General features: G+C 39.6%; 2 protein-coding genes across 2 annotated transcripts; one reads left to right on the top strand and one right to left on the bottom strand.

Annotated features, from left to right (window-relative positions):
• Positions 1 to 49939: 49939 nt before the first annotated feature.
• On the bottom strand, positions 49940 to 88735 carry LOC149218902 (uncharacterized). Its single transcript, XM_089386658.1, has 4 exons — positions 88458 to 88735; positions 87588 to 87693; positions 55097 to 55626; positions 49940 to 54158 (listed from the first exon to the last, which is right to left on the bottom strand). The coding sequence occupies exons 1-4, from the start codon at positions 88733 to 88735 to the stop codon at positions 49940 to 49942; spliced, it is 5133 nt and encodes a 1710-aa protein (XP_089242784.1).
• A 25791-nt stretch (positions 88736 to 114526) lies between these two features.
• On the top strand, positions 114527 to 255836 carry LOC149218901 (protein TRIGALACTOSYLDIACYLGLYCEROL 4, chloroplastic-like). Its single transcript, XM_089384173.1, has 5 exons — positions 114527 to 114911; positions 188187 to 188436; positions 189045 to 189408; positions 254935 to 255329; positions 255421 to 255836. Exons 1-5 carry the CDS (start codon positions 114652 to 114654, stop codon positions 255616 to 255618), a joined length of 1467 nt encoding a protein of 488 aa, XP_089240299.1. The 5' UTR covers positions 114527 to 114651; the 3' UTR covers positions 255619 to 255836.
• The last annotated feature ends 32522 nt before the right edge of the window (positions 255837 to 288358 follow it).

Below are 288358 nucleotides of genomic sequence, written 5' to 3'. Positions count from 1 at the left end.
TAAGTCCTGCCCCAAACTGAACTGTGCATTGCGTAGTTCCAATCATCAAAATTCCGCATTGACTGTTGGGACTGTGCAGTGCCCAGTTCCAGTCACGTCGGTCCTGTTATGGAAAGTCTTTTAAATTAGGAGCTGAAACTTCCAGCTCTAGAAGCTTCATAACGAAAGTCTAGTAAATGGTTTGGCCGGATGGGGTTGAGGATGTCAGTTTGGGCTCCTTTCCCCTATAATGATGGAACTACCTCAAGGGATAAGCCCTTCTCCCATGAGAAGAGGATCCATATCCCAACCATTCATCCTATATAAACCTCCCTTCTTCCCAAGAACAAGCTAGTGTTGATATTGGTGTGCTAATGCTATTTGGTTTGGAGTAGACAGTAAGCTATTACTAGTTGTAGCTATCTAGTTGTGTGAGGGAGAAGTTTGATTTGGTTTGGAGTGAAGCCTAAAGGGAAGAGCCTTAAAACTATTGTTGATTGAGGCCATCGTGGAATGCTAGCAGAAGTATGTGAGAACTTGGTCTTGTCAGAGGAGGACTGCAACGTCAATACAAATGGTTGTAATCTCTCTTTGATATTAATATATGCAACTATCGATTGATTTCCTACACGTTTTGTCATCTTACATATTCATGGCTTAATATTTCTTGACTTGTTAAGTAGGTTGAATTACAATTTGTCTGTTATCATGTTTGTTGTTTGTTGTTGTTTACTTGTTTCAGGTGCTTGAAGAGGGAAGCGAGAGATAGCTGGAGCGAGCAAGCAAGGACATCACCAAACATGATAAGCGGCCTAAGAGGTAGGCCCTCTTAATTGGTTCTAACCTAAGGAAAACTTCCATAGAATGTATCTGTTGTGGCTAGACCCATCATCGGGCTAGAGGAATTCGTTCGTGTCCACAATTATAATTTGATTTCATGATTTCGTGAGAACTTTTCTAGTTCCACTTTTTCCCTTTGGTTCTATTTCTTTTCTCCTGCTTACTAGTCTAAGTCTAAAATTCATAGTAGCAGATCTAGTCCCTGTTTCAATTTTTTTCCTTAGCTCCCTCGATCAGTGCACTTAATTCGCTGACAGTCGCACCGATCAGCACGAGTTGCTGAGAAACAGTCGCGCCAACCAACCTCTAGCGCTTGTTGTCAGTTAAGCAGTCACGCTGATGCCTGTAAGTGAAGATTAGGGCCTGACCCCAATCTTGACCAGTGTATTCTGCTCTTGTGGTTTTGACCCCGTAAACATTTTGGACCATTTTTCTCCCTGATTAGAAAGCTACTTTTCATTTGGTTTTTTTTGCTTGTTGGCTCATCATCTTTCTGCTTGATTGATTGAGTCATTGAGTGGCTAGCAACACTAGGGCATCTAGTTCGTCGTCCATTTAGTAGTTTTTGAACTCAGTAAGTCGGGTTGTAGATGTACTTACTCTTTGCATTTTTTTCTTTGGTCCTTTTACGACTTTGACCTCTTTTACAAGTTTGAAAAGTTTTTGTTTGCTTGCCTAAACATTTCTTTTCCGGCATGGATTACATTGCTTGTCTTGTCGTTGGTAAAGTCAGTGTTTCATTAGTCTAAATGAGTCTCTCTTTCCATGTGTTCATCTACTTGAAGAGATTATTGTCTCAAGAACTTTTTCACTGAAAGATTGTATGCGAAAAGTTTGTTTCGTTGTTTCGTGAAAAATTATGAAATTCTAGCTTGTTGCATCATTATGTTACGATAATTTTCATCATTAAAAGACTAGAATTGCATCAACATTTGAAAAATAAAGAGAACTTTTTTGCTTTTAAAAGGACTAATAGATAAATTCTTGTTGGGAAATTAGGAATTGGAATGCATTTTTCATTAGTTTATTTTTTGAAAAAGTAAGGTAGTGAAATATCATTTCGTTTTTAGTTGCTTGATTGTTTGCATTTGATTGAGTAGTTTCTACCCTCTCTAGTGTAGGCATTTCATCGAATTTAAAGGGTCTTGTCTCATTTAGTTGCATTTAAGGTTTTTCAAGTCGCATCTCTAAGACCTGAAAACTGAAACATAACTCAAGATCAACTTTAAAATGAATTCAATAACCTAAGGTGCATTTGACATTAACGATCATATCTAGAGGGTCTAGGCTAGAGACATGTTCTGGCATCTTTAAACCTAGCAGTTGTCGTTAGCTTCAGCATTAGACAAAGCTAGTATGGATTTGTGCTCACCATACCGTCGAGTATATAATGGGAGACCCCACTAGGCTGCAACCCTTTTATCCTTAGGAAGCCGAGTCGATCGCCTTGCAAAGGTGATACACTGAACACAACATTCGGGGAGATTGCCTACTCGTACTTCTTGGTTCACTGGGAGGTATTCTGCAGTTCATGGTTGCCTAGTAATCCTGTTTACCTAGATCACCTAAAGCAGTCATTTGATCTTTTTGACTCATTAAACTTAAAAGATCATCCAAGCACTTGTCCTTTCGAGCTCGTTTCCAATCGAACGCTATAGAGTCATCTTTGTTTCTTTCTCGACTCTTAAAAAATGAAAGAGCACCAGTCTTTTATGCGTCTTAATAATTGATTGCCCACGATCCAAAACACCCTGTTAGTATTTTTCTGAGACCAAATCGTGAGTTTCCCTTAAAAGAACATTTTAAAGCCTTGAAGTTAATTGTTCTGTCGACTAAGACAAGGTCATCGTGGCTGAACCATCTGGTTCACCCAATTCCTCTTCCTCTCCTCCGTCTAAAAGATTGTCTGAGGAGTCGTTTCCTGAGTTACCAGAGTCACTTGAGGACCAAGATGTTGAACTCACAATTGTTTTGAGCATTCAACCTTTGTCATCTCATCCTCCGCCTACTTTCGATACTGGGTCATCTGCTGATCTTGGCTCGGAATCTCCGGACAATCTCGTTCAAACTCCAGAGAACTCATCGACCATTGACGGTCAGCTTGGACTGGTTATCTACCCTTTGAACCCTTTGTTTGACCCTGTTGTGATATCACCGTAGCGTCCTTACAGTCCGTACGACCAGCCGAGTGTTCCTTTGGAACTATCCCCTCATACTCGTTCGGCCATTCGTCGTCGTTTGTTTTCAGACATGGAACCCGAAGGCGATGCTCCAGTCACATCTCCGGATGAGTTCGAAGTTTCTACTCCACACACTGTTGAGGGGGAAGAATTTCCTTTTCCTCTCGAGGGTTTCCCCTTTTCAGGGGGTATTCCCGCTAGTTTGCCACCCAACTATGTGTCTTTGGCACAGTTGGTTTCAGGTACACCTAGTGCCTCATCACTTTACCATAACCCTGTTTGGGCGTTAGGCACCATGCCTACTTCAGGTCCATTTGTTACAAACACGACTTCCCAACAGGCTATTACCTCATTCCTGGTGCAACCTACCGTTCTGAATACCCTTGTATCATCAATCCTAGTTACCCATCAGGCACAACCGGTAGTTTCAAAGAATGTCTCTGTTAGTTCCTCCATCCCTCTAGTCAGTGGCCAGGTTGTGCCACCGCCTGGGGGGTAGAACCTGAATGTTTCTATGGTGTCAGGTGCCACTAATGTGAGCAGCTCACAAGCTCACATGCTTGGTATAAACCAGCCTTCTTCTAGTATTATTCATAACCCTGCTGATCCTATTAGATCAAGCAATATCCAGTACCAACAAGTTCAGAATCCCATTGGTCCATCTGGATCAAGCAATGTTCATTATCAGCAGCCTTATGGGGCTCAGGTCCAATACCAAAATCCTTACGTTCCATATGGTTCTCAAGGAATGGTTAATCAACCTTACACCCTCCAATCTGGGTAGTACATCTAGCCTGGCTATGGCCAGATTCAGTTCGGCAATTTCCCGGGCACTGTTCAAGTACCCTTGCAATAGCAAGGACAGCCTCTACAACAACAAGGGCAGCCTTTGTTACCGCAAGGGAAACCTTTGTTGCAGCAAGGGCTCTCCGTGCAACCGCAAGGGCAAATGATCCCGCAGCAAGGTCAACTGCAACAACCACAAGGTCAACCCTTGCAACAGTTGCAGCAAGCCATGCAGCAGCAGATGCAATATGCTCCGCACACCTCTCAACCCATGTCCTCATAGGGCCAACCTCTGTAGCCCCAGGGACAAATTTTGCAACTGCAAGGTCAACCCTTGCAACAGCAAAACCAACCAGGGCAGCAGCAACCCTTGTATACATATCAACAAGGTCAACCCTTGTAGGGGCAAGGTCAAGGTCAAGTCTTGCAGCAGCAGACTCAAAAATCCACATGTCCTAGGTTAGCAGGTTCAGAATCCTGTCGGCCAAGGGCATAAGGTACAGAATCCCTATGTCCAAGGGCAACAAGTGTATCAACCTTATGCCTAAGGACAGCAGGTCCAAAACCCTCTTGTTCAGGGACAACAGGTTCATCACCCGTATGTTCAAGGACAACAGGTCCCATATCCATATGTCCAAGGTCAACAGGCTCAACAACCTTTTAACCCAGGCGTTGCTTATCAGCAACCTATGGTCGGACAGTTCCAAGGTATTCAAGGTCAAAATCCTCCCTATGGTTAAGGTAATCCGCAATGGGGGTAGCCTCAGATTCCATATGGCCAGAATCCCCCACTGTGGGGCAAAACTCCTTACCAGCAAGGATGGGTTCCTCCCTATGGGCCCGCTTATCGACCTCCCATGCCTTTTAACACCCAATTATCATTCTTGGCTACACTCGAGTTGCCAGATGTATCTCGCCTTACGAATGATCCGATCTTCATTCGTCGTACTAGCCTCCCATGTCATCCAAGATACCAAGTGATTGCCCAAAGTTCGATGGGAAAGCTAAAGAAGATCCTCAGGCCCATGTGATAACATATCACCTCTGGTGCTCATTGAACTCGTACGTGGACGATTCCATTTGTCTCTGTCTTTTCCAATAAACCTTTACGGGTGCTGCAACGAAGTGGTACATCGAGCTCCCTCAAATTACTTACCATGACTTTAACTCTTTAGCCATGGCTTTCCTCGCGCATTTTTAGTTGTCGGTTCGCTACGAAACTAGCACCTATTTTCTCACATCGCTTAAGCAAGATACTGCGACAGACATCTCTGATCACATCCATGAATGGAGACGTAGACGTCGACTGATCAAATTCGAGATTGCTTATTAGTTGCTCATTGAATGGTTCAACAAATCGTTCGTGGCCCCAATTGCTCGCGATATAGCTATGGGTGGATGCGTCACTGAAGAGCATGCCATCACTCGTGCCCGGTACTTGGATCTAGTTTACTCTCAGTTTGGCACTTTGTACAAGTTATTACCCAATGCTCTGCATCCATCATCTGACCCCGCAACATCAAAGTCACCAGTTGTACCTCCCGTTTATGGATTTCTTGGTTCAGTATCCTAGACCCCTGCTAAAACTTCTTCTAAATAGAAGTCGGTCTCAAATGTTGTCCCTAATAGTTCATCCCAGAATCCACCTGGACCTGGTAAAACCTCAAAGGTCCACACTGTCCAGTGTACCGCAGCGAACAAGTCCTTGAAAGGAAAGAAGAAAGGCAAAGGCAAAGCTAAAGCCAATGCCCTGAAACAGGGTCCTCCCAAATCATCTACTGGCGAATCTTCACAGCGGAAACCCAAGTATCCTCTCCTCATTTACGAGGAAGATCAGTACACTAAGGATTGTCCCCGACGATCCGAAGTTAGTCGCCTACTCAAATGGACCCCTGTTGTCCTCAAAGACTCGTTTCCATCTTAGCAGACACAAATTGTAGACCAACCCCAATCTGCTTCCTACGGATCTCAAGTGTTCATGATGAGTATGCTTATTAATGTGGCTACTAGGTCGAAAGACTATCAAACTCCTGCTTCAGCAGCTGGGAAAGAGAAAGAAGTTGCACCTTCCTCTTCTACCCCAAGTTCTGGCCCTCTGCATATTGAGCGCCCTAACCCTGATTCCGATATGAGGCCACCCTCTCGAGGTGTGCTGTAGAAATCCTCATATAATCCCAACACCCAAGCTACTCAGCACTACAATATTGTTGAGGATTTGGCTCAGGCGTTGTCAACCGTGTCGGCTCTTGAGGTACTCCAAAGCTGCCCATCGTAGCAAAAATATTTGCTGTCAGCTATCAGGGGCATCGATCCCACCGATTCAAATTTGATATTTTTTGATCTAGAGAACCATGTTCCGCGGCTCCCTCACCAGATTGCCTTTAATATTCAGGGGATCATCAATGAGAAGACCATCCACCAGACTGTCTGTTGGGTCCCTATAATACTAGTGATTACCCCATTACTATTGTAGTTATACCCCTTATTTATATTGTTGTGCCCCTATTACCCACATATTGTTATTTCTGTGCCCCATAGAATCCCTCTATTATTATTTTTGTGGCTTTATATTATTATTGTTAGGTCGGCTGGATTATATTGTGACTCCTTAGACTCCTATATATAGAAAGGAGGTTTTGTCATTTGTATCATCCAAGAATTGTTCATTTATGTAATGTAAAGGAGGTTGCCCCCTCGAAGAGGCTGAATTCTAAGGCGTTGATCTTTCTTTTCTATCTTTTCTTGAGCTGGTTTCATAACATTTGGTATCAGAGCTTTGGATTCTAGGGTTTCGCTACTCCAAACAGGTCATAGTGGAATTTTCGCTATAACTTTTTTTCTGTGACGTTTCAGAAGTCGCAAAAAAAACCCATTTGAGAAGAAATCGCGCTGAACCTTGGGTCCGAATTTTAGAGTTTTTCGCGCGATATTTTCGGAGATATGATCTGAGGAAGTTGGTCTTTTTGCAGACTCCTGAATTACACTCAAAACAGGTGACCTGGGGAAAATCGTCATAACTTTCTTTCTGAGCATCGGATCGAAATTTCGTCAGAAGTTACAGAAAGAGGACGGACTGTAGTTTTCTTTTATATATTTTTCAGAGTCAAAGGTTGAAACAGTGACACGTGGCATGTCGTACAAGTTCGCTCTACTGAACTAGTCTATAATCAAGTCACTGTGGGAGATTTCGCATAACTCTTCCTTGGAGAATCCAATTTGGGTCAGACTTGTGGCATTGGAAAGAGGACACAGAGGGCTACTACAGGTCACAAATTCAGAACTAGATAATCAGAAAGTACAGAGATACATCGAAGGCAATATCGAGCTCCTACAAAGTGAAAAAAGGTGTGTAGATTTTCTTTAATTTTTGCTTAAGCTTGGTTTGAAAATTTATTTTGAAGGAATTCAAAGGGCATATTAGAGAATTATTATCGGTAACTGATGCCCGAGGAAAGAAAATGCAAACACCTAGTAAGGAGCCTGAAAGCTCTAGCATGACTCATGAAGAAGAAGAAGAAATGCTATATGATATATCAAAATTACAAGAACAAGTGCAACGAGTGTCACTTGCACAAAAAGCAACAGAATCTAAAATGGATGGTTTAAGGAAAGATGTAGAAGCTAAGATGGACGGTTTAAAGAAAGGTGTAGAAGCTAAGATGGATGGCATGGAAGCTAAGGTGAATGGCATGGACGCTAAAATTGATGGCATGGATGATAAGATGGATAAGTTGCTACAAGAAATGGTCACTAAGGGTGAAAGAGTACTAAAGGAAACTCATGATGAGAACAAAAGAAATGTTAATCATGATTCCATAGACTCTAATGTTGGATCGAAGACTCACCATGTTCCAAAAATCGATATGAGGAAGTTTGATGGCAAGGATCCCGCCACATGGATATTACAGATGGAGCAATTCTTCGATCTCAATAATGTGCAAAACACACAAAAGGTACGTATGGCAACTTTATATTTGGAACCAAATCAGTTTGTATGGTATCAATGGCTTTGTTCTCGTAAACAATTTATCACTTGGGCAATTTTTACGGAAGAATTGATAGCACATTATGAGGATACAAAAAGCAACACTTTTTTTAGCCAATTGATAAGTCTCAAACAAAAGGGTTCAATAATGGAGCACATTGAGGAGTTCCAAAAATTGAACATAAGGGTAAAAGATATTCCAGAGGAGCATAGGATTGATGTGTTCATAGGGTCTTTAAAGGATAATATCCAACATGATGTGCGCCTTTGGGAACCTGATTCATTAGAGAAGGCATTCAGGTTAGCAAGAAAAATGGAAAGCAAAATTATGGCAACTAGGAAGCATACCATTCACAACTATAAAGATGGAAGTGTTGTTGCCCATAGTCTTCCACAACCTACAAGGTTGACACCACAACAATTGGAAGAAAAAAGAGCAAAAGGGCTTTGTTACAATTGTGATAGCAAATACACAAAAGGTCATAAGTGTGCTGAGAAGAAATTATTCTACATAGATTGTGAAGAGGAAGAAGAAAAGGAGCAAGAAAGGTCAAAAGAAGAGGATATATTCCAGGAACAAAGCCTAGATGAAGAACAAATAAATCCGACCATATCTTGTAATGCATTGGCGGGAATTACCACTCCTCAAACCATCAAGATAGAAGGACAAATCAAGAAGAAAAAGGTAATAGTGTTGATTGATTCAGGAAGCACCCACAATTTTATTCATTGTAGGGTAGCAAAAGAATTGAATTGCTTCCTATATCCAGCACCAGAGTGTCAAGTGATGATTGCAAATGGAGGAACAATAAATTGTTCTGGAAAGTGCCATAATATCAAGCTATCCATGGGAGAATATGTATTGACTAGCCCAATGCTTTCCATTCCAATGGGAGGTGCTGATGTTGTACTAGGAGTCCAATGGCTACAATCCTTGGGTACAATAGCTTTTAATTTTCAAGAACTTTTCATGAAATTTTCTGTGGAAGGAAAGGAAGTTGAATTAAGGGGTATTGCAGGGAAACCAGGAAAGATAATCAGCTCTAATGGCATGACAAAGCTTCTAAAAAAGGAGCAAAGAGGTGTAATTGCACAATTATGTTCGCTAGATGTTTCCACATTGGAATCATCTATTTCTCCAGATCTCCAAAAAGTCCTGGACAATCATTCCAAGGTATTTGAGACTCCCAAAGGTCTCCCACCTATGCGTGATCATGATCATGCTATTCATCTGATTCCAGGAAGTGTTCCTCCAAACATCAGGCCGTACAGATATCCATATGTCCAAAAAAGTGAAATTGAACGTATGGTTGCAGAAATGCTAGAGGCTGGTATAATTCAACCGAGTCAAAGTTCTTTCTCAGCTCCAGTAGTATTGGTGCACAAGAAGGATGGATCATGGCGCATGTGTCCAGATTATAGGGAGCTCAACAAGCTCACTATTAAAGATAAGTTCCCCATTCCTGTCATTGATGAATTACTGGATGAATTGCATGGATCAATTTACTTCACCAAGTTGGATCTTCGTTCGGGATATCATCAAATCAGAATGAAGATTGAAGACATTCCAAAAACGGCATTTAGAACTCATGAGGGTCATTATGAATTTTTGGTCATGCCTTTTGGCCTTACCAATGCACCTTCAACATTTCAAGGTTTGATGAATTCAATTTTCAAACCATTCCTTAGAAAATTTGTGTTAGTATTTTTTGATGATATACTAATCTACAGCAAGTCTTGGAAGGATCATGTTGAACATGTTGACAAGGTGCTACAACTATTGGAGGAGAAACAATTATATGCAAAAAGATCCAAATGTTTCTTTGGAGTCCAGGAGGTGGAATATTTGGGTCATATTGTATCTCATGAAGGAGTTAAGGTAGACCCTAGCAAAATTAAAGCCATTAAGGAATGGAAAATCCCCACATCCATAAAGCATCTGCGAGGATTTCTTGGGTTGACAGGGTATTATCGCAAGTTTGTTAAGAATTATGGGAGAATAGCAGCACCTCTAACAACATTATTGAAGAAAGATTCATTTTCATGGACTCCGGAAGCAACAAAGGCCTTTAAACATCTTAAAGAGGCAATGTGCCAAGCACCATTCTTAGCTACACCGGACTTCACAAAAACCTTTATTGTGGAATGTGATGCTTCAGGAAATGGAATTGGTGCTGTTCTAATGCAAGATGAAAGACCCATTGCTTTTGAAAGTCGTCCAATCAAGGGAAAGTTTTTAAGCAAAGCTATTTATGAGAAGGAAATGTTGGCAATACTCCATGCACTTAAGAAATGGCGACCCTACCTAATGGGAAGACACTTCAAGGTAAAAACGGATCATGATAGCCTTAAATACTTTTTAGAACAAAGATTATCCTCTGAAGAGCAACAAAAGTGGGTCACAAAGATGTTGGGTTATGACTTTGAAATCATCTACAAAAAAGGGAAGCAAAATGTGGTGGCAGATGCACTCTCAAGAAAGGATGAGGATGTGGAAGCATTGTTGTGTGCCATTTCTATTATCCAACCAGATTGGATAAATGAAGCAAAGGAGGAATGGAAGAATGACGAAGAAGTGTGGGCACTTATTCAAAAGCTACAACAAGATTCCAGTACTTCTGATACATTTAGCTGGAAAAATGATTCGTTATGGTACAAAGATCGCTTATACCTCTGTAAGAATTCCCAGCTAAAACAAAAGATTCTTATGGAATTGCACACTTCTCCCTTAGGAGGGCACTCAGGATTTTTAAAAACTTACCACAGGGTTAAGAAGGAATTTTTTTGGGATGGCCTTAAATCAGATATTCAAAAGTTTGTGGCGGAATGTTTGGTTTGCCAACAAAATAAAGTTGAAACAATTAAGACACCGGGTCTATTACAACCTTTATCCATTCCAAGCCAACGTTGGGAGGAGGTTTCAATGGATTTTATCACAGGTTTACCCAAGTCTGAGGGAAAGAGTGTCATCATGGTGGTAGTTGACAGACTTACCAAGTATGCACACTTTTGTGCATTATCACATCCATTTAAAGCCAGTACAGTTTCTACTGCATTTATGGAAACAGTTCAAAAGCTACATGGAAACCCAAAGATTATTGTAAGTGACAGAGATCCCATTTTCACTGGAAATTTTTGGACAGAATTATTTTCTTGTCTTGGTACTCAGTTAGCTCATAGCTCATCTTATCATCCTCAATCTGATGGGCAAACTGAGATAGTAAACAAATGTTTGGAAGGATATCTTCGTTGCTTTGTATCTGATAAACAGACACAATGGGTCAAATGGTTGCCTCTGGCTGAATGGTGGTATAACACTTCCTTCCATACAGCAACAAAAATGACCCCATTTATGGCACTTTATGGGTACCAACCACCATCCATCACATCATATTTAAGAGAAAATTCTAAGGTTCAAGCAGTGGAACATCACATCGAACATCAACAACAAGTCCTCCAACTCTTAAAGGATAACCTCGTGTTGGCACAAAATAGAATGAAACAACAGGCAGATCAACATCGCAGTGAAAGAAGTTTTGATGTAGGTGATTGGGTATTCCTACGGCTACAACCATATAAGCAAATGTCCCTAAAGCAAGCTAAGAAGGATAATAAATTATCACCAAAGTATTATGGTCCATACAAGGTGTTGGAAAAGATTGGTACTATGGCATACAAATTGGAGCTTCCTGCAGCTTCTCGATTGCACCCAGTTTTCCATGTTTCATGTTTAAAGAAGGTTATAGGCGACAAGCTCCCAGTTCAAACAATATTGCCAGAACTTGACGAGGAAGGAAAAATTATATTGGAACCGGAAGCAGTCACAGAAACAAGAACTCGGCAGCTATGAAATCGATCAATTTCAGAGTATCTTATCAAGTGGAAGAACTTATCCGCTGAAGATTCCACATGGGAGGATGAGAATTTTATGCAGAAGTATCCAGAACTGCTCAAGCGTTGAGGACAACACTTTTTTTGAAGGAGAGGGGCATGTTGGGTCCCTATAATACTAGTGATTACCCCATTACTATTGTAGTTATACCCCTTATTTATATTGTTGTGCCCCTATTACCCACATATTGTTATTTCTGTGCCCCATAGAATCCCTCTATTATTATTTTTGTGGCTTTATATTATTATTGTTAGGTCGGCTGGATTATATTGTGACTCCTTAGACTCCTATATATAGAAAGGAGGTTTTGTCATTTGTATCATCCAAGAATTGTTCATTTATGTAATGTAAAGGAGGTTGCCCCCTCGAAGAGGCTGAATTCTAAGGCGTTGATCTTTCTTTTCTATCTTTTCTTGAGCTGGTTTCATAACACTGTCATCGATGAAGGTGCTTCCACCTGCATCATGTCGACTGTATGTTGGAAGGCTATTGGTTCTCCTACACTGAACCAATCTCCGAACACTTTGGAAGCTTTCAATGGGTGCGACTCACGACCCTTCAGTGTCTTACCTAACCTTGCCATCACCTTGGAAGGCAAGACAGTGCAAGTCGAAGTAGAAATTGTTGACGCCAATCTCAATTATAATCTTCTACTAGGCTGGAGTCGGACTCATGCCATGCATTCTGTGGCCTCCTCTTTATTTCGCGTGATTCATTTTCCCCATCAAGGGAAGATTGTCACCATCGACCAGCTGTCTTTCTTTCCCTCTTCCTCCTCAGATGGCAATGTTCTGTACGTCAAGCACATTGGTGCTCCCTATGAGAGTGTGTTACAGATCCATTTGGACACATCAATCCCATCATCCAGATCAGTGTTTTTAGTGCTCATCAAAACCTAATTTCAGTTTCTACATGCCCTAAACAAGTCACCCCTTTGAATGCCTCCTTCCCAAATAGTTTCATGACTTGAAGACATCTAGAAATGGCCTCTAGAGGGACCAGCACAAGTAGGCCCATGTAAGGGTGCACTGCAGAGCAGTTAAGTCCATGCCAGGGTGCTCTGCAAAGCACTTAGGCTTCCTTTCACCTGCGCTGGGCAAGTTTGAGTGAAATTCACATAGGGTTTGGGGAATATTCTTATCTTTTGGAGTCATCTAGAAGGTTCCCTCACTTATCAACTCCTATGAGCTCGAAAATGGATGAGGAATGAGTTAAGATGCATCCTATCCTCTCATCCCTTCCTCCATGGAACTAATTCTAAGTATGGAAGGCCATTCAATGCCACCATTTATGACAAAACCTCCTTCATCTCCCTATAAATTGACCACTCATCTAAGTGATCAGGGGTTGGACTTTGATGATTGTAATGAGATCATGTTAGTTTGAGATTTGAGACTATTGTAAGTGTCATTATGCTGTCGGATTTTCATTATGACGTGATGTGGATGGGAACCAAAGCTGGAGTGACTTCGAATCAGACTTGATGGTTTTAATTCCTTCTTCTATTCAATAAAGTATTTGAACCTTTTTCCCATATGCTTATCTTGTTATATGATTATTATATGTCTGAATGCATCTGATTCCATTTACTTGTATTCAATAGATCTTTTGCTTTGATCGATTATTTGTCTTTTGTTTGTGTTTACAGGTACTTCTCAAGCGTGTTAAGTACGAGAAGGAGCGACAAGATCGATACAAAGGAGACAAGAGGAAAGCGTAACTACAAGTAGGTCTTCTCATCTTCTTTGTCTTATCCACTGCTTATAGGAAAAGGCTAAAGTGCTTTAAACTGTTGTTCTAGATATGGCTACTTATCTAGGGAATTAGTATTTATCCGTATATACCAAATTCTCCAAAACAAATTGGCGACTCCACTGGGGAAGATCATCCTTCCTGGTAGCTTATCCACCTCCTAGGACACTCTAGGATACCTTACTTCCTTTCATTGATTGTATTTCAACCTTGTTGAAGTGTTATTTGGTCAAAAATTGAGGTTAGAGGACTCTTGAGTGGCCTCTCAGGAATCAACACAGTTATGCCCTCTTTGACCTGTGCTGATCTACCTTAGGGAAAATTTTCACCTTTGGATTGGGTTTTTTCTCCAAATTTCCTTTTGTTTATGCTTGCTGAAAGATCAATGATTTTTGTATGTCTCTGAAATCAACTTGTACTTCCTCTTTCCAGCCCTACTTTGACTTGATTGATTAATGTTTCTTAAACAATTTCTTTGTCATTATCGATTCATTATCAAAGTTAGATTATAGTCGATTAATCTTTGTTCGAAAGAAAGTGTCATAAAAGTCTTCTTTTTGTTCGAAACTAAACTGTCGTAAAGTCTTCGTTCTTATAAAAATATTGATTGGTTGTATGTGCATTAGTTTCCTTTTTTGTTCATCATAACATTAAGGGAATCAAAAAGAAAAACTTGCATCATTCATATTGTAGTTTGTGAATGCTTGAAAGGAATAGCTAGGGAAATTGCATTAGATGTGCTCTTTGCTCTTTGTCAAAGATCTGATTGCTCTATCCTTACTAGCTAAGGTTTTCATTGTTCAATTAAATGACAAGAATGCTTATCATATTAGTTGCATTTTAGGAATTTCAAACATAAATCACGTGGTGAAGCTTGAAATGAAAATTCTAAAGAAGATCAACTTAAAATTTATCTGAATTTACCTAATGAAGCATTGTCACCTAACGAAAAACATTTAGAGATTCTAGGCTAGAGACTTGTTCCGGCGTCATAAAACATAGCAGTTGTCACTAACTTATCTACAATACATCCCGAGTGTGATACCTCATTCCACGTACGTGAGTATATCGTAGCTCGTCCACGTACCTTCAAGTATATAGGGCGATGTTACAGTACCTAAAGTATATGGGAATGCTCTCACTGTGCGGTTTTGCATTAGACAGCACTAATACGGATTGGGCCTCCACGTACTTTTGGGTATATATGGGAGGACAACACTAGGTTGCTATCCATCCTTAGGTAACTGAGTTGGCCGCCTTGTACACTGTGATACATCGAACACAGCGTTCGGGGAGATTGTCTGCCCATACTTCTTGGTTCGCCAGGAGGTATTTTGAAGTTCACAGTTGCTTGGTAAACCTTTTTCCTAGATTATACCTCTTTTGCTTTGTTATGATATTTTGATTAAAATAAGATTAATTGTCTGTGGATAAAATCCTCCACGCTCACTCCTTAGTTTATCTTAGGTTGAGACATATGGCGACAAATCCAGAGTCCACCGATCAAGGAATTCCTTTTGATGGGAATCCTAGTCCTTTTCCTCCTTCCGGAAATACTGGTGCTCCTTATATGGATACATTGTCCCTTCCGAGATTTACCATTGGCTTGCCAGTATGGTTTTTTTCAACCTCCTTGGTTCAAAATGTCGTGATTCTCCGCAATTGAGTACATCTCCAACTAGACAAAATCAACCTCCAGTTGACCCTAAAGTTGACCCTTTGCCTTCTTCCTTGGTTCTTTCTTCCTCCCCTTCTTCCTCTTCGCCTGGTGAAAGTATTGGTACTAGTAACCAGGTGGCTAAGAAGAAGAAAAAAGGGAAGAAGAAGAAGAAGAAGCAAATTCAGCAGAGGGGCAACCAAGCAACCATTGCTTTGAATGCAACATCTGATGAGAAACTGTCCATCAAGCCTCACAAAGTTCAATATCCATGCAAACTTTGTACGAGAGACCATCTTCTTCGAAATTGTCCTAATATTACTCATATCTTAGAAGAATGGTCTTCTCGTTTACATTATCCTATGTCATCAACTTCTGGAGATCATGCTAGTGACACACCATCAACTAGTGGTAGTAAAGTTCATGGAAAGAAGGGTAAAGTTAAGTTTCACTGTAGGTTATGTGAAGGGAATCACCCCATTCACCTTTGTCCCTATCTGGATGAAGCCAAAAAACTGTTGGATAACCATCCTGCTTCACCGCAGTGACTTCCAACTAGTTACAGGAGACTCTCCCTTAATCATTCACTAGTTGATGAATTGACTGACCAAAATCAACTATCGGTCAAACCCACTCTCTCTGAAAGTGAATTCTATGAGTCTATACTTGACCCAAATCAACAGGTCAAGGAAACAGTTGACCCAATTTCACTTTCATTTAATCGTACCTTTCCTGAAGAGAGTGAATATGATACCACTCAGGTTCTTTTCATTTCTTTTGATTCAAATGAGCTTGGGGGCAATCCTCCTGTTCCATCAAGACAGGAGGAAAATACTCTCGTTCTAGTAACTCAAGGGGATAATTCTCTCGTTCTTACGATACCCCCTCCTAGTAGTCTGGTCACTTCCTTTGATTGGAACCGACTGGCAAGATTCTGTCTTCCTTCTTATGTGCCTTTCTAGATCATAGTACAAGTTTGTAATATGATTGTATCTGGCACTATTATAGATGAAGGTGCATCTATGAGTATCCTTTCCTCAACTGCTCGGCAAGTGCTCGGTTCACTGCCGCTTGTGCCTATTACCCAGAATCTGTTGGCTTTTAACAGAGGAACCAGTCAACCATTAGGGATCCTCCCTCTGTTACCTATTACTTTGGGAGGAAAATTTTTTTATCTGAATGTGATGGTAGTCCCAGGCCCTTTAGATTACAATTTACTTCTTGGCCATGACTATGTTTATGACATGGGAGCTATTGTTTCAACACTCTTGCGAGTGATTTGTTTCCCGCATGAAGGAAAAATTGTCACCATTAACTAGCTTCATTTCCTGGTCCAAATATGGCTTCCAGTCAACCATCTTCCCTAAATGGTCCTTTTGTCCCAATAGTAGCTTCCCCGCTACAGGTCAATTATGTGGCAACCTGTTCCATGCCTACATCACCCGACGATCAATTCAGTGATGTTGTACATTATGTTCTGGAGGCATTGGAACCAGATCTCTCCTTCCAGAGCATTGTTCTCCCATCTGATGGGAACCTCTTGGAAGTCATGACCTCTTATGGGTCATGAATAAGGAATATGAGGATAGTTCTTTTACTGTGTCAACCTCATTAAAAAACACAACAGCTCACATGAGGATGGTTCCTGGTCTTGTGACAACCTCTAAAAAATGAAACAAAGGGTATGAGGATAGTTCCTTGTCTTGTGTCAACCTCATTAAAAAATTAAACCAAGGATATGAGGATAGTTCCTGGTCTTGTGTCAACCTCGTTAAAAAATGAAACAAAGGGTATGAGCATAGTTCCTTGTCTTGTGTCAAGCTCATTAAAAAATGAAACAAGGAATCTGAGCAGAGTTCCTTGTCTTGTGCCAAGCTCATTAAAAATGAAACAAGGTCCCCTGGAGAAAAGTTCCAATTCGAGTCTTTTGATTAGATCTCGTAAAATCCTAGTCGAGTCTTTCACTTGATCTCGTAAACAAACCTTTATTCCATCCACCTGATAGCCACGAGTAGTCTACTTAGGTGAATTTAATGAAGCTTTGGGGGCATGCACCTAGTGGTAAAGTGAAGTTTCCCTATAGGTTATGTGAAGGGAATCACCCCATTCACCTTTGTCCCTATCTGGATGAAGCCCAAAGAGTGTTGTATAACCATCCTGATTCACTGCAGCGACTTCCATCTGGTTACAGGAGGCTCTCCCATTCATCATGCTAGGGGCATGTAAACCAATTTCAAGCATAGTTTTTCCTCGTTTCAAGCTTGTGTAAAAATGAAACCAGCTTCAAGCAAAGTTTTTTTTGGTTTCAATCTTGTGTAAAAATGAAACTAGTTCCAAGAATGGTTTTTCCTTGTTTCAAGCTTGTGTAAAAATGAAACTAGTTTCAAGCAAAGTTTTTTCTCGTTTCAAGCTTGTGTAAAAATGAAACTAGTTTCAAGCATAGTTCTTCATTTCAAGCTTGTGTAAACATGAAACTGAACCCAAGCATAGTTCCCTATGGTTCAAGCTTGTGTAAAAATAAACCCATTTCCATTTTTAACCCTCGTGATTGCCATTCTATCAGCCTTTTTCGTCAGATGATCCTTGGTTGTTTTCATCCCATCGCAACCATCCCTTTGGCCGATCATACACTTTCACTTGGTTGTTTTACCCTTTTCGAGGAATAGTTGCAATGAGTGGTCTTATTACCCAGCCTCTTCACATACATCAACATGTTTTGAGAAGCTCCAACATCACTAGAACCGGTAGCTATCCTAGACACCACTCGTTCCTCAAAGTGGAGTCCTCTTTAAGCTCTTTTTAGACTCTCGAAATATGAAAAGATTGTTGAGCGCTTGTCCTTTTCAGCTCGTTAACGGATTGGAAATGACATCTAATCAATATAATATTAACCCTTTTCTAGACTAAGATAGATTATTTATGAAAAGGAATACGTTGACCGAACACGGTCAATAGGTTCTCTCTCGTATTGTTTTACGCTTTTTCGGGCTTGAGAGACAAATCTACGAAAAAGAACTTGTGGAGTTTTCTTTTTGTCCCTTTTCAAACTCTCTAAACATGAAAAGGACCGAGTTATCTTTGTCGTTAAACTCGTTAAAACATCAAATAGTGACAAACTTGTCCATCTAGACAAGACCAAGTTTCACCTTCGCTAGACTCATTAAAACATCAAATAGTGATGGATTCACCCAAAGGGTGGAATTATACAACAAGCATATGTTATCCTCCTCAAGATTGATAAAAATAAAGAGGTATTGGTCAGCAATGACTAGGGAAAATGGGAAAAAGGGGGAAACCACTTTATGGTAGCAGGGCTCTTGAGCATGACACTTTCACTTCATCTCCATGACTATTTGGGTTGGGTTATCTGCTTGACGGGTGTCATACCCATGGTCTATCACACCATCCATCACTTTTGGTTTTGGGTCAATGCTGCCAAATCATTCAGACTATTTGGGTTGGGTTATTTGCTTGATGGTTATCATACCTATGGTCTATCACACCATCCATTACTTTGGTTTTTGGTCAATGTTGCCAATTCATTCAGTGTCGCCGATATGTTTAAGAGAAGTCATTCAGTTAAAATTCATCCTTTGCAATACTCATAAACCTTAATTTTCATGACAACCATTCCTGAACCTTGTGTCGTTAGTTAAATTTTGTCTCCAAAATCATTACACTCGTTTCGTGTCGTTGATGTGGGATACATCAAGGCCCTCCTGCGACGAGTCGCTTCTTGTCGACATTAGCTCATTATCCAAGAAGTTGACTTAGAAACACCCTTCCAGTACCTTGAGGCTTGCATACATCAATGGCAGGTTTCTCACTTCCAGCGATAGGTTGACATCAATGGCCTTCGACCGAAAGACTTTGTATGGTGTTCGACATCAAATCATCCATTCACACCATGCAGAATGTACTGCAGTACCTTGAGGATCATTATCATTATCGGTGATTTCTCTCGCATCTGTTAACGGCTTACATCATTGGCTGGTAATCAGATGGTGTCTTCCCATGTTCAACTTCAGATCACATATTCACATGGTTAGACTCGTACTTGAGCGAATGATTGAATGAGATAGAAGACCCTGGATCTAGTTTCATCCATTCAAGCTGCGATTTCAGGAGTACTAAATCATATGTACAATGGCTTTACATTGATATTCATTCCAATTATGGGTTTATATATGTAGACGACTGTTTATGTACATGTAATGAAAGTTTACAAGTTGAGCATGGGTATGCCTTCCCTCAGCAATTCATGTAAAAATAAAAAATCATGATATATGTCTTGTAATTGATGCAGCTCACCTTCCACTTCGATACCTCCTCATCACATTGTAAAGCATTTCATTCGACATTGGCATTTTTCCGACTTCATGCTTTAGGGGGTAGTTGTTATAGATCCATTTGGGCACATCAATCCCATCATCCAGATCAATGTTTTTAGGGCTCATCAAACCCTAATTTCAGTTTCTACATGCCCTAAACAAGTCACCCCTTTGAATGCCTCCTTCCTAGACAGTTTCATGACTTGAAGACATCCATAAATGGCTTCTAAAGGGACCAGCATAGGTAGGCCCATGTAAGGGTGCGCTGCAGAGCAATTAAGTCCATGCCAGGGTGCTCTACAGAGCACTTAGGCTTCCTTTCACCTGCGCTGGGCGAGTTTCAGCGAAATTCACATAGGGTTTGGTGAATATTTTTATCTTTTGGAGTCATCGAGAAGGTTCCCTCACTTATCAACTCCTATGAGCCTGAAAATGGATGAGGAATGAGTTAAGATGCATCCTATCCTCTCATCCCTTCCTCCATGGAACTAATTCTAAGTATGGAAGGCATTCAATGCCACCATTTATGACAAAACCTCCTTCATCTCCCTATAAATTGACCACTCATCTAAGTGATCAGGCTCTAGACTTTGATGCATGTAAGGAGATAATGTTAGTTTGAGATTTGAGACTATTGTAAGTGTCATTATGCTACCAAATTGTCATGCTTATGATGTGATGTGGATGGAACCAAAGCTGGAGGAGTGACTTCGAATCAAACTTGATGGTTGTAATTCCTTCTTCTATTCAATAAAGTATTTGAACCTTTTTCCCATATGCTTATCTTGTTATATGATGCTTATATGTATGAATGTATCTTATTCCATTTACTTTTATTGAATAGATCTTTTGCTTTGATCAGTTATTTGTCTTCTCTTTTTGTTTATAGGTACTTCTCAGGCGTGTTAAGTACGGGAAGGAGTGACAGGATCGATACAAAGGAGACAAGAGGAAAGTGGAACTACAAGTAGATATTCTCATATTCTTTGTCTTATCTATTTCTTATAGGAAAAGGCTAAAGTACTTTAAATTGTTGTTCTAGATATGGCTACTTATCTAGGGAATTAGTATTTATCCATAGATACCAAATTCTCTAAAACAGAGTGTGGGGGTAGGACTTTTCAAAGATTCTTCCTTAATGGGAATTTTTCCACTCCCACCTCCTCATGTTGCCTCTATCAACATGATGTTGGTCAAATTTGATCCTTGGTTCATACCTGCGCGGGATCTTGTTGATATCAGGGGCGAGGTTATGCCGCTTAGTCACGCCGAAGTCAATTACGTGGAAATTTTTTTGGCTTCGAACTCTACATCCTCTGATTCTTCTATGTCAAAGACCTCTTTCAACACGTACTCTCAATCCCCGTGGCTTGGCATTTTGGAATCACCTGATCCCTTAGCCGAGACCTTCCTTGCTGATGAAGGTATCATGGAAATCATGTCTCTCGAGGAACCACCTTAGATCGATACTCATCATCACTCCTCATTCCTGCCTCGCCCGGCGGTCATGTCTACCGTTTTCGAAAAGTCCTCTTCTCCATTTCCGCCACCGATTGTTACTCATGAAGTATGGTCGGAAGGAAATCTAGGTAATATTACCCAAATGATGGCGACTGACATTTCTATCAAACCCAGTATCGTTGAACACGTTCATATTGGGGTATCTTGTTCTTTGGATGAGATCAAGACATATACTCATCTATTTCAATAATTTTGTGATGTGTTTGCATGGTCCTACGAAGAAATGCCTGGCATTGATCCTAGCATTGTGGTGCACGAAATACCAACGTATCCACACGCAAAGACTGTTTGCCAACAGCTTCGCCCGATGCACCCTAGGTAGTCTGCTGCTATTAAGGGTGAAGTTGAAAAGCTTCTCAAAGTTGGGTTCATCTATCCCATCCCCCTTATAGACTGGGTGTCCAATATTGTCCCGGTGACTAAAAAACAGGGCACGATCTGCGTTTGCGTGGATTATCGAGATCTCAATCGTGCATGTCCTAAAGACAACTATCCTACTCCCTTCATTGATCAAATCATTGATGAATGTGCTGAGAGCGATATCTTTTCCTTTATGGACAGTTTTTCTAGTTATAACCAGATCAACATCGCACCAGCTAATCAAGAAAATACAACCTTTATCTGTCCATGGGGTACATTCGCGTATAAGAAGCTCCCTTTCGGCCTCAAAAATGTTGGAGCCATGTTTCAACGGGCAATGTCCTATGCATTTCATGATATTCGCAACATTGTCCAACCTTACTTGGATGACCTTCCCGCTCATTCTCGTAAGCGCCAAGATCACCCAGACCATCTTCAGCAGATTTTTCTGCGTTGCAGACACTATAACGTTCAGTTAAACCTGCACAAATGTGTTTTCTGCGTACAATCAGGATGACTCCTCGGCTTCATCGTTTCCAAGGACGGTATTGGCCTGGATCCACTAAAAGTCGAGGCCATTGTAAATTTACCCCCTCCATCCTCATTGCACCAACACCAAAGCCTGCAAGGAAAGCCCGACTTTCTCCATAGTTTTATACCCAACTATGTCGGGCTAGCCACAGGATTTACCAAGTTTCTCAAACAAGGAACGCCCTTTGTATGGGACGAGGTGGCCCAAAAATCTTCTAATGATCTTAAGGTCATCCTCGTAAATGCTCCTCTGTTGCATCTGTCGGACTATTATCGAGATTACTTCCTTTACCTAGCCGCGGCCCCTAGCACCATTGTTATGGTCTTCGTCCAAGACGACGACGAAGGCAACGAACATGTAATCTACTACCTTAGTCGGAATCCCCTCAACACTGAAACGAGTTATGCACATGTCAAGAAGTTGGCTTTGGCTGTCGTTAAGGTTGTCCAACATTTTCGGCACTATATCCTTTTGCGCACAACTACAGTGCTTTCTAAATGCAACCCCTTGACCTATATCCTGACTCATCAATTGCTGGGGGGCAAGTATTCTAAATGGATTGTAATCCTACAAGAATTCGATTTGGTATTCACTACAACCAAATCTGAGGAGTCGCTCTTTTTTGCCGAATTGATTTGTTCCCTTCCCTCCAAGTCTCTCCCTGCTAGTGTAGATGAACATCTTCTAGATGAGACCCTTTTCTTCATTAGCACCCTTGATCTTTGGTACGGTGATATCATCGTGTATCTCCAGATGTCCATGTTCCAGTCTGCGTTGACCAAGGATGATTGCTGAAGGATTCGGCATCACTCCCAACCCTACCGTATTATTGGCGATACTTTATACCATGTCGGTGTCGATTCAGTTCTTCGCCGATGCCTTACGATCGAGGAAGTTGAAAGAGTTCTCAATGATTGCCACTCTAAAGCATGTGGTGGTCATATGTCTGGTTACGCTACAACTCAAAAAATCCTTCGCACTGGTTATTTCTAGCCGTCTATCTTCAAGGACTTAATTCTTTTTGTTCGCAAGTGCCACGAATGCAAAATTTACCAATGCAAGATGCACACCCCACCCGCTCACCTACACCCTATCATTACCATTGGTCCCTTTGCTAAATGGGGCATCGATTATATGACATGTAACCCTCGTTCGATTGAGGGGCATGGCTATATTATCGTCGCTATGGATTATTTCACCAAATGGGCTAAAGCGATGCCTACATATTCTGTCGATGGTAAGATGGCGGCTCAATTCCTTTTCAACCATGTTATTTCCAGGTTCGGCGTACCCCAATTCATTGTCACAAACCATGGCTCCCATTTCAGAGATTACATGATGGCTGTGCTGACATCTGCATCGGGCTTGCACCATGATGGCTCGACCCATATTACCCTCAGGACAACAGCTAATTTCAAGCTACGAACAATGTCTTGGTCACCATGCTTCAGCGTACTATTGGGATACACAAGTCAAATTGGCATATCATGATTTTTTCAACTTTGTGGGCCTACCGAACCTTAACCAAAGACGCAACTGGTTTCACACCATTCCAGCTGGTCTATGGTTTGGAAGCAACATTACCGTTCGAATGCGAGATTCCTTCACTCAAGTTAGTCGTTGAACTCCTCCCTTAAACATCACCTCAAGAGGAACACCTCTTATATTTATAACGATTGGACGAGACTCATCGTCTCGCCACCTTGGTCATCGAAGCACAAAAGAAACAGGTCAAATCCCATTTCAATCAATTGGTCTCCCCTCACGCGTTCTTTGAGGGTGATTTGGTCTTACTATACGACCAAGCTAACGATAAGCTAGGGGCAAGCAAGTTTGAACCTATGTGGCACGGGCCCTACATTGTGAAATGCGTTTTGCAGAAAGGCACCTATGAGCTTATTGATTATGAAAGAAATCCTCTCGATAAGCCCCGAAATGGGCTTTACCTCAAGAAGTACTATGCTTAGGTCATCTTGCATGGTTACTTATGTACATTTGTGTGTGATTCATTTTTGTGCAGCATGATTTTGTGTGATATTTTTCAAACATCTTTCCTGTTTACTATGCTTTTCTTGCTTTGTAGATGTCTGTGACTCCCCACATTGATTCCGTTGATGGTGCTTGTCGTAGTACCCAAAACCTATCATCCGTGGCATGGGCTATTTATGACCCTAACAATGAATTGATTGACCTTCAAGGTATCTGTCTAGGTCGCACAACCAACAACATTGTTGAATACAGTTCAGTCATCGAACCGTTGTCAGAAGCCATCGCTCTTGGAATTAGAGAACTTGTTGTCAACCTGGATTCACAGCTTGTTGTCCTTCAACTCAACGGGCAATATTCTATCAGAAACCCTCAAATATTGAGAATGTATCTCCATATCCGTCTATTGGAAAGGCATTTTCATTACATTACATATCATCATATTCCTAGACGCATGAATACACTAACAGATGCATTAGCTAATCATGTGTTGGACAGACATTTACGAAACAAGTAAAAGATAAAACAAACCATTTGTAGCATAGTAGACAGTAAAATACAATATATATATATATGGTGATAATGTTTGATACATCAGAACCCCAAAAAATAATATGTGTGTCTAAAATAACATTAGCGGCTCGCAGGCCTCATATATCTATGGCACACAGGCCTCAAAAAATATGTAAGTGCTGGACCTAGGAACTAATCAGCATGGTGATCATGGTAGCATGATATGGCTCATGCAACACGAGTCAACAATTGGCGGATCCACTTCGAGACTCCCACCGTGTGTCTCTAGTACTAACGAGGAATGTCTCCTACCCAAGCATACTCCAGGATACCACGAGTCAACCCCTCAAGGTTCCTCACGATCTCCTCCTCGTTGTCACTCCCTTCCTGATAAGGGGCGACAACGTCAATGGGGCGAGGGACACACCTGGCTATTGGGGACATCCCAGTAGGCCGCTCTAGTCCAACGTCTGCATTAAAAAGAGAAATGTTATAAGCACATATATTACAAAAACAATTAAAAAAAATCTCAAAATTAAAATTTTTGGTTTTTTACCTTCATCATCGAAGTCCTCTCCATCTGGTAAGGGCATATCTGGATCTCCATGGAAATTAGTGCTGCTGTATGGCCAACCCTCCACGACAATCTTATGTCGTCATAGCCATGAAAATAATGCAGGTCAGTATGACATGTGCTGACCCCCAGTGATCCTGGGCATCAAACGGCTCCATCGAGCCATCCGTGGATCACGTGGCATAGGAGGATCTACCTCAGTCAAATGATACTGGAACAGCGGTACTCATTCAAGGAAGAAGGTCACAAGCACCGATCCGAAGTCAAATTGTTTCAGATTCCCTCTACCCAGTTGAAGATCGTAGGAGCTGTGCAGTCAATATCATAAAGGAACTTCTACTTGTTAGTCTCATGTTCCACCTAGGACCCCGCCACTCTATTCATGGTCAACAGAAGCACCCTCAGTGTCATATCCCGAACACTAGAAATCTCTATCTTCCCACTCTTGGATTTCAGGGCCTCAGGGAAGTGTTTGGAAAGCAAGGAAGATATGCTTGCCCCAATCGATCGTGAGCCATACAACTTCACTGGTTCCCCTTTGCAGAACAATCTAGTGATGAAGTATATATCTGAAGTTTCCAACTTTAGCTCCTGGTAGCCAATGACAAAAATCTCCTAGTTAATGTCCCAAAGACTAATCAGGTACCGAAGCAACTCAGGCTAGGCTCACATCCCTGGCGTGAGAAAGAATTTGAGGAGCCTACAAGCCCTCAAAGCTTCCAGGCAATTTGGGTCATTCATTGCCTGGGTGTCAACATCTTCATGTTCCTGTTCTTTGTAGTCCACCATTTTCAGCGATTCTTTCCTTCAAAAGCCATTAATTTGAGTCAATAATCATCCTTGGCACATAAAAGTGAAGTTTAAACGGTCAATTTTTTAGAAAATAGGGTTTTTCCCTATCCACGGCGTCAACGCGCATGTTTTAAAAATAGTTGCGCTGATCGGCACAGATGGCTTTATTAATCACCCTCGGCCGGCACGATTCCGTGCCTGGAAATTGCGCTGACCGAGGGCAAAAAAAAAATTCAAAAACCTCCTCAAAAATCTAAAAAAATGGTTAAAAGCAAAAATAAAGAACATGAAAAAGGAGCTCAGGGCTTTGGCTGTTACCTGGAACTGGCGGCTCATCGATTGACCTCTCGAATCTCCCGCAAACTTCTCCCGAACAATTAGGGCAAAAGTGAGTAAAAAATCTTCACAGGAAATGTAAAATGGTAAATGGTTAAAATATATCTACTTTTCCCCTTTTTATTCTTTTTTCATGAAAATATCAGGTTTTTGTAAATATTTTGACTTATTTTGCCTCAAGAACTCGATAATACACTTTACCTTACTTGTGTAGCGATAGGTGATGGATGTTCGACGATGACGAAAAGTCACATTTCAGCTCTTTTCTCGACTCGTTAAACTCATATGAAAAGATTGTCGAGTCCTTTTCACTTTTTGACTCATAAAAGAAAATAAAATTGGGGGTCCGCTTTCAGCTCTTTTCCAACCCTTTAAAAGCAAAAAGATGGTCGGGCCCTTGTCATTTCAAACTCGCTAACGGATGCAAAACATTGTGTGCCCAATATAAGTTTACCCCCTTTTTCGAGCTGGGAGGCACTATTTATGAAAAATGTACTCCTTGACTTAAATGGTCAAGCGGTTCTCTCAAGTATTGTTTTCTACCTTTTCGGGCTCAAGAGACACAAACGTACGAAAAGGGACCATGTGGAGTTTTCTTTTACGTGTCCTTTTCAAACTCTTTAAACATGAAAAAGATACCGAGTTACACCTTTGTCGGACTCGTTAAACTATTAAACGACATCAAATTCGTCACCATGACTAACATGAGATTCTCCTTCCTAGGACTCGTTAAACTTACTAGGTCGGATTCGTCCAAAGGATGAACTTACAGTGCAAGTATATGCTATCCCCTTCAAGCTTGCGATTAAAAAATAATTGGGGTACCTGCCAGAAATGGTGGGGGGGGGATTTGGAAATCTATTACTTGTGTCAGCAGCTCACTCTTGAACATGACACTCTTTGCTTCGTGTCAGGTTGGGACATCCTCCTTTGTATCGTTGACCTTCCTGGGTTTGGGCTGTTCATTTTTGCCTTCCATTTGATCTCTGCCATTTCATCATGACCATCGATCCTATGGATCCAAAAAGCTGTCAAACTTCCAGTTGTGTCGGTGATATGTTCAAGAGTTGTCCTTCTGCAGTTACACTTACCTCTGATTCTCTGTATCATCCAAAATCATTTTACATCCTCTCGTCTCACGTCGATGATGTGGGATTCATTATGGCCCTCCTTCAACATGCTCGCTTTCCGTCGACTTCAACTCATTTATTCGAGAAGTTGACCGAGAGACTCCCTTCCAGTACCTTAGAGCTTGCATGCCCTAATGGCAATTTCTTCGCACTCGATGACAAGTTCACATCATTGGCTTTCGATTGAGTGATTTCACGAGTGTTCAACTTCAGTTCCTTTATTCACATTATGTGGATTATGCTGATAGTACCTTGAGGGCCATTGTCATTATTGGTGGTTTCTCTCACACTTGTAAACAGTTTACATCATTGACTGGTAATTAAGTGACTTTCTAGCATGTTCGACGTCAACACATCTATTCACGTGTTAGAATTTGTACTTTGATCGAGTCGTTGGAGCGCAAGACCCTGAACTCAGATCACAAAAGTTCAGGTTGCGAAGTGGTGTGACATCGTTATGATGATATGCATGTCTCTTTTAGATGGTTGGCTGCGACCAGACCATGAGTTATCAGATGCTATCCTTCTCATTATTGGATGGTTGTGACCATACCTTGGTTTCGTTATGATCCTCTTTGACGGATGGTTGTGCCCATACCTGGATCCATTTACATGATCATTCTTTGGATGGTTGCGTCCATGCCATGATTCATGTATCACTTGACAAAGATGTTAGTTTATGTATATGTATATGTACTTGCTTGTAGGTTTTTCGACGACAGACCAATTCCTCGCATTGATTTATAAATCATTTCATCCCTCACTCCAGCTCGACCTTCAAGCTTTAGGGGGCATCTGTTACACAGCATTTTGTCACTATCCCTGTACTCCCCGTTCCTTGATCCTAGAGGACTTCTATAGTGAACCCTGCATGCTTTTCCTTCATGAAGAAATTCCCATTGTGTCCCTCTTCATGAGCAGATCAATTCCCTTTTGCACCGTTTCCCCTTAAACTTTTGTTTTGCCCAGTTTACAAGACCGACGCTAATTACCTTTGTCTTCCCCGCGCTGATGTGCAGAGATTAGCACTATCCCTCGCACCAAGCAGACGACTGAGCTGTGTTCTAGTCATGTCGATCCTGTTATGGAAAGTTTTTTAAATCAGGAGCCGAAGCTTCCAGCTCTAGAAGCTTCGTAACGAAAGTATGGTAAATGGTTTGGCTAGATGGGGTCGAGGATGTCAGTTTGGGCTCCTTTCCCCTATAATGATGGAACTACCTCAAGGGATAAGCCCTTCTCCCATGATAAGAGGATCCATCTCCCATCCATTCATCCTATATAAACCTCCCTTCTTCCCAAGCACAAGCTAGTGTTGATATTGGTGTGCTAATGTTATTTTGGTTTGGAGTAGACAGCAAGCTATTACTAGTTGTAGCTATCTAGTTGTGTGAGGGAGAAGTGTGATTTGGTTTGGAGTGAAGCCTAAAGGGAAGAGCCTTAAAACTATTGTTGATTGAGGCCATCGTGGAATGCTAGCAGAGGTATGTGGGAACCTGGTCTTGTCAGAGGATGACTGCAACGTCAAGACAAATGGTTGTAATCTCTCTTTGATATTAATATATGCAACTATCGATTGATTTCCTACATGTTTTGTCATCTTACATATTCATGGCTTAATGTTTCTTGACTTGTTAAGTAGGTTGAATTACAATTTCTCTATTGTCACGTTTGTTGTTAGTTGTTGTTTACTTGTTTCAGGTGCTTGAAGAAGGAAGCGAGAGATAGTTGGAGTGAGCAAGCAAGGAGGTCACCAAACAGGATAAGCGGACTAAGAGGTAGGCCCTCTTAATTGGTTCTAACCTAAGGAAATCTTCCATAGAATGTATTTGTTGTGGCTAGACCCATCATCGGGCTAGAGGAATTCGTTCGTGTCTGCACTTATAATTTTACTTCACCACATGAGATGAGTAAAAGTAAGATGTTATGTCTAGCGGTCTAATGTGCATTGATTGCAGGTTTTTGAGAGAAAATTATGGAAAATTATGGATAATTAAGGTGCAGGAACTCGAATGAGACAAGAAGGAGATATTATAGGAGATGGATCTTCCTCATTAAATCCTCACTCATTCAAAGATCCCTCAATCAAATTACACTAGCTCGGAGTTGCAGGCAGCCGAGTCATGAAGATCATTGGCCGTCGAGCCAGTGATAGTTACGATCCAGTTCATCTTGAGATTGAGAGCCAAGCCTCCCTATATTTAAGGAAGTTGTTGGAAACTTCAGTTGTATAAATAAGGAGGCCTAGAGCCTCATCAGGATTCAGATTTTTTAAGCAAGATAACTAAGCACTTTCGAGTTGAAGGATTGTGACAAAACACTGTTATGTATTTTTTTATATGTTAATGAAAATGAGCATTCCCTTGATCCAACACTGAGTTGACTCGGAAGGATGAAGCTCTTGGGTTAGGGCCCAACCCTAGCAGCGGAGGTTCCTCTTACTGTACTTGTATGCTTAGGTTATTTCATAGATTACTTGTTGAATTGATTTTGGCATTGTTACATTACAAGTATTGGTGAGTTTGATTAGTTTGCTTCCATTTGTGCATAGCTTTAACAATATATTTAGAGAGATAAAGAAATACCAAAAAGACTGACAATAGGTGGATCTTGCCTCATTCCTCCCTTCATGGACCATGGTTTGAGGAAAAACCCTCCTTCACCCCAAAAAGACAGAATTATGGTTTCTTATGGTATTCAGGGTTTTTCGATAATTAGGTCAACATCTTTCACTTTTCAAAGATAGATTGTAGTTGTCCTTTCTTATACTTAAGTTTTGTATTAGATTTCATGGTATGTTCACAATATGTTGCAAGCATTTCCATGTATGAACTAGGAAAATAAATGATGAAATTCTATTTTCCTATGTTGTTGGAAACATTTATTATTTTGACATGGTTTATGGGTAAATGCCAACAATGATGTGTATATTGAAGGATTTTCAATAGTGCAGGAAGACCTCATATCAATAGCCTTAGCATAACCTCACCCATCCATGATTTCCAAAAGCCACTAAGTCCATAATCTAAGTTATCATTTCATAAGGACAACTTGCCATGTTTGTTGAGCAAATCCAACCATCATACAACTTTGGTTTGAGTTCTAAGGGAGTCCTAACCACTTCCTTGCCTTATTCCTTCCATCACTCACCTTCCCTAAGCCCTATACCACTGTCCAAATCACTCCTTATGCTTTCGGCCTATTCCTGTAGGAATACAGGGGATCCTGTAGGTGAATTAGGACATCTTGTAGACATCCTGTAGGATGACCTGTAGTGGCCTGTTTTGAGGCCGATTTGTGAGAAATGCATCACGAAAGATAGGAGAAGACCCCTGCTTGCCTCCCAAGCCATCTGACCCATCACAACCATCTCTCTCCACACCTAACCCACCTTCCATACAATCAAGAAGAATTAGCATTCATGTTTTCACAAAAAGACAAAAATAAAAGGTTGTTATGCTTATTCATATGCACAATAGTTAAGTGTTTGATTAGATCAGATTACATGCTTAGGTTAGTTAGGGTTTCACATGTGTTAGCTTAGAATTATTCTGAAGCAAGGTATATTAACAAATAGCTAGATGAGTGGTGTGTTTTAAGCATCTATTTCAGTCTTTCTTTATTGCAATAGGTAGCATTTCATTTCTCTCAATTAGGATAAAATTCTCCTTTCTCAGTTGGTAATCAGACTTCTTCTAAATCAATAGAAGGTTGATTTGAGAAACCCTAAAGGTCTATTTCCCAGCTCAGCAGTGACAAAAGAGTGGACCCATTGCATCTATTTGTGTATGCAACAGTTTCACCTCCAAGTTTGTACAAACCCTGGGTTGATGAAGTAAAGTTGGTAGCCCCGGGAGTTACAACATTCTTGCTGCAATACTGGTGCTTATCACTTTTTGACGTCGTTGCTAGGGAGGTGTTTGAGTAGATGTCATATCTTCTTTCTTTCTTCCATTTCTTCTCTCTTCCATTCTGCCATTAGTTTCATTTCTGCAAGATATTTGTAAGTTGGTTTGCTTTCCTTTCCATTCTACAAGTGATTTCATTCAGCAGTTAGTTTCAATTCAGTTTGTCTTTTCAATTCTACAATTAGTCCTAAAGCTTGAAAAACAAAACAAAACAAAAAACACTTCTTTCATGCCTCGTAGGAATAGGGATAACTTAGGAAAAATTCTACCAAATACCCCCACCACTTTAAAGAGCCAACCTTCCCACTTCTTCGGTGGCTGTGAATTAAAGGACCCCTTAGGCGAACAATCAGAGAGTTTTGAAGAGCCTATAGGGGAGGAAGAAGAAGAACCCATTCCAACTAACATAATGGCTGAAAATAGGAATGAAAGGGGAGATAGAGAAAGAGTTGAGGGTTCTTTTCCCATCAGAGAAACCAATGGGGATGCAAAGATGAGAAACATAAGCCCCTTTTCTCTTCCTCCATTCCATGGCCTGATCTGAGAAGATCCAAATACTTTCTTGTTTGAATTCATTGTCATATGCAAAACTTATGACTACACCACTCATGATCAGAAGTTGAAATTATTCCCATCCACTCTCAAGGATGCAACTCTGCACTGGTTCATGGGTTTACCTGGGGATAGTATCACCACCTGGGCTCAAATGTAGTAAGCTTTCAACAACAAGTATAGGGACTGTGAGGAAATATTCCAGGTCAGCTATAAAAGGTCCAGGTGCACACTTGATCCTAAGTCACTTAAGCTAGTCCTATTCAGGGGGATCAGGGAAGATCTCCTGGATACCCTAAACCTGCTATCAGGAGGGGACATCTACCAGCTACCCTATGAAGATATCAAGACTATTTTTAAGAACCATTCTAGGGCAGCTAGGAAAAAGGGTAGGGGTAGTCAAACAATGGCCAGCTCATCCTCTTCCAACACATCTATAAAAAGTGAAATTGGAAACATGTTGGAAGATTTTAAGAGTGAAATGTTGCAAACCCTTGCCCTACAAATGGACACTATGCAAATCAAGAGGAAGCAGGAGGAAGCAGAGAGAGAATTAGCCATCTTCTGCCCAAGATGCACATGGAGGCACCCTAGGAATGAATGTCCATTAAACTTTATAGAAATCTTATGGGTCTGTGAAGAAAACCACACCACAGACAAGTGCCCTTCTCTACCTGGACTAAAAGCTGTGTATCAGGGAAGTGAAGGGGTGATTGAACAAATCTGCTACATAAATCAAAGGAGCCCTCATGGGCCTCGATCATACTAGCAGGGCATGCAAGGGTCATCCTATGCATATTACAACCCTAACCAAAACACATCCATTCCATCTTGGGGCCCCCTTGCTCATTCCTCCTAGTCTACATCTTCTACCTGGTCTTTTGCACCCCAGTATCATTCCCAGCCAACCAACCAGCCATTTTAGCCATATACACCTCCACAACCTCAGTGGGATGCACCACCCCAGGGGTGGAGGCCCCCTATAACAATGCTCCAACTTTATTGCCTTCACCCCCTACTCAACCACAAATTTTACACCCTGCTCCACCTAAACAACCTCAGATGCTTGCCCAACCAAATCCGAACCCAAACAATAGATAGGCACAATAGGTCTACAGTGGAGAGACATCCTACCCTGCTTATGTTGTGGAAATTCAGGAAATCAACCTTAGATCTGGGAGAGTGCTCCCAGATAACCAACCTCCATCTCCACCTAGGGAGAGTGAGGAAGAAAGAGAGGAAAGTATGCCTAGAGTGAATCCACCACCCTTTCCTGGAAGATTAACTCATCCAGTCCTACCTACCCCAAAAGAGAATGAACTTCTAGGTGAATTGAAAAATCTATGTGTCAAAATCCCACTTCTCTTATTCATTAAGGATGTACCTATTTACAACAAACTGATTAAAGAGAAGTGTTTCAAACATCCAGGGAGGTGAAAAAGAGACACCCCTACCATTAATGTCATTGGACAGTTGTCCGACTTAATGTTGGGGCAGGTAATTTGCCCAAAGTATTTAGACCCTGGAAGCCCTGTAGTAGATGTACACATCAATGGCACCATTGTCCCACATACCTTGATTGATCTTGGGGCTGCCATTAATGTAATGACTAAGGACACCATGCTCAAGCTGAATCTCCAGGGCTCATTAAGAAAGACCATGATAGTCTTGCAACTTACAGACCGATCCACAGTAGTCCCTGAGGGGATTGTCGAGGATGTGATGGTCTCTAATGACTCCTGGGAATACCCTGTAGACTTCCTGGTTCTCTGGCCTAAGACCAAATTTAATGGTTATCCTCTCATACTTGGGAGGCCTTGGTTAAACATTGTTGATGCCTATGTTAGTTGAAGGGCTGGAAACATGACTATAAAAAATGGGCATCTATCCAAGAAGTTGGTCCTGTACCCTCTGTTATGAGGAATTTTGCATCTACGGATAAATACTAATTCCCTAGGTAGGTAGCTATACCTAGAAGAACAGATTTAAAGCACTTATCCTTTTTTTATAGATGATAAATAAGATAAAGGAATCAAAGGACTTACTTGTTCTTTCGCTTTCCTTTTGTCTCCTTTGTATGGCTCCCGTTGCTCCTTCTCGAACTTAACTCGCTCAAAAAGTACCTACAAGCATAAACAGAAGACAAAGAACCAATCAAAGCAAGAGCTCTATCGAATACAAGTAAATGGAATTAGATACATTCAGACATATAAACATCATAGATCAAGATAAGCATATGGAAAAAGGTGTAAAGAGCTTTATTAAGTAGAAGGAAGAATTACAACCATGAAGACTGATCCATTGTCACTCTTCCAGCTTGGGTTCCAACCAACATCACATCGATAGCACAACACTCCGGCAGCATAACACTACTCACTTACAATCTCAATCTTCACACCAACAATATCTCCTTACAAATTCTCAAAGTCCAACCACTGATCACTTAGATGAGTGCTCAATTTATAGGCAAATGGAGGAGGTTTTATCATAAATGAGGGTATTGAATGGCCTTCCAAACTTAGAGTTAGTTTCCATGGAGGAAGGGATGAGAGGATAGGAGGTTACTTAACTCGTTCCCTACCCAATTTCGAGCTCATAGGAGATGATAAGTGTGGGAATCTTCTAGATGGATCCAAAAGATAAGAATATTCCCAGAACCCTATGTGAATTTCACTTAATCTCACCCAGCGCAGGTCAAAGCGGGCCTAGGTGCTCTATAGAGCACCCTGACATGGGCCTACCTATACTGAAGCGCACTTACCCCTGACCAAGGCTGTGCTGGTCCCTCAAGGAGGAAATTCTGGAGGGCTTGAGTCCAAAGAACCCTCAGGGAAGGAGGCATTCAAAATGATGACTTGTCTAGGGCATGTAGCAACTGAATTAGGCTTTGATGGGCCTTAATGGTACTAATCTGAATGATGGGAGTGATGTGCCCAAATGATCTGTAACAACTACCCCCTAAAGCATGAAGTCGAAAATAATAATGTCGAGTGATATGCTTTATGATGTGATGAGGAGGTTCTGAAGTGGTTGGTGACCTGCATCGATTACATTACATAATATCATGATTTTTTGATTTTTTCTCATGAATCGTTGAGGGAAGGAATACACATGCTCAGCATATAAACTTTCATTACAAGTACATAGATAGTCGTCTAGAGATATAAACCCATCACCGGAATGACCATCAATGTAAAGCCATTGTACGGATGATTTGGTACATTTCCTGAAAGCGCAGCCGGATGGATGAAACTAGATCTGGGGTCTTCTATCTCATTCAATCGTTCACTCAAGTACGAGTCTAACCATGTGAATATGTGATCTGAAGTCGAACATGGGAAGACACTGTCTGATTACCAGCCAATGATGTAAGTCGTTAACAGATGCGAGAGAAATCACCAATAATGATAATGATTCTCAAGGTACTAAAGTACATTCTGCATGGTTTGAATGGATGTTTTGATGTCAAACACCATACACAGTCTTTCGGTCGAAGGCCAGTGATGTCAACCTATCGCCGGAAGCGAGAAACTTGCCATTGATGCATGCAAGCCTCAAGGTACTGGAAGGTTGTTTCTAAGTCAACTTCTTGCATAATGTGCTAATGTCGACAAGAAGCAACTCGCCACAAGAGGGCCTTGATGTATCCCACATCAACGACACGAAATGAGTGTAATGATTTTGGAGACAGAATTTGACTGACGACACAAGTTTCAGGAATGGCGGTCATGAAAATGAAGGTTTATGAGTATTGCAAAGGATGAATTTTAACTGAGTGACTTCTCTTGAACATGTCGGCGACAGTAAATGAATTGGAAACGTTGACCTAAAACAAAAGTAATTGATGGTATGATAGACCAAGGTACGATGACCATCAAGTAGATAACCCAACCCATATAGTCATAATGATGAAGTGAAAGTGTCATGTTCAAGAGCGACCTGCTGCCATAAAGTGGTTTATCCCTTTTCCCATTTTCCCCGGCCATTGCTGACCAGTACCTCTTTATTTTTTATCAAGCTTGAGGAGGATAACATATGCTTTTTGTATAAGTCCACCCTTCGGGTGAATCCATCGCTATGTGATGTTTTAACGAGTCTAGTGAAGGTGAAACTCGGTCTTGTCATGATGGACAAGTTTGTCACTATTTGATGTTTTGACAAGTCTAACGACAATGATAACTCGATCATTTTCATGTTTAGATAGTTTGAAAAGGGACAAAAAGAAAAATCCACAAGTTCTTTTTCGTAGATTTGTCTCTCAAGTCCGAAAAACCATAAAACAATACAAGAGAGAACCTATTGACCACATTCGATCAACGTATTCTTTTTTTGTAAATAATCTATCTCAACCCAAAAAAGGGTTAAACTTATACTGAGTAGATGTCATTTCCAATCCATTAACGAGCTGAAAAAGGACAAGCGCTCAACAATCTTTTCATATTTTGAGAGTTTGAAAAGAGCTTAAAGAGGACTCCAAGGGGATTCCTTTTTTGATGTTTAACAAAGCTCAAAAAAGAGATAAAAGTATGCTCTGTGGTCAAAATACAATTCAAATCGTGCACGTCAAATTCTATAATTCAGTTGTAAATCTATTCAAAGCAACACCAAACGGATTAAACATACATGTTCATTGGTAAAAATAGGTAAATATTAAAGTTTACTCATTTAATGATCATGAAATAAACATAAAAACAAGAATTTACCATGTTATTTTCACCATTTGATATTTACCATTCAGTTTGTGCTCTGACTGTGTTTTTACCTCGATTTTCATTAGTTGATTGCGAGATATTCTGTGGATCATTTCTAGTGCCGTCTGAACTAGGTAGGAGATCTACCCCTCCTCTTTCTTTTCATATCATTCTTTTAGTGTTTCATTCAATTTTTTAAGGTTTTTAGGGCCCTTGGGGTTTGAATTTTTCGCCTTGGGACCAGCGCAGGCTTGCATGTCGAAAACTGCAATGGGGAGCACCCAGATAAAATGGATTTTGCACTGCAGCATAGTGTCTCCTTGCCTGGGCTGTGCTGGGCGAGTTTCACAAACTTGTTTCACCAAATTGACCCAAAATTTCTTTAGTTTTTTGCATGACAAGTATCCTAGGTAAGCTTATGGTTTGATTTCAGGCTTTCATCATATCAGAATGTCTATTACGTGGCAAGAAAGAGAGCGTGAAGAAAAAGACATGGTTGCCCTAAATGATCTGGGTACATTTGAGGCCCTAAAAAACTGTGGGTTGCTCAAATACTTCAAGTTGTCCAGAATGAGGCAACAATCAGAACTATTGCAGTTCCTAGTTCATGCATGGGATCTGACAGATCAGGCTTTTCACATAAGAGACAAGTTGTCCCTATTGTGATTGATGATGTTTACTTTCTTACAGGGTTGTCGAGACGTGGTTCCCCCATATCTCTTTCAGGTTATTCCCATGGAGGGGAGTCAGTGAGGGACTATGTTTGACAATTTTGTCAACCAGGTACACAACCTAGCAAGGATGGAAATATAATCATCAAGGATATCTGTGATTTGCCTTTGAGAACAATCCTTTTCACCATTGCAAAGTTGGTAGGCAGTGTGACACTTCATCTAGTGAACAGATCGTATGTTCAGTATGCACTTGAGTGTCTTTAGCTAACTTTATTCAACTGGTATGAGGCAGTACTTTCTTCACTGAAAGCGCAGTTGACAATGGTAAAGAGCAGTAAGACAAAGAACTTTAGCTATGGATCACTCTTAATTTCTTTTACCTTAGAAATAATTCCATTGATGCAACCCCAGCATGTAACACTGGGTGTAGCTGGTCCTAGAGATCCACGGATGCAGCAGTGGGTCGAATTGATGGCTAGACATGTTGGTCAGTCATCGATTACATTTACCACTGCATTCTTCAGTTGGCTCAATTGACAACACATTGTCATCGAGGAGCATCCATATTCAGGGATGGATTTTCGTGGAGATCCAGAGTTGAGTCTACCAGTGGGCGCTCAATGGGGTGCTATAGGTAAATTGTTTTTGACCAAAATGTTTTTTGATTTTTAAGTTTCTACATGTTTTTGTGTTTTGATGTTCCAAGACTAAACTAAAATCATTCTCATGCATGCAGATGTGGGTACTGTTTGACCTATGAGGCACCAACAGGAGGCAGGTGGGCCAGTGCAGAGAAACATTGGGAGAGTAGTTCTCTAGGATTTGGATTTGGCCGAGACACTGGCAGAGTTGCAGGATCATGTGGAGGGATTAACCCTTGGTATTCTAGATGTTTGGATTGAGGAGTTACCTATGAGGCTGCAGCACCATACTATTGGTGTTCCAAGCCATTGGATGTGGCTCTTGTGCATGATAGCTTTGGCGGTGACCTGTTAGCATGAGCATCACTAGGCCTACTTAGGATGCTTTTGCATGCATTTTGAGTTTTTAGGTCAGATGACCAAACATGTCTTGGACACAAATTTTGTAAAAACTTTTAAAACATCTATCTATTTTACTTTCAGAGTTTTTATATATATGGTTATGTGCAATCCTATTCAACTAATGATGTGAATTGAAAATTTACTTTTACATGTGTCGCAAATGTCTGTTTAACACATAGTTTGCTAATGAGTCGGTTAATGTGTTAAAGTTTCTGGAAATATGTTGATATTGAATGTACTCAAAATGTATTTCCAAAAGACGAACTCTAAGGAACATATGAAGAATCGTTGGGTTTCAGACAATATAAATGTTTGTTAGTTGTAGTACAACGAGTTGTGAGTCCAACCTAATGATGATTCGGCAGATGCCAAGTGAAATGGCATCAGAGAGAAGTTCGATCAACGTGCTATACTCAGTGATATTTTTCGTCGATCGACTGATACAAATCCCTTGAAAACTCACTAACTCACCACTTGGAGCGAAAATGGCCCATGCTGCAGAAGATAGGTTCTGCGTACTACGACTAGCACCATCGGTGTAACCAACAAATGGTTCCAAAGGTTTTGACATCTGCAACAAATGCAAAGTGGATTACTTAACCACATAAAAACTCTAAAAGACACACTGACACACACACATGCAATTAAAGCATATATACAGTGATTTTTACTACACTCAATTAAGCATAGTAACGTTTGAGATACAGCCCATTTCGGGGCTATGACAATGGAATTCCATCATAATCCACCAACTCATAGGCACCTTTTGCCAAAACACGCTTGACAATATAAGGACCCATCCAAAGCGATTCAAATTTTCCTGCTCCTAGTTTATTAGCTTCCTGATCGTAAAGCAAGACCAGGTCTCCTTTTGAGAAAACGCAAGGCTTGACATTTCTGCAATATTGCGCCTTGATTCGTTTCTTATGCGCTTAGTTAGCCAATGCGGCTTCATGATGGGTTTCATCCAGATGGATAAGTTCCAAGAAACGCGCTTATTCTTCAGAAATGTCGAGTAACAGGTCAATTGTTAGTTTGAGAGATGAAATTTCACATTGTATCGACAAGATTGCCTCCAAACCCTACACCAATTGAAAGGGTGTGAATTCAGTTGCATTTCTCAAAGAGGTTCGATATGCCCACAAGGTAGAGTATAGGATTAAATTCCAATTTCGTTTATGAACCCCTATCATTCTTTGAAGCATTCGCTTTAGGACTTTGTTGATGGCCTCAACTTGTCCATTAGCTTGCGGATAATAAGGGGTAGAACTATCATGTGAAATTCCTAACTTGGCAGTCAACTCAACCATCATGTGATTGTGAAAATGCGACCCATGATCTGTAACTATAGCCTGTGGTACACCAAACCGGGCAACCACGTGGTTGAAAAAGAAAAGAGCAATCATCTCGCCACTATTGTTTAATGTTGGCATCGCCTCGGCCCATTTGGTAAAATAGTCAACAGCGACTATAATGTACCCATGCCCCCCGGCCAAGGTGGGGTTACATGTCATGAAGTCAATGCCCCATTTAGCGAATGGTCCAACAGCGATGACAGGATGCAATGGTGCAGGTGGTAATCTAGCTTTACGATCATATATCTGGCATGTGTGACAGCTTCTGACAGCAATTATGCAATCTTTGAATATAGTAGGCCAGAAGTAACCAGCAAGAAGAATTATTTGCGCGTTTGCATAACCAGATAAGTGTCCACCACAAGCACCTGAATGGCAATCATTCAAAACTTTCTTAGCTTCCTCATGAGTGAGGTACCTTCGTAAAATTGTATCGATACCATGACGGTAAAAAGTGTCAGCAACGATCATATAATCTTTGGCTTGGTATCGGATACGTCGTTGTTGCGAGCGAGAGGTATTAGGCCGTAAAGTTTGGGTCTGGAGATAAATTAGTATATCTCCATACCACACGTTAGATGATGAAATCAGGAACAGAGACTCATGTAGAATTGATGGTTCTGATGTTGAACCAATGGTATTCGAGGGCAGGTCGCAAAGAAGCTCGACGAAGACTAGAGATTTCTTTGATTTGGATTTGATGAATTCCAAATCAAATGAATGCAAAATGACAATCCATTTTGAGTATTTTCCCCCCAGAAATTGACGTGACAAAATATATGTCATAGGGTTGCAATCCGAAATGACAGTGGTCTTCCGGAGCAGGATATAGTGGCGAAATCTGTGTATAGCTTGAACAGCAGCCAAAGCTAACTTTTCAATGTAAGAGGACTTAACTTCTGTATCATTGAGATTGCGGCTCAAATAAAATATCGGATGTTCAATCCCATCTTCTTCTTGGACTATAACCATTCCAATGGTTGTATCTGTAGCGACAACATACAGGAAGTAGTCGTTTTGATAATTCGGGGAATACATTAATGAGGCTCTAATCAAGGTATCTTTAAGAGCAACAAAGGAAGCTTGCGCAACCTGATACCAATGGAAGGATATCCCCTTTTTCAATAAACGAGTAAATCCCTTATCCATTTCAGCATAATTGGGAATGAACCTCCTCAGAAAGTTAGCCTTCCCTTGGAGTCTATGTAACTGTAGTAGATTAGAAGGTGGAGGCAAGTCAAGGATTGCTTGAACCTTAAGTGGATCAAGTCAAATTCCCTCCTTAGACAGTACGAATCCAAGCAAATACCAGAACCAGCACAAAACACACATTTATGTGGATTGAGTCGTGTTTTGTAGTGTCGGCACTGTAAAAATATAGCTCTCAAATGCTACGGGTGATCAGTCCGTTTTCGTGAATGAGCAGGTAAATCGTCAAGGTATGGTTGAACAATATGTTTGATGTCATGGAAAGCATAGTTCATTTCCCTCTAAAAAGTTTCCCCTGCATTCTTCAAACCAAAAGGGAGTTTCCTATAAGCGAATGTGCCCCATGGACAAATAAAAGCAGTTTTAGATTGGTCCTCTAGGCGGATATTGATCTGATTATAGCTGGAAAAACCATCCATAAATGAGAATATTTCACATCCGGCACATTCATCAATAATCTAGTCGATAAAGGGAGTGGGATAATTGTCTTTTGGACAAGCCTGATTAACATCCCTATAATCGATGCACACTCGTATTGTCCCTTATTTCTTCATGACAGGAACAATATTGGAAACCCAATCAGTAAGAGGAACAGGGTAAATGAAACCAGCATGCAAAAGTTTTTCAACTTCTATTTTAATAGCAGCAGCCTTCTTCGAATGAATAGGACGGAGGTGTTGTCGCACTAGTTTGACATCAGGATACATTTTGATTTCATGTTCAACTATACTAGAGTCAATTCCTAGCATCTCCTCGTATGACCATGCAAATATATCTCGAAATTCATGAAAGAGAGCACGGTAAATATCAAGTTCTGATGGAGAACAAGATTTTCCAACATGAATGTTTTCTACAATGTTAGGTTTGGTCGAAATATTGATAGAAATAATTTCTTCGATATTTGACAGGTTTTGCTCAGAATCTATTGTATCTATGAAAACAGAATTCGAAAGGAAATCGACAACTGAAGGGTGATTAAGTTCATTTGAATAATCTTCTATGTGATCTGGAATATGGGAACGATGATGATAATATTCCCATGGTTCTCCTTCCGTCATCATTGATTGGATGATTCCTTCACTAGTAAAAAATATACGTGAAAAAAGGATCGGAGGAAGTACCAAATTCTAATGAACGATCTACCCATACAATTGATGAATATGGATTAGGATTTGCCGCGTAAGCCAGAAAGATTGATTTCTATGCTAGCTCAATAGGGCTTAGCGGCATGATTTCATTACTACTATCAACTTCAAAGCTATTAGTAATCTTCCTTAAGTCAGATGAAGTGGAAGATATCATGTTGCAAGTCTCAACTTTTGCCACTTCCACCAAGTTTGATGGTGGTGGTAGTGAAAAAGTACCCATTAGGGAAGAATCTTTAACGAGACCTACACCAATGTTCTGGAGAGATAGAAGGGGTCCGTGTACCAACGGAATGCTTCCAGTAGCCTGTGAACTAGAGGCGAAAAAGGCGAGTTGGTCGATAATTGTGATTCCACCTTTATGAGGGAATGCAATCATATGAAAGTATGTTGAAACCACAACAGCCATAGCATAAACCCACGGTCTTCCTAGTAAAATGTTGTAGTCAAGGGGTCCATCAACAACCTCAACTTCAACAGTTATTGTTTTTCCTCCTAGTTCGATTTGCAGATTACTCAATATTCCACAAGGCGTATATGTGCGACCGTCAAAAGCTTTTAACGTTGTTGGTGAACGTGACAAAGGTGGTGAGCCAAGTGTTTTCTAGCAACTCATAGACATTATACAAGTAGATGCCCCCTCATCAATAATGGTTCGATGAACAAGTTTATTCAAGGCATTTACTTGAATCAGAAATGCTAATTGCGCTGGTAACTATGGCGTATAACCCACATGGTTGAAAACCACAAGATTGGAATCAATTGGATCGATTCCACCAATTGCTGACAACAAAGCCTATTTTTGGGAGGGACAGTTCTGAAGTACCTCGAGCGTAGACATAGCAGAAGGTGACTGAGCCAAATCTTCTACTATATTATAATTCTATGCAACTCGAGCTCAAGGGTTAAATGTCGATTTATGTACAACTCCCTTAGGCAGTTTTATTGTTAACTCTAGTGCAATAGGTGGTGGAATAGGATCATTCAAAGTCGAAGTCGAAGGGTTAGGTTGATCAGCCTGGTTATTCAATGACGACGGTTGATTTCCATAATCTTTACTTCGTGTTGACACCAAAACATCATCTTTCGGCTTAGAGGCGAATAGCATAAGCACTTGGGAAGTGGAAGCATGGTCTGTAGCAACCATATTTGTCTCCGGTTTTGGAAAAGGATCAGTCAATACCACAGATGTATTAGAAGTCTTCAAAAGCTTTGAGACTTTGGAGCGGTGAGGACAATCTCACGTCAAATTGATCAGGTGCTCATGTCCTAAGTGTCGTAAAATGCTCAAAATTTAAAGTGCTTAGAACTGGTTCAAAGTTGAATGACTGGAAAGTGCTCGTCTTCCCAATTCTGGTGCCGCAAACGGTTCTAAAAACGGTCGCCGTATGAGGAAGTTATGGCAAAAAGAAGAATTTGTCCATAATATTAGAAATTTTAATTTTTTCAAAAAATAAATTAAAAAAGGAATATTCCGCCTGGCACGAAATCCGAGGCAACCACCAAACATTAAATTTAACTGCAGTTAAGTTGGCGGAATTTTGGCAGGAGCGCCAAATTTGGCGGACCCACCATAATTGGCGGAGCTAACTGGAGTTAACTAAAGTTAGCTGGAGTTTTTCTAAGAGCAAACTGGAGAAACTTTAAATGGCCATAACTTTGGCTAGGAAAGTCGGTTTTGGACGAATTTTTTTTTTGATTTTGGGTATTTTCGACCTTCTGAAACCATTGGTGTAGGTATTACAGCCATCTGAGGTCATTTGCAGAGGCTTTGGAGCCGTGAAAGTTCTAGGAGCCACCAGGGCCCAGTTTTGTGAAGACTGGATAGGGTTGCAGGTATCCATTGGAGGTGATCCAATAGTCAATCCTGAAGGATTCAAGTGTTCTGAATCCATTTTTACCATCTATTTCTCCTGTAGATGCTTCTATTCAGCTGTATTTTCAATTTGAGCATTTAATAAAAACAAGGACAAGCCCGGTTGGGAGCTTTGGACCCAGCAGACGTAGCCCTGGAGGGGGTGAACTGCTTTATCAACTTCTTTTGCATTTGTGGTTGATTTATTTTGCAGATCAAATTCGTTTTAATGTGTTAAATAGCAAAAGGAAATAACTATGCTATGCTTAAATGGGTCATGAACAGCTGAAAATTTCATGTGTTTTCTTTCTGCAAGACATGGAAATCTTTTAAACATGTTTAATTCTGAATTGAATACCTTGCAAACAAATTTCAAGTAGTTTCAAATTCAGATCACAAATGCTCATCGTTATAGATCAAACATGGGTAACGAGGTTTCCTAGCCGAAGAAGAGGAATCATATGATTTCTCTTGAGGGGAATTATTTTGTTTCTTCTTGTTTCTCCCTTTCTTCTTACCTTCTGGTTGTTTTTCATTCTTTCCCTTGTCAGATGACACGGCATTGATTTCGGAAGTAAGAGTGTTATCAGGTGCATTTGTAGTTTGATTGGAAATGGCAAGTGTTTGACCAGATGTTCTACCTGTCGTTTGTGTGCTCGAAGAACCAATCACACCGTCACCGACATAAGAGTCCTTACTCGATGGTAGAGGAGGAACAGTGAAAGCTAGTATGGGTGCATTCAGGATCTTGTCATAGAGCGTGCCAGACTGTGTATAAATCAAGTCCAAATATTGGGCACAAGAAATTACTTACTTTTTAGTGACAACTCCACCTTTCGCCACATCGTCAGTGATAGATGGCAGTAAGGATTTTATAAACCACTCAGCCAAAAGCTGATCAGGAACATAAGTTTTAACCATTCGATGATGACGACGCTACTCATGAATTTGATTAGAGATATGAGTAGTAGTAGTCTGCTTAAAGTTGGTTTATAGTTCTGTTCCAGTCTCATATCGTATGGGTAACTTGAAGTGGGTTAAAAAAGTGGTAGCTAAGGTAGTGAAGTTATCAAAAGAAGCTCATGGTAACTCGATGTACCACTTTGCAGTTGGACCAGTAAGTGTTCTCTAGAAAGGACGAAGTCTAACAGAATCATCATTCAAGGAGTTTGATGAACACCATAAATGAAAAGTCATGAAATGGTTGGACGGGTCTTCTCGAGGGTTTCCATTGAATTTCAGAATATCGGAAAGTAACTTATGAGGAATCACCAACCACCAAGGTGCATAAAGAATTGGGTCATTAGTGAGCCAATTTAGATCTGGTAACTCAAGTGTCATAACGAAAGGCAACTGTCTATTGAGGTCAGGTTGAGCATATCCAGGGTAAGATGGGATTGCCTGGCAATGGGCCTTTGCATACCATCATAAGGCATCTGTTGCTAGTAACCTTGATATGGGAAAGTTTGTTGAGCAAATCTGGTGTAAGGTTGTTGTTGTGCACCAAGGTAAATTTGTTGTTGTCCAAACCCAGCATAGGCTTGTTGACCAGGACCTGGGTAAACTTGTTGCTGACCAAACCCAGCATAAGCTTGTTGTCCAAGTCCATGTTGAGGTTGGTATTGCTGGAATTGTTGTTGTTGATATTGGGGCTGCCAAGGCTGTTGAAGCAACTGTTGTTGTTGTTGATACAACGGTTGTTGATTTAACAGTTTTTGTTGCCTACAAATGTAAGGTTGACCAGGTTGTGAATGCACTAAACTAGTGTAAGTCTGAGTCATTCCAGTAAAAGGTAATCTAACCTAAAGTTGTTGGACTCTAGACACAAGTGGTTGTTGTAAAACTTCCTGAGAAGGCTGGATCTGTATACCTAAAACTTGGGGGTCTGAGGTTGAAGGGCCAACTTGCACAGGTTGAGATACAACAATCTGAGCTTGTGACTGCGGTACAGCTGTAACAACAGGTGTCGTAGGTATGGATGAGATAGATTGCATATGTTCTGATGGATACACAAGCTTAGGTTGAACAAGCATGGTTGGTTGCCACTGATAGATATTCATTCTAGATTGACCTAAAGACGACGGCATACCGACATATGGTTGCCCCCCAGAAAATGGAGGACAAGGAGAATGTGCATATTGTTCTCCATATGGGGGTAGTCCAGTGTAAAGTTGATACATAGGACGGTAACCAGATGAATCAGCTTGATGTGAACTTGATGGGTCTAGCTGTTCGGTATCCGTTAATGAGGAACCAGATAAAATTCCAGTAGAGGACTTTGGTGAAGACCATGGGCTAGAAGCAACACCTGAGTGGGTTCTTGATAAAGATTGGTAACCCGATGGGACGGACGAAGCACCATACAAGTGTGACTCAGGTGTTGTAGTAAACATCGAAGAGGTTGCGATAGAAGATTCTGTTGTAGACGTAACAGATGGTACGGCCTGGGATGTTAACTATGCCATAGTCAAATGTCCAAATAAGTTTCCTAACGAATCAACGGGTGTATCAAAGTAATCAAGATCAAAAGGAGCAGTAAAATGAGGAGTATAAGGATACAAATAAAGTCCAGTTTCAAAATGGAATGGATTTTTGGGTGGTTCTACCTCAGGCTCCTCTTCTATCAAAATTAAACCAGGCGGAAGAATTTCACCATTAGCTCTGTAATAGATTTCTGGTATTTGTTGTTGAGGTAAAGAGGAAGTCTCGACAGTTACGGATGTCTGAGGATGTACCGGTCGATCTTCTTCCAGTAAGGTAACAACTTTTGATTGTTCAACCTCAAGATCCAAATGTTCTAGTAAAAGAACAGGTTCAGGTTGGGCTTCGTTAACAACTTCTGGTTTAGAAGTAACTTTTGATTGAATAGTGATGGGTTCGGGATCCACTTCTAGTTGAACAACTTGGCTTACCGTTTCACTAGATTCAGTTCTAGTTTCCTCAAGTAATCATGGGGATTCCACTTTAGTAACAGATGTACAAGTCACCGTAGGAGTAACTGGGGTCATAGTACTTTCCGGTATAGGTGTTTCTGGTAATTCAGATGAAGAACCAGAAGCTTGTGAAGTACTGGATCCAGTCAAATGAGACCACTTCGACCGAATAGGTGTAGCTTCAGGCAGTAAAGGCGGTTTACTCGCTACTCGCTATGAACGATGGGGTAAGGGTTGTTTTCCTCCACGATTGTTGATTGATTTTATTACAAAAAAGAAATAAACAAAAAGGGGTAAACTAGGCAAAAGGTTTACCAAGCAACTGTGAACCGCAAAAAACCTCCTAGCGAACCAAGAAGTATGAGCAGGCAATCTCCCCTAATGATGTGTCCGGTGTATCACAGTGTACAAGGCAGCCAACTCGGTTACCTAAGGATGGATAGCAACCCAGTATTTTCCTCCCATATATACCCGAAAGTACATGGAGGCCCAATCCGTATTAGCATTGTCTAATGCGAAACCGCACAGTGAGAGCATTCCCATATATTTTACGTACCGTAACACCACCCTATATACCCGAAGGTATGTGGACGAGCTACGATATACTCACGTACATGGAATAAGGTATCACACTTGGAATGTATCGCAGACAAATTAGCGATAGATGTTATGTTTTATAATGCCGGAACACGTCTCTAGCCTAGAACCTCTAAATGTTTTGCGTTAGGTGACAATGCTCCATTAGGTTAATTGATGTTAATTTTAAGTTGATCTTGATTAAGAATTTGCCTTTCAAGGTTCACCACGTGATGTATTTTCAATTCCTAGAATGCAACTAGTATGACAAGCATTTTTTCATTCAATTTTGACAATGAAAACCTTAGCTAGTAGGGATAGAGCAATCATATTCTTGTAATCAAAGAACAAAGAACACATCTAATGCAATTTCCCTAAACTATTCCTATGAGCACACACAAACTTTTTCAATGCACAATGCAAGTTTTTCTTTTCAATTCCCTTAATGTTATGATGAACAAAAGGAAACCAATGCACATACAATCAATCTTTTTGCAAGAGCGAATACTTTACGACAATTCTATTTCGAAAGAAATGAAGACTTTTACGACACTTTCTTTTGAAAAAAGATTAATCAACTATAATCTAACTTTGACAATGAATTGATAGTGATAAAGAAATCATTTAAGAAACACAAAACAATCAAGGACAAAGTAGGGTTGGAAAAGGAAACACAAGTTGATTTCAAAGGCACAAGCATCATTGACCTTTCAGCAAGCAAAAACAGAAGGAAATTTGGCAAAAAATCAACTCAAAGGAGGGATTTTTGTCATAAGGATGATCAGCGCAACCTTGAATGGGAGACAGTGCGCTTCAAAGCACTGTCCTCAAGCTAGGGGTGCTCTACAGTGCTTTGTCTCTAGACCAAGCCTACGTTGGTGCCAGAGAGGCCATCCTAGGAGCTTATAAGCACAATTTTCATCAAAAAACACTTCAAAAGGCTGAAAGAAGATCAATGGAAGCAAGTAAGGTCTACTAGAGTGTACTAGGATGAAGATAAACTACCCAGAATGATGATCGTTCCCCAGTGGAGTCGCCAATTTGTTATGAGGAATTTTGCATCTACGGATAAATACTAATTCCCTAGGTAGGTAGTTATACCTAGAATAATAGATTTAAAGCGCTTATTGATCCGGATTTAAACAGGAACGCAATAAAATACAAAGATAACCATAAAGACAAATATGCAGCGGAAATAATACTTCATTTCATTACTGTAAAATACTGAAATATGCTTACAAATAGAAATGGAAATAACCCAGCTAGGGCAATGGTAGCTTATCTCTGAGAAGAGATGTGTCGGCTACATGCCTCTGAAATGTTCTCCAAAAACTGTGTTACAATGAGGCTCGAGGGCCTATTTATTGTTGAGAAACAATGGAAAACCCTTCACATTCCAAAACCTAACCCTAGAAGATGAAACGCCAAATTGTGGGCCCCGTTTTTTGGGTAAGTTGGTACATCAACTTCCCGGGGTCGCGAATTGGTCGTACTATCTCCGTTTGACGCGCATGATAGCCCGCTGGAAAGATCTCTCCGAGGACTACGACGGAAAAGACTATTTTTAGACAGAAAAACCTTAGCTAGTAGGGATAGATCAATCATATTCTTGTAATCAAAGAACAAAGAACACATCTAATGCAATTTCCCTAAACTATTCCTATGAGCACACACAAACTTTTTCAATGCACAATGCAAGTTTTTCTTTTCAATTCCCTTAATGTTTTTTTTTTAACAAGATCGAGTACTTATGTATTATAAAAAACTGCAAAGAGCAGAAGAAGATACATGATATGCTGGAAGAAAAGTGAGAGAGGAGAAACTAAGCTGGGACGCAGCCCTTGAAGTCTGAAAGATTAACTTGAGGAAGAAATACTGAAAAAGATATCTGCTATACTGTCTTACAAAAATGCCATCTAATAGGCAGATTTTACAGGTCATGAGATTAACACCAGAATTGATTGACGGTTTCCTCCATGTGATCTTCTTGCTGCTGTTCCTTTTGACTTTCCTTGGTGGAGGCGTCTGCTTGCATACTCGCTGTGATGGACTGAATGTGCTTGAGTGCCTCCTCTAGGTGCTCACATCTGTCCTTGAGGCTCTCTATTTCCTTCTTACGTTTCTCCAATTTCTTACGCTTGGATCGGCTATCAGCGATGAAGTCTTCACGCAGGTCATTATGATGCTTCATGAAACGGGCGATCAGAAAGCAATGGTCTTTGCACAGGTCGCAAGAGTCGTTTTCCAGGACTCGGTCGAGAGGGTTCTCGCGGGGGCCTGCTCTTCCCCGAGCTTCCGGCTGCTGTCCCTCTGCCATGACTGCGTACACACTGGTTAACAGAAAATAACCTTGCGAATAGCTTTTGTTATACCTGATAGCTTCGTGGAGAGTCGAGGTGCTTGTAATGTCCTGCCTGTTGTCTTGCTGACTGCTTGCTAATTGAACCGGAGCGAGGAGCCGCTTCTTGCTTCCTCGGGGTCTACAGGGCTCAGTGAGAACTTCTCGCCCGAACTGCTTCTCGATATACTGGTGAAAAGGAGGAGTAGAAGGGGGAATATAAGAGCAAGGGAGAGGGCCTTCATAATGATGGTGGACAAGATATTTCTGATAGTTTGCAGAGGGGAAATCAGGCAGCAGATTTAGGGGGCGCATATCAATGGAGTTGAAAGGATGTTTGCCCAGAGGAAGCATGGGATTGTCACGAGGAGGGGAGGCTCTGGGGTCTTGAGGGGAGGGAGACGCCGGCATTTTGGTGAGGATTTTATGAGCGCGGGTGGGAGGACCAAGATTGAGATCGTATTTCTGACTTTTCCTGATGAAACTTGCCCTGTGATCAGACTGGCAGCTGCAGACCTTATGGTATGGATCTTTCATATATTCTGGTGTTGTCTCTGACCTGTCCCTGCTGGCGATTGACCGCATTATTTGCAAGGTTATCCGCTTCTGCGTTATGTTCCCTTAACACGTGCTTTAAGGTGGTTTTTCCCAAGTGGCTGAGGGTGTCATTTATCCTTGCCTTGATGCGATTGAGGGTGGCTTTGCAAAAATCCTTTCCTGTGTTCATGGCTGCGATTATTATAGCTGAGTCCCCGAGGATTAAGGCATCCTGTAGACCAAGTCTGTGAAGAATTGTTGCACCTAAAAGTAAGCTGTAGGCTTCCGCTTCATTGTTGGTTGCTTGCCCGAGACCCCATTCGTAGCTGCTTACTGTGTTCCCCATCTGGTCTTTAATTATTCCACCCGCGCCTGCTTTCCCGGGGTTGCTCTTTGATGCTCCATCAAAGAGGAGTAGGGGACGATTCTGGGCTCTGATCCAATTATTTACTTCGTCTTTGTCCCCCCTGAGTTTCCAATTGTGTCCGTTCTGCTTGGTTTTGATCTGGGGAGATAGATTTTGGGAGTGGCTGATATTGAACCTTTTGTACCAATCCATCTCCTCTTTTGTCCATCCCTGCAAATCAGGGAGAGTTATGTGATTCGCACTGATTGCCTCAGAGATCCCTGCTATAGTCCTTGCGATTATCTTGTCTATTTTGATCTGCTCGTTCTTGAAAATATAATGATTTCTTGCCAGCCAGATATTCCAGCAGAGGGTAGCCGGGATACAATTCCAGATTCGAAGAAGGTTTCTTTTCCCTTTCCTGCTCAGAGGGTAATTTTTTTTCCAGTTTCTCTGCAAGTTGTTTACCTGGTCATCCCTGCTTCTGATTTCCAGAGGGCTAAGGAGCTGTTTCCAGCAGTTTTGTGCGAAAGTGCATTGAAGGAAAGAGTGGAGAATGGATTCTTCCTCTGCTTGACAAAAGCAGCAAATCGAGGGACCTTGGATTCCTCGTTTCCTCAAGTTTTCTGCAGTAAGAATTTTCCCTTTTAGAAGGGCCCAATTAAAGTGCTTCACCTTGGGAATGCATTCATTGTTCCAGGCTGCCTTGTGGAGGTTCCAGCTTGCATTGTGAGTCTTGTCTTGCAATGATTTGTAGCCCTCATGCACTGAGAAACTGCCCCCACAGGTGTCCCAAATGTAACTGTCCTCCGTCTCCTTATTGATTGGGGCAGCTCCAGATAGGGATATTTTCAGCTTATACCATTGATCTCTGAGATCCGGGGGCAGGTTTAAAGCCTTCCATTCTAACCATCTATTTTGGGACCATGAGGAAATGTCGAATAAAGAGGATATGTTATGAGTCTCCATCCAAATTTGAAGGGGTCTTAGTTCTTGGAGAGATTCTCTGGGACTTGATCCCATGATTCTGTCAAGCCATATTTTGACATTCTTTCCACTGCCAGGTTTCTTGGAGACATTCTCTTTGAAGTGAGGGAGGACTTTTTTAATCAGTTTCCACATTGGAGTACACGGCCTATCCACAATTGGATCTTGAAGGATGTTGGAGTTCGGACCATTAAGATATTTCCTTTTTATTATTTCGACCCACCAAGATCCATGTCCTGAAATGATCTTCCAAAGTAACTTGAGCCCCATGGCCTGATTGGATAGGCTCGGGATCTTTACTGACAAACCTCCTTTTTCATACGGAAGGGTGACTTGGTCCCAATTGACAAGACTAAACTTCTTTGAGTCCTGTTTTCCTCCTTGCCAGAGGAAGCTTCTCATAATGAGCTCCATATGCTTGTGAATGCTTGCAGGGGCCATTATTATCGCATACTGATAGATTGGAAGGCCTGAGAGGACCGCTTTAATAAGAATAGTTCTACCTGCCAGGTTTAGCCAGGAAGCACCCCAGCTCTGCATAAGACCTCTCATCTTCTCAATATGTTTAGACCAAACCTCTGCTTTAATGTGCTCCTTGGCCAGAGGAAGGCCCAAATAAGAGAAGGAACTCCAGCTTCTTTGAAGAGGAATATCTAGGATTTGGGAGATCCTTTGTTGAATCTGGAGAGGGACATTCCATGTATAAATTTTACATTTTCTGTTATTTAGCTTCCCCCCCGAGGCTAGAAGGAAGGCATCCAAAACTCCTTTAAATCTCCTGGCCATCAAACTGGATGCTCCTCCGATTAAGAGTGTGTCATCCGCAAAGAGGGAGTGATTGATCTCCTTTGTTCCCCTTTCAATGCGGATGCCCGTGATTTCTTTTTTACTTCGGAGTTTTTCTAGATGAGCGCTCAGGGTCTCAGCCATAAGAATGTAAAGGAAGGGGGAGAGGGGGCAGCCTTGCCTTAGCCCCCTTGAGCTTCTGAAGTAATTACTTGGGCGTCCATTGATCAAAGGCGCAGTCCATGGATTGGAGATGCATCCCTTGATGATGTTTACAAAAAGGGAGGAGAAGCCGAACTTAAGTAGGACTGCTGTGAGAAAGGAGTGGTCCACACGATCAAAAGCGTTTGCCATATCTAATTTTATGATCATTCCCCTTTCTCCTCTATTGAGGCTGCTATGAATGGCTTCCTGGACTAGGATGACGTTGTCAATGATCTGCCTACTTGGGACAAAACCGCCCTGATTCTCAGACACTAAGAAAGGGAGGAATTTCTTTATTCTGTTGGCAAGGATTTTGGTGATGAGCTTGTATGAGACATTGCAAAGCGAAATGGGACGAAATCTATCGAAGGTTTTGGGGTTTGCCTCCTTAGGGATTAAAGCTATATGGGTGGACTTTGTATTTTCCCCTACCTTTTGATTTCTAAAGGCGTTCTTTACCATTCTTACCAGATCCTTTTTTATTGTTTCCCAATGTCGCCTGTAGAATGCAACTGTGAAGCCATCCGGCCCCGGGGCTTTGTCTTGTTGCATGCTGAAGATGACTTCTCTGATTTCCTCTTCTGAGGGTTCTTGTTCCAGCTCCTTATTATGTTCCTCTGTGATTTTGCTCTTGATTATGTTGAGGAAGGTCTCGCTGTCATGATGATGGTTGTCTGCTGTAAGAAGATCCTTAAAATGATTGTATGCCGCCTCTTTTATTTTTTCTTGGTCTTTCAGCTCAACCCCTGCTACTTCGATTTTATCTATTTGGTTACATGCTCTTCTGAGTTTGATATTATTGTGAAAGAAAGAGGTGTTTTTATCTCCAGCCTTTAACCAGAGACAGCGAGATTTTGTTCTAAGTTCCTCTTCCTCTGCGCGGTTTTGCCGGTAGAGCTCCTTGTAGAGATTCTTTTCCTTCTCGTTATCCTCTGCTGTGTATTGGATTTGCTCCATTTGGGTATGCCAGCGCTCCATTTCGTTTAGCAGATCTGTTTTCTTTTTCTTGTCTATTATTGCTTGCTCCCTTGCCCATTGTTTTATCGCTGTCCTGAGCTGCTTCAGCTTTGTTTCCCAAACGAAATATGGCGACCCAATTACTTCTCTTGCCCATTGAGTTTGAATGAGTTGACTGAAATCTTCTTTGAGGTCCCAATTTTTATTGTATTTAAAGGGAAGAGGGCCGAGATTTGGACCTTTGTCCAGAGTGAGGACCACCGGCTTATGGTCCGAGGCGGAACCATGAATTAGTTTGCTCCTGATTGAGTAGCTTTCTGCTACCCTTTCCTGAACTAATACCCTGTCCAGCCTTTCCTTGATGTTGTGAGCACCTGTTCTTTTATTAGACCAGGTATAATTCCCATTTGACAGAGGGGTGTCAATTAGGTTGAAGAGCTGTATTATATTTTCTAATTTGTCTCTTGAAGGGTCTGTGTGATACTTCCCTCCGTATTTTTCTTGCACATTCCTTATTAGGTTCAAATCTCCTCCTAGAATCAATCTGCTGTCTTGTATAGAGGAGATGTCTTCTTCTAAGGTGTTCCAGCAACATGCTTTGTCCCTGTAGTGGTTGGGGGCGTAGATGTTGTAGATATGATACACTTCCTGTGAGCTTTTGTTCTTTAGGTCTGATCTAATCCACCACGTGCATTGATGAGAGTTGTTGATTTCCCACTTTGTTTTATTCCATAGTGTTCCAATCCCTCCTGATGCTCCATCGGAATCATTGGATAGGCCTGAGAAGTTTTTGAATCGCTGGGTTTGGTGAAGAAAGTCCTGATTAGTGAGTTTGGTCTCCTGAATTAGAAGGATGTCTGGCTGTTCCTGAGTTAGAAGGTCCTTGATGGCTTTTAATTTTGGAGGGGTGCCCATCCCCCTGCAATTCCAGGAGACCAAGATCATTATTTACCCGCTGAAGGGTGGGATCCTGCTTTCTCCTTTGTTTTCTCGCCGCTGCCTTTTGGCCGTCCCAAATAGGAATCCAGAGGTTGCTGAGTCCCTGTTGCCATTTCTTTTGCTGCTGTCTCGTCCCTGAGCTCCTTGTTCGATTTCCTGCCCACTTTTCTTGGTGGATCTGATTGCTGATTGGTTTCTTTTGCTTTGTTTCTAGTGAGAATTCTTTCAACTGTGTGAGGAGGGGAGGGGGGGGGGTTTGTGCATGGAGAGGCTGGGCGAGGGGATTGAGGAGGTGATGAGGGGGTTTCAGCTACTAGGGATTCAAAGGGGTTGGAGATCGATGGGAAGGTTGAAGTGGGGGGGGGAGGAGGCGGGGGGGGAATGCTTGATGCTGGAGGAACTGAGGTACTGGGGCCCTGGTTTTGTGAGGGTTTTCTCCTTTTGACTTGTTCCCATGGCCCCTCTGTGTGTTCCTCATTAATATCTATTTCTTTTACTTTTAACTTGCTGCATCTATTTGCAAAATGGCCATACTCGTGACATACCTTGCATTTGAAGGGGAGTTGTTCGTAGTCCAGCTGCTGAATGTGCATCCACTTGTCCACCTTGATTTTGATGGCTTCTGGTAGTCCTTTCCCGAGATCGACTTCAACACAGATTCTTGCACATGCGTGCATGTTTTCTCTTGGTTCCGATCTGTCGATGTATTTTCCGAGTGCATTGCCTATAGCTCTTACCGATTCATCCCCCCAGCAGTGAAGTGGGAGATGGGGGAGGCGTACCCAGACAGGAACAGCATTTGGGATATCCATTTCCGGATCGAATTCCGGGGTCCATTTGTTCAGGTATAAGCCTCTTGTGTCCATGAAATAGGGCCCATTGCGGAAGATGAGGTTCTTATCCTCCTTTGATTCGAACAAGAATGTGAAGAATCCACGTCCACAAAATCTTATGGCGATCTTGCCCTGGATCATTGGGCTCCAGTTTCGTTCCACCCATTTCTGAACAGTTCTTGGTGACGGCCAGAGCCCAGTAAACTGACCAACCAGACCTCTTTCTGCGAGAGCTATAGCTGATTTCCTTGGTAATGCAGGGGGCAAATCCACCTCAGGAATCTCGTCCAGCTTTTTGATAAACTTAGTTTGAGAAGGCCTTGGTCTTGGATCTGAAGATTCAGACAGCAGAGAGTCAAAGATTTCTTTCTGGATCTCAGGGCCAAGAGGAGGAGAGGCGGATCCTGCCATGGCAGGCCCGCTGGGAGAGCGAAGAATCAGGGCAACGGCGGCGGAGGGACCCGAGGGGATCCTAGCAGGGGCGCTGCGAGGGCAAGGGCGATGAGGCCCGACCAGGCTGAGCCTGGGGGCAGGGCGGAAGCACGCAGCGGGGGCAGGCAGGGGCTCTCGGCTCGCGGCTCGCGGCAGCAGCGTCTCCTCTTTCTCTTCAATTCCCTTAATGTTATGATGAACAAAAGGAAACCAATGCACATACAATCAATCTTTTTGCAAGAGCGAAGACTTTACGACAATTCTGTTTCGAAAGAAATGAAGACTTTTACGACACTTTCTTTTGAAAAAAGATTAATCAACTATAATCTAACTTTGACAATGAATTGATAGTGATAAAGAAATCATTTAAGAAACACAAAACAATCAAGGACAAAGTAGGGTTGGAAAAGGAAACACAAGTTGATTTCAAAGGCACAAGCATCGTTGACCTTTCAACAAGCAGAAACAGAAGGAAATTTGGCAAAAAATCAACTCAAGGAGGGATTTTTGTCATAAGGAGGATCAGCGCAGCCTTGAATGGGAGACAGTGCGCTTCAAAGCACTGTCCTCAAGCTAGGGGTGCTCTACAGTGCTTTGTCTCTAGACCAAGCCTACGTTGGTGCCAGAGAGGCCATCCTAGGAGCTTATAAGCACAATTTTCACCAAAAAACACTTCAAAAGGCTGAAAGAAGATCAATGGAAGCAAGTAAGGTCTACTAGAGTGTACTAGGATGAAGGTAAACTACCCAGAATGATGATCGTTCCCCAGTGGAGTCGCCAATTTGTTATGAGGAATTTTGCATCTACGGATAAATACTAATTCCCTAGGTAGGTAGTTATACCTAGAACAACATATTTAAAGCGCTTATTGATCCGGATTTAAACAGGAACGCAATAAAATACAGAGATAACCATAAAGACAAATATGCAGCGGAAATAATACTTCATTTCATTACTGTAAAATATTGAAATATGCTTACAAATAGAAATGGAAATAACCCAGCTAGGGCGATGGTAGCTTATCTCTGAGAAGAGATGTGTCGGCTACATGCCTCTGAACTGTTCTCCAAAAACTGTGTTACAATGAGGCTCAAGGGCCTATTTATTGTTGAGAAACAATGGAAAACCCTTCACATTCCAAAACCTAACCCTAGAAGATGAAACGCCAAATTGTGGGCCCCGTTTTTTGGGTAAGTTGGTACATCAACTTCCCGGGGTCGCGAATTGGTCGTACTATCTCCGTTTGACGCGCATGATAGCCCGTTGGAAAGATCTCTCCGAGGACTACAACGGAAAAGATGATTTTTAAATAGAAAAATCGTTGGTGGTGGATTTCCCAAAAAACGTCGTTTAGGGCCTCAAAACGGCTCCGGAAGTTTAGGACCCGAAAAACTGCTAAAAATAGTAAACTGTGCTATAATTAAGGAAACAGAAAAACTGAAAGAGACAGTTGTGGGGGTCCAAATGGGATAGGTGGGTGGCCACCAACATCCACCTGGATCACTTATCCTTTTTCTATAGACAATAAATAAGACAAAGGAATCAAAGGACTTACTTGTTCTTTCGCTTTCCTTTTGTCTCCTTTGTATGGCTCCCATCGCTCCTTCTCGAACTTAACTCGCTCAAAAAGTACCTGCAAGCATAAACAAAAGACAGAGAACCAATCAAATCAAGAGATCTATCAAATACAAGTAAATGGAATTAGATACATTCACACATATAAACATCATATATCAAGATAATCATATGGAAAAAGATGTAAACAACTTTATTAAGTAGAAGGAATAATTACAACCATGAAGTCCGATCCATTGTCACTCTTCCAGCTTGGGTTCCAACCAACATCACATCAATAGCACAGCACTCTGGCAGCATAACACTACTCACTTACAATCTCAATCTTCACACCAACAGTATCTCCTTACAAATTCTCAAATTCCAGCCCCTGATCACTTAGATGAGTGCTCAATTTATAGGCAAATGGAGGAGGTTTTGTCATAAATGAGGGTATTGAATGGCCTTCCAAACTTAGAGTTAGTTTCCATGGAGGAAGGGATGAGAGGATAGGAGGTTACTTAACTCATTCCCTATCCAATTTTGAGCTCATAGGAGATGATAAGTGTGGGAATCTTCTAGATGGCTCCAAAAGATAAGAATATTCCCAGAACCCTATGTGAATTTCGCTCAATCTCGCCCAATGCAGGTCAAAGTGGGCCTAGGTGCTCTGCAAAGCACCCTGACATGGGCCTACCTACACTGAAGCGCACTTACCCCTCACCAAGGCTGTGCTGGTCCCTCAAGGAGGTAATTCTGGAGGGCTTCAGGCCAAAGAACTCTCGGGGAAAGAGGCATTCAAAATGATGACTTGTCTAGGGCATGTAGCAACTGAATTAGGGTTTGATGAGCCCTATTAGTACTGATCTGAATGATGGGAATGATGTACCAAAATAGATTTGTAACACCCTCCTGCTCAACCATATTTAGAACATGATTTACCTTTATGGCTAGAAGAGGAGGAATAAGATGAAGTCTACTCCACCCAACTCTATACCCTAGAAACTACCATAGGAGGAGAACAGTTGGATGAAGATGATTTGATTGAACACATCCTCCAAAATCCAACTCCCAACACCTTGTCTCTAGAGGAAGTAGTGAAGGAAACCAAGAAAAACCGTCGAATTGATCTATGCTTAGCTGATTCAAACCCTACTCGTGTCAAGACAATAGAATTGGGCCATGAAAGAACACTGAAAATCAACCCCTCTCTTTCTGTGCACCAAGAAGAAGAGTTATGTGATATGCTAAGAGAGCATTTGGATGCCTTTGCTTGGAATTACAAAGAGATGAAGGGAGTGCACACCTTAGTGTGTACTCACCACATTTATATCAAAGAAGGACGCAAGCCAATCCGACAAACCCAAAGGAGAATGAATCCAGGTCTCAAGAATATAGTCAAAGGAGAGTTGCAAAAGCTGGTGGATGTAGGATTCATCTACCCTATCTCAAACAGTGAGTGGGTGTCTCCTTCGGTGTTGGTTCCAAAGAAAAATGGAAAGTGGAGGATTTGTGTTGATTACAGAGAGTTAAACAAATCAACAAAAAAGGACCATTTCCCTCTACCTTTCATTTACCAAGTGTTAGATGGCCTGACAGGGAACAAGTTTTTCTATTTCTTAGATGGGTTCAGCGGTACAATCAAATCCAGATTAACCCAGAGGACCAGGATAAAACCACCTTCACCTGTCCTTGGAGTACTTTTTCTTATAGGGTCCTTCCTTTTGGTCTATGCAATACCCCTGCCACTTTCCAGAGGGTAGTCCTCCGCATCTTTGCAGAGCTAGTCCATGATGCAATAGAAATTTATATGGATGACTTTACACCCTATGGTGTGATTTCCAAGAGGCTCTCTCTAACCTGGGTAAGGTGCTGAACAAGTGCATTGAGATGAACTTATCCCTTATTCCGAAAAATGTGAGTTCTTGATGACTGCAGGGACTATTCTAGGTCACTCAATATCCCAGGAAGGACTGCAGGTAGACCCAAATAAGATAGCCATCATCAAAAGGGTCCCGACTCCACAAAAATAGAGGGATGTCAGAAGTTTTTTAGGTTTAGCCGGATACTATAGGAGATTTATAAAATATTTCAGCAAGTTAGCTTCTCCTTTATTTGGGTTATTGGCCAAAGACTCTGAATTTTTATGGTCAGAAAGCTGTCAAGAAGCCTTGGACACCCTAAAGGACAAGTTGACTACTGCACCTATTCTCCGAGGCCCAAATTGGGCTCTTCCTTTTCATATACATGCTGATGCCTCTCACAAATCTATAGGAGTAGCTTTAGGCCAGATATATGACAAGCTACCTTATGCCATTTACTTCATCAGTAAGAATCTGTCGAAAGCCGAGCTGAACTACACAGTGACTGAAAAAGAGCTCCTAGCTGTTGTGCATTCATTGAATAAATTTAGGCATTACATTACTGGTTACCAAACATTTGTACATACTGACCATGTTGCAATTAAATACTTGATGAATAAACTTGATGTAAATGCCCAGATTATTAGATGGTTACTTTTATTGCAACAGTTTGATTTAACTATTCTTGATAAGCCTGGAAAGGAGAATTTTGATGTAGACTTTTTTATCCAGATTGACTTTGCCTACACGGGAGTAAGGAATGGTTGATGATCAGTTACCAGATGGATATTTATTCACCATTTTAGTTCTATCTCCATGGTTTACTGACTTAGAAAATTAATTGGTGTCTGCATAATTTCCACCAAACTTGTCCTCCAAAGAAAAGAGCAGGATCATAAGAAATAGTGCCCCATTCACTTGGATTGGGGCAATCTCTTCAAGATGGGCCTGGATCAAATTCTAAGAAGATGTGTCAAGGAGGAGGATGTCCATACCACCCCTTCTCCGATGGTCTCCGCCGATTGCGATTTGCGATGGGGTTTCCAGATTTGATATTTTATATGTTATGTTTAATACTCCCGGTGGGTCCACTGTATCACAGGCCGCTTGATGTATGGGTTGGTCTATACGCTGATAAAACCATTGATTGTAGGGAAACGCCGATAGTAAAAGGCTGTTGAGTTCAACGCGCAGTTAAAGGGGTTTTTCCATGTTTGTAAGGGTTGTTGCCACATACTATTTAGGGCCCCGAGAACCTCTGTTGGAAAACGCCTGCTTGCTAAACTTTGTCGTTTGTTTGGAACTGCCCAGGTATTGAGGGATTTTGCCACCAACTTATATAAAGGACCATCCGTGTCAGAGAAAGGCAGAGAGGACCGGCATATTAGTTCAAAATCCATTGTGCGCAGCAAACCCTAACCTAGCAGAATGCCTGGACCTCGCCTTGAGCAGCAAGGAGGTTCCGAGAAGTTTTAGAAGGCCCGATTATTCGAATTGGGTGTTCAGATAGGCATTTTTGCATGGTTTTTTTTGTCGGGATTTAAGTGGTACTATCTGTTTCTGAAGCTGGGCTCTCCATTCTTCATCCATCTTCCAGCTTGGAGGTATAAGGATTGTAAAGAATGTTGCTTGTACTTTTATCTCTTTTTATGCCACTTAATGAATGAAGGCCTCCCCACTATTGAGCAGGGCCCAGAGACGTAGTCCAAATTGGACGAACTCCATAATAAAATCTTTGTGTCATGGTTTCTTTCTTATCGTTTTATTTCCACATTGTTTTATGTGCTTTTAAATTCTTTGGGTTATAATTTATGTTTCATGTAATTCTATGCATCTATAAGCAAAAGATCTTGGATCAAGTTTGGTATCAGAGAAGGTCTTTGTTGATGCAAATTGCATGAGTATATGCCAACCCGAAACAAGCTGCGAAAAGGAGAAGGAATGCTTAAGTCCTTTGATCCTGAAGCAGGACGTGCACAACGAAGAATAAAAATGGCCAAGGAAGAAGCTCGTTGGGAAGAGGAACATAATTTCTGCAAAGTATTCTATAATATGGTAGAGAAAGTGGATAAGTTGTTTTCAAAGTATGAGAAGGCAATTGGGCACGAGAAGGAAGCTGCCAATGAAAATATATCAGCAAATCATGAAGGTGGTGGAGAAGAGTCCCCTCCTTCTCCTTCTTCAAGTGATAGTTCTCATCACTAATCATGATTCCAAACATACATCTAAGAAACCATTCTTCAAGCTAGATGTAAAGTTTGACCTGCCCATGTACAATGGAGAGTGTAGTGCAAAAAAACTTAATAATTGGATAAGACAAATAGAGGTTTATTGTCGAATCCATCAGATCAAAGAAGATGAGGCAAAGGTCCAGTTAGCATCTCTTCAGTTGAGTGGCACTGCGCTTGTTTGGTGGGACAACAAGTCGCAGAAGGGCAGCAAAAAGTGGGGTAACCTCCTTTCCTCTTGGTCTAGTTTTATTTTGCATTGAAAGACCAATTTTACCCTTGAGTGATAAACAAAAGGCACTAATGGAATGGAAATATCTAAGGCAAGGTAAACGCCAAAATGTGCAAATCTTGACCGAAGAATTTCGGAAACAAGCATTGAATTTGGGCATCTCATTAGATTCACCAGAGACTATAACTAAGTATGTTGGTGCGCTACATAGTTACATAAGACACTCATTGTTATTGTTCGATCCTACTACAACTGATGCAGACAACGTAAAGGTGATTCATCTTGAAAGCCGAGGCAAGAATGATAAGATGATCAAGCCAAGAAAACATCGTTCAACTCTCAACATGGAAAATTCTAAAAGAAAGGCAAGGGGAAGGCTACGAAGACTGTCGCAGCTAAGAAAGAGGACGGAGCAACACCATCTTGCACGCATTGCAAGAGAGAAGGTCATGACGAGGACCACTGTTGGAAGCTACATATGGAGCTAAGACCAAAGAGATTCAGCGGAAAGGGCAAGCAGAAGACAATGACAATAGCGCAACAGGATCTTGGATCAGATTCTAGCGATGTGACATTGATCACAGTCATGGGCGCAAGAGGTACTCCTGTTAATAATGTAGGTTTTAACACTGTATAGAAATTACCTGCATACGAATTCTAAAACACAGAAAATAAACAATGCCAGAGCATAACACATAAAACACATATACGCAGAGATTTTCACCTGGATCCCAAAACCGGGACTACCACCTTGATTTTTAATTATGTTCCTTTCAATGTTACAATACATATTTATACATGCCGAAGCATCCAAAACCATGGACTAAAAACCATCATGTCCAAAATCATGTGCAAAAAATAATTCACAAAACCATAGGTAAGTCCGCCCAACCTAATATAGGGTCCCAAAAAAAAAAAATCCGACCCCCCAAACCCCCTGTGACTCCCCCCGCTATGCAATCGATGCAATGAATGGGGGGCTCTGCCCCCCTTCTAACCCCCGGTTAACTACTTGGGCTAGTCGTGGAAAGAATATAACACAACCCAACATTCTCCCACTTGTTATTTTCTTTCCACAAGGGGTCACAAGAGAGTTTAGTCATTTATCCAACCCTGCAACACCCATTATTTCTCTACACCAAGAGAACTTCTCAGAGCTCACAGATTTTGTCAATGCATCTGCAGTATTCTTCAAAGTGTCCACCTTTACCAGCAACACCTTTTTGTCTTCTATCATATCCCTCACAAAGTGATACTAAACATCAATGTGCTTTGTCTTTGAATGATATGCAGGGTTCTTTGCCAAGAAAATTGCACTTTGGATGTCACATTCTATCCTTATAGCTCCCTGTACTAACCCCATACTTGAACACAATATTTGCAACCAAACGGCTTCCTTGCATACATGAGTGGTTGTCATGTATTATGCCTCTGTAGTTGATAGTGCCACTACAGTTTTTTTCTTACTCATCCAACTGACTGCACCTCCAAATAGGTTAAATACCCACTTGTAGATCTTCTCTGGTCCAAGTCTCCAGCCCAGTCTGCATCAACAAAGCCACGAATATCCAACACTCTGTCCAATCTTGGTCTTCCTTGGTAGCTCAAACCAGAATCACTTGTGCCACGCAAATACCTGAAAACTCACTTCACTATTGTCCAGTGCTCCTTCCCTAGTTTTGACATAAACCTGCTCAATACTCCCACTGCTTGTGCAATGTCTAGTCTAGTATAGACCATTGCATACATCAGGCTATCGACTGCACTTGCATATGGAACATGGGACATTTCCTCTTCCTCTTCTTGTGTCTTATGACACTGTTCAGCAGATAACTTCACACCTACAAGAATAGGAACCTTCACCAATTTACTATCCTGCATATTAAACCTCTGCAGTATTGTCTCGACATACTTCCTCTGGCTTAACCAGAGCTTCCTCTTTGTCCGATCTCTTTTCATTTCGATGCCCAAAATATAGTTTGCAGCACCAAGATCTTTCATGTCGAATTTGGAGGACAAATGGGTCTTCAAATCCTGGATAATTTCTTTGTCATTTCCAACCAACAAAATATCATCCACATACAAGACCAGATAAATAACACGGTCACCAATTAATTTAAAATACAGACAGTGATTTGCTATGCTTCTAGTGAAGCCAATTCCCCGTATAAATGTATCAAATTTCTGATACCACATCCTTGGTTATTGTTTTAACCCATACAGAGACTTCTTTAACTTGCATACCAGTTCTTTCTTACCCTTCACCGCAAAACCTTCAGGTTGCTTCATGTAGATCCCCTCTTCCAGATCCCCGTGAAGAAATGTTGTCTTCACATCCATCTGTTCTACCTCAAAATCAAAAGCAGCAACAACAAATAGAAGTAATCTAATAGAAGCTACCTTGGCAACAGGAGAAAAAATATCACCAAAATCAATTCCCGGCACCTGGAAATAACCTTTTGCTACCAACTGAGCTTTGTATTTCTCCACCTTTCCTTCTGCATTTGTCTTCTTCTTGAACACCCATTTGCTACCGATGGGTTTCCTTCCAGCCGGCAGCTCCACCAAATCCCATGCCTTATTTTTGTGCAAAGATGTCATTTCATCAACCATGGCCTCTTTCCAGAGTTTGCCATCCTCTGAATCTATTGTTTCCTTCACAGTTTCGGGATCATCATCAGTAATAGATAAATAAAAATTTGAACAGAAAGCAGATGGACTATACCTTTCTGGCTGCCTTCTTTCTCGAACTGATCTTCTTACACCCGAAGTTTGTGGCTCTTCATCTTTTAATTCGTCCTCTGCTATAGTGTCTGAATCTTCCTCTTAAGCTCAAACTCTATCTTCTTAGGTTCCTTTGGTTGGACTTCATGTTTAATAACATCTTTCACCTCTCTGAACACCACATCTCGGCTATACACAACCTTACTTGTTACTGGGTTCCAAAGCTTATAAAACTTTAAACCATCCTTATACCCAATAAAGATGCACTTTTCAGATTTACTATCCGACTTTGTTCTTTTCTCCTTTGGAACATGTACATATGCATCACATCCAAATACCCTCAGATGTGAAAGAGAAGGTTTCTTACCAGTCCATACCTCTTGTGGAGTCTTATCCTCTAATACTGATGAAGGTGATTTATTGACCAAGTAACATGCAGTCTCCACCACCTCTGCCCATAATTCTTGTCCTAACTCGACACCACTGAGCATGATTCTTGCCCTTTCCATGAACGTCTTGTTCATTCTTTCTGTAACTCCATTTTGCTGAGGTGTATATGGAGTAGTCTTTTGTCGTGCTCTACCACACTTCTTACAAAATTCTTCAAATTCCTTACTGCAAAACTCTCCACCATTATCTGTCTTCAACACCTTTATCTTCTTCTCTGTCTGGTTTTCCACCAGAGTCTTAAATTCTTTAAACCTATCAAAGACTTCAAATTTCTTCTTAAGGAAATATATCCATGTATTCCTTGAAAATTCATTTATAAATGATACATAGTACACAGACTTACCCAGTGATGGAACCTCCACAGGTCCAAACACATCACTGTGCACAAGCTCTAATATTTGTTTCGCCCTCTTACCACCAAAGGGGGAACTCACCTGATTCCGCTTCCCATATACACAATTTTCACAAAAATCAAAATCCATAGAGCTATTACTCATACCTTTACCATGAAGTATTCGAAGGCCCTTCTCTCCAATATGTCCAAGCCTTTTATGCCACAGCATGGTTTTCTCTCCAAAGACCACTAGATTTTCTGCTCCACTTTCAGGAACCACAGAACTGTTGCACCCATCAACAACAGTGCTACCTTGCAGCTTATACAGAGTTCCAATCCGAACTCCCCGCATCAATAGCAGTGCTCCCCAAACCATCTTGTAGGTATCCTTCTCGAACACTGTTTTTACACCTGCATCATCCAGCTTGCTTACAGAAATCAGATTTCTGGCCAATGCAGGAATATGTAGGACACCCGGAAGTGTTCTGACCCTTCCACCTTGCAACTTCAACTTTACTTTTCCGCAACCAATGATTCTAGCCTTCCTATCATCCCCTAAGAAGACATCACCACCATCATATTTCTCATACTCGCAGAACCAATCTCTATGGGGAGTGAAGTGAAAGGATGCACATGAGTCAATCAACCACGCCTCATGATCTACATGTGTACTTGAAGAAGCCAAGTACACATCCCCACCTTCATCTGAGGTGGTTTTCACCTCTGCAAAAGGAGCATCATCAGATCCCTTTCCTTTGTCAGGAGCTTTAGATTTACAGTCCCTTTTGTAGTACCCTTCCTTTCTGCATTTCCAGCACACCACCTTTACAGGTTTTCCTGGAGATTTAGATCTCCCTCTAGATTTAGATCTCCCACTCGATGACTTATTTTTGTTTCTATTCTAGGACCTGTTATCACTCTGAGAAACTCTCCTAGGTTGTAAATCAGAGATGCCTGGTAACATGTAATCTTCAATATTGTTCTCTGAACTATTGGAATAAATTATGGTTTGGATCAAGTCAGATAACCATTTCAGCTCTATTCTCACTCAAGACATGCATGAACACCCCCAATACAACAAGGCTTTAGACCGCAAATGCTCAATAGTTTGTAGATTTAATGGATAGATGGAGAATATTGATAGTACCAGCAAATTGCATACATGAACATATATGAATGGCTAGCTATAGGCAGCAAATGAACTTATTGACTATACTGGCAGATGCATATATAATAACACATATAAATGGCTAGCTATAGGTAGCAAAGAAGCTTGCAACTCTAATATATCGAAGCAGAGATAAGATGACAGTTATCTGGTCTCAGACACACAGAAAACATGAACAAGCATAGAACAGCAAAGAGAATGGTCATTGAACATATAATGGCAAAAGAAGCTTATATTGTTGGAATGAATATGAGAAGCTTGAATGAACCGAGGAGCAATAATCTCCAAAAGTTGAACCCTTATTTCATCTTGTTTTGAGCTATTTATAGCTTGTTTATAATGGTCCTGAGCCTTTTGAGGCTTTAGGTGTCTTAATCTATCCCTCTGTCTTGTTTAATCGTTTGATTCCGTCAATGGACAGCATGATTCATAGGTTTCTTCTTCTAGCAGAAGACTAACCATATTCATATATTTTTGGGCAGCTTGCTTTGATGCCGCGGAGCTCTCTCGTGCCAGAGATGCCCCATAATGTTTGTTAAGATGGTTGTTGCGTTGGCCGGACCATCGATGCTCCATGATCTCGTTTGATTTGGGTTGCAATGTGTTGTGGCCCCTCTCTTTCCCTTTCCGGGATCTGTTCGCCGGCCGCTATATCCCGGCCGAATCCCTCTTCTAGCATGTAAACATTTCTGCACAACGCTTCTAAGGATGGTTGGCCACCTGATCTTGCAAATGGAGTGGCTATTGGGCCTATGAAATCCTTGCAACAGTCCCTTTCAAATGATAACCATGAATGTTTTATATTTCATACATAAAACATTGCAACTGTGTAAATCCCGCCCTTCTCTATTCTTTTCAGACCTCAAAATTCCTTAAACATGGCCTATTCTCTCATCAGTTCCGCCCCCTGGGTCGCTGTCATCTATCGCAGCCAGCCTGGTCCCTTTGTTCCCCTTGTATTTTGAAATACTTAAAAACACGGGAAATACATGAAAATTGGCCTCCCTCCGGACTTCAAATCTTATGGATTTCATTCCCGAACCCTCTCGGGTCCGTGACTCATCGCAATCAGCATTACCACCTATTAGAGGCCCTGCTCCTTCGCAATATTTCGATGAGATCTTGCGATGCGATCTGATCGCAATCGCATATCATTCCAGCCAACGGTCTTCATATAGCACGGTGTATGTTCCTGCCGATTGCCAACCTGCGATGTGATGTGGGCCCCCCGACCCTTGGTAATGTTCCGCTGCGATGTAGCGATGTGATGCAATCACAATCGCTGATCACTCAACGTCGGGGCTTTATAGATTATGCTCTCCACCACCGCGACTACCGATGTGACTTGCCGATTAACTGTCCCTTCAACTTGGCCGATTATGATTTAGCCGGTTAGATTTGGGTCATTGATAAGCCAGATCTAATGGCAGTTGTGCGTTGCTCTGTTCGCCCCTGTAATACTCTGTTTTTTTCACTGTTTTGGAGTATTTTAGCCTCCCAATAGCGTATTTCCCGCCCTTCTAATGGCTTTTGGCATATGATTGTTTCGGTCTTAAGAGGATCTTAATCAACTCTTGAAGACTTCAGGAGTGTTTTAGATCCATTTTTTGGGCCAAATGCCAACTGTTAGAGCCTAGATTTGTCTCAGGCTGGAAAAACAAGGTTCTAGGTCCACATCAAACCACGCTCAACCTCGTAGCTAGCCCTACGAGGACAGGAGAGGGCTCTCTCTGGGTCAATCTCGGCAAAAGGTAATCAATGAGGCTCGATATGACTAAGTTTGCAACTGATCTTAGGATAGGTATTAAGTGCATGGATTTGATTTGTTATTTTGATGGTTTTGTTGAAAAAATGGGAAAGGCAAATTTGGGCTCGGGGATGAGGCACAGTTTCTGCAGAGGTCTGATTGGGGCAAGGAAGGCAATCGTTTTGATGCTTTAAAGCAAGTGAGATGGATAGATCAGATAGGTGAGGAGCTAAGGAGAGCAAGAGAGTCTCAAGAATTCTCCTTAAACTGAAGAAAACATGAAAATTTAAACAAATTCAAAGGCAGAGCATAACAGTTATGGATTCCACCTTAATCACTCATTTGTTTCAAATTCAGAAGAAGAAGCAAGAAAATGATACACATAACACTAGATAAACTTAAAATTACTCAGAGAAGCACACCATCAAAACATAAAGCCACATGGATCCCAAACAGTGCTGCAAAACCCTGGTCTTTCCTTAGCCAAAAATGCAAAGATAGAATGTACAATAGAGTGCCAAGCTTTTCCCAAGAGTCCAACCCTGAAAATGACTTAGAAAATACATGATATAGACTAGCTCAACCCATTCCCTTGCCTCTAGGGGTCGAGCTCATCATTCTAGGAGTTGTTTCAACCAATTCTAAACAAAGCACTAAAATCTAGGCAATCAAAACAACTTGCCTCTATAAGGTAGGAAACTGATTCATTCATTAAATTTTCACTCTTTGGTGAATGAATCCTCTAGAACAAGTAAATAAGTGTCAAAATTACATCATGTTCACCCAATTACATCAAGATAAGTCAAAAATTACATCACAAAGCAAAACTAGTCAAACTGGCCAAATTTCTGAGCTGGAAGGTGAAAAATTGGTCAAAAAACCTCTGTGCGCCGCGCCAATTTCTGTATGTGTCGCGCCACTTTGGAGCTGATTTTGAGGCACTTTCTGAAGTCCAAATTGAGCCCAAGTGTGCTTGTTGGAAAGCCCTGCCTGTCTACTTTCCAACCCAAGTGGAATTTCTAAATTTGGTGCCCATTTGCCCCTCCAAAACCTCAATCTCCCAAGACTGCTTCCTGTGTGTGAAATTAGGGGTAGAGAGGTCATTTTTAGGGTGTTTTTGACCTCCTGAGGACTCAAAACTTGCCCAAAATTCTTGGCCATGCACCAACAGTCATGATTTTTCATGAAAAATCCAAAACTATAAACTTTTTTGCATTTGGAGCCTCCTATTGTAAGCGCGCACCACGTGGCACAGCGCACAGGGAGAAAAACCATGTTTTTTGCAAAAAAATACCAAAAATGCCCCAAATTTGGGCTAGAGCTTCCTTATCAAGTGTTATGCTAGGCTAAAGAGGCCTCAGCCAATATCTGAAGACGATCGAGCTCCCTTTGCCTCTTTTTCTTCTTGATTGCCTTCCTCAATTTCGCCTTCAAATTGATACTCCCCGTGAAGCTTTGAAGAAGTCATGAGAGACGAAATCATCCCAAGTGATGCCCTGCAATCCAAGCTGATGAACCACCAAAATCTTAATAAGAGCAAAATGATAGACACTGTTCAGTTGCTACTGAGGTGTTTTATGCTGTATAGGTGGTCATCCTCTCTATGTTCCGGCAAATGAAATACGGAATGTTCATCATCCGTACCCTGGTGAAATGCATGAGCAACCTGATGTGATAAGCATAAAGACGAGAGAACCGTCCCTCACAACTGAAATATTTCATGATCAATCTCATTAGTGGAGCATATTCATCTTTCAGATACTGGAACGAGAACACTCTCTTGAGCTACCTTAAGAAGCTGGTTTTAATGTATGGCTCATAATGCTGCCGGTCAATCTTCTGTTTCTTGTGCCATGGTTCACCAATATTCGGTATACCGGTTGCTAATGAGACAGATTCTAGTTTAAGTGTGAAGGTGATACCAGCCAAGATAGCTTGATCTCCATGCAAGTGCAACACAAAAAGACGAGCCAACTCATGATGAAATTGGACACTAGCCACCTTTTGACAAAACTCATAGCATGACTGATGTTGAAAACACTGCATAGCAAGAGAGTAGGCCTGCAATTCTGTAAGGGTGGTCGGTTCTTCCCTAACATGTCTGCCACTTTTATGAGGCCTCCGGGGTGCCTGTTCTTCCAAGGGAGAGTCACTTTGGGTTTCTACCTCATAGTCCGATGAATGCTCGGATGCCATGACTGCTGTACAAAATACCTTGAAAACAAAGCTACTTCTGTATATAAACTGTACTTGGACTACTCTTTTTGGTGTTGTATTTCAATTTCTGCCACCAAGGGAAAAAACAAATGCAACAGGGACTGTTAGGGATTGTTAGGAAGGGGAAACAATATTGAGGAATGGGAATAGTTGGGAGAAATTTTAATTAGGGAGAGGAGGGGGATTTTATATATGGGAACAAGGTTTAGGGTTTGGGATTAGTTGTATAGGGTTGAGGAGATTTTTATAAGGGCTAGGGTTTTGGGATTTGAATGTAATGTGGGATTGATCAACTTAGTGGGGGGGTAGGAAATGAGGAAACAAGGGAGAATGGGGAAGGAGGAGAGTCCTTGGTGACAAAACTGTGAGCTCTGAAACCCTGGCAGCAAATTTGTTTGTGTTGGGTTTGAATTTTTGTTTCAACCTTTATCACCCTTACACCAGCATCTCTTATCATAAAATCTGAAGCAATTTCAAAATAGAAGGCCCTAGCTGACAACTCCACGCAAGGGATGAGCAATTTGAAGAGATTTGACACAATTTCGGGCTCTGAACTGTGCGCGCCGCGCCAAGAACCCAGTGCGCCGCGCTATCTATGTGTGTCGCGCCCGTTCATATTAACACTGGGAGGAAATCCCCAGTGCGCCGCGTGCTTCCAGTGCGCCGCACGCTTCCAGTGCGCCGCGCCACCTGTTATATGCGCCACGCCGCTTAGCTACAAACAAGTTCTCTCCAAAACACACACTGTGTTGAGATTGCAACAAGATGATGGAGCTTGGTGAAAAGAGTCGCCTTCACTAAGTGGGCCCGCAGGCTATTTTTGGCGCAAGTCTATTTTTAGACTATGTCTATTTTTAGACATATGGATCATGTCTATGGATTGCAGGTTGTTGTTTATGGATGATTGATCAAGTTGGGAAAAAATAGATGGACTTCTATTTTTGATGAAAGTGTGAGTGATCACAGTGTGAGTGATCAAAGTCTATTTTTAGACTGGTTGTCAAAAATAGAAAAGTCAAATATTATTATCTCACAATAATATTTGGACTATAAACTTAATCTTATTCTCTTGGAGCACTTCAGTTTGAGCTACAGAGGTGGCACATGCAGTTGTCAGAAGGAAATACGCTTTTCTTATGAGTCAGTTGAGTTGTTGCATGCATGACTTCAGTTAGAACTCAATCAGTTGAGTTTGGTGGAGTTGATTGTGGAGTTGATGGAGTTGTGTTCAGTTTAGCTTTGTTAAACTGGTTGTATTTAGTCTAACTGGCAAATAGACTAGAGATGAGTTGGGTGAATTAGTTATTAATTAATTCACAAGTTATTAACTCATAATACAACTAATGAATACATCAGTTAACTCAGTTGCATGTCAGTGCATGTTCAGTTCAACAGGGACAGGTGGTAGAGAATCAGATTGCTATCAGTTGTGACTATAGTTGTGCACCAGATCTTGCACAATCAAGGGATTGAGTATGCCAATGAGTTTGCTCACGTATTTGCCCACATTATAGCTTGTGCTCACGTCCAAAAAAGAGTGAGTGACTATTTTGCAGGTGAAAAACGAGTTTGGTGAGCCATTCTCATCAGTTCTTGAGCAGGTATTGAGCAGTGGAGGCAGGCAAGCAGTGGAAGAGATTTGGAGATCAGATCTGAGTTGTATTGTGTGTAACAGAGGTGGAGATACTTGTGAGAAGTATTATGTTGTGTAATGTTACATGACTCAATCATTAATATACAGATAGTTGGGGTTTTTAGCGAGATGCTTTCCCCGGGATACATACTGTGTTAATGTGTGAATGCTCTTAATGTTTTATTGTTATTGTTGCTGCTATATTGATGATCAACGTAGAGGAGCTTATGTATTGTGTATGTATTCCGCAATAGTACATGATCAGGATAATCTCTGTTGAATATGTGTTAAATTATTCAAAATTTCTACACACTGCTCACCCAAATTCACCTTGAAATGCTTTTCTCCAACCTTGGCATGCAGAATGACTTTCATCTTCATGGAAAAACCTTTATAAAGACATCAATTTGATTTTTGGTTCTCCAAAACCCATTTTGTAATGTTTTGAAATTGACACTTTTTCACAATTAATAGAACCCTGACTTTTTGTTTCCTCTTTGATTTTTGGTTGAAATGATGAATTTCTTAGCAATTTTTTGCAGGGATAGCTGACATGGGATTTGGCAAAGGAGACCAGGGCTACGCCTGAAGAATTCAAGAACTGATTTTTTTTTAAATTATTACGAATAACAAAATGTCGACTTGTCTTCAAAATAGAGCTTTGAAGAAAAGTCATAATCCATCTATATGACGATAAAAATCTTTGAAATAACCACTTATCAAGAACCTCCCTTTGGCCTGCTGACTTTATTAGACCTTGCAAAGACATAGCTTGACTAACCCTAAACCTAATGACTAAAATGACTGTAATGACCTAGAAACTGAAACAGGATTGCAAATGACAGACCTGATCCAGTAGTGCAAAGCATGAGGGGTATGAATGACCAAAGCCCTTCCATCAGATTTATGGCATGCTCCTAATGGAATGCAACCGATCAAGCGAGATGGGGACACCTAAACATGAAATGCAAAAAGAGTTTTGATCTCTGATGGAGGGATGACCAGACCGACTCTAACACCAACAAGGCTAACAACACCGTCCTCGTACAAACAAGGCATCACCATTCTGACTCTCCATATTTTTCCGTCTCATCTCCTCTATCAGCAAGGATGAGACTATTTCATCAAACTGCAAGGCAGTTGCATTGCTACCTATTGCAATAACCAGACTATCCCACGAATCTGATAGAGAACACAACAAACTAATGCACTTATCTTCATCTGAAATTTGATATCAACAGACGATAACTAACTTACCACAATATTAAATGCATTCAGATGCTCTGTCACCGAATCTCCATCTTTCATCCTCAGGTTATATAGCTTTTTTCGTATGAACAGTTTATTCACCAGAGACTTAGGTTGGTACAAAGTCCCTAACTTGTCCCACAAAGGCTTCGTCGTAGCTTCCCCTGATACATTCAGCAATACTGAATCCGAGACACACAATCGTATTGTGCTCTTTGCCTTCTGATCCAACTTCTTTCGTTCTTCATCAGACACTCCTGTTGGTTTAGTATCCAGATCTATCGCGATCCATTGATCTTTATCCACCAACGGATCCTCCATCTTGAGTTTCCACAACTCAAAACTCTAACCATTAAATTTATCGATCTCTATCTTTCCACTGTTCGCCATCTTCTTTCACTACCAGAATTGATCCGATAGATATACCACTGAACAAGGTCTACCACAGGCCCAAGCAAAACCCCTCAGCAACAAAGGCATCCCCTTGAAGCCAAAACAAGTTTGATTCCAAATGTAGGTTTTAACCCTGTACAGAAATTACCTACATACGAATTCTAAAACACAGAAAATAAACAATGCGAGAGAATAACACATAAAACACATATACACAGAGATTTTCCCCTGGATCCCAAAACCGGGACTACCAACTTGATTTTTCATTATGTTCCTTTCAATGTTACAATACATATTTATACATGCGAAATCATCCAAAACCATGGACCGAAAATCATCGCGTCCAAAACCATCTGCGAAAAATCAAGCACAAAACCATAGGTAGGTCTGCCCAACCTAATATAGGTTCCAAAAACAAAATTTTCTGACCCCTCAAACCCCCTGTGACTCCCCCCGCTACGCAATCGGCGAAATGAAGGGGGGGCTCCGCCCCCCTTCTAACCCCCAGGTTAACTACGTGGGCTAGTTGTGGAAAGAATATAACACAACCTAACATTCTCCCACTTGTTGTTTTCTTTCCACAGGGGGCCACAAGAGAGCTTAGTTATTTATCCAGCCCTGCAACACCCATTGTTTCTCTACACCAAGAGGACTTCCCAGAGCTCACAGATTTTTTCAATGCATCTACAGTATTCTTCAAAGTGTCCACCTTTGCCAGCAACACCTTTTTGTCTTCTATCATATCCCTCACAAAGTGATACTGAACATCAATGTGCTTTGTCTTTGAATGATATGCAGGGTTCTTTGCCAAGAAAATTGCAATTTGACTGTCACAATCTATCCTTATAGCTCCATGTACTAACCCCATACTTGAACACAATCTCTACAACCAAACTACTTCCTTGCTTGCATGAGTGGCTGCCATGCATTCTGCCTCTGTAGTTAATAGTGCCACTACAGATTGTTTCTTACTCATCTAACTGACTGCACCTCCAAATAGGTTAAACACATACCCACTTGTAGATCTCCTCTGATCCAGATCTCTAGCCTAGTCTGCATCAACAAAGCCACGAATATCCAACACTCTGTCCAATCCTGGTCTTTCTTCGTAGCACAAACCATAATCACTAGTGCCACGCAAATACCTGAAAACTCGCTTCGCTGTTGTCCAGTGCTCCTTCCCTGGTTTTGACATAAACCTGCTCAATACTCCCACTGCCTGTGCAATGTCTGGTCTAGTATAGACCATTGCATACATCAGGCTACCGATTGCACTTGCATATGGAACATGGGACATGTCCTCTTCCTCTTCTTGTGTCTTCGAACACTGTTTAGCAGATAACTTCATACCTGTAGGAATAGGAACCTTCACCAGTTTACTATCCTTCATATTAAACCACTGCAGTATTGTCTCGACATACTTCCTCTAGCTTAACTAGAGCTTCCTCTTTGTCCGATCTCTTTTAATTTCCATGCCCAAAATATAGTTTACAGCACCAAGATCTTTCATGTCGAATTTGGAGGACAAATGGGCCTTCAAATCCTGGATAATTTCTTTGTCATTTCCAACCAGCAACATATCATCCACATACAAGACCAAATAAATAACACGGTCACCAATTAATTTAAAATACACATAGTGATCTGCTTTGCTTCTGGTGAAGCCAAGTCCCCATATAAATGTATTGTCGAATTTGGAGGACAAATGGGCCTTCAAATCCTGGATAATTTCTTTGTCATTTCCAACCAGCAACATATCATCCACATACAAGACCAAATAAATAACACGGTCACCAATTAATTTAAAATACACATAGTGATCTGCTTTGCTTCTGGTGAAGCCAAGTCCCCATATAAATGTATCAAATTTCTGATACCACATCCTTGGTGATTGTTTTAACCCATACAGAGACTTCTTTAACTTGCATACCAGTTCTTTCTTACCCTTCACCGCAAAACCTTCAGGTTGCTTCATGTAGAACTCTTCTTCCAGATCCCCGTGAAGAAATGTTGTCTTCACATCCATCTGTTCTACCTCAAAATCAAAAGCAGCAGAAACATATAGAAGTAATCTAATAGAATCTACCTTGGCAACAAGAGAAAAAATATCACCAAAATCAATTCCCGGCACCTGAGAATAACCTTTTGCTACCAACCGAGCTTTGTATTTCCCCACCTTTCCTTCTACATTTTTCTTCTTCTTGAACACCCATTTCCTACCAATGGGTTTCCTTCCAGCCAGCAACTCCACCAAATCCTATGCCTCATTTTTGTGCAAAGATGCCATTTCATCAACCATGGCCTCTTTCCAGAGTTTGCCATCCTATGAATCTACTGCTTCCTTCATAGTTCTAGGATCATCATTAATAATAGATAAAGCAAAATTTGAACAGAAAGCACATGGACTATACCTTTTTGGCTGCCTTCTTTCTCGAACTGATCTTCTTACACTTGGAGTTTGTGGCTCTTCATCTTTTGATTCCTCCTCTACTGTAGAGTTTGAATCTTCCTCCTTAAGCTCAAACTCTATCTTCTTAGGTTCCTTTGGTTGGAATTCATATTTAATAACATCTTTCACCTCTCTGAACACCACATCTCGGCTATACACAACCTTCCTTGTTACTAGGTTCCAAAGCTTATAACCTTTAAACCATCCTTATACCCAATGATGCACTTTTCAGATTTACTATCCAACTTTGTTCTTTTCTCCTTTGGAACATGTACATATGCATCACATCCAAATACCCTCAGATGTGAAAGAGAAGGTTTCTTACTAGTCCATACCTCTTGTGGAGTCTTATCCTCCAACGCTGATGAAGGTGATCTGTTGACCAAGTAACATGCAGTCTCCACTGCCTCTTCCCAGAATTCTTGTCCTAACTCGGCACCACTGAGCATGCTTCTTGCCCTTTCCATCAACGTCTTGTTCATTCTTTCTACAACTCCATTTTGTTGAGGTGTATATGGAGTAGCCTTCTACTGTGCTATACCACACTTCTTATAGAATTCTTCAAATTCCTTACTACAAAACTCTCCACCATTATCTGTCCTCAGCACCTTTATCTTCTTCTCTCTCTGGTTTTCCACCAGAGCCTTAAATTCTTTAAACCTCTCAAAGACTTCAGATTTCTTCTTAAGTAAATATATCCATGTATTCCTTAAGAAGTCATCTATTAATGATACATAGTACATAGACTTACCCAGTGATGGAACCTTCACAAGTCCAAACACATCACTGTGCACAAGCTCTAATATTTGTTTCGCCCTCTTACCACCAGAGGGGAAACTCACCTGAGTCTGCTTTCCATATACACAATTTTCACAAAAATCAAAATCCAGAGAGTTATTACTCATACCTTTACCATGAAGTATTCGAAGGCCCTTCTCTCCAATATGTCCAAGCCTTTGATGCCACAGCATGGTATTCTCTCCAAAGACCACTAGATTTTCTGCTCCACTTTCAGGAACCACAGAACTGTTGCACCCATCAACAACAATGCTACCTTGCAGCTTGTACAGAGTTCCAATCCGAACTCCCCGCATCAATATCAGTGCTCCCCGAACCATCTTGTACGTATCCTTCTCGAACATTTATCATCCAGCTTGCTTACAGAAATCAGATTTCTAACCAATGTAGGAATATGTAGAACACCTGAAAGTGTTCTAATCCTTCCACCTTGCAACTTCAACTTTACTTTTCCACAACCAATGATTCTAGCCTTCCTATCATCCCCTAAGAAGACATCACCACCATCGTATTTCTCATACTCGCAGAACCACTCTCTATGGGGAGTGAAGTGAAAGGATGCACCTGAGTCAATCAACCATGCCTCATGATCTACATGTGTACTTGAAGAAGCCAAGTACACATCCCCACCTTCATCTGAGGTGGTTTTCGCCTCTGCAGAAGGAGCATCATCAGATCCCTTTCCTTTGTCAGGAGCTTTAGATTTACAGTCCCTTTTGTAGTGCCCTTCCTTTCCGCATTTCTAGCACACCACCTTTACAGGTTTTCCTGGAGATTTAGATCTCCCTCTAGATTTAGATCTCCCACTCGATGACTTATTTTTGTTTCTGTTCTAGGACCGTCCTCGTATAGACAAGGCATCACCATTATGGCTCTCCATATTTTTCCATCTCATCTCCTCCGTCAGTAGGAATGAGACTACTTCATCAAACTGCAAGGCAGATGCATTGCTACCTATTGCAATAACCAAACTGTCCCACGAATCTGGTAGAGAACACAACAAACTAATGCACTTATCTTCATCTGAAATTTTGATATCAACAGAAGATAATTGACTTACCACAGTATTAAATGCATTCAGATGCTCTGTCATCGAGTCTCCATCTTTCATCATATAGTTATACATCTTTTTCCTTAGGAACAGTTTATTCATGAGAGACATAGATTGGGACAAATTCCCTAACTTGTCCCACAAACCCTTCGTCGTAGCTTCCCCTGATACATTCAGTAATACTGAATCTGAGACACATAATCGTATTGTTCTCTTTGCCTTCCGATCCAACTTCTTCCATTCTTCATCAGACACTCCCGTTGGTTTAGTACCCAGATCTACCGCGATCCATTGATCTTTATCCACCAACAGATCCTCCATCTTGAATTTCCACAATTAAAACTCTGACCATTAAATTTCTCGATCTCTATCTTTCCACTGCTCTCCATCTTCTTTCACTACCAAAATCGATCCCACAGATCTCCCACTGAACAGGGTCTACCACAGGCCCGAGCAAAACCCCTCAGCAACAAAGGCGTCCCCTTGAAGCCAAAACAGTTCCGATACCAGATGTAGGTTTTAACCCCATACATAAATTACCTGCATACGAATTCTAAAACACAGAAAATAAACAATGCGAGAGCATAACACATAAAACACATATACACAGAGATTTTCCCCTAGATCCCAAAACCGGGACTACCAGCTTGATTTTTCATTATGTTCCTTTCAATGTTACAATACATATTTATACATGCCGAAGCATCCAAAACCATGGACCGAAAACCATCGCGTCCAAAACCATGGACCGAAAACCATCGCGTCCAAAACCATGTGCGAAAAATCATGCACAAAACCATAGGTGTTATAGACATTTTTGGGCACTGCAACCCCAATCATACATGTCCATAAACCAAGGGCTCCTAAGTCCCTAAAAGTGTTGTTTCATACCCTAAAGGAACAAGGTCAGCTAATTACATCATCTCCCAGAAGTTCTCCATAGAAAACTGCTCAGAACTGGTCAAAGCTGGACCATACAGACTGCCCAGTGCAGAGGGTGCGATGCATCCCACCTGCTCAGTGAAAAAGGGTGTGATGCATACTGAAAATCCCTTCTGTAGGGTGCGATGGACGAGAGTAGACAAATGGCAGAGACAGTTTGCAAGGTGGATCGTCATGGAATCTTCCAAAAACTTCTCCTGTGACACTTGCCTCTCTAAATTTGCCCAGGGATGAGTAAGAGATCATCAATCTCCAAGTGGAATCAAGAACTATCAGAGAGAGGACACTAATCAAAATCCCAGAAGCTGACTCACCCCCCTGCAATCATCTATATATGGATCCCTCATCCCAGAGATCCAGAGGCTGGAATTTTGTATCTTGTAAGGAAGTGTTGTTGGTTTCTTGGTGGAATATCATAGTGTTTGGTGATCTAAGCTTTTCATGAGGTGAAATAAGGGCTTTCATGCTGGAGGATGATGGTGGGTCAGAACAATTGGTTGTAATCCTCTTTGCTATTCTTGATATTAATAAAGCTATTCAATTTTTCCTCCACATTCTTGTATGTTTAATGATTTATGCATTTGTGTGGTCAATATATATCTGGTCCTATATTGTTTATGATTGTAGATCTCTGTTCTTCGATAGTATTATGCTGCTTTGATTCCACAGGTGCTCTTTGAAGTTGGGTAGACGAAGGAGAAGCGGCAAGGATCTGTCAGAAGGGAGAGGAACTGAGCAAGGAACCAAGCGCAAGACTGAGGTTGGTGTCCTTCATTCCTCTCTTATCTACTTCTCATAAAGGAAAATGAAAGTAGTTTTGGTTTGTTTGTTTCTAAGATAGCTACCAGTCTTAGTGGGACTAGCAGTTCCGAGTGGACACTAGATTTCCCGATAACAAAATGGCGACTCTTTGCTATTTTGGATTGAAAACTGCTTTTGACACTTGAAAAACTACTAATTCAAATCAAATACAAGAGTAACTGTATAATCGACCATCAAGAACAATAGAATTCTTTTCTTTGACTGAAAACGACATTTGCGACACTTTCAGATCAAAAGACGATAGTTTGATTATGCTACTTCTTTGTAAAAGAGAATTGAAAATGGTGCACAATACATAAAAACATTCACAGTTCTTTGCACAATGGAGGCGGAATGATGGAAAGGAAGGGAGTTTCCACAGTGGTATACCGATCACAGATAGCAAAACTCCTGAATAAAGCTGAAGAGAGTGAACATAGAAACCAAAATCTGAGAGCAGAAGAGGTCTTGTCTGATCAGCGCACCTGCAACACAAGGAAAGTGCGATGCAGCGCACATACTGCACACGAGAGGTGCGATGCATCCAGATTCCCAAGAGGAGAAGGTGCGATGGTCCAGGGACGAGACTTCAACTGGGTTCCGGGTCACAGTTTGCAGCTCAGTTCAGGGATTTACGCCAAGCAAGTGATGTTCAGTAAATATAAATCACAAGGGTTTATCTAATGAGGTTACTAGAGCCACCACTAGGGCAATTAAAGGGTTTGCAAATCGATTGTTCAGTTTATAAACAAAACCCGGAGATAGACTGAAGCAGCATTGATCTACTTTGCACTTGCGTAGCAAATGTAGTTCGAAGGTTAGCTGGCTTGACTTCAGGCTCCGTTTGTAAGTTTATAAAACAAACAAATATAGACAAACAAACAATCTATTCGCTCCCCAGTGGAGTCGCCATTTTGTTATCGGGAAATCTAGTGTCCACACAGAACTGCTAGTCCCACTAAGACTGGTAGCTATCTTAGAAACAAACAAACTAAAACTACTTTCGTTTTCCTTTATGAGAAGTAGATAAGAGGGGAATGAAGGACACCAACCTCAGTCTTGCGCTTGGTTCCTTGCTCGGTTCCTCTCCCTTCTGACAGATTCTTGTCGCTTCTCCTTCGTCTACCCAACTTCAAAGAGCACCTGTGGAATCAAAGCAGCATAATACTATCAAAGAACAGAGATCTACAATCATAAACAATATAGGACCAGATATATATTGACCACACAAATGCATATATCATCAAACATACAAGAATGTGGAGGAAAACTTGAATAGCTTTATTAATATCAAGAATAGCAAAGAGGATTACAACCAATTATTCTGACCCAGCGTCATCCTCCAGCATGAAAGCCCTTCTTTCACCTCATGAAAAGCTTAGATCACCAAACACTATGATATTCCACCAAGAAACCAACAGCACTTCCTTACAAGATACAAAATTCCAGCCCCTGGATCTCTAGGATGAGGGATCCATATATAGATGATTGCAGGGGGGTGAGTCAGCTTCTGGGATTTTGATTAGTGTCCTCTCTCTGATAGTTCTTGATTCCACTTGGAGATTGATGATCTCTTACTCATCCTTGGGCGAATTCAGAGAGACAAGTGTCACAGTAGAAGTTTCTGGAAGATTCCATGACGATCCACCTTGCAAACTGTCTCTGCCATTTGTCTACTCTCGTCCATCGCACCCTACAGAAGGGCTTTTCAGTATGCATCGCACCCTTTTTCACTGAGCAGGTGGGATGCATCGCACCCTCTGCACTGGGCAGTCTGTATGGTCCAGCTTTGACCAGTTCTGAGCAGTTTTCTGTGGAGAACTTCTGGGAGATGATGTAATCAGCTGACCTTGTTCCTTTAGGGTATGAAACAACACTTTTAGGGACTTAGGAACCCTTGGTTTATGGACATGTATGATTGGGGTTGCAGTGCCCAAAAATGTCTATAACAATAGGTAGGTCCACCCAACCTAATATAGGGTCCAAAAACAAAATTTTAAACCCCCTGTGACTCCCCCCGCTATGCAACCGATGCAACAAAGGGGGGGCTCCGCCCCCCTTCTAACCCCCCGGTTAACTACGTGGGCTAGTTGTGGAAAGAATATAACACAACCCAACAAATAATAGTTCTGATTCAATTGCAAGTACTAATGATTTGAATGAGCCTGTAAGTAATGAGCGAAGGAGAATTGAACTATTCCACATTAGAGTTATTATAAAACACACAAAGGTGGAAACTTTGTTCGATTCAAGCTCCCAAGCAAATTTAATTTGAGAGTCCTTAGTGAAAAAGTTAGGCCTCGAAACTAAGCCACATCCAAGTCCATACCCGCTTGGTTGGGTAAGCAATAAAGCAAACTTACAAGTAACCAAGAAGTGTAGGGCCAAATTTGTTATTGCTTCAAAATTAATTGATGAGGTAGAATTAGATGTTGTGCCTTTGGACATATGTGGGATTATCTTGGGAAGTCCGTATTTATATGACATAAAGCCAATTTTCTTTCAACACGGAAATAAATACCACCTCACAAAGGACAGGGTAGAATATATAGTCAGAGCTCATCATACGAAAGTTAGCGCTAGCCTTATAAGTGTGGGACAGATTAAACGACTGGTTAATTCCAGTAAAGGGTGCATGCTCATGGTAGTGAGAGTGAAAGAGGTTGAGACGGCTAATGCTTTCAAAGGTTGTGATCCTGATCATAAGAAATAATTGTTTGAATTTATTTCTGACTATGATGGATTGTTTTAGGAACTGATAGGATTTCCCCCCAAAACGGGAAATCCAACATGAGATCCGTTTACAACAGGATGATCCTGTACCGAATATTGGCATATACAGGATGGCTTCTATCGAGATGGAGGAGATTAAGAAATAGGTGCAGGAGTTGCTAAATCAAGGGGTCATCAGACTAAGTTCTTCTCTATGCGGCTCACCGATCATGTTGGTGCCAAAGAAAGACGACACATGGAGAATGTGCGTAGACTACAGGGTGCTAAACAAAATTACAGTGAAGAATTAATACTCTCTCCCTCTCATTTATGAATTATTAGATCAGTTGAAAAATGTTGTCTATTTTACAAAACTGGATTTGCGTAGTGGATATCACCAGGCTAGAGTTGCAAAACAAGACATTTGGAAGACTCCATTCAAAACCAAACAGGGGTTGTTCGAATGGATGGTGATTCCATTCGGATTATGCGATGCTCCAGCCACGTTAACAAATGATTTGGGCCTTTTCTTGATAATTTTATGCTTATATATCTGGACGATATTCTTGTGTATAGTAAGACATGGGATGAACATGTATGTCATGTGAAGAAAGCGCTTGATGTTCTGAACAAAAAAATATATAAATAAAATAAATAAAATAAAATTGTATGTAAAATTGTTCTGGCCACGTTTATGAGGGTAACAAATGATCTGTTTGGGCCTTTTCTTGATAATTTGGTGCTTATATATCTGGACGATATTCTTGTGTATAGTAAGACATGGGATGAACATGTATGTCATGTGAAGAAAGCGCTTGATGTTCTAGGAAATAAATAAATAAATAAATAAATAAAATTAAAATTAAAATTAAAATTAAAATAAAATTGTATGTAAAATTGTCAAAGTGTGAGTTTGGGAAAAAAAAAAAAAACTGTATGTAAAATTGTCAAAGTGTGAGTTTGGGAAGACCTCTTTGGTTTATTTAGGTCACATAGTTGGTAATGGGCAATTAAAAATAAATCCCTCTAAAGTAGATGCAATTATGAAGTGGCTTGAGCCCACAAATGTTACAGAGGTCCATATATTTTTGGGTGCGGTACAGTATTGGAGAAGGTTCATTGCGAACTACTCTATTATCGCAGCCCCCTTACACGCATTGACAAGTGTGAAGCAGGCCTTTCAGTGAGGAGGAAAATAGAACAAACCCTTTGACACGCTGAAAGAGAAGATCAACATAGCACCAGTGCTAGCCTTACCAGACCTTCAGCAGCCTTTTGAGATTGAAACAGATGTCAGGGGATATGCCATGGGCATTGTATTGATGCAGTAAAGGAAGCCTGTATGTTACCATTCATATAGTTTCTCCCACGCTGTTATGAATTATCCCACGTATGGCAGGGAGTTGTATGCCTTGGTCCAGAGTGTAAAGAAGTGGAAACACTACCTGATCGGCAAGGAGACCATCATCCATACGAATCATCAGCCCTTGTAGTACCTTCAGTCATACACCAAGCTTCAACAAGCTCGTCATTTCAGATGGATGGGATTCCTCCAACGGTTTGATCTGGTAATAAAATACAAGAAGGGCGGCAACAACAAAGTAGCAGATATGCTTTCTCGCCCTCCTATTTTTGCATCTGTAGTTTTGAAAAATTCTTCTTTATCATTAGAAGGTTATGCTAACGATAATGATCTTAAAGAGATTTATGTGAAACTTACTCGTGGATCACAGTTGGACAATTACTATTTGCAGGGAAAACTATTGTACCACCTTGGAAAACTTTGCATACCCATTGATGAAAGGGTGCGTATAATTTGAGAGGCTCGTACCTCTCTGGTGTCTGGTCATTTTGGGGTTGAAAAAACTTTATTTCATTTACAGACGTTTTGTTTTTGGCCTCATATGAAAAACATTGTGACTTGCTTTGTAAATGGTTGTGTGTTGTGTTCTGTTTCAAAGCCCTCTAATAGAAAACTTGGGCTCTACACACCACTCCCTATTCCGAGTCAACCATGGGAAAGCGTGTCCACGGATTTTGTAGGTGGTTTTCCTATGTCTAGGGAAGGTCATGACTATTTGTATGTCGTTGTAGTAAAATGTGTATTTTAATGCCTTGTAAAAAGTAGGTCACTGCTGAGTAAACTGCTTACCTTTTCTTTCAGCATGTCTGGGTCCATTTTGGGTTGCCCACATCTATTATGTCAGATCGAGACTCTCGCTTTCTTGGAGAGTTTTGGACCAGCTTATGGAGAGTGATGGACACTAAGCTGAAAAGAAGTACGAAATTTCATCCACAGATCGATGGGTAGACAGAGGTCGTCAACCGCACTGTGGTACACTTGTTACGAGGCTATTGTGGAAAACATCCCAAGTTATGGGATGAACAACTTCCTTATGTGCAGCATGCATACAATCAAGAAGCACTTTCATCCACATAGAGCTCATCATTCGAGATATGTTTTGGCTATCTACCAAGGAATCCCTTAGACATGGACTTTGGGAAAGATGAGGATGGAAATGGATGAGATGATAGGGACAAAGCAAAGAAGTTTATTTAGTGGATATAGGTAATTCATCAGGCAGTACAGGAGAAGTTGGAGAAGAGTCAGGCTCTGTATAAAGTTCGACATGATAAGCAGTGAGTTGACCATTCGTTTCAAGTTGGGGACAAGGTATGGCTCCACATCAACAAGGATAGAATGAAGGGAGAAGGGAATAAATTGAAACCCATTCGATATGGTCCCTTCATCACATTGGAAAAGATTAGAGACAATGCTTTTCGTCTTGACTTTCCCGCTTATATGCAAATGTACTCAGCAGTGAATGTTGAAGACCTAAAGATTTATGAACCCCCATTGATTATGGATACCAAAGAGGTTGCACAGATTCCTACAGTGGATGATTTTGCACCAGAGTATCTAGAGAAGTTGCCTGAAGATATCATACTCGACAAGAAAACCAGAACTTCACAACAGGTAGATGTGGAGTACATTTGTATTGGCTTCAAAGGAATGCATCCGAATAAATCTCAATGGATGGAGAAAGAGAAAGTGAGGGAGAAATTTCCTCACTTTCCAATTGACTGAAAATGATTTTGGCGATCAGCTTTTAGTGGGGAGGATTGATTTAGGTAGATCTTTAAAAAGTACCAGTGGCATGGTAAGAAGGATAAAAACTCAAAGTGGTAGAATTTGGATAAACTTAGCATCCGATCGAAGTGCTCATCATCCTAATACCAGTGGTGCAAACAACACTCAAATCCGAGTTCATACGAAGAAGTCAGAGCAAGTCAAAGTTTATGTTTGACTTGAATAGGTGGCAGGAGAAGATGACGTGGCAGACACTCTCAAAGAATGGGGAAGTGCCAAGTGGCAGGCTTCCATTGGTCCCACATATCACATATCACATAAAAGGTCACAACTTAAGGAAAATCGGCCCAAGGTTGCGATGCGATCAAATCGCAATTGCCCATCGCAAAAGGAGAAGGTGAAAGAATCGGCCTCCGGCAAGATTAGTTTGTGGTTTTGATATCGCAATCACATATCGCACAAGCACCATGCCCGTATTCATGTTACCTGATGGGCTCTACTGATTGCGATTTGCGATGAGGAATCCAGACCCAATATATTATATGTTATGTTTAATACTCCTGATGGGTTCGATGTATCGCAAGCCACTTGATGTATGGGTTGGTATGTAGGGCGATGAAACTGCCGATTACCGGGAAATGTTGATAGTAAAAGGCTGCCGATTTCAACACACAATTAAAGGGGTTTTTCCATGCTTGTAAGGATTGTTGCCACATACTATTCAGGACCCCGAGAACCTCTGTTGGAAAAACACATGTTTGCTAAACTTCGTCATTTGTTTGGAACTGCCCGGGTATTGAGGGATTTTGCTGCCATCTTATATATAGGACCATCCGTGTCGGAGAAAGGAAGAGAGGACTGGAATATTAGTTTAGAAGCCATAGTGCATTGCAGACCCTAACCTGGTAGCAAGCCAGGACCTCGCCTTGAGCAGTAGGGAGGTTTCGAGAAGTTGTAGAAGGCCCGAATATCCAAATTTGGTGTTTGGATAGGCGTTTTTGCATGGTTTTCGCCAGGATTTCAGTGATACTATCTGTTTCCAAAGCTGGGCTCTCCATTCTTTGTTCATCTTCTAGATTGGAGGTATAAGGATTGCAAAGATTTTTTCTTGTACTTTTATCTCTTTTTATGCCACTTAATGAATGAAGGCCTCACCACTATTGAGCAGAGCCCAGAGACGTAGTCCAAATTGGACAAACTCCATAATCAAATATTTGTGTCATGGTTTCTTGCTTATCGTGTTATTTCCACACTGCTTTATGTGCTTTTAAGTTCCTTGGGTTATAAGCTCTATTTCATGTAATGTTGATGCATCTATAAGCAAAAGATCTTTGATCAATTATTCTGCTGACATTTCTGCTCCATCAATGTGGCAAGGGGTCGAGGCTAACTGCCTGCCCCTGCCACGGCACTACTATCTCTTCGCTGGGGTCACATGGACTACGATGGGACCTGGGTCTAGGGCCTACAACCTTGCCCCCTCCTCCAAGCACCTTTTCCACTATATGGTTTGTTCTTATAGGTGCAATACGACCGGGGCTAGGCTTAAGTTCATCCCCTCCAGTTATACACTCGGAGGTTTTCCACCAAGGTCATGTGGGGAGTAATGTGACCAAGGGTTGGGGATGATCCTCAAACCCTCTCCTCCAGTGCCCTCCCTGTTCACTGGGGCTTATTCCTGGCCCCTCTCCCCTAACACACCTTTGCATGGTCTTTAACAATAACTCACACCCATTGTATGTTAAGTAACTTGAGCATGGTGTAGTGGTAAGACTCGGCAGTGTTGTATGGCAGGTCATGAGTTCGATCCCTCCTAGCCTGTGGGTCGAAACACAAAAAAATTAACCAACCATGAGGTGTCATGTGGCATCCTCTCATTGGACCACCACAACCGAAGTTTGACCAATAAAAATGTGACATCCTACACTTGTATGAGACCGCCACTTGGAAAGCCATGATTGGTCTGTACGCACCCAAGAGACTTACTGACATTAGCAGTACAAAATGCCCAGTCAGCTCACCTGTAATTTTTTTAGTTGTTGAACCAAACGATAAGAACATCATAACTTTTTCATACGACATCAGATTGAGGCGATTCAAGTGTCCTTGGAATCATAACGATGAACACTACTACTTGGCACCGGTTTCAAAGGATTTTGGGCACTTTAATTTTTGAGCCAAATTTTGATCTCCGGATCATATCTCCCCACTAGGAACTTTTGGAATACAAAAGTTTATCTTCTCCTAGCAAACAAAATGAGGCAAAAACTCAAAACTTTCTCAAACTAAATCCTTAATGTTCTATTTTTAATTGGTGCCTTCAAGCTCCAATCAAGGTACTCCACCTATCCTCTGCGTGAAGACCTTACCTTCTTGTCAAGAATCGAACCACAATTCTTATAACCATGCAGGAACAAAAACATCGATGGATGGAATTTGAACATTCTCTCCCAAACCATCTTTCAAGGCTCAAACAACTTCATCTTGAAGTTCCATTGTTGAAGACAAACTTGACTTTCCATCTTGGAAATCATAAGCAATTCAATGCTTGCCATGCACTGATTCAAACTTTGCTTTACTGTCCTCAAACTGTGCTTGTACACAAAATTACTCTGGCTGCAATAATTCAATGACACATTTGGCTTTGTCCACAAAAACATAGTCATTTCTTGTACAATCTTTATCAAAGATTTCATTCACAACAAGCTTCATCTTGAACACTTGTATCGGTGAGTACATGATGCAACTATAGACAAACTGGACGACAAACATTGTTCATCCCAAAAGTCCTTAAATATTTGGACTCATAAACAAGCCAACATAATATGTCATGTCAATGAAAAACATGCTTGTTGCAAATAGTGATTATTCTTGTTTCACTTTATAAAGTACCCAAAAACAACTAATGAACAACAAGTATTTTCAATTTACAAAACAACCAACTATACAAACAGTCTACCATATCTTTTCCTCTCCTTGGCTTATGGTTCTGCATCCATTATGCTTTGAAGGTTGCCTTAGGAACTATGTCAATATCCTGTTTACCACATGTTGCTTTCCTTGCATTAGTTTGCATAACCTTTTTATCCTTATTGGGACGAAGTTCTAGATGAAGTTTCCAACACTTTTCATTCCCATGCCCATGCATGTTACAATGGGTACAAAAGTACTTTCGCTTGCCCATCAACAAGGAAGTTTTCAAGTGTGAGGGAGGTTCTTCATGCTTGATGCCAAGAATTTGGTCCATTCTTTTGACCATCATCTTGCGTTGCTCACAATCAGCCACACAATGGTCAACTGCATCACAAAAAATGCAAGGATACATGTCCCACAAATAATCAAAATTACCAACATTTGGAAAAGTCCCATGACATTTATACCTGTCCCTTGGGCTGTAACTTTGACAATGTGGACTAGATGATGACATGCAAAGTCCTTTGAAGCATTCATCTCTCTTACGAGACAAATTGACATTATCACTACCATCTTGGTGTGACATATCATCATCTGATGATTTCTTTGCCTCAAATAGTTTAGAACACTCTCCAAACTCTTTATGACCATATCCCAATCCTTGATATCTTAGTCTCTCTTTCACCATGATAGGATTAGTGATTCCTTGGCCATTGATTATGAGGCCTCCTCCTTCATAACCCATTCGAGCTAGCAACTTCATACTGATGCCTTTAGTATGTTGTTCAAAGGATGCAAAACATGTGTTATTAACATAAACTGAAGGATTTGAACTACAGATGTTGATTACCTCCTTGGATTTTCCACTGTCTTTTTTGCTTCAGATGTTGATGACAAATTTGAAGATCACTCAAGCCACCCACTTTTACCAACAGGAATATAATGAGAATCTTTGAGATGCTAACAAAACTCGCAAGCATCATTCTCCACATAAGGTCCATAACCTATGTTTGGAACATGCCCACAAATTGGTTTCACTTTTGAGGAATTATTTGCTTCTTCTGGAGTGGAACTTTCACCAACTTGTTCCTCAAGCACATGCTGCAATTGAAGGTGCATATGCCTCTTCTTCTCTTCAGCAACTTCAAGCATTCTCCTCAATTCAACATTCTCCATTCGAAGAGAAAAGTTCATCTCCTCTAGCTCCTCGAGACTTTCCATCTTCTTCCACATTCCTACAACTTTGTCAGAAACTGGCTCTGATAGTAATTGGTCTAAAATTGGAGGAGAACTTCTCCTTCCTAAAAATTGATCATCCTCTAACGCTTTGCAAGTAAAAATGGGTCTTATGTAAACATAAGCTTTATGGTCTCTTCGAGAATAATGAGTTAGTTCTCATGTGAACTTTAAACAAGCAACATATCATCATTTAACTCATAAAGGCAAACATGAAGAGAGATAACACATAATTTGGTGATGAAGTTCATCCCTCCTAGGCTACATCTTTGGGCTTGCTGACACAGCTAGACTGCTCCATATGTTTCAATGATAAAGAGTACATAAAGTGTGTTGACAAAAATAGTGGCTAATTTCCCCTTCAAGGAAACATTCTCTTACAAAGAACTCTCACTCTAAAAAGCATGACAACCTACAGTCAGTCATGAAAAAATTAATAAGAAAAGGGCTCGCACATCAAGACCCTGTACTCCATCTAACAATTAGCATTACAAGTACAACAACTCAACATTGAAGTATTAAAAGAGAACTTTCCTCAACAAGACATAATGAGAAAATAAAAACTTGAGTTGCATCATAGATGTCACAATTGTTGCAAATAACATATGAAGCCTGGAAAACCCCTACAAGGTCCTCTCCATGCTCAAAATCTTTCAAAAAATGCTTCAACCCACTAATTGATCCTGACACCGATCGACTCAAACCTGCAAAAATTAACTTCAAGGTTGTTCCAATGAGTGAACAAAGGCTTCCATACGATTCAAAATTTCCAAAAACCCCTTATCTGGACTCTTCTTGACCTCCAAAAGGCCAAAAAAACTCATCAAGTTTTGGCTCTCCCAAGTTTTTGCTGCTATTCGTCCTCCAAATTGGATGAACCTGCTAACCGAGCGACAATTCCGCCCTTAAATCCGCTCGTCAGGTGATAATCTCGCCCGCATCTGGTGCAAATTGTCGGCCTTTTAATTTTTCCAATGACCCTTAGGCCCAATATCAAGGCCACATGGGTGCTATAAGACTGAGGGTTGCGCTAACGGCCCGCCCCCGTCAGTCTAGGCCCCAAATCCATCGGGTTGTTGGTCATGTGGATGTTAATGTGGCCAGGGGCCGAGGCTAATCGCCCGCCCCTACCGCGCTAGCCCTTCGTTATTTCTCCAACGGATCTACGCCATCAATGTGGCCGGGGCTAGGGCTAATCGCCCACCCCCACCACCGGAGCCCACTATCTCTTTGACGGGATCACATGGACTATGATGGGACCTGGAGTTAGGGCCTACAGCCCCGCCCCTCCACCAAGAACCTTCTCCGCTATATGCTTGGTCCTGTGGATGCAATACAACCGGGGCTAGGCTTAAGTTCTTCCCCTCCCATTCTGCGCTTGGAGGTTTTCCGCCAGGGTCATGTGGGGAGTAATGTGACAAGGATTGGGGCTGGTCTTCAAACCCTCTCCACTAGCGCTCTCCCTATTCACCGCTTGTGGTCATGTGGATGTCGATGTGACCAGGGGCCAGGGCTTAGTTCCAACCCCTCTCCCCCAACGCGCCTTCACATGGTCTTTAACAATAACCCACGCCCATTGTTTGTTAAGTAATATGAGTGTGGTGCAATGGTAAGTCTCGACAGTGTTGTATGGTAGGTCATGAGTTCGATCCCACCTGGCCTATAGGTCAAAACACAAAAAAATTTAACCAACCACGAGGTGCCACATGGCAGCCTCTGGTAGGGCCATGTGGCATCCTCTCATTGGACCACCACAACCAAAGTTCGACCAATAAAAATGTGCCATCCTGCACTTGTATGAGCCTGCCACTTAGAAAGCCATGATTGGTCTATACACACCCAGTAGGCTTACTGAAATCAGCAATACAAAATGCCTAGTCAGTTACCCAGTTAGCTCATCTGCAATTTTTTTTTACTTGTTGAGCCAAACGATCAGAACATCATAACTTTGTCATACGACATCAAATTGAGGCAATTCAAGTGTTGTTGGAATCAGAACGACAAACACTACAACTTGACATTGGTTTCAAAAGATTCTGGGCACTTTCATTTTTGAGCTAAATTTTGATCTTCGAATCATTTTGTATGTGATTGTTGCATGTTTGCAAATGTTGTTCTAAATTGCGAATTAATTTTTGTGGAGCAGTAGACTATATTTGTGTCTCTTGATTTAGATCAAATTTCTTGAGGAATTTCAATTATATCAAATTTCTACATGGTATAAGAGCATGATTCACATTAGAACAAGGATTTCAAAGTTACTCCTCAGGAGGTTCGAATTTGCAGCTTCAGTGTAGCAGCATTTCTTCAGAGTTGGGAGAATGGCCTTCAATGGACTAAGATTAGATTATGCCCTAGAAGGCAACTTGAATTCCACTGCCTAGAAGGATTGCATTGAGGAACTGCTTGATGACAATGGATTTTTGGAATATGTCAATACACACATTCCAAAACCAGGATCAACAAATTCCCAAAACCTAGTCCAATGGAAGAAAGATGTAGCCAAGGTGAGGAGAATAATTCTGGAGAGAGTGAGAGACCACATTATCTCAAATCTCCATGGAAAAGAAACTCTTTTCGCAATGTGGAAGGCAGAGACTAAGCTATTTGAGAATAACAATGACCATAGAAAACTGGCCCTCAAATAAAAACTTCGAAACATTAAGATGTAGAAGAATGATACTATTCTGCAATATCTCACCAGATTTACACAAGTTCAAGATGAGCTTGGAGGGGTTGGTTTGAATGTTGCATAAGGTGAATGGGAGGGTGAAATTACTGAATTGGGAACACTTACGGTCTGATTTGGTACAAGAAGAAATCAGGGAAAATACGAGAGATGGAGTTCATCCAAGGGAGAGGATGAAGAAAAATTTGCATTGGTTGGAAAGGGAAAGAAGGGCAAAAAGAAAAATATCAAACCAAACCATAATCCATCCAAGGGGGAAAGAAGAAATGCTTGTCCAAAATAAAATGCTTAAATTGTCATGAATTTGGGCACTATGCTACAAAGTGTCCACACAAAAAGTCTAGAAAGAACAACTCAGGAGGAACAACAAGTGAAGCATTGGCTTCACAGTTTGAGCTAGACTTCACCTTGATCGCATGCATGGCCAACACTGTGATGGGGAATGTGTGGTACTTGGACTTAGGTTCCTCATTCCAAATGAGAGGGTGTAGAGAGTTTTTTAGTGCCCTGGAGGAGATAGATCTCCATATGTATATTGAACTTGGGGACGACGAAATGTACAATGCTACTAGGATTGGTAAAGTAACCTTTAAGAGGGAGTTGCGCTCCCCTCTTCTTCTCAAAGATGTCATGTTTGTACCAAGCTAGAAGAAGAACCTCATCTTTGTAGTAGTTTTGGAAGACCATGGCTATGATGTGATCTTCAGTAAAGGGAAATCCTTTCTGAGACACATAGCTGCGCGGCAAGTGAAGCAGATCAAGGTTCATGTGAAGAACATGTATAAACTTGATGTGGAAGAATGTGTTGCATTAAGAAGTAAGGTAGAGAAAGTGCAGAGTCGCAATTTCGATGAATTATGTCACATGAGATTGAGATATTTGCACCATGGCGCCCTTAAAATTATGCAGCAAATGACCATTGGCCTTCCTAAAGGATCACTTGAGAAGTATGATGTTTGCAAGGGTTGTACTTTGGGGATGTAAAATCCACATTCCATGATCGAGATAACAAAGTAAATCCAGTCTTGGAGAGAGTCCACTTTGATGTTTGTGGACCCTTCTCAACAACCTCCACTACCAGACATAAGTACTATGTTATTTTTCTTGATAATTTCTCGAGAAAGTGTTGGATCTTCTTCATGCAGAAGAAGGATGAGATATTCTCAAAATTTGTAGAATTCAAGGTACTAGTTGAGAAATAGACTGACAACAAGGTGAAGGCTCTTATGAGCTACAATGGAGGTGAGTATGTTTCGAATGACTTCAAGGAATTTTGTACCAAAGAAGGAATTTAAAGAGAACTGGCAGCTCCCCACAACCCATGACATAATGGGGTAGCTAAGAGAAAGAACTAGAGCATTGTGGGAGCTGCGAGAGCTATGCTAAATGTGCAAGGCCTGCCACTACATTTGTGGGCAAAGACATGTAACACATCAGTCTACTTGCAGAATCAGATTCCTCATCAGATTATTGGTATGATTACACCGGAGGAGGCTTTCTCAGGGAGAAAGCCAGATGTGTCTCATTTCAGAATTTTTGGAGCCTGTATTTACTACCATGTCTCAAAAGATTTGGGAAAGAAACTTGAGCCAACAATAGAGTTGGGAGTTTTTATGGGTTACACTGAAACTCTACATATTTACTAGGTGTATTTACCTTCCCCTAGAATGACAATTGTGTGAAGGGATGTAAAGTTTGATGAGGAGAAAGAAATGAGATGCTCTCTTGAGAGGGAGCTTCAAATCCCACCAAAATAGGAACCTCGGGAAGTTGTGGAGTAGCCACAAATGGAGGAAAAAAGAGGAGGCAGAGTGGATACATCCACTCAAGTAGAACCATCCAAAGGAGGTAGAAAAGGAACCAAGGAAGCTAAAATACTGGTGCAGGATGTGAGGGAGAATGTAGGAGCTCCTTCAAATTTACACAAGCAAAGCAGGTCATCTGAGAGGTACATTGGCTACATGGCTCTAATGATTGATCTTATAGAGACTAAGCCATCCTATTTAGAGGACATAGTTAAGAAACTATTTTGGGTTGATGCAACGGTGGAAGAATATGAATCCATCATGAAGAACAATGTTTAGGAGGTAGTCCCAATACTGACAGAAAAATCAGTTGTGGATTCAAAATTGATCTTCAAAGTTAAGCATGTAGCAGACAGAAACATAGAGAAGTATAAGGCTAGATTTGTGGCTAAAGGATTCTCTCAAGTTGAGGGAATTGAATATGAGGAAACCTTTGCTCTCATAGCAAGGTATTATTCCATTAGATCAATTCTTGCACTAGTTGCGCACCCGGGGTGGAAGATCCACCAGATGGATGTAAAAACAACATTTCTCACTAGTGTTATTGAGGAGGAAGTGTACATCGAGCAACCAAAAGGATATGAGACATTTGATCGGAAGTCTCATGTGTGCAGACTCAGGCGAGCATTGTACAGTCTCAAATAGGCACCCTGAGCTTGGTACACTTGGATTGATAGTTATCTCACTGGATTGGGCTTCACCAAAAGTGAAGCGGATGCAAACCTCTATCATATTTTGGTAGAAGGTAAATTGCTTATCATTTTTTTATATGTTGATGATTTAAAATTGACAGGTGATGAGCAGTTGGTCAACACTTGCAAGGAGGATCTTGCAAGGGAATTTGAGATGAAAGAGATGGGTCTCATGCACTACTTCCTCGGGCTGTAAGTATGGCAAGGTAATGGGGAATTGTTTGTGTTTCAAGGCAAGTATGCCACCGAGATACTGCAGAGATTTCACATGGAGAGTTGTAATCCCACAGAGACACCTTTAACGACCAACTAGAGGAAGGAATGTCACTTCAAGTGAAGAGGTTGATGTTACCATTTACTGGCAGCTAGTGGGTTCAATGATGTATCTTGTGAACACACGACCAGATATGTGCTATGTAGTCAACCAGCTGAGCCAGTCTATGGTTAGGCTGACCAAATTATATTGGAAGGCAGCAAAGCATGTCTTACGGTGCCTCAGAGGCACTGCCCAATATGGATTATGTTATAGATGGACAGAGGGAGTGAAGTTGTGTGGCTTCACAAGTGCAGATTGTGCAGGGAGTCCATCCGAGTGAAAGAGTACATCAGGTGCAATTTTCAGTGTTGGGTCCACAATAATTTCCTGGTACAGTAGGAAGCAAAGGTATGTGGCGCTCAGCTCAACAGAAGTTGAATACATGGCTACAAGTCAAGCAACATGTGAGGCGATCTGGATGAGAAAGATACTTGTGGGACTATTTGGTCAGGAGATGGATCCAACTGTGATCTATTATGATAATCAGATTTGCATTAAGCTCTCTAAAAATATGTATTTCACGATCGATCCAAGCATATAGATATCTAGTATCATCATTTTATGATATTGTGTGCATAGGAGGATAATGTTGCTACAATACATTCTGATAGAGGAACAAGATGCTGACATCTTGAAAAAGGCTTTGTCAAGAGGGAAGTTCAAATTCCATAGGTGCAGGATAAGGGTGGTTGATAATCCCTTTCTTACTAAGAGGGAGTGTTGAGAAGTGTAGCAAGAAAGGCTCAATTTGACTTAGCCTTGGTCAAATTGAGAAAATTTGAAATTTCCACATCAACAAACAACTTGGAGGCAGTTAATTGAGGTGACATGGCTCTTGTCACTTGGTTAGCTCAATAAATTCGAGTTAGTAGGCATGGAGTTCAATTTACATGTTGATGCAGGGTAGCCCGATCACAAGGCAATCCCTCCTTCATATACCAACTATTGTTCGTGGACTTATGGTTATGCTCACAATCATCTATCGGAAGCGTTATTGATGCACTATTGCCTTAAAAACCCGGCTATACAACTTTATCAGAATACAAAGGAATACACGGGAAAACCCGCTCCGAACACATAAGCCAGACTTCAAATACATTCCACCCGCATATACAAATCTCTCGGGTCCGCTAATACCAAGCCTTTCCACATTATTCCTCCGATCTCTGCATTACACAGAAACACATGGAAACCTGTTTCGAAAGCTTAAGGCTGGAACTCAAATGGAATTAAATCCGTTATATAAAACCATCGGGTCTGGATTTGGAATTAACCTCCGCGCATGTTCGCGCCCGACATCCATCCGATCTCGGATTCAACGAACGATCCGATCACCTTCGGACTTCAACTCAATTAAAATATGGCTTATAACCTCATCGGGTCCGTTTTCTTGAAACACTTACGGCTTTTGAGGCCGCACGATAATCTGCTTACCACCTTTGGGAAACCGCTCTTCTAGTTAATGCGTGCGCATCTTCTTTAAACCCATCAATGAAACATTCTGATGTGAATTAATCTCTACCGTTGATCAAGTATATGATCTAACGGTCCACGTTATATCGCAATGTCGCAATCGGAGTTAGCAAGTGGTTAGGGTCCGGTCCATCCACACAGACTTCCGCCGATGCGATATATCGGCGATCACCCATCACATAGGCTTAAGGCCTGAAGTCTGCCGCATACACATGAATTTCACCAATGCGATAAAGTGGCTCTGCTCGCTCGATTAGATCTGGTTCGTTGATCTTATAGATCCAATGACCACTGTTCCTTCTTGCATCTATTCCCTCTTGTCTTGATCTCACTTGTGTTTAATAGACTCTACATTAAAAAAAAAAAAAAAAAAAAACAAACAAACAAACAAACAAAACAAAAACAAAAACAAAAACAAAAACAAAACAAAAAAAAAACAAAACAAAAAAAAAAGAACAAAACAAAACAAAAAACAACAACAACGATTCTCTGTGAAATCTTTGGATCAATGATTGGGTTTAAAGCGGCTCAAATACTGCTCTTTACACTAAGGACCCCAATTATGATTTGAACACTACGATTTATCACTTCAGGGCATAAAACAGAGAAAACACTTAGATTGATCCGCAGGTGGATATACAGAGATAAGGGAAGGGTTTTAATAGAAACAACACCTTCACAAACACTGATATTTTATTCAATAATGAGTTACAGAGTCTCGGCCCTCTGGCTCGATTACAACAATAAAAAGACCCTGTTTCTCTTGCTAGCCTCTATCTACACTCCAGCTAATCTATTCAACCTCTCCAACCTATCCAACCTCTGAATTATACAAAAAGATCACAATTTATACAAAAGTGGATTCATGAACCAATTCTGGTTCAGATCCAGAAATCTCTCACTCTCTCCTAGAGAATCTCTTCAACTCCACTCTTTTCTAAACAAATGCTCAATCAAGCTTTCAAATCCCTCATATCCTATTCAAAACTAAATAAATCTAACTGCTTGGCCTGATCTCCAAACAGGGAGGATCAATAAGCCACTATACCCTTTTTCTCATATTTTACAATAAATAAACACTCTCATACATTTAAATAAATAAAGTTAACTAAACTATTGTCTTTCGACCCTTTGTTAGTCACAACATGTGATCATGCCATCACATTGTTGACTAGGCCTGAATGCTCTTGCATCACATGTGTTGATTACTAATTTGCAACAATAAAGTTAAATTATTTCTAGTTTTAATGAATTAAACTAGTTCTAACAGTTAATAGAACGAGTTGGAGGTCAGTTGTGCAGTGGGACAATAGTCTAATTGAGATATCATCTAGTTAACTGATAAATCAACCAAAAATAGCTCATGCATGCAAGAAATTTGAGTTGCTTAACTGTGGTGGAGATTCCAAGGCGGTGTAACATTAGCTGTAGACTAGTTTTGAGTATACAAGTGTTTGCATGCAATCAGTGACCAATCCTTGGTAATTGTGCAATCAATTTGGAGGAAATTCATAAAAAATAGGGGCTAATTTCCTCAGGATTTGTGCAAGGAAATAGGAGCTCAAGTGGGGGCAAAAATTGGCTAAGTTTGGGTTAGATATATTCAAAAGAGAACAATTATTCTTTTGCAGGTTGAGCTTAGAGCGAGCAAGCAATTGTAATACATTCTCTATTCATCTAATTAATGCAAGTAGGCTTAAGGGGTTTTTACGAGTTGGTTTCCCCTAGATAAATATGTGTGCTTGTGTATGTGATTATTGCATGTTTGCGAATGTTGCTCTAAATTGTGAATTAATTTCCGCAAAGTAGTAGAGTAGAATTGTATCTTTTGATTTAGATTAAATTTATTGAGCAGTTGCAATTCTATCAAATTTCTACACTCTCAAAATCTAGCGCCTCCTAATGAGAAGGACAAAGATAGGGAAGGATTCATTCTAGTTAAAATAAAGCACAATAAGCAGGGAAATAAGAAGCAATAGCCATATAAGGCAAAATCTCAGCACCAACCCATTTCTAAAAATAGTTTTGAAGTTTTGAATGTTCTTGAGATAGAAGATGAAAATTATGAGGCCCAAGAAAATCAACTAGCTCCCAAGAAGACTCTCAATCTAAAGATTCGTCCTGATCAAAAAGATGAAGAAGGCTGAGATCAAGATTCTCCAAAGAAAGCTTCTACAGTGGGAAAATCTTCTCCAAAGGATCCTTCTCCACTAAAAGGTAAAGACGCTGGCATGGTGGATGAGAAGAAGTTCACCTCTTCTTGTCCTTCTTATTCAGATGTGCTTAAAAAATAACGTTTGTCCCCACTAGTTACAAGACGCAAAAAGAATCACATCAAAAAGAACTCTAGTCCTGAGAACTGTCTTGCCTCCCATGGGTCAAGCGGTGGGTCATCTTCTTGCATTTTATAGAAATGTTGTGTTTTTGCATTTTCTTGTGTAAGAAATTTGTTAAAAAATCTCCTACTCCCACGAAGCAGTAGGAAGAAAAATCCGAAGATTTAGTCTTGGAACTTTTCCCTCCCTACCATATTGGGAGGAGGTTGGTTTTCAGTTTTTTGTTGTTGTAAAAGTGTCACTAGTTGAAGCTAGTCAAAGGCATTCACTTGCAAAAGACCATATTGCAAAACTTCCCATTTATTTGTTGTGGGGCACGTATTGTATATAAACTCTATTCATTTATGTTAAAAAAAAACATCCAATTGATCAAAAGGCTTGTCCTTTGTACAATTTAGCATCAAAGTTACTATATATCTAAAAATATTAGTGGTGAAGACCATATAATAAATGCCCAAAATGCAAAAGAATTTTACGGTGAGTAAACAGATGATGTGATCGGTAAATTGTTGTGGATATTCTATTGGACAATTCATCACAAAACATCTGATAAAATTATACTTAAATATATGAAATCTACACTATGAGGGTTTATTTCTATTTAGATTCATGGATATGTAAATTATTGTTTATTACATATGCATGCAAATCGTAATTATGCAAAAAATAGAGATGATTGAAATAAAACTCACAAACCACAATTGACACAAGATATATCCTGGGAAACCCCTTTGAGAGAAAACCCAATTGGAAGGTGAAGCCACTTTGCTCTCTTTCTCTAAATAGAAATTAGTTGCAAGTACAAAGAAGTAAGACCTGTGGCCCAAGGGTTACTACAATGCACAAATCCTCTCAATGTGCTCTTTCCCTATCCATCTTGGCTACTCTACTAATCTATGGAACAAAATGCCCTCGAAAAGAATTGGAACCCCTTTTCCTCCTGGTGGCCAGTTATAACACAATTTGATAGCCTACGAGTGCTCAGGTTTGACTCCTTCAACTTGTAACTAGAGTCACAATATGGAATATTTTAGAATCCTCTTCATCATGATCATGTGGCTAGCCCCTTTTCCATGAGTAATGGGGGCTTACATGTGATCATCTTGAATTATGGTTGCCGAAACAGGAAGGTCAACTTCTGAATGGCATAACTTTTGCATACAGACTCTAATTAAGGTGATTCTTGCATCATTGGAAAGGTATCTATGTGTAGAATAAGAAATAAAGGTGTTGCATTAAAGCAACAAATTTTTACCCCCCCAAAAAACATTATTTGATGCCTCAAAATGCTCCCAGAAGGTTTCAGACCCGAATATGTCAAATTAGATCCTGTCGGTAAAAATGGTCATGTGAGTTGATTCCTCCACTTTTTTCTCTTTGAAAGCATTCAGATGGATGTCAAACATCGTAATGAGCTAATCTGGATCACACCTCCCCATTTTGGGAGGCTTTTGGTCCCCAAAAGTTTTTATTGAACGAGGTGAGGAAAAGTTTCCTCCACTTTCTCTTGGACATGCCATTTTGCTTTGTCTGGAAGTTGTCCTTTCATCCCAATATACTAAAGGTAATATTGCTTGTGTCTTATAGTTTTGGAGATCTTCCAAACAAAATATCCTTTTTCAACTCAACTTGAGCATCAAGTGCCAAATCCTCTACCAAACGTAGGATCCATTCCTCCTCCTGATCTAGTATGTAAGGATCATATAGCTTCAGATTCTCTACATTCATCGCTGAGTAAATGTGCATGTATGGGGTAGAATGAGTCTATAGGAATTATCTCCTACCTTTTCTAGTAACTCTAAGGGACCATATCACAGAGCCTTTATTTTCCTACTAGGGCCCCGTAGTTGCTCTTTATTCAATTATAACTATACTCTGTCTCCCACGTTGAAGGACTTCTCTATTCTATGTTGATCATGCCCGACCTTATATTTTTTTTGTGACTTATGTAGTGTCTCATATACCTATATATAAATGTGCCTGATCTTCTCAATTTTTTTTCTACCCTTAAGGGATCCCTTGTAAGATCCTCCCTCACTCCTCCTTGTTGCCCATATGCAATATCCAAAGGTGAAGGTGGAAAATATCTAAAAAATAAATCAACTAGGTACTTACTAATAGAAGTGTGGACTGCTATGTTATAAGAGTGTCATATATACCAAATTTTCATCCCATGTCTTAAGATGCTTTTTATTGCAACCTCTCAAAAGCTACACCAAAGTCTTGTGGACAACTTCTGTCTGCCTGACTATTTAAGGATGAAATGTTGCAGACCTTTTCAATTTTGTGTCCATATTCTCCCACAAGGTAGTCCATAATGTTTTGAGAAATCTTGTGTCCCTGTCTGAAACGATGATCCTCGGTATCCCAAAGTGCACCCAGACCTGCCCAAAGAATCAATTCATTGCTTCTTGTTGACTAATGGTCTTTTTAGAGGGCATCAAAACACATATCTTATTGAACCTATCAACCACCATGAACATGTAGCCATGTCCCTTCCTAGTTGTTGGTAAACCTCCCACAACATCCATGGAGATGTTTTCCCGAAGATGAGTGGGTACATGTAAGGGATGATATATACCTCGTCTCCTGTTACTAGGCTTATTGGTATGACAAAAAATGTATTCCTCTTATGAACCTAGCTACTTGTTATTGCATCTTGGGCCAATACACATACCTGTGCAAGTTGGCCATTGTCTTCCCTACACCAAAGTGCCCTATAACCTTGGAGGTGTGAGCCTCTCTAGTCAACTACAATTTCTCATCTTTAGGAACACATAACTTATCTAAGTTGTAGAGTAACCCAACTTGAATATGGTAGACAATTGTGTTGTCACTGTCGTACACATAATTCTAGCTCTGCAACTATTGAAACACCTCCTTGAAGTCCTTACCCTTTGAATATGCCTCTCTGTATGCATCATGGGTGAATGGCTCCATGTCTATCAGAGATCCCAAAGTTGTGATATTCGATGTGGGTGGTCTTTAAGGCATATCGACCAACTTATTTATGCTTCCCTTCTTATACTTGATTACTAAATGCTATTGTTGTAGAAACCCCATCCACTTGTAATGCCTGTTCTGGTATAACTTACTCTAGGCTTATAGGTATTGTAGTGGCTAGTGATCTGTGTGGATTACTGTCTCCTTTCCCATTAGATAATGTTTCCACTTCTTCACAACTTGCATCAATGCATAAAGCTCCTTGTCATAGGTAGGGTAGTTAAGAACTGCCCCATGAAATACTTCAAAATGGTAGCATACATGCCTTCCTCCTTGCATCAACATTGCTCCCATATCATACCTACTTACATTTATCTCCACTTCGAACGACTATTGCAAGTTTGGTAATGCCATAAATGGTGCTTGACTAATCTTCTACTTTGGCTCCTCAAAGGTCCTCTATTGACCCTTTCCCCAGTAGAAACCCTTGCCACTTGTTGTTATGGTGTGGAGTGGTGCCACTACTACTGAAAATGAGGCTATGAATTTCCTCAGATATTGTGTTGCCCCAGTGAACTCCCAACCTCAAAAACATTAGTAAACACTGACCATTTCATGATGGTTTCCATCTTAGCAAGATCTATTTTTAGCTCTCCTCCACCTATCACATACCCCAGATACACCAAAGACTATTATGCAAACTCACACTTCTTAAGATTTTCCAACAAATGGTGCTTCTCTAATGTATCCAACACCTATATCAAATGTGAGATATGCACATCCCAGGTTGTACCATATACCAATATACCACCCAAATAGACAATAACAAATGAATCTATAAAAGGGCACAATATATCATTCGCTAACCTCATAAATGTAGTCGGTGCATTACATAGTCAAACGGCATAACTAACCACTCATACAAACCCTACCTGGTTTTGAAGGCGGTCTTCTAAATATCTTCTTCTTTGACTAGAACCTAGTGATATCCAAACTTTAATTCCAGCTTGGTGAAGTAGTTTGCTTGTTGTAACTGATCCAATAGATCATCTATTATGTGTAGGGGGTTCCTGTTCTTGAGCGTAAATTTGTTCAATGTCTTGTAATCTATACACATTCACCAAGACCCATCCTTCTTTGGCACAATTATGATGAGTGACTCAAATATTTTGTTAGGATATTCCGACACATAGGATATAGTTAAGATCAACTTGGTCTAGTTTAGAGTTAGGTATAGAGTTAGGTAAAGTGTCTTTCTTTACCGTTGTACATATTGTAACTTACAATCCGACGGTCACGATATGTAGTGATCCGACGGTTCACTCTCACCTCGGTATTATCGACACTTGATCCGTGGCTTGACACCCGATTGGTCCATGAGTTCTATTTAAAGCGCATGGAGGGTCATTGTTCGGGTAATCCGTGCATGAGAGAAGCTTATGTAAATTTTCATTCTTTGATTAATAAATTGTCTGTACCCACGTTGGGACAGGCCGTGGACTGTTTCCCTCCTTGCACTCTGAGGGTTTTAACCACGTCAAAAATACTGGTGTATTGATTTGAGATCTGGTTGTGAGCGGTGTCCTTTTGGTATTCTTTCTGAGGAACTTACCCTGTAAATTCCTACATGGTATCAGAGCTATTTGAGGGCCGCGTCCGTTGGTGATCCAAATCTGAAGCCGGTAGAACTGCATGCGGCTGTCGTTTCCTAGATCTGCTGTTTCTGACTGCTTTCGGGCCGAGAGGACTGCTCTATTGTGTTCGGAGCATCTGTTTCAGTGAGGAACCCCTTTCGTTTCACGCGAAAAGGTTTCCGGTAGCCCTAGCTGCGTCATTTTTCAGATCGGGAGGTATACAGTGTTTTTTTGCAGTTTACTGTCATTTTCTCTCTGCTTATTTCGGTTTCGGTTTATTTAGCCTTTTTTTTTCCCGGATCTATACCTTTCATTTCTGCGTATGCTCTTTGCCCTGCGACTCTGTGCGATCTGGGCAAATCAGAAACAGAAAGAAAGGATTTTTCTCATGCGTATGCTCTTTTCCCTGCACCTTAGTGTGATCTTGGAAAATCAGAAACATTGAGAAAAATATTTAGTTTTTCGGTTAAAAGCTAACTTTGAGATTTTTTTTTTTAAATTCTAGTTTTTTGGCTAAAGCTAACTTTGAGCCGTAAGGTTCGTTTTTCTTTGCATATTCGTGTTGGGTTTTGTGTTTTGTGTTTTGTGTTTTGTAGGGGAAAAGAGCCTTCCCAAGGCAAGCACGCAAATCGAGGCCCCCCCCCCCCCTCTCTCTCTCTCTCTCTCTCTCTCTCTCTCTCTCTCTCAAATATTTTGTATAGATCAATTGGTTCAAAGACTTTTTAAGAGAGTAGAGGTCTTGGGTTCAAGTCTCCATTTTGTGGGGGCGGATTTTTTCATTCCCGCACATTCGCGCACTTTGCCGGCAACGTCAACAATTTTTTTTCCAAAAAGCCATAACTTCTTCATCCGGAAGCCTTTTTTTTTAAAACCGCCTATTTTTTCGAGATCTATCCATTGGACCACTTACTTTCAGCATCTTCAGCTTCAGGTTTTTTTCAAAAAATGGAAAGTCCATGCCAAGTCATTCTTGACAGCACTAACTACTTCCAATGGGTAGCCTACATGGGAGATTTACTTAGAAGTAAAGGTCTCTTCAGAATAGCCACAGACCAAGAGAAGAAACCCAAAGATGAAGACAAGGCCGAAAAATGGGAAAATAGACAAGATCAAGCACGTGGTTTGATAGGAAAGTCTGTTTCTCCTGATCTTAGATTCCACATTGCAGAAATTGAAACTCCTCATGAAGCATTAGAAAAACTTGCTAAAGTTTTTGGGATTAAAAATGAAATTAGAGCCCATCAACTTGAGAATGAGTTGCTTACTTTGGATCCTAATAATTTTTCTTGCATTGAAGATTTCTTGTCCAAATTCAAGACCCTTAGATATCTCTTGGAAGGTGTTAAAGTTAAGAAAGAAGATGGTAACCTTATTTATTCCATCCTTACTAAGTTGGGACCAGCCTACTCTGTATTTGTTTCCACTTTCCATTCTACAAGGGAAGCTTTCATTTGTCAAGGCAAAGACTACAAACCCCCTTCCTTTGACTCCTTTTGTGATTCCTTAATAAGAGAACAAGAAAAACTCTTACACCTTGGTCTTCTTAATCTTGGAAACTCTTCCTCGAAAGCGTTAGCCGCCCAGCAGCAACCAAATTCAAAGAATCCTAAGAAGTCTTATCCTCAAAGGAATGGTCCTAAACCAACTCAGCCTCAAGATGAAAGATCATTTCAGCAAAATGACAAGACCAATAAAAACAAATGGAAGAGGACTGACAGACATTGTAACTTTTGTAATCGAGATGGCCACTTAGAATCTAAATGCTTTAAGAAGATGGAAGCCTTGGAAGCCGCAATGAAGAAACATAACATCCATGTGGAGCCTACTTCAACTTCAACTTCCGGAATGGCACTTTCTGCATGTCGTTGTCAATCATCTCAGTCTGGTTATGCTTTAAATGTATCTTCTTCTTCTTCTCATTCTCATGAGTGGCTCATTGATTCTGGAGCCTCTTATCACATGGCCAAAAACCAAGCCATGTTTTCTTCTTTAAAAGATTGTAACACCAAAAATATATATGTTGGTGATGATAGATCTCTTAGTGTTGTAGGGACTGGAACTGTTCATCTAGACAATGGTCAGTTTAATGATGTATTATGTGTTCCAACCTTATCCTCCAACCTTCTATCTGTCTATCAGATAACTCATTCAGGTGAAGGCAAAATTGTTGAATTTTCACCTCATGATGTTGTAATCAAGGATCTAAAAGATCCTAAACAGATTCTAGCTACTGGTCTTGCTGATGATTCCACAAGGTTGTATAAGTTTCACAACTTTGGGTCATCAAATCTTCCCTCAGCATTTGTTGCTCATAATGATGAAGTGAGCAAACTTTGGCATGAGCGATTTGGTCACTTAAACTATCGCTCCCTTCAGCATCTATGTAAAGAAAATATGGTGACAGGTCTTCCTATGATATCTTGCAGAGATGGTGTTTGTTCCGGATGTGTACTCGGAAAACATCATCGGGACAGTTTTGACAAACGTGCCTCTTGGCACGCCTCAGCCCCTTTACAGCTTGTGCACAGTGATTTATGTGGTCCTCTTCCTGTTGCTTCATTCTCTGGTTGCAAGTACTTCTTAACCTTCATTGATGATTTCTCCAGACGCACTTGGGTATACTTCTTAAAACTCAAGAGCGAAGTATTTAACACTTTTTTGGCCTTCAAAGCCTTTGTTGAAAAACAATCTGGACATCAAATTCTTTAGCTACGAACTGATAATGGTGGAGAATATGTTAAAAACACATTCATCAACTTTTGCACTGAAAATGGAATTCAAATGCAACATACTGTTCCATACACTCCACAACAAAATGGTGTAGCTGAAAGGAAAAATCGCACCTTAAAGGAAATGACTAATTGTATGCTGCAATCTAAAGGACTCAGTCTTAGTTTTTGGGCCGAAGCAATTAATTGTGCAAATTATATAATCAATCGCACTCCTACTAAGGTTCTAGAGAATATCACTCCAGAAGAAGCTTGGAGTTCCATTAAACCAGATGTAAGTCACTTTCGTGTGTTTGGAAGTGAAGCATGGGCCCATATTCCAGATGAAAAGCATAAAGCTTTAGAACCTAAGAGTGAGAAATGCACTTTTGTTGGATATTCTGAAGATGTAAAAGGTTACAGACTTATTCCATTTAAGTCCAAAAATGTTATCATTAGAAGAGATGTAAAATTTGATGAAAATAAATCGGCCTGCGAGCCTAGTCCGGCGGATGTGCCACCTCTTCCTATCTCTTCTACTTTTGAAAACATTTCTTCTTCAGATGATGAAAGTGAGGATGACAATCCTCCCCCACCTTCTCAGGATCCTCAACTTCCAAGATGGGTCCGTGCTACTCGAGATGCAGCAGGTGATCTTGCCGGTGATCCTACAGATCAGCGACGTACACGTTCTCAGTTTGAAAGAGCCTCTTCTTTACTGGCTCAAGCTCCAGTAAATCATGATCCTGACACTTTTGCAGAAGCTTCAGGCCATCCACATTGGGAAGCAGCTATGAATGAAGAATATCAGTCATTGATGACAAATGATACATGGGATCTTGTTCCTCTACCAACGGGACGAAAACTTGTAAGATGTAAATGGGTTTACAGAACCAAGTATGGACCAGATGGCAAAATTGATAAACATAAAGCTCGTCTTGTTGCTAAGGGCTTTTCACAGGTTGAAGGAATTGACTACACTGAAACCTTCGCCCCTGTTGCCAAAATGAACTCTATCCGCCTTGTTCTTTCCCTTGCTGCCTCTTTAAAATGGGAAGTCCATCAAATGGATGTTAAATCTGCCTTCTTGCATGGGGACTTGCAGGAAGAAATCTATATGGAACAACCCATTGGCTTCATACAAACAGACTCAAGCCTTGTGTGTCGACTTAAGAAATCCCTTTATGGTCTCAAGCAGGCTCCTCGGGCTTGGTATGCCAAAATGGATAGCTTTCTTTTAGAATCTGGCTTTTCTAGGTGTCATTCTGACAATACTGTCTACACCAAGAAAGTGGGTGACTCTCTTATCATCCTTGTTCTTTATGTTGATGATCTTATCCTTACTGGTAGTGATCCCAACCTTATAAACCATGTGAAGTCTATCCTTAAAAAGAAATTTGAAATGACAGACTTAGGACACTTACACTATTTTCTCGGTCTTCAAGTCTTGCAATCCAAGGAGGGTATTTCCCTTTCCCAGTCCAAGTATGCTTGTGATATTCTTCGTCATTTTCACATGGAAGACTGTAAGCCAGCCCCTTCTCCCTTTCAGTCTGGAGTCAAACTTTCAGTCTCTTGTTCTTCTCCTGAAGTTGATGCTACCTTATACCGTCAACTTGTAGGAAAACTCTTGTACTTAACCCATACTCGTCCTGATCTTTCCTTTGCTGTTGGCCTTGTTGCTCGTTTTATGCAAAACCCCCGTGAAAGTCACTGGAAAGCAGCCAAAAGAATACTTCGTTATGTTCGAGGTACAGTACAGTTTGGGATTCATTACAGTGCCAAAGCAGCTCCTCTGTTAGTTGGTTTCACTGATTCTGATTGGGCTGGTGACCCTGATGATCGGAAGTCTACTGCCGGTTATGTCTTCACTCTTGGTTCAGGACCTATTACATGGGCTTGTAAGAAACAGGCTGCCATTTCTCTTTCGTCAGCAGAAGCAGAGTATCGTGGTGCCGTGGAAGCTAGTAAGGAAGCCTTGTGGCTTCGTCAGATCCTATCAGAGTTTGGCTTTGAGCAGCAGCATCCAACCTCCCTTTGGTGTGATAATCAAAGTGCCATTCAGCTATGCAAAGATCCAGTCCAGCATCAGCGCAGCAAACACATCGAACTACACATGCACTTCATCAGAAAACTCATTCATGACCATGCTCTTGAAGTACAATATTGTCCAACAGATGATCAGATTGCAGACATCTTCACAAAGGCTCTCACAGAGGCGAAGTTCACTAAACTTCGATATATGCTTAGAGTTCAGGAAGTTGTCACTAAGGGGGGATAGGCTCTAGTGCCTCCTTCCTTCTCCTATTGTGTCATATTTGTAAATCCTTCAATCCTATCCCAAGTTGTTCTTAAGGGGGGATGTTAGGATATTCCGACACATAGGATATAGTTAAGATCAACTTGGTCTAGTTTAGAGTTAGGTATAGAGTTAGGTAAAGTGTCTTTCTTTACCGTTGTACATATTGTAACTTACAATCCGACGGTCACGATATGTAGTGATCCGACGGTTCACTCTCACCTCGGTATTATCGACACTTGATCCGTGGCTTGACACCCGATTGGTCCATGAGTTCTATTTAAAGCGCATGGAGGGTCATTGTTCGGGTAATCCGTGCATGAGAGAAGCTTATGTAAATTTTCATTCTTTGATTAATAAATTGTCTGTACCCACGTTGGGACAGGCCGTGGACTGTTTCCCTCCTTGCACTCTGAGGGTTTTAACCACGTCAAAAATACTGGTGTATTGATTTGAGATCTGGTTGTGAGCGGTGTCCTTTTGGTATTCTTTCTGAGGAACTTACCCTGTAAATTCCTACATGGTTATGTACTTAGTTGAATGGCACCCTATTCTAGTAGTTGTTGCAATTGTTTCTTCCCCTTGCTTCTATAACAAACTGCCTATACAATCCAATGTTTTGCAATGGGAAGTCTGCTAATAGCTATATCTTGTACTCCACTTCCCTCTTGGGCAGTAGCCCTTTAGGCTCTTGGAACACCTCCCTGTATGCTTGTAGCAACTCTTCCAGTTGTTCTTTCTGTTTCTTAGTTCACCCCTCTAGGGATGACTTTGCTCTTAAAAATAGTAAAACATGGTTCTTGCTAGAATTTATCAGTTTCTTGGCTTGGCTGGCACTTACCAACATAATTTTCGACTTGCCTTTGTGCACATTGATGGTGAATGATTTGTAATCCTTAATGAGGTGATACTACTTGGCTCTCCACATTAAGATTTCATCTTGCATGTACATATAGGGACTTCCAAACACCACTCCACATACATCAAGGGGAACTACATCTAGTTCTACTTCATCAATAAAATCAACACTAATAGCAAATCTAATTTTTCACTATTTGGTTACCTTTAATTTTGCATCCTTATTTACCTAACCCAATGGATATGGGTTTGGATGATCATGAACTTCTAGTCCCAATTTGTTGACCATCTCTGCGGCAATGAAGTTCACATGCGATCTTGAGTCAAACAAAGCATCGATCTTAGTCTTTTTAACTTGTATCTTTATATGGAAGAGTATGGTCTTTTCATTCTCTACTTATTACCGAAGGCTACTCATATTCATCTCCTTCTATACTGATGTACAAACAATCTTCTCATTCGTGTCCAAGTTGTTTTCAACCTGGTTGATTGAATAAGTGGCCATGAGATTCTTCTTATTAATATCTTTCTTTTTGTTCTTTGGGTCAATCTCTGGATGCAACTTCCAACACTTTTCCTCTGTATGACCATCAATGTTATAGTGGTTGTAGTGGTTGCTGGGATCTTTACTAATTTATTGTGTCCGCCATTTTTTTTTTATTTTATCTTCCCCCCTTCCACTTCTTCTTCCCCTACTTAGAAGCGTCCTGGTGCTTCTTCTGCTTTGATCCACTTGATTACCATTTCATCAGGCTTATATTCTCCAAGTATTGTGCCTATACACAAGCCCCATCCACTGATCTGGGATTGAACAACATCATTTGCTTTCACGGATGGTTGTGTAGGACCCCCCAAATACTTGAGGAGTATAATTGGGTTCTTTGGGGAGATACCCAACATTATGGCCATCTTTCTAAATTCTATGGTATACTCTTGTACACTTTGCCCTTGCTTCTGCCTGAAGTAGTGCCATCAATTCCACTGGTCCTCGACATACTCGATAGCGTAAAGTTGTGACTTTATGTGGGTTTTAAATTCCTCCCACTTAGTCCTTAAAGGATCCGCCTCCAACCTCAAGGTCTTTATGTGACTTTCCCACCAGGTTAGGGCATGGTGCTATGATTTAGCCCATGAAATCATATGTTCTTCCTCTATAAGATGAACACTGGAATAAGCTTTTAATTGTTACAAAAAATGATTTAGCTATAGAGCATCAATCTCATATTGGTATCACTTTATATCGACCTTCGCTTCCATTTTGAACAGGGATTGTGAATGATTCATGACACTCGAATTTGGTTGATATTTTCTGAGTTCTTTCTTTAGCTCCTTCTCAGTTTCTTCTTGATCTCTAAATCTCCCCTCTGATTAGACCTCTATGTTAGAACCCCCATCTTCTCTAAATAGTCCGAGCTTATTGGTAAGGGTTGCCATGAGGAGATTCATGTTACAGTTTATATTTGAAACTTGTGCCTCCAACCATGAAAACCTCTCCTTTGTAGGATCAAGAGGGTTATTCATAGATTCATTAGCCATGACTATAGTTAATGAATTTTAGCTTAGCCTGACTAGATCCCCTACAAATCTCCACAATATACCCAAAGAAACTTGTCGTGATACTAATATGATTAGTAAAGTACAATGAATATTCCATTGGACAGTTTGTCATGATAGATCTAATAAAATTATACTTAAAAATATGAAATCTACATTATGAGGGTTTATTTATCTTTAGATTTATGGATCTAGACATTACTATTTATTGTGTACGCATGCAAATCATAATTATGTAAAAAAAAAGAGTAGCGACACAAAAGTCACAAACCACACTTGACATAAGATATATCCTAGGAAACTCCTTTAGGAGAAAACCCAACGGGAAGATGAGGCAACTTTTCTCTCTTTCTTTGAATAGAAAATGGCTATAAGTACAAAGAAGTAAGGCTTGTGGCCCATGGGCTATTACAGTGCACACATCCTCTCTTTGTGCTCTCTCCCTATCCCTCTCAACTACTTTGCTCGTTTATGGAACAAAATGCCTTCAAAACGAATCGGAACCCCTTTTCCTCCTAGTGGCTTGGTTATAACACGTTTTGATAGCCTACTAGTGGTTAGGTTTGACTCCTTCAACTCTTAACTAGAGTTATAATATGGGCCTTTTATAGTTTTCGTCATCATGATCATGTGACTAGCCCCTTTTCCATTAGTAATGGGGGTCGATGTGGCATCCTCTCGAATTATGGTGGCAAAATAGGAAGGTAAACTTCCAAGTGGCATAACTTTTGCATATGAACTTTAATTGAGGTGGTTCTTGCATCATTGGAAAGGTCTCTATGTGTAGAATAATTAAAAAAAGGTGTTGTGATAAAGCAAAAAAGTTTTACCCCCCCAAAAACCCATTGTTTGATGCATCAAACATGCTCCTTAAAGGTTTCATACCATAATCTGCCAAATTGGGCCCAACTAGTAAACATGGCCTTGTGAGCTGATTCCTCCACTTTTTCCACTCTGAAAGCATGAGGATAGATGAAAAAAAATGTAATGATTTAATGCGAATCATGGGGGGTTGTTTACCAGACCCTATGTGGGGCCATGCTCCATAGGAGGAGCATCTACATTTAAGTCATAAAATTTGAAGGAAGGGGAGCATACATAGTTTGCAGAAGAAGAATGGAACCGAGTGCTCTGCATACCAATTTGCTTCAATTCCTCAGTTTGAATCCTAAAGTAGTTGCTTTTATCTTCCACCCTTTGGAGTTGTTTCCTTTGCTTTATTAATATTTCCATTAGGGATGTCTATTGTGCTGTAGTTGCAAATAATTTAATTGAAGTTGATCCATGTTGTCTTGGATGTCAGAGATCTTAGAGGTAGGAAAATATAGGATTTTCCTCTAGTGAACAAGGACATGCATCACCATCTTCAATTGAGGCTCCATGCAACTCCCCACAAACCAAACATTCCTTGCAATCCAGGGCTTGTATCCATGCAAATTTTGACTAAAGGGCAAAATTAAAATGATACAATGACCAACCCAAAACTACAAGCCCAACCTCCACAAAATTCTCAACTGGATGCAAAAATAAGGCTGCCATGAAAACCAAATGGAGGGGTCACATCGTGTTAGCTCCCTATTATATTGTCACGGTGAATTGGCCCCTTAATTTCCCTTGATTTGAAATGTACATTACCATAACTATTGACTGAGGGAGGACATAATTAAAGTGTTTTATGTTTGAAATAAAAGCAAGAGTCATTGTGTCATCTGTCACCATGACCCCAAGCGCTACCAGGTGACGTATGCTTAAATTACCATGAGTTGTTGTGATAAGGGAATTAGGGAATGATAATCCCTCCCATAAAGTCTTAATGTGCCCTCAACATTGGTAATGGAAACATTGGCAAGCGAATTCGCCTTAGGGTTATTATGTCATAAAACATGGTATGTTTGGAACTCCAAAATAGAACCAAGATTGATCTAGATCCTTTTGAATATTGAGTTAATCTTGGAGTTTGAAGGGATGGTTCAAAGTGTAGATGCTTGATGACGAGGGCTAAGTCTCCCACAATAATTAATTTGTCGACACTCAGTGTGACTGCTTGTTTGATTCCTTGTAGCACCACATATGCCTCCACTTGATTGTTTGTGGCTTTGTCTGGACTCTAGGAAAAGGTTAATTCTTCATGTTCTCTAAGACACACTAGCACCCCCTACACTTGCAAACCTTGTATTGTAAAATAGCTTTTAAATTCATAATGTCATTGTAAAGAATGTCTTGTAAATTACCTTTCACACATTTATTATTGGCCATGTGAAATTATTCACAATATAATTCAAGAGGAAAAATAAATATGTCATATAGAAGAAACACTCACATAAAGATAGGTCGATGTAATAATAAGCTGCAATAACATATGTCACAAAACAAAAAAAATATACAAACCAATCTAAAATATAAACAAAAAAAACTAATATAGACTAGATAAATTGGTACCCACAAAAATGCACTTAGAAATTAATTGATTATTACATTGACAGGGAGAATGCCTAATGTCCCAAGCTTTAGTTCCAGTGGCTGGGAGCACGATTTGTTCTCTCCTCCAATTGGGTTAAGTTCTTGCAAATACACATGCTGACCCGTTGTGATAAGGCTAAAAGGGTGGATGACCCATGGATAGAGTTTCACACCCCCAATGTGCCTAAGGACACCTTAGTGCTTGCTAAGTCACAAGTTTCCTACTATGTGCTAACTTGCCGGTTGTTGGCGCCTACAGGTTATAGTGGCAATCAATCAACTTTGAACCTAGGCCTTGCCCAGGTAATCCTGACAAATTACTAATTCCTTTAGATCTAAAAAAATGATAGGGGGAATGCTTGATAGATGTTGAATGATTCCAATCTCTGTTAGGAATATGGAGTCAAATAGGTCAATTTACTATTGACATTTGAGTTGTAACATATGCTGGAGATGCATAGACACAAGGGAAAGGCCAAAGAACTAATAAAAGGTCATCACAATATTGTTAATGCCCTTTTAATAAATGTTGGATGTGGGTGAAAGTAGCAAAAGGGCCAATATGTTCCCTGCAGGAATTAAAACTAGGTGAAGGGGATAACAAATCATTGTCCCAACCACTCAATCTAGAGTAGACGACCCCTAAGATAGAGCTCTCTCATGGGGTTCAAGACATCTTGGGCTCTTACTAAGTCATACGTTATTGGTATATTTGGCTTGTGGGTTGTTAGACATACTCTTGATGCTATAACAATGACTAATAAGTTTGATTCTAGCCTAGCCCAAATTACTCCAACAAATTACCAATTCATAATAATTTGAAAAAAAAAAAACCCAAATAATTAATAAAAAAGCCACCACACCATCATTGATTGATTTTAAACCTATTTCCATTTCAAATGAACAAAAATGAGAGACAAAGTATTAAGACAAACCCTCATTGGAAATAGTGAAAACCTAAAATGAACATAAATAACAAGAAGAATGGAAGTTACTGTATAAGGTGCTAATGTGTTACCATGTTAACACATATAAGGTGCTAACTAAACAATTATGTACTAACCTTCAACGTCACTAGTGCCATAATTTTTCACCCAATGTTCTCTATCATTTGAGGGGAGGGTGATGTAAATGCCTCAATTACCATGGAAAACTTCATAGCTTTAAAATGTTAGTTTTTTTTCATAATTTATTTGTTACATCATATCCTTTCCATAGATATCAAGCATTTGACATGGCTAAACCAATTTGTTAACAAAATTGGGAAGTGAGATAGCATGTAACTCTAATATGATATCTTGTATGAATAAATGAAATTTTAACGTCCAAGAAACTCAGATATCCATGCCTTATATATCCAATATCATACCTCAGATATCCATGCCTCGTGCCTCTTAATGTGTGATTAAGTTTTTTTATTATTAAGAAGCAATGATCACTCCATTTTTTCCGAATAAAAAAAGCAATATTCACACTCGTGAGAAATCATGAGTTCATCTTGTTAAATCTATTTCTCCTTTTAAAAAACACGGTTATGTGAGTTTATTTTGCTAAATGCGCCTGGTTTTTTGAAAGCTACAAAACCTTTAATGAGCTCCAAAACAGTAGAAGGGTTTAAGTCGTCTCCAGTGCAGAGTAAACGCAGATAAGACGAGACAATGGGAAAGATGCAGGGTGCATTGGATGCTCATTTTTGGGACCAGGAAATCGCATCGCCCGCCTCATTGGATGGACAAGTGAAGGCTTTGCCTGGGGACCCAATGCCTCTGCGCCTTGTTCAGTCCTCCAAGCTCCCGAGGCCTCAGCAACTTTTGTTTTTGCGCCGGTTTGCAAATCTTCCAGTGTTGCCCTCTTATGTGGCTGACGGAGGTGGCTTAGTGCTGGAACGGGTATTGGCCTGCGTCGAAGGCTGGAACTGGTAAAATGTTTATGCCAACCTCTCCTCTGGTCTTGTATTTTCCTGATTTAAATATTTCTGTAGTGAAATTGGGCATATCCATTGATAGGGATTTCATTCCAGATCAATATGACTCATCCTATTTTTAGGTGCGTTAGAGGCGCTAGTGATATGATAGGTGGAATGAGAAACACGAGTCCAATTTGACCAACAGGTTCATCCCTTGAAATGGCTCGGAGGGGAAAGTTGTCATGTCACGTTATTAGTTTATTTGTCCCCGGTGTGACATTGAATCCCATGACAGGAAAGCTTTTGGAAGGCTGATGACCTATCTCAGTGAAACTGTTAAATTTGCTCCTGAAACTCTACTTTGATTTCTGTTAGGGAAAGGACAGTCTAAGAAGAAATTTGTGGGCGATATCATCGATGGGCCTGGCTGCTCCTCACAGGAGCAGTCAAAATAGAATTCGGTATTAACTACCAGTTACAGATTCGTCGAAACAAATCAAATACTCATGCATTTGCGTGATGCAACATATCATCTATGACCATACAATACTGTTTTTTATATAGCAAGTGCAAAAGATACATTAGATAGGTTTTTGAAGAGTATGCTAGTTCCCGACAAGCAGGCAAACTATTCTCTTGCATGAGAACAACTGATTCTTAGAGAACGAGAAATAAATATTTTCACAATAGCCCTGTTGTAAAGTGGGTGCCACAAAAGCATTGTTTGAGCAAGATTAGGCAGATTTTGGGCGTGAGCAGAAGGAGACTAGGCCGAGGCCTAGTCTCCTTATTCTGAGCATACGAAGGAGGATTCTCACTGTCAAGAAGGGCCGAGACTTTCTGTGTAAGTGCAGGTTGAAGGAGAGGCCTGTTTTGGAGGCTGAGTAGCCTAGTAGGCCTTCCAAAACAAGGCCACATCTCAGTGTGGCAACAGTGCAGGAGGAGGGTTTGCTGGTGAGGATTTTCTATGGTGTATTGCAGGTACAAGGATGCCCTAGATAGGGCCAAATGGTGCAGGATCAGATCTGAAGTTGAAGAGGGCAGTGCAGGATGCCTTCTAGGAGAGAAAAGTGCAGGAGTGGAGGTCCTAGTTATGACAGTTTGTTTGGCATCTTAAGGACAGAAAGGGAGGACTGTAGTAGGTGTCAAATCAGCCCTAAGATCAGTTCTAGTAAAGGAGTTCTTGACTATTAGAAGGGCAGTATAAGAGCACCCTAAGGGGTTGTGACCTTGAAGGAATAAGGGTAGCCAAGAAGGCTTATGGACAGGCCCTAGCTTACTGTGTGAAGAAGGACATTATACAGCAGAAGAAGGGCAACCTCCAAGCCCTTGACTTGTTTTCATATAGCAGCAGAGGAAGGCAAAAGTGGGAAGCCAAGGAGTTGTTCACAAACGGAGTTGTGAACAACTACAAGAAGACCCTATGTTCTGATGACTTGATGGACTAAGGAGTAGCTAGAGGGCAGAAGTGTTTGGAGCTGTGTTTAGTGACATGAAGGACTTGTGATCATTGATAGAGGTAGATTGGATGAGCTGCAGATTGGGAGTAGAAGGACCAGCAATTGTGTTTAGGGTACATGGACCGAAATGAGTTGAGGCCGACTATATCAACGAGTAGGTTAGTTGGTATCTTGTTCAGGGTAGATTGGTGGTGATAGTTGTTGACACCAAACCCTAGTTGTATTCTTGTATCAATGATTATATGAGGGCCATGATCCCTGGTACGAGAGCCCTAGACAATTGTATTAAAGTTAGTTAATGTAATGAGGTTGGGTTGAGAAATTCAAAAAGTTGTCTATTTGTGCACTAGTTGATTTACCATTGTGTTTATTTTGCTGAGCAAAGTAGTCTTGTTGTGGCATTTGAGTTAGTTATGTCAAAGATTGTAAGACTCTAACCTAGATTTTCTAGTGTCATGGAAAATCAACAATGCATGCAATCTTGATGATCATTCCAGTAAACTAGAAATAAACTCATCGTGACTAAAGTCTAACTCATGAGCTTGCAGTCATGCTAGAGAATGACAAATCGAGGTCTTCACTGGCTAAGGCACAAGCCAAATGACCTTCACTCGCTACATTTTCAACACCATTCAGTTTTGTTGTGAAGTTTTCTTTGTCATTGGGTTCTTTAAGGCTGTTAGGCCTGGATGGATGATAACTCTTGAATGAATCATTTCATTAGTACGAATGCAATTAAATACAAATTTACAAATGCAATTTCATTAGTACGAATGGATCATTTCATATTCTTATTTTCTATTTACATATTTACAAATATTTTTCCAATTCTGGAGGATTAGGTGTCAACATCCCTCCTTCCCCCCTTAATTTGAAGGGGTGTTTGTATGTCCAAGCATCATTTTGAATCTTCCAAATTTTTCTCTTCCAAGTGCTTTGGTGAAGATGTCTACAATTTGCTCATTTGTGGAATAATGCTGTAGGTGAATAGCCTTGGTAGCCTTGGCCTCTACATGAAGGTAACTGAGACATTCTTTGTCCAGACATTGTTCTAGATGGTGTTTTGTCATGCTCTCTCCACCAATTTCCTCGTTCTGGGGATGGAGACAAACAATTTCTTTTTCTCCTTCTTCAACAATTTCTCCCTCATCACTTTCCTTGTTTCTTGGATCATTTTCAAATAATCCATCCATTTGTCATCACTCCTTAAATTATGCAATAACGGTTTAGGGAGGGAGGAAAGTGATGGACCTCTTTATGGAGATCTTCTTCTTCTTCACTTGCATAATATTTTTCGAACTCTAGGAGCCTTTGCTGCATTGTGATTTGATTTTGTGTCATGGTAATATGATGTTGAGTTAGGATCTTTTGTAATTCCTTCATTTGTTGTGTTAGGAAAGTGAGGGGATTTGGAGTTACCATTGATTCTTCGAACTTTTGCATATAAGGCTCACCATATTTCGCTTTAACATAGTCTTGCAAGAAACTGAATGCATGCATCTTCTTTCCATTTTATTTCCTGAGGAGATCATTAGAGGAATGCTGACCAAATTTTGTAGGTAGGTCATTAATCTTTTCTTGTATTCTTCCTTGCATGTTAATGAAGACACAATTATTTTCAACCTCTTTATACCCATAAATCCCCTCTCAAAACTTTTTATGCATTAGGGGAATGATTTTATCTATTTGGGCTCAAGTTTACAATACCATTTCCATGCTTCATATCCTTGCATTTACAATGCAAAGGCTTTCATTAATTCATCTTCAAAGATAAGGTTAATATCTACAATATATATATATATATATATATATATATTTTTTTTTTTTTTGGTTTGTGACTAGATGAATCGACAACTGGGCTGGGCTCATACTCCTGTGACATTGGGTTGATTTTGATTGCTACCACTATAACTTCTAGGTGAAACCACGTGCGCCCTAACACATGGCTCACGCACTAAATTGGGGGAATTTGAACCTTCGATCACATGCTTTACATAGTTTTAAAAACCAACCGGGTTGAACCAAAAATCGACCAAACCAACCAGTTAGACCTTCTTGCCTGCTAACCGTACCAAAAAATCCCATCCCGGTGTATATTTCCAAATTGTCCACGTATATAGATTTATTGCTCAAACATTGGTGTTTTGAGAGAAATTAATAGCTTTTGGTTTAATGATCATTACCGTTTAGTTTCTAAGTACATATCTAATCTGTGCACCATGTGCTCAAAATTTAACATAGTATTAGAACAAGTGATCTAAACTTTCAGGATCCATGTATTGAGTAGGTTGTGTTGAGTAACATATCTAATCTGTGCACCATGTGCTCAAAATTTAACATAGTATTAGAACAAGTGATCTAAACTTTCAGGATCCATGTATTGAGTAGGTTGTGTTGAGTAACATATCTAATCTGTGCACCATGTGCTCAAAATTTAACGTAGTATTAGAACAAGTGATCTAAACTTTCAGGATCCATGTATTGAGTAGGTTGTGTTGACTAATGTTGACGTTGATGTCAATGCCAAGAGATGTCAAAGCAAAGGTGAGTCTGTAGATGAAGGAAGCATCCAACAAAAGTGTTTAAACCCTCAAAATCAAAGATGAAACCCAAAAGAAGCCCCTAAGGAAATTCATGAAAAATGTGGTCAAATTCAGTTCAGATGCAAAATAAAGTTACACCATTAGATAGTTCAATCCAAGACTTTTCTAGTGATAAGTGTTTTGCCCCCTAGCTCTTTATGGTTGAAGAGAAATTAATTTTTGAAATACATTGGTATTTACTCCATTGAAGAGAGGGGTTGGTCCAGACAAAGTTTAAATTAAATGTAAGGTAGGCCCTATCAAATGACACATTGAAAACTACTATAAATAGAAACACACAAGTGGCATTTCGAGACAAAGCTGAGAAGAAGAGATCAAATAAGGTTTGCGGACTAGGGAAGGATAAGGAGGCTAAAAAGAATCTTTGTCTAAGAAAATTTCTAAGTTATAGTGCAGATCTAAATTGTGAGGATACTTCTTGTTGTAGGGTTCAGAGTATATTGTAGTATTCCTATATTTTGCAGATCAGAGGGAAAGGGACTTGTCATGATGTCAGAGAACCAATCATAAGATAATATATGCCCACAAAACGTGTATATCCACAATGTGGCACAACTCAAAACGAACTTGAGTGCCTTTCTCGCACACATTTTAATTGTTTGCATTGTCTCCTTTTTGTAGATTTTCGCACAGGTTAGACTCTGTTTTAGCCCTGTTTCTCGATGTATGTGAATTACATATATCCTCAGTTTGCATAAGAAAGGGTCGCGTACAAAGGAGACATAATCGCGCAAAAGTTTCAAATCATAGTATTTATCACAGGGATCAAGCCTTGTTCACTTGGACCGAGAGTTAGAGTCCACTTGGATTGACAATTAGGGTTCGGTTAGATTGAAAGTTGTGCTGATTAGGTGGTCCGAGTCTATGTTGAGGTTTGATTAGACCAACACTTGTATAAGGCTACTCTACAAATATTATATGAGGCTAATTTGGCTGAGTTCCATGGGCAAATATTATATGGGATGGGCGACCCAAGAACTGGCCTAACTACTGAAATGCTTTTTATTAAAAATATATGGCTAAGATTGAGAGTTAAGTGAAACAATGTGAGTATAGTGGAATATCAATGTTGTGGAGCAATTATGAAGCAACATAAAGCCTGTTGTTGTTGGCAGGTCTAAGGAGCAAATTGACGAAGTAGAAGAAGTTGTGTAGTAGCTTGAAGTAGGTTAGTGCCTACAAATTGCTGAGTTGGTGCTCAACTAGGAGTTTGGTATCTCCTATGGGTTGGTGCCTATGAATTCTGTTGAGTTGATGCTCAGCTGGGGAATTAGTGTCTCCCGTAGGTTGGTGCTTTCGAAAGTTATAAGTTGATGCTTATAGAGGATTAGTGTCCTCACTGGTTGATGTAATAAATTGAAGCTGATAGCAAAACATTCAAGTGGTTTTTGCTCAATTTGAAATTTTTGTGTTCATGTGTTTTATCTCTCATGGTTAATCATGTGATGTATTAATGGTTAAAAATTGTTAACTTGGCAAAATAATGATTCACCTCCCTCTTAGTATTTTCAATAGGTTATTCCCTGTGAGAGGATGTTCTCAGAGGAGTTCAGTGGGTGTGATACCCTAACTTCAATGTTTCACACTGATATGTGCCTAAGATAGACATTGGGACATTTGATAGGTTGTTGAGTGTGACGCACTAGTTGCTCCGGGGATTGGAGTGTTGTTTATACTTGAGAGACTTGATTTGCACCTGTGATAGGTTGTTGATTTCTAATGATTTGTGAATAATCTATTTGGTTAAGGTATGCCCTAAGAGTTGCAGGGATGGGAAATCTAGGTCTTAGAGAGTTTAACTGCTATAAGACACTACAAATTTCACTCCTTGAATGTGCAAAACATAGATGTTTTGGAGGGGGTTGATCTTTTGGTGTTTATTGAGGTGAAGGTCAAAGTGCCTACCAATCTTGCACAATTGGCCATACATAACAAAAATGTAGCCAAAACTAAGAAATCATCCTTGATTATGTGAAGAGCCATTTGAATCCCTCACTTGGAGAAGATGATGGCAAAGGAGATGCATGATGCCTTGATCACTTTGTACCCAGATCATGAAAGTTATCACAAGATGCTTCCATAGAACAAGCTTTCTTCCACACGCATGTGACAAAAACATGGTGGCTAGCTACTTGATGAAGATCACTATGTTGGGAGATCACTGATGCCACCCATTCATTTAACAGAGTGGGCTCTACCTCTTTCGACATTCCTTCAAGTGATGCTCCAAAGTTGAACGTTGTTTTGTATGTTCTTGGTTTAACAAAGAATTAACTTTCAATTTCTTGCATGTCATATCTATAGTAAGTTTGATGATTAGTGAGTGAAAATTATAAACGCAACCTTGATCTCGATTAAGTTTTGTCCATAGGAGTGAATGAAGGTGGCCTTACATGGTGCTAGTAATTTTTTTCATTAAAAATTAATTATTTTATGTATTTTTGTTCAATTTTGGTTTATTGAATATGGTTTGATTACTTTGATCCAGTTCTTGTTTAAAACTATGGCTTACATAATACTTCATAACATGACCATCGCCAATTGAACTACCCCCAAGAGCTAGTACCTACAATATAATTCATAAAAGATTGTAAGAAGTCTGGAGCTAACCATGGATTTCCATTAAACTTACGGACTTGCATATATAAATCAATTATAGGAGAATGAGGATGTTTGAGAATGCATGATAAATCCAAAGGAACATATATATAGTCAAAAGATAAATTCTTACTAGAACCCATACTTCATACATTGGGATGATGATTCCTTAAATTGACAATTTGCTTACCAACCATCAAATCATAAATGTGGAGTCTCCAATATTTACCTTAGTTCTTACATTGAAGTGTAACTTCTTGTATAGTACCTATTTGTGTTTTTGAAGTGGAGTTGCCAGGTGAGACCTTGCAAGTTAGTCCTTAATCAAATATCTCACCAATGTACAAATGCAAAATGAAAAACTTCCCAAGGGTGTTGTTGTATACAACCAGGGATAAATGACCTCACTTTGGCAACGATGCTAGAAAGTGTTAGCTGTGGACTGAAACAATTCACACTTCGAAATATATCTTTGAAATGTCATTGAAATTATTTGACCTATTCCCTGGCAACGATGCTAAAAAATGTTACCGATTAGATTATTATAGTTCTAAATGTATGTGCAACCTACTGTTATCACAAGTTTAGTCAATAATTTTTAAAAGCGTTGACAACGGGAGTGTCAGCACCAATTTGTAATAAACAGGGTTAAAGTGCTGACAACGGGAGTGTCAACGTTATTTTATGTTTGAAAATTTAAAAAATGCGCTGACATTCAGGGTATCAATGCCAAAAGGAGAAATTCCAATTTTTTGTCTTATAATGCGCTGACAAAATACAGGTCAACAGATGAATAATCATTATCAAACAAGTGCTGATGAGTCGGATGGTGAGGTCATGTGATGCATTGCTGGATTCCGTCGCTGAGAGGTAATGTGGGTTAAAAAATCATGATTGCGTGTTAATATTTTTTAAATCAGTTGTTAGTTCGTTATAATGATGTACCACTTGACACGTCTTGGAGTAATTTACCTCATATAGTAAGACTCGTATAACCCATGATTGAGTTGTTGTATTTCTTATGCTAAATGAGGATGGGTTGTTAAGTTTTCCCCGGAAACCCAGGATCGAATCACCATCCCGCTTTTGGTGCTTTTTCTTGACAGTGAGAAACATGGGAAGGAGCGGAAAATTAAACAGAAGCGAGCCTAAGGCACCCGACCTGCTCGAAGTCTATCCAGAGATTCAACAGTGTTTTCAGGAAGTAGGGTGGGAGCAATTTTTCTCTCGTTGTGCAGGTTATCATGATGGAGTTGCTAGAGCATTTGCAGAAGGCTTCGATGGTCAACAGGTGATTGTTGGGGGAATTTCATTCCAAGTCACAAAGGAATTAATAACTGAGGTCACAGGTTTGCTTGTAGAGGGAGAGAGAGCTTTCAGGAGCCATGTTTTGGCTGGCATTGATGTACCTTTTTTCTTGAAAGATGAATTTAAGGAAATGAACTAGCGTTCAGGAGTTCAGAGGTCCTGGTTAAAGGACGAGTGGCATTGTCTCCTGCGGATCACTCAGTCATACTTCACTTGCGAAGGACGCTACAATCGAGTTAATCTCTATCATTTATGGTTTTTAGCTCATATAGCAGGTCAGTTGAGAATCAATACTCCCTATTTTCTGTTGGAAAGCCTGAAACATATGTCTGCTAGAGTTAGAGCAAGAACAGATGCATCTTCCCACTTCATATATCATAAGGGTCTGATAAAATTGTTAATTGAAAGCCAGTTGAGAAGGGTTGGAAGGACCTGGGAACATTTTTTGTTTTGGGGAGGGTTTGAACTTCAAACTGCAAAACCAAAAATGGGTAGGAAAAAGGGTAGCAAAAAGAAAATCAAACAGCCACAAAATCCTGAACAGGGGACCTCATCTGTACAAACTAGGAGCCAACAAAAGGTGGAACCAATTCCTCCTTTGGTTCCTGAATTACCCATGGTTTATACCAGGAGAAGTGATAGGCTAAGAAAAACAAAGGATGCTCCTCCTCTCATTGCCCCCCTACCTGCAGAAAAAGAAGTTAGCAAGCAAACAGAGAAAGCCAAGGGCAAAATGATTGAGCCTGAAGTAGAGCAGACACCAGTAGATAAGGAACCCACCTTGGCATAGATGTTTAAAGGTGGAAAAAGACCCCACACTAGGCCATGGAATAAGCTGAGACTGAATATCAAGTTGAAACAAAATCTTGGGTTAGCAAAGGAGGTCATAGATGTAGATAAAACTCCTCAAAAGGACTTGATCATAAACCAAGAGAAGGCCACAAGCTCAAAGAGACCAAAGAAAACCAAAGATTCAAAGAAAGGGGTCACTATTGAGGTTTAGAGGAGTAAGAGACAGAGGAAGACAAATGTTGACATCTTGCTGGAGGCAGCTAGCACGCTTAGCTAGTTGATTGTTGGCCATACAATTTTGGTTGACCATTGTCAAGGTGGAATTTTGTTCGTAGGCCGATAACCCGTCTATCAGCGTTTTGCACTGTTAGAAGTGAAAGAGTGTTGACATTTTCATTGTCAGCGCCTTTTTGGCAATCGGTTCTATAAAAGCGCCGATAGCCATCAGCAATACTGTTTATGTTCCGGCTTCAAAAGGATAACATCGAGATTGTTAGTGTTATCAGATCAGGAAGCTCGAAGGGAGGAGCTGTGCAACAAAAGATATTTTTAGAAGGATGACGAGGCACGAGTTCCAGCAAATCAGGCAGAGGATTAGTCACCATTTTTGACCCAGTTTTATAGCCATTTTTATAGCACATTGTTATGTTTAGATACAGATAGGTTTGGAAAAATGTATTATGTGCATGTATTTGACATATACGCTTTTATTTTTAGAAGATTGTAATTAAGTAGATACTAGAAACCTGTTGTAAGTTGTAATCTTTTCTATAAAGACAAGCTCTGTAGAATGAAGAAGGGTTTGAAATTTTTTGAAAATTAAACCTGGTGTATATTATTTTTGATATTAATAGAACTCGCTGCAAGCAGTATTACAGAATTTCAGAGATTCATGTGTTGAAGGTTTCCAGTTAGTTTCTTATGGTGTTTTTTCTCTTTCTTAGTCAAAGCTTGAATCCATTGATCTTCAGTAATTTGAATAAAGGTTATGAAACAAAATTCTGTGTAAATTCTCTGTTTCAAGTTATTCAGATTTCCTATGTGTTTTTCAACTTAAATGTCAATTGCAAAATTCACATGGTTGCTCTGTTTTTTGATGTTTACTTCTATTGTCTCCTACCATCTCTCGTTAATGATTTGTCTAAGAAACTTGCAGCTATCTTGCCTCTGTTAGACTGATTTGTATGACCTGTAGCTAGTGTATTTGTATCAGAGACTCCATGCCCAATGGTTTTACCTTTCCTTTCCAAACCAATTTTATATGATCCAATCAAATCTAGCCATTGTTCTAAGTACATAACCAGTCAGATTTGACTGAGTTATAGAAGGGATCCCCCTTTGAATTGAAAGGGCTAGCTTTCAATTCAAAAGATTGGTTAGAGGTTACCTTAGAGTTTTTCCCTTACAACCAGGGTTTTCTCTAAGAGATAACACCTACTAAGATGGGCACACAGAGAGTAAGGGCCCACTGTTACCTCGGCTCAAATCCCCCCCCTTTTTTGAGTCCAACTTCCTTCAAAAAGGCTAAGAGAGGATTCTCAATTAGTACCTGAACCAATCAAGTGAAGACCAATGCTTCCTTTGGGGTCAAAGGATGAGGTGGAGGAATTAATTATAGGCTGTTCCACTGGTTTTCTGTATATAAATATGTAGCCAAAATTCAGAACCAGAAAGATGATACACTAAAAAAACAAGATATAACATGTAAGTAGTCAAACAGAGTGTACAAAAAAATTCTAACCAGATCTAAAGTTATTTCTTCGATTGGATGACTGGTTTGAAGGGTTCTAATGTTATTTAGCTTTCTGCCTTCTGACTGCAGACTGCAAAATCTGTAGAATAATGTAGACAACAACCAATTTTCCCTTAAAGGGTCACCCAATTAGTGCCAAAGCGCTCTAGATCCAAGATCTAGGGGTGGAAAGCCTAGGAGGTGTTAGGTTGACCTTAATAAATTACTCCCTAGCGTTTGGACAACAACAAATTGCAATTTTTGGCAAACTGGAAATTGAATTTTTGAATTCATGGGATCAAATCCCCTCGTGTACTATGCCCAGAAAATTTTCAGCAAATAATTTAAGTAAGGAACAACTAGAAAAACTATTATTTAGACTCTAAATTGATAGATCAGCAAGTATATTAATATTAGAGCCTACTTACAAGATTTCAAATGAAAATGTTTACTTAGTAAGACCTTGGAATCTTGAAAAAATTGTAGATCTGTTATGTAACAACTGTAAAAACATGCAGATCTGCAACATAAAGCTACTGAAAATATGTGCAATAAAACGTCAAAAATCAGTGTATCAATCCTTGGTTAAGATATAACTTTATTTTTAAAAACTCTAAGGTAAATAAACTTGTTTTCTTATGATAAAACTTGAAAAATTAGCAAGTTAGTTATCCTAAACTAAAACATAAAATGAAAATATTTTGGTTTTTTATAAATAAAATGGTTGCTGTACTTTTCTTACCTTTTGCCACAACAAATTTACCTCATAAGCCAAGTTGTGAAACACACTTGTATCTATGTCAACCTTGCAATTGGTCAAGGAAGTGAGATTGGTCTCTGAAGAGAAGTTGCTCCCACCTTTGACTTAAAACCCCTTCCATTTTTCAGATCCAAGAAGGAGCGGACCCTAGTGTGGTGTTCTTTGATCTTTAGATCGATTGCGTGGTGAAATACAAATTCTTATCTCGGTTGAAGCTCCCTTTCAGAATGGTCCAACCTTTGTCCAATTGACACACCTGCAACAAAGAAATAAATCGAGCTAGTGCCCTAGTTGATCTCCTTTGTGTGGTTATCTAACCCTTTGATGAATTGTTTCTCCAATTGCTGTGTAATCTCAGTCAATGAAAATTGTTTTAGATTTAAGCCTGATTACCACAATAAGCCATGAAATTACAATATTATAAAAACCAACCCACTCAATGTGAAACAATGCACAAGTTTGCAAAATAAGGTCTTTTTATTATGGCATATGATCTCATGAAACATCTCTAGAGGAGAGGCTAGCCTTTATAAAGCTTTTCCCAATGGCTATTGTTCATCCACATGTTGAAGACTTAGTAATTTTTAATAAAATATTACATTACATTCATGAATTTGGGCACCAAGGGGTCGAATTGTCTAAATGATTGCCTTAGAAGCTCACCGCCCATTTGTTTGTGTTTTAGAAGTTGATGTTTGGTTGAAGAAAGCTCTAACAACTAGATAGTAGTTTGACTTGCTTAACTAGATGCTCAATTTGGTTGAAGAAAAAACCTTTGCTTGACTTGCAATGCCTAGTAACTTGTCCACTCATCATCTTCTTGGTCCACAACACCCCATTGTTCCACTTGACTATTCATAATAGCTAGTTTGAAGCTCTAACAACTAGTTGACTTGACCATTAATGAATAGTAAACTTGACTTCACCATCTTTTTGCTTGATCTCCAATGCCTTTGTGAATTTAATGATTCTGCCCCCTGGGTTTGTTGTGCCATGCCTTGATTTCACTTGGCTATTGCTCTAATTTTCTATATCATGCCTTGCATTGCCACATCATCATTGCATCAACCATATCATCACGCGCTTGTGTTAGATTTCTAATGCCCTGAGGAGTCTAAAGAATCTGGGACATTGGTTTTGTTCCTCTCTTCTTGTAGGGCACTTATGACGTAATGCATGTCAAAAACTACCCAATGCTGCCCTTGTTTTGCCACCTAGAAACTTGTAGTACTTGTTGACTAATATTGACTAGCTGTATCTCGACAATGGCTTCACTGTTTGTAAAAATTCAACATAGCATGTCATTCTCTGATTAAACTGAACAATTTGGGAACAAGTTGACCTTTTTTTACTTCTGAGACCACTTGCAATGGGAGATGTGACCTACCTTGGGAAACATGGAAAGTTGACTTGGTGAGACTTCCATGTTGAGAACTATTTGAGGGATACTGCACCAAGGTAAAGGCCACATACAAACTCAATAGATACATAAGACATATGTGCACCTTGACGCGAGCTGGAATGGCCCATACACTAGTGATCACCCCTACATAAGCAAGCTTCTCTAAAACCATGAGTCCTCAAGTAAGCTCATCCAAGGCCTTCCCATCCTATCGAGGACGAAAGGTGCCAAAGATAAACCCAAAGGGATCGACTGTGGCTCGACCAAACACATGGTCTACAACACCTAATACAAGGCCTCACATGGTTGTTACCTAAGTCACTAGATTTGCCAGATTTGAAGCATGGAATTCGAATTTTGGCGAATTCAAAAAATGATATGAAATTTGCCAAACTTAAGCTAAATCTGACATCATCTTACACAAGGGGGCACAACAGGTTTTTAGCAAATCCTATTTAACGAACATTAAAAGAGGTCTCCTATGTGATTTTTACCGAAGGATTTTTTGTCAAATAGATTATGGATCACAAAAACTTGAATTAAAAAATTAGAGGTCTCAAGTGTCAAATTAGGAGTGACTATGATGATATTTCTAGAAATTTGCTTCCTCAACCTTGAAAACAAATATTACAATTGTTGTGACCCTTTCGTTGTCAATACTGTGTTCTATAGGATATTACTCATGGTTAAAGACATGCGAATAACAGTCTTCTGTTCAACCATCAATGCGGCTTCCTACAAACAATTCTCAAATTGGATGAGACCCCAATTGATTGACATATCTTCTTGGAATGCTCGTCTACTTAACGTGTAACTATTAATCTTTAAGATAGGATAAATTATCAATAATATACTCTTATTTATTATACTACTAGGTTTGGATTCGTATGATTATAGGTCTCTACTTAATGTGTCTGCATTTTACTATTAACATAACTTTTTAATAAGGGGTGGCAGGAGCGGGAGGGGTTATCCTTTGCCTCGATGAACAAATAGAGACATAATTTGCTTGGGGTTTGGGCATCACAACTAACAATCAAGTTGAATATCTGGCACTTTGGCAGGTATTAGAATTAGCAATAGCAAGGAAAATCTCCAAACTTATGGTGTTTGGAGATTCAATGATTGTAATCCGAAGGGCATCGCAAAAGTCTGATCTTTCTCCTATATTGCAAAGGATTGTTTTACAAACCCAACATTTTGAACAAATTGACTTCTTCCATGTGTATAGGCAATTGAATACCACTGCTGACACATTGGCAAACAAAGGGGCTATGTTGGAACTTGGAACAGGGGTCCTTAGAATTGGACAAAAGGTTGATAATAATCTCTCCTTACCATGAATCAAATTGTCAATTCCTATGGCTCAAAAGCTATATGTAGAGGCGCTCACAACTGAATCAAGGTTCAAAAATATAAGGTGGGAGACACCTTATTCGTATACCCTCAAAATTAATGGACCCAGGCCCGCATTCCGATGACTGCAATGAAGGAATGGTGCCCCTAATTTACTTCTCAGCCACAAAGACCAACTAGCAGGTTCCACTGTATAAATCATTGCAACATCTGACATAGGAACGAAGCCTCATGTAAACATAGGTGGCTGCAAAATTTAATATCTCAAGGTGGTAATCACAATAAAAAGGCAGGAAGTGCATCGACAATGTTAATGCATTGAATAAAATTCAGAATGGAATTAATTCCCCCAATCTCTCTGTATCATCTATCAGTCTTCTCAGGAAATTCGACGTGATCTGGGCATGGATTTGGTAACACTGCACATTAATGCATTGGGGTGGTGAAATATAGGTAGAGGTGGATATATTAGGTATGGTTTTGCTCACAATTAAACTCACATGACAATGTTGATAAGTATTCGAGCCAGTGTGCAATTTTTTGGTGTTATGTAGGTACAAACTATTATTAGGAGTTTTTATGCAAGGAATATGGTAGGCACCTCTTTAGAATAGTTGGGAAAAAATGTCATAAACATAGGATATTAATATTTTGGACATTTTAATATAGTACAATTGTGGAGCATGACAAATTATGTAAGGGTTCTAGCCTGGAAACCAAAATTTCTTTTTAATATCAAATTACTATTTGTCTCTTTGAAAAAAAACACATAACTTTTTAATAAATATTAAGCTTTATAAAATAAGATAAATTTTAATATAGGCATTGTATAATAAAATGTAATAATATATGCTATAAAGTTAAATTAAAATTCAACTATTTATTATTTTGTATATGTTAATTATATAGTTAAATTATTGTATATTAAATCTATTTTTAATGAAATAATAAATAGTTATTATTTTATATATATTATAATAATAAAAAATTAAATTATATATATATTTGAATTCAATGGCAAACCTAAAAATTAGTTTGAAGATTTTTTTCGAATTTCATTGTTGTCGAATTTGAATACGAACTCAAACTAGGTGACTTAGGTTGTTACAATAATTTTGACTTGTGACATTGGGCTTACAATGGTGTTAAATGCATTGCAAAAATGTATGTGTACCCTTGTTGACATGAGCGGTAATGTGATTCACATGCTACAACCACCGAAGCAATCGGGCGTGTTGAAAGCTACAATCACTGATCCAAGCAAGCACACATAATCAAAGATAAATAACTTGTATATATTTTTTTTCTAAGTTAGGCTAATTCTATTACTGAAAAAATATTGTACACTGAGGCCGTAGCCTGTGCATAGCTATGCTTGAGAGTTGGCAAAAAACAACAGAAATAGAGTCCGGACTGCTCAAAATGGGAAATCAGTCCAAATCAAAAAACGAGTGCATAGTTAACTTGCTGCCCACGCAGGGGAAACCAACGATTGTGCATAATTGTTTATCAGTTTTTCGAAGTTAAACAAAAACCATCCAGGGACTCAGAAACTATTAGATTTTCCTAAACCCCATTATCAAAGCTAGAAAGCATAATTCCAGTGAAAAACCTAAGAAGAAGCATACACGTGGCAAGCATATGGCGGACCATGTGGCGAACATGTAACAAGCAGAGTGTCTGACTAGGAGCGAGGCGGAGGTGACGGGTGTTCCTCCACAATGAAACACTTGTACTCCTCCATGTCGACATCTGCCTGGTGGGAAGCCTCTGTGTCATCAGGTTGCTGCGCCGGTTGTTCTTCCTCAATAAAACATCTGTAAGGATCCACCTCATCTTCTGCCTTCTGGTCCTGGTCCGCCTCCTTCCCTGGTTGTCCCATTTCCTTCTCAATTTGCCGCATCCTAGCTCCGTGGGTGCTCGTCTGAGCCATGTCCAAAGCTGCTCTGTTGTGGCCACCACCATCAATGGCCGGCTCCTTAATTGTGCCATCACCTGCAACGGTCTGTCCCGCAAATGCGACCTCTGTCTCATGAAAGCTAATGGAGATAGTGGCAATAATGAGGGGCCTGTTTAGGGAAGAATGGAAGGTGAATTGGACGGTCTGGAGATGCATTTGAGGATTTGAGGGAGTAGCCCTAGGGGGCGAAGTAGGATTGGGTGGCGTCGGATGGTGGCTATGAGGTTGAGAGCGGCCTCTGCCTCTGCCACTGCGGGTATTTGGGTAGCCCCCTGTAATTTGCTGGGCCAGAGAAGAGGTGGACTTTGAGATCGGGGAAGGTGGGGGACGAGCCAGGCTTCCTCTGCTTCTGCCCCGGCGACTACGCATACGATGATGCGTTCTCATCATGTTGGCTTCAGAAATTTGTGAATTTCTTCCGGAATTGGGCTCAAGGTAATGCAGAGGCTCAGTGAGATTGACGGGTGGCTCTGAGGAGGGACTGGCTGCAGAGGCCGAGTGGAAGATGTAATGGCAGGCCAGGCTCTGGGAGAAGTGAATTCCTGGGCTGAATTCAATACAACAGAGGAGATGGCAGCGCTTCCCGGTAGAAGTGCGATGGCTGGGAGCAGCAGCAGCTTGAGGGCAGAGGCATTGCAGTGGCGAAGGATGATGAGCAGGTGCAGTGGTAAGAGTATTCCCGGAATTCATTTTTGCGCGGAGCCAAGGTTGGTGGTTGCAGTCAAGTTGGAGACGGCGTCCCTTTAATTGCCATTTATGGCTGTTATTAATGGCATGTTTAGACCAGTGTACCAAATTACGGAGGGTCATGTGGTTTAGCCACATGCCATTCCGTTCGGCCGCCACCGCATTACCACACATGAACACCCGCATCCGGGGATAAATAACTTGTATATTACAAGCATGAGTTAATGTCATTTGCTCAAACTAAGAAATTTAATGCTACAATCATCGATTTGAATGATATACATAGAACTTGTAACTATTGTAGGCTACATCCAGTAAGAGTTATCGGGCATCATCAACAATGCATCGTTACTTGCATTTTGAAAGTATAAAATTCAACCCACTATTAATGACATCCATTAAGGGATTCACACATTATTGCATCCGAGAATTACATAAAATATGTTTGGAAAGGCTGCTTTGTCTAATGCCATATCTCATTGGGAGGGTAGCCAAAGTTGTATGGACTCTTTTCAGCTTGACCATAGAACTCGGGGTTTCTTGAGTTCACCCCTGCATCAAGATCCTTCTTCTTAGAGGCCTAAATGTCACACTCAGTGCACCAATAGATACTGAAGAAAAAAGCTACATATGAATATTACACTAACATGCAAACATACTAAAATAATTTTCAACTTCAATAGAAACAACAAGGATAATTAAGACAACACTCCCCTCAGTACAACTAGACCGAGTTTATTGTTCATAGGATTTTTGAGGATAGTCTAAAAGTCCATAGGGAGAGAGAGAGAGAGAGAGAGAGAGAGTCCAAAAGGCCAAGAGTTATTAAGGCATGTGAGACCATCCATTTAAGATCAAAAGACATTGTGCATTTTAAGCTCAATATCAGGTGACAATGTTATTATTACATCCATAAAGACCATATCATGTTTAGGAAGGGAGGTGTCCTGGTGCAATCCATAGGATAACATAGAGTTGTAGAAAATTTGGTGTAAGCCCAACCCGGTTTCAAGTTTTGTGAAATCTCATCAAGTTTAATGCCCAACCCACATGTTTTATGCTGCTGTCATAAACATGAATATTTTTCAAACTTAGAAACACATGAGCCTACTCTACTTTTGCTTTTTCTGAGAAAAATACAAGCGACCGACAAATTTAACACAAGATTTTTGGTCTAATGACCCTGGAAAACCCCGAAGGGAAAACAAATGAGAGAGAGAGATTTTATTTCTTATTAGAGAAATTATTACAACAATAAATGGCAACAAACACAATTATCTCCCTGAATTCAAGCCCAATATTCCTTGGAAATAGTGTTGTACCTGCTCCTTAAGCTTCTAGATTTTTGAGCCTAGCTCACTCAGAAAATTGTGCCTCTGCTGTATAGTTTGAGAGCAATTAATTCAGTCAGTGCCCCTCAGAATTCATGCCACTGCCTCAAACTTTGCACACTGACAGTCTTGAAATCAGCCCTGAATTCAAGCCCAAAATACCTTGGAAATAGTGTTGTACCTGCTCCTTAAGCTTCTAGATTTTTGAGCCTAGCTCACTTAGAAAATCGTGCCTCTCCTGTATAGTTTGAGAGCAATTAATTCTCAGTCAGTGCCCCTCAGAATTCGTGCCACTGCCTCAAACTTTGCACACTGACACTCTTGAAATCACCCCCTGATTTCAGTGCTCTGACACCTCAATTTTCGTTCCTAGATAGTGCAATAAAGCTCTGTGACAGCCTCGAAATTCACACCCTGTCTACTCAGAAAAATGCACTTTGACAACTTGCAATAAATACTACCTAGACCCTTGGAATTCATGCCAATTCTGACAACAATAAATGCTCGTCAGTCCCCTTGATTTCTGAGCCTGTCAGACTGTAATAATGTAGCCCAGACTGCCTCGAATCCTGCGCTCTATCTGCAACAATTAATACACTGAATTTTCTCCTCAAAATTCGTGCCAGCCTGCTCAACCTTTGGCTTGGAATTCATGCTTATAGCCTTGTTGCTGTGCTATCCTTCCCCTGCTATACTTTGTTCTCTCAGCCTCCTCCAAATTTCATGAAGAAAGTGTGCAAATGGTGCCTTCCCCCCTTTGCTTTTCCTTTTTGTTCTCTCATAATGAAGAGAGACCTAACCCTAAGATCCAATGGCTGAGATTAGATCTTAGCCATTGAGATCAAGGGTGGGGATTTAATCTCTCATTGACCCATAAATCACTTTATCCCTAAGTCCCCTTTTCATTAATTAATCAAAAAGTTACTTTATTACTTTGTCTTATAAAGTCACTTTAACTCTATTTCTCATAAATTTAAGGGGGTCATGTTAGGACACTTTTTCCTAGGCTAGACACAAAGCCTTAAGAACACTTGTCCTTGGTACCCTTTTTCTAACACTCCCTCTTACCCAGGAAAGTGTTTCTCACCATTCTCATCTTGTCTCGAAGATAGATATGCTTGCCTCTTGGCAAGGACTTTGTGAGAATATCGACCATCTGCTCATCAATAGATAAATACTTGAGCTGCATTGCCCCTCTCTGAATACAATCACAGATGAAGTGGTATCTGATCCCAATGTGTTTTGATTTGTCATGAAAAACTGGATTCTTCGTGAGTTTAATGCAACTTCGATTATCACAGTAAATCGTGGTAGGCCTCAACTGCTGACCAAATAAGCCCACCAACGTCTTGTGAAGCCAAATGGCTTCACATCTGGCCTGACTAGCTGCCATATACTCTGCTTCAGCAGAATTCAGTGCTACTGAACATTGTTTCCGGCTGAACCATGTCACAATCGCTGAACCCACCCTGAAACCAATGTTTTAAAACTCCGACTCCGACTCCGACTCGGCCGAGGATCGACTCCGAAACGGTAATGACTCGGCCGGCTCGATTTCAATGACTCGGTCGTTGTAAAAAATACATTAAATATTTTTTTTTTTTTATTAAAAAACATAATTTTAAATATTTTAAACATAATTTTAAAGATTTTCATTCATGTTTCCAAACACAGCATTATAATATAGATGGAAGACAACATATGATCAAAGTAGGCTCATGAACCAATCCACTATATCAAAATGGTACCCAATGGCAATACATAGTCAACTGTCATACATGATCAAAGACTCAAAACAAAATACAAATAACCAAGGAGGCTAGAAATGGCCTCTACAACAAAAGTAAACTGTGATGGTGACCAGACTGCAATACTAGTACTACTGGCTAGTAGCTACTGCCAGAGGAGCCAAGATCATCTCGATCAATCTCTGGATCATCATCATCAGAGTCAGACAAGGGGCCCCATGGCTCCTCCTCATCATCATCGTCTCCAACTGCAACTGTAGAAGTGGTACCAGTACCACTAGCAGGCTGTGCAGCAGATGCAAGCTGAGATAGAGTAGATATGCGGCTGCGCTTCTGTCGTGGCTGAGCAGAGGAAGCACCTACAACTGGAGTGCTTGCTGGCTGTGAGACTGAGGCTGGTGGATTGGGATCTGCATTCAACTGAACAGGCTGAAGTTGAACAACATGTTCAAGTTCAACTGATGTCTCCATATCTATATCTACATCAAGATCCTCATCAGGATCAAACTCTGGTGGACGACTCTCCACTACCCAATCTGATGTTGGATCAATGTCTTCCAACACAATGGGATCTGAATCAGGTCTTTTGTTTAGCAATTGGTTTCGTCTGAGCCGAAGGTTGTATTGGACATAAACTAGATCATTCAACCGTTTTTGATCCAAACGGTTTCTCTTCTTTGTGTGAATCCTCTCAAAGACAGACCAATTGCGCTCACACCCAGATGCACTGCAAGTTTGACTCAAAATACGAATTGCAAACCTTTGCAATTCAGGGCACTGGCCACCAAAGGCCTCCCACCATTGTGCTGCAAAAAACATAGGAGTGTAATGAATTATGAGTTAGATGAAGGCTGAAGCTCAACAAAATTACAAATTATATCTAACTTTCAAATTATAAATGATTTAACAAACTTTAATAAAAAAAGTAAAACCATTAAGAAATTGAAAATTGAAATTTTTGTTTACCTGGCTCATCTGCTTCTCTTGCAATCTTTGCTAGGTTCTTCCCAAAGGTACCTGATGCATTGCTGAAGGATGTGACCTGTCGATGTATCTCCAGTTGATCAGACTCCGATGGGATCATGCGTTCAATGCAATCAACCAGTCCATCTCTGACCTCCCCCCTCAAAGCTCCTGACTCCTTAGCTTTATAATGATACCGTGGGTTCAAAAAATACCCAGCTGCATGTATAGGGCGATGGAGTTGATTGTTCCATCTTTCATCAATGATTGCCCAAATGGGCCCATACTTTGCCACTCTATCCTTGTATGCTGTCTTTATTTGCTCCTTTGCTTGATCCATAGCCTCATAAATGAAGCCCATAGCCAACCTTTCCCCATCCACCAACCGCAACACCTTAACTAGTGGCTCAGCAAGCTTCACAATCTCTGCTGCCTTTCTCCAAAAAGTTTCTTCATGGACTTTCCTTTTCAATTCTTTGCCTTCTGGTTTGTTAGACCAATTGCTTTGATTCCATTCATCATTGGAAAACATCTTTTGCAAGTTTCTATGTTGGGAAAGCATAGATTGCAATGTCAAAAAATGTGTAGCAAATCTAGTGATGGCAGGCCTAATAATATCCTTGCCTCTAGTGTGTTTCCTCATGAGACTCAAAACCAGTGTATGATTGTAGATAAATTTTGTTATGCTTTTGGCATGATCTACAGTGTTTTTGACCCAATCTAATTTTCCAATATCCTCAAGCATGAGGTCTATGCAATGTGCAGCGCATGGGGTCCAAAAGATGGTCTTGTGTTTCTCCTCTAACAGTTTACCAGCAAGAACATAGTTAGAGGCATTATCTGTGATGATTTGAACAACATTAGCCACCCCCACCTCCTGAACAACCTGATCCAATAGCTGAAACAACAAGTGGCCATCTTTTACCTTATCAGATGCATCAACTGATTTTAAAAACATGGTTCCTTGTGGGCAGAAGACAAGAAAGTTTATGATGGTATGGTTTCTTTGATCAGTCCATCCATCTGACATGATGGTACACCTTGTTCTTGCCCATGAGTCTCTGAACTCTTGCAAATACTCATTAATGGATTGAATTTCTTTCTGCAAACGAAACCCCCTTAGCTCATGCATAGTAGGGCCTTTGAAGCCTTTTCCAGCAGCATGTATGGCATCAAACATAGGCTCATAATATGGTGAACGAGTAGCATTAAAGGGGATATCAGCATCATACCACCATCTAGCTATGTACTCACAAGCAGTCTCCCTCAATTCTTTCTTCCAATGGTCATCTAAAGTGGGCTGAATTTGACCTTTACTAACTTCAGGACCATGTGCATCTGATGGAGAGGAGGGAGTGAAATAACTTTTGATAGTCACATCACCCTTTTTCAAATTCATTCTACCCTTTCCCTTATCTTGAACAGAACCAAAAGAGGGAGGAACATAACGGAAAGGGTTGGATGCCTCAGTTTGAGGGATAGAGGAAGAACCCTCAAAATCATAGTGGGGGTTGGTAGCCATCATTTTTTGTATCTCCCTCTTCCTCCCAATTTCAGCCTGTATCTCTTTTTGCCTAGCCTTATCTTCTTTAAATTTCTCAAAGGTGGCCAACAAATTCTTTCTAATCTCCCCAATTTTTGGTGAGGTACATGGGGTAATTTGGCCTCTAATCCCTGCCAAGTGTTGTTTCAACCTATTAATGCCCCCAGGACCTTCCTTAATTTTCCTATGGCAAAATTTGCAATGCATTTGACTATCAACCATTTCAACATATGCCCAAGTAGGATCTCTTGCTCTAGGTGCCATTTTTTGACTAGGAAAACAATCTGAAAATGAAAAAAAAAAAAAAAACATTGATTCAATGTTCATTTATTTGACAAAAAACACTCTCTAAGCTTTCTTGATATGCACCTAAAATTTACTAAGCAAAAACAGATTTATAGAGGTGGGAAAAAATACCTCTAGGAACAAACTGCCTCCTCAAGCTTGCTCCAAGAATTAGCTCCTCAATGCTGCTCCAAATGGCTGCCCAAGAAGCTCCTCACTCCAGCTACAATGCTCCTCCAAGACTCCTCACTGCTGCTCCAAAACAAGCTCAAGAACTGCTCACTAATTCTCAAAGAAGACTCTCACTCAAATGCATAAGACTGCTGTGAGTGAATGAGAGCATTTGGGTGTCTTAAATAGGGTTTGGGAGGGGGAAATGGACCCCAAAAACATTTAGCATATTATTATAACAGTTTGGGATCCATAAACTTCATTAAACAATTCAAAAATACCAAAAAAATGATTATTTTTATGTGGTTTACGCCACTGTTTTACAAGCCGGCCGATTCGAAACCGACTCGGCCGAGTCGAACCGAGTCATTAGCCTGAGGAGTGACCCGGCCACCTAACCGGTCCGGTTGACCGAGTCACACATGACTCGGCCGAGTCATCCAATGACTCGGTCAACCCGGCCGGGTCCGTTATGACTCGACCGAGTCACACTTGGGATGGCTGGGCAGCGTAAAAAGTTAAAAAAAATTCATTTTTTTGGTAATTTTTCGAATGTTTAATGCAGTTTATGGATTCCAAAGGGTAATAGTAATTTGTTAAATGCTTTTGGGGTCCATTTCCCCCTCCCAAACCCTATTTAAGACACCCAAATGCTCTCATTCACTCACAGCAGTCTTATGCATTTGAGTGAGAGTCTTCTTTGAGAATTAGTGAGCAGTTCTTGAGCTTGTTTTGGCGCAGCAGTGAGGAGTCTTGGAGGAGCATTGTAGCCGGAGTGAGGAGCTTCTTGGGCAGCCATTTGGAGCAGCATTGAGGAGCTGATTCTTGGAGCAAGCTTGAGGAGGCAGTTTGTGCCTGGAGGTATTTTTTTCCACCTCTATAAATCTGTTTTTGCTTAGTAAATTTTAGGTGCATATCAAGAAAGCTTAGAGAGTGTTTTTTGTCAAATAAATGAACATTGAATCAATTTTTTTTTTTTTTCATTTTCAGATTGTTTTCCTAGTCAAAAAATGGCACCTAAAGCAAAAGATCCTGCTTGGGCATATGTTGAAATGGTTGATAGTCAGATGCATTGCAAATTTTGCCATAGGAAAATTAAGGAAGGTCCTGGGGGCATTAATAGGCTGAAACAACACTTGGCAGGGATTAGAGGCCAAATTACCCCATGTACCTCATCAGAAATTGGGGAGATTAGAAAGAATTTGTTGGCCACCTTTGAGAAATTTAAAGAAGATAAGGCTAGGCAAAAAGAGATACAGGCTGAAATTGGGAGGAAGAGGGAGATACAAAAAATGATGGCTACCAACCCCCACTATGATTTTGAGGGTTCTTCCTCTATCCCTCAAACTGAGGCATCCAACCCTTTCCGTTATGTTCCTCCCTCTTTTGGTTCTGTTCAAGATAAGGGAAAGGGTAGAATGAATTTGAAAAAGGGTGATGTGACTATCAAAAGTTATTTCACTCCCTCCTCTCCATCAGATGCACATGGTCCTGAAGTTAGTAAAGGTCAAATTCAGCCCACTTTAGATGACCATTGGAAGAAAGAATTGAGGGAGACTGCTTGTGAGTACATAGCTAGATGGTGGTATGATGCTGATATCCCCTTTAATGCTGCTCATTCACCATATTATGAGCCTATGTTTGATGCCATACATGCTGCTGGAAAAGGCTTCAAAGGCCCTACTATGCAAGAGCTAAGGGGGTTTCGTTTGCAGAAAGAAATTCAATCCATTAATGAGTATTTGCAAGAGTTCAGGGACTCATGGGCAAGAACAGGGTGTACCATCATGTCAGATGGATGGACTGATCAAAGAAACCGTACCATCATAAACTTTCTTGTCTTCTGCCCACAGGGAACCATGTTTTTAAAATCAGTTGATGCATCTGATAAGGTAAAAGATGGCCACTTGTTGTTTCAGCTATTGGATCAGGTTGTTGAGGAGGTGGGGGTGGCTAATGTTGTTCAAATCATCACAGATAATGCCTCTAACTATGTTCTTGCTGGTAAATTGTTAGAGGAAAAACACAAGACCATCTTTTGGACCCCATGCGCTGCACATTGCATAGACCTCATGCTTGAGGATATTGGAAAATTAGATTGGGTCAGAAACACTGTAGATCATGCCAAAAGCATAACAAAATTTATCTACAATCATACACTGGTTTTGAGTCTCATGAGGAAACACACTGGAGGCAAGGATATTATTAGGCCTGCCATCACTAGATTTGCTACACATTTTTTGACATTGCAATCTATGCTTTCCCAACATAGAAACTTGCAAAAGATGTTTTCCAGTGATGAATGGAATCAAAGCAATTGGTCTAACAAACCAGAAGGCAAAGAATTGAAAAGGAAAGTCCATGAAGAAACTTTTTGGAGAAAGGCAGCAGAGATTGTGAAGCTTGCTGAGCCACTAGTTAAGGTGTTGCGGTTGGTGGATGGGGAAAGGTTGGCTATGGGCTTCATTTATGAGGCTATGGATCAAGCAAAGGAGCAAATAAAGACAGCATACAAGGATAGAGTGGCAAAGTATGGGCCCATTTGGGCAATCATTGATGAAAGATGGAACAATCAACTCCATTGCCCTATACATGCAGCTGGGTATTTTTTGAACCCACGGTATCATTATAAAGCTAAGGAGTCAGGAGCTTTGAGGGGGGAGGTCAGAGATGGACTGGTTGATTGCATTGAACGCATGATCCCATCGGAGTCTGATCAGCTGGAGATACATCGACAGGTCACATCCTTCAGCAATGCAATAGGTACCTTTGGGAAGAACCTAGCAAAGATTGCAAGAGAAGCAGATGAGCCAGGTAAACAAAAATTTCAATTTTCAATTTCTTAATGGTTTTACAGTTTTACTTTTTTTTATTAAAGTTTGTTAAATCATTTATAATTTGAAAGTCAGATATAATTTGTAATTTTGTTGAGCTTCAGCCTTCATCTAACTCATAATTCATTACACTCCTATGTTTTTTGCAGCACAATGGTGGGAGGCCTTTGGTGGCCAGTGCCCTGAATTGCAAAGGTTTGCAATTCGTATTTTGAGTCAAACTTGCAGTGCATCTGGGTGTGAGCGCAATTGGTCTGTCTTTGAGAGGATTCACACAAAGAAGAGAAACCGTTTGGATCAAAAACGGTTGAATGATCTAGTTTTTGTCCAATACAACCTTCGGCTCAGACGAAACCAATTGCTGAACAAAAGACCTGATTCAGATCCCATTGTGTTGGAAGACATTGATCCAACATCAGATTGGGTAGTGGAGAGTCGTCCACCAGAGTTTGATCCTGATGAGGATCTTGATGAACTTGAACATGTTGTTCAACTTCAGCTTGTTCAGTTGAATGCAGATCCCAATCCACCAGCCTCAGTCTCACAGCCAGCAAGGACTCCAGTTGTAGGTGCTTCCTCTGCTCAGCCACGATAGAAGCGCAGCCGCATATCTACTCTATCTCAGCTTGCATCTGCTGCACAGCCTGCTAGTGGTACTGGTACCACTTCTACAGTTGCAGTTGGAGACGATGATGATGATGAGGAGGAGCCATGGGGCCCCTTGTCTGACTCTGATGATGATGATCCAGAGATTGGTCGAGATGATCTTGGCTCCTCTGGCAGTAGCTACTAGCCAGTAGTACTAGTATTGCAGTCTGGTCACCATCACAGTTTACTTTTGTTGTAGAGGCCATTTCTAGCCTCCTTGGTTATTTGTATTTTGTTTTGAGTCTTTGATCATGTATGACAGTTGACTATGTATTGCCATTGGGTACCATTTTGATATAGTGGATTGGTTCATGAGCCTACTTTGATCATATGTTGTCTTCCATCTATATTATAATGCTGTGTGTTTGGAAACATGAATGAAAATCTTTAAAATTATGTTTAAAATATTTAAAATTATGTTTTTTAATAAAAAAAATAAATATTTAATGTATTTTTTACAACGACCGAGTCATTGAAATCGAGCCGGCCGAGTCATTACCGTTTCGGAGTCGGAGTCGGAGTCGATCCTCGGCCGAGTCGGAGTCGGAGTCGGAGTCTTAAAACATTGGTTTACGCGTGCCTGGCCGTTCCTTTGTGACTCGGCCGAGTCATATCGGAACCGGCTGGGTTGACCGAGTCACACATGACTCGGTCAACCAGACCGTTTCCTTGGCCGGGTCAGTCCTCCAGGCATCAACTCGGTTCAACTCGGCCGTTTCGGTTTCGAAACGGCCGGTTTTTAAAACATTGCCTGAAACAACATTTGGAAGTGCTTTTCTTGTCACTAACATATCTTGCCCAATTTGAGTCTGTGTAGCCAGTCATCTGACTCCATCCTCCTGAACATAGTCCTGACCATAATCCATTGCCCCTTGCAAATACCGTAGCACATGTTTTGCATCCGCCCAATGCACTCTCATAGGCTCCACCATAAACTGACTAAGAGTGTTGACTGCAAAACATGTGTCTAGTCTAGTGTTGACTAGACATATCAATGAGCCTATCAACTGATGATACATTGTTGGATCAACAAAATCTGACTTAGAAGCGTAAAGCTTCTTCTAGTTGGTAATTATAGGCGTGGACATGGGCCTACAGTCCTTCATATGAAATCTCATCAAAATGGCTGTTGCATACTTGCCCTGTCCCAAAAAGATATTACCCTCCTGTCGCACCTCTAACTCCAAGAAATAATGCATCAGTCCAATGTTTGTCATATCGAACTCGAAGCAAGATCTCTCTTGCAGTACTCTATGAGTCTCTCTGCCCATGTAATAAACAAATCATCCACATCCAGTACAAAAATTAGAGGATCCTCACCCATCACAATGTAATAGAGGTTTGGATTTGCATCACTCTTGCTGAAACCCATCTGTTGCAAGTAGGTGGCGCTTGGAGCTTGCTTCAGGCCTTATAATGCCTTCTTCAACCTGCATACATGGGACTCCCTCGTATGCACCTCAAAGCCTTGTGGCTGCTCAATATACACCTCCTCTCGAATAATGCCATTCATAAATGTGGTCCTCACATCCATCTAGTGGATCTTCCAACCCATCTTTGCTGCTATAGAGACCATTGATCTAATAGAAGTATACCGAGCAACTGGAGTGAAGGTCTCCTCATAGTCAACTCCCTCTACCTATGAGAGACTTCGTGCCACAAATCGAGCTCTATACTTCTCAATGCTACCATTCACAACATACTTGATCTTGTAGAGCCACCTGGAAGTCACCACTGACTTCCCCTCAGGTCTCAGCACTATCTCCTACACATCATTCTTCATGATGGAAGCATACTTTTCCACCATGGCATCCCTCCAGACCTCCTAGTTTGCATCCTCCTCGTAGCTAGAAGGCCCGGTCTCAACAATGCTACTCATCATAGCCATATAACCACCAAAACACATTTACTAGAATCTGTAACTTGGCCCCCTCTAGATGAATTTAGCCCAAGGAATTCAACCTACAAGAAATCAGCTTCCAAAGGAATTCGACCTTGTTGAAAATTGTAGCCATGGTCAACATTTCCATCAATAAAAATAAAAGGAAGAAAAGAAAATTAAAATTGCAAATTTGAATTTATGTTTTACCTCCCAAAAATCTACAAGTGGGCCTCAAATTGTTTTAGGTCGGCTGGGCCCCGAAGAGGCACCCATTCAACCCCCTCTTCAAGTCTAAAAATAGGAGACATTCTCTCCTCATTTGTACACATCAAAATCTATCTATGATCCAACGAATTTCAGAAGGAGAAAAGGAGGTCGAAAATCTAGAGGAGGACCATGGGACTTGGCTTGGCATTTTTTTATTCAAGGGTATTGGTTTAGTTATTATCTTGATGATGTTTCTGTGTACTGATGTATCTTGAACTCTCTCTTTCTCTTTCTCATAAGGAATATTTTTTCTGGGTTTTCCCCTTGTGGGTTTTGTCCTAGCCTCAAGCCTAATTTCTATGTCTCTTGTCTCATGGTTTTATAGTTATTTTTACTGCTCTTTCATGGTTTAATGGTTGATATTTCTTATGTGTAACTGCTTAATGATTATGAATGGATGATATGTGAAATTAATGTTAATTGAATCATTGAAAGTAGTTATCGCTCTGAAGAAAATAATTTCTATTCATGCCCTAGAAAAATCAACATGGTATCAAAGCGTGGTTCGATCTAAGAGCAGTCTGAGAATAGTACGAGGAATGAGACCGAGATTCTAAGGCTAAGTATGTGGTTCCTGTGGAAGAGGTCCAAATCTTATTCGCGAGGTATGTTCGAATTCAACAAAGGTCTGAATCTCTCTCTCTGAGTCTGAGTTTATGGTGAAGTTTAAATTTAAGGAATTTGAGTCTCCTTTATAGTCTGTTCATATAAGGGCTTATATGATAAAGTAGGGCCAAGCCCTCTATAACTTGTCCCATGCATTAATCAAATTGCATATATGTGACAGATCAAGTTCTCTCATATCAAAATTATCTTTGTAGCCTTATTATGCCCTAGAAGGACAAAATATTTGTGCAAATAATCTGGAAGTTTCTATAAAACATCCAAAGTTTGTTCATGCGAGTTTCTGAGGCCATATGCTGAGGTATAACCTATTTAAGAAGTGGGCATATGATTAAGGTAAAGTCCAAGCTCTCTTTGTAGGTAATTTGAGCTCCAAGAATATTTAGAAGTCTAAGTGTGATCCAAGGTTGTTTGTGATATTATTCTATGTGACCAAGAAGCATTCGAACACTGAGGAAAGTCCTAAGTTCTAAGCATGATTCGAGTTTGTTTGGTAAGATGAAGAAGGCCTAGATCGAATAACCTGAAATCTAAAGTTTGTGGTCCTGACTCCTAACCCTCTGTGATAACCCAAAAACCTCATCTCAAGTATTTATTGAAAGAAAGTGGGGCCTCCCTTTAAAATTATGTGCATAAGATCTAAGGCCTATAAAAGGTATTGTTTCATCGAACCTCAGTACTAAATTCAAGTAGCAGTATCAAGATCACATCCACTCTCGTGATATTGATTCATTGTGGAAATGTGAATTTTGTCTCATCCCTTATTCTATCTCTTGTGGCATCCTCCTTCCTGTGGATCAAAGCTCTACTATCCGCCTTTCTTATCATGATTCGAGTTCTAAAATGATTCACTCAAGTTTGTATGTGGCGTTGTTCTACAAGTTTTGTTGTGCGAGCTTTTCTGTGGAGGCACTTTGCAAGAAGTCTAAATGCACCCATTCTTTAGATTGTCATCCGAACTCTCTCTGTGGTCTCGCCTATGTATTCATGCAAAGACACTTGAGAATTGAAGTCCAAATATTCTCTAAGGTCGTCAAGATCTGTGACATCCTAACATCGAAAGTTTGTAATATATCAAAGATCAAAAGTCTTCAAGTTCATTGTTATGACAAGTTTAAACAAGGAAGTTGGAGCCTCTGTGGAAGCAAATCAAATTTCAAGGAGTACAGAGTTCCCTGTACAAGAAAGTTCCAAGTTTCATCTGTAAATTTGTGATTAAATGCAAAATCTATGCACGAATCTGAAGAGCATTCTCTAAGGTATATCCTGAAGCTCAATCGATCCGAGTTCTATTTTCTTTGCAATTCTATTCGAGTTTGAGATTGAGGACGTGTTTCAAAGCTCCTCAATCAATCGGTCTTTCATTATGAATGCTCTATAAGGCAATATGTCGAGTCTCTGTGCACTCTCACTAAGGCTTGTTGTGCCATCTGTGGATTAAAAATATAAGGTAAAATATTTGAGAAAAGAAGCTTAAATCCTATGACGTATCTTTGATACATTCTATGATGATCAAGTATGATATGAGCCAGAAATGGTATGTGTCCTATATATATATATATGTTTAAGTACAATCAACTTGATTTGAAGTTGACCCTCATAAATCCAAGGACTCTAGACAATGTTATCTGGAAAATCTTTTCCTTTGTGGATTAGTGTCTCGTTATGGACAATCAAGTTGCAAATATAAGAATTGGTGATTGAATAAGCACTGAAATTTTTGGAGGTCTGCCAAGTTTTAAAGATGACACTTGTCATAAAGACCAATGTCTCTCATAATAAGTGCTGGCATCTACTACTAAGGCATCTCAGCTGTTACATTATTGTTTTGAAAGAGTTCCTTGATTTGATATAGGTAGCCTTGATTGTTGGAAATAATTGCAGGGATGTCATAGTTACACCATTTTCTAAGTAAGGGTGTCATATCATGACCCTGAAGTCTGATCATTGCTGAAAAAAGGGAATCTTGGTGAGTTTGCTAAATCTAGGGTTGAGAAGGAAAGCCTTAAGGCCTGTGAAGCCTTAGGATTACCAATGATGAGGTTGAAGAAGAGTGCAAGAATGATTGTTTCACAATATCCCTAGGTCAATTATTGTTTTCTGAAACATTAAAAGACTGAGAGTCTTGGATTGTTTTGACCCTAGGGTTTGAGGAAACCCTAGCACTGATATGAACATTGAGAACATATATGATGATGTTAGAAAAGGAAGAAAAGGGGGCTGAGGACAAAACCCTGAACTCTTGGATATAAGAATGAATGTCTAGGTCTTGTACACTCTTGACCAATCTTGAAGAATTATCAAATTGAAAACCCTAGCAAGTCAAAAGGGGTTGAAATTGAAAGGCTAAGGCTTATGAATTAATTGCTTTTGCTTAAAAGGGAAACCCTAGCTTCTAGAAGATCTGACATCTTGATGATGAGGTTGGATTCAAGAAGACTAAACATCAAGAGGGAGCTGTCATGATCTCAAAATATAAGTATCTTGTATTACTTTTATTTCTTTTTATCATCACTAATGAAGTGTAATCTTTGATGATGATGTAGACAAGGTCATCTTCTCGATAATGATTTGATGATGTATGGTGATATGTACTCTTTGATGTCCTTGATGGTGTGGATTTCTTAATAATATGGACTTCATGTTGATGATGTGGACTCCTTGATGATGGTGATGTGAATGAGATTAACTCCTTGATGAGTTGAATGAAAGGGAGCTGACATATTCTCAAGAGATAAGTACTTTCTTGATTATTTTTGGTATTGTTCTTTTAATTATTATTAGCCTCGTCTTTGTATATCTTGCTTGGATGGATTTGTTCTTCCATTGCCTCCTTGTGAGGATTGCAAGTACATAATTAAGATTACTAGGGATGTGTGTTGGAAATACGATCTCTGCAATAAATCAAGTACAATATATATATATATATATATATATATATATATATATATCTATATATATATATATCTATATATATATATATATATATATATGGTTTCAATCAGTTGCCAAGCACCAACTTGGACTCTTTGTGAGGCTCCAACCTCCAGAGCACCAACTCTGTCTTGTCAAGGCACCAACCTTGAATTTAGGAGCACCAACTCCCAGGACACCAATCCTTTCAGTTCTGAGGCACCAACCTCAAGGGCTCCAACCCTCTGTTGTAAACTATCTGGATCTGTTTGGTTGTAATTCTCTGCTCCCAACCCTGCTGGACCTATGACTTACTTCTGTCCTCCTGTTCCTTCCACTTCTGCTAGAACTTCGGCTTCCTTTTTTTCTTACAGTTCGCCAGTAACCACCACTTTGTTTTTTCTTTGTTATATAAGCCTGATATGTTGACCTTTAGCTTCCTCCTTGCTCGCTTGAGCTTCGACTTCCTCAACACTCACTCGACCTTTGGCTTCCTCAACGCTCGCTCGACCTTTTGGCTTCCCTCCTCCAGTGGCTTTAGCTTCCTCTGCGCTCGCTCGTCCATCTACGCTTGCTTGATTCTTCGTCTTCTCGATCCATGGCTTCCTCTGTCAATAGAGAGGTCCCACATGCCATGCCACTATCCAATTGCAATCGCAACTTTCTGGAGGTCTTTTATAAGTCGTGCCTATACCATCGCCGATGGCCAATTGCTCCTACTAGATGCAATATTATATACAACTCTATCGCAATCGGAGGTTTGCACATAACATCGCCAATTCCCCTTCTTCTGACACAGCGAACGCGGTATAACATTAGGGCGTGTTATAATAGTGGTCCTCGTTTTGCACCGTCGACTTCTTCTGTATTAGATCTGATGATCAACACTCGGTCTGATCAACACAATCCATTGGAAGCTTGCTGCGTCGTAGATCTCTTCTCTCCAGATCTAACGGTCCCGACTTAACTCGATCAACCCAAAAAAACTGTCCGTTGATCCTTTGCTGTCGATCAACACCGCATTTGATCCAACACTCGACAACGATATCGGGTGAGCTACATGCACGAGGATTACCCGCTCGATAAAGCGGTTTCCTCTCTCCTCCGGCGTGTGATGTGTCAATTGCTTAATGGAATCGGGTGACTCCCTCCTATTACCACTTACTGCTTATGCTCACCCCGATAAACCATTTCCGCTTATAAACCTGCCTTTCTCTTTGACTAATGCCCAAGCTATTTAGCGCCCAATGACGGCTCCTTCGATTTCCTCATCCGCTAATACTTAAATTAATCTCCGTCGTTCATTTATTTGGCTTTACGCTGCATGACTTAATCCTGGCCGCTCATTACAAACAATCTCGTCCGTTGATCTCCAAGATCCAACAGTTCCTGTGCGTTCAATCTTCATTTGTCTCCTCACTTTGACTTTGATTCATTTCTTTAGTGTTTTTCCTGTGGTTTCGGGTTTTCTTCAGGGTTTCAGCCTTTCACTTTTTCACTGCTCAACTCTCTCTGAGCCTACCTTCTGCGAATTCATACATCGCTGATTCTCTCTAAGCTTCACTCTGATTCTTCAACCAGATTCAAAGACCCATTATGATTCCTCTGTCTCTTCTTCTCCTCTTTGTGTTTCGTCGAATTCCGCCTACACACAACAACTAATGACCTCTTTGCTTTCAATGACCTCTTCCTCTTACGCTTTGGCTTCATGATGGCTTTTGATAACCTGTTTTCGATGAACTCTTCCGGTATGCTTCTCTTGATAGCTCCTGTGACTTCCGTTATTCTCTGCTTTGATATTCTGCAATACTCCTCTGATGTGTTCCTCTTCTGATGGCTTCCATGATGGCTTTGCTCCTTGGCTTCTTGCTACTGTTTCTTCATGGATCCACTTTGCGTGGCTTCACATCATTGTTTACTCATCCAGAATATTGCCATATTGACATCAATGACAATCTAGGTCAATAGTGGCAGTAGATGAAGAAGAATGGAAGAACAAGAGACAATAAGACTTGTGATTGGATGGGCTTTTGGACTCAGAGGGAGCAGACGAGATCAACCTAATTGAAGCATGTTTTGATCCATGATGTAGAGAAGTCAACGGCGACTTCCAATATGAAGATGCTTAGAGTGATGCTGATCCAAAGCTGCTAAAGATGAGTTTGTGACTCTTTCTACTGTGTTCTTGACAAGGACTGAGGTCCTCTTCGTCCTGTGTAAGAATTGTAAGATTGAAAGTAATATACAAGCTTGGCAACATTTCCACTAAAGATGTGGCATAATGGATTGTGAGTCCATGATCTCTTGCTTGAAGAAAATTTGAAGAAGTTGCGAGATTTGATGAATCCCTCTGATTAGCTCGTTGAACCACCTGATACATGGAATTGCTAACTCTCGCTGAACTAGACGTATTCTGGGTGCTGTATGTTGAGAAATCTAGGGCAACTTAGTTAGGGCATATACTTAAATTGATTTCTCTTCTTTTGGCACTTTTTTGTGATGATTATTAATTATTGTTTGCAATTTATTAGGTTCTTATCATCAGGACAAATGCCAAACAATGCAGAACACAAGATGTAGGCACACAACTAGGTTCGATCTTCATAAATGTATTTGTCGTTATGTAATGTACTTATCAAAAGAATGAAAATAATTTTTTATTATTGCTACAATGACTTATTAAAGCATGGGTTTCATGCTTGGGTCATATTTTATTGGTCAAAGTTCCCATTGTGGACTCCTAGATTTATATTGAGTCATTAGAGTCATTGTACATTTTATGAGACCCTTCTTGGGCTTTTGAATCATGTAAAAAGGTTTATTATTGAGTCAAATAAGGTATTTGACACCTCCACACCAAGTCGGACTCAAACTGGGCAATTTGACCTTACCTAAAGCCTATATATACAAGCAATTCAAATTCATTTGGAGGCATATCTCTCACAAGTTCGATATCCTAGTGAAGGAGGCAGAAAAAGTGCAAAATTCTAAGAAGAGAAGAAGTGCTAGAAGGATCAAGGTCGAAGGTTTTGGGCTATCTCTTTCTCTCTCTTATGCGAAGTTACTGGGCCAGTTGCTAGATCGAAGTTTTACTGCTGGAAGGGTCGAAATTCTGAAAGTGTTGGGTCGAAGATTCTACTGTTGGAAGCTATGTCACAGGGTTCGCCGAATTTGAACCCTGAGGTTCGAAATTCGGCAAACCCATTTTTTTTTTTGAAATTTGTTCAGGTTCGACGAACTTGATAGTCGAACCTCAAATTCGAACCTCAACGAATTTGAACCTGAAGGCGAACCTAGAGATGAACCTGAAGGTGAATTTTATAATTTTAAAATTCTTTTTTGGCGTTTGAGGTTAGAGTTTGGGTTGTTTTTGTCAGTTGTTTTAAGGTTTATGAGAAAAACCACGGGAAACACATGGTTTTCTCTTGTTTCGCTTCTTGCCAGTTAGTTTCCCGTGGTGGCCATTGGTTTGGCTTTATTTACCATGGCTGTCTTAGATTTTCACAAGCCAACTTCAGTCTGAGTGTACTCGTTCTATTGTGCTCAGTGTTGCTGTTGCATGTTGTATACTCTGCAATTTCTTGAATTCAATTTCTAGATGTTGCTTGTCCTCGCCGCCTGGAGTGTGAAGTGAATAGTGGTTGTGATTTGTGGCTCGTGGGTGCTCACTGCTACTCATATAGGTTTATTGATTGATTTTGATCTTTTATTATTTTATGTCATATATATATATTGAAATATATGTATAGTCGAACTTAATGTCGAACCTCATCAGAAAATTTGAATTCGAATCGAACTTAATCATTGCCGAACTCAAATCGTGTGACATAGGAGCCTGGAAGGTCGAAATTCTGGATTTGTTGGGTCGAAGTGCTGTCGCTGCAAGGTCGAAGATCTAGGTCGAAGTTGCTGGAAGGAGACGCTGACTTGGTGGTTGGAGGAGGTCTGTGTCTAGGTTGAAAAGTCTTGGATTATCTCAAGAAAACTATTGAAGGAAGAGATTTTGACTGGGTTTTCCCCTAGATAGGGGTTTTGCCTTGGTAGAGTGTCTACATCTTGTGTCTTTTGTTTTTGTGATCTTCATACACACATAATTTGGTAATTGCTTGATGAAAGATAATATAGCAAAGAAGTAAAATAAGCCATCTTAATTCACAAGTAATTATCAAGAAAGAGAAATCTAACCCTAACTCTACTAACATTGATTTCTCAACATGGTACCAGAGCTAAGGTCAAGGAAGATTGAAGATTACTTTGTTGGCTCAAAGGAAATGGTTACTCCCTCTATGATAAGTTATATGAGAATGGGATTCAACACTGCAGGAAGCTGGATCAAGAAGATCTTCTACTATTTATTCAACAAGGTCAAAAGTCAAGGGTTCTTAGCTACACTTGCAAGTTCACTTAATGATGATAATGCATGGATTATTGATAGGGGAGCATCAAGGCATATGATAGGGGAGAGTAAACAACTTCACTCTCTATCAAAGGAACCATCTTCTCATGCAGTGGAATTGGGAGACAACAAAAGCTATGCTATTAGAGGCCTGGGATCAATATACTAAGCTAAGCTACATCTCAACAATATACTATATGTTCCAGGTTTGAAAAAGAATTTGCTTTCAATTTCTTGCTTAGAAGATAAAGGGGATAGAATTGCTTTTGTTGATGGAAAGGTTTTGGTTTGGGGAAAAGATTCAAGTATTGATAAAGCTAGGGTTATTGGAGTTTATGAAGGAAGCTTATATAGAGTCATAACACCATCTCCTCAAGCTCTAGTTCATATGGAAATCAATCCCATTGAGCTATGGCATAGAAGATATGGTCATCTACACTACAAGGTCATTCCCACTCTTAATCAACTGGTTCATGGCATCCCCAATATCAAAGAAGATTGTGAAGGAGTTTGCAAGGGATGTTCTTTGGGTAAACATACAAGAAAACCATTTACAAATAGTGAAACAAGGTCTAAAGAAATATTAGACCTCATTCATTCTGATGTGTGTGGGCCTATGTCTGAAAAATCACTTGGAGGTCATCTTTACTATGTAACATTCATTGATGATCACTCTAGAAAGACATGGATCTACCTTCTCAAGAAAAAGGATGAAGTATTTGAGAAATTCAAGGAGTTTAGATATGAAGTGGAAACCCTAACCAAAAGAAAAATAAAGACTTTGAGATCCGACAATGGTGGGGAATACACTTCTAAAGAATTGATTGCATATTGTAAAGAAGCAGGAATTAAGAGGGAGCTCATTGTTCCCTACTATCCCGAACAAAATGGAGTGGTCGAAAGAAAGAATAGGACAATTGAAGAAGGTATACGAACAATGCTCCTTGATCAAGACTTACCAAAATTTCTATGGGGAGAAGCAACAATGACAATAATATATATTCAAAATAGAAGTCCTCATAGAATTCTTGAGAATATGACACCCAAGGAAGCATTCACAGGGAAGAAGCCAAGTGTGGACCATCTCCAAATCTTTGGGAGTCCTTCCTATATCCATGTTCCAAAGGACAAACGAAAGAAGTTAGATTCTACAAGCATCAAAGGGATCTTCGTTGGCTATAGTCTCTCCTCAAAAGCATATAGAATCTACATCAAGGAAGGAAGACATATTGAAGTAAGCAGGGACGTTATATTTGATGAAAATCATGCCTACAAAAGATCCAAAGATATCCCTATTGATTATGATGAAGAAGATATACGAATATTTGAACAAGAAGAAGTGCACCACGACAATTCCTCTATAATTCAAGAAGAAGATGAAGGACAAGCCTATTCGACCTGTGATCATACCGAACACTAGGAAGAGGCCAAATTGGTTAAAAGCTACTCTTGAAGATGCTGAAGGACATGAAGTTGTGAAAGGAACCTTTAGAGAAAGCAAAAGGCCGAAAATCTATGTTGCCAGGAAACGTGGGTTCGGGGATGGGGATGGGTATGTCATTTTTGGAAACATGGTGCTTGGGTTCGTCGGGGGTATATTATAATTTATATATATATATATATATATATATATATAATATAAATATTATATTTTATAAATTATAATATATATGAATTTGTATATTTTTCAACTTTAAACAAGAAAAACTAAAATATTTATGATTTAAACTTTATATATTTAAACATGCACATCATTGAACATTGAACATTCAAAATGGAATTTCAAATTTTCTAGTTTGATATCAAGTGCAAATTGGAGTTTACATATTAATAAGAATCATGATATATGTCCATTGTCATACTACATTCAAAATTTGCCTTAAGGCATCTCCAAACAAGAACTAGGAAATTTTAAAATACTAAAATAAAAATAGCTAATAGTGAACAATGGCTTCCTCAAGCCATGTCATCAACATCACTCAGATCTTCAGTTAGCATGCTCTCCAGGTAGGAATCACTGTCATCTTGAGGCTTCTGCTCATCCATGGCAATTGCAGGTAGCTCAATAAGGCCATCTGGTTGTATCTCCTTGTCCACACACATAGCATCATCTGTGTATTGGTCCCATCTCTTGAAAGGACCCTCCTTGTACCCAGGGTCTTTTCGAGATATGAGACGAAGTGTGCTATGAATGTACACTAAGTTCTTTGCCTTCTTTGAGCCCAACCTATTTCCCTTTACCAAATGGATGAAGGCATAAGTACTCCAATTCCTCTCGCAAGATGAAGAACTAGCTACTTGGAATATTAGGGGAACCCCATTAAATTAATTAGAAAATTAAAATAAAAACTAAAATGAACCCTAAAGAACCCGATTTTGGGGTTCCAAGTACCCATCATCAGGGTTCTCCGTACCCATGAAGACAAAAGAACCCAATTTTTTTTAATGGAGAACCAGGTTCTTCATAGAAGAATCCGATTCTTATGGGTTCTTCTTAGAAGCACTGATACTCAAATCCGGTACTTGGGGACGAAAACCCAGGACGGGTTCGAGAACCCCACCCCGGGTTCGCGAACCCGTGCAACATAGCCAAAAATATATTCTGGATATGTTGCATATATGACAAAATTGATCGAAGTTGAACCATCTACATTTGAAGAAGCTGCTCATCAAAGTATGGAAGACAGCAATATCCGTCATGAAGAATGGGGTTTGGGAAATCCCTAGATTTAGTGACAAATTGGTTGTCACCTCCAAATGGATCTACAAGATCAAGCACACTGTTGATGGAAGTATGGACAAATACAAAGGTAGATTTGTTGCAAGGGGTTTCCCTAAAAAGGAAGGCATAGATTATGAAGAAACCTTTGCACCCACCGCTAGGTATACCACCATTAGATCTTTGGTTTCATTGGATGCTACAATGGGATGGAATATCCATCAAATGGATGTAAAGCTATGTTGCACAAAACTTCTAGGAACCAAACGTTTTGAGATGTACCCGTACCCGAAACTCCGAACTCGACTGAAACTTGACCGAAACTTGACCATTATGTAATCATCTATGAGAGTTAATATAGACTTGGTTTTCCTTCTAAATTGTCATCTATAGGTCTTATTCCCTTTTTTCTTGCAAGATAATGTGTTATTCACTTATTTATAAATTTCTTTTTATATATATAAACATATATGGTGTTTCAGCCAACGTTCGACTGACGTTTCCATTTTTGGGAGGTGACGTTTCTAAACATAGCCGTTTCAGAAACTCTGAAACGTTTCAGCGTGTCCTGCAACTTATATGTAAAGACAACTTTTTTGAATGGGACCATTGATGAGGAAGTATACATTGAACAACCCGAAGGCCTTGAAGTAAATAGCAAAGACACTCATGTCTGTAGGCTCAAGAAGGCCATATATGGTTTGAAGCAAGCTCCTAGGGCAATGCATGCAAGAATGGATGCATACTTTCTAAGAATTGGGTTCGTGAAAAGTACTACTGATCCAAATCTCTACATCAAGGTTGTGGATAATGAGCTAGTCATTATTCTACTATATGTGGATGATCTATTCATTACAAGTGTGGAGCGAAGGATACAAGAATGCAAGAAGATGCTGGCAGCCGAATTTGAGATGAAGGATTTAGGACTGATGCACTATTACCTAGGTCTGGAAGTATGGCAGAAGCCAAGGGAGATATATTTGGGGCAAGGAAAGTATATCATCAAGTTGTTGCAAAAATTTGGAATGATGGATTCCAAGCCCATGACTACTCCTATGATCACCAATCTCAAGAAGTTGAGGAGCTTTGACTCAAGTCTCATAGATCCTACCTCCTATTGTAAGTTGGTGGGTTCTCTGATGTATCTGGTAAATACTAGGCCGGATATATGTTTTGTTGTGAACATTCTTAGTCAGTTTCAGTTGGAGCCTTGTCATGATCACTGGATAGCTGCCAAGCATATATTGAGATATCTTCATGGCACTATACATCACTGCCTAAAGTATGATAGCAAGGAAGTCAAGTTGATTGGCTTCACAAATTCTGATTGGGGTGGTAGTGAGACTGATGGAAGAAGCACTACAGGTGGATGCTTTAGTTTGGGATCTACCATGATCTCATGGATTAGTAGAAAGCAAGATCCCGTTGCTTTGAGTAGTGCTGAAGCAGAGTATGTGGTTGCATGTGAAGTAGGAAAGGAGGCTGTATGGTTGAGGAAGCTTCTGACAAATTTGTTCGAGAAGCCTCTGGGTCCTACTGTGATAAACTATGATAATCAAAGCTGCATCAAGATGTCTAAAGATCTCGTGTTTCATGCTAGGATGAAGCATATCAACAATAAGTTCCACTACATTAGGAACTTGGTGCAGGATGGGATCGTGAAGCTACAATATGTCTCGACCGATAATCGGGTAGCTAATATACCAACAAAGTCTCTTCCTAAGAAGAAATTTGAATATCTTAGAAACATGCTTGGTTTAGTAGATATTGTTGATCTTGTTGATGATGATAAAAGTTTGGAAGAGATTTGTTGAGGCTTTGTGTGTGAGACACATTGCCTGGGAGGACATCAGCCCAAAACTATGTGTTGATGTCTAGATACCGAGGTAGGGAGGGCGGCGTTGGTCATAGAGATCTGACCTCAGATACACACCTGGATCCCTGGTTTGATGGTTAACAAGTAAGCCTGATGGTACATAGAGAGGTTGAAAGCTTTAGTCTATCTTAGTCCCATCTGGATAGATTGCCTTGGTCAGGAATCTAGTCCATGGCATTGCGGTGCCTAAACTCTTCATAGTTCATATGTTTTGAGATCTTTCTTGTACTTGTATATGTTATTATGAATACCTCCCTAGTTAAGAGGGAATGTTGAAGAATGTAACTAGGCTCGGTCTTCATAGATGTATTTGAGTCATTATGTTATGTACTTATCAAAAGAATGAAAAAGGATTTTTTATTATTGCTACAATGACTTATTAAAGCATGGGTTTCATGCTTGGGTCATTTGTTATTAGTCAAAGTTCCCATTGTGGACTCCTAGGATTTATATTGTGTCATTAGAGTCATTATACATTTTATGAGACCCTTTGTGGGCTTTTGAATCATGTAAAAAGGTTTATTATTGAGTCAAATAAGGTATTTGACACCTCCACACCAAGTCGGCCTCAATTTGGGCAATTCGACCTCACCTAAAGCATACAAGCAGTTCAAATTCATTTGGAGGAATATCTCTCACAAGTTCGATATCCAAGTGGAAAGAGGCAGAAAAAGTGTGAAATTCAAAGAAGAGAAGAAGTGCTGGAAGGATTAAGGTCGAAGGTTTTTGGCTCTCTTTCTCTCTCTTATGCGAAGTTATTGGGCCAGTTTCCGAGTTAAAGTTTTATTGCTAGAAGGGTGTAAATTCTGAAAGTGTTGGGTCGAAGATTGTGTCGCTGGAAGGTCAAAATTATGGATTTGTTGGGTCGAAGTGCTGTTGTTGCAAGGTCGAAGTTGCTGGAAGGAGAGGCTGACTTGGTGGTTGGAGGAGGTCTCTGTCTAGGTTGAAGAGTCTTGGATTATCTCAAGAAAACTATTGAAGGAAGAGATTTTGACTGGGTTTTCCCCTAGATAGGGTTTTTTCCCTGGCAGAGTGCCTACATCTTGTGTCTTGTGTTTTTGTGATCTTCATACACACATAATTTGGTAATTGCTTGATGAAAGATAATATAACAAAGAAGTAAAAGAAGCCAACTTAATTCACAAGCAATTATCAAGAAAGAGAAATCTAACCCTAACTCTATTAGCATTGATTTATCCATAGGCAAAACCCCTATGAAGGGGAAACCCAGTCAAACTCTTCCACTAGTAGATTCAAATCAAAATTGACACAACCAAAACCCAAGACCAAGACAAATGACTTCCCTCACTCCACCAAGTCAGCCTTCCATAAACTGCAAAATAGGGTTTCAGTCCCTCTCTTCTTTCTTCTGCAACTTCAGTTTCCTGCACTTTTTCGGCCCTGTAATACTTCAGAGAAATCAAACATGTGGTAGAGGATCGATAACTTCAAACTTTTGCTTGGCTTGTTTCTCTTGTTGGCATAAGATCATAGTTTTCAAAACCGGCCTTGTTAACCAGTTACCGGTCTAATTGGCCGGTTAGCAGGCCCACCGGTTGAAACCGGCCAAAAAACCTGGTCAGAGGGGGCACTTCACCATTTTTTGCAGAAAACCGGTCCTAACCGGCCGGTTAGGAGGCACGTCCACCATGAGCCCAAAAAGTGACTTTTTGACTGTGTTTTAGGGGTTTTGGAGGGAAACTAAGGGTGCTTTCCCTCCAAAAACACCCTCTCCAAGCCTTTAAGAGGCCCCTCTCCCTCTCATTTGTCTCACACATCTCATTTGGAGTGTTTGTGAGTTTGCTTGGGAGCTTGGAGAGTGTTGAGTTTTTGTTGGAGTAGTGGAACAACAGAATTTAAGCTAAGTAGTAGTCATCATGCCTCCAAAAGCCAAAGATACTGCATGGGCTCATTGTGATATGATTGATGGCAAAATGATCTGCAAATATTGCCAAAAATCCATTCAAGGAGGGGGTATTAATAGGTTCAAGCAACACTTCGCTGGGATAGGAGGCCATGTAAAGCCATATGGAGCACCAAATGAAATAATAGGGCATATTAGGGCAGAATACCTTCAGAAGTTTGAGACTCAAGTCACTGAACCAATAGAGAAGTCTGTGACTGCAAAGTTTGGGAGTCGAGACTCAACCAACTGAGTTTGATCATGATGACTCATGAGAAGTTTCAAGTGATAATGTTGATCACTATTATAGTATTATCATATATGTAGACTTGAGTCTTGTTGTAGGCCACTAGCCCCATAGTTTGTAGGCTTTGTTTTTGCACTCTAGAGGCCATTTAGAGTCTCATTGCTTATGTATTTTGTCGATGATATGTATTGCACTCGGTGCCATTTTGATATATTCACCTTTACATGGTATATAAAGGAGCAATCTTTGCATATTTTGTCTATATTGGCTTGGAATCATGGTTTTAAATCTTAAAAATAGTTTTTTCGTTAAAAATTAATTATTTAATGTGTTTTTCTAAAACTGGTTCGTTTAGACCAAACCAGTCCTGGTTAGACCGGTTCCGGTCGGTAAACCAGTGCATTAGGTGGACCGGTCCGGTCACCCGTTTTGGTTTTAAAAACACTGCATAAGATAGGCTCTCTTTCGCATTTCATTTCTTCTTCTAAGCTTAAGATGAGATGTATTGTATGTCACCTTCAACCGAATGAATGCACTTGTATATATAATAGGTCGAGTCTCCAATATGAGGCTGACTCTTCAACTGTTCTGAGGCCGACTTGAAGGAGTAGGGTAGGCCGATATATACGAGAGGGAGCTGACTTGGTGGAGGACTCTGTTTGACACAAAATAAATTTTCTTCTTTGACTTAAGGTGCCAATGAAGGGTCCTTTACATAATGACTTTGACTTTGACACAATACAAAATACAAAAATCCTAGAGCACTCAATGAGTGCTTTGACTTATTGAACATTGACCTAAGCATGAAACTCATGCTTTAATAAGTCAATTTCTTTTGACAAATACAATTATGAAGACCGACACTAGTTACATTCTTCAACACTCCCTCTTAACTAGGGAGGTATTCATAATTACATATATACATAGGTACAAGTATGATCCCAAATGATATGTTCTATGAAGAGTCACGACACACATAGTGCTACAAATTAGAAACTTGACAAGGTATCTAATCGGGTGGGACTAAGGTGTGTTCCAAGCTTTAGCCACTATAGGTACCATCAAGCTTCAGCGCTAACACCAACTCAGGGATCTAGGTTTTGTATCCAAGGTCAGAGCTCCATAACACCAACGATACCCTCCTTACTACGAGATCTAGACATCATCACAGGCCGACCATATGTCCTCCCAAGCATCTTGTTGCCTCAAGATGCTTCATCTCTCCTATCAACTAAATCAGATATATCCACCAGTCCAAGCATGCTTCAAAATGTTTAACCTTCTTATGGAGAGATCCTGCACAATCTTGTTGGAGGCTTTCTTCTTTAACTTCTTAAGTAGCACCAAACTCAACCTTAGCACTTCAACACAACCAAGTCTTTGTTTGCAACTTCATGAATCAAGAACATCCATCTGTAGTGCTTTTGTTCATTCTTTGATCTCATTCTTTCTTCAAGATATTCACTATAGCTATCATAATATGCCCTCCCTCTTAACTTGGGGAGATATACCTTTTCTTTATATCCAATATCAAAAACCTCTTTCTTCAAGCCACACAGTCTCTTTTATTTGTACCATATCATCTGAATAACTTCAACCTTTCAAAGCTTCATTCCTTCAGGAACATCATCATTATTCTTATAGCTCCCTCTTTCCATCATGCTCATCAATTTTATCAAGTCATGAACATCTTCAACATCTTGAAGATCATGTACCTGCAAATCTTTCAACAAGTACAAATATACAAGAGCATGAAGTTAACTTTATCAAAATAGGATTAACATATCATTGTAATGGAAGCATCAAAACAATCAAACTTTAGACATCCTAAACCTAGTTAGGTTTACAATCAACAAGAGTTACATCTTTTCATAATCTAGACTTCAACAACTTTGCTAGGGTTTTGTCAAAAACCTTAGATTCCATCATCGAGACTTAAAGCCTTAGATATCAACAACTAAATCAAGTTAGCAATCCAATCATAGCATTTTACATCAGAGGTTTCGATATTATGCTCTTAGAATTTCATGTCAAACTCTACTAGGGTTTTGTCACAAACCCTAGATTTCATCAATAAAATTAAATCATAGATATCAACAACAAAGTTAGCATCCTAGCATTTCATATCTAGGGTTTCATTATTATTTCCTTACATCAATCTCTTACTAGGGTTTTTATCATAAACCCTAGATACACACATCAAACTCCAACAATTTTGACCAGACTAGGGTTTCAATTATGCAAAAGCTCATACACCTAGGGTTTCATTCCTAGGATAGACTATCGCAAGGGTTTTGACATAAACCTTAAATCATCAAACCCTAAAAATTTAGGGTTTCATCATATATCATCGACAAACCCTAAAAGGCTAGGGTTTCTACATAACATTACTAAAATTCTAAACATCAAAGGATATCATTATATGTTCTAGACTTTAACAACAAACCCTAAGTAGACTAGGGTTTCATTATTGATATACCCTAAGCATCAAAAGGCTAGGGTTTTGTAGCGGACCCTAAAGATTAGGGTTTTACAAAAGTAAACAAGAATATTAAAGAGAGGGATGATTTAATCTAGAGATTAATCACCCTAACAATATAGAATCTTAATGATTCGATAACAAACCCTAGACATGAAAGAGTTAGTAATATACAACAAATTTTAAAAGTTAGAAATATCAACACTGCACTGCGCTCCTCAACATCTTGATTGCTACTAGTCTGCACCGTTAGAAATATCAACACTGCACTGCGCTCCTCAACATCTTGACTGCTACTAGTCTGCACCTGTCACTCTGGTATTGACTGCATCAACTGCCACTGATCCATCCTGTGAATGAATACTGTGGGCCCTTGTAGCAATGTACTGATTCATGAGGTATATTTGTAGTTCTCTGGGACTACAGTACCAAATCTCTCCACCTCACTCTTGGAGGTAAAGCTGCGAACATCATGAAGTCTTCCTCCAACCTAGAGGTCAACTTGTCGATCTTGGTTGACGCCGCCTGCTGGTCTTGCTTCTCCGACTTGTCCTTCTTCCCGAGAGGACACTGTGTGCTGTAGTGACCAAGCTCACCACACCTGAAGCACTTGACCTTTGACAGGTCCTCCTCCTTTTTTTTTTGTTCCCCCTGCCCCTGATTGGGACCCTTTGATGCGAAGGCCACATTTTGCTCCTCCTTGACCATCTTCTGTCCGCGGCTACTGTTGCCACTGATGGAACTCTTTAACAAAGCTCGCCTCAACTCCTCTTGTTGCATGTCTGCCCACATCCTGTCCCAATCTGGTAGCTTGTCTCTGCCCAATATACTTTGGACAAAAAGTTGCCACTCCTTAGAGATACTATTCAATGCCAACCTCACTAACTTTGTTGGTTGAGGTGCTGCCCCAACAGTTGCAAGCTTGTCTCGGACCTCCTAAATTCTAGTGAGGAAGGGATCTATGCCTCCCACTTTTGCATCTTGCTACATCTTAGCTTCTCCTCCAGGAACATCCTTCGCTGCTCAGAAGTGCCCTGATATAACGTGGTGAGAGCATCCCACATCTCTTTGGCAGTATCCTTGCCAGCTATGTGTGAGACTATATGGTTCCAGACTCCATCTAGGATCAACCGCTTCGCTCGCGCCATCTCCTTCTTGTATTCCTTCAACTGATCTGCATCTCGGGGAATTGCCACAACACTTTGTATGTAGAGCTTCAGGCCATATTCATCGAACAAGAAAGACATCTTGGCCTTCCAGATGACATAGTTGGAGGAACCCTCCAACCTACCTTGATCTCTCAGCCTAGTTGTGGCCATCTCTAATCAAGTCGAAAACTCCTTCTTTCCTTGTGCTTGACTGCTACTCTGCGACTTGCACTCCCTTCTGGAATGCGTGGTCCTCCAAGCTACTACTGTGAATCTGCAATTGGAAATTCGATCTTCTGAGACTCAAAGTTCTCGAGGAAAAATTTCCCTCTTCTGTGTGTGCTTTTCTCTTCCACCCGATGCGGGTTTTGCTTCTGCAACCTGTAGCAAAACCCTTTGCGTCTAACCAGAAATCTGCTCAGCGAAAATCTGAGCTACTGTTGCTCCCTCTGCTAGCTGGAATCACTCAAACTGGAAAGTCGAATTTTTCTGCCTTTCTGCATTGAAAAAAATCGAACTCTCCCAAGCAACTTGGCCTGCTTGGCAATGGATTGCGCTACCTCTAGGAATTTTGACTTGCTGTTCTCACTGAACAACGAAATTCTCTCCTTTCGCTTCTGAGCTTCTAGCTAATCACTTACGCTCTGATACCATGTGAAATTTTCATCTATTACGGCCACTGGAAATTATTCTTCTCACTGTAAATTTAATTATGCAATTTATTTGCTACGACAAACAATGAATAAAATCTCAACTGCAATTTTCACCATAAAAATACTGCGAAAAATAAAACATTGAAAACTGAGAAATTCTAATAGACACACAAGAATTTTGACACAGTGATTTTTGGACAAATGTCCCCGAAAAAACCCAATTTGGGAAAACCGATGCAACAGATGAGGGTTTTATTTTATTATGCAGCAGTGAAAATCTAAGTACAATCTGGATACCTGAAACTGGCAATCCACAGCAAGAAAATCTGGGCAAAATTATTGAAGGGAATTACCCTTCCTCCACAATCAATCTCAACACAACCTGCCTTCAGAAAACTCAACCTCCTGGACCCTCTGCGTCAGCCTCTGCGCTGCTCTACGCAGTCTCTATGATGTCAAGCCTCCAACCAATCTTTGGTGAAGTCGTTCTACATGCCTCAACTGAGGAAATTGTATCTTCGACACTTTGGAACCTCTGCCTGACCTCTGGAATTGAACACCATAGCCTCAGCTAAATCGAACTGCCAATCTAAAGCAACTGTGTAGTCCTCTGCATTGCCTCACTGGGAATAACTCGGCCCTCTTGTTGCTACCTCTCCGGATTTGGAAAACTTCCTCCGGATCACTATCCCCGCCCCTCAGTGACCCTTCTTCGATCTTTGGCTCTCCGAAAACTGTTGCTGCTCTCTAGAAATCAATCTGCCAAGGAAATCGAACTACAGAAGTGTCTTCTCTAAGTGCCCATAGACTTCCCCTTATAATCCACTGTTGGAGCTCCAACGACCAAGATTAAAACTTAATCGATGGCTAGGATCATCTTGGAATCGATCCGTGTGGGTTTCTAGACGATTGTCACCTTGACTTAATTAATACTAATTAATTAACCAATTTTCCTAAGTTTAGACTTTACGAAACATTAAAAAATTGGTTAATAATCTAGTTAAGTCACTTCTAGGTGGAATTTCCAGAAATGATATTTGGGTCTGGGAGATCTCATGTATTCTAGCCTCTCCACCAAATTTCGTGGCTAGAACACATTCGATGCTACAAAATCTAACACTTCCTAATGATTTGGACCCTCTTCCTAGAATACACATGTACTGTGCCCTACTAGCCTACACCTTCATGTAACAATTGAATGTGCATGCGAAAGAACATAAGAACTAAAGATAACTGAGTGCCTAAAGATGCCGCATGCATGCGTACAACATGCATGTGCCTTTATCACAATATAGAACAACAATGCCTCCTAGAAGCTAAAGTAGTGCACCTCAAACTTATCATAACAACATGAGTTTGAAGGCAAACTAATTTTTCTAGGTGTGGCATGTATCTGTTGCAAATTGTTGGTTGTTGCTTGCTATAGGAGAAATTTTGACCAAGCAACTAGGGAAAACACTAACATTCCCTCTTTGTGAGGCAAGTATTCTCCACTGAGTCAAGTCTCTCCTTCAATATTTTGCCAAGTCTCTTCCTTGATATCTTGCCAAGTCTCTTCCTCAACATCTCAAACTTCCCTTTGCCAAGGGCTTCATCAAAATGCGCTTCTATCACACTCTATAGAACAACAATGCCTCTTAGAGGCTAAACTAGTGTGCCTCAAACCTGTCATAAAAACACTTGAGTTTGACGGTGAACTAAATTTGCTAAGCACTGTACATATCTACTACGACCTACTGGTTGTTGCTTGTATAGGAGAATTTTTGACCAAGCAACAAGAGAAAACACTAACATTCCCTTTTTGCATGGCAAACATTCTCCACCAAGCCAAGTCTCTCCCTCAACATCTCGCCAAATCTCTCCCTTGACATCTCACCAAGTCTCTCCCTCAACATATCAAACTTCCCCTTTGCTAAGGGCTTCATCAAAATATTTGTAACCTAGTGAATCTACATTGGCTCAACAATGTACTGACTGAAAGTATTCACTGCAAAACATATATAAGGTTTGATATTTGCTAGATACATACGTGAACCAATCAACTTCATGTATAATGAAGTATCTACCAATTCCTATTCTAAATCAGCATGTAGAATTAAATTTGGAACCATGGGAGTGGCTACGGGTTTATAATTCATTATCTGAAATATTTCTAGAATCTCCATTGTACTTCCTTTCTCCAGAGAAGACCTTACTTGTACCTTGCCAAATCTCTAGACCTAAAAAATAATGCATATGGCGAACCATCTACATATAGGACAAATATAAGCAAATTGGATATATCAAACAAATAATAGATATTGGGATCTGTAACAATCTAAGTGAAGCCCAAATTAAATAGGTACTCGTAAATCCTAGAGGACCATGGATGTGGTACTTGCTTCAACACATAAAGGGCCTTCTTCAACTTGCATACATGGGTATCTTGCCCACGCACCTCAAAACTGCTGAATTTTGTAGCTATGGTCGGTCTTCATAATTAATATTTTAGCCCTTATTGTATTTGTAATGATAAAACAAAGCATGTTCTTCATGCTATTGTCAAAAGAGAAATTTCAAGACATGTTCTTCATGTCATTTTCAAAAGAGAAAATTTGAATTTTGAAAATTGAATTTTTGGCTCTTTTTGTCATCCAAAGTGTACAGGTGAATGCGCAACGCTTAGGGCAGGGGCTATCACTCTGATCCTTGCCCTCTCCGTTCTCGCTGTCTCCCTACAACAGACTATGGGGGGTAGTCCTTGTGAAATGTGAGGATGAAAGATCTATTGGCAACCAACAAGTTCGGGAGACATAATTGAATGGACTAGCAACTTGGTTAATTATGATTAGCAAGTTCAATTATTAGCACAATCAGATTAAATTTTTAGAGAGACCAGTGCCTTAAATGGAGTCAAAATACTTGCTTAACATGAATTATCTACCAAGCCGCCGGTGAACAGTTGTTGCTTTAGGATGCTCACTATCCTATATGAAATATGATACCAAAAATCTATGTGAAGTGCAAAATCTTGGTTTATTTTAAATTAGATGCCTATCTAAATGAATCCTGCCTCTCAACTATTTTGAAGCTAGTCTCTAGTGTAGGTTGTGAGAGAGAAACCCAGGGAAAGACAACAAAGGCTATATTAACGATGCCTTCCTTGGAGTTCTAACCACTCGATGCCTCTGACGATGCAGAGACTGTGGCTTTGACGGCTGCAAGGTCACCGTGTTAACCACAAAAGAGGGTCTAGGCTTCGCAAGCTGGTTGAGAATTTGGTCCTATTTTTCTATCAACCAAGCTTATGCTTGGAGGTAAGTTAATTAATGCAAGACTAGTCCTTAAATGCAAGTGCAAAATGATTGATTATCTTTAGATGAGATTGTTAAGGGTCTTAAGTACTTAGAGACAAATCAAATGATATTCAGTTTAGAAAAATGAAGTACTTAACATTGTATAATGACAATCTTTACCAAAAGAAAGTGTTCACTGAACCAAATAGATGGCATCAGAAAATGTTATCAAGATCACAATAGACAATTGCTCATCAAATGACCATAAAATCCAATGCTTCTTTCAACAATGCCTATTAGACGATGATGATCTTTAAACACAATTAACAACTTAAGATTATTTAGATTGTAACAATGAAATGCCAATGCGCCAATTAGATACAAAGGAGAAAAATTGAATTCCTTATGAACACAACTAGATCTTATCACAGTTATGATGACCGATTAACTGCTTTAAGAGTGACTTGATTTGCAAGATTATAAACTTAGATGTGAAGCTCACTTGCAAAACACAATGTTAGTACACTTATAACGTTATGGCAATGAAAAGCAATATAACATTTATCCAATAGCCAACCTCTTTAGCAATATGATAGCAATGACAAGTAAAATTTTTCTTCAAAGATCAATGTCACAACAATGCTAGCTATCAATGAGAGAAAAAGAGAGCATTCACCCACAATATGTTTCTTTAGAGCAATAAGCCAATCTTATCCAACAATTACCAATTCAATTATCCTTTTAGAGCACTTATGTTCTTATTGATATTTGTTAATGGTGCAAAGCAAGAATGCAAATGTATGCAAAGTGCAATGGATGCAAATGCAAACAGTGGTATGCCAATGTATGCAAGAGATGCAAAAATGCAATGAAATGCAAGGTGGGGCAGCCAAGAGACCAACAATTGTAGCAGTAAGAGAAACACCTGATCACACAAGGGGACACTTACCCAAGATGCAAACTATTCTAAGATTTAATGTCCACTAGGAAGAAATGACTGTCCACTACTTTTCACACCACTGTTATGTTTTTATCAGACCTTATGATGAATATGACAGCCCTCCGAATTAGTATGACAACCTTAAAGAAATGACAAGGTATGCCAAATAATGCAAGCCCAACCAATGCCAAATATGAACCAATGATAAAATATGACTGCAAGTTGCTTATTATGCCACTGTTAGATGTTTTTGTCACTGGTGTAGGTGACTAATAATGGCTGTAGGTGTTCATATCAGACTCTGAAAATCACCCACAGTCCTTCCAACTTCACTTATATGCAATCAATTCAACCACAAGATTAATTTTTTAGGAGTTGTCTTTAGTGTGACTTTTTGGAATTTCGGTGCCGGATTCCGGTGGAAAAAATTGAGGTGAAATCTTGATTTATGTTATTTAAACTAGTTTTTTGACTGTATATATGGATTCAACACCCTGGAAAACCCCTAGGGCACTTGGATTGCGCAGTGGTTACCCAGCAAACTTGTGATTTCAATAAATTTCTGCGGGATTTTAGAGAAATTAGACCGGAAAAACCTACTGGAAAAGCTTCCAAAAAGTCGCACTAAAGACAACTCGAATTTTTTTATGCCGTTAGTGATCAATTAGTGAGACACTGAGATTAGGATTATTTTAGATGTGTCTATGCCTTGAATACACCACTGTTGTTAATATGCTTCAGAATTCAAATGAAGCAGTGATGAGGCAAAGAGGGTTAGAGGGCAAACCACTAGGCCTAATGGTCTTGTTGGTGAGTAGAGACTTTTTCAAATAATTTTGTCCACCTGCAACCACAATGTTAGCTCCAAAATCGTTGCAAAACAAGACGTTGGAGAGCACAGACCAATGCAAACCAACTCAATGACTGAAGAATGAATGAATGAGGGCTAGAAAGGCCAAGGAAGGGCAACGATAAGCCAAGAAGGGCTAGAGGAGGTCAAGAATGAGAGAAACAAGGCCTAAAGGCCTGCAGCTAGGGTAGAGAAAGCCCAATAAGGGCAGCGACTCGAGGGAAGAGCCCTCTAAGGCTCACGACAAGGCCTCAAAGCCCTGTGACTTAGGAGAAAGGGCCTAAAAAGGCCACGACAGGGGCATAGGAGGCCCCAAAAGGGGCTGCGACTAGGGATCAAGGCCCTTAAAGGGCTGCAGCTAGGGTAAAGGAGGCCATGACAAGGGTACAAGAGGTCATGGCTAGGGCTTGGAGGCCCTAAATTTTTTTTGAAACCCCTGCAAACACAAAATTTTCCACGGAAATGCCAAAATTTACTTTTTTGAAGGCTAGCATCTTCCTTTCTAGGCTGAGTGTTGAGCTTGGAGGGAGGCTAGTGGCTAGATCTTGCCTTCCTAGGCATAACTCTGCCTCAAAACCCCAACAAAAATGCCCAAGAAGGCTATATGTCACACTTGGAAGTGAAAACCATTCAAACCCTAACCTTGGGGCTAAATCCTCCACAAAATTTTTGATCTCCTTGATTGCTTGAGGATTGACCTGCAAAAATGAATGAAAGAATTCCCAAAAACCCCAAATATATACAAAAATTTCAAAACCCCAAAAACCACAAGTTCTACAAAAGAAAACAAGGGTTAGAAATATTTACAATATTTACAAAATAAAATTTTTAGCTCTCATTAGCAAATTAAATCTTTGTAGCCCAGCATAAAATAAAAGTTATGATATTTTTTTAAATAAATTTCATGGATGAATGATTTCGAAAGGTAGAACAACCAAAACACTTTTGCAAAATAATTCGTCATAATGAAAGCTTAGAACCCAAACAAGGTCGGCTCTTCCAAATGATCTGTGAACTTGGAGCCCAAGGGCTAGCATACATGTAAATATCTATTAAATCTTAAGATAAACTGTTAGATCATATAGTGAATTAGATCACCTAAAATAACTCGTACCAATAGAGGGTTCTTATCACCAACAAATGAAATAACAATTAAATATGCAACACAATATAGAAGATAAACACATAACTAGCACATACCACAAATCCACGGATAGAAGAACACCATAAATTGAACCCCAAAGTCTTTCTATTATGAGAAAAATGTTTCCAGCAGAGCAGAGGCTCAGTACATGTGTTACAAAATCATCTCATCCAAAGATGGGAAATAGAAGCTAAATGACTTCCTTACATAGAGGAAGCCCCTCCAAGTGGAAAATAACGGCTAGTTGGCTTGATCCTCGTCAAAATAATCTCGATTGTTGAAAATAACTTGATCATCTTTTAATCTACACCGTTGAATTTTTAGTTTTGAGGAAAAATTCGAATTTCTCTTAAAAACCATTTTTTATTAATCCAAAAATTAATTTTTTGGATTAGTTTCCTCAAAAAATTCACTGACTTTACCAACAAGGTCTAAGGGTTCAAATTTTCTTAAAATATCCATTTTTCCCCTGGTGGAAGACCTCCAAAATTTGATTTCTTTTTGACCCACGAATTTTGATTATCTTCCACTTGGAGAGAAATTAATTTCTCTATAATTATTTTTGAATCAAAATTAATTAATTATCTAGCTTGGGATTTTTATTTAATTGAGCTAGAAAAATTTATTAATCGACTCTAGACGAGATTAATAATTTTTCCACTCTCAAATATTTTTAGCCATGGTTTCTGATTGCGAGGAACCATGCATTAAAACATTTTTACATCAAAATAATTACAATGTCAACCCTTAGAAGGGGAAAACACCTTTAGACATAGACCCTTAAGATATTACCCAATTCTGCGACACAATATGATGAAGTGTGCTTATAATAAAATAATTTAGCCATGGTGTTTTGATTATGAGGGACCATGCACTAAAATTATTTCTAAACACACTTTTACTTCAGACTTGATAAATACTAGGATTCACCTAAGACCTTGTCAATGAATTCCACCCTAGCTTTGGGGTTTAAGCTGGAAGAAAAACTTTGCCGATTATGCGTGTTTACAAACACATAATTCGGGGAAGTTAAAAAACTTCCTACGATGAAATCCTTTGCCAAAATCAGAGGCTTACCTAGGTATGTTACATAATTAAATGGTCATACTATCATCATTTACAATAAACTTTGTAGAAATTGGGTTTACAATGATGAATGATGGCAACTGATGACTTCGATCTTCGGAAAATTTTCTCCACTTCTTTATACTCTGCTTTCTCAGATTGTTGACAAAGTGTGGTCAATAGCTCCAAACAAGCCAAGTCAGCCCTCCTCCTAGTCAAGTCGGCCCAGTCAAAGAGGCACCCATTCGGCGAACCAAAAGACTATATAAAGACACTCGTCCTCCATCATTTGGACACAAAATTCGACCTCACATCAAGATATAGTATCTTATGCGCATCCATGTGAAGGAGACAAGGAAGAAGGAAGGACGAAGTTGACTAGAATAAGATCAAGCTTTCTCTCTCTCCATTGGTCCTCACATGTGGATTTGTTCCTCTTTCATGACCTTGCACGTGTGAACAAAAGCGTTGAATCTTTGAAGTATTCTAGAGCAACAAGACCGAAATCTTGGGTGCTGAAGTAGGCTGAAATTCGGCCCTAGTAGACCTAACCAGACCGAGTTCAGTGGGCAAACTTATGAATTGACTAGGAGGACGTTGGATTAGGTTTGACGAAGTCTACCTTGCTAGTCAATTTGGCCTTGTGATTGACTACAAGATCTAGGTGTGTCTCTTGGTTAATTGAAGAATTTCTCTAAGGAAAAGGTTGTTGGGTTTTTCCCTCATGTGGGTTTTTCTAGGGTAAATGTTTCTGTTCTTGTTTGGCTGTCTCTTTATGATCCTATTGTCATTTAGTTTTTACTATTGAGATCTTTTGTGTAATTGCTTTATGATGAATATCAATGCAAAAAAAGAGTAACTAAATAAATCGCAAGTAATTATCAGTTTAGAAGATCCTATGAAAAAGCGACATGGAACCAGAGCTTGGGTGAAAGAGTAGCCTTAAAAGAAGCTCTAGACAAAAATATGTAGCCCTAGTTCAAACTCTGTTTGTGATTGATAGAAAGATTTCATCCGAACTCTATTCAGGAGGACGAGTTACATCCCAAAGAGGCTGAGATCTGTTGAACATTAGCTAAAGTTTTGTTTGTATGTGGAAGAGGGTCGAAGCCCTAGGTTCATGGCCGAAAGGCCTTAGTCTAGACCGTAAAATCGCTGGAGGAAGCCTCAGGATGCTGAGAGACCTCAAGGTTGATATCAGGAAGGTTGAGAATGCCTCAGGATGCCCTCAAGAAGGCCGAAAGGTTTCAGCATAACATTCAAACCGAGAATCCTCAGATCGTTGGTACAATGATTTTTGAAAGGCTGAATTGAAGAAGCCGAGTCACTTAATTTCTTAAGGAGCCAAGATGATCTCACTTTGGAGAAAGTAGTTAAAGGAAGTTCGAAATATCTTTATTTGAGGACAAGCCAACAAAGTCATCTTTTGTTTACTTTTAATCCTAGAGTTGTTGAACGCACTTAAGAAGGGATTGAACTGGTGTCTTAGTAATAATTACAAGTGTGAAAGTGTTTCATGGATCTCATGCCCATTTCTCCTTGAAGATCTATTATGGTTACTAGGACAATTCTCCTTGAAGATCCGTTATGGCTACTAGGACTAAGATACACATATTGTCTAATATGAAGGACTTTGTTTTCATGTAAGCACAATGCAATGATGATCAAAGATGAGTATGAGGATATGGAAGTCAGACATGTAAAGAGATTAGAAAAGCTACAAGCCTGCAGTTTGATGCTTGACTAAAAGGTATGTATCATCAAGTTACATTCAATGATCTTGAGATCAAGTTCCTTTGGCAACATTCTTGAAGTCTATGGCAATAATTAGTTGTCAACATATCTGTTAATAAGGACCAAGTATAAGTCTAGTTGAAAGTCTATAGTAAGACTTGTATCAAAGTTCTCTTTGGAACTATTGATTCCTAGATCAATAAAGTAAGGCTAAATCTTATTGTACCTTGAAGATTGAAAACTCATTGTGAATTAGTCATGGGATTGTAAGAGATCCTTGAAGAAACCTTTAAGGACAACTATGATGATTAAAGGAGTCCCTTCACTCCCACTGAGAAACACTTATTATCTTCAAGCATATGAAAATATTCCTAATCTGGGCAAGATAAGGCTAGCACTAAACATTGAACAAACCTGTGTTCTTCTTGAAGATGCTACGTTATATTTCATAAGGTGTTTAGAAGCAGGATGTTGAAGCTACATGCTTGTAAAGTATTAACACCATTTGTTGTCATGAATCTTGCAGCGTTGGAAGATGCATTGCATATACTGATGATAAGGTATGAGTTATATTGTAAATATCAAATATGGATGTCTAGTCGCGGAGTCTATTCTCTAGACAGTCAAAATTCGAAACAAGGAAAAAGATCACTATCATTAACATATATATACTTGAAAAAAGCACACTGTGATGGAACAAGATCGTTATGAAGAAAAGGTTGAGTCCTCCTTCGAGGTTGGAGACAAAAGTACACTCAAGAAAGATGAGTGATTTGCAAAAGTTTGATGATGAAAGATAAGCTCTTGAGTTGGAAAAGTCAAAACTAATGTTTAGTTGATTTGTGAAAATATCGTTGCTAGAAATGCTAAAGCAGTGACCAAGTATGATGTGGATCTGTCATGAAGACATCTCATTGGAAGATCCCTGAACTTGACATTTGCCTATCTAGATAATTATTTAATGACATGATGAATGCTGAACATTTGTGTATGAAGAAGAAATTGTGTAGATGACAAAGTTTGGTGGGCTTTGCAAAAGGTGAAAAATGAGTATTGTAAAACTAGGGTTTGTAAACCCTAGATTAATCTTGAAGGATAATGAAGCCCTATGGTTTGGAGATAAAACCCTAGAGCTAGAGCTAGATAAACGTTTCCGCTAAAAGGAAGAAGCCCGAGTTCATGCAAGGAAGGAATGACATCATGCTGATAATAAGGACAAGGTTGATAAAGTTGCAAGATGGATGCAAGAAGGCTAAGATTAAGAGGGAGTTGACGTTCTCCTTGTTGACCACTCAGTGTCAACTACCCTATAACATAGTACATTTTTTCAAGCATTCCATCATGATCAAGCAGGCAAACATCCAAGATTCATCATCATCTTTCAACTGATTATCAAATTTATGTAATCCAAATTTTGTAGTCCTATGTGGCCATTATATGTTCTAATATGATGAATATAAAGCCATGTAATACGCTTAGGTAAGCTTAAGAATTTTGCTAGAGATTTTCACTCTAGGGAGGTTTTTTCCTCGACTAATTATTTGTTTTTTTCAACTGCAAATAATTAGTTGATTTTTTCTCCCAAACATACCCCAAAGCTATAGTGGGGCTCAATGGTGAAGTCTTAAGTGAGTCCTAGTGTATAGAGTCGATGTAAAATACCATACTAGATCATGTCTAAAGTCTCGCAGAATTTGGTTGTGTTTAGGGGTTAGTTTTTAATTGTCAAAATTCCCCTTCTGAACAGAGTTTTTATGTAATATTTGATGTAGAGATGTAAAAAAGTGTTGTATTATAGAAGTTGTAGGGGGTATGAGTAATCAAACTTGCACCTCAACTCCTAAACTTTCTATTTAGACACACTTTGAGGGTTTAAAAATATGTTTATACCCCTCCAGAGCCATATTTTCTATTTTTTTGGCAAAAAATGGCAAAATAATTAGCCGAAAATTGGTTAGAAAATTAAAATGAGAGAAAAATAAAATTCTCTCCAAGTGAAAAATATTAAAAAGGTTGAGGACTTTCCCGAGGAAGGAATCAAGGAAAAAGTTGAAGAATCTCCACAATTTAAGCAAGGAAAAATCCCACAAAAAATTGTTCGCTCAAGAAAAATTAATATATAGGGGAAAATCAAATTTCTTGGCCAAGTTAGTTAAATTGAATGAGGGATTTTCTAGAAAAGGAATTGGAAAAATTATTTTTTGGTCCATCCAAGTCATCCATTAAGGAGATTGAAATTTTTCTCAAGGCAATCAAGGGTCGAGATTATTTTGACAAGGATCAAGCATTCAACTAGTTGTTTTATTCCAGGATCAAGTCAACTTTGTAGCTGTTTTCACTTGGAGAGAGATCTAGATCTCTCATTTTTTCTATAAATTGAGATCTAAGCTCCTCATTTTTAACATGAAAAATCAGGAGCTCTTGGCTAAGTGAAGCTCTGCTACATTTGTAATATTTTTCTGAGCAATAAAATAAAGTCTTTGGGGGCAAAGCTATGGTGTTATTCTTCAACTATATGGTAATATTATTTTGATCTATTGTGCTTCATATTCTACTGGTGTTATATTTTGTTATTTCCATTTGCTCTTGAAGATTCATTGTTGTATTGTTATCTTACATCATTGTTTATATTTGGAGAAACACTTTAGATAGAGTAGATCTATTGGTTTTTAGTTAAACCCTTAGACTCCTCTTTCACTTTTCTATTCAAATCTCTTTGGATCTAATAAATCTTTTCTTTAAGTGTGTAGAAATTAATTCCGTTGATCAAATCTTGAATACTTGGGGACATTCTTTGTTGAATTAACCAACTTTTCAGGGCATAGAAGCTGAAGAACACATAGTGGGATCATCTAAAGACTTATCATTCGAAATAAGAAAGGGTTTTCTTGCCATTTGCTCATTATCTTAATCTATCCTCTTTATATTGCACTTTAAATGAATAAATATGCTAATTTAGAGCTTATTGCTTGTAAATCTTGTAAAATTACTTTGTAAATATTCTCTAATTATTTTGTATTTTTTTTTTTGTAAATATTTTCTAACCATTGTATATAGATTGATTCTTCTTGTATATACCTGTCTCTTGATTTTTTTTTTTTGCAGATCTAGCTAAGGAGCGAGGGTTTTATCTCGGATCTGCTTTATAATCATTTTGTTTACAGGTGGAGGCTCTTGGATCTGAAAAGAAATATTTTTTTGGAAGCCAAACATTTGTTCAAAGTCGAAACCCTCCATCTGCGCTAGGGTTTGGACAACTAGGGGTTCTGAACGATTTTTTTTGGGCATTTTTTTGGATCAAATCTTTTGAGGAGTTGTCTTTGGATACTTAAGGCTAGTTCTCCCAGCCGCAAGCATGGGAAGCCTCCTATTTTTCTCTGCATATAAACCCTAACGTCTGGCCTTTGGATCGATTAATTTTTTGAAGAGGAAATGAATTGAGATTTCACTCATAATTTTTTTTGGAATTAAATTTAAATTTTTCGTGGGATTTTCTCAGTTGGCCTTGAGCTATTGGAGGTTGTCTTTCTCATCTGCGCAAGAGTATCCGTCTTTCCTAAGCAAGTAGGGTTTTGAGTGAGAGCCCTTGAGGGGTTTCAATAAAATTTTAAAATTTGGGAAGTCTGATTTGAAGGGTAACGTTGCTTGAGGTTTTAGAACAAATCTGATCCGCATCTTTGAGGAAGCCATGTGCATTTTGAGACCTTATTCTCTAGGTCACAAGCTTAAAATTGCCATCTTGCAGTTGAATCACGAGTTTGAAGGGTTTTAATCTCATATATTAAATTAAAATTAATTTTTTTCTAAGGGTTGCCCCATTAGGCCATGAGTGTTTGAGGGTTTTTCCTCTCTTACGCAAGGAATATTTCCTTTTCCAAGCGACTAGTTTAGATTTAGATTAGAATTGACCATTTTGCATCTGGTTTTAGTCACTAATCCTTCAAGTTACTTGATCTAATTAATTAACTTACTTATTTTTAGATATAGTTGTCATTAGCATTAGATTTTAATTGTCTTGTTTTCATTTCATTACTTGATCTAATTTACATTGAGATCTAATAAGTAATTTCATCATATTTAATTGTGCTTCATTGTATAAGTTACATTTGCTCTATTACTATAAATCACTCATTAAAAATATACTCTAAGTGAAATGATACTCTTTATCTACATATCAATAATACATGTCATCTTTGAGCATCTTAAGCGCTATTGAAGCACTTGTGTTATTTCGTTTAGATTTAATCGTCTTTCTTTGTTTCATTGAGTAGATATCGACTTGCTTCATCAATTATTGTCTCATCATATTTGTGCTCATTATCTTAATCCTAATGGGATTGCTACAATTCTTGAAGACATTTTTTGAAGCATATTGTTCTAATACTATCTCATTGAAACATTGCATTTGCATTCAATTTGCATCTTAGATTTAGTTTTGCATCTTTAAAATCTACCTCCAAGTATAAGCTTGGTTGAATAGAAAGTTAGGACAACCTTCTCCACTATTCAATTTGAGGAGCTTGACCCTTAAACAACAGTTAAAATGAGTGACCTTGCAGTTCTCTTATGGCCGAGTCCCTTGTAGGAACAAAGGCACTTGGGTTGCTAGAAGCCCTGGGTAGGTATCGTTAATGAGGCCTTAGCCTCCTTCCCCAACACTTCTTCCAACAACCTTGTTTTAAGACAAGTTTTGACAATTGAGGAGTTTTGAAATATGTAACGAGGTTCAGTCTTCATAATGATATATGTAATCATGATTTTATGTATTTAATGAAAAGAGAAAAATAAATTTATTATTGTTATTCTTGAGGCATGGGTTTCATGCTCAAGGGAAATTTATTTTTAGGTCAAGCACCCATTGAGTGCTTCTAGGGCTTGTCATTGAGTCTACAAGTCAAATGAGTCATTGTCATGTATGAAAGACCCTTTTGGGCATGTTACATATTGAAAAGAAAATTTATTTGAGTCAAAATAGAGTTAAAAGACCCTCCAAGACCTTGTCATCAAGTCGGCCTACACAAGTGGACAAGTCGGCCTAAAGGAAGCAATTCGCCCCCCTCAAATCCTATAAATAAGGAGCTCGACCTCATTAGCACACTCACTCAAGCAAGTTTGATCTCCCCAAGATAGAAGCTGGAAAAGGACGAAAAAGGAGAAAAAAAGCAAGATTGAAGTTTTGGGCCTCTCTCTCTCCCTCTTGTGTTAGGGTTTCCACTGTTGCTGGGCAAGTCGAAGTGTTGCTGGGGAAGTCAAAGTGCTGCTGGGAGTCGAAGTGTTGCTGGGCAAGTTGAAGTGCTAGGAAGAAACTGTTGGGTCGAAGTTGCAGAAGAATTTGCTGGGTAGCTTGAACTTGCAGAAGAATTTGCTGGGCAGGTCGAAGTTGTAGAAGAATCTACTAGGCAGGTCGAAGTTGCAGAAGAATCTGCTAGGAGGTCGAAATTGCAGAAGTTGCTGGAAGGAAAGCTCGTTAAGGAAGAAAGGTTTGACTTGGTCTTGGAGGGTCTTGGTCAAGGGTCATAGGTATTGGAATTCGTCAATTGAAGATTCTATAAGAAGAGAAGAATTCTTGCGGGTTTTCCTCTCAGTTGGAGAGTTTTTGGCCCTGGCTGATCGCCTATATCTTGTGTCCTTTGTCTCATTGTTCTTTATGGTTTTGAAGTTGTTTGGTGAAGAGAATACTAATAACAATCAAGTGAAAGTAGATAATCAAGTTAAGTAAAAATATGTCACAAGTAGTTATCAACGGAAGAGAAATCACCTAATCTAGCTGCCCCTAGATTTCTCAACAAGGAGAAGGCATTCGCCGTAGATTAGGCATTCCATTAAAAATTAACCGAGACCCTTGCATTTCACATAAATAGATCTTGCATTCATCCAACTAACATCTGGTTATTGTAATTGGAAATGTGAGCTAATTTATCTACATGCAAGTTGCACTTTACATTCTTGTACTTGTCAAATTCATGCTCATTGTCTCTTATCTTTATTTGAGGTACAAATTTCATCTTCTTGCAAGTTGAATTTGAAAGCTTATTGTTCATATTTCCAACTACTTGTAATTTCTTGGTTTCTTGTACTAACACTTGTTTTGTAGCATTGCTTATCTTGTGACTTGAAGTATCATTCCATTTTTGCAAGTGTCATATCTTTATTGAGCATTGTTTTAAGGCATTGGTCTATCTTTGTTATCTTGCTTTTCTCATTAAATCAAATATACCATTGCTCACTTAATAATCTCACTTACTAAACTATCTTTAAATTCAATTTAATTAGAGAAGTAATTGCCTTGCCCTTAGTTTCCTAGAGCTTGTTCTTTCAACAAGTTTTTCTTTAGTTTTATCCTTAGGGACTACCCCCCTTAGCTTGCCTAGGAGAGAGTTTAAACAAAATGAGTAGGGAATAGGTGACAACTCCTGCTGGAAGCGTTGTGCCATAAAGATTATACCTTGTGGGGTTGGAAACTTTTCCCACATTTAGGTGTACATCTTAGGCGACAACGCTCCTATAATCCTCAAATATAAGTACTTTATATTTCTCTTCCTTGATTATATTAGCCTCTTTTCTTTGTTTCTTTGCTGGGTTGTAATCATTGGATTGCAGGTACATAGTGAAGGTTGCCAAAGCTTTGGCAGTAGATGAAAGTAGTGGAAGAATGAAGCAAAGCTTGTGACAAGAGGACTTTCCCAGAATCAATGATATGTGTTGAGAGATATTGTACTATATGAGATTTGAGCTCAAAGGGAACAAACAGATCAACAAGTTTGGAGTTTTTATTGATTGTGCCAAAGAGAAGTCAGGGGTGACTTCCAAATGCACCTACAAAATCGAGAATGTAGCAGATGTCAGCATAGACTAGAGGGTTTTCTCAGAAAGAGGGAGAGGATCATGAAAAGACATTTGATCCAGTTGCCAGGTACACTTCTAATAGAATTATTGTTGCTCCTGTTACAAAATTACATTAGATGGATGTAGAGGACAGAAGAAGTGTACATGGGATCACCACAAGGCTTTGAGGGTCATGAAGGAGTCCCTTTATTTCAAAGAGAAGAATGTGCCTCAGACTTGGATTGATGGATCAAGGTTGCTCCTATATGATTTGTTTTTGATGGAAGCAGGAGAACAATAGTGGTAGAGGGAGCAACCAGGATTGCCACAACAAAAGCTGCACCTAGTTAGGGTAACCAAAAAGTAGCCATGGGATGGCTCTAGTAAAGGAAGCTTATTCGTTTATTGTTGAGCCAAAGCATGTGGCTCAACATGTGTTGAAGTACTATCATGGTACAATTGGTTATGGCACAACCAACTATGGTTTGAGGTATGTCTCAAATAGTGAAGTACAATTGCAATGATTCACAGATTCAGATTGTTTAGAGAGTGCAGAAGACAGAAAGAGTTCATGAGGATTTTGCTTCAGTTTGAGCTTTGTTATAATTTCTTGGATGAGTAGGAAGCAAACATCTATCACACTCAGTATTGCAACGATGAATATGTTGCAGCCTTGGTTGGCAAGTTGAGAAGCAGTATGGCTTCATAAACTAATTATATGATTGTTTGATCAAGTGCAGATGACGACCATAATGATAGGTCAAAGCACATAAAGATCTAGTAACGAGACATGGTACAAAAGGAAGCAATATAGCTCCAGTACTATTCTATAGTCAAGTAGATCGCTGACAAAACCTCTACCCCAAGTTGAAGTCTATATACTTCGAGGGCAAACTTGGAGTGATTGAGCATGTCCCTCTCAGCAAGAGGGAGTGATGAAATTGCAGCATCAAGGACAATCATTCTCCCTAGGTCAGGTTGACCAGGATTAGGGAAAACGGTCCAGAGTGTTGATATGATAGCATCAGGGACAAATATTCTCTCTATGTCAAGTATGTTGACCGAAATTAGGGAGAATGGATTGATAGAGGACAATCATTCTTCCTGTGTCAAGTGTGCTGACCGAAATTAGGAAGAATGCCCCTAGAGGCCCATAATGATTAAGTTGAGTGGGTGCCTTTTAGCATCACGCTTAGTGTACTCTCCATATAGGTTGAGTGAGCCCATTTAGCATCATGGCCTAGAGTGAGGCATTTGGATTTGGGACCAGAGTACTCAAATGAATTGAGCGTGTCCCTAGGGCTTCACCACGAGTCAAAGAGATTGACCAGGATGATGGTGAACCAGGACCTAAGTCACAGGACACATCCCTCAGGGTCTCGTGTCCCGTATTTAACGTGTCGGACACAAAAACCGCCCTAAAACGTGTCGAAAACGTTTTTCTTTGTGTCCTCCAATCGAGACATGTGTTTTGGATGTGTCAAAAACCTGCCCTAAAGTTTTTTGTTCTTAGGACACGTGCCCCATGAAAAGTGACATTTAAAACTTGCAACATGGTTTATTTTTGGGTTTTTTTTGTCATTGTTCGCCACCGAAGTTGAGTTTGCTCATCGCTAGAATCCAATTTGTTGTTCAGTGTGAGGAATTCCATCAGATTCAAGTGCAATGCTCACAACTTCACATTGACCTGGACATGGAGATGTAGGAGATGAGCGTTCACATGCTTTGCTGAGAGTTTGGAGCACTTAAATTTCTTGTAAGTTGTGTTATAGCCTACAGAACTTAACTTAATTATACACGAGTGACCACGAATAGATCGTTTGTTGAAATAAAAATCCCAGCTCCCTGTCATGTGCTCATTGCTCACTACACCTTCGAGGTCTAAAGGGAGGGAAAGCTCGATTAACGCTCTGGTCAACAATGAAGTTTGAACACATATAAATTTATAGTTCATAAACTACCTTATGTGAAGTTTGAACATGATCAAACTTGTTTGAAGTTAATAACAAAAATTATAACATGAACAATGAACATTGAACTGTGAACATCATTGATGTAGTAAATTAATAAACTAACTAGTAAATTACTAAATATGAAATACTAAATAGTGTATACTAAGTACTAAATAGATATCATCATGATTCATATCTATATGGATCAAGCACTATATTTCAGTATTTTTTAATATATATATATATATATAAATAGATAAAACGTGTCCCTTGTGTCCTGTTTTCGGGGTCGCTGCGTTTCGTGTCGAATACTCGTATTTACGTGTCCTCCGTGTCTCGTGTCCTCGTGTCGTGACTTAGACCAGGACTAGTCAATATACTGTGGGTCATAGGTGCCATCGGAATCATGGTGACTAGTTGATGCTAATGATGTACCATGTGTTAGGAGTATCGACCATGATCGTGGTGATGATGCACCATAGGTTAGAGGTACATACTAGAATTATCGTAGTTAGATGATGCTGTAGATTTTACCATAGGTCAAAGTTGTTGACCAAGATTATGGTAATTGAATGATGTTGATGATGAATTGTTATAACATTTTCTTAGAGAAATTTGTCAACACGAGAACATCTAGATAGTCATTATTAATACCTCCCTAGCTAAGAGGGAGTGTTGAATTTTGTAGCTATGGTCGGTCTTCATAATTAATATTTTAGCCCTTGATGTATTTGTAATGATAAATATAAAGCATGTTCTTCATGCTATTGTCAAAAGATAAATTTTAAGGCATGTTCTTCATGTCCTTTTCAAAAGAGAAAATTTGAATTTTGAAAATTGAATTTTTGGCTCCAAACAAGCCAAGTTGGCCCTCCTCCTAGTCAAGTCGGCCCTCCTCCTAGTCAAGTCGATCCGGTCAAAGAGGCACCTATTCGGCCAACCAGAAGACTATATAAAGACACTTGTCCTCCATCATTTGGACACACAATTCGATCCATGTGAAGGAAACAAGGAAGAAGGAAGGATGAAGTTGACCAGAATAAGATCAAGCTTTCTCTCTCTCTCCATTAGTCCTTGCACTTGTGGATTTGTTCCTCTTTTATGACCTCACACGTGTGAACAGAAGTACCAAATCTTTGAAGTATTCCAGAGGAGCATGACCGAAATCTTGGGTGCAATAGTAGGCTGAAATTCAACCATAGCAGACCTAACCAGATCGAGTTCAGTGGGCAGACTTATGACTTGACTAGGAGGTAGTTGGATCAGGTTTGACCAAGTCTACCTTGTTGGTCAATTTGACCTTGTGATTGACTAGAAGATCTAGGTGTGTCTCTTGTTGAACTGAAGAATTTCTCTAAGGAAAAGGTTGCTGGGTTTTTCCCCCATGTGGGTTTTCCCAGGGTAAATGTTTGTGTTCTTGTTTGGCTCTCTTTATGATCCTATTGGCATTTAGTTTCTACTATTGAGATCTTTGGGAAAACCCTCTCACTAAACTTGGCCTTGTACTTCTCTATGTTACTGTCAATTACATGCTTTACCTTGTACAACCACTTGGAATCAATGAATGACTTACCCTTTAGTCTTGCCACAATCTCCCATACATCATTCTTTATTATGGAGTTATACTCCTTTGTCATGTCATCTCGCTACACGTACTTTCTGTTTGCCTCCACAAAACTAGAAAACTCTACATGAAAGGTGGAAGACATTAGTGCAACACAATAAGGAAACTTCTAAGGGGATGACTTACTTGAAAAGAAGTCATTGGAGCTTGTTGTCTTACCTCACAAGCTACTCATGAAGTAATAAATTGCACCATAGCCATGTTGAAATTCACTTGCACTCTAGGTTTGGTTTATGACTAGACTAGCACATAAACACACTAGCAGTGCTCAACAATGAACAACTTTGCACTTCGGAATATAACAACAGTGAGATCAACAAAAGTACACAAGAATGTATGGCCCAAACTCTTCTCTTATCAGTCCTTTAATAAGAAAAACATAGGGCCCCCATACTAGGGATCATGGCCCTTTACAACCGCTATAGAAATGTGTTAAAATTGGCAACTAGGGCCAAACTCCACATGGGTCATCTTATTTATGATAACTGATATTTTTCTTAGATTCCTCTCTCCGGGAGGTATAGGATTGATCTAAAGATCATCCGATTCCGACATGTACAAATGAAGTTATGAATTTATATTGATTATGGACATATTATCATGGTCGACCTCTTCTATATGTCGGTTCACCTAATCCAATAGTCAAGTCTCTTGACCCCCACCGATTGGTATATATAGAGGTGCTTTCTCCCTCATTTGATATATCCAAGTGCTCATCCTCTCCTTTGAAATAGGACGACATCTAAGGCAGGACTCAAGTGGCAAGGGTCGAGTTTATGATGAGACCCATCTCTGTTTAGGGTTCGGTTTTCTTGGGAGAAAGAGCCGCAGGTCTGTGGCATCATGCATGGAGGATAGGAAGTCTATCTGGGCAATGTATCTCTTGATTTTCGGTACAAATTTATTGTCGAATAGAGCCGTAGTCAGAGGAATGCTTGTTGGATGGTTTTCTGTGCTGTTTGGTGAGGTGTATCTTTGTTACAGGCCGCAAGAAGAGAGCCGCTACAACAGCTAGTTGTTAAGCTGTTTGGAGGGTATGAAGTTATGGATAAGTCCTTCTCTCTAGGTCGCATATGCCCAGGTTTGAGTGCAGGCAGGTCAGAATTCTTTCATGAGTTTGGGATTGTTTTATCTTGCCACTGATTTAGGGTTGTTGTAGGGTTCGTTGAGGAGGAGCCTCAAAGCTCTAAATCAGTGATTGGATGTCTTCTAATGGTAAATCACAATAATGGAGAAAGAGGGTTGAAGCAGGCAGCCCTAACTAGTGACCTGCATTGCAGAGGAAGGACATCAGCTCTTGAAGCTAACTGTGTTTGTGCCCTAACCAGTATTCAGAATTGCAGTATAGAAATCTCCAACCCTTGGTGCCAGAAATGCAGTTTCATTGAGTCATCTTCATGTTTAAGAGCTTTGATTTGGCAAGTCAGTATTGAATTTAAATCATTGTACTCTCTCTCTCTCTCTGTTGAACTATTGAAGAATATAAGAAGAATTGATCAAGGGTTTCCCCACATTGGGGATTGTCCCTGGCTGGTGCCATGTCTTGTGTCCTCTTGTCTTGGCTTGTCTTCTACTGTTTATGTTTATGTTCTATCGGCATTTTACTATCATGTTGATGTGATTGCTAATCTAGATATGGATATTGGACTAATAAAGAAATTGAAGTAAAATTGCTCTAAAGCATAGAACATACCATTGTTACCTACTGGAAGCAGATCCTTTAGCTCACCAAGACATAAAAAGCTCGGCCTATCTCAACTATCCCTTTGCTCCTGCGATTGTCCTTCTAGGCTGTGGCTCTCTAGGGCTCTTTTTCTACACAAATGAGATCCTTTGCACTTGTGTTTTGGCCACTCCTTTGGCCTCTTATTTATACTTGTTCAAGGGGGGTGAAACCCCAATGGTCATGTCCCTTGGCCTTGCTGGCCGACCTGAGTCTACATGACTCAAAAATAGATTAAATTCCTTTTCTTGGGTTCTAAGCCCACTCCTTTGGGTCAAGACCCCCAAACTTGGGTACTTTGCCTGCAACACTTCAATTTGGGTGTTTTCTCCTTACAAACCTAGCACTCAAGGCTTGTACGAGTACCTCCCAAGCTACACAATTTCAACAAGCCACACCAATAATTCTGTCAACCACATGTACGCCATCACAGATAAGGGAGACTATAAGACAAAATATAGCATGGTCACTAACTTTGGGCCAATAACAATAACTCCTGCCTTTTTATCAACATTTCATAGTATTGGGCAGTGATTGATTAGTGAGACGAGTCTAATGGGTCTAGCTTTGTTGTAAACTTGACATGCCAACTTCATCTTAGTGCTTAGGTGCAACCAATTGAGATTTCCCATAGCCTAATTTTAGGTTCTCTGACATCAGCTTAGATTTGAGGGAGAACACTAGATCGATAGTGAAGACAAGATCTACAACACACTGTGTTTTTTGAAGTTGGATTAGAAGAGTCTTTTTTCTTTTTAAAATTCTGATGTGCTATCTATTATGCATAGGCAAGTTCTATTGTTGTTTTTGAAATGAGGGATGTTCTTTATAACGTCTCATTAGTTTCCGTGATTAATGATGTATCATACTTTTCATAAGGAGAATCTTCCTTTATAGAAGGAAACTTGTGTAAAAACATTGAAAGTCATCATCAAGAACACAAAAGTGTTCATGTCATTATTTGATCCATTTCATTTAAATACGGGTAGAAACCTTCCCTGTTGGAACCTTACGCTGCTCAATTTTTTGTTAAGTAGTGCTAAAAGTTGCTTGCTATCAAACTCAACTAGGACTTGTGATGACCTTGTTACCACCCAGATTCTCAATTGGTGCAAAAGTCCCCATGCACAAGTGATGAGATAAGATAAGATAAGATAATTTTATTAAAGTTCAACAAATGACTGCAAAAGTAGGTCAATTGGACTGAAGAGTACAACAAATGTGAATACAATGTGCGAGTGCCAACGCAACTCCTAGAAAATGTTGAAAATAATACAAAGAAAGAAACCTACATAAGTATAACATCAGAACATATGTGTAATTCCATGACAAAGATATGGTGATACAAAACACTAAGTGAGTTTGTCCAAGACCAGAAAGGTGGACAACCAAATCCAAGAACTCGTCGAGAGAGATAGAGAGTGTGAGAGGGAGATTGGATGATGGGGCTGAGGATGTCAAGGTCTCCTGAGTTTGATGGCTAAGGTCAAGGTGGGCAAACTGGACACTAGGTTGTTGTCAAAGTCTTTTGGAACCGTTGAGTAGTCTGCTTGCATGATTCAGTTGGGGGGTGTTGGGGGGGGGGGGAATGTACATGTGAGGGATACTCTTGAAATTCCGAGAATTGAATACCCTGTTATCTGTTAGTGCGGATACTGTATTGCCACTTGTACAAACTGCTGCACCCACAATCTGATTGGTATGACTTGTTTCCATTTGAAGTATGACCTCCACCAATCTACTGGCTCATCTGTGAAAAACTTAGAAATTGGCCCCTTTTCAGAGTGTAAGCTCTGATACGATGTTAATTTCTCCTACCCCAACAACCTGGCTAATTAATTCCTAGTAGATTCCTTGCCGTAAATTATTTCTTATTGCAAATCTACTGAATAAAGAATCATGACTGATATTTTAACACATAAATAAAGACAATGAAAGCGAAATAACCAATCTCACACACACACAAAATTTACTGCCCTTGAAATCTGTTGTTCTTTCAAATTGCTTCACGACATACAAGGGTTCCCTTACTGGGAAAATGGCCCATTGAGGAAAATACAAACTATAATAATTTCAAAAAATTACTGGGCACTTGTACTGCTACAACATTTGTTTTTCTTTGTTTTGGTTTTGTTTTTGTTCTTTTTGGAAAAAAACCTTGATCTACAAATTTGCTTTCTACAACCTGCTGTATAGCCTTCCCTGCCATTGCTTTCTGTGTGTCCATGCAGACGTACATCTGTGCTGTTGTCTGTTGTATGGTCATGCGGTACGATGACGTTGCAGCTCTGCAACTCTGTACCTTTGTGCATCCGTGCGATTGTCATTGTGCGATCCACATGGATGTTGTTGTACGGCTTGCAACCTGCTGTTGAGTTGCTCATAAATTTGTCCTTTGATTGCTGGGTACTGGGTTTCCTTTCCTTTGCTGTTACCTGCTTACACTCTCCTCCCTTGGACTTGATCTTTGGATGGAAGTCCTTTTCCACCCTTGGTGAGATCTTTTAGTGTTCACTGTATGTTGTGCTCACTAATGTATCTTCTTCCTTAGCCTAACCTTCCTTTCCTAAGCTTGAGTTATTGACCGAATCCACAACTCTAATCTTCAAAGTGATGATGGTATGATGCTTGAGATTAGGTCTCAACATCACTTGAGATAAATGATTGAGATTCATCTAATTCACTAATGTAAATAACTGTTACATTTCATTAGATTAACTTTTTCTTATAAAAGGAAAGTACTTTAATAATTCTTTTAATTAAAGTAATTTACTAAGGTTAAGGGTCAATTAAGTGACTTTTGCATGTCCAGACACTTGGAATTGTGCAGAAGTACCTGTCTGAGCTACAAACATCAACAAAAATGTGCTAGGAAGAAGGTGTACTGCCCAGGAATGCTCTGCTTCCCTCATGAATGATGCCAAGTGGACAAGTAGCACATGTGAGCTATGATGATGTGTCCATGATCTAGAACAAGGCTCCCTCATGAGGAAGGCTATCATGTGCAAATGGTGATGTGGAACCTTTGTGACAAGGTCTAATGTTGTCACAACTCCCAATGCAAGTACGTAGATCCCAATGTAGTGTCTTAAATCCCAAGGTTGATACACAGATCCCAATGCAAGTACATGGATCCCAATGCAAGATGCCCACCTATAGTGATGAGGTTTCCTTGATACACATGTCATTAGGTGGTAAACATCAAATGACATCTCCCAACTTTCAATAAATCAATTACCATGGTGGGGGCAACATTAACTTCCTAGGACACTAAATTAGAAGTATGTGATATGATGGAATATTGTGTTGAGGTTGGGGAGGGGGGGACTTTGCGGATGGACTCTCATAGCCACCCATAAGATCTTTAAAGATGTTCATCCACATGAAGTGCCTTGAAAGAGAGAAAGCACTGAACATTGAGTTACCCTTCCTCAACACTGTTTCTTACTACTTTTATTTCTTTTTCCTTCCTTTTTTTAGTTTTTAATAATTTGGTCCCTTTTTTTAAGATATGCATTATTAAGAGTGGGATTTGGGCATTTGGTCTCATAGCAAGGTGGCATAGTTCAAGCTTTATTATTTCTTTTTTTTTTTAATTTATTTTAGCTGCTTATCTTTGAGGTTATAGCTCATAAGATGATGTTTTTCTAGATGAAAGTTTGAACGATTAAAAATAGACCTTGACTGACAAGATGACCACCAATGGGAATACGATGAATGTGTTTGTGAAAATGAAAGGGTGTATAAAATGGTTAGGGGATATGAACATGCTACACCTACACAGGTCTCTATTAGTGGATGGAAACACTTATCTAAAGGCTAATTATGGCCTACCATTCTATTCTGAAGCAAAAGACAAGAAGTTAGGGTATTTAATACATTATTAAATTACATCTATGTTCATCACATTCATCGCTAGTATGGGAAACACTAACACCACATACAGGCAAGAATCAATACAGCAAGTAACCATAGTACACAACTGAAGAAAACAACTAAAACCAAGAGGTGTTACCATCATGCATACCATCTGCATGTGCCACTGTCAATGTAAATGAGTGCAAGGCATCTAGTGAGAAGCTGATATACTAGCACGGAATCTGCTGGGCAAGTCCACCTGTTTATGATGAAGTCATCATGTAGCAAAAGCCCGTGAGTATGTCATCAATCCGTGCTCTGAATGATCAGGCAGGAGTGCTCACATCAAATGTGATCTAAAACATCATGCCACTAGAAGAGACACAAAATCAAAGCCTCATAGATTTCAGGTGTTTAACATTAGATGGTAGCATAGTAAATAGATGTCCAGACTCCAGAGGTGGAGGCATGGATCTTTCCAAATGCAAGACCACATACATCACCAACTCTAAACATGGGAAAAACCTATCACAGAGAATCAATCACAGTGGGCACAAACCTACTTTCTTGCCACAGATGGTTCTACTGCTATGAACATCCTTCACTTGTTTTTGGTGACTTCAGTCTCATGAATAAATTAATAATGTGAATACTGTTTTGAACATATGCTAGAGCTTAAAGGTTCAGTCGGTAGCAAGAAATATTTAAAGCTTACTCTTTTCTTTCTTTCTCAATGGAAGCCAATTTATGTAATATGTGTTCAAAAGTATAATGCCCTTTTTGCATAATCTCGGGATTCTTTCAAGTTTGTTCGGGGCATTCCTTTGTTGCAAGTCTGCCAATTTGGTGATTGACTGGTTTTATGTCTGTTAGTGTTTTACTGTCTGCACATGACTCTCCAGAACTGTGTTCTTTCAATCAATGTTCATTGGTCCAAATAAGTAATGTTTTTAGTTAGTTTGAATGAATTTAGTTTGCTTATTGCTTTCTTTGGTAAAATGTTATGTAGGTGGGCTGCTATTACAGGTCAGTTTCGTGTTCAGAAATATATTTCTGTTCGGAAACACAAATCAAAAAACGTTCAGCCATCTGCAGGTTCAGAACAAAGTAATCCATTCAAATATCTTTTCAATCAGTCTCTATACGCGCTAGGGTTCTGTTCACAAATCTGGTTTGGCAGGCGTACCTATTTGGTAGCAAGTTCAGAGCACTCTGGTAATGAGAAGGGATGGCGTGCTAGGGCTGTTGTCCGTCACAAGGTATGCTTCTTCAACAGTTTTAATTTTGTGCGATAAAGTGTTAAATACGTTTTTCCTTTTCTGTTTTCTATAAGCAAGGTTCTGTACAAATCTAACTGTGCAGAGTTCTCTTTCATATTTGGTTATGGTTATGGCAATATATTCTCTCATAATGTATTTTTGAGTTGCGTGTTTCTCTTAGCCACTTTATTTTTTGTATTGCTGTTATCTTCTCTTCTATGTTGCAGCGTTCTTTGCTTTGAAATCTGTTATTCTGCTTATATGGACTGGTCAGAAATGTCGCGACACTTGTTTTTGAGGTTTGAGACATGACCTGGGATTTGAGTTTTGAACGTTATAAAAGGATATTTTAATCATTTATATATGAATTATGTTAGTTGTTCCCTTTGAGTTGGTGTTTTGTGTGACCTCTAAAGAATTTCACTTTGGCTACCTTGATGGGATATAATTTTGTTTCTTACCATCTATGATTCTATACCTTTTATCCACAGGTATAGGACATTCTTCCTTGTGGTACTTCAATATTTTTTCTAACCTCCATAATTGTGTTGGAACTACCTTTTATAAATGCTGCTATATTAAGTTATGCCTCTTTGAAACGAGTGCAGTTACGACGTCATGATGTATGCATGGAAGCTTCATGGCATGAGCGATATGTTCAAACACAAGGATCTTCTTGGGATGCACCTTTGTCAATATCACTAGATTTGGGATCACTTAGCTCTACTTCAGGCCTGAGGTACCGCCTTGGTATCCATCATAGCTGTGTGATTCCTCAGGAGCATGGCAGCATAGACAATGCAGAAATTCCTTGGGTTGCATCTCCTGGCTTGTGTGCGAAAGCTGCAATTTCATTTGAAAAACACATTGTGCTCTGGAAAGATCAGATTAAGGAGGAAACGTGGGAGAAGCCTGAGAAGCCTTATAATTTGTGCTTTTCCCGACCACATGTCACAATGTCGGGGATTATTGGTAAAATATTCTCTTCCCAATTTCTTATTTCTTTATTTGTGTTTCATAATTCACTAGTGAAATAATTCTGAAGTAGTGTACAAGGAGTGCTCAAGTTTAGAATGCTACAACCATTAGGAAAGTACAATTTCCACAATCATCACATGCACCACCCCAAAAGGCAAAGATATGGCAAGTATCCTGAATATCTAAATAAATCAATTAATCACGTTATGATAGTTAATATGATAATTCCAAATGAGGCAAAACCTTGAATACAAAGGAGCGGGGCTTAGTTTAGATGTCCCCAAACTCATAAAATGTTGGACGACAAAGACCATCTCCATGGCAGGTATGCCCAATATCTAAATAAATCAATAGAGTCATATTATGATACTTCATAGGATAAGTCCAAATGAGGCTCCAAATGAGGCAAAACCATGAATATAGAGTGGGGTTTAGATTAGATACCCACAATCCAAATGAGGCTCCAAATGAGGCAAAACCATGAATATAGAGTGGGGTTTAGATTAGATACCCACAAACACATAAAATGTTATAAGAAGAATTTCGGCGTAAATCACATATAGAAAACCTTTGTCGACGCGCTTCAAACCAACTAGTGTGGTTCATCATCAGGACAAGTTGAATGAACAGATCTCGCTTTGCATATTAAATAGATAGCAGAACATTCTAGACCAAGTAACGGCTATAATGACAACGGCTAGATTTGACCGGGAAATGGCTAGTTGACTTAGATAAGGGTTAAAAACTTTATTTAATAAGTTAATATGCAACTTGTGACAGTCGAGATGTTGTCAACATTGCCATTATTTTATTCCCTAGCCAATTAAACATCAAGGGGGGTTATTGTATTGTTTATTTGGCCAGAGTTTTTACCACATCTTTCCCAAATGAATATTAAGAGGATGTGGGATGAAATCTTTACTTTGGACAATTACATGATCGTTCCATCCGTGCCTTCTTTATCCCCAAGCCAAGCTTAAGGAGGGGTTTGGTGTAGTAGCAATTAAGTTCAAGTCTGTGGTCCCTTCATGGTCAGTAAAGTCATTTATGGTTCACCGTTACTTAGAGGTTATAGTCCAGATTGGTGCTTAGTAGAGATGGTCTTTGTGGTCCAACATTTTATGTTGAATTTTAGTTACTTTTATAACTAACTAATATTGATATATAATAACTTTATAACTAACAATTTTAGATTAATTTATTTAAAATTAATTAATTTTAATATATATATTAATTTAAAATTAATTCAAGTTAATTTATTTCAATATATATTTATAAATATATGTCCTTTTAGCTTATATTTTGATTAAAATATAATTTAACTATTTTTAGATTACTCTATAACTAACTAATATTTATAATAACTTTGATAATTAACAATTTTAGATTAATTTATTTTATGATTTACTTATTCTAATATATATTTATAATTATAAAATAATCCATTTCATATTTTAATAAGAATATTAACTTATTTAATAAAGTTTTTAACCCTTATCTAAGTTAACTAGCCGTTTCTTGGTCAAATCTAGCCGTTGTCATTATAGCCGTTAATTGGTCCAGAATGTTCTGCTATCTATTTAACATGCAAAGCGAGATCTGTTCATTCAACTTGTCTTGACGATGAACCACACTAGTTGGTTCGAAACGCGTCGACAAAGGTTTTCTACATGTGATTTACACCGAAATTCTTCTTATGATTGTTATGGATCACAGAAGCCTCAATTCAACATAAAATGTTGGACCACAAAGACCATCTCTACTAATCACCAATCTGGACTATAACCTCTAAGTAACGGTGAACCATAAATGACTTTACTGACCATGAAGGGACCACAGACTTGAACTTAATTGCTATTACACCAAACCCCTCCTTAAGCTTGACTTGGGGATAAAGAAGGCACAGATGGAACGATCATGTAATTGTCCAAGTAAAGATTTCATCCCACATCCTCTTAATATTCATTTGGGAAAGATGTGGTAAAAACTCTGGCCAAATAAACATTACAATAACCCCCCTTGATGTTTAATTGGCTAGGGAATAAAATAATGGCAATGTTGACAACATCTCGACCGTCACAAGGTGCATAAACAACTCACAATGGAGAATCAATCTATGAAACTTTATCCTCCAAAGAAAACTTCATATGGACCTCTTCAGAATTGGTGAAGCAAACTGAGAGTCTCGCTTCAGCACTATAGCCTCCAGAAAACACTGTCACAGGAACATCTTTGGAATTACTGAAGAAGCACAAGAAAACTCAAATCCAAGTGTAAAAGAGGATATGCAAGAGTGGGCAAAACGAGAACTCAAATCACAAAATGCTGCGAAAGGATGGTCTCAAAAAATGACATAGAAGATGGAAAAAAGCATCCTGAAGCTAAAAGTGATCTGACAAAGATGCTAGTAAGGCAAGAGTGTTGAAGATCATTAAGGTTTCTCTGAGCAAACAAACCAGGAACACGACCATGCACTCATGGAGTTCAAAACGCTCAACAAGTTCCCCAAACACCACATGGGGTTTTCTCATCATACAAGTTCATGCGTGGAAGAAAAAGAAAGCTTCTATCAAGCAGAAAGGACAGATTTGGGATAGGGCACGAAGAAACAACTCTCAATGTTTTCCTTGTTGCAACTCAAAGAAATAACAAAAAAACACCCAAAATATATTCCTAAAGCAGATTTTCGAAGAGTCCAAGATTTTTTTTTGTAGCAGTTCATGACGGAAAAACCTAGTTCAATTTGAAACCCAATCTTTGAAACAAACCACAAACAAAAAACAATAGTCTATATGCAAGTTCAGATGTGCAAAATACCTGACCTCAAATGCACTATAATCAAACTTAAATCAAAATCCTCCTTTTTACAGAACAACCTTTAGAGCTTTAGTCCTTCTTGTCCTCCTCGGATTGCAGAAAATAAAATTTGATTTTTGCAATGCAATTCAACACAAGCAGTCAGGGCTAGGTGACTCAGTCTTGCAGCTCTGATACAATGTAATATTTAGAACAATACAACCATCAGGAAGCTAGAGACTCAACATAATGATCACATGAACAACCTAAAACACAAAGATATGGCTGATATCTTCCATACCCAAATAAATCAATGAATCACATTATGGTAGTTCACATGAAAAATTTACAAATGACACAAACCCTCAAATATATAGGAGCGGGGTTTAGTTTTTTACCCCCAAAACCCCTATAAAATGTGGGACGACAAAGGCCACCGACTATCCATTGATGTGGGATATAACCACCCACTAAGGGTGAATCAAAAAAGATTTTAATGACCACTAGGGGACAAAAAGTTTATCTTAACCAATTTGCAGAGGTCCCGATAAAATAAGTGACTCACGAGTTTTTCAGAGCACCGATTTTATTGGCGATTTTTTTGATTTGAAAAACTCCCGATTTTATTGTGAAAGTCGCAATTTTTTCCTGGGTTGATGGAAAATATCGTGTGTTGCTGCTAGGGTGAGTTAAATTGGCTTTTGATGTTTTTTATTGGGTCATTTTGCATGTCCAATGACGCGTTTTGAGCTTTGAGGAGAAGCAAAGGGTATCTAGGCGTGGAGGAGGAGGACAAAAGCGAGTTTTTTGAGTGGAAAAACCATTACCTTTTCCAGTAAAAGGGGCAGAGGAACTCACTAGTTTATGCCTAATCTGATTGTAGATGACTTATGATGATGAAACAATTTGTTATATTGTTACTCTTAAGGCTGAGTTAAGATTCCGAGCCGACATGATTCACTGTTGATATGTGATGTAGCACTAGACTTCTTATACATCTTATACATTAGTTTTTATTTTATATTTATTTTATATTTATATGGCAATGCATTTTTCTGATGTATATATTTAAAACAATGGAAAAAAAATGAATATTTTTGTATATATATATTTTAAATTTTGCCATGTTTTGCCGATTTTTAGCATTATCAGATCTGTCCACCTTGGGTAATGGATCGACAAAACCCTAGGTAATGAATCCACGAATCCCCGTTCAGAAATAGATTCTGATCCAGATTCACCTGGATCCCATCCGCCACAAAACAAATCTTTAAAGGAAGTTGAAACATATCCCGACAGTGCCTTAACCCCCGACGACTGTTTTCTAGAAGTCAACAATGCATCACGTACTCTAACCCCAATGGCTGCTATCTGACAGCTGCTTGTTGGAAGCCGACAAAGCATCATACACTTGGTCTGGTCGACGATGCATGAATGAGAGTGGCAATATGTTTTTTGGGTACTGGATCTACGCACTTGGTCGAATTACCCTGGTCTTGGGGTTTTTGAATTTTCTTTGATTGGTGGAGCTTGAATTTTACGATCAAAGCAACACTCGTTCCCCCCTCTGGTTAAAACTTAAAACCTGTCCTCCCTGTCCTCAGTGAAATTATTAATCAGAGTAGCCAAGGTATGCTCTACATAAGCTGCGAGCCTTTGACGTCATGTATGGTTAACCATATACATGGTTTATATTATAGATATGTTATACATTATAATTTGACTTTATTTTATTTACATTAATAATTTAATTTAATTATAACTTTAATTTAACTACATTGTATTTACAATAATTTAATTATAACTTTATGGATATGTTATATTTTATTTACATTAATTTAACTATAACTTTATATATCTGTTATATTTTGTTTACATTATTTTAGAAATGTTATAAGTTATAACTTCATAAAGTAATTTTATTGTTTATATATATTATAAGTTAATTATTCAAAATATATGAAATTTGTTATTCTGTTGTACATATATTATAAATTAATTATTTAAAAATATTAATTTGTTATTTACACGTTTTAAAATTTATAAATTATAACTTATATTAAACTTTTATTTTTTAATATATTACAAGCTTAATATCTAATTCATATAAAGTTATTTTATTAAATTATTATTATTTATCGTTTGATTAGTTTTTTAATATATTATAAGTTTATAGTTTAACTTTCATAAAATAATTAATTCTACTTTAATTATTAAGTATTATATATTTTTGCATGAGATGCATGGACACAAAACCTGTAAATTTTATCGTTGTTGATGAGTGGTAATCTCAATAAATTTGAAGACATTGATTAATAATACCATGTCACATAGGCAACCAGTCCAAGGACTTGATACCACTTCCAAATCATATCACTCAACCTCTCAAGCTAATCCATTAAACCACAATATCAATATTATATAATATAAATGTAAATATAAATTATATGTTGAAAAAAATTATTATAAAAAAATATTTATATTAATTGTGCTCGCTGTTTCCTTGCCGTATCCGAATCCTGGTTTTTCAAAAATCAAGCAAATCCTGATCTGGATCCAATTGGTAACTTAATGAAATTTTTCCCGACTTTTATGATTTTTTCATTTTTCGGACCCTTGCTGATTTATTCCTGATGCTGACTTTTTCAACATTGATCTTAACCACCATTGCACTGATATTCCACCTTAATATTGACTTAGAGATCAAGAAGGGAAAGGTGGAATAATCATGTATTTGACCAACTAAAGATTACCTCTCAACCTACACTGTTGGGAGTGGGAGAGTGAAACACCAATTCTCACAAGCTTACAGGAGTGAAGTGTTTTGAGGTGTTTATATATATATATATTTTGATGTGTATATATGCAAAACAAGCATGCAGAAGGTCAAATTAGTTGCAGAGATATGAAAACAGGGATTTAACTACTTGAGTAACGATGATCATTAAAACATCAACCATTTAGTACATGTATAACATCAAGCATCTAGGAGTTATGACTTATAACATTGACATTAAATGATCATCCATAATATGAACCTTCATGTTTCACATTAACAAACTATAACATATAACATCAACCGTGAAATGAAATAAAGCATCATATTCATGACCAAAGAGTTGTAATGTGCACTCAATAGTTGAAAGTTCAAACTTAAACTATCATATAATGTTACAAAATAAACCATAATAAAGACAAGGGACTAAAGTTATAGAAAATACATTCCAAACAAAAAATTGCAAATAATTCTACTATCTACTAAGCCTTCCTCTTACTACAAGAAGCTTCTAATTTATTTTCCCATGATCTAGAAACAATAGAACTAAGAGTAGGTGGAAATGGTCATGGAGCCCAACTATGAACTACACAGCCCTTATGTGACGCTGGAGGTTGTGTTGCTAAAGCTACTGCATCTGGAAACCTGCTAGTGTTGACAATGGTGGTGGATGGGGGTGCTATCTCATTTGCTGCTGCATAATCACTGTCATGAGTCCAATGATTGAAAATTTTGACCTCCAGTTGCTCTAAAGCTGTGACTTCATCCTCCTAATTAGCTCCTCTAGATTGTTGTCCCAAGTTGTATATGTTCTATCATTCTTCAACACCTCACAATAATGGGACAGCAACCTCAAGTTGTAGTGCACATAAACCAAGCTTTGTTGCCTAGTCTACCATTCATGTTGTTTAATAAAGATATCGGTGCTTTAGCATCTCTTTGCAAAAAAAGTGTTCATGACCTGTAAAAAGGACCTCATTGTTGACTTATGCATGTTTGTGGTAGAGGGGCTATACATGTTCCACCATTTGATAGGATTCAACCTATCTTAATCTTTTGTTGCATGCAGATTATCAAATATTTCATGTTCATTGATGTATTTGCGCAGTTTGCTTTGTACTTGAGCATACTCCTTATCACCAAGAACCAACTTGTATAATGCAAACATTTACTTCTGTACCTTTGGATCTATGTGTGGTTTTCTTGTAACCCCAACCCTAGGTGCTGGTTAGGTGAACTGAGATGGAGAACAATATTTGGGTGTATGATCATATGTTAGGGCATGGAGTGAAATGTTCAATTCATCCTACCTTTTGACACCATGTTTATGTATACAATCATAAAAGATCACATCTCTCTACTCAATGTTGTCCTCTTTTTTGGTTTAGCATGCTATCCATTTGCTCATACACCTTCACAATCATTAGTTGTCTTGCATTTGAGAGCATAATCATATTATGCCTGAAACTGACCACAAAAGTAAAAGGTGCACAAGAGGGGTGAAAAAGCAAACACTGAGTTGGTAACTCATGCATCCACGATTGCTCCCTCCTCACATCTGTACACTCAGGATGTGGATCCCCATCATGCTAGTCCCTTTGACCATGGCACTTGGCCATGAAGTCTTCTCCCTTCTGTTTCATCATTATTGTTCACTGACACCTATCAATTGAAGGGTGGACTGAGGAATTGCTACTTCCCTTAGGGGTTGGAATCACCTAATAGGATGGTCCATTAGCCACTCCTACCTAGGGAGGAAACACTATTACGAGTTCAAGACCCCAAATTTGGAAAAGAAACCTTGTATGAAGTGTTAAAGAGCCCAAGCTTGGTTCACGCAGATGCATAAATGATTATTGTACCTAATGATTGGTTGCTTGCACTGGACTTTATGATGTGATCATAGATAGTTCCATCAAAACTTGGGCACCTTAACTGGGACTAGGACTTCAAAGAAAGCATATTGACACCCACAGGTGAAGCGTTCAGAGCCATGGGACTCCAAGCAACAACAAAGCATTACATGCACTCATGGGCACACCAACACCCTCAACTTCTTGCCACTTTGCCTTACATTTGATTACTTTTGGGATGATGCACTTGGACCCAGCATGCCCCTAGGTTGACCTTAGCATTTCGAGAGGTATAACTGCTGATCCAAGACCCAGATGAAGATTGTTTGACCTTTTAGCGACACGGGTTGGTTAGCACCACCTTGGAGGGCCTCAATGTTCGAGCAAAGATGGACATTTTGACTATTTGGAGACCCATGAGACCACATTTTGACCCCCAAGATGCAATTTGGGACCCGCAGAGAGCTTTTGATAGAAATGTGAAGGCCAACCTTGACATCATGATTTTAGAGGGCTTCTACACCGCACTTGGCACCCTAAGCCCTCAACACATGTCCTAAAAGAGCTTACACATGGATGACATCAACAATAATTGCCCTGCGGCTCTCACGTGTGGGTAGATTTTATGTTTTTGCATAAGCTAGTAGGCCGGCTTGTGAACTAACTTGTCATTGTGACATAATTTTATTGTTTTAGGGGCTTTAGGCTAAAATAGACATTAGTCCTCCTCATATAAGTATAGGAGAGGAATCATTTGTAATTCATCATCACTTGGACTTGGATATTTTGGCCTCTCTTAGGAGAATTTCAACCTCTTTCTCTTGTGGAAGAAATCGGATCTATGAATGCATTTTGATATTTGGAGCTACTCACTTGTCTTTGGAGCTATTGTCTTGGATCAATGGATGGAATTTCATGCATGTTATCTTGTAAGTGAGCATTTTGTTAGATAAATCTTTTCTTTATGTCTAATATATGGAATATACTGAATCTAGAGTTTTCTATTGTGCCCTAATTTATTGAAAATCTATTGGATAGAATCTAGATGTCATTATTCACTTATGAGTAATGTGTGAATGATAATCTTAGTGGTGAACTTTGATTAGCTCTCCCATGAAACTTCTTGATCCATTGCATAGGTAATTGCTAGGGTTTTTGGTGCTAGCTTGCTAGGGCATTGATTATCCTTCCTCCTTAGCAACTTTTAGCTATCTAATCAACTCAGAGACTCCATTCTCCTAAGGAGATAGGCACTGGCCTTCCTTGTAGGTGATCAATTTAACTTTCATCCATAAATTTCATTTCTTTTTCTCTTGACCTAATTCGGCCCCTTTAAGGCCAAGTGTTGGCATAGAAATAGCAACAGGGTTGAGACCCTGGGTTCGGGCGCAGGGGCCAACAAGGCTCTGCTGTAGTCTAGCACAACGCCGACATTTTCACCTTACCTAGAATGGGTAAGGAGTCTCACTCGAGGCATGCCGTTACCTTAGTTAGATGGGGGTTGAAATTTAGTACCGGGGAGAATCATATTAGAGAATCAAGAAGCAGAGAACACTGAATCATTCTACAAGGAAGTCAGATCATAACAGGCCATACATGCTGTAACAGAGAGACTACTTAAATATGCGCATACATAAAAATTTTAAAGAACTAGAATAACATGCAACTAACACACGATGGTCCCAATAACAATCTTCATCATTAATCTGAGTGGTGAATACATTACATCAGGCTCAAGGCCTCTTTCTCAACATACAAGACTCTAGACAGAACAATACATAAGCTTATGGAATGACAGATACAGAGCGGTTCTCATAGCTCCGCAACAACAATGACAACAACATCAACCACATTCTCGGTTCTCCTTTCTGCCTTTTGACTTGTTCTTCCTTCTCTCTGTGCACCATCCTAGACTGCCAGTTCCTTCTCAGGATCTATGCCTTCTCCCTTGCTCGGCTATCTCTATTTTGCGGTTGTCCTTGCCCTTTTCCCACTTGGCTGTATCTGCTCCTTCCCGTTGTCCCTCCATAACTGCCAGTCTTCTACCAGTTCCTTCCTTTTTCCCGGCTGTTATTCTTGCAACTCTCCAATGGCCATTTTCGCCACTTGTCGCTAGCCTTTTTATTTCTCTCCAAAACTTCTGAATTCCTCAGAAAACAAAGGCCCCAACAAACCTCGACCATAGTTTATTGACTCATCCTCGAGTCAATCTTCCTTCGGCGACGTCAGTGTTGCTGATGCTTCTGCTGTTGGTGTTGTTGCTGATGCTTCCGTTGTTGGTGCTGTTGCTGATGCTTCGATTGGCTGGTTTCTTTAAACAAAGGCCCCAACCCAGGGAAAGAAGCAATGGTTGCCTGGCGAAATTGGGCTTATTTATTGAGCGTTGCCTGCCATATTCTTGGATTGCAGCTCCCTGTCCGAGGAATGTAGATGTAGCGTCGGACGTCAGTTGGGCCGATTGTGTCATCACCAAAGAAATCCACTGGGCATTGATGTCATCACTTAGCTGTTGTAGTGTCGCTAGGTGCGTTTGAGCCGACGGCCGGAGGTCTCAGAGTACTTGCTTTGTTTTGGTTGACTCATCTTCTATATGCTAAATGTGGGTCTCCAGAGTGTCTATCTATGCCCTGATCGTCTTATGTTGGTCTTTGTCTTTGGTATTCCCAACATCCTTGAGGATTCGATTGACCCGGTTGGGGACGGGGTATACCGGTTGGTTCTTCTTCGCAAGGCGACCCGACTAGTCGTGAACTTGTTGCAGGAAAGTGTAGGCAACATTCGCAACATTGACAATGGAGTCTTCTAGGGTAGTTGCATTAGCCATCTTCTGTTCTATTTTAGTTGCATATGCCGTGGCAGGGTCCGGCAACACACTTCTTGTAGTAGCGAGGGTTTGCTTGAGTTCCCAGTTGGCAGATATTAAATCATGGAATTTTGCAGTGATCTGCTCTAGCTGCCCTTGAAGTTGTTGCTTATCTTGGAGGAGTTGATCACGTTCTATTGTGAGTGCGACAATTTGTTACTGTTGCTGTTCATGCTTGGTAGTTAAATATTGTGCAGCGCTGCGACTCTTTGTGTGGCTAGCTGAATAAAATTAAATAATTGGGTTGAGGACCAGCCCTGGAAATCATCCTAATGCATAGTGGAGTGTTCTGGAAACCAACTCTGCAAGGGTTGTCCACTGGCGATAGACTTTTCTGAGTGTTTGTGGGGAGAGGTAGCCTGCTGTGAAGGTTCATTCGATGGAGGAGTGGTTTGGATGGAAACAGGGATGGTTGGAATTGAAAGAAACAAATGAAGGGGTAATGATATTGGGTTGATAGTGGTGGTTAGTGGCTGGGTAATGATTGGTCACGTGCTCAGTAGTGGACCTGTCTCTAATCAATGAATGGATTGAATTGATTTACAATGAGCAATGAAGCTCAATAAATAATACAAATGTATTTACAAAAACAACAAGTTTCTACTAAGAAACAAAAACATCAAGTTTCTAATAAGAAACTGCTAATAAGATCACAGGCGATCTTATCCGAATAAAATACATAAATGAGCATTAAACACTAAAATAGCATTATTCTAATACCCTCCCTTAAGGCTCAATCTATTTACAACACCTATAGACCCTCTGAATTTTACAAACTTATGAGGACCAAGGGGCTTGGTGAAGATGTCTGCTGGCTGCTCCGTTGTGGGAACATACAACAACTGAATGGATCCGTCTTCAACAAGCTGTTGAATGTAATGACAATGGGTTTCCACATGTTTTGTTTGTTCATGGAAGACTAGATTCTTGGTGAGTTTGAGCACTCCTTGATTATCACAGAACAAGGGAGTAGGACCTACCTTGGAAACATGCATATCCGCAAGCATACGTCGAAGCCAAACTGGCTCACAAGATGCCTTAACTTCTCCCCGATACGTTGCTTTTGTCGAGGAGAGAGCCACTGCCTACTGCTTCTTACTGGTCCATGTGACAACACCAGATCCCAGACTAAACACACACCCGGCTGTAGATTTATGGTCATCAACCGAACCTGCCCAGTCGGAATCTGTGTAACCACTGAGTGTAGGATCTGAACTCCGAGTGTACAGAAGTCCATAATCAGGAGTGCCACTCACATACCGCAGCACATGCTTCGCTGCTATCCAATGATCAGCCTTAAGAGCTGTCATGAAGCGTGAAATGTAGCTCACTGCAAAACTGATATTAGGTCTAGTGGCAGTAAGGTAGATGAGGTTGCCCACTAATTGCCTGAATAAAGATTCATCCACAAGTGGTAAGGATGACTGAGCTGAAAGTTTGAGCCCTGGTTCCATAGGAGTCATGTCAGGTTTGCAATCCTGCATTCTGAACCTGTCCGCAAGACTTCTGGCATACTTGGATTGAGAGAGAAAGATGTTGTTCTCAGTCTGCCAGACTTCAACCCCCAAGCAGTAATGAAGAAGTCCCAAATCTGTCATATCAAAAGTGTTGCAAATCATGTTTGATCCCATGGATCAAATGTGCTGAACTGCCAGTAATGATAAGGTCATCCACATAGACAACTACAAACATAATATCATCACCAGTATGTTTGATATACAGGTTTGCATCAGATGGACTCCGCTGAAAGCCATGATCTGTTAGGTACTTATCAATTTTCATGTACCAAGCCTGAGGGGCTTGTTTCAGACCATAGAGTTCTTTGACTAATCTACAGACTTTCTGTTCTTGACCGGCAACCTTGAATCCTGGAGGCTGTGTCATGTAGACTTCTTCCTGTAAGTCACCATTCAGAAAAGCACTCTTTACATCCATCTGATGGACCTTCCAATTGAACTGAGCTGCTAAGGCAAGGACGAGCCGTATGGTACTCATCTTAGCTGTAGGAGCAAAGGTCTCCTCATAGTCTATGCCTTCCTTCTGTAAGAACCCTCGAGCAACAAGGTGAGCCTTATACTTGTCTAGGGTTCTGTCAACTTTGTATTTCACTTTATACACCCATTTGCAGCTAATGGGCTTCTTCCTTGCAGGAAGATCAGAAAGGGTCCAAGTGTGATTCTTCTGAAGACTCTGGAATTTAGCTTCCATAGCTTGTTCCCACTCAGATATACGCTTAGCCTCTGAATAGGTTTGAGGCTCAAAAACACTATGTAGGTTAGCCATAAGAGCAAAATTTACTGTAGGCTGTTGTTTGCTCTTATTTCTGGAAGTTCTATCTTCAAGGAGCTCATTATCCTAGAGATCACCAATAGTTTTAGCCCACCATTTAGGCCGAAGAGTAGAAGAACCAATATTTGGAGTAGGTGGAGGAGGCTCAAGAACAACAGGAGCAGCAAGAGGAGGATTATTTTCCGGAGGGAACTCAGGTAGTGCATCATCAAATACTGATGCTGCATCATCCCTCCCATTAGGTGGACCTAACGGAAGAAGAACACTGTGAGGCTGATCCTCAGAACACTGCTCAGAAGGAGAGGACTAAAAGAACCATTTGTCTTCATCAAATACTACGTCCCGACTGAAGATACGACGATCAGTGTCTATATCTATCAACCTATAGGCCTTGTGGTGATCACTGTACCCTGTCATCATGAGTTTTTGGCTTTTGGAATCCAACTTAGAGCGCTTAGCAGCTGGAATCCAAACATATACAACTGAGCCAAACACTTTGAGGTGACTGATCTTAGGCTTACGGCCAGACCAAACCTCTTCTGGAGTCTTCCCCTTAACAACCTGAGTAGGTGATCGGTTAAGAAGATAGACAACAGTAAACACTGCTTCAGCCCAAAATTTGTTCGGAACACTCCTGTGTTGTAACATGGAATGAGCCATTTCAACAACCGTACGGTTGCGACGTTCGACAACACTGTTCTGCTGAGGAGTGTAGGGTGTTGTTAACTGGTGTTTGATGCCATGGGTATCACAGAAGTTGGAGAAAGCAAAAGAACAAAATTCCCCCCCGTTATCTGTCCTAAGAGTTATGATATTATAGCCAGGCTCTTTTTCAACTAAGGACTTAAACTTCTGAAAGATACTAAATACATTAGATTTATGTTTTAGAAAGTACACCCACATCTTTCTACTGAAGTCATCTATAATAAGCAAAAAAATTTGTAACTAGTAACTGAAAATGTATTCATAGGACCACAAATATCAGCATGAATTAACTGGAGTACCTTAGATGCAGGCCAAGATTCTCCATCCTTGAATGAAGACCGATGTTGCTTGCCAGCTTGATAGGCGCCGCACACTCCCAAACGCTGAGTCTGAATATCAGGTAACCCTGAGACAAGTCCCTCCCGAGATAGCTGAGAGAGATACTAAATGTTTAGATGCCCATATCTCTGATGCCACCGAGTGCTGATGGGAGAAACACAAGCTGCTAGAGCCACTTCTGGAGAATCACCAGTGTCAAGAAGCCTATATAGGCCATGATCCTCTAGGTCAACAGCAACCATAAGACAAGTTTCCCTGTCAATAATGGAGCACTTATGCGCATTGAACACCACATCGATCTGAGGAGAGTTCCTCATAATCTGGCTGATAGACAGCAGATTAAGTTCCATACCAGGAACATAGTACACATTCAGGAAGATGAGTGTGCGCCCATCGGATTGGATCTGAACTGTACCTTTGCCAACCAATGTGTACTCCTCACCTCTGTCAAATACCACGGAATCACTGAAGGATGAGAAGTCAATAAACCAGTCATGCTTGTGAGAGAAATGACGTGATGCACCAGAGTCAATGTACCAGGCAGAAGACGGGGCATGATCTGAGGACCTCTTAGCCATAAAGGCGTAAAAGGCAGATTCCTTCTGCTCGGAATGTTCTGCAACATTCACTTTCTGATGAGACCCTCCCTGCTTCTTCTGTTCAGAAGCAATCCTCTGTCGGCAATCTTTCTTCATGTGGCCAAACTTGTGACAATAATGACACTGCACATTTTTCTTCTTAGCAGGATCAAAAGGCTGAGAAGAACCTTTCTGCTAAAAGGACTGAGAGGACTGATATTTGGCAGCAAAAGCATTTTCCACCACTACCAAACTGCTGTTTCCAACGATCCTGCTATAGGAGTTTGGTGCATAACTCCGGAAACTTCAGATCAACATTAGTGGAGGTAATGTTGAGTGTTTCTATGAAGTGCTCATAAGGTTTTGATAGAATTTTCAAAGTGATGACTACCATATCTTCTTCCTCCATGGTCTGACCAATGGCTTCGCGCTGATCTCGAATGTCTTTAATCTTCTTAAGATGTTCTTGTAAAGACATACATTCGTCCATCATGATGGAGAACAACTGATTCTTTAGAAAGAAAGCTCTGCTCTTGTCGGATGTCTCGTGCAATTCCTTCAAATGTTGCCAGATTTCGGCAGTTGTCTTGCCGGAAGGAATCTGTGGTAATTGATCATCAGTCACAGAGAGTTTGAGAAGCATAACAGCCTCTCGATTTCAATCATCAAACTTATCTTGATCTGCACCAGGTGTACCAGGACTGAGCTCTTTGCCCAAAACGAGCTGGTCAAGACGCCTATATTCAAAAATGGTCAACATTCTTTGTTTCCAGATGTTATAATTGGTGCCATTAAAGCGTTGACTGCCTTCCAACATCAGGTTGGTTAGCGAGGCCATATGCACGTTTCCCACTACTTAACTGAGCGTCTGGTGCCCACAAATCTTGCTGCTGACTAGTCGATTAACCACAAAAAATTCCTTTGCTGCTGTCTTAGATTTCAGCCAGATGGGTCTGCAGCCCTGCGGCCCCAAATTCCTCAGAATATCTTCCAATTTGGCTGCAAATCCAATAAATCAAACTGTCCCCAACAAACCTGCAAACAAATTGCTCCAAATCTACCTCAGGGAAGGCCAAACTGCCTCAGGAAATGCCCTCTAAAGTTGCCCAAAATATCACTCAATTTTGCTACAGAAAGGTCAATTCGTCACAAGAAAGAATGCAATTAGGTCGTGGCAATGTCGAGTCAATAAGCGTATGCCGACGTCCCGTAAATTGGCGACGTCGCATAACGCGACGTGACGTAGACGGGGACAACTCTTGACGAAACCGGAAAATCCCTCGTCCGTGAGCTTTTCCTGTGGCAGCTCCGGGTGTCCGAGAATAAATGTGTGGAGATGACGCAAAGCCGAGGCCGCTGTCAGCAGATCTTCGTCCTGCAGTTGATCGAGACAGGGGCAGAAATTCAAGAACTTGGCGTGCGAAAACCTGCAGAACAAGAGAGGAAGCAACAAACGGGATCTGATGGGAAGACTCTGGGCACAAATACGAACCATTTCCAACCAAAAAAAAACACAACGTCAGATAGGCAACAAAGGAAGGCTCGCCCAGGTGGATTTCAAGAGACTGCACACACCATAAAAATTTACAGATTACAGCCGAACGAATCAATTTTCCAGCCACAAGAAAACACTAAAGTCGGTCCTTGTGAAAGCCTGCGATAAAAAACACAAGTGCGAATTAGCGACGAGATTGTTCACCCTTGCAGAAATCGTTCGCTTCAATTCAGGATCTCGGGGAGGCTGAGGGACAAAAAATCGGGATGAAGTCATCACGGGACATGGTGAAATTGAATGTGGGTGGCAAGTGTTTCGTTACGAGCAGAACAACTTTGGCAAATGCGGGGCGTGATTCGATGCTCTTGGTGCTCATCCACGACGACTGGCAGACTGTGACGCCCAATAAAAAAATTTCAGATTCCTAGAGAGCAATTTCGAAATGAAGCACGAAATTTTTCAAACAATGAAAAATTATTTTGAAAAAAATACCCGAGCTCTGATACCATAATTAATGAATGGATTGAATTGATTTACAATGAGGAATGAAGCTCAATAAATAATACAAATGTATTTACAGAAACAACAAGTTTCTACTAAGAAACAGAAACAACAAGTTTCTAATAAGAAACTGCTAATAAGATCACTGACGATCTTATCCGAATAAAATACATAAATGAGCATCAAACACTAAAATAACATTATTCTAATAGTCTCTAGTAATAAAGACATTATGGAAGTGGTGATGACTTCTGCATTGGGGACTGCTCTGATGGACTGGACAATAGAGTCAACCTCCATGTCCATCTCCGTTCGCAACAATGTCCTAGAGGGTATAGTGTTTGAAATGGTCGCAGATGTGGATGTTGTATGCGGTGATGGGTTGCGCGACCCAGGTGATGCAACTGAAGTGGAGGGTGGAATTTCTTCAATGATGGGCGAGGCGGTATGGGATTGGGGTTCGTGAAGTGTGAGATCTACAATGTGGCTAGCAAGGATTGATAGCCGCTTTCTGGCCCCAACGAGAGGTTTTGTAGCTTTTGAACCACGGGGTTTTGGGATGGTAGGCTTGGACTGTGAATGGGGTCCTACTACCAATAGTGTAGCAACTAGAGGAGCAGTAATCAGAGGATTCTGTTGTCTTGAACCTTGAAACTCAACAAAGGTGGAAAAAGATCCTGTAGAGACTCCGATGTTGGCGATGGTTTCCTTCGAGGAGCTCATTTGTTTCTTCAACTGTTTGATGACCAGTTGTAGCTCCTCCTTGGCCAAGCACTTTTTGGAATCTGCAACTATTTCTCTCGGTAGTGGCTGGGGTACCATCCCTTCGAAGAAATAGATGTGCTTGCCTTCTCGAATCTCCCCTGCAATTCTTAGCCATGAAAAGACCTCTGTGTGGAATGCTTCGGCGGTCAACATAAAATTCTGGGGCCGCATCTGGAAGGTGTGGGGGTGAACACAGTGCAACCTTATCCAAATGCTGCCATAACTAGCTCCAAACCAAATTTCTGACGAGTATTCATCAAGCAGTGACCTCGAACCCTTTTTGCAGCCTTGACGACTTCCAACATTTTCTTGTACCAACCATTGAAGGAAGCCTTGTTTATTTCCTTGCTGCTTGGGTCCCCAAGGTTTTCTGGGGCGCGTACCCTGAGGGCAAGAGGCTAGTCTTCCATTTTGGGAGCCAACTCCCGACTCTCTGGTAGGCACAATTTCCACATTGCCAGAGCAACAACAAGGTACCCATTAATGAAATCAGTCCCCCACTTGTAGACATCTTCACAAGCTTAGAACAATACCTGGAGAAGGAAAGCACACCAATTCAGCTAGGCGCCTTCTACACAGTGCTCCGCAACTGAAATTGTATCCATCGTGCACTCATTCTTGGAAAAATGACGTATTAGCTTTCCTGCAATAATGTAGCATGCGAACTTGATTTTCAGGGTGTTGATCAGATCTATGCGTGCACCCTTTCCTCCTCCCTTTGTATCATACTTGTTGTAATAATCATGGGGTTTTGCCTTGGCTTGGAGCCTACATCTTGTGTTCTTTGTCTTTTGTGATCCTCATGTACTTTATGTTTTGGTAATTGCTTGATGAAGAAGACATAATAAAAGTCATAAAAACCAACATACATTCACTAGTAATTATCAAGAAAGAGGAATCTACCCTAATTTACTAGCATATTGGTTTCTCAACAAATTGCACCCAAAGAATGGAGGTGGAATAGGGGCTTGTAGTGTAAGATGGAAAGTGGTAAGTATGGAACATGGATAGATAAGGCTACGGTATCTCAATCAGGGCTTGCCGAGTAGTGCCCCTCTTATACCCATTGGGCCATTAAGGGAGGTCTTACTAGACTAGGATTGAGAATTAATCCCCCATTTAAGGGAGGGAACAAGATCTTGGTCAAAAGCCGCTTTCTCTTCTAGGTTACCCAATAATCCATTTCACATGCCCAAATACAAAGAAGCATAAGCACCTGTTTGAAAATTGAATAAAGTACCTTTTGATAGGAACATGATTGATGCAGGCGGCGGAGATATGAATGGCACATTGTCATCGACTAGTAGTGGCTGTCAGGGGCTATTGGTTGGCTGGTTGGAAGAGATGATAGGGGAAAATTTTCTCCTATGGGGTTACCTACTTTTAGTGGGTAACACAATACAAGGGGGCTACTCCTAATAAATAGGATTGCTTAGGCTATGACATGGAGCCTCAAGGTGATGTGAAGAGATGGAGGATAAGGGGTCATGGAGGATAATGGATTAGTGCCTATCCAATATTGGGAAAATGGAGTCAAGAAGTCAATCTATGAATGATTAAGACACAAAATTGTTATATATGACTTGTTAAATGATGAAGAAATGTACTTGGAGGGCCCTTTACAAGTGCCAATGGTGTGCCCTAAAATGAATTAGTGAACTAGCAACAATTATTTGATAGAAGCAAGCTAATGCATTCAAAAGTATGATATCAAAGCATATTTAGAGGAGTAGAACTTTCACATTAAAGCCTTCCAATTGTGGTAAATATAATCTTCCATATGGCCACTCATAATAAACTCTTTTCAAACAAGTTGTAGCATCCACGAAAAACAATTAGAAACAAAATATAGCTTCACATATGGTTAAGCAATAACCCTTGAACTTTCATCTAAGCCTTCGAAAAAGATATTCAACAAAGCTTAAAGAGGATAGAATCCTCACATATCCAACGAAGAGAAATAATGAAGAAAGCAAACCCTTATGTAGGCTTTAGCTCCATCTTCATCTATGATAAAATAATAATATCAACTACCCAAAATCGTAGATCTATTTGAGTGAGGAGTAAAGAAACAATATCCTCCAACTACTAAAATAACAAGTGGTCATGAAAAATGTACAAATCTTGAATAAAGAATGCTCCATGAAGGTAGGACGTGTCCATTAAATAAGACCATGCAATAGCTCCAATGTCTAGCCTCCAAAAGCCTCCAAGTTTAGCACTCCCGTAACTAACATCCTCAAAATATGGAATGAAAAGATAGATCGAGGGTTTGGATCCTCCTAGACCTCTTCAATGTGAAGCATCCTCATGGATATCATAGAAAAGAGCACAATGACCAAGTAAAACACTCCAAGAGTGGATGTGTCTCTCTGTAAGGTGAGATGTCCTCCAATCATGAACAAGGGTGTAACAAAGCTCCTCCAAGGTGGATGTTTTCTTAAAATATGGCATGAACCATGCCAACACTCCAAATATACAAAGTGCGAGATCTCCAAGTGAAATGTCCTATCAATGAATCATAAACAACCTTCATACGTGGATACCTTATCTAATATAACATGGAAATGTGCAAAGTAACCCCCTCCAGTGGACATCCTTCTATTGATTTTTGTAGCTTGGGTAGGTACTTTTGCACAGGTTTGTGTCTAGGCATGCAGAATTTGCGCACATTCTCCTTAGAAAACTTGCTCAAGTGTGAACAATTTGTTGATGTAACTTAGCCTAAGTCTAACTTAGGAAAAAACACATTAATATGTTTGCTTATTGAGCTAAAAAAAACTTAGGAAAACTAAAGTAATTTACTTTAGTAAGTTTTGATCTTAGCCATTGATCTCAAGTGAGACAAGATCTAATCTTGGCTGTTAACCACTTTGAGATTAAGGTTAGGGTTAGGGATTTAGCTTAGTGTAAAGTTATAAAAGCAATGTTGAGTAGAGGAGATAGACACACAACAACAACATAAGATTCATAGCAACCTCTCAGTGGGTGGTGTGTTGGGTTAGAGGGAGTGGAGATCTAGATCTATAGAGGAGATCGAGCATCGATCTATGCTAGATTTGTTGGATTAGATCTAGGTTATTTAATTTTGTCTTTTCTTAGGTGGGCCATTATCCCAGGACGGGAGCCCACATAAGTTTGGATTTTTTAATGAAAAAGTTGTTGGGTAGAAATTTGTTTGTGTCATTGTGATTAAGATCCTTATAATTGCTTCTGTTGAATATTTTGTTAAGAACCTAGTTGTGCTTTTATTCAATAATCTGTTAGGAATTAATTGTCAAGTGCTAGGTTTAGAAACTAACACCTTCTCCTCATCATGAGAAGGCATGTAATGAGGCCTTAAGAGATGGAGCACTCAATGCTAAGGCATAGAGAAGTGTGCAATAGTTCCTCCGAGCTCAATATACAAAGTGCAACCACTCTCTACAAGCATGCAATCAACTAGATCCATGGAATAATGGGTTATTTCACGTTAGAAACATATGCTAAAAGCGCTCTACTCAAAATTACTTAACATAAGTGCAATGTGTTAGATCCAAGGAAGGATGAGTCAAATAAGCCATGTAGCATCAACCATAAGATAGGTCATCCAAGAAGATGGACATTCAAGCCATAAAATGATGACAAGTGTGTATATTGTCAGGGCAGGAGGTAACTCCTCAAATGAATTTTGTTTATTCATTAAGATTACTCATGGTTATATACATGAGGGAGTGACTCTTGGGCTTCACCTCCCGATGACTCTTCATTTTCCATTATTTACTATTTACATTATTTACAAGTGTTCACCCAATCCCAATGATTAGGTGTCAACATTCCCCCCTTTAATCTGAAGGGATGTTGGTGAGTCCAAGCATTGTTCTGAACCTTTCAAACTTTTCTCTTCCAAACGCTTTGGTGAAGATGTCTGCAATCTGCTCATTAGTGGAACAATGGCGTAGATGGATTGTCTTGGCCTCAACATGATGTCGAATCAGATGGTATTTTGTATTGATGTGCTTCGTTCGATCATGGAACTTTGGGTTCTTGGCCAACTTTATTGCAGAGGTGTTGTCAATCATGAGTGGAGTTGAATGTACTTGTTTTACCTGCAAATCTTCCAAAATTTTCCTGAGCCACACAATTTCTTTTGTTGCCTCAGCTGTTGCCACATATTCTGCCTCTGTTGTGGAATTTGCTGGAACTAATTGTTTGCATGATCTCCAGGAGACAACTCCTGATCCAAGACTCATAGCATAACCTGAAGTAGATACCCCAGTTTCTTTGTCTCCATCGAAGTCTGAATCAGAGTATCCAATCAAGCTGAAGTCGCCCACTTGTGTATACTTGAGTCCAAAGTCTTGGGTTCCCTTCAAGTACTTTAGAACTCTTTTTGCAGCAGACCAATGTCCCTCACAAGGCTTTTGCATAAACTTGGAGAGGAATCCAACAAAAAACGAAATATCTGGTCAGGTTGTAGTCAGGTAGTTGAGACTTCCTACAAGCTATCTATACTTTGTTGCATCCTCAAATTCTTTTCCTTAATGGATGTGAGCTTTAAGTTTTGTTCCATTGGAGTAGTTAGAGGATTGCACTCAGACATGCCAAACCTGTTCAACAGATCTCCAATGTATTTCTTTTGAGAGAGGAATATAGACTTCGGATGTTGAGTTACTTCAATACCAAGATAATAGTGAACATAGCCCAAGTCAGTCATTTCAAAACCTTTCTTCAATTCCTTCTTTATGGATGCAATGTAGCTCTCATTGTTCCCTGTCATCGAAAGATCATCTACATATACCACAAGATATACAATTGTTTTACCAACTTTCTTGGCAAACAAAGTTGCATCATCAAGATCATAATGTTTGAAGTTGAGTTTTAGAAGATGCTCAGTTAACTTTTCATACCAGGCTTGCGGTGCTTGCTTGAGGCTATACAAGGATTTCACAAGTTTGCACACTTTATGTTCATGTCCCTTCACAACAAATCCTTCAAGCTGGGACATAAAAATATTCTATTTCAGATCTCCATTCAAGAAAGCAATTTTTACATCCATTTGATGGACTTTCCAACCGTTTTGAGCTGCTAAGGCAAATAGTGTCCGGATGGTAGTCCATTTTGCTGTGGGGGAAAAAGTATCCTCATAATCGACCGCTTCCTAATGTGCAAAACTTTTTGCCACAAGCCTGACTTTGTGCTTGTCAAGTGAGCCATCAACTTTATACTTGTTCTTGTAGACCCATTTGCAACCAATTGGTTTGGTTCCCAATGGAGGATCAACCAACTTCCAAGTGCCATTCTTTATCAAGGCATCATACTCCTTTTGCATTGCTTCTTTCCATTCATCATGAGAAGCGACTTCTTTGAAGGAAGTTGGTTCAAAATCTGTAGACAAATTCAGTTCACAATCATAAGAAACATCCATATCAATAGGTGAATCAGAATCATCTACATCACCTCCATTTTTCCTGGTTGAATTTCTTGTTCCTATCTTTCCAACCTCATCAGGATGAACACTTTCAAGTGTCTTTGTCAGCCACTTTGGGGGACCTTTCTGAGATGGTCCAGGCTGCTCAGTTGATTGAGTTGGGACTGAATCAAGATTGAGTCTCCCAATTTTGTCAATCACATCACTCAAAGTATCATCAGTGGTTGGAGTTTCATGTGGGGGAGAGAGTGCTTCAGAAGAAGATTCCATAGATTGATCCAGTATAGGAATCCCCCCTTCAAGATGTGGAATTTGATTATCAAATTCTTGAAATGATTTTGCATGTTCGAATCTATCCAAGCGATCAAGTTGCCACTCAACAACATTGTCAGCTTTGGAAGATTCAAGAAAGATTACATCTTTAGATACAACAAAATTTTTATTAACTTCATCATAGAGACAGTATGCTTTGGAGGTATTTTAATACCCCAAGAAGATACACTTACGACTCCTTGCACCAAGTTTGTTTCTATGTACCTTTGGTATCAAGGCATAACAGGTGGAACCAAAGACCCTGACATGCTTTACCGAAGGAATGTGGCCATACGACATTTCATAAGGAGTCTTGTTTCTAATGGCATTAGATGGACATCTATTCTTCACATATACAACACATAGAACTACATCAACCCAAAACATCAATTTTTCATTCTTGAAAAACATCATGGAACATACCATATTTAAGATTGTCCTTTTCATTCTCTCAGCTACTTCGTTCCATTGGGGATTATAAGACACAGTTGTTTGATGTATGATCCCATGCTGGCGAAGATAGTTTTCAAATTCATTTGAAGTGTATTCTTTTCCATTATCAGTGAGAATAGAGCCAATATGAGATTGTGCATCATTTTCAATCCATGTATGAAAGTTCTTGAAGGTTTGAAAAGCATCATATTTGTTCTTCAATAAATAAACCCAACACATTCTGGTGTTGTCATCAATAAATGTTATCATATATTTATTTCCATTTGCAGAAGGAACAGGCATTGGACCGCATAAATATGAATGAATGAGTTCAAGTTTTCTATATGCTGTGGATTGTGAATCATGAAAAGACTGTTTGCTATGCTTTCCTAGAATGCAAGCATCACATTGCTTAAGTTTCCTAGGAATTGTAGGCAAACCAGTAACACCATTTTTATTCAACAAGCGAAGGCTATCATAGTTCAAGCATCCAAATCTTGCATGCCATAATAGACCTGATGGAAATGTACCTTCATCATAATGAGCACTGTATGAGAAATTTTGTGCACGAGCAGAGGTATCTTGCAGCTTTAGAAGTCTTTTGTCTTCTATCCTCGTCGTGACAAGTGAGTGATCTGATGCTTTTCTCACCTTAACCTTGCCATCAAACATATGAATGGAGTGTCTTTGCTGGCGGATGTGGACCAAGGGCAACAAGTTTCTCCTCAGTTGTGGGAGATATAATACATCATGCAGAAGAAAGTCTGGAAGACTAGGCAATTTGAGCCTGATTGTGCCAAGTCCTGATGGCTTGAGTTTTGATTTGTCTGCAAAGTATACTGCTCCATCAACATTGTTAGTGAATTCTTCAAAAAAACCTCTTCTAAAAGTCGTGGCAAGTTGCTCCTGAATCAAACAACCAATCAGTTTTCCAAGAAGCAAGTGAAGCATTAAACAAGTCTTCAATTACTCCAATATTACAACGTGCCAAAACATAGTGAGCTGATTCACGTGCTTTACCTTTCTCTTTGTCATTAGTTTTACCTTTGGCTTGATTTCTTTCCTGCTCAATTTTGTCCCAAGGCAACTCGCATGTGGATGCATCATGTGATCCATCTCTATTGCAATGTATGCAATGAAGATCAAATTTTTCTCCTTGAAAGTGTCTGCCCACCTTGCCTCTGAAATTTCTTCTTCCTCTTCCTCTTCGATCACCTCTTCCTCTGGAAGAATCTTGAGCATGATTCTTCTATGTGCAAGACACACAATTTCTTTAGAAGATTGAGGAGTTGTCTTCTTCCCAAAAGCTTTCTCTCTCTCAACAAATTTATTCACAAGGGAGTCAAAGGTAATCTCTTTGAAGTTTCCATTTGCTTGCAATGACTCAAGATAATTTGAATAAGTGGGATAAAATGCCTTGACAAAAGCTATCAGAGGAATGTCTAGTGACTTTGATATCATGCATAATAAATTTTATTTCTGATGCTAGAGCAATAGGATCATCATTTTGTAATTCAAGACTGAACAATTTAATCATCAATTGGACAACTTCAAGCGCAGAGTGTGAGTCATAGAGTTCCTTCAACTTCTGTAAGGCTTCAAAAGCATTTGAAAATGGTGAAATATGGCGACTCACCTCTTCATTTATAGATGCTGCAATCAAGGCATAGGCCTTGCTGTTCTTGTTTTCCCAAATGGCGAATTCCTTGTCTGAGGTAGGCTTTGCAGGTTCATTATCTCCTTCTCCTACACAAACTCCTTTCCACAACTCATTGAAAATGAGAGTGTGTTTGATCTTCCGAGACCACTTAGGATAGTTCTCCTTGCCGGTGAGAACCACTCCCACAATAGATATCAATGAATGCATTTTAAAATTTGTATATTGTAAGAAAATTTTCTGCTGCCAATAGACTATAAGAAATTGCACCTGTGTTGGTAATATACTGTGAAAATTTGTACTTCTATTTTGGTGTATTTTTTATTTTTATTTTTGGACAAAGGTATTATGTGGGGGAGGGTTATATGGGGAAGGGACTATATGGATAAAAAAGTTTATGGGGGAGGGTGTATATGGGGAAGAGAGTTTATATGGGGAAGGCAACATATATGCGTCCACTTAAGTCTGCCTAAATGGGAGCACTCCATGTAAAACCATGATCCACTTGATCATAGATAATTAAGTGATAAACCATGCCTCATGAGCTAGGGAATTCTTATACCAAGGTTTTAACCACTTTAGATTGTTGACTACTACGTGTCAACTACCCTATAGCAGTGCACATTTTTGCAAAGGATTCCATCATGTTTGAGCAGTCAGATCTCCTGGATTCATTATCATCAGTTGTTAATTTATCAGAGTTGTAAATCCATTCTGCAAAATTTTAATGTAAATGATGCTAGTACGACCATCTATGTATGTAACAACTTAGGTAAGCCTATTATTTTGGCGACGAATTTCATCTTAGGAGGTTTTTTGTCTCACTGATTCATTTATGTTTCTAAACGTGGATGATCGACAAAGTTTTTCCTTCCAGCCTCACTCCAAAGCTATGGTGGAATTTATTGTCATGGTCTTAGGTGAGTCCTAGCGTTTTAGTCAAGTCTTTTGTAAAAGTGATTTGGGAATAATTTAAGCTAATTGGCTAAATTATTTTATTACAAATCACTTGGTCTACTAGATCATATTGAGTCGTAGAATTGAGTAATAAATTGAGGGCCTATAACGAATGGGTGTTCCCCCTTTGAGGATTGAAATGTAATTATCTTATGTAAAAAATATTTTAGTGCATGGTCCTTCATACTTAGACACCATGGCTAAAATATTAGAGGGTTGGAAAATTATTAATCCCTTCAAGTGTCAATTAATTAAATTTTTTGGCAAAAATAAATTAAAATCTTAAGCCAGAAATTTAATTAATTAGAGTCAAAATTAAAGTCCTAGAGAAATTAAATTCTCCAAGTGGAAAAATTCGTGGGTCTTAAAGAAAATTGATTTTTAGAGTCCCCCACCAAGGGAATATTGGAATTTTCAAGAAAAATTGGACCCTTGGGTTTTGGTGGTTAAGTCAAAGTCAATTTTTTGTGGAAACGAGCTCAAAATAATTATTTTTGAACCAATAAAAAATGAGTTAAATGAGAAATTTGAAAATTCCTCAAAAATAAAGATTTTCGACAATGGAGATTAAAAGATGGTCAAACATTTACGGTTGAGATTATTTTGACGGAGATCAAATGAACTAGCTGTTATTTTACACTTGGAGGATTTATTTATAAATTAGAAGCCATTTGCTTCTCAAGTTACAAAATATTTTTGTAACGAAGCTTTGAGTGAAGCTTTGTTGCTGTAATTTTTCTGGAAATAATAAAAGGATTTTGGGGTTTATTCATGGTGGTGTTCCTGTTTTGCTTCTTGTGGTAAATTTTGGATCATGTTCTTAATGCTATATTGAATAATATTTTATAAGTTGTTATTTCTTTAGCCAGTTAATTGGATTAACCATTTGCACAAGTATCTTGCATTAGTTACTCGGTTTAGAGAAGCATTCTAACTTGATTGATTTAGCAAGTATCTCTAGATCATGAGGGTTATGGTGTTTATCTTAGCCCCTATTGATCTAATAACTTGATCTTAAGTGTGTAGAGACTTTAAGGATTCAGATCTTGGGTGTGAGGGGAAGTCTTTGGTTGGACTAGCCAACTCCCAAGACAGGGAAGCTTAAGAGTCCACTTTGTTAAATTTGAAGGCTTATCTAACGATTGGTTTTTGCAGAGATCTTGGCCATTGCTCATCCATTTAAATTATTTCACTTATCTATTATCTATTGTGCATTTAACAAACAGATCTGCTTACAAGAGCCGTAAATCATTGTGTATATTGTAAAATAAAGTTTTGTAGATAATTTTATTTTTTAACCCTTGTGTGCAGCTGGGGTTTTGGCATTTATTTTGATTTTTTGTATATATTGGGGTTTTGGGCTTTTTGAAATTTTATTTGTGCAGGTGAACTTCAAGCTAGATCTGAAGACTTTTCGAGGGTTTCAGCCCTTGGAATTTTTTTACAGGGTTTCTAGAGGTGGATTTAAGCCGAGAAAGGCAAGATCCACCATCTATTGCTCCTCAACGCTAACCGCTCAAGCCTAAGGAGAAAACGTCAACCTTCAAGGGGTTTTTTGTGATCATTTGCAGAGAACTTCAGGATCAGAAGCATTTTTTGAATTTTGTGAGGGTTTCAACAAAATTTAGGGCCTTTAGGCCCAGCATGGCCCCTACCCAGCGTTGCTATAGCCCCTTTCTCTTTTGCGTCAACCTCATTCTCCCACCTCCAAGACGGTCGTTGCCCCTTTTTCTTACCTGCGACAACCCTTTTCTCCTCCTCCTAGCCTGCCGCAGCTCTGCAATGAGCCTTCTCCCCTGCCCCTACTTCCTCCCAACCTTCTGCTTTCTCTTCTTTCCCTTCCGTTAGCCCTCGGCTGCCCTCATTTTACTTCTTTCCTGCCTGTCGTGGCCTCTAAGGCCTTCATCCCCTCAACGTAGGCCCTCCTTTCAATGCTGCTGCCCTCAAGCTCCCTATTCGCCCTTGCCGCAAGCCCTTTTGCCCATTTTTCAAGGCGATAGGCCCCCATTGCCCTAGACGGTAGACCTTTGGGTCTCTCCAGCCATAGCCGTGGGCCTAATTGGGCCTTGCTGCCATCCTTTCCTCACTGTTTGGTAGTAAATTGATTTATGGGCTAAAGTTGGCTGAATTTTTGCAGAGATATCAGGGCTATTCTCGTGTTTACAGGTGGTCTAAGCTATTGAAGAATTTATGGGCATCCTTATTAGGCATCTACAAGCCCAAGGGGCTCACTGGTTTGCTTTCCTAACTCACTGTTTCCTTACCACAGTTTAACAGTAAATAAAATCGGAGTATCATAAGTGGCAAAACTTTAATGAACTTGGCATTAAAAGGTATCTAGCACATTTATAAATGAACCATACAAATTTGGCATTCATTATAAGCTTGTTTTATCACTGTCATTTTCTTTTTAGGACTGTATATTAAGGTTTGATCTAAAAACAAGAGTGGCATCATAAAGACATAAACATTGACAAAGTGATTTGATTGCAAGTAATTAACGATTGTTTAATAAATCTAGATAACTCACTGTCGAGCTCTATAATGTTGTCATAGAACTTACTTGCTAATGTGATTGGAACATTAAAGATCTAGGGCTTTCCCTTATTTATATTCATTCACTATTTGCATCATATGTATAAGAGTTCCATTGTTGCATGCTCTAACAACTCTTTAAGGCTTGTCTAATATGCTATCATAGGATTGTTGCGCATTGTAACATTCTCTTTTTTTTTTGGTCCGTAAAAAAAATCGAACTTTTTACTAAGTGAATAAAAACTTACAAAGTAGATGCAATGAAACATTCATGAATAGTCTGTGAGTTCAACATACACAGTAAGTGAAATCAACAGCATAATGAGGAAAGTGAATATCACACTTACTCAAAACAGAAATATCACCATAGGTAAGCATGAAAAGCAGAGAAAAAAGAAAGGAAATGGGCCTTTTTGAACAATCGGAGAAAACAACCCAAACCAGTAACCAAAATAACCAACATGTCTAGGACGAGTCTAGAAACCAAAAAATATACATAGTCAACAAGATGCCAATAATCCATAAACAACCCCTAAAGGGCTCGATAGAGCAAAAAACCAAAAGTTGAGTAACCATATAAAGAGATTATAAATAAGGAGCCCGATCAGAAACCGTGACCCGCCCGTTGTCCGAGTTAGTTAGGTACCAGGAGTCCAAAACTTGTTGTAAACCATTTTCCATATTCCTCTCCATGCAGGGAGAGATGCCTCCTCCACTGTCCTCTCATCCACCACGTGTATCAGAGCACTCCCTTCAGCCACAACGATTGCAACCTGCTGATTTTCATTGATTTCATTTTGTAACATGACCTCCGCTTGTTGGTCCCTCGACTGGACACCCGGTACCATCCCATCATCCATAGGCAGTTTCTGAAATTCCCGAAATGGTTCCACCCGGTTCTTCCTCTTGCACCTGAACCCCAAAGGGCAATCCCTTGCCAAGTGGCCGTGCTTATGACAACGGTGGCAACAATATGGCAATTGTTCATAATCCAGGGTCTATGTCAAGATGTAGCCCACCACTTGAATCTCCATCATATCCGCCAACCCCTCCCTCGGGTCCAAATAAACCAGAATACGAGCCACTTTCCTTTCATTTGTTACTTGGAAGGACATATCTGCTTCCAAAAAGGTACCCAAAGTGTTCCCAATATTTTTAAGAACATCCAGGGACCAGAGTTAAGGAGCAAGTGAAGGGAGGCACACCCACATCAGTATCTCACCAAATCTTTCTCTTTGCGCATCAAATAGGGGGTGCCATCTCTTGAAGAAAATAGGGAATTTCCCAAAACCGCAATGCTGTTCTAGAACCCAATCAACAACTTTCGAATTTGAGAAACAGACCATAAATCACCCCCTTGCCAGGCTGATAACCTTCGTCTAAGACTTTGATGCCGATGCCCATTCCTTATTAATCCATTCCTTGATATAGTTAACAGAGAATTGTTTACTTTTTACCCTACCCACAAGAATTCTCTCTGCTGCATCCATTGCCTCATCCATCTGGATATCCACCCCTAAAATAAGTTTAGGTTTCCCCTCCTTCTTCCTTATTACCTTCCCTTTTTTTCTCTTTTTCCAAGAGGACAAAACATTCACTGATGGAGCGACAGAGGCATTTTCTTCATCCACTTGGTTTCCTAAGCCCTATACACCACCCACTAGGATATCTGGAGGGGTTGTCCGCCCTCCCTCGACCCCAGAGACCCCAACTCTGGAAAACCACCCTGGTCCAAGGCTTTGCTAGTGAAATCATGGAACCCTAACCCAATATTCACATAAGATTCCTGTAATGGCAACCCTGCCGAATATTTTATCTCTGAAAACCCATTAAAGGTTTTCAAATCATCAACCCTAGGCTTCGCATCGAGCCGAAAAGACTTCGAGAGATTAATCACACATTTCGTAACAGGGATTTTGCAATTCAAAGTTTTGTAAAGACTTGGTCCCCCGACCAGCTTCCTAGCCCCCAGAAGCTCATTAAGGCAAGAATGAAGCCCTTCCTACCTCTTTAAACCACTGCTCCTTACAATGTCTTCCAATGCACCCTTTAAAACCCCATAAACAGAGATAGGAACAGGGGATGTTGGACTTACCAGTAAACCCGCCAACGACCCGTTAGAGAGACTCGCCAAAACTGCCCCTTTCAGACCTTCATGAATTCCAGAGTCTGGAAAACCGCAAATTGCCTTTGTGGAGGGGGTTTTTTACTCTTCCAATAAACCTATACCACTGCCATAATTCCATGCCAGCTTCGTACATAAACTTTTGCCAAGTGGAGACTTAGCTGGCATAACCCCCTTCGCTATCGCTGGGTTCTTCGCTGTTGGTTCCAACCCCCACACCGACAGAATGTCCTCCGGCGCCGGGTCCAAGTCTACAAAGTCAGACGAGATCACCATCACTCAGAATAATGAGTAGAATAAACAGAAATGAAAAAAATACTGGTGTGTTTGATGAAGGCCCAGTGAGACCCCACAAGCCAAAACCCTGAGACAACGAGAAACCCCAGATCGTACACTCCCTGGTAACCAACTTCCCCGGAAGTGAAACCCCTAAGAAAACAAAGGGAGAAGAGCACAATGGAACTGGAGTAGAAGACTAGAAAAAACCACAGATACTCTGGTCAGCCTAATGACAAAAAAAAAAACAAAACCACCAAAGTGGGAGAAGGCCTGAACATTCATATTTTAACCCTCCTCGAATGAAACAACTGCAAACACGTCTCCCTGCTCCATTCAATTTTGACTTCCGTGTGTCTACACCCAAACACTGTCAAGTGACATGTGTCGGCAAGTTCTTCCGACGCCGCCACGTTGAGTCTGCCATTTTCGAGGAACTAGAGCTCTCCCTAGGTTTTTCTTGCGTCCCTCATACCTTCTCATTTCACATTGTAACATTCTCTTATCTTGTGAGTTCCTCTAATTTCAAATTGGCTCCTATAGGCTCACTCACAAGGCACTTGAAACATTAAGACACCTAAATTATGTTTGGCATTAAAGTATTTTGATCAAAAGGATATCATTGAGTGTCTTTTAAATGATTGAGAATCTAATTGGTAATCACTGTAATATCTAGGATCTGGGGATTAGTGAATTTAATTGCTTACATCTTGAATAATTGGTATTGAGCATTATTTTAGAGTTTTAATTACATAAGGAACATTGGTTTCTGTTGTCTAATAATCATTGGATAAATGTTCTAAACAAAAAAGTACTCTAATCTTTGGGTGTTGTTATTTTGAACGTATTGGTAAATCATTTATCTTGTTGGGCACATCTTGTTAAATTGGCACTTTGACATCTTAAGGTCCTTATGTTTCTTATTTCAGTTGGAACATCTTTTAAGTTAAATGGTCATTTCCTAATTTATCTAGAGAACACTGGTTTTATTGTCTAATGATCATTGGCTAATTGTCTAGTAGTTCATTGGTTGAGCATCTTGTGGATTAATTAACACTAATTGGCATATTCTTGATTGTAAGGTTGCATATAATTTATTGATAAGTACTCTTGTCGTTAAGGATCAGTCATAACTTAAAGTACTTAAACATTAAGCCAATCCTAAACTAAGGAGTCACTTACATCCTTGCATTGCATCCTAAGTTTAGTTGCGTTAATAACTTACCTCGAAGCATAAGCTTGGTTGATAGACTTTTAGGGCCACCCTTCTCATCTAGCTTGAGGAGCTCAGCAACTCTTCAATGGTTAACACGGTGACCTTGTAGTCGTCAGAGCCATAGTTTCTGCAGCACCGGAGGCATCAGGTGATAGGAGCCTAATAAAAGGTATTGTTAATCAAGCCCTTGCTTGCTTCTTGTTGGCCTCCTTTCCACAACCTTCCTTGGAGCCTAGCTTCAAAACAGTTAAGGGAAGGTCATACTTAGATTAAGCATTTGATTAAAAATAACCAAGATATTTGCATCCCACCTAGGTCTTAGGATTCACATTTAATATAGGTTAGTGAAGCATCCAAGCAACAATTGTCCATCCAAGTTGCTTGGTCTCGAGTTTATCACAAGCAAAAGTGTTGACTCCATAAGGCACTGGTCTCAAATATAAATTCAATCTAATCCTTAAAATCTTGCTAAAATCAACCAGGTAGCTAGGCCACTCAATTGTGTCTCTCGGTCTCATTGGTTCCCAACTTGTCCTTCATTCTCTCATTTCCATAAGGTCTACCCCCAATAGCCCGCTGTTGGGAGACAACTAGAACAGAGAGGGTGGGGATCAGGGTGACAACCCCCGACCTGAGTCGTTGTCGTGGTGCTTGTACAATTTGAGTGACAACATAGACCATGTCACATTGCCCCCAAATAATGTGAACTCAAGTGAAAGTTAGGCGGATGTGCTAAGCACTCTACACCATCATGATTTTTTATTTTTGTTTTTTGGCAACTAGAGGAATTGGCAACTGGGGTTGTCTTGTACTCACATGACACAAGGTCAATTCCTTTTGCCACCGTTATAACCACTAGGTGTGTTGTAACATAGATTGTTTTGATAAGTTAGATGTTTTTATAAAAAAATATATATATAGATAAAAGAAAAAAGAAAAGAAAAGAAAATATATATATAAAAGAAATGATGAGAAAAGAAAAATATAGAAAAAATAGAAAAAAATCGAAAAATTTAGAAAAAATAGAAAATATGAAGAAAATCCCAAAATGTAGTGCACTTGTTAAAATGCCGCTTTTTCAATAAATTAATCAGGTTTAGTTAAAATCTTAAACATGATTAAATTAAAACAAAAAAAGTTTATTTTGTAATAAACCCACGACAAGACTCTTTGTCGTTTTTTGTGAAATGCAATAAAAGTCTGACGGATATGATCTGTGGCATGAAAGATCAACGACTCGTAGACCGCTCCGCACCCCCCAAGCCCATCCGAAGTTTAATGAACCGGGGGGGGGGGGTGCGAAAAGCGGTCAACCCTCATACCGCCTCCGCCACGTGCCCCTCTCACATTCACTCTGCACCCCCTTACTCCAAAACCACAAACCACCTTCTACCCCCTCCGAAACCCGCTCTCTCCCGTCCATACACCCATTACTTCACTCCTGCCTATTCTAAATAAATCTCCATTTCCGCCAATTGTCAGCGCTCCATTCGCCAACCATATTCCCGTTATAAGGTTACCCGTTATACATTAATGCCCCTGTGCCCGTTTAACAGATAAATCATGTAACCAACATAAAATCATTTTTGTGTTTCATTTAAAATTATCAATTGCTGATATTTCCTCCCTGCTCTGCGGATTCATAAACCGAACCATTACTGCCAATGACCAAGCCGAACCCGCCAAAGTGACTAGTGGAATTTAAGAGACTGTTCCAGTTATCAGTCAACAAGGGAATGTTTCCTCCGGGTAATTATAGTAGTTCTCAATCCTTTTCTTTCAGTGATGTCTGCGAAAAAGAGATTAAAAGCTTTAGAAAGCCCCATGCTTCCCCCCACTATCGACTTGGACCATCAGACATTAGTTGACCAACTGTATAAAGTTTATGAAACCAATTGTGAGTTCGATCTTTATGAACTCCACAATTGGTTAAAACAAAAGCTTTTATATGTAAGTGATGAATTAAACCTCTGACACTCATCTTTACTTCAGTTTATCATTCCACAAACCCATCATTTCCCTGATTTCATTTCATGGTGCCATGTTAGGTATGTTCCCAGTCAAAGAGTAGTGGTTTCCCAAAATAGTGAAGTTATTTTTATAATTACTACTAAATCAATTAATTAGATGTTACAGATTCAAAACCTTGAACCCTCGCATCCATTTTCTTCTGAATCCCTCATGGATATCTATAAAAATCTCGACTTTCCCCAAAGAGACAAGATTTTTGAAACCTTTCTACCAGAAAATGTTCAATTGCCTAAACCCAACCCACCATATCGATCATCTATGTTTCTAGAAATGACCAAGCAGATAATATCCATTGTCTCATGTCTATTAGGTTATTATTCCGATTAGTGGGTCGATGAGGTTCTTATAGGTTTCTTGTCAGTTTTCTTAGTAAATGAAAAGCCATCTCTTATCTTCAATTACAGTGAATTCTTAGCAGAATCAATTCATGATCAATTCATGAAGTTCTCTACAGAAGGAGTGTTCAAATATGCTTCTGTTTTAGTATATTTGTTCCTGTTTTATCAGTCAGAGAGGTTTTCTTTTCCCTTACAGAAGATGGACAGCCAAGGAAATCCACAATCAATAATCCACTGGACTTCCTTGGTAAGGAAGAACACCACTGAATTCACATTCAATGACTTTGTGGATCAGTTTTTATATGTTGTTTCTTGCTTATTAAACAGTGATGTAGAACCAAGGATTGGGCCAGAGATTAGAAAAATCCTACATCTCAGTGAACAAACCAGAACAAGAGATTGGTATTTATACCAAAATTATACAAAGATTAGGATCTATGGATGTGAACTACCTCCATATAGATTACCTAAGTTTGTCCTTATTCGAATTTTTGCATTGGAATATATCAGACAAATGATCAACATGGATCAACTTCATTTTGTAGCAGCGAAGAAGAAGGCTCAATTTAAAATCAAAACTCAAGTAGGGCCTTTTATCTGTAATGCTATATCAGCAGGGAAGGAAGCATAAACTCTTTTGAAACATATGAATTTCAAACTTAGTTTCACCTGGTCATATGATCCCCTAGGAGTGATTTCAAAATTAAGGGTAGAGCAAAAAACTACCCCATATGCTCACACTCCTAGGCCTGAGATAGAACAGTACATGAACTAGGATGAATGGCAGGAGGATACACTTCAGGAGGAAGAAGAGCAGGTTATATCATCTACAACATCACATACTTCTGTACTAGAAGAAAAGCAGGACAAAGGGCCAAGGAACAATACCTCCCCTATGGTGACAAAAATTTCAGCCAGAGAATTCAAAATATACACTAAGAGGCAGAAGACAAAGGATACAAGTGAAACACAACAAGAAGATACTACACAACAACACCCAATTGTCATGACATGCCCATTTGTGCCATCATCTCCTAGGATAGAAGGAATGACTGTAGGATCTCCTATGCCTTCAGCTAGTCCAGATGTATCATCATCTCAGACAGGAGAATTGCAGCAGACTCATAAAGAACAGAGCATATTTAAAGTTTACAAGGAAATTAAGCAGAGGAATGAAGCTTTGAAAGCTTCCACTTATTTACAGTTCTGGAAACAAACATCAACTTCACAACACAAGATACTTTCTGTCTTCGACACTGAGAAGGGAAAGATACAAATAGCCTACCTAGAACCCAAAATCACTTATTCTAAAAAAGTGTAGATGATTACACTAAATCAATGTTTTCTTTTGATGAAAATTTAATTCACCCTATTGACCAAATTGATTTACATGAACAATCTGGTAAGATGATATATTCTTCTCTTACAAGTTCAACCATGACAGTATCTAAGCTTCAAGCATCATCAGAAAATATTCAGTCTCAGTTGAAGATAGAAAAAATATCTTCCTTAGCTAAGGATACAAGGATCAAATCTTTAGAGGATTTATTGGTAAAGCTGGAATATGATCCCACCAATGCCAATGTAGCAAAAGAGGTAATCAAGAGCAAGAACTCAGACATAGGTGCTTTTGAGAAAACAACTTAAGCTTCCTTCTACAGAAGATCCACAGGCTAAAGAAATAGGACAGCTAGAAAAGGATAAGGAGAACATGTTCAAAATCATAATTGAACAAAATGCACAGATAGAAAAAATGGAAATTGAGATTGAAAAGTTTTTAAAGGAAAAAGAAAAACAGGTAACCCAAAGAGCAAAATGTTGCTCTTTTAGCAGTTCCAGTGACAACAACCCATTTACAGCTACAACAACAACAACATCTACATCAACAACCATTTCAACAGTGGAAAATCAATCAACTGATTCAACAACAGACCTTGCAAAAGCAATGGAAGATTTATCAAGGGGAAAGAAGTTGAGAAGTTACGAACTCAACTTAATAATTCACAAAAGCAAAAAATGAAGATTGATAATGGATATTTAGCTGAGTTACAGAAGACACATAGGCTTACACAGAGAATTGAATTATTATAAAACCAATCTGTCAACGCTGACACCATTACACAGGCTAAGGAGAGTATCTGGATGGAAATAAATGAGGCCATCACTGATATATGGCCTTCAATTAAGATCATCTTTGAGCAAGATGAACTAGTGCAGAGAGCCAAAGAAGTAATAGCAGATGTGAAAAAGGAATTGGGTTTAAAACCAGGAAAAGCAAATACATTGATAAGGGTTTTGAATTCCAAAACCAAAGATGAACTGGAAGAATATAACATAGAGGATAGAACAAAGACTATTTTGGAAGTGAGAAGGATTCTCACTAAGAAAAAATTGATGCTACAACTGCAAAACAAGTGTCATAACCTAGAATCAAGTATCCAGAGGTTTCACAAAAAAACCTTTGTGTTACATCAAAAAGGACTGCCTGGATTAAAGGGAATTGGAGATACATTGATTGATCTAGAACAATATCAAAGGAAATTATATTCAATTGCCACGGATAAATCCAGATTTTCAAAGATTAAAGGTACAATCACAGGTAAAGCTTTTATGGAAGGTCTCAGTTATGATTTATTCATCAAGCATGAGATAAATCATCTATTTTTGGTTAAACGAACTTTCCAAAAATACACTGAGGTAGATGAAACATTTAGAAAATTGGTCAAATATACAATTCCAGATGAAGAAAGGTGGGAAGAACTATGTAAGTTACTGGGGTAAATGAGTCAACAGTCATCAACAGTTATCAGCAATAGAGTAGCAGGTTAATCAACATACATCAGCACCAGAAATCCTCGAAAGCAGTGAAAGCAACTTTAGCAATTTTATTTCCCTGTGTTTTTGCACTATTTTATAAAAAGCAGTTTTAGATATTTGAAACAATTATAGATATTTAAGTCTAGATATTTTGGGAAATTTTTCTATAAATATTCCCAAAATCAAATTGCAAAGGGTTGAACCCAGGGTTGTGGGGGAGCGCCTCCCCCTCGATCTCGCTCCCAATTCACGCTCCAGTCGAGAGCGACTCAAGAGCGGGTTGGGAGTGCCCGCTCCCTGGTTTTTTGGGATCGATGGAGGGAGCGTCACTCTCGTCGCTCTGGGAGCAATCCTCGGTTGGAAAATCGCTCCCGACCGACAAAGAGAGACGCCCGCGTGACCGAGAGAGAGGCAATGGCGGCGTGGAGAGAGGGAAGGGGATGGGGGGGGATAAATAAACCCTCTCCCCTCTCATATTCACTTCATCCTCAGTGAGAGAGAGCAAGAGAGTTTGGAGAGCAAGAGGGAGTTTGAAGCAAGGAGAGGAGCTTGGTGAGAGAGGAGCTTGGAGGAGTTTGACGAGCTTGCAAGGGGAGATTGGAGGCCAAAGAGGTAGGATCTACACTCTAATGTAGCAATTTTTTTTATATATGTTCATTTCTAAATAAATAAATATTTTTTTTCTCTATTTCCCATTCCCATTCCCATTCCATTTTTTTGCAGATTCAAAACTTCAAATTTCAAACATCATGGTTATATTGCTTGGCATTTTCTTCTTCTTGGTTCCTTTTTTGTTATTATTGTGTTGGAGAGTAGAAAAAGGAGGGTTGAACATGAAGAAGGGGATGAAAAAGTGGTTATAGAGGATTTGATGAAAACCCCAGAGAGGAGTACCTTGGTGAGGAGCTGGAGGAGAGTGAACATGATTCAACTCAAAAAACTAAACAAGACCAAACCCCATTGTGGAAATATGTTACTAGGCCTGAAGCAGGGAAAGGGGGGTGGAACACTAAATTTGACTGCCCCCATTGCAACAATAATTACACAGGTTCATACACCCGTGCTAGAAAGCACCTCTGCGGGAAAAGGCCATGGGATGGAGATAAACAAATAGGAATCAAAACCTGTATAGATGTGTCAGTAGCAGAGAGAGCCAAATACATAAGGGAAGAGGAGGAAGCCCAATACAAATCTAAAAGATCAAAGGGTTTCTTTGAACCAAGCTCACAATCACATGCACAAAGAACTCCTTCAGCATCCTCCTATGGCAGTGGATATGGAGGCACAAGGTCACCAAACATCTCTTTAAGGTGTAGAACCATATTAGATTTCCTTGATGAAGGGTGTAGGAATGATGTGGATTCAAAAGTTTATCTGTTTCTCTATGAATGTGGGATACCATTCAATGTTCTTCGCTCACCTTATTTGCATGAAATGGTTTTTGCCATAAATGATGCCCCTAAAGGATACAAGAGCCCTGGGTATGACAAGGCTAGAACCATTGGACTTGATCATGAAAATGCAAAAATATCACATTCTTTGAGTAGAATGACAAATTCATGGACTGAGCATGGGGTGTCCATTGTATTTGATGGATGGACAAATGTAAAAGGCAAGCCATTAATAAGTGTTCTTGCTGTGTCTGTTAGTGGTGCCATCTTTCTTTCAACATATGATTACTCAGACAAGTTCAAGACCGACATCAACATTGCAGAACCATTACTTGAAACAATTGAACGTATTGGGCCATACAATGTCATCCAAGTCATCACTGATAATGCTGCTAATTGTAAGGCAACGAGAGCAATTATTGAGGATAAATACCCCAACATATTTTGGTCTGGGTGTTTGGTTCACACAATGAACCTTTTGATGCATGATATTATTAAGAACAAAAACCAACAGTACAAATGGATTGGTGATATGTACAAGAGAGGCAAACAAATGATAAAATTTATTGCAAATCATAGCAATACCCATGGGCTTTTTCGCAGTCACTCAAGATTGGAGCTGTTGAAGATTGCGAAGACTAGATTTGCTAGCTATTACTTCACCTTTAGGCGTGCCTTTTGAAGGTAAGAGAGTCATTGGCTAGCATGGTATAAAGTCGAAACTGGCATGTATTAAAGGAAAGAGCTACAAATGCAGCTGACAAGCAAGGTTTTGAACAGGTGGAGGAGACTGCTGTTGATGGTCAGTTTTGGGCACATGTGAGGCAAGTATTGGAATTCACCAAGCCCATTTATCACATGATTCGTTTTGCAGATACAGATAAACCAGTGATTGGGGAGGTGTATCAGCAGATGGATACCATGTCGGGGCAAATAAAAGATATTGTTCAGAAAGATGATCCCAACTTGTATACACTGATTTACAATTGTGTGTGTACATCGTGGAATAAAATTAATGTTCCACTACATGCCTTGGCGTATATCCTTACGCCAAAATTTTACTCTCCAACTTGGTTGGGCCAACCTGCACCTAGGGGTGGGGTTAGGGTCAAACCCCAGATGGATCCAGAGGTAGCTACAGGATATATGGAAGCATTAGACAAGTTGGTACCTGACAGGGAGGAATGTGCTAATTTGCGTCTTGAGTTAGGCAGATACTTAAGTTGCACTGGTTTGTTTGGTTCTTTGCATGCAATAGAAGATAGAGATAGATTTGATGGGAAGCATATGGCGGTATGGGACTTTTGCCAAAATTGGCAAAAAAAGTTATCTCACAGGTTGTAAATACTTATTCTGCAGAGACGTGTTGGAGCACCTACAAATTCATACGTAATGTGAGAAGAAACAAAGTCAATGAAAACTGGGCAGAAAGCTTGGTTTATGTGCACTACAACTTGAGATTGTTGAGTCATTACTGTGATCGGGCTTATGAGGATCCAACATATAAAATTTGGGACAACCACCCAGACGACGATAATTTGGAGGATGGCACTATACATCTTGAAGAACTGGAAGTAGAACTTATGAGAGAGGAAGATGAAGCAACAACCATGACACCCCCACCATCCAGTAACAGTGCTTGAGTTCCAAGTTTTGCTCCTTTGCTGTCACTGCCTCCATGTACATCCTCACGTGGAGGGCATGTGCCTTCTGGTTCTAGTTGTGGCACTGTGCAAGAGGAGACTCCTAGAAGACCATCACGACCTGCTCAGGAATTAGACATTATTCGTGGTGGCAAGAGGAAGATGTAGATGATAGATTTACTTGTCTTTTCTAGTTTCTAGTAGTTTTTATAACTGTTGACTCTTTCATATTTATTATGGTATTTCTTGTAAATGATAAATGACAATTTAAGTTTTAAGTTTGACGTTGGCAATTATAACTCATTGGTAATGAATTATGAATATGATGCTTCATGAAAGTCGAAAGTTGTTTCATTGCATTTTATAACATTTCATTTCATGTTAGATATTATTTGTTGTAATGGTTACGCTTAGCTTACAAGTACAAATTTGGTGATTAATGATGATAAATGCTATATATTGAATTTTGAAAGCTTGAAACTTTAAGATTGATGATTCATGAATCATGATTCATGAGACCAACATGTTATATGTTACTATCTTGTGGACGTGGTCAATGAAGATTATAACTTCTAGATGATTGTCGTGATATGGTTCAATCTATGTTTTTTTTATGTTTTTTATATCTAATCTATCATTCTACATGTTTTTGTTGACATATATGCATAAAAATATAAAAAATATATATATTATATAAAAAATGCTCCGGGATTAGCTCCCAAATCGGGAGCTTCTAAAAATGTTGATCCCACTCCCCGTTTTCGCTCCCGCTCCCAAGTAACCTTGGTTGAACCCTTGGGATAAGTTTTCTTGAGCATAATTACATGTATCTGAAGTTGTTTGATATCAATGAAAGGATTCTGGATTTGCTTCAAACAACTTGTCATCTTTGTGAGTTCTTCTTAAGTTATTCATTTCATTTTGTTGTTTCTGCATGTATTTATTTTTATTGAAGAAATCTGGGTAAGATATAACTGAATATCAGTCTATCTTAATCCCCTGTGAAGTTATTATATATTACAGAGATAGTTTATTCGACTATCTGTCTAAGTTAACTCCTCTACATTAATTAATTATCATTTCTTCATAAACATAAATGCATTTTGTTGGGTAGTGAACATAGTTTAGTAGCATCTTTTTCTTATGATAATGTTAAATATTCTGTTTGAATACTTAAAATTCATAGCTCCTTAGAATTCTTCCTTCTAAATCTTTTAAAATCTAAATCACTGTTTAGATGTAAAGAATCAACCCTTTCATTGTATTAAGGTAATTTAGGATGCATTACTTGTTTACATAAGCTTAAAACATCAATCATCCATAAATTAAAAACAACAAAACGTTTTAGATGCTTTGGCATAATTACCTAACCTAGAATTATCTCAGAGGACAACAAGGTGCACCATGCTGCCCCTAATGTGGACACGTGCAAATTAGAGGGGTTGAACCAAGGGCCTTGTAATATTTTAGATTACATGCTTTGCCAAGTGAGCTACACTGGGGCTCTCAAAAATTGAAGGACATGGGGTGGGATTTGATCTACTTATGTGTGCATGGGCCATGAGATCATCTAATATAATCTCTCGCGGTGCAACCACATGTTCGATCACTACCTCAAGGTGTCCTCATTGCTTTAGGTTAAGTCCTCAAGTTACACTTTTCCAATGATGAAAACTCCCCGCTTTTCACCATTGGATCCAATTCCTTTGGGTGTTCTACACCATCATGATGCCAACCAAATGAAGATGCCAATAAAATGCCAAGTTAGCCCAATAGAACTAGGGTATTGCTCGCAATTCAACATGTATTCACAACACCTCTATCCTCATGACCAAAAGGGGCTTTATAACCAAGTCTAATAGCATGAAAATAAAGAAATGACCGAGGTAACCAAAGTATAAACATCCTTAGTTTATCCATGACTACATCACCAATAACCTCATCAAGTGAAATTACAATCGTTAGACCATTCAAAGCTCATCAACTTGTAAACTTGTCTTTATGATAAACCAAAGGTAGTGAAAAAAATTCACAAGTGTAAGCCCTGTGTAAAATGAGGGGTAAAAACTTTGAATCCTACAAGTGTCACATTATCTGAAAATGTTGTATAATTAGGGCCTTTTGTCCTTTGTGTTGCCATGTTGTCCTCTTGTAGGTTTTAATACCAATCTATGTTTTTTTGTTTTCTTTTACAAGAACGGTTATGGGATTTCATTATCTGCTTGCCTAATAGCCTCTCAATTGGTTACAAAGGGAGGAGCAGATTTCAGCGTGCCTTTCTACCAAGTGGGAATTGGCTCTTGTTCTGATATGCTTCCTCTTTCTACAATTGTTAAAGTGCACTTTTGCTGCTAATTGTCCAAACTGAAAGATACATACGAACTGATTTAATAAAAGGCAGTAAAACATGTCTTTTTACGGGATAGGCGCCCACAAGATTTCCTTATTTTTGAGAATAGTTCCAGCCTCTAAGAGAACTGCCTTGTTTGCCTGAATATCTGCTGCTTTATTATTTGTTCTCAGGACATGAAAATAAGTCAAGTGAAGAGACTTTGAAATGCTTTTGATTCTTGTAATTAGCCTTGCTAGCTGCAGATCTGCTGGGTTGGAGATGGTTGCCATTGCTCTTATGATTACTTGGGAGTCTCCAAAGATATTTGCTTCCCGAATTCCCAGATCTTTGAGGATGGTTACACCTTGAAGGAGAGCCAACGCCTCGGCTTGTATGCTAGATGTATGGCCTAGACCCCAGGTGAAGGTATGAGGCGATGCATTGTCTGGCAGAATAATGTGTCCTCCTGCTCCGGCCTTCCCTGGGTTTCCTTTTGCTGCCCCATCGAAGAATAGGGAGGGAGTTGATTGATTGGACAGCCAGTCCTGAAAATCTTTCTCATTTTTCCTAATTTGCCAATCTTCAAGAGCTGGAGGGGAGCTTCTTGGCTTGAGGAAGCTAAGCTTGAGGACAGAACCCAGGTCTCTGTCTTGCTGGCTCAGATTTGAGTCGTCACCCGTGCCTTCCAGCCACTCCCTTAATTGGCTTCTCACTGAGTTGGCTACTATTCTGTGATCCTGAATTTTGTTCCGGAAAATCCTCCTATTTCTTTCCAGCCAAACCTGCCAACTAATGAATTTTGGCAATGCGCTCCAAGCTAATCTGATCGTTTTGTTTTTTGGTTGAGTGCCTGGGTATCTGGCCATCCAGCCTGCGAATAAATCTTGAACAGAAGTGGGGAGCATGAGATCGTAGTTCCAACCTTCCAGCAGTTCCTGCCAAATAGAGACTGTAAAATTACATTCAATCATAAGATGGAGGGCAGTTTCGGAGTTTGCCTTGCAAAGAATGCATCTGGAGGGCCCATTGAATCCTCTTTTTTGAAGTCTGTCCTCCGTGAGGATTTTTTGGTGACAGAGGATCCAGCAAAAATGGTCTATTTTGGGAATAGAGGGGAAATTCCATATGCCTGCCCAAGGGGCAGGGTTTGGAGGTACGTGGGGACGCTCTAAACATATAGAATATCCCTGCTTGACTGTATAACCTGCTCGTTTTTTCCCCCAACCTCTCACGTCTTTCCTGCCTGCATGGATAGGGGCCAGCCCGTGTAAAAGAGATCTGAACGCAGCCCATTCAGAATGCAAGGCGCTGGGCACCGAGAGTTGTTTCCAGCCCGCCCAGGAATCCTCTATCCACCACGAAAGATCCCACAGAGTATGGACGTTTACCTCAGCTAGCCAAGCCTTTAACGCAGTGAAATCGCCCAGTTCTTCCAAAGGAGGGCGATCCAGTATTCTATCACTCCATAACTGAATACGCTTGCCATTACCAGGTATCCAGTGCGTGTGATTTTTTATGATCGGAGCAGCTCTGTTAATGAAATTGCTGAAGAGAGTTCTGAGTGCATTTTTTGGCTGATCCAAGCACCTGAGCCTCGTTCCTCTGAAATATTTCTTCCACAAAGCAATCTGAGCCCAATTTGGATTAGGAGCGATAATTTTCCAAATTAATTTGGCTCCCATGGCTAGATTTTGAGCCTTGAGGTCTTTAAAATTCAATCCCCCTTCAAGAGTTGGTTTTATGACTGTTTCCCAATTGATTAGGGAGAATCTCTTATCATTTTGTTTGCCCCCTTTCCAGAAGAATTGTCTGATTAATTCCTCCATCTTTTTGATGATTCCCACAGGTGCCAGAAGGACAGAGAATTTGAAAATCGGGAGGCTGCTGAGGACTGCCTTGATGAGCACTGCTTTGCCGGCGATGTTGAGCCACGAGGATCCCCAGGCTTGCATCTTAGCTTTGAATTTGTCTAGCTGAGGAGACCAGTCTTTGCTTGACGCCCTCTTATTAAATATTGGCAGCCCAAGGTATTTGAACGAGGACCAACTAGTGGAGGCTGCAAATCCAAGACACCTGGCTATGGAGTTTGCAGTAGAAGCAGGGGTGTTCCAGCAGAATATTTGACATTTACCTTTGTTTAGCACACTGCCTGAGATCTTACAGAAATCATCCAGAACTGCTTTAAAATTAATAGCTGATTGTGGTGTGGCAGCTCCCAGTAGAAGAGTGTCATCAGCAAAAAGTGCATGGTTGATGCGTTTCACCCCTCTTGCAATGCACAGGCCAGGAATGGCTTGATCTTGTTGCTTTTTATTCAAATAGAAACTGAGAGCAGAAGCCTGAATGACGAAAAGGAGAGGTGAGAGAGGGCACCCCTGCCTCAACCCTCTCGAGGCTTTGAAGAAATCAGCTGCCCTTCCATTTACCACGGGGGCAATCCAGGGATCCGATATGCATGCTTTGATCCACTTTATGAGGCTTTGCCCGAATCCCAGTTTATACATTACATCAAACAAAAAATTATGTCTAACACGATCAAAGGCATTAGCTAGATCTAGTTTGATAACCATACCTTTTTCCTTTCGGTGTTGGCTGGAGTGAATTGCTTCTTGCACCAGCACGAAATTGTCCACCAGCTGCCTGCCTTTGATAAATCCCCCTTGATTGTCCGGAATGATTTTAGGAAGGAATTTTTTCAACCTGTTTGCTATCACTTTGGTGATCACTTTGTACCCAATGTTACATAATGAAATTGGTCGAAATCTATTGAAGGAATTTGCCCCTTTTTCCTTAGGGATGAGGGCGAGAAATGCCGAGTTTGTGCAGCCTCTGATCTTTTGACAGTCCTGGGATTTCTGAATCATTTTGAGAAATTCCTTCTCAATTATCTGCCAGCAAGTTTGTAAAAATCTCGGTGTGAAACCATCCGGACCCGGGGCTTTATCCGGATCCATGGCGAAGAGAGCCTCCTTGGTTTCCTTGAGCGTGATTTTGCTTTCTAGGATCTGGTTCATTTTGGGGGTGATGAGATTAGGGACAACATCTAGGAGGCTATCATTTTGATCAGCTCCTATGTCTTCCTTGTACAGCTTCTCAAAGTGATCTGAAGCTGCCTTTTTTATGCTTGCAAAGTCCTTTAGAACACTGTTTTCTTCTTTTATTTCAGTGATGGAGTTCCGTCCTTTTCTAGCTTGCGCTTGTTTGTGGAAAAAGGAGGAATTCCTGTCTCCAGATTTGAGCCAAAGACTTCTAGACTTAAGCCTCCAGTACTCCTCTTCTGCCAGGCATGCCTTATGGAAATTTTGTTGAAGTTTGGCCTCCTTTTCCAAATCCTCGTTTGAAATTTTGGCTGTTTCAAGATAGAGGTGCTGGCTTTTTAGTTCTATTTGGATTTTTTTCCTTTCCACAACTGGATTGGGCAGGGTCTTGGCCCAATTTTTTAGCATGGCTTTAACTCTTCTAAGTTTTTCCTCCCACACAAAGAAGGTAGAACCCTTGACTGGATCTTTCCAGCAGTCTCTGACCCTGTCCATAAAGTCTGCCTCTTTGATCCAGAGAGAGCTGAACCTGAATGGAATAGGCCCCAGGTCCTTAGTGGTTAGCAATTCCAAGCTAATAGGCTTGTGGTCTGAGATGCTACTGTGTAAGATATGTGATCTAGCTTCTAATCCGAGAAGTAGGAAGGAACTTTGCACCAAAAAACGGTCCAGCCTAGCAGCTATGTGTCCCGGGCCAACCCTCTTGTTTGACCACGTGTACTTGCCGGAGATTGGTTTAATATCCATCAGATCCCAGTCCTGCATGAGATCTTCTACGGATTCTCTTGCCGGATCTCTGACAATACTACCTCCTCTTTTTTTGACGAGAGGGTGATATTGAGGTCTCCGGCTATGATAATGTTTTCCAAGTCTTCCTGATCTGCCAAGTTTTTAATGGAGTCCCAACATATTTTCTTTTCACCTGCATTATTAGGAGCATATACATTGACCAGACTAATAATTTCTTTAGATTCTAAATGCTGCAATTTTAGCAAAATCCAATGAGTGTTTAGGAGCTTAGAGATAAGGGAGAACTTATTTGGATTCCAGAGCGACCCAAGTCCTCCTGAAGCTCCACGGGCAGAGGTTGCATGCGCTCCGTCTTTTTTCCAAAACTTTCTACTTGCTTGGAGGAAAGCTGAATCCTCCAGTTTGGTCTCCTGGATGAGGAGGATGTCCGGGGCTTCCAGCCTTATTAGGCTGCTCATTGCTTCTTCTTTGGCTTTGGAGCCCATTCCCCTGCAATTCCAGGAGACTATCTTCATTATTTACTTTTGTTGTGGTGAGCTCCTTTGGAGCTCTGGGGTTGGATCTTCTTCGTCTTCGGGGTTTTTGCTAGAAGTTTCTCTAGCATAGGCTGGCTGCCCTGGAGCTTGTCTTTGTATGTTTCTTGGTCCCTTTTTTCCTTTGTTGACATTCAGCCTCTTGTAGATCTTCTGGGGGTAGACTGCGAATCCCCTATTTCCCCTTCTTCCTCCAATTCCTCGGACTCTTGGGTTTCCTCCTCCTCCTCTGACATCTTCCCTTTGGATTTCTCTGGTTCACTTTTAGATTTAGGCGGAGAAACTTCTTTCGGGGTTTCTGTCTCCTGGGTATTTATGATTTCAGATCCAAGGATCTCAAATCTGTTCCCCTGGCTCTCTTTGGGTGGATGCTGAGCAGGGCCCACTTGGGGGGCTCTGGTATTATTATTTGCAGTCTTCCTGTAGGAATTTTTGGGTCTTTTTGCCTGATTCCAACCTTCTTCCTTCCCGTTTTCTTCGGCCCCTTTGGACGGGCAATCTCTAGCGAAGTGTCCGTAGACTTGGCACTTCCGGCATTTGAATGGTAGCTGTTCATAGTCCAGCTTCTGAACATGCGTCCAAGGGCCTACCCTTATTTTGATGGCCTCTGGTAATCCGACCTCCAGATCTACCTCCACACAGATTCTGGTGCAATCGTACTGATCCCTGTTGTTGGCCTTGTCTATGAATTTCCCAAGAGTGTTCCCGATGTGTTTCAGAGAGTCCCAGTTCTAGCAGTGGACCGGGAGATTGGGGAGCCTTACCCATACCGGGACCGCAGAGGGCACATTCGCCGCCGGATCAAAGTCTGGTGTCCATTTATTCAAATAGAGCCCTTGCGGCCCCATGAAGTAGGGGCCATTTCTGAAGATAAGATCCCTGTCCTCCTTTTTTGAGAATTCAAATAGGAAGTATCGTCTTCCGAGGAAGTAGGATGTTACCTTGTTCTTGATCAACGGAGCCCAGTTTTTGGAAACCTAGCTCTCTGTTGATTTCGGGGAGGGCTAGAGGCCTGTAAACTGACCAACCAGAGCGCGATCCGCCAGAGATAAAGCTACTTGAATTGGACCTTCAGGCGGAAGAGCGATCTCTAGGATGTCTTCGAGTCTTTTCACGAACTTGGAGGCTTCCATAACTTTCTTCTTGGGCAGGGAGGCCAGCAAGGATCTGAATGCCTCAGCAGCTGAAAAAGGAGAAGGGGAGGAAGGTCCCTGAGGGGGATCCGACTCCTCCATGGAGATCCAGTTCAAACCCTAGCCGGCCGCAACTAGAGACTAGGGCCTTCAGCGGGCAAAGCTTGGTCGACCACAATCAGCAGGGAGAGCCCTCGGCGGACCTATCCGCAGAGACCGAAGGAAGCAGGCGTGGGTGAGGACGCAGGGATCCTGATCCTCGGAGTGCGGGTCTCGTGAGATGCAGGCCGAGCGAGCGCGCAGATGCTCAAAGCCGGTTGATATCCTTGGCACCAGGTTGTTCCATTCTTTATACTATTGTTAATAACACGGTTGAATTCATTTTAATACCAATCTATGTTGCCAGAGCGTGAGTGGAGTGTCATTTTCCTAAAAACATCAAGAGTGGAGCATCTATTTTACACCCATACACACACACACACATATTATATTGCATTTATATTTGAAAAACATGAAGAATGCTAAGTTAGTTGTAGAATATATGAAAACATTATTTGTACGTAAATGAAGGTAGATATGGCATCTGTAATACATTAATGTTTAATCATTTGAGCATCAACCGTCTAGAATCTAGATTCTAGCAATTACAAACAAACTTAATTTATTTTAAGCCATATAAAAGAAAGTAGACCATTAAGTTGTGAAATGAAATAAGTTATCTAGTAATTGTCAACAATAACATGAAATAATAGCCATGCTTATAAAATAGGCCATCTACACATTGAAGTATGAAACCGAAAGGTCCAAAACAACAAATTGAGCTAGTTGCTAAATGCTATGAATGTATCATCTATGGCAAATAAAGTAGTGAAAAAGGAGAAACAATTGTTCTAATATGTTTGATTCTATCCACTATTCCTTCCTCTTTGCATTGCCACCATTGCTATGTGGACCTCCACAAGGTGGTAGTGGAGTCAGAGTAGGATGAAACTATGTAGAAGATGTTGTTGGCAGGACAAAAGATGAATCCCATAGTGTTGTAGCTAGTGTTGTGGACATGGGGCCATGGCAGTGGATGAGGGTGGCATCTCAACACGATTGCCATCATCCATAAGGGAATTCTCCAATTGTATAAAACCAATACTCCATCCTCCAAATTACCTTCCTCTCGTTTGTTGTCCCATGTCTTCAAGTTTTTATCCATCTTTGCCTCCTCATAGTGATGGGACAACAATCACAAAGTGTAATGAATATAAACCAAGCTCTCTGACCGGTTTAGATTCAACCTATTTCTTTTGACACTATGGATGAAATTATAGGTGCTCCAACACCTCTCTCTAGAAAAAGTGTTCATCACTTGTGAAAACACCCATTTTGCCGAATGGTGTAGCTGTAGGGTAGCACTGCCATCCATGTTCCACCACTCCTTGACAATTAATGTTCCACCATTGCTTATATTGAGATCCTCATCACTAGTATATGACACTGGCTACAATAGGTGGCTCCCGCCCTAATCTGTAAACTCCACCTGAAAAGGTGCATTATATATATATTTTTAATAGTTGAAGACATATGCTGGTTTCTTCGGGAGGACCCGTGTATATACGCATTTTGTATATGGGAAACTCGCGTATGGAATTTGAAAAAGTATTTTTTAAGTAAAAGCCAGGTCTTTATAGGGATAAAGGGGTGCTGCACTGGCCAACAAGTGCATGTAAAGATAAGTGTGGCAAAAGATACTATAACAATTGCCCACTCTTATTACTATGTCCAGCTTTGCCACGTCAACCACTCTGGCTTCGTGCACGGGTGTATTCATTTGATGAAACTATTCAAGTATTCTAGTCTCTTTGTGCTTGTTCCATTATCTTCCAGGCAATTGGTTGTTTGATTAGAGGTGATATCACTCTTCCTTTGACATATTTCCTATAATCCTCTTATAGCCTTGCCTTTTATGGCTCTTGTTTCAGCTCCGCCCTTATATTAACCATTTCCTTTTGTTTATGTGACACGCTACATGGGCCAACTTTGAGCTCTTCTACTTCTTTTAGGTCACTTATGACTTCTACCTTGACCTCTTTTCGACTCTAGCACCGCTTAATTGTTGAATTTTGTAGCTATGGTCTGTCTTCATAATCATGCTTTTAGCCCTCAAAATACAAAGAATAAAATTATGTTTTTATATTAAAATAAAAGAGGGAAAATCAAATTTTTAATTTCAAATTCTTGCCTCCAAAAATGTCAAGCCGGCTCCAATCTGTTAAAATTGACCGAGTCCAAGGGTCACACCAATTCGGACAACCCAATCGCTATATATTGCCACTAAACCTCGTCACTTCAAAAAGGCAAATTTGGATCACACAAAGGATATCTTTTGAGGCTATTTGAAGGACGAATTTGAGGCTCTAGAAGGACGAATTTGAGGAAGGACGAAATTTGAGACAGACCTGATTCTCTGAGGAAGGGCCGAAATTTCTGAGGCAAAGCAGACCAAATTTCAAAGGCAAATTGAGGGCAGTTTGACCAGGGTTGACCTGGGTCTGGTTACTGGTCAGTTTGAGTTGTTTTTTGACTAGAAAATTCAGATTGCATTCCTTGTTGAAGTGGACAAATTCTCTAAGAAAAGTCTGTTGGGTTTTTCCCAGGGTAATTTCTGTGTCTCTTTTGTTTGGCTATCTCTTTATGTTTCTACTGTCGTTATTGTTTTTATTGTTGAATGCGCCACAAGTTAATCTAAAGAAGAAATCATTGGAAGTAATTATCAGTTAAGAAAATCTTGTAAAATCAACATGGAATTAGAGCTATGGTGAAAAGAGAAGCCCTAGTCCAAAATTCTGAAGGATGAAGTGTATCCCAAAGGAGACTGGAGTCTGTCTATGTTCTAGCCAAGGTTATGAAGAGGGCTGAAGCCCTAGGTTCATGGTTGAAATCCACCTCTTGGTAGGTCGAAATATCTTAGGACTAGGCCCTTGCTTCTCTGAGGAAGGCCACAGGCAGTAAGAGGCTGAAAGGCCTCATAAGGTGATCACAGGAAGCTGAAGGTTCTGTTCTAAGGACACACAAGTCTGAGGTTAGGTTGCAAGGGGACCAAGAATGCCTCAGTAAAAGAGAATTAGTTCTGAGAATTATTGAGATACATTTGTTGGACAATCTTTGAGTTTTAGAGGTGGAAGTGTAAACACGTAACTATATATTGGAAGCCGATACAATGTTTACTGTTGTTAAATTCTGATCTGGTTGCAAGGTGGGGTCATTGCATGTTTGAATGAGTGTTTTGTGGATCTTTATGCGATCTAGCCAGAGGTGAGATGTATGCCCAAATGTAATCAACTCATGTGACTACCTGTGCATGGTAAGAATTTTGTAAGAGCGTTGGATCGAGGGTGCAAATGGACGGTGCGCTCTGCAATACATAAGTGTTGGTTGGGTAAAGATTGAATTTAATCACCTGTCTACATAATATATATGGTGCGTTGAATGTGGTTGAACACTGACACAAGATGCCTGATTCTGGTTAGGATGTGACTATGAAAATTATTATGACTTGATCTGAGTTGGTCTCTGCGATATTTTTTATGACTTGAAGTTTGTCTTTATACCGATTTCATGGTTGGCTCTGTCGTTAATGTAATCACATTACTCTTATCTTGTTCTGATTGAGCTCACGACAGAGTTTGGTTTGTTCGATCTGAGCACCAGTTCGTTGTGTGGTGAAAGATTGTCACTATGGTCTGATTGCATGGTCCCATTGTTCATTTGTTGCATAGCCTTTCCTTGATTGAGCCAATGGGCGTGCATTGCCAAGAGCGAGTGTATTAACTGTAGAGTACACTGACCGAGCATATGATTGATGTTGGAACCCGTTGTGCTGCAGAATGTCGTCTTGACTTTAGATAATGGGAATTTGATGTTTGTTATCCTGCGATTGGAACCAGTGGTGATCGAGAATTAGTGGCAAACACATTGATTTCATTCTAATACTTGGTGGTTGCATAATACAACGCAAGGTTCTGATTTGACATGCTTTAATCTTGTTAAGACTATTGTTGTGCTATATATAAACACCTGTAGTTTTTGTCAGTTGTAAGCCTACCTGTGTATTGACAGAGTGTTGGTGCAATTTGAAGCCTGTACGATCAATGTTGCAGGGATTGTCCTCCCCCCAGTTCTAAGGCCCGAAGCACATCCTGTGCGGATGTGTCCAGGAAGCGTCCCCGGAAGCGCGCTTCTGCCTGTTTTGGACGCTTCTTGGAAATTTCTGAAGTTTTCCTCTGAAGCGCGCTTCGTACGACGCTTCAGAGGGCGAAGCGTATGCTTTCTGTATGATTATGGAAAAGCGCTGCGTTGTTTACAAAATCGTTTTTTTTTTTAAATTTTAGGTGAGTTTGCTTGTTGGGGGTGGGTCGACCTTGGGTTAGGGTGAAGAATGAAGGCAAAAAAAAATATAAAAAAATATGAATATAGCAGATGCTCCCTCATGGTACTGTTAAATTCTTAAAGTAAAAGGATGAAAATGAAAAATAAAGGAGAATGTTACATTCTCCTTTATTTTTCATTTTCATCCTTTTACTTAAATTTTTAACATTACCATGAAATGACTCAGGATGTTTGAGAGTGGTTCCAGCCTCATTGGACTTCATATGGAGAAAATAGAATTTCATATCCTATTCAAAATTCAGCAAACTTAACAGTTTTCAGGAATTCAGGATAAATGGGATTGTGGCATTTCATTAGATTATATAAAGTATGAAGGTATGCGATTAACATTTAATCAAGAGCACCAAGCCCTATATGTACCCTAGTGTTGGTGGTGTTAGTTGTTGAACTCCTTTGTCACGCGGCACACCCTTAGCAAAAAATTACCTTTCAAGCAAGTCAAAATCATCGATCAAGCATGTTAAGCTTTTTCTACCATATTTTAAGTCTTGAATTAGGTAGTTTGATCAAAATTGGGCAATGTTGGCTAATATCCCTAGACAATCGAGGTGGAGGCAAAGGCTAGACAAGAGGAGAAGAATCTAGATTCTAGATGGTTGATGCGTCTAAATGGTTGATGCTCAAATAATTAATCATTAATGTACAATGGACGCTATATCTATCTTGATTTATGCAAAAATATGCATGTTTTCATGTCTTCTACAACTAATTTGGTATTTGGGATGTTTGTTTTGAGTATAAATGCAAAAAAATATAAAAAAATATATATATTCCGCAGACGCTTCACTTCCTAGATTTTTGGAAAATGACGCTTCCGCGTTCCTGCTTCCAAAAAACGTCCCCGCTTTGTCCCCGCTTCGTCCCCGCTTCGTGAAACATTGTGTACGATTGACAGAATATGGGATCATGTTATCTATGTAATTTAGAGAGTATATGGGTCAAAGTAAAGAATGGGCAATGAGCAGAAATAATGTTTGTTCAAAGTTTTGTTACATTGGCAAAGTGTTGCAGAGGATAGAGCATAGCATTAACAACTCATACATGTATTTGACATGAGTATATTGATGGACAAAGTGTTGTTCTGAATGCTATTGTCGCTGCCTTAGACAAAGATTTGTACTACTGTTAATGTCCTAGTGGTAGTGTCTTATACGTCAGAGAAAGGTTGTTGAGTTGAATATGTTAATGTGTTTTGAGAAGTCTTGAGCAACATATTGAGCTACTTATGTATTGTAGTGCTTCATATATATTGGGGCTGTCATAGAGATCTATTGAGGTCATTGTGAGTTTGTGTTGAGTCAGAGCATGCTGCAAGTTGAAGTAATGTTGGAAAAGATATGTTGCTAGTGTTACAAATGTTAAAATTTCCCGACCCAACACCCAGTATTCGGTTCACAACAATTATTAACTGAACGAATACACGACTAGGTTCCTAACACAAAAATTATAGTAGAAGCAAAAAAATACTTGATCTGAATCACATACACAAACAAATTTCTGCCCAATCAATAGTTCTTCATTAATAAATTAAGATAATGGCCCAACTGAGAAAATACAAGACTAATCACCGACCTCATTGCACTTTCTCGGACTCAACACACTCTCATTGAGAAGCCTCTCTCAATGTTGTGTTGTTGTTGTGTCTTAGCTCCTCATTTTAGGCTCAATTTATAACTTTCCTAAGCTAAGATTGACAGCCAAAATTAGCTCGTCAAATTAACTGAAGATAAGTGACATTACTTTAGTTAATTATCCTATCTTTTAGCTTTCTCTACTTTAACTCAAGTACAAGTAATAAATTTAGCTTGCTTTACATGCACATCTCATGCATGTCACATGTAACATATTCACATGCGTGCAACTCACTTGCACACTCTACATGTCACATGAAAGCTCCTAAAGAGGCGAACCAAGGTCCTTGTAGTCTAGACACAAGACTAGGAGTACCTTCCTAGATACAAAACTCAACAAAAGTTATAATGGATTGTTAATCTTGATACATCCTTGATTGATTGATGACACATATGCAAAGGCATAGGGATTCTATGGTTTTGAGCAACTGGATATGGAAAGAAAACTTGCATATGACAAAGATGTTGATGAAAATTGGAAATCTAGAGTTTGTAAACCTTAGTAGACTAGAAGGCTTGGATAAGAAAACCCTAGGCTTTAAGCTAGACCTAGATTGATGTTTCCGTTGAAAGAAGAAACCCTAGCTCATGAAGGAAAAAAAACAACATGCTAATGATGAGAACCAGCTTGATGAATTTGCCAGATGGTAGGATCAAGAGGGAGTTGACAAGTTCCCCTCAATCCTAAAAACGGTAAGTACTTAATATCTCTCTTCCTTGATTATTATTGTTTTGCTAATAGTTAGCCTCTTACCTTTATTTCTTTTGCTGTGTTATAATTGTTCTTCCATGGCCTCCTAGTGAGGATTGCAAGTACATTGTGAAGGTTGCCTAAGCTCTGGTAGCAGATGGAAGTATTGGAAGAATGAAGCAAAATTTGTGGCAAGAATATTCACACAGGAAGAGGGAGAGGACCTTAAGGAGACATTTTAAAGAAGGCTTTGTATGGACCTCGGGCTTGGTTATTTGGTGAATCTGGTGGATCTTGTTATATGACTTATTTTTGACAAAAGTAGAAGGACTCACGTGCTAGAGGGAGTAGTAATGGCAGAAAGAATTGTCTCTGTGATAAAGGATTGCTAGATGACAGAAGAGTAGCTGTTTTGGAGTTTATGATTGAGCCAAGGCATGTGTTGAGTGCAATTGTTGGGAATCATGGATTTGGCTTGGGGATCTACTATGACAAGCAAGAAGCTGACAACACTATTGAAACAGAGTATATTGCAGTTTTCTTGGCAAGTTGTGAAGCAAAGTAGCTTTAGGATTATTTGATCGAGTGTGGAGTCGATCGTGGTGACATGTCAAAACACGTGGAGCAATGAGGCTCCTATGTATTTCTAATGATCGAGCTGATTGTTGACATTCTCACAACGTCTCTGTCCTTGGATGAAGTTGGGGTACTTCTGGGACAAGCTTAGAGTGATTGTAAATGTTTCCTTTGGTTAAAGGGAGTGTTGATGTTGTAGCAACTATGGGCCTGGATTGCTCTCTTAGGTCATGGGGTTTGATCGGGAAACGATGGTTTATGGTTGGAGAGATTGGCCCAGTGAGCATCAAAGCTTGGATTGCTCTCTTGGTCATGGGGTTTGACCTGGAAGCCATGGAGTTTGGTTGGGGAGATTGGCTCCGTAAGCATCAAAGCCTAGATTGCTCCCTTGGTCATGGGATTTGACCTAGAAGCCATGGAGTTTCGCTGGGGAGATTGGTTTTGTAAGCATCAAGGCTTGGATTTCTCCCTCGATCATGGATTTTTGACCATATTGCCACGGGGTTTGGCTAGTGGGTTGAGCTTGTGCCTTAGAGCATCAGGTATGTATTTGCCATTCAATGACATGTGACGACATGTGGGAATGGTAAATGGGCCCCAGGGTTCACCATGAGTCAGGTGGGGTTCTTGACATGTCTCCAAGTAACGACTTGTTGAGTTGGTGACTAGTTCCTCCTGTGATGCTGATGTGGGGATGCTTTTCTCATGGTTTTGGTGTTGAACATTAGGTGGATGGATTCATCAACATAGCTGAGTTCATTCAACCTTTTCTTGGAATAGAGAATTTCTCAAAAAGAGAACATCTGAGGAAGTCATTATGAATACCTCTCTAGCTAAAAGGGAGTGTTGAATTTTGTAGCTATGGCCGGTCTTCATAATCATGCTTTTAGCCCTCAAAATACAAATAATAAAATTATGTTTTTATATTAAAATAAAAGAGGGAAAATCAAATTTTTAATTTCAAATTCTTGCGTCCAAAAATGTCAAGTCGGTCCAGCCCAAGGGTCACACCAATTCGGGCAACCCCATCACTATATATTGCCACTAAACCTCATCACTTCACAAGGCAATTTTGGATCACACAAAGGATATCTTCTGTGAGGCTATTTGAAGGACGAATCTGAGGAAGACAAAATCTGAGACACACCTAATTCTCTGAGGAAGGGCTGAAATTTCTGAGGCAAAGCAGACCAAATTTCTGAGTCTAAATTGAGGGCAGTTTGACCAGGGTTGACCTGTGTCTGGTTACTAGTCAGTTTGAGTTGTTTTTTGACTAGAAAATTCAGATTGTATTTCTTGTTGAAATAGACAAATTCTCTAAGAAAAGGTTGCTGGGTTTTTCCCCTGGTTTGGGGTTTCCCCAGGGTAATTTTTGTGTCTCTTTTGTTTGGCTGTCTCTTTATGTTTCTATTTGTCATTATTGTTTTTACTGTTGAATTTTTTCTTGTGTAATTGCTTAATGATGAATATCACAAGTTAATCTAAAGAATAAATCATTGGAAGTAATTATCAGTTGAGGAAATCTTGTAAAATCAACATAACCAGACTCATCCTTTTCTTCTATTGAATGCCTTTTTCTTGTGGTTTTTCTTCATCTTTTTGTTCTATTTCTTTATACTGACCTACCTATATTTGTCGACTTTTTCATCTTGACCTGAACATGTTCTAACTCTTACTTGACCTCTCTTATCTCTTTTTATCCTGGCATGTTGATTCGATGAACTGTTACCTATATCGACCTGCCTTGCATGCATTGTTTCTACTGTCATTATTGTTTTTACTGTTGAATTCTTTCTTGTGTAATTGCTTGCTTAATGATGAATGTCACAAGTTAATCTAAATAATAAATCATTGGAAGTAATTATCAGTTAAGGAAATCTTGTAAAATCAACATTAAACAGACTCATCCTTTTCTTCTATTGAATGCCTTTTTCTTGTCGTTTTCTTCATCTTTTTGTTTTATTTCTTTATATTGACCTACTTATATTTGTCGACTTTTTCATCTTGACCTGAACATGTTCTAACTCTTACTTGACCTCTCTTATCTCTTTTTATCCTGGCACGTTGATTCCATGAACTGTTCCCTATATCGACCTGACTTACGTGCATTGTTTGGTGATTTGATCAATACCATTCTCCATTTAGCAAAGATGAATCAAACTAAACACCATATAAAAGAATTGGTTGTGCAGATCTATGTAAAATTCTATTTTTACGATAAAGCTCTTAAACTTCATTGTGTAATAGATGATACATTGATCATGATTGAATCAATTGCTTTGTTTTGATTTACCAAAATCACGATGTCTTTTTGGTGGTCATCGTGCAAGCAACACCTTCCCCATTGTGGGAATTATTTCAATATAGGAAGTACATCTAATAACTGAGGATTTTTATTTATGATAGTAGGATGGACCTTGGTTGGTTAAGGGTAATTTAAGTTTTGGGTTGGTTAGTAGGTGATCCGAAATGGATCCTTCGAATAGTCTCTCTTTTTAAAGTTTGCAATAAAATTTAAATTTTTGCAAATTTTGAATTTAATGTCCAAAAACCAAAATCCATGGAAGATGAAAAGACTCATCTGATGGTTGGCCTTCCAAGACAGCTCCATTAAAAGAATGCTGCTGGAAACAATGGCAAACAAGGAGAAGGAGAGCAAGAGAGATTGAGAGGAAATGAAGAAGCAGGGCAGTCACAGAAAATGAAGGACTTGGAAGAAGAAGCATATTTGAAGATCGAAGGTTGTCTCTGAACCAAAGCCATCCACAATTTTTCCAGTGAGAAAGGATGCATTAAACTCTGGTTTGAGAATGCATAGCTCACCTTTGTAACAATTTCCTGAGCATAACAAATCTCCATTTAATGCTGGTTTTCCTGTTAGGGTTTCCAAGGTAATGTGTCGTCTACTGTACGATTAATTGTTGGGTGCTGGGTTGGTTCTGGTTATGTTAATCAATTGCTGGTATAAAAGTCAGATATCCTGTGCACCGTGTAACTCACATATAGCAGCACTGTCATTAGTAGCTCTGTTCTCCGGTTTGATATTCATATGCTACAGTACTGTGCCTACTTGTGGGATCACCAGGTGGCTTACTCAGTACAAAGGTTGAGTGTTGGTAAACTTGTTTGAATGCACAATCTCTTTGTTAATTACCTGTTATTGTGTGCTGTGCTACATCTTGTTTTCCCTTGAGCACAATAGCATTGTATAGTTGTATTGATTAAATCACTGGCCTGTGTGAAACCATGTGTCCATACAGCATTTGCCTTCTTGCAAATTTGTTTGGTGGTTAAATTTCAGAAGTAATCACAGTCCGACAATCCATTTATTCATTTTCTTGTTTGCTGGGTTCATTCCGTTTGTGTTCACTGTGAAAACCACACTACAGCAATACCATGATCCTCACAGCCAATTCATTGTCGCTTGATCGCTAATCTTGGTTTATTGCATGTATAAGTCACAAGAATAGTGCAGATTAGCGGCATAATTCTTTGCCCTGTTTCTGGTATGTTAGTGGAAACTGTACATGGGGGCAGCGTCCTCAAAATGGCTGTTGGAAATGTTCCTTGGAATCCATAGCTCTCATTCTCTCACATTAATGCAATGGTGTGAATGTTCATTGGTTAAACTGCACGCTACAGGCCAAGCAATAGCCTCAAGCCAGCAATGCTTTTTACTTACAGCAGCCTCTTGTTGCAATATTAATATAAGTATTTTATATTGGCTGTTACTTGGGAAACATTGACATGAACAATGTTGTGCGTATAAATTGTTTGAATGAGTGTTGAAGAGCAGGTTCCACGCTTGAATTAGAGTGCTGGACAGAAAATTTATATGACCGCACAATCATTTAAAAAATTGCATGTGCGTGTGTGTATTTCATTTGATTGACAAATAGAATTAGACTACAGTTGGGTCTGCCTGAAGCATACCCAAAGGCCACAGTGTTGCCACACTTGCAAACAGAGCATCTTTCAGTTTACATTCTGTGCAATTGGAGGTAGCAACCTAAATCCAGGTGTGTTTATTAATTGCTGGGATTTTTCGGTTGGATTTGTATCCTTGAATTGAGCCTTGGTCTTGGCCAGACAAGCAGTAAACCAAGCACTTTACCCATCACAGAAACAGAGATTGCAGAGAAGCAATGATTTATTCTGCAAATCCGCGTTGACGAAATGGATGGGCCATACACCTTGTTGACCATGTATAGGTCAACAGTCCAGGAAGCAGGGTACAAAGCAGTGGATCAAATTTTTTTAGTCATTTCATCATTATAATCCCAAATTCTGAGAAATTATTGTAAATGATTCCTGTATGACTATTAAGCCATGTAACAACACCTATGTAAGCCTATGATTCTTCCCAAAGGGATCCATCTTAGGGAGTTTTTTAACCTCTCCAAATTATGTGTGTTTGTAAACACAGATAATTGGCAAAGTTTTTCTCCTAGATATACCCCAAAGCTAGGGTGGAGCTCATTGACAAGGTTTTAGGTGAGTCCTAGTGTTTATTGAGTCTATGTATTTTTCATACTAAATCATGTGCCTTGTCGCAGAATTTGGTTGAGTCTCAAGAGTCTATGTATGTGTATTTCAGTTTCCCCTTCAAAGGTTGACATTGTAATAATTTGATGTAAAAGTGTTATCTAGGAAATATTTTTGGTGAATGGTTTCTCATAATTAGAACACCATTAGCAAAATATTTTTAGATGCCCTTAGCAGGTGGAAAAATAATTAATCCCCTCTTGAGTATTTTTATTTTAATTTCTGGCAAAAATATAAATTAAATTAGCCAGAAAATTATCCAAAAAATAAAATGAAGGGAAAATTAATTACCCTCCAAGTGGAAAAATCATCAAAAAATTTGAGGCTATTTTCAAAGGAAAAATTCATTTCAAAGTTGAAATGCCTCATTTCCAAGGTAGAAGGACTCAGTCCAGAAATTCATTTGGACCAGAGAAGACTATTTTCCAACAAATCGATTTTTTTGGGCCAAGAAGTGAATTACGTTGCACAAGTAACGATAATGCTTTCAAGCTCCTCATTGTAACTTCAACCTCAACTAGAACAATGTTGAGAATCTTTTGTACTGAGCTAAGCTCTGTTGGGATTTTGCATTAATAAAGACTTTGGGGTTCAATTCAAGGTGTTTCTGTCTCGCTGATCTATGGTATGTGATGAATGGTTTATTTTTATATGCTTTGAGCTATTATATTGCATTATTGTTATTTCAATTGCTAGTAGTAGGAACATCTATTAGCACAGGGATCTTGCTTTAGGTTTTGGGCTAGAGTAAGCACTCTAGGTCTAGTAGATTTAACAGGCATCTCCAGATCTCTAGATCTCTTGTGTGGATCAAACCCCTTTTGATCTAATAATCTATTCTTTCGAAGTGCATTGAGTTATAGGTTGCTCCATCGCTTGGAAATCCCAAGTACACATATAGAGGGAAGAAATCAATCTTGTTTGGCCTCAAATTTTAATCTAATGATTTATTTTTGGCAGGAGGGTTTGGCAAGTAAATAAAAATCCAAATATTCTCCGTCAAATTATTTTTAAATCTACTTGGGCTAATAATGTGTTTTTTTGCTAAATAGAGCTAATTTTCTCTTGTAAATAATTGTAATAATTTGTAAATTATTTCTAATCCTTGTAAATTATTTTTCTCTTTTGTAAATAATAATTTTGGGGTTTTATTTTAAAATTTTCTAGATCTTGTGTTTTGGGCTTTATTTATTCATCTTGCAGGCACTTGATCTCAAAATTTCGAAGACAAATTTGAAGCAAAAGTGACTAGCCATTATTCAACCTAAATTGCTGGGGTTTCAGGGCCAACGTCAACTTTTAGAGGAGTCGTTCAACTTTTCTGAGAAGTGCGTTGGGCTTGTGAGGGTGGATCTAGGGTCTGGAGACCAAGATCCATAAGACCCAAGTGCCCAAATTTGGACGTTGGGCGTAGAAGAGGGGAAACACTAGCCCTAGAGGGATTTTTCTACAGCTGCAGCTGGGGTTTTCTTGAGTAAAAATTTTCTGAAGTAGTTTGCAGGTGGTTTCTCAGGGCCAAAGTCAAGTTTTTGGCACCTTCTCAACAAATTTGGCCTTGTTTGGCCTAGCTGCAAGCCCTAGAGGCCACTTTTGGCCTCGCCGCGCTGGGGTTAAAGGGCTAAAATCCCTAGCCACAGCCATTTTTAGCCTCTCCAAGGGGGCCACAGCCCTAATTAGGTATCTAAGTCTAGGTTGCAGCCTTAGAAAGCCTCAATTTCAACTTTTGCAAGAGATTTCAAGGCTAATACTTTGTTTTGCAGGCCTATAGTGAATTTTGGCAAGGGTTTGTAACTTTGTAGTGGTTTTCCATCATATTTTTGACATTTTAGGAGCTAGCCTTGGTTTTGTAGGCTTATTATCCATCAAGTAAGGGTTTCAGGGGCCAAAAGTTTGTTTGATTCTTCATTCCAGCCCTTGGAGGCCTAGCCGCTAGCCTCAAGGCCACTTTTGGACCTAACCGTAAGGGTTTCTAGGCCTTCTAAGCCTAGCCGCAGCCCTAAAGGGCCTCTAAACCCTAGCCATTTGCATAATTTCTGATTCAAATTAATTCGGGGGCTAATCCTCGTGTTTGTAGGACTATTACACTTGTTGGAAGCCTTACTTCACCATTTTTGAAGTCATTTGCCCTGGCCACTAGCCTAGGAAGCTCATCTTTTCTTGGCCGTGGGGTTTTGGTGACCTTCTTCCTTGTTTAGAAGCTAACAATTGGTGGTTGCAGGTATTCAAAGGTCAAATCATTGACAATACTCTTCATTTTGTGCCCCAAGCTTGCCTCAATTTGGCAAGCTTGCTATTGAAGCTTGGCTACTAGGCCTTGAGGGTTTGCTCTCCTTATCTCTCTGTCCTTTATTGACTGTCATAAGCAATCATATCTGAACATTAAGATTTCAGTGGCATATAAATCAAATCATAAGCCTAATCAACTAAATAATAAGCCAATAACTCATATAAGACATCACACATTGATTATAAGGGCTTAATTCATCAATCTAAATGGTTTATGGTGGCTGTCCTATGCATTCCTGAAGTCTGATATAAATTGCAGAGGTCTGATCTGAATTTGCAGCACTCTGATATAAGTGTTATAGCAGTATAATTGTTGATGTTTTGCTCCAAAAAGCTCATATAAGTAAGCCTAATTCACTAAAAAATCATCTTGATTGAAGGACTAAATAAACCTTGAATTGGTTGAGTTACAAGAAGAGTTTTGGGACTGTTTTCATATTAGTAGCTTGCTGGTCTGATTTGCATAAGTCTGATATTGGGAGAAGTTTATTGGTGAATTGGTAATATAACTCTTGCTTTGACTTTCATCTTGCATTTTGCATTATCATAACACCTTTATATCATTGCATTGTGTATCTAGCATTCATTGTTAATCACTGTTAGCAATCTCATCTTGAGTTTGTTTATATGGTCTTCTAATATGCTTCATTGGCTTAAGTGATAACTTGATGTTGTGCCTAACGAACGAGTAATATTGCTAATCCTAAGATAAGAACTTGTTGACCATTTGATAAGTTTGAAATTGCTAATTAAATTGCTAGCCTGGTTTCATTGTCATAAATAATTTGTTCTTGTGATCATAAGTGAAATTAACTAGCACAATAACAAATTCTAATAATCTCTTAATAATTGTGCATCATTGGATTTTGTAACTTGTGTTTCACTAGAATGATTTATCTTGCTTCATTTGAGATAGTCATTCAATTGTTCTTTAAGTGCTTCACTTAATTGCTTTTATTGTTGAAGTACTTGTTTTATTTAATAATCTTGTTGAAGCAATCACTCACATCTTGCATTCCAACTTAGGAATAGAAGTGCATTTTAAAAGCTACCTCCACCCATAAGCTTGGTTGTAAGAAACTAGGACCACCTTCTTCAAGCAATTTGAGGACTCTAGACCCTCATCCACAGTTAACATAGGCGACCCTGCAGTTCTCTTGTGGGCAATCTTTCGTAGTAACGAAGGCACCTAGGTGGTTAGAACTCCATGGGACGTGTCGTTAATGAGGCCTTAGCCTCCTTCCTTTGGACTTCTCTCTACAACTTGCAGTCGAGACTAGTTCCAAAATAACTGAGAAGAAAGATAAATCTAGATTAGGCATACAATTAAAATTAACCAAGAGCCTGCATCTCACATAGACCTAGGTCCTGCACTTCATATAGGATAAAATTTGCATATTGCAATGACTGTTCATCCTGTAACTTGGAATCTAGTTCAAATTGTGCAAGTAATCAATTTTAAAGGCACTGGTCTCTAACTTAACAATCTCAATGAATCTAATCAAGTGGTGCTCAATAATCATACTTTCCTATTAATTTTAACCAAGTTGCTAGGGCATTCAGTTGTGTCTCCTTTACTTGGTTTCCAGCAAGTAGTTCATCTCTTTATCCATAGGGACTACCCCCTTAGTCTGCAGTTATGAGACAACTTAAATGGAGAGGGCAAGGATCAGAGTGACAGTCCCTGTCCTGAGCGTTGTCACATTTACATGTACAATTTGAGCGACAACAAGCCTAACATTCATGGATCAGTAGGATAGGTTAGGTTTAGTTCTAGGTGCTCGAAAATATCCAAGTTGTATGGATGCGGGTATGGTATCTGATATTATATACAGAGTATTTTTAGAAACGTTGGTTATGATACAGCTGTGATATGGCATATGTGTATGTGTGTGCATGCATGTAAAGTATATCATCAATGATAAACATCTTCAACACTGTGATATGGCATGTGTATGTGTGTGAATGCATGTAAAGTATATCATCAGTGATAAACATCTTCAACTTAATATCTCTTAATATCTCGACTTTGCTATCTAGATTGTGCAGAGCATCTGTTTCTCATAAATACCATGAAGTAATGACTAGAGGATGCTTAGGGTTCTGCTATGGAGGCACTGGCAACTGCACTTGTTGATTTATGTGCTTCATTAGTTTTCTTGTTTCAGACTTGTAATGTTTCTAAATCTCTAGTTAAATTCCTTCAAAGTAATAAGAATGATATATAGCTGGACTTAGTAATTATTTCACTCACAAATCGTGTGTGCTTGTCAATGCCAGATTTTGGCTTTATCTGTGTTGATTCATATGTGATTTTCATTTGCATGTAACTACTTTCAGTTCGTTGGGTGTCGAATGTCCCAGATTATTTTCATTTTCTGTTAAATGCTATTTATTGGATACATCTCAGGAACTGCCTTGGATCTATTGGATGCAGATCTCATCCATACGTAGGCTGTATCCTATTCAGATATGTATCTGGGCTATATTTGGTCCATATCCGTACCTGATACGAGATATGGTGCATGCCTAGGTATCTGGTGAATCAGAAAATAATCAAAACAACCTTTTCTTATTAAAATAATTGTGCAAGATGTCGGTGATGTCTTACTGTACCAGCATCCCTTTACCTAGCTGGAAATGTCCTGGTTGTCTACTGCAGATCTGGGACATCACAAACTGTCCCCAGCTCAACCCTCTGTCCCCTTTCCTGGAAAATGCAGATGTAGCATCCCCATGTTTCACTGATTATAACGATCTTTGGAGAGTAGAGTTCATGTGGGATGTCTTGGTCCTTTTAGAGTGATAAGTGTTTCCACCTCTATTTCTTGTCACCACTGCATTCTTGAGGATTGACATGTATCAGAGATGTATTAGTTTGATAAATGGTGACCCCAAAAGTAGCAGTAACGAGATTTTAGTGGTCATAAGTAATGGAGAACGAGAAATTTGAAACTTCTCAGTTCATTATAACTGCCATATCTAAAGTACTTACATGGAAGGATACGGTATTGGTGTTTAAAATATGGTCATTTACTAATTTTAGATATAGTAAAAAGGGGAAACATGGCAACTTCCTGCCTACTTAGTGTGAATCACTCTTCTGAGTTTACTTTTTGAGCTTGAAATCTTTTACCATTGAATCTATGAGTCCTGTTTTAGGCTTCTAAAACCTCGGCTTCATATTGAAATTGTTTTGCTAACACGATTTTTGGGAATCTGGGATTTGGTTCAAACCGTAGAAAAAGACTCATGATGGCTCTTACACTTTTGGAGGCTATTTTAGAATATTTAGGGAGAATGCCTCCCTATTTTAGCTAAACTTGTTTTTAAAACTACTTTCATATGAAGTGCCAGTCATGGAAGTATGTTGATTTGTTTTTATTTTTATTGTTCACAGCAACAACATAGATGTTGTAAGCAGAGGAACTTTTTAGCATTGAGATTTTCTGATCACTCTTCTTTCAGGTGGTACTTTCAGTGCTCTGTTGAGAAGTGCTACTTCAAGTACTGAATTAAGAATGCCACCTATGGGAGACCAATTACAAGGAAATGACACATCAGATCCCTCATTACAAGCCAGCAGGATAAGACCACCCTTTTCAGCTGACTTATTTACATCCTTGGGATGCACAGCTCAATATGGAAAGTTCCAAAGGCCTTTACTTGATCTTACAAAATTAGAGTCACGATTAGACATTGGTTCATCATCAGCTTTTGCTGCAGCAGCTAAACAACTGCGTGATATGTTAGAGACAGAAGACATTAATGGATCACTATTTGGTACAGATGCATCAGCACGAGGTCTGCAAGGTAGAAGTGAAACCAATTATCCCTCACTTGCGATTATGTTACAGCAGCAGGTAAAGTTCTTGTGAATCTTGTATTTCTCTAAATACCAGTTTCATGATATATGCTTCCTTTTGACCTGATTTACCTTTTACTGTCTTATAGATTGCTGGGCCATTGTGTGCAAGGATTGACTCAAGGGTTTCCCTCGATTGCTTATCTTCTGAGGATGGTTTCCATTTTAAGGAAATTGTTTACGGCTTGGATTATTCTTTGAAATCACTTGGTGCTGCAAAGATTCTTGCTTGGTATTCACCAACACGGCGAGAAGGCATGGTAGAATTGCGTTTTCTAGAGAAATAGCGTCACGGAACTTTTTTAAAATTCTAATCATGTAAGCGGTTAGATCATAGCTCTCAAATTTATTGAGAATACATGGATTTCCTTGTCAATCCTGTGTTGAAAACATCTAGAATTTTCCGTAATATGTAAAATTCCAGTACTCATACATGATCAGGTTCCATTCATATTGTCTTTTCTTTCAATTTTTTCAGTAGATATACATGCCTTTTCACTGCCCATTTTCAACTTGCATGTTTTTCTCCATCTCTTGGTCTTTTATTCATCTCCACTTTAATATTATTGACATTGCTTCAACCTAATGTTTGTTTCATCTTTATTAGTTCAAATTTATCGTGGACGGTTACTATGATGATAAGTACCTCAAAATAAATTTTCCTTCTCCTTTTCTGACATTAAATCTTCCATCACTGCAAATTGGAGCATCTCTTTAGATTGAGATGCTTTATGTATTGGAAACTTAGTAAACTATTCAAGTGTTGGTGCTTACACTTCAAACACAGCCACAATTGAGGGCTGACCCCTTGAAGCTACTGGTTGACCTCTCATTCAAACAAATAGCGAAAAAGCTTATTTGCTCAGCAATCTATCATTACTTTAGATTGACAAAGATATCTGGTAAACTTGTCAAGCTAATTATTTTCCTCCTTATTGCTTATTTATATTCTTTAATTGCATGTATTGGTTGTTACCCTGCATTTTTTCTTTTGCATATGTTATAGTTTTTATTTGTCTCATTAAATGCAATCATGTGATGAGAATAATAATAATGATAGTAATAATAATCTAATTTAAAGGTCATAGCTGATCCAAACACCAAAGTGGTGTATGAGACATCCTTGTTTGTGGGACAGGGGCCCCTTTGCGCAATGATTTGATTGTTAAAGTCTATAGAAATGTACAAACCCTACCCCCTTTTGGATTTGAAGTCGAGACCTCCTAAGAGGAAACACGTGTTATTAATCATTAGGCCTATTACCGCTCAAATTGTAAGTTAGAATGGAAAAAGTGCTAACCATAATTTGTAAATTGCTGTGGATATTCACTCTACAATTCATCAAAACAGATCTGATGAAATAAATTGAAATCTATTCTATGGAAGTTAAATTTCTTTTAGATTCAAGATTTGTTAATTATTTATTTTTTTGCTTATGCATGAAATAAATAAAATAGAGAAAATAAAGAACAACAAATATAATCACACACCAATGGCACTGAACATAAAGATTTGCTATAGGAGGCCCTTACAGGAGAAAATTGAGCTAGATGGTGAGGCTGCTTTGTTATCTTTTGTTTGGTATGAAAATAATGTAAGTACAAAGTAGAAGGCACTCTCCATACAACTACCTGAGACCCGTGGCTTGTTACGCTGCTACAAAATGCTAACTCCCTCTGTTATGTTATCTCATTTCCACTCGCATTCTCGCTCCCAGTCACTCTGCTCTACTCTGGAATAAGATACAATTGCATAGAATAGATCCCCTACTACTTCCAGTGCCCTGTTTTTTAACATAACTCGATAGCCAATGAGGGGTCATGTTTGATTCCAACTCTTAACTAGAGTTACAAAATTGACCCTTCTAGAGTTTTCTTCATGGTCCAGATGTCATTAGCCCATTTTCCATGAGTAATGGGGGTTGAGATGACATCATCTCAAATCATGGTGGTCAATCAAAATAGGTCAACTTGTGGGGGACATAACATTTGCATACAAATTCCAATTGAGATGATTTTTGCAGCATTGGAAAGGTCTTTGTGCATAGAATAATGTCTCCATTTTCTGTGATTAAGCGGGAGAGTTTTGACCTCAAAAAACATCATCTAATGCCTCAAAATAGCCCTGGAAGGTTTTAGACTTCAATTCTTTAAACTGGGATCCACTGGTAAAATGACCTTGCATGCTGATTTCTCCAAATTTTCCAATTTGGAAACATTAAGATGGATAACAAATAATATAATCATCCAACTCTGATCATACCTCCCTATCTTGGGAAGTAGTTGGTCCCAAAAGTTTTTATTGATGAGGTGATGAGTTTTTTCTTCTACTTTTTGTTGATGTTTGTAGCTTGGTGTTGGTTGGATTAATTTTCTTTAATTTTTTATTGCAAGGTTGTTGTGCAAAGTATATGCATGTAACAATGCCTAACTAGCACTATTAACATCAAACTCTCAAAATCACATCACTTAAATAATCACTCTCAATACTAAAAAACCATCGCTATCACAACATTCAACACACTTTGCACATAGTTATGAAGAAAGACACACTGCATAATGAAACAATTCATAAAACAAACCATTTGATCATTCGGTCACTCTTGCAAAATAAAAGCAACACTCTTGGAAATCATCCACTCGACCCTTCATTCAATGAAAGAACTCAATCAATCTAGAAAAATACATTGTAATAGTCACACAACGATGCATTAATTGAGATCTAAGAACTGTAGCAGTGAATTAACACAGCACAAAAATTCAAGAGTATACTTGTCCAAAACCTAAGCTGTTACACAAGTCATTGAAATTATTACTCTACAATTCAACCAACCAGTAACTATAATGCATCAAGAAATCTGTAGTAGTAACAATAAAGCAATTACAAATTAAAACTGAGAAACTAAACACACAACAACAATACCTCAACATCTTAACAATCCCTGTTAAAGAGGAGGGCCCTTCCTCAGTGGGGAGCTAATGCAACCATATGGCTGCCACACCCTAAACTCCCTATCGGGACTCATTCACCCTTATTAGCCTTTAAGTTTCATGCCCTCATATACATATCGGAAGCGTTAATTTAGGCTTTAGTCTTTAAAGATGGACCACAACACATTATCGAATGTTTCTTTAATAATTGGGTCCACTTAAACTATCGGGACTCCACAACACTATCGAGAGCGTTAATATGTACTCTAGTTATAAAAACCCCGGGCAACACTTTGTATCGAAATACACTAGGGCAAAGGGAAAACCCCGCTCCGAACATATAACCGGATCTCAAGATTTATAAGCCCGCTTCTATAAATATTGGCAGGTCCACTCTCAGTCCATCGCCTTCCTATTGCGCGCTCTGATCACCGATCCCCGATCAGCTGATCTCCACCATTCATTCCCTTTTCCAATCCAATGGTCAACATTCACTCTGAACATTTAAACTGACGCGCCGATTCTCCACCATCGATCTGCACGTAGCGGATCCGACGACCCACATCTATTTCGGGCGGACAATTAATATGGGGATTAACCGCCCAATAAAGTGGTTTCCCTATTCACCCTTGTGCTACGTGTCGAATGGTGAATGGGATTGGGTGATCACCATTCAATACCGCTTATAGTTCTTCAACCACTCGAAATACCATGCACTGTAGCAGCAGGATTCTCTCATATCTGATGTAAGGATTTGATTTTGATGTAAAGTAAGATACTGTGTGGATGTCCTCCGGGTTACCCAAAAGCAGGATTCTCTCATATCTGATGTAAGGATTTGATTGTGATGTAAAGTAAGATTCTCTCATATCCGATATGGAGGTATCACCAAACCCAGAACTGGGAGGATCTATAAATAGATGAAGACTAGGGAAGAGAGGCATTTGGGTTTTGAGAAATTTAGAGAGCCTTTCTGCTGGAGAAGTAACTTGGTATTGCTTGAGAAGCAACTTTGTAATACTTGAGTTTTGAAGTTCATTAATAAAGATTCCTCAATTTCTGTAAATCTATGTCTCCTTTGTAGATTGTTTTGGATTCTACTCTCGAACTTGTATGAGCCTTCTTAAGGTTGAAGAAGTTGCAAAGACGCAGAAGTAGACCGTTGGGCCAGAGTTCGTGTTTCGGCATGAGAATATTGTTCAGAAGAATTGTCAGATATTGGAGCGATTAAGCAGACTTGGTATTTATTATGAACTAATACTCTTGTTGGCATTCGTATTCAAATATATTCAAAAACATATTCGTGATGCTAGATTGCGCAGTAGAGGAGTCTCTTCCCTCTCTGTGATTAAAGTATCAGTAATGAATCTTGTTTATTTCCGCATTTCCGCATTCTCGCTTAGAGCCATTCATATTTCCCTCTAATCTTCTAAAGAAAAGATTTCGTGTAATAAACCAATGAAAGGATCCATTAGCGCGGAGCGCTGCAAGCATGTGATAATTGGTGATATTGCTCATATCCAAAATCCTTTTGTATAAAATTCCTGATTGATGTGCCCGTGGTTCTGTAAATCCAGGGAGTTGTAATAACTAGAGAGAGAATGCGTAAAAACATAGAGGACTAATACCATAAATGTTCCACCATTCTTTAAACCATTTAGGTGTGGGGTCTTGTTCTTCGATTTGTGTAACTTGCATCCCATGATATCTAAAAGAAAACTGCACATTATAGAAAGACGAGTTAGTTTTATTTTTAAAACACATACCTCTATCCCAGGCTTTCTCTTGGCATTCATGATCTTTAGAGTTCTGAAGGCTGGGTGGCAATATGAAGCAATCAATGTAGATTTCACAGCAGATTAGATTTTCATTTGCATCTCTGTGTAATGTGAAACCAAGATTTCTCAAATCTTGAAGAAAACTTAAAGCTTCAAAAGCTTCATCATTTCTTTGCATTTGATGATCCCATGAGAAATAATGCTGTCTAGTTCCATGCTGATATTTGATTTCTTTCATTGGAAACCAATCTGCTTGATAATCGAGTAGAGGTTTCTGCAGATTCAAAGTGTGAGAACCATCAAAACATTCACTGTGAATCTCATTTTCTAATCTTCTTATGATGTTACATATGAGATTATTTACATCATTTCTCTGTAAAAATTCCCGGTTGAGAAGATCTGCGAAGGAATTCTTAACTCCAGAAATGAACTCTACATCAAAACGATATTGGGCCAATGTCATTATCCATCTAACCATTGTTGCATCTTCAAAGTCACATTTATGGATAGCAAACTCAAGGGCTTGGCAATCTGTTTTGACTGTAAAATGTTTATAGATAAAAAAATCTTTGAATTTGGCAATGCCAAGGCAGACAGCAAGTTCTTTCTTTGGGCTGGACCAATTTTTTTGTGTGTAGTTGACCAAATTCCAGAGGCTTACTAGCAAATTTCATATTCCATTTTCTTTTTATTAGGATCATGTTGGCAGAAAATTGCATCCCATCTGATATCACTAGCATCTGTAATGATGGTTTTAGGCCATTCTTCATTGATTGTGTTTAAAGGAGAAATATTCCTAATTTTTCCCTTAATTCTTCTAACTGCCTCTATTAAATCCTCTGTCCATGGAATTGGTTCTTTTTGCAATTTTTTATTCAACAAGACTTTGTCTTGGGCACAATGTTTGACAAATTTGGAGATGTAATTCAAACTACCCAAAAATCTTTGTAGTTGAGTTTTATCAGTGATTCTGTCTGGAAATTTATCTATGAAATCAAGACTATGTTGCATAATGTAATATGATCCATATTGAATCACATATCCCAAGAAATCTATCATAGTATGAATAACTTCATTTTTGAATCTGATAAAACTATACCTTTTTCTTTGACTCTCTTGTAGAATATATTAAGATGCTTTATATAAGAAGGAATATCTGCAGAATGAATTAGAACATCATCAATACATTTCTTCAAGAAATCATCCATACCTTCAAAAGTTTCATCCATAATCCTCTAGAAGGTGGATGGAGCATTTACTAGTCCAAAGGGCATACTATTCCATTCAAAATGTCCTTCTGGTACTAAAAAAGTTGTTTTCCACTTATCTTCTTCTTTTATCCCTACTTGCCAGAAACCAGAGTTTAAATCAAACTTGGAAAATATTTTTGACTGTGATATCTGAGACAAAAGCACTGAGGGCTTTGGCAAGGGATAAGCATCATAATCAAGAATATTATTCAGAGGCTTGTAGTTTACTACCAATCTTGGTTTTCCTTTGATAATCTCTGAATGTTTGTTGACATAAAATCCAAAACAAGCAATAGGGCTATGAGATTTTCTGATCAAACCTTTTTGCAGTAAGGATTTTATTTCTTCTTTACAATACCTGAGTTGTTCAGAATTCATCAGTATTGCTTTTGATCTTCTGAGTTTTCCATGAAATTCCTTTTTCAAAGGCAATTCTACTTCATGTTTATGAATATGCCAAAAGGCATTTGGATCTTCAAAACAACAAGATTTTAGTTTCTGAGAGATCTCACTTATTTCTTTTTCAAATTTTCCTTTCAGAAGATTTTCATCAATCTTGAGCATTTCTTTCTTCTTCTCCATCTTTGCCAAGGTATTCTGTAACCTGTCAATTCTGCTCAATCTATTAGGAGAATTGGAATGAATAAAAGGATAGAAATAATCTATACCTTTGAAGAGAAGAAAACATCCCCATTTCTGCGATTTTTCATCATAAGTGCTTCCATGTCTTCTGAAATTACTCAGGAAAGGAGTTCCTAAGTACATAGCATAATCAAGCCCTATGACTAATGGAGCATGAACTTGAATTCCTTCAGATTGAGAAACGAAGACATCTATTATAGCTTCTTCCGTTGTCTTGATTTCTCCACTTGCAGTAACAACTCTTGGACACTTTGTCTTTTGTCTTTGAGGATAGGGAATTACAGTGCCACTTACTATGTTCAATCTTGAACCTGTATCAATTAGAACCTTCCACCATTCTATGGAAGAACCAATTCTGATTTTCATTTTTACACAGTACATTACATCTGCATTCATTGCATTCATTCCTAATCCAGATCTAGGATCTTCAAAATTTTCATCTGGAATTTCAAAGTCTTCAGATTTGAAAATCCCTTTCATTGGATCATGATATGGATCAAGCTGTCTTTCTGGTTCTTTCTGTTTTATCTGTGAAGATTCTCCTTTTGTGGGTTGTGCATGTAAAGAATGTATATTGTGCCCCTGATGTGCTTCAATGCATAGCCTTCTATTCTCTCTGACTTCTTTTCTGAGATCTTTGATAGCTTGACTAATTGCAAGAAGTGTTTGAGGAAGATCATCTTCAATTGTTTGTTGTTTGAATTGTCTTGTTAGACCATCAACTGAAAATAAGGCTGCAGAAGGAATATAGCTATGTTGATGATTTATCTGTGACTTTTGCTGTTCTTGATATTGCTGTGACTTGGACTGTTGAAGATGGGTCATCAACAATCCTTTATACATTTCTTTGAGTTTTGGATCATCAACATTAACCATTTGTGTAAAATAATTTCTAGAAAGCTCATCATGATCTAAGCTTTCATTTGATAGTGGTCTAAACATCCTAACTGCATTACATTTGCAAATGTTAGGATCACTGCATTCACAGAGTTCTTGAAAACATTCATTACAGTGTGGATCTTTGCAATATTCAACTTCAGAATCTTCTTCTTCATAAACAACAAGTATCTAGTCATTTAGATCATAATAATTTTCTGAATTTGTCAATTCTTCACAGCTAGAAGGGAGATCAATAATATTTACCTTGCCAGATTTATTCTTATAGCTAAATTGTTTCTTCTTCCCAGATTGTTGTTTGTTTGTTTTTTGTTTTTGTTTTGTTTTTTTTTTTTTTTTTTGTTTCTTCAGTTTTGGACAATTTGGAGCAATATGTCCTTTTTCATTGCAATGGAAGCAAAATATTTTCTTCTATTTTGGCCTTTTATGAAACTGGCGTGTTCTTTTGTATTCTCTAGGAGGCCTTCTATGAATGATTTTTTTTTGTTTTCTGCGGATCTAAAAGTTTGCTTAGAGTAAGCTTTCTTTTTAAAGCGGCGACGATCATATCCCCCTAAACTTTTAGAGCCATGTAAATGCCATTGTTTACATAGTTGTTGATAGCCATGTGGTTTAGTGGAGCTAGTGGCAGCTCGTGCAACTTTCATCTGAGAGCATATTTCAACAATGAAAGCCTTAATAGCTTGTCTTATAACCCCAGATTTATAGGCACCACTCTTTCCAGGAAGCCTATTCAAAATGGCAGTGGTTACCCAATTTGGTAAAGAAGCAATGAAGATTTCTTTCCATTTAGGATCTAGAATCATTTCAGAAGAAAGAGTATGCAGATGATGGAGATATTCCATAAAATATTCATCAAAATGTTGCATATTAGTAAGCTTCATGGATGTAAGTGTGACTGCAACAAGTTCATTATTGATCTGAGGATAGCCACAAAAATTGACAAGAATGCCATGCATTAGGCAACCAATCATGTTATTCATAGGTAATGAAGTTTTTGGATCCATATATGTAGTATTATCTGGGTTCATTACCACAGATGTTTCCCAAGAAGGAATGAGGACATGATCATAATGAATTTCTGCTTTAAGCCAAGAATCAAGGAGTCCTTCGAATCCACTGATGATTTCCCTGGTTGAATTTATTGGAGAAATGTCATCTGCTAAATATGTGCGGTAGCAAACCAACATGGAACTCAATGTAGACAATATTTCTACTTCAGAGAAATTGTAAGTGTTCCATGAATATGTGGAAGAAGCAGACAAATCTTTATGATATTCTGATTTCATGACATCTCTTTTATCATGAGCAGGTGACCAAGAAGAATTCCAAGAACTTCTATCAGTAACTTTATGTACAGTGGTATCTTTGGGTTCTTATTCATTAGAAAATGAAATCAGATCAGGAATGTCTTTTTCTATCTGAAAAGTTTCTTATTAGGAGGAGAAAAATTATTCACAAGAAACTCTAAATCTTCTAGAGTAGGAGGAGTAGAGGGCGCTGCTTCAAATTTGTTGAGTACTGTGTTAGAACTGGAAGGCTTATCAAGATCATATCCTGATTTCAACCACTTAGACACTGTCATTTTATGTCCAGGGCTTGAAGAGTTTACACTGGAAAACATGCCAGGATTAGCCATAGGAGCATAGACAAAGGTAGTTTATGGTTTAGGAAAAATGATATCACCAAGATTCTTCATTTTTGGTTGAAGAGTAGTAGGAACAACATGGAAAGGAAATTGATATTGAGGATTTGAGAAATAAGTAGTAGCTTTAAAAGTAGGATCATGAGTGTTTTTCTTTTTCAGACTTTCAACAGAAGTAGAGACAAGCTAAAATTGTTTCTTTACTACTTCAAGTGACGTTTTTAAGCTTGTCATCATATCCTCATTCTTATCTGCTACTGAATGTACTTTGCCAATCCATTTGCAATTATCATTAATCCCTTTTTCTAAAACATCAATAGTTTTAGCAATATGCAAATCTTTTGATCCAAGAGTTTTTATTCCATCTAGTAATTGATCTCTGGTAAAATCTACCTTTCGAAGAATTTTATCAATTATTTCTTGTAGCATTTTATTTTCTCTGGCTGCATATTGATGATTTCTTTCTAGATGTTTAATCAAACTATTTAGAGCAAGATTTGTCCAATTTGTTGTTGCAACCGATTCACTGTCTCAAAGATGAGACTGGTCAGACTGAAGTGGGAGTAACTTAAAAATCTTATCATCTTGTCCGATAACAAGATTTTTCCAACGAGGAATTGTTGTCTCAGTGCTAAGAATAATGCCATCTATTAATTCCCATTTGTGTTGTGGCACTTCTGTCTGTAAGGCTGACCCTTGCATCATATTCACTCTAAGGGTTTGACAGATGTGTTCTAACAAAAGCTGCCCTTTCATCTTAACAGACTGTAAATGTTTCGGAACATTTGATTTTTGCAACATATTTTTATATTTATCATCTATGTGAGGGATGATAAGAGGTCTAGGAATTTCAACTAGATTTTCCTTAATCTTTGTTTTTATATCTTCACAAGATAGATTCTTGAACTTTTTGACCAAAGCCATTTCTACTTCATTTGTACTTGGATAATAAAATTCATAAAAAGAAATCCATTGGTTATTCTGTTCCATCCAAGCTTTCCAATTTTTATTGTTGACTTTGTTGATTGTTGACCTATCTTTCTTTGAATAGGTTTTCATTTCTTCACAGTATCTATACTCTTGCTGATGAGTATACAGATCCCAGTTAAACATTTTCTTATACCATTCATTTGAAGGATCGTAAGGACTTATTCCTTTGTATATCTTAAGAAATTGAATGATTTTTTCATCAGAAGGAAGCTGTATTTTACTAGGAATCTTATTCCTAGGATCCAATCTGTAGCTAGGGATTTCTTCTGGATATCCTAAGCCTTTTGTAGCAGATTTTCCTACTGATTGAAGAAAAATTTCTTCATGAGCTGAAAAAGGAGTACACTTTGGATATTCCTGTGTTTGATTTCCAGAACTTGGAACAAAATGAATCATGTTTATCCTGTTCTTCTTTTTCATGGGGTTTTGGAAGACTAGGAGTTTGCTGACAAAAGCTAGGAGAACAATGAGGATGATTACATACAGATGGTTGTGGAAATTGTGGAATTTGGAATGCTGATTGCATATTAATTGTTCTAGGAGGAACAATATTTGAATGCGGAGACTGAAGAGTTTGTGCAATCATATTTGATAACATATGCATGAAGTTTGGATCAAAAGTAAGATCATATGAATGACTTGGTGATCCTTCAAGAATAGATGCAATAGAGGACATTTGTGGTTTTACTGTGACTTCAATTTTTACAGGGTTTTGTATAACAAGAGGAGGAGGAGGTCCACCATGCTCAGACTATGCATACTCTGATTGGGGAAAGAAACGAGTTCGAACAAGGCCATTATCTTCTCGAATAGAAGTTTGAGCAGTGATAGGTTGTGGACAGGGAGAAGTACGAATAGAAGCCCAATTTGTGACCCATTCTGTTGGTGGTTTAAGATCTCAATGAGATATCTTTTGAGGAGCAACAAGATTTAAGCCATAGTCATGAGTGATTAGAGTAAGTGAACTTAGAGGTTTCAGAAACTTGTTGGACAACAGAAGGAGTGGTCTACTTATAAAATTTGACGACACATCGCCAATGAATATCAACAATATTGATATTATCTTCAAAATCATCATATCCATGTGTTTGGATGCCGAGCATTAGAGCATTGATGGCATTAGAATCATCTAAGGAAATAGAAAAATCAGGAACACAGTGCCAAGAAATTGGACCGTAGGCTAATGTTCCTTGACATCCTCCAATTAAAGCTTTATGAAAAGTTTTCCATCGGCGATAAAAAACACAAGAGAAGACAACAACGTCTTGACCTTTTCTTTGTAGTGGCTGAATTCCAATTTGGATATGACCAAAATGAGCAAAATTGAAACCAACTTTTAGTGCAACTGTAAACTCAGATTACTTCAAAATGTTCATTGTTTGAACCAGACGATTATTATTGGAGGTTTGTAGAATTTCTTCTTTAACCTTATATCTCTAGTATTGTATAGTGTCTAATAATCCTAGATTTGTATAGACATCTTTGGGGTCTATTTTTGGTAAAGACCAAGAACCAGACTTACTCTGTTCATTTAATAATGTAATAGATTTATCATGGATGACAGTGTGAAAACCAGATTGTATTTTTTCATTACATTCTCTTTCTTCTTCTTCTCTAAAAATTTCATCAAAACTTTTATCACTAAACTCATGAAGAGAACTTTGTGTTGGAGAAAAATTATCCATAACCAATACTTTCTAACAACAGGAAGAAAGCGGAAATACTTTCAACCTCGCTCTGATACCAACTATTTCCTTCAGAGCCATTCACATTCCCCCCTAAACTTTTAGAGCCATGTAAATGCCATTGTTTACAAAAAAATCATTCATAGAAGGCCTCCCAGAGAATACAAAAAAACACGCCAGTTTCATCAAAGGCCAAAACAGAAGAAAATATTTTGCTTCCATTGCAATGAAAAAGGACATATTGCTCCAAATTGTCCAAAACTGAAAAAAGACAAACAACAATCTGGGAAGAAGAAACAATTTAGCTATAAGAATAAATCTGGCAAGGTAAATATTATTGATCTCCCTTCTAGCTGTGAAGAATTGACAAATTCAGAAAATTATTATGATCTAAATGACTAGATACTTGTTGTTTATGAAGAAGAAGATTCTGAAGTTGAATATTGCAAAGATCCACACTGTAATGAATGCTTTCAAGAACTCTGTGAATGCAGTGATCCTAACATTTGCAAATGTAATGCAGTTAGGATGTTTAGACCACTATCAAATGAAAGCTTAGATCATGATGAGCTTTCTAGAAATTATTTTACACAAATGGTTAATGTTGATGATCCAAAACTCAAAGAAATATATAAAGGATTGTTGATGACCCATATTCAACAGTCCAAGTCATAGCAATATCAAGAACAGCAAAAGTCACAGATAAATCATCAACATAGCTATATTCCTTCTGCAGCCTTATTTTCAGTTGATGGTCTAACAAGACAATTCAAACAACAAACAATTGAAGATGATCTTCCTCAAACACTTATTGCAATTAGTCAAGCTATCAAAGATCACAGAAAAGAAGTCAGAGAGAATAGAAGGCTATGCATTGAAGCACATCAGGGGCACAATATACATTCTTTACATGCACAACCCACAAAAGGAGAATCTTCGCAGATAATACAGAAAGAACCGGAAAGACAGCTTGATCCATATCATGATCCAATGAAAGAGATTTTCAAATCTGAAGACTTTGAAATTCCAGCTGAAAATTTTGAAGATCCTAGATCTGGATTAGGAATGAATGCAATGAATGCAGATGTAATGTACTGTGTAAAAATGAAAATCAGAATTGGTTCTTCCATAGAATGGTGGAAGGTTCTAATTGATACAAGTCCAAGATTGAACATAGTAAGTGGCACTGTAATTCCCTATCCTCAAAGACAAAAGACAAAGTGTCCAAGAGTTGTTACTGCAAGTGGAGAAATCAAGACAACGGAAGAAGCTATAATAGATGTCTTCGTTTCTCAATCTGAAGGAATTCAAGTTCATGCTCCATTAGTCATAGGGCTTGATTATGCTATGTACTTAGGAACTCCTTTCCTGAGTAATTTCAGAAGACATGGAAGCACTTATGATGAAAAATCGCAGAAATGGGGATGTTTTCCTCTCTTCAAAGGTATAGATTATTTCTATCCTTTTATTCATTCCAATTCTCCTAATAGATTGAGCAGAATTGACAGGTTACAGAATACCTTGGCAAAGATGGAGAAGAAGAAAGAAATGCTCAAGATTGATGAAAATCTTCTGAAAGGAAAATTTGAAAAAGAAATAAGTGAGATCTCTCAGAAACTAAAATCTTGTTGTTTTGAAGATCCAAATGCCTTTTGGCATATTCATAAACATGAAGTAGAATTGCCTTTGAAAAAGGAATTTCATGGAAAACTCAGAAGATCAAAAGCAATACCGATGAATTCTGAACAACTCAGGTATTGTAAAGAAGAAATAAAATCCTTACAGCAAAAAGGTTTAATCAGAAAATCTCATAGCCTTATTGCTTGTTTTGGATTTTATGTCAACAAACATTCAGAGATTATCAGAGGAAAACCAAGATTGGTAGTAAACTACAAGCCTCTGAATAATATTCTTGATTATGATGCTTATCCCTTGCCAAAGCCCTCAGTGCTTTTGTCTCAGATATCACAGTCAAAAATATTTTCCAAGTTTGATTTAAAGTTTGGTTTCTGGCAAGTAGGGATAAAAGAAGAAGATAAGTGGAAAACAACCTTTTCAGTACCAGAAGGACATTTTGAATGGAATATTATGCCCTTTGACTAGTAAATGCTCCATCCGGCTTCCAGAGGATTATGGATGAAACTTTTGAAGGTACGGATGATTTCTTGAAGAAATATATTGATGATGTTCTTATTCATTTTGCAGATATTCCCTCTCTTATAAAGCATCTTAATATATTCTACAAGAGAGTCAAAGAAAAAGGTATAGTTTTATTAGATTCAAAAATGAAGTTATTTCAGGCTATGATAGATTTCTTGGGATATGTGATTCAATATGGATCATATTACATTATGCAACATAGTCTTGATTTCATAGATAAATTTCCAGACAGAATCACTAATAAAACTCAATTATAAAGATTCTTGGGTAGTTTGAATTACATCTCCAAATTTTTCAGACATTGTGCCTGTTATCACCCCAAGAAACTCTCCTAGGTTGTATCTCAGAGATGCTCGGGAACATTACAAACTCAACAAAATTTTTGGAAATGGATGAATAGAAGGAATGATGCATATTCAAGCCAAATAACCACTTCTACTATGCTTAACTCCAAACATGGGTGAACACCCCCAGACTACAAGGCTTTAGACCACCAATTACTCACAATTTGAGGATTATGTGAACATGTAGAATATTGACAACACCAGCAGATGAACAAGACCATGCGATGGCCGGCTGCAACCAGTAAAGAGGTCTACAAATCTATTTCCTAATGCATAGACAGGATGACAGCTCTCTGGCACTAAGTAAACAGAAACCTGCATAGCACATTCAATGATACATACTAGATTCTAACACAGAAGTGGGATGACAGCCCCTCTAATGCTAAACATCATGAGCACATGAAAAATACATAACAGGCACAGCCTAGAACAGAGAAGAAGTGAAAAGTGAGCAATTAACAACAAAAGAAGCTTGTATTAGCTGAAAATGAAGACCAGACGCTGCAAGTATCACAGTAGTTACAGTCTCCAGAAGTTGAACCTTACATCAAAACTACAACCATCAACCCCGATTACATCTGTGTTCTAGGTATATATAGAGTTTTATTACAAAGATCTGCTGCTGTGATATGCATGGAGGGGCCATAATGGACCACCAACCACCTTAACTCTCTGATGGAGTCTCTACTACGATCTGCTGGCTTTAATGAACAAAATTGACCTCTTCTGCTGTTCGGCGGTCCTTCTCTGAGCAGGTGGAGTGTTGCATGAGTGAAGCTCCATAACTGATAAATGCGTTTATCTGCTCGAGGCTGGTCCTTTCATTCTCGGCCATGTTGTTTGTTGAATGTGGTGGTTGAAGATTAACTACGCAGAGTGCTAGTAGATGGCCACCTTTGTCCTTCGGGAGCACATAATGGTTATGGATGTGGACAGTCGGGAAGGATGGAGAAGGGAAATCGGCTGTTGGATCACAGAGATGGACGACAGAGATCTCTTGGCACGGAGTATAGGGCAGAACGGAGGCAAAATGACTGTGAGACGTTAGATATGGCAGATGTACGGTGGAGATCGGCTTACAGGAGGTATCAGGTGAAAACATGAATGGAAAAACGAGGGCCGTCGGATCGCGGTCGGGTAGATCCGATGGCTCTCGGGCGGAAGATTAGTGCGGGAGATAAACGGCGGGGATGGGCGGACGGGCGGTAAGCGGTATTCCCCGCACCGCTTTCGGAGGATGGTGGTATTCATAGGCACGCGATACGAGTCATCACACGATGCATGGCAGAGGAAAACCGCCTCCCTGCGGGTTAACGTGTGGGTGGTTCGCGGGGTCGGGAGGCGCGAATTCCGTCGGATCGTGCGGCGGACGATTGGACGGCGGGGGAAAAAAACGGAGTTTAATGCGCGGGGAAAAAGGCGGAGACCGTTCGATCAAGCGGTAGATGATCGGACGATGGAAACTTGATCGCATGGACCTTGACTGATGTGACGGGAAAGGGATCGCGAATAACCTGCTGTCATGTGATCGCGGTTATATGACCGTTTGAACTTGACGCCCGGGGGCTAAGGAAATATGGGTTATGCAGAGTTTAGAGGAACAAAATAGAGGCAACAGGGTGAAAGGAAGTAAGCGGGGGAATAGGTAAAGGCGAGGATAACCAGTGTAGACCATCTCTGAGCCAGAAACCAAGGACCGATCTTATTCCTCCTCCTCGAAAATCAATAACATGTAGCAAAGCTAACACTAGCTCCTTCTGGGGATGAGGTCCTCCCTGTGAGGTCTCAAGAATTGCAGACCAATGCCTTCATACAAAACCAGCTTAAAAATATTGCCTAGTATTCCATTGGGCATGGAGTCTAATTAAGTCTACGCTAAAACCTGTAAAAGAACATGTTTATAATTGTTAAGGTTCAGAAAACTTAAACATAAATCCTCAAAAACTGGCCATCTGCTGGGCCATCAAAACTGTTTCTCCTCCTCTCGGCCGGTTTATCAAAGAGCTGCAAAATTGGATTTATTTGATCATCTACCTCAAAAAGTTTAGGACATTTGAGCTTAATAGGTAGAGATGATCTGTACTTTGTCCCCTTTCTGTATGCTCTCATCTATGTTCTTCATGGGAGCCTTTGTGTTAGGTTCCTATACCAATAGTTGTCATATTTCATGATTGACTGTTGAAATGCCAAATATGATCATCCTTTCCATGCTGCAAAGGTTCCATATTTTCAAAAAATAAAAAATTAAAAAAATTGAAAAGAGGGTATGCCCTAAAAGAAAAATCAAAGAGAAAAAAGAATGAATTGGTCAAAAGAAAGAAAATGAACCCCAAAGAAAAGACCAGGAAAGTGTGCTAGTCAAAATGCCACTACTATCCTATTTTTTGAAAAAGAGTTCAAATTGTGCAATCAATGACTTTTGTCACACTTGATGGATGGCCAAACAGTTTAACCTTGGCCAGTCCATGTTTAAATTTCTTGTTTTAGAATTAGAGAATAAGATCTCTCCAAACAGTTCAAGCTTGGCAGATCAGTAGTTAGGTAGAGAAGCAAGGGAGCTCAACAGTGAATTCTGAGCCCCTGGAAGAAATAAGGGCAGACTTAGATAGGAGGACAGCTAAAAGAAAGGAAGAGAGTAAGGGTTTGCTAGTTCAAATGCACCTTGGAAAAGGAAGAAAAAATGTTAGGATTAATAAGCTGGGTAGGCAGTTTTGGTGTTGCAGAAGCAGGTTTGTGAGCAATTTTGTACTTTGAAATTGATTTGTCTCATGGATATCTTAAAGTGCCTTGACAAGGTGGCTGCAAAACAGTTGAAGCATGACTAATTTTCCTGCTCATCTCCCCAAGAACATTCACGAATTTCTCCTCAAGGACATTGAGATCCGCTCAGTGTTCCTAGTTCACTTCATTTCATGAAAAAAACTAAGTAAAACTCTGTTTATACTTAGAATATCAAAGCCACATTTCTTGTGTAAAAATTTTCTTCTTCTGTTATACCAAGTTTTCCAAGTTCACCACTTGGATCCCTTTTATTCCCTAAGCCTAAGTTTACCTTCAAAACTTAGTGTTTTGTGTAAATCTACCTTTCATATTAAACACCCCTTTCATATTAACATTCTAACTCTATTATATAGCTCCTATATAAAGTTTTCCCTGCCCCTATTATATAAAATACATAAAAAATCCCAAAACTTTAAATACCCCACTCCCGGCTACACTATAGGCCATATGTTATAATACACTCTGAGTCAAAAGGTGTATGCGAAACTCTTTGAATAATCCATGGTCCACTGTTTAAAAGGAATTACTCAAAATTTGGTTGATTAATTAACTTAACCTACTCGACAACCCATAACCAATACACCCAAAAACATTACAAAGTGCTCAAATATTATGGCGGGTCTTGTGGCATAACCTTCCGCCTATTTTACATGCCGCCAGCTGTCGGATCAAAGTCCACAGATCTGACGGCCCATATGTATATCGCAAGCCCTTATGTGCTGAACGATAGTGTCCGGGGGATGGGCAGTACTGCTGTACAAAAGACACGTGGCAGGCGCCCGATGTGATCGCTACCCCCCCCTTCAATACCACTATGGCCCAAAGGCGGTGCGGGGGCCAAACCGCTTACTGCCTATGCCCCCTCCCCGCTGTCATCACCTGCTTGTCACCCTCACGTCATTCGACACGTCGCCCACCACCCCACCTCTGCATCATCTGTCGTGTCACCCGCCATGTCACTACCAAGTCAGCCTCCGTATTTCCGCTATACGACAAAATCATTGTGTCATGCTAACATCACCCAACCAAAGTGCGCCAAAACCCGCCAAAACCAAATTTTTTGTCAAATTGGCGTGAAAAGGTCTTTTTGTCCATTTCTGTTGTTTGTTCTATGCGACGTATTCATGCGATTTTCGACCAAAATAGCTGTTCTACTGCACAGTCCGCCACCTAGTTAAATCCAACCTGCAAACCAGTTTTCAAGCTCGGCCCGCCACCTGCAAATCACACAATCCACCGTATAAAGCAGGTATTTACCTACATTTCATTCCCGAACCCCGTTTTTCTTAAATTTCTCGGCCAAATAATTGCCCGGTGAATCCAAATTTCAATTAAAAAACCGTGCTGCCTTTAAAAAACTGCACATTTTAACCACTGTTCTGCCCAATTTTTCCGAGAAATTCCTCAAAATTTGTCTCCCTCTGCAATTTCGCCCACTAAGCCAAATACAACTCGGTCTTGGCCTAAGAAAATCTCTGAGAAAACCCTAGAAACTGATATTTTACCCGCTGTTGCTTTGAAAACGAAAATTTCAAATTAAAAAATCACAAAAGATTGAAAAATGGAGGCTCTAGTGGCCCTCAATGTTGCTCCCCTTAATGCACCTCAAAAGGAGCTAGAATGGTTGCCCTTAGCTGATAAGGACTTCCAAATACAAGACTTATTGGGTATCAAAGACCATCTGCAAACAATTTGTGAAATTAGAAACAGTTACCTGACCAAAACTGATCTCTATGGCATATGGGAGTCCAATCTACCCATATACTATCTTCCATCAGTTAATGTGTTTTCAGATATAATCCGCTTGTGCTGTGCCAACTATGATCCTACTTAAAGAGCCGTCATGTCTCCAAATGGCACTGTTCTTTTCTATATCACTCCTGACTCAATCAATGAGATGCTGCACTTCAAACCTAGTCAGCCTCTGGCTCCTCTGTCCATGAAACATTTGCTGGACCAAGGCTCCAAGTTATCCACTGCAGAAATAGGCTGGATTGCCAATCTATTCATGAGCCCAGACTCCCAGCCCAGAGATTCACCTCCTTTTCACCATGTCTATTTCAATGAAGCTGGGAAATCTGTCATTGATATGATATCCTATGTTCTGGGTTTTAGAACAAGTGAGTATGTTGATGAGACCATTTTAGCTCTGATGTCCATATATATTCCAGGACACCCTCCCACTATTAAATTTGACTTTGCTACCTTCATTAGAAACAAAATCCATGAACAATTCATGAGTCTAAATAGGGAAGGAGTCTTCAAATATACAACATATATATATCATCTGTTCTTACACTACCAAACAGATAGTTTTCAGTTCCCTGTCTGGAAATTGGATGCAAAAGGAGAAAATAGATTTGTGATATTCTGGACCTCAGTGTTCCATCTGGTCCATAATTCTCCTTATACTTATTTTGAGTTCATTGATCTATTTATATATCCAGTCTCATCTCTGCTGATGAGAAGTCCCCCTGCCAGACTCTCAGGTGACATGTAGAAAATCTTGCAGTTGTCCAAAAGCTATAAAATAGGTGACTGGTACTTTTACCAGAATCACACAGAGATCAGGGTTTATGGTTGTGAATTATGTCCCTACAAGCAGCCAAAGTATGTATCTATGAGACTGTTTTCCCTTGAATACTTTAGGCAATTTATTAGCTCAGATTTGACTCATTTTCATGCTGCCAAGAAAAAGGCTCAGCTGAAGCTAAGAAACCAATTAGGCCCCTTCATTATTAACAAAAATGAAGGGTGGAAAGATGATGAAAAGATATTAGGTAAGCAACTCAAACTAAAAAGGAGTTTTTGGTGGGTACCCTATGACCAAAATGGATTCATCCGTGATAGAAAGACAAAATTTAGGCTATCAGGCTATGATCATTGTAGAATCCTTGATTTAGAACAATATGCTAATCAAGATGAATGGGTAGAGGGAACATTGGTAGAACAGATTACCGAGGAAGAGAAAATGGAGCAGGCAATGAAAAACCTTGAAAAAACTCTTGACCTGGACTCTTTTGGACAGGTCTCTTTCAAATTACCTTAACACATTGGAGCGGGCACATCATCTGCTACAACTTCACAACAACCTGCCCAAGAAAGTACTCCACCTGCAGGGACATCCAAAGGCAAAGAAGTGCTGCATTCAGAGCAACAAGAAATGACAGATCAGCCAACATCATCAAAGTAGCAAGGCCAAGGGCAAATTCCTCCTGCCCAGACTAATGCACCAGAGATACCAGAATCGCAGACTCCCCTCAATGAGGAGAAGGGCAGAAAAAAGGACCGAGAAGAGGCCACACCCATAAGTGGGCCAGCAGAACAACCAGAAGCAAAAACGTAGAGAGTGGATCCTCTACCTGCAGAGGAAGTTATAGAGGAGATCAATGAAAGTCCAAGAAGTGAGAGGGCAGCCAGCCCACTGACTTCCCCAGTGATAGAAACATCTACCAGTTCTCATGGGCAGCAATTGGGAAAAGAGCCTAGTGTGGAAATTTCATCAGCACGGCCACAAAGCAAACAAAGTTCTGATATTAAGAGGACATTCATGGACATCAAAGCACAGAATGAGCCAATAAGGCTGCAGCTTTATGATCAATTTCTCAAAATGACCCCCGCCAAACAGCAGAGATTGATGTCTGCATATGATATTAAGGAAGGGAAAATGATCTTGAGTCACTTCAAGCCTAGAGTGCAGTAGCCACAGTCAGCTGCCGATTATATTAGAACAAATCTAGAGGTTCTTGCCAAAGACATTCACCCTTTGGAACACATTGAGTTGCACAAGCAAACCGGTGAAATGGTCTATTCCACTTTGGCAGACAAAGCCATACTAGCTCAACAATTGCAGAATTCATTAAACAATACATCGGCCGAACTAGAGTTGGAAAAGGAATCCTCTTTGGCCAAGGACAACAGGATAAAGTCCTTGGAAGAAATCATCATTGAGCTGGGACATAATCCCAAGGATCCCAAGGGAATAAAAGCACTAATAAAGAAAAAAGAGGATGACATAGCTGCCCTCAAGAAGCAGTTAAAGCTGCCAATCACTATGCATCCGCAGACCACAAAGATAGTGAAAGAAAAAGAAGAAGAAGACATGATGGAGTTGATAATAAAAATGAATCAAAGGCTAAGTGAAACCGAGCAGGCTTTGGAGAAAGCATTACAAGAAAAACAGGGAGTGTCAACCTCCCAACCATCTCAAACAGCTCCAACAGTTACAACTACTCCTCCTACAGCAACAACAACAGTCCCTCCCACTGCCCCAACATCGACAACATGCACTTCAACAACAGCAGCAGGCAGCATCACCACCATGACTACTGAAGAACTGATAAAGGCTATGGAGGATTTAAGACTCCAAGTGTCAGAATTAAAGGATGCCAAAGAGCAATTGGCGAAGTTGGAAATTAGTTATGATAAATCTAAGATGACAGTCGCAGAAAAAACAAGGGAGGTCAAAGCATTGGAAAACAAAGTAAAGGCATTGGAAAAGGACCTCTTATTGGACAAACCTCTGGCAGAAATTAGGAGCATTTTGTGGGCCAAAATTAGCCAATCCATCACTGATATATGGACATCAATACATGTAATTCATGAGCAGATTGATTTGGTGACAGTAGCTCAAGAAGAGATTCAAAGGGCCAGGGATTCATTGGGACACATGCCCGAACATGCCAATAGGCTAATACAGTTTTTGAATACCCACACCAAAGAATAGTTGGAAAAATTAGATATCAGGGACAGGACAGGCACTATTTTAATAATTAAAAGGGTTCTGCCATGAGGAATTTCATACAAAATCTGGAAAGGAAGTGCCAGGAGATGCAAATGGAAATAAATGCTTTCACACAGAAATTTAGAGTTTTGGAGGAAAAGGGTCTGCCCAGTTTGTTAACTGATGACTACAGACTAATGTCACATGCAGCCTATGTTCACAGATTAAATACATATGTGGATAGCCAAGCCACAGCATCATCAAGTTCTGCAGGAGAGAAGGCACTCCCATCTGGACAGAGCCTATATGACAATTTAGAGAATTTGTTTTTTATTGAACATGAAGTGAGACATCTTTTCACAGTCCAGCCCACTTTCTTCAGATACACGGATGCTGATGAAACTCTGATTAAAATGTGCAGACACCAGTTACCAGATAACCAGTGGTGGCAGAGTATGCTAGAAATTTTGTAGGTAGATATAAAAGCTTTGTTTTCCCACAAAGCTACAGATGTTATAAAGTGAAGGAAAGAGCAGATAAGAAATCGCGCTGAGCGGTCAATCAAAGCACAATCAAAGCACCTAGGGAAGCAACGCAAGCAGCGCAGAATTTCACCAAAAGTATCCATCGACCAACTGTTGAGCAAGTAATCAATGCATCTCACCAAACAAAACGGCCAGCACAACATTTCTTATCTCTGCATTCATTTCTCTCTGTTCCCAAGAGCATTTACTCCTTCTGTAGAGTAGGTGAAGGAAGTTATTGCAAGATATTATCTCCTTGGAGATATTTTGTAAACTTTTTGTACAAATACCTCCCCAATCTAAGTATTAGGGGTTGGTGAATATCATTTTGGAACTGCGCTGTAAATTTGAGAACTCTTCTGAATAAAGATTGCTGGAATGCTTTGCTGATGAACTCTCTGGTTATGGAATTGATGGCAGAAGCCCATGTTGCAGAATTCTTGGATTATCTCATGGATCAATAAGTCTTTTTAACTCTTGTTTTACTATCTCTGTGTTTTATATATCATCTAAGTATCATGTTCTAAATTGCAGGAAAAAAGAATAGCCCAGAATTTACTTTGCTGTACTCTGTGTTCAATTCCTGTCATTTTTATGTTTTCTTCAGGACTAGCATAGGCAGGAATTCTTGACTGCTCCTGTCTCCCTGGTTCTTACACCCTGAATATAATTAAGGAATTCTTAGCTGCTCCTTGGTAATATTTGTCCACTTTCCCTCTATTAGCATGATGAAAGATTCTTAATTGCCTTTCATCCCCTGACTCCATTTCACCTGATTCCAGCTTGAAAATTGTTCCATGTTTAATTATCTTGCTCTGTAGTTCCTCCTTTTGTCAAAGAAACCATACCCAGAAATTCATTTTCATTGACTCCATTAACCCAATGGTCTGAACTTCTCATACTTTACAGCCCTGTTCTATCAAATGTCACCATCCCAAAATCAAACAAATACTTGTGCTTCATAACTAGCCTAACATATAACAAAACAAAGCTAAATCATAAAGAGAGAGCCCTCTCTGGCTGCAGATTGGCTAGAATCTGCATCTAAAAGATTGGTTAGTGGTTACCTCGGCCGTATTCCCTTTTCTCACTGCTTTTGGGGAACAACCTGAGTTATAACACTCTATACACTTGATGAATAACAATGGTGGCTGTGTACTTCTATGTGTCATTTATGGTCTGCAAAACTAATATGAATGGTGAACCAATGTATTCTTGTGCAGGGGAAACAGAGACATCATCTGCTCCTTCATTTTTCTTAGAACAGTCCACATCCAAGGAGGAGTCCCAAAATTGTGCACCCTTTTCTTCTGTCATTTGGCAAGCTGCCCTTTCAAGCTGTGTGGAGGCCACCTGGGCAGGTTTCAGAATATCAAGATTGAGGTGATCAGTATCAGCCTTGAGAATGCAGCTATGACCTGCCTCAGTGCCTAGGGGGCAACTCTGAGGGCTTGTCTTTTGAGCAGACAGAGAAACATAAGATGATGAGGAGCTTTCTTCTCCTTTTATGATCACTAAAATGGGGATAAGAGCAGGCTGGTCAATTTGCAGATCTACATAGTCATTAGAAGATGTGTTGGCTTTAGGCTCAGATTCTTGGAGGATGGTAGGACCTGCTGCTAGCTGCTTCTGCTGATTAGCTTGTTGTTCTGCAGGTACAAAAAACTGGTGAGCAGTGCCTATAGATAATGACCTCTCATAGCAGCTCTGGTTAGGAAAGGGGCACTGCCCTTATCTTCCAAACTATGGACCTCCTCCTCTTCTTCAGGTTGCTCTTCTTCCATGACTATATTCTGAAAAGGGGTCTTCACCCTTTGATCTTCGTTTGCATCTTAATTTATCTTATCCCCCCAATGATTTAGGAACACATCATCTAAAGCCTCAATGTCTGCAATAGACCTAGGGGGTAATTCTCTGAACCATTTTCTAACTTCCCCATCTAGGCTTTGGACAAAAACCCTCATCTACACATCCTCTTCATAGATATCCAGGTCATCAGCATAACAATAAAAAGACTCTAGATGTTCTTCAACTGTTACTCCTTTTGTACCAGTAAACTTAGGCAATATATTCTTGATAATCTCCTGCAGGCATGGCATTCAAAGGGACAGGCAAGACTAAGGGTCCATACCTAGTAGCAACGATTCTTTCTATCTTTGTAAGAGCTTTCTGACCTGCCATGATTGGGGTATATGAAAGGTTACTGGTAGACTGATTGGTATGGATCAATGAAAAGGATGATAGAGATAGAGGAATATGATGGACAACATGGATGCTTCTTTGGACTGAGATCCGAAAGGGAAATGAATGAACAAGGAGCATTATGAATCTCTGAAGGTGACTTTCACTAGCAAAGATACATGGGATTTCTAAGGCTTACCTGGTCCTGATGCTCCTTTCTACGAAATTTTCTTCTGCTTTACGATCTTCTCAGGGTCAGGCACTGGTTCAGCTGGTGATGTCTAAGGATTTCTTCGAGCATGCCTCACAAACTGAGTCCGGACTATACTGTGGAGTCACCAAAGGTTGGTCTTCCTCTAGTGGAGTCGCCAGATAGATGATTACAACCATAATTGTGCCCAGACTTTGTCTATCATCAAAATCTGGAGCTGTGTCGTTCTCCCAGGGAAGCTGAGCTTCAATCTCCTCTCCCCGGAAACGACGCCAATTAATGTTATCACCCCAAGAAACTCTCCTAGGTTGTATCTCAGAGATGCTCGGGAACATTACAAACTCAACAAAAATGTTGGAAATGGATGAATGGAAGGAATGATGCATATTCAAGCTAGATAACCACTTCTACTATGCTTAACTCCAGACATGGGTGAACACCCCCAGACTACAAGGATTTAGACCACCAATTACTCACAGTATGAGGATTAGGTGAACATGGAGAATACTGACCACACCAAAAAATGCACAAGACCATGTGATGGCCGGTTGCAACCAGTAAAGAGGTCTGCAAATCTATTTCCTAATGGACAAACAGGGTGACAGCTCTCTGGCACTAAGTAAACAGAAACTTGCATAGCACATTCAATGATACATACTAGATTCTAACATAGAGGTGGGATGACAGCCCCTCTAATGCTAAACATCATGAGCACATGAAAAATACATAACAAGCACAACTTAGAATAGAGCAAAAGTGGAAATTGAGCAATTAACAACAAAAGAAGCTTGTATTAGCTGAAAATGAAGACTAGACGCTGCAAGTATCACAGTGGTTACAGTGTCCAAAAGTTGAACCTTACATCAAAACTACAACCATCAACCCTAATTACATTTGTGTTTTGGGTATATATAGAGTTTGATTATAAAGATCTGCTGCTGTGCTATGTGTGGAGGGGTCATAATGGACCACCAACCACCTTAACTCTCTGATGGAGTCTCTGCTACGATTTGCTGGCTTTAATGAACAAAATTGACCTCTTTTGCTGTTCAGCGATCCTTCTCTGAGTAGGTGGAGTGTTGCATGAGTGAAGCTCCATAACTGATAAATGCGTTTATCTGCTCGAGGCTGGTCCTTTCCTTCTCGGCCATGCTGTTTGTTGAATGTGGTGGTTGAAGATTAACTACACAGAGTGCTGGTAGATGGCCACCTTCGTCCTTCGGGAGCATAGAATGGTTATGGACGTGGACAGTCGGGAAGGATGGAGAAGGGAAATTGGCCGTTGGATCACAGAGATGGACGATAGAGATCTCTTGGCATGGAGTATAGGGCAGAACAGAGGAAAAATGACTGTGAGCCGTCAGATCTGGTAGATGGACGACGGAGATCGACTTACAGGAGGTATCAGGAGAAAACATGAACGGACAAACGAGGGCTGTCGAATCACGGTTGGGTAGATCTGATGGCTATCGGGTAGATCTGACAGCTATCAAGCGGAAGATTAGCGCGGGAGATAAATGGGGGGGACAGGCGGATGAGCGGTAAGCGGTATTCCCCGCACTGCTTTCGGAGGATGGCCGTATTCATACAACGGGCGCGCGATACGAGTCATGGCGCGACGCGTGGCAGAGGAAAACTGCTTCCTCGCGGGTTAACGCGTGGGCGGTTCGCGGGGTTGGGAGGTGCGAATGCTGTCGGATCGCGCGACGAACGATCGGACAACGGGGGAAACAAACGGAGTTTAATGCGTGAGGAAAAAGGCAGAGACCGTTCGATCAAGCAATAGATGATCGAACGACGGAAAATCGATCGCATAGACCTTGATTGATGTGACGGGAAAGGGCTCGCGAACAACGCGCTGTCATATGATTGCAGTTATATGACCGTTTGAACTCGGCACCCGGGGGCTAAGGAAATATGGGTTATGCAAAGTTTAGAGGAACAAAACAGAGGCAGCAGGGTGAAAGGAAGTAAGCGGGGGAATAGGGAAAGACGAGGATAACCAGTGTAGACCATGTCTGAGCCAGAAACCAAGGACCGAGCTTATTCCTCCTCCGCGAAAATCAGCAACATGTAGCAAAGCTAATAGTGCCCAAGACAGAGTCTTATTGAATAAAATATTGCAAAAAGATCCAATTCCATGGACAAAGGATTTAACAGAGGCAGTCAGAAGAATTAAAGGAAAAATTAGGAATATTTCTCCTTTAAGCACAATCAATGAATAATGGCCTAAAACCATCATTACAAATGCTAGTGATATCGGATGGGGTGCAATTTTCTGCCAACATGATCCTAATAAAAGGAAAATGGAATATGAAATTTGCCAGTATGCCTCTGGAATCTAGTCAACTATACAAAAAAATTGGTCCAGCCTAAAGAAAGAACTTAGAGCTGTCTGCCTTGGCATTTCCAAATTCAAAGATTTTGTGATCTATAAACATTTTACAGTCAAAACAGATTGCCAAGCCCTTAAGTTTTCTATCCATAAATGTGACTTTGAAGATGTAGCAATGGTTAGATGGATGATGACATTGGCCCAGTATCGTTTTGATGTAGAGTTCATTTCTGGAGTTAAGAATTCCTTCGCAGATCTTCTCATCCGAGAATTTTTACAGAGAAATGATGTAAATAATCTCAGATGTAACGTCATAAGAAGATTAGAAAATGAGATTCACATTGAATGTACTGATGGTTCTCACACTTTGAATCTGCAGAAACCTCTACTCGATTATCAAGCATATTGGTTTCCAATGAAAGAAATCAAATATCGGCATGGAATTGGAAAACATTATTTCTCAAGGGATGATCAAATGCAAAGAAATGATGAAGCTTTTGAAGCTTTAAGTTTTCTTCAAGATTTGAGAAATCTTGATTTCACATTACACAGAGATGCAGATGAAAATCTAATCTGCTGTGAAATCTACATTGATTGCTTCATATTGCCACCCAACCTTCAGAACTCTGAAGATCATGAACGCCAAGAGAATGCCTAGTATACAGGTATGTTTTTTGAAAATAAAACTAACTCTCTTTTCTATAATGTGCATTTTTCTTTTAGATATCATGGGATGCAAGTTACACAAATCGAAGAACAAGACCCCACACCTGAATGGTTTAAAGAATGGTGGAACATTTATGGTATCAGTCCTCTATGTTTTTACCCATTCTCTCTCCGGTTATTACAACTTCTTGGATTTACAGAACCGCGGGCACATCAATCAAGAATTTTATACAAAAGGATTTTGGATATCAACAATATCACCAATTATCACATGCTTGCAGCACTCCGTGCCAATGGACCCTTTCATTGGTTTATTACACGAAATATTTTCTTCAGAAGATTCGGGGGAAATATGAATGGCTCTTCACATGACTATGAGTCATTTCATGCCATGACAGATCTAGATGTAAATCCTTTTGGCCCACTAATTTTTCAGGACTAAGTACCAGAATATGCTGAAGTACCAATTTGGGAAGGTGAGGAAGAAATTTACTCACAGTATTTTAATAATGACTCCTTGACTAGGTTCAGAGAACATCATTATTCTCGTGAACAACTAGAACATTTTGTCATTTTGTAATGTCTTTCTATCCGACTTTGGTGGCAGATAGTTTTTTCGTAAGGTTCCTTGAAAAAGAATCTCTTACAGTGTAATCAATCTGACATATATAATTAAATAAACGGATAAGAATAAATATATAATATTTTATGATTGAATTACTGTGAGGATGTCCTCCGGGTTACCCGAAAGCAGGATTCTCTCATATCTGATGTGAGGATTTGATTGTGATGTAAAGTAAGATTCTCTCATATCCGATATGGAGGTATCACCAAACCCAGAACTGGGAGGATCTATAAATAGATGAAGACTAGGGAAGAGAGGCATTCAGGTTTTGAGAAATTTAGAGAGCCTTTCTGCTGGAGAAGTAACTTGGTATTGCTTGAGAAGCAACTTTGTAATACTTGAGTTTTGAAGTTCATCAATAAATATTCCTCAATTTCTGTAAATCTATGTCTCCTTTGTAGATTGTTTTGGATTCTATTCTCGAACTTGTATGAGCCTTGTTAAGGTTGAAGAAGTTGCAAAGACGCAGAAGTAGACTGTTGGGCCCGAGTTCATGTTCCGGCACAAGGATATTGTTTAGAAGAATTGTCAGTTATTGGAGCGATTAAGCAGACTTGGTATTTATTATGAACTAATACTCTTGTTGTCATTCGTATTCAAATATATTCAAAAACAGATTCGTGATGCTAGATTGTGCAGTAGAGGAGTCTCTTCCCTCTCTGTGATTAAAGTATCAGTCATGAATCTTGTTTATTTCCGCATTTCCACATTCTCGCTTTTGCTGTGTGCGCTTTGTAGTTGGTTTCAAAAACTATGTAAACAATGGAATTTACATGGCTCTAAAAGTTTAAGGGGATATGAGACTACCTTCGCGATCCAACAATCATGGTTGATCGCAATCTAGCGGCTACGATTGAATCGCATATCGCATAGTCGCAATCCTCCAAGCCAGGCTCTGTCCGCTCTAAAGCGCCGATCTGATATTCTTATGGACCCAATATGGATATAAGCCACCCTTTATAAAATTTCAAGTCCGGATTTCAGATCTGACTGTGTTTTGTGTTGATTCTTAGTGTAATTCAGGTTTTTCACTTGCGGGACCAAAACTATGTAAATAGAATTCACCGACCTGGCATCAACAATGATATTTAAAATAAAGCTACGAATTCTATCAATCATACGATTTATGCATTAAACACAACAAAACAAAGGGATAATCCCAGCCCGAATACAAAGAATTTGAAAACATACAACGGTTTCCGCAGGCTCGATAATCAATCATAAACACAACATCATTCATGCACAATAAAATAATTATAGAGTCTCGCCTTGGCCCGATTACACAAATGTAATATCTTTGTTATCAAAATACAATCCACAGACTATACTTGCTCTCGATCTACTCAATCCTCTCCTGAATCTTTCCTCTCTGGCCTGATTCTTCAAATTAGTGGCCTATGTTCCTAATCTGCCCGTAGGATTTCAAGTCCATCGTGAATCCTATCTCTCTGTTCCTCTCTTTTTTCAGAAAAGAAGGAAAATACATATATGTCCTATCTAACCATCTCCTTCCACAAATGAAGGAATTCACTGTATACTTAGAAATCATATCCTACCTTAACTAATCAATATAACTAATTGGCTTGATCTCCACACAGGGAGGATCATTTGCCACGCATTTCCTGTTGGCATTATGGTTCTTGTATGGCTCTATGTTACAGGTGTTGTACTTGATGGCAACTCACTCTAGTGGAAATGTTTTGTTCAGGCTCTCAAAATGTTGGAAATTAAGAGGTCCGCAGGTGAATGGTTCAAAAGGTGCGGACCCGCAGGCACGTCGTTCATGAAGTGCGGTCATACTCGCAGGTTACCCGTTCAGAAAGTGCGGTCCCCCAGTTCACTCACTTCAAGGCAGAGAAGTGCGCTCACGTGGGGTTTCTTATGTTTGGCCCGTGGTATTTAGCCCATCGTTCATGATCCTATGGTTTTGGCCCGTGGTATAGGATCTATTTTAGCCCCGGTTTGGATCCCTTGTATTGATTATTGATGGTTTTGTCCCATGGTGTGAATAAGGACTTGACTATAAATAGGGAAGGAGATCTCTTGGCTGAGATATCTTTGAAAATTGAATATCTTAAGATCTGAATTTTGTGTTATCAGTTTTAAAAGCTAGATCTAAATCAAGGTAAAAATTTAAAGGCGAATCTATTGCTAAGTCGTGATCTCTCGGGCGCATGATCAGATCTGTGGATCTGACTGTTTGTGGTACCTTGGAGGACTGTTAATTTGGCCCTAATCAGAGGTTCGCAGGCGATCTGAAGGCGCAGTGCGGGGGTACGCAGTACAGACGAAGGCACAGTGCGGGTATACGCAGCTCAGCTGAAGGCGCAGTGCGGGGTACGCAGTACAGAAGAAGGCGCAGTGCGGGTATACGCAGCGCAGCTGAAGGTGAAGTGCGGGTATCCGTAGGTGTATATTGGTGAAGTTGCGGACCTGTTTTGAAATATTTGTTGGCTGCCTGTTTTCTATTTGCTGCTGTGTTCTGGGTTTAGGTTACTGGTGTTGTTTTTCTGTTTACAGCATTCTGAGAAGTTTGGGTGACTCATTGGATTGATTGTATAAGGAGATTGGTTGATTCACATGTACTTGATGTTTATTTGATGTTCTTGGATCCAGTCTGAAAATTAATGAAAAGTGGTCCTTGAAAGAAAAGAAGTAGGGGTTGTAGCTCCCTTCTAGGAGAGACTGGAAAACAAGAGAGAGAGTTGTAGCTCTCTGCAGGTTGTAGCTGTGTATTGGTAAAGGACTGCACCAGTACAAAATCATTGTAAAAGGAGTTTCTAATTGAAAGAAGATAGAGACATATTGCAGCAGGTGGTTTTCACCCACATTGGGTTTCCACCTTATATCTGGTGTTCTTTTGTGTGACTATTTTCTTTTCTTGTTCCTGCTCATTATTTTATGATACTGACATACAAAGTAATGATCAATATTTGAAGAATTATTCAAAGTATAAATAAGGAAGATATATTGGAAAGAATTTGATAATACTGATTCACCCCCCCTCTCAGTATTATTTCCAACATTTCCCAATTCTATTCAGAATTAGGCAACAATTAACTTCTTACATTATTTGAAATTAATACAAATTATATAACCAATTCTTCCTCCAAACTTTCATTAGCCACAACATATGACCACACCATCACATTGCTGGCTAGGCCTAGATGCTCCTGCATCAAGAGCTGCTACACACAACTCACAAGATAATCAATGAAGAGATATGATGCCACAAATCATGAGTTGCATTGGATTACAAAAATGATTGCAATTACACAGTTTCTCCAAAATTACAGTACTAATGCTACCCCCATGAGGCATAAATTCTTCTTTTTTATAGATTACATTACATTTATCTTTAAAACATAATCAATCATGAGAATCTCTCGATTCTCTAATTGCCCCAATCAAGAACCTCACATAACAAATTACAATAGTTTGTGGTGAATAAAAGGTGTTGTAACAGATGTTACAAAATAATGGAAAGGCCAATGACTAGAAGTCATCATTGTCTCAAACAGCCTTGGCCATGTTATCAATAAGTGAATTCCTTTGCTAGCACAATGGTCAATGTTGACTTTGACTGAGTGACAACCCACGTTGACTAGTATCACCATCATTGGAAAAATAGAGGATTCAGGAGATAAAGAATCAACACAACAACAACAATATCAACACATCTTTGATTTTGGAATTGGTTGGACAAAAATAGGAGATGCTAAATTTTTTAGCTATGGTTGGTTTTCATAATTAATATTTTAGCCCTTGATGTATTTGTAATGATAAATATAAAAAGTGTTCTTCATGCTATTGTCAAAAGAGAAATTTTAAGGCATGTTCTTCATGTCCTTTTCAAAAGAGATAATTTGAATTTTGAAAATTGATCTTTTGGCTCCAAACAAGCGAAGCCGACCCAACTCCTAGTCAAGTTGGCTCCAGTCAAAGATGCACCCATTTTCCCAGTCAAAGAGGCACTCAACCTCTTCTCTCAGGCACAATTCAAATCACACACAAGAATGTATCTATGTTCATTCAAGCAAAGGAGGCTAGGAGGATGAAGAAGTATGAAGATTTCTCTCAATTGTATTCACACGTGTCATATTCTCTCTCCTGCTATCCTTGCATGTGTCGAAAAAAAGGACTGAATTTCTTGTTGAGAAATCTAGGGCATTCAAAGTTAACAATTTCTCTGCTTGTAATTGCCCATGATGCACTTTTACTTCTTATCTTATAGTCTTTTCTTCATTAGCTTATTAATGTGTTCTTTCATCAAGACAATTACCAAAATGCATAAAAGACAAGTGACACAGTATGTAGGCTTTTCCAGCCAGGGCCGAAACCTCTCACCTCTTGAGAGTAAAACCTGATCAAAATTGTTCTTCTAGATCTTCAATTGATAAGTACCAAGATCTTGACACAGACCCTTGACCCTATTATCCTCTCAAGAACCTTGTCACCAACCTTGATGCTCTGCCTCTTCCTTCCTTCGCCTTTCTTCTTGATCTAGAACTGCTCCTTTTCGGCTCCTTCTAGAGAAACTCGATCTCTATCCTTCTTCGCTGCACCTTCCCTAAAGAATCTCAGTCTCTAGGTCTTCTATAGAGAAACTCGGTCTCTACTTTGATTACCCAGAAGAGTTCTTTGCTGCCCCAGAAATAAA

Source organism: Pinus tabuliformis, chromosome Q (genome assembly GCF_031772625.1).
Source record: "Pinus tabuliformis cultivar Carrire ecotype Pingquan chromosome Q, CPIR1, whole genome shotgun sequence".
Lineage (NCBI taxonomy): Eukaryota > Viridiplantae > Streptophyta > Pinopsida > Pinales > Pinaceae > Pinus > Pinus tabuliformis.
This window is presented reverse-complemented; position numbering and strand designations above follow the sequence as displayed.

Excerpts from the sequence above, each read along its gene's own strand:
- LOC149218902 (XM_089386658.1), bottom strand. The coding sequence starts at position 88,735 with ATGGGTTATGAAGGAGGAGGCCTCATAATCAATGGCCAAGGAATCACT. Across the intron at positions 87,694-88,457 it reads AGTTACAGCCCAAGGGACAG|CCAGAGTAATTTTGTGTACA; the intron begins GTATAAATGTCA and ends GAATTATTGCAG. Across the intron at positions 55,627-87,587 it reads TTTCCAAGATGGAAAGTCAA|GGAATTGAAGAGAAAGAGGA; the intron begins GTTTGTCTTCAA and ends CATAACATTAAG.
- LOC149218901 (XM_089384173.1), top strand. The coding sequence starts at position 114,652 with ATGGGAAAGATGCAGGGTGCATTGGATGCTCATTTTTGGGACCAGGAA. Across the intron at positions 188,437-189,044 it reads GGGCTGTTGTCCGTCACAAG|TTACGACGTCATGATGTATG; the intron begins GTATGCTTCTTC and ends AAACGAGTGCAG. Across the intron at positions 189,409-254,934 it reads CACAATGTCGGGGATTATTG|GTGGTACTTTCAGTGCTCTG; the intron begins GTAAAATATTCT and ends CTCTTCTTTCAG.